This window comes from Sardina pilchardus, chromosome 13 (assembly GCF_963854185.1).
Source record: "Sardina pilchardus chromosome 13, fSarPil1.1, whole genome shotgun sequence".
Lineage (NCBI taxonomy): Eukaryota > Metazoa > Chordata > Actinopteri > Clupeiformes > Clupeidae > Sardina > Sardina pilchardus.
Window position 1 is genome coordinate 687,264 of NC_085006.1, and position 288,358 is coordinate 975,621.

Consider the following 288,358-nt stretch of genomic DNA (forward strand, 5'->3'; position numbering starts at 1 on the left):
CCACAGTGAATATGCCCTCTCCAAATGTCATAATTTCCTGTGCAATATCAGCTGGCTGTAAGCATGAATCTATTGAGCAACTACCATTCTGTTGACTTGTGCCCTGCTCAGTGTCGGGTGAATCTTGGACATTGTGTAACTGCTGGTTGTCAATATTAAACTGATTGTCTACAATATTTCTCTCCAAAGGTCCCATTTCAATCATGTCACCGTCGTCCAATGCATCTGTTTCCATTACACTGAGCTCATCATTGATGTCATTCTCATCTGCCATGCCACTCATTCGGTCCTCAAAGACCAGTGTATCATCATTTATACTTATGTCCCTGTATTCAGAATGAATCTCTTTCAATTTTGATAAGGCATGTAACACTTTGGTCATGTCAACAGTCTGGAACTGGTAATGCCCTGTATAGGCCATTCTTCTTTTCAACTTCACTTTCAAAAGCTGCGACTGGCTACTGGGCCTCGGCAAAGCATTGACTGTTGATTGTACTTCTGAGGGGACACATACAACTCCACCATGTATTAATTTCTGTTGGCCTTTGGGGAGACTGATTATTTTCGCAAATGGTATGTACTTTGCTATTAAGTGCCTTTCAAGTATATTCATATTGTTGAGTTCTGGGGGAATTGGTGAGAGTTCTAACTTATTGATGACCGCAATCTGTGGCATTTTTCCTATTTTCAAATTCTCATGGCAGCTATAACAAATCCACTCTATCTTTTTTTCGGGTGAACAAGATTCAAAGGAACTGCACTGATCGCTGCACATATGTACATATTTCCCTGTCAAGCATCTCTTCACCATATCTGGGTTCCTTTGATATGATTCATGATTGCACTTTTTCACCTGATTGTAAAACAAAGCTCTGTGACATACTGTGCACACATAAGTAGGGCCGTTCTGTACAGCCATTCTGAAAGATGCAATGCTCGAGTGCAAAAGGGGGCTTTCTGTTGGTGTTGACTGTTCAATGTCTTGCTCAGTTCGGTGTGATCTGATCTGATGGTACTTGCGCTGTATATGTAAAGCACAACGCATTTTATGAAGCATTTTCTGGAATCTGCCATTGACAGATTTACTTCTCTGAAGATAGCAATAGTATCTGAAATGGGGATCATTTCTGTATCTGTCAGTAAAAGTTTCTCTCTTTTTTTGTCTGTAATTAAGATCACGTGCATAATGGCTTTTCATGGCCAATCTCTGTCTTGAGCCAAAATCACTTCGTGAATAGCGCTGCTTATTGTAAGCTTGTTGCTTCAGACGGTACTTTTCATCACAGTTGTAACGGTGCTTTATGTAAGCTTTTTGCTTTAAACGGTAGTTTTCATCACAGTTGTAACGGTGCTTTCTGTAAGCTTTTTGCTTCAAGCGGTAATTTTCATCATGGCTGTAACGGTGCTTTATATAAGCTTGTTTTTGCGACTTATAGGTAGGGTCATGCATGTATTGGTGTCTGTGGTGACATTTCTTACGCTGATTGTATTCAGTGTCATTTGCATATCTGTTTCTTGCATACTCCAGCTTTTTTGCCCGGTTCTTTTCATAATATTTTTTATGTTTTGCCCTATTCTTCTCTTTGGTTGACATTGTTCTTTGACATTTCAAAGCTTTACTTGAATTTTCCTTTCTTCGATGTTTGTTACGTTTACATCTAGTTGATGAAACAGAAGGCTGCACATTGTTATTAATGGTATCTGTCTGTTCATTGTGGATAGTTGGCGATACAGTAGGCTGCACATTGTTTATGGTTTCTGTCTGTTCATTGTGGATAGTTGGCGATACAGTAGGCCTAGGCTGCACATTGTTTATGGTTTCTGTCTGTTCATTGTGGACAGTCCCGTCAGATGTGAACGATACCGGCATTAACTCGTAAATCCATTCATCGCTTGAATCAACCAGGGCCCAGAATAAAAGCAGCCGTTCTACCATATCAGTCAAATTACTAAAGGTCATCATCAATGCAGTACCTTTCTCAGCTTGGAGTCCATTAGCTGTCCTACTGTGAGGATCAAACCACCCATATCTCTCATAGTTATCTTTAAACAAAGCAATCGTAAGACTCCCAACAGTTAGTAATGCATAGTTGACATCACTTGATAAACAATGCAGTCTGTCAGAGAGCTTTAAGAAGTCTGCACCATCAGGTCCCTCTTGTCTAAGATAACCATACCGTGATAGGTTCTTGTGAACATGATAGATCTCTCCGTAGATTTCAACACCGTCAGGTAGCTCATCCATAGCTAAGTGAGCTGGTGCCAAATTGCCACCTGTGCTTAACATTATCTGTACATCACTATACATGGAGTTACCTCTCTGCAAAATGTAGTCAAGATCATCACTTCAGCACAGTTCGGTGATGAAGAACAGCAAGAAATGTCAAGGAATTGCACATGCACTGCTTGTTAGCGTTTACACCATACCTGTTATGAGCTTGGCTATGTGATGCCGCTACACATAAAATGCCATTCTGTTCCATCTCCATTTGAGCAACACTGAGCTCTTCTCTGATCTCCAACTCATGTTGTGTACATGAAGACTGGACGGTTGTTTCAACTTCAGTGAGGGACAACTTTCGCCATCGCCTTTTTTGAGCTTCTGAGCGGCGCCCTTTCCTTGTCATGCTTATTATGCTGTACCATGCAATGTATTGTATTGACAAATGTGTAGGCTGAGTGACTGTACACTCAAAATAGTACAATATGTATACACACACACAATATAATACAAAATATAAACTACAACTGTATTGTGTAACTAAATGGAATTACTTACAGTATTATTATTCAGATTACAAAGTAAAATATTGATCAATATCCTTATAAGCTTGGGTCCAGAAATGAAACTGTAGAAACAGCAGAACAAAGACACTCCAGAATACACAATGACGCTACAGAATAATTTAATGGTCAGGGAGAGATCAGATGGTCAACAAGGTCTCTGTTAGTGGTATTTGATGTTGATGTAGGACAAAGAATAAGACTCGGCCCTTCAGATGGTCAGTTTTAGACAAATCTAGGTTAGAATCTCAATCTTCACACAGTTCAGGTTGAAAAGCAGAGGTCTAACAGTACAGCTAATTTCACAGATTCACAGCAGTTTCACAGATTTCGCATCACATGTATGATTCAAAGGTATGAATGGCTGACAGATATTATTCACAGGTATAGTTCTCAGTATCAATCTCAGTTTCAGTATCAATCTCTCAGTATCAATCTCTCAGTATCAATCTCTCAGTATCAATCTCAAACAGTTTCAATCTCAAGCTCGATCTCAGTATCAATCTCAATCTCAGTATCAATCTCAATCTCAGTATCAATCTCAATCTCAGTATCAATCTCAGTTTCAGTATCAATCTCTCAGTATCAATCTCTCAGTATCAAGCTCGATCTCAGTATCAATCTCAATCTCAGTATCAATCTCAATCTCAGTATCAATCTCAATCTCAATCTCAATCTCAGTATCAATCTCAATCTCAGTATCAATCTCAATCTCAGTATCAATCTCAATCTCAGTATCAATCTCAATCTCAGTATCAATCTCAGTATGTGATCAGATATGTTTTCAGATATTGTCTCAAATATGTTTGCAGGTATGTATATTAGTAGGTTATGTTGTGTAGTGTGTTGTGCAGACAGACAGGCACCCAGCCACCAAACTGGTCTGGAACAAGCCTGAAAGACAAAAGACAAACATGTTGAACACTTCTACGAAAAACAAACATTGACTACAATTGTTCATTACAACGTAAATATCTAAAATTAATGTTGTTGCACCATCAAGCTGTAGTTGTCGCATATTGAACTACCACATTTCATTGCCTCTTCATTGATAAGTAAACAAAGCATAATTCTGTGTATAATTCATTTCAGTCGGTTTGTCAGTGACATTGTTTTCAACATTTAACAAGTGGAAATGGTAATGAAAAAGCAGTTTTAGTCTGGAGGCAGCATAGCTGTTATGAAAACAAATCTTAAGGGCTAACTGAGCCAACTAACAGAGGACAACTAACATGACAATTGCATTGATTGTATGATTGCAATTAGCAAAACACAAATACAATATGCATTTAGAGTAGCCCATGTCCATAGTTTCAAGCCCATTAAACTGCCACATTCACAATGTAAAATGTCAGGCCAATTACATACTTGTGGAAGCACTAAAGGAATTTGTTGGAGATAGGGAAAATCCTCTCATACAGTTTGATAGAGGCAATTATACACCACTGACAAAGTGCATGGTCTAGGTGTTAAAGGTGGAAATAATTGTAACTTCATACCTGAACTTCAAGTCTGCAACACAACAATGAAGATGTTGGAAGTCTTGGAAAAGTCTTGAAAAAGACTATTTCGCTGTGCTGTGAAAAAAGAAATGGGAGAAATTGTGACAACTGTTGTAATATTGCAATGCAACATTAAATTAAAAACGACACAATGGACATGCAGTATTACTAAGGCTGCCACAAACTGGGACCACATTCTCAAAGATAATCTTCTGATGGCAAATTTGAGGCCGTTTCATATAATTTTGAGCTATTGATTCTGAATATTTTGTTGAATGAAATTTAATGTGGATAATTAACTTCACACACGCTTCAATTGTTACTGCATTACAGGTGAATGGCGGGGGGGGGGGGGCATGTTTATACATAAATTGCATTGTTCTCATTGATTTATGCGTGCTAGGCTACAAAATATGTAATGTCAGAATGATGTAGAAATGAGAAGCTTCTATGCCAATAAAAAACAAGTGTATTCTGCATGCTAACAACTCGTTAGTTTACGTTCAAGGGATTCATCAGGTCCCTTTCCACAGGTGTATAAAATCAAGCATCTTGATTATTGCAAACTGCATGGTGCTTTCGCTTGATTAATAGCAGCTACACCTGTGGGAAGGGACCAAATGAAACCCATGAATCACTAACGTTAACGTTACACAATGCCGACCGAAATTTGAGTCACACATATGCACAAACACTTCGTCTGTTTAGTAAAATAAAAGGAGCATATTTGTTGACTTTTAATAAAATGTGAGCGGTAGAGTCTAAACGTTACGAGGAAATATCAATAACGACTGGCTGATAACGTTTCTAGCTTCTGGCACTAGGTCTGTAACTTGAGCCAGAGTATCCGTACTTTATTTGGTTAACGTTAACCACTGCTTGGTAGTAATGAGCAAATATAGTGCTAACGTCAGCTAGGAGCCGGGAGCTGACCTTAAATTTGATTATCGCTAGCTAGGCTTAAATAGAGCTAACGTTAAGTTTGATAGCATAGACCTAAAAGATAGTCGTTTGATAGTCGTTAGCTAGCAGCTAAATATAGTGCTAACGTTAACGCTGGCCTGATAGTTTCAGGCACAGATAATTTCCTGTCTATCAACTTTCTTGACATCGTGATACATGGCCGAGCTCAAGCCTGAAGTTTAGGCGATAACGTTACCTAGAGCTAACCGGTTACTGTAACGTTAGCAGCTAACATTTTACATATTAACATAACCGTGGGTTTCCTGCTAATCAACGACCACTCATTTGACACACATAGCAGCTAACGCTAACTTACATGAAAGATGTTTGACGACATGAATAAGTCAAATACCAAAATATGGAACACTTACCTTTCCTGTAGTTACAGAAACCGGGTTTCTGAAAGATATGAGCAGAGACGGTTGAAATGTCTTTTGCTCTTCGCAAATCAAGGAGTATGGCCGGCCACAAGACGTTACCGCTCAGGTTTACCGAAGCTGTGAATGGTAGCCTACTATTCCAAAGTTAGATTGTGCCGTTCAGAGTGTGAATGTTTCACAGCTGTAACTGATTGAGCACTGACGCAACAGTGCTTCGTTGCCGCCAAAGCGTCTCAACGTTAACTCTATGAGAGTTTTCAAGTCTTTTATCGTAAATATATCTCAAAAAGTATAAAGTTCACAAATGTGAAAAATACATTGGACAAATCGCCGTTACAAGACCTTTGTATGAGTGTTTGAATGACGTCAAACGGTTAAGTGGTTTTAGCGTTATAAACCGTGGATTTTGGTCGGAAGAAGAATAACTATATTAAGAAGAATAGGGATAACAGTACATTGCATTCACATGCAATGTAATAAGAATAATTGGAAGAACAGTATAGTGCATTTTCATGCACTATAATAACAGTACAGTGCATTTTCATGCACTGTAATAATACAATATTAGTAGGCAAAAGGATGGGCATTGTGATAATATTAATGAAACATAGAAACTAAAAATAAAAACAAATAAGAAATTAAAGAAAAGTTAAGAAGTTAACACAACAGTGGAGATAAACAAAAAGGAAACATTTGAGGGAGAGGTGGAGAGGTCAGGGAGTGTTAAAAGCTAGGGAGAAGAGGTAAGTCTTTAAGTTGGATTTAAAGCTAGTAATAGTGGGGCATATTTGACAGTATCAGGAAGGCTATTCCAGAGTTGGGGGGCATAGACAGAAAAAGCTCTGTCACCTTTGGATTTAAGTGAAGCAGAGGGAATAGAAAGAAGACATTGTGAGGAAGAACGAAGAGGTCTAGGAGGACAGTAAGGAACTAGAATGCATTTCCCGGTGGGAAAGTGCTAGGGGTGTGAATCTCTCCCTTTTAAGACGATTCGATTCGTATCGATTCATAAAGCTACGATACGATTCACAGACGATGCGGTTTAATACAGAGCGATTCAGTGCGATTCGATACGATGCGATACGATTCGATACGATGCAGTAATAGGCCCCAAAATGCAATATTCTTATTTCTTAATCTCATTTTATTTTCCATAGGCTACTGCAGATTTTTTTTTTTTTTTTTTTTTGCTACTTTAAATGGCATGAGAAAAGTTAGGCTACAATTGCATGTCATTAATTACATTTTTTCCAAAAGACTTGATTGACTGGATTGAAAGACTGAACAAACATTTTGATAATAAGAACGTGGCCAAATGCCTCTAAACGAAATCACTCGGCCAATTAATAGAGATACATTCATATCACCCTATACTTAGCTGCTGAACCAATCACAATAGTTTAGAAATATGATGTAGCTGTAGCTCTTGGGAAAGAGTGTCTGTCTGGATTACCTTTCATAAATAAGGAGGGTTACTAACGCACGTTGTGAGAACCGCGTTCAACACATGACAGGTAGGCACTACCCTCCTCAGTCAACTTTCAGACCTGCACCGAACATACAGTAAGGCACCGAAGCATTTGGGGAGACACGGGGAAAGGGGAATGCAGGAGGATGACAAGGGGTGTTTGTTGTAGCCTGAAGCTAGTTTTGAGGCTTGTGCTTACGACTGAATGTCTTACTGCAGGATACTGCAGGATACTGCAACACACGTTCACGTCAGCGTTATCTGCGTTTCACTAAACTTGACTAGTTTGTTGCTGCCACTGTCTAGCAATGACGCTACTTACAGTACCCTCGTTGGAGAAGGCTAGGCGCTGTGTTAGCAAATCACGGTTGGTCTTACGATTTTGAAAGTAGCCTATCATAACTTGTAACGTTAGTTTTCCGATTCGTCATTTTAAAATCGATTTATCTATCGATTCATAGTACATTTAAACCGATCCAGGGGTTTGCCTACCGATGCACTCGCGTTGTTAACGTTCCGAATGATTACCGATACGTATCGGTTATTTTTTACACCCCTAGAAAGTGCGAAGTGTGCTTGCTCCGACGCGCCGCGAAAGCGCTCCGGCAGGAGACGCGACCGCTCGCCCTCAGGTCAAAACGCTAAAGTTTGGCCAAGACGCAAAGCTGCTTCGAGTTTGGCGGCGTTACCCTCGATTGCCAAATTCTTACACTGACGTGACGGGTTGCCTAGGTTCATCAGTGGTATGTCCCAGAGCACCTCCAATGTAAAAATGTGGATGTCATCCCAAAGATGTAAAGAGATATGAGACAAAATGCATTTTTGCTAATTGCGACGCCCCCTAGTGGCCAAATTACACCAAATTTACTAAGGCTATTTTGGATTGTGTCCAAAATCATCCCACCAAATATGGTCTTGACACCTCAAAGCGTTTCCGAGATTTGACCTCACTTCCTGTTTGGAGGCTTCGCCATCGAATTTGATTGGCTGCCATGGGCGAATGCTTTGATGTATGGAAATGAAATGTACACCTCTAAGGTCTGTAGACCTTGTGTTGAATTATGTATGAGTTGTTCACGTGTAGCCAGCATGAAACACGTAACCAGTGAAAGAAGGAAGGAGCCTAAGGAACTAGGCATGTTTCTAGAACAAATACGAGTAATGTTAGGAGTATTGCGGGAACATCTGCTGTTTACTCACTGTTGAGTAAGTTGCAATGTGTTATAGCCTCAAATTGATGGTAGAATAAATAGGACGACTCACCTGTTCAAATGGTGTAATAGGATCAAATTTGGTGTTGATATGTCAAAGCAACCAGGCTGTTACTGGTTAACGTGTCTGAATATGAAATAGGGATGGCGAAAACTACAAATTTTCTTGACCGACCACCGAGGCTCATTAGCCGGTTGAAACCGGTTAACCGGTTCGTGTAAAATAAATTATGCTATTTGAAATAACAGCCACGCAATTTCCCAACTCTCATCTCTCTGTCCCCCGCTCATAGGCTACACACAGCCCCGGCGCCGCCCTTTCACTCAAGTCACTTTTTTAAATCCCCTACAGCGCCAAACATGAGTCCTGCAAACCAAGGAGCTTGTAAGTGGAGGACAAATGGTTCCTTCGCTCCGAAAATGGTTTGGGTACAAGGTGATCGCGTTGCAAATAAAGGCGTTTGTCTAGCGTTGGAAGCTCATTTGAAGCTGAAATGGCCGCGGCTCACTTATGAAAATGACAGCTCCGAAGAGACGCAGCTTAGTTTGAGGAAGTGCTAATAATAATAACGAAACATGATCATTACCTTATCTGTTACCATTGATGACCCTTCCTGAAATGTAGATGTAATGTCTTTCCAAATCTAAGCCCATCTTATGCGGAAAGTTGCCTAGACTGCAACACGATAAAACCAATGGATAAAACAGCGCACTTCCAGATTGCAAAAGACGCACCGGCCACCGCTGTGACCTCGTGCCAAATGTTTTTATTGGTTTATTACGTAGCCTAGCCTACAAGCAGGCGAGTTATGAAAAATTGAGTGTGAGGGATAATTTGTTAACTTCACGAAAAAAAGATCTTCTTGGAATGAGATGGCTAGCTGTAGTAACGTTTAGTCCACTGTCTTTAGGCTAATTTAAAGATGCCTCTTTTTTTTTTTGTTAACCGACTAGCGACAACTTTGGTCGGTTAACGTGGATACGGTCAACCATCGGTCAAACAGTCACCGGTTAACATCCCTAATATGAAATCGATTTTGGATTGGTTGCATGTGATAAAAGCTATGCCATTTCCTGTCCAGACAGCATTCATATTCAGAAATACTGTACACCGGCAACAAGGCACACACACACACACACACACACACACACACAGACACACAGACACACACACACACACACACATATACATATATATATATGTATATACTGTATGAGCAATTCCATGCAAAACTGTCAAGTCCATAACCCCACACAGCGTCAAACTATGATGTGGATGATGATTTCTTAAAAGTTTACCATTTCGCTCTTCTTGTTTGTACAACATATTCAATGACATTGTTAACTTAATCATTTGCATTATATAAATGTAACCTATTTTTCCACCCTTATGTCTCAACATATAGGCTACTATACACATAGTCACATTCATAAACATAAACAGGATCCTAGGTTCTCAATTTGCTGGACTCACTGTCTACCATAAAGTTAAAGAATAGTAATAACAGAAGAAAAGGTAAGAAGATGTTGATAGCGTGATTAACTGTGTGGTGCCTCCACTGAAGAATGTCTTTACCACTGCCCTGGTGGAAATATGCAAATCCTCAGAAATGTCAAGTGACTACTGTTACTTCTACCTGCTTTGATATAGCTTATCCTAAATGAAATACTATGCAATGCAAGCATCACAAAACATTTATTTTATCCTATGTTTTTAACTCTTAGAATTCAGTTCAGTAGGCTATGACATAATAAAATGAAAGTACAAAAACAGTTTTTAAAACCCCTTTTTAAAAGTTCAACCTATCACTTTCAATGAAATCTCAATTAAGGATTACGTAGTTTTAAATAGTAACTGTGTGGTAATAATTCACCTATACCACCCATAGCCTAAATTAATTAAATGTTTACCATGAACAATAGTTAAATGAAACACACAGTAATACTTTCTATAACACTTTGTGTTGGATGTAATTAATTGAACCTAGAATTGTTAACTGCTATACAATAAGTGGGCCAAACTTCACAGTTTAAGTCTCCACACATAAGCTTGCCTACTGAGTCTAAAAACATAGCTCCCACTTTCCTTAGCTGGAGGGGAATTCTGAGATTTCTCCCTAAAGCAAAAACTATTATTTTTACCTAATTATTATTACTATTATTATTGGGGAGGTTATAGGTTTGCACTGATTCGGGTAGGGTAGTGGCACTATACTGGATGGTATATCGGTTAGTATAGGACAGAGAAGAGATGGGGTTTAACTTTGTATTGTTCCAGCAGAGACATTCAGGATTCCATACATACAGAGAAATATAGGTAGATGCCTATTTATATATCTGCAGCATACAGATATGCATTGAATACTAAGCTCATTAAACTGAATTGTAAGCCAGGACACACATACAGCAACGGCAACGCTAACCCCTTCAAGAAAGAAAAGAAACCTTTTTGTTCGTGACTACAGTTATTATGTGGTCAATTACGCCATCTAGCGGCGTAAACGGTACTGTGTAATAGCGTTAACTCGCAAACTTCCTCCAGTCGGAGATTGTTAATGAGGGCTATCTTTTACTGTCTATGGGGCTAAAGGACTGTATGGATTGATTGATTGTGTTGCTTGGGTGGCGTCAGTTAGAACCAAAGATCATACAGCGCTAGAATCTTTGGTTAGAACACTGGTTGTGAAGCAGTAGTTTCTCCTTAGTTTCTTTATTGAGTTTTCTTCCACCATACAACAGCATGAATAAACTTATAATGTATAGTGGTCTGTAAAGAACCAAATAAACAGTCATTAATATGGTCACTAAATAAACTGTATCACTATCTCTCATTCTATGAGCACAACTTCTCACACAAGTAACACAGGCTTCCTTCATTTCAAACCCTTAATGCTAATGCTCCGCTTAGCATGCTAAGTCCTTGCATATCAACGTGAAAGATACATCCCACTCCCAATACACATGACCGAAGGTTACGGTCACTTACTTTTGTTGTCATACACGCACACAACTTCAACTTAAGGTAATTGGCAGTAAACTCACTCAAAACTAACGTCATGAACTTCACCAACACTGTGGTGTAATACTACTAGATCTAACGTCCCTAATGAACTAACATGAGGCTGCACGAGAGGGCGTCACTAGGCAACAACACCTCAACAAAAGAAGAGTAGGCCTACAGAGATGCAAGACTAGTCTAGTTCTACGTCCTTACAGTAGAAACGCTAAACAGTAGATTCTTAAGCTAAACACATGAAGTATTATAATTTCAGAGAACACTAGTATATTACTTCATGGAAATCATGTCAAGAGCAAGTTTAAGTGTATTAGCAAACCTCTTGCATACCAGTGTGAATTAACGATGTATACATCAAACTTACTTTTTGTCAATGATCGCATCTCTGAATGTCAAGGGCTGGATTACTCAGGATAACTGCAGGAATTGTCTAAGGGTAAATTAAAGGAGTCATAGAACGCATTTTTTGACCATTACAAATTGATCTTTGAGCCTAAATAATGTCATATGTAAATTTTTTGGGCTGAAAACGCCCCAGGAGCACTGCTAGATCGCCTAATACAAGGTCATAAATAAGCCTGGCAATGAAACAGTTTGTTTTTCCCGCCCACTCAGCAAGTTCATGAATATTCAAATGAGATGCGCGCTGATTGGTCTATTGGCTGATATCTCCTGAAAGTTGATTGGCTCAATCCACCGGTCTGAAGCTAGAGCAAAGTGAAACTACGTTTACTGCTGGTAAATAAAGCCAAAGTCTTTGATAAAGCTATCAACAATGGATTTAAATAAGGAATACAGCCGTACATGTATAAACCGAGTCAGAAGAAGGTTCTGACGAAGATGAAGTGCAGCAGATTCCCCAACAGAATGAATGTGTTAGATTGGTAAGTTTTATCAGTACATTTCTTAGTATAGTAACTCTCCAAAGTTAGCTGTAATAACGCTAGCATTACAACGTCTCTGCCATAGACCACATATCTAGATACTAGCATCGTAAGAGCAGTTTAACAAGAATTATTAATCGAAGGTATGCAAATGAGAGGGGGTGTATCTAAAGGGGGATGGGCGCCTATTACGTGTTATCTGAGCTCTGTTCAGATTGGAGCATTTCAACACGGCTGTTTCTATTTCCCAATTTGCATACGAAAGCAGGCGGGGGACGCGGTAAAGTCTTTGGTGTTGTCCTTTGGACACTGCTCGCAGCCTAAACAGGAACAAGGTGAATGTGGTTTTGAATTCTAGGACTCCTTTAATTATCTATGTGTTTTGTGCACAGCCGTCTGCTCATCATCACAACAGAAAACGAAAGTTAAAATCCTCAGACAGGGCGACCGCTCTACTTCCGGTATTTCGCCGAATTTGGGAGTGAAGTTTACCCAGAATGCTCAGGTCAATACAAATCATCCAAAACACACCGTCAGTATGAAACATTGTGTGATTGTCGAGTATATATCAAATGAACACACACAACGTCTAACAGCGATTAAGTCCGTACTTGCCCCTCGGGGCCATGGCATTGCTAAGATCTACCAGTCTCAGGATGAGACACCCCGATGCGGACCTTCCTAGAAACACACCCACATTGAACCGTTGCGAACAATCCATATCATCCAATGACAAATTGAACAGGGAAAATCTACTATCATTCCATAATGAAAGTATGTAAATACATGGCATAACTCCATAGTGCTGTGAAAATTACACCAATATGTTTTACAAGAATGGCCTTGATTTGATTTTTTTTTTTTAAAAACATCAACATTGTATCTTAAATCACTCTGAAATGTCATTTCTGCATGACCTAAGCAATTTAAGATGAGCTATTCTGCTTAATAGTATACATTCGCCAACACACACGTTTTTGCTAATTATAGAGCCATCGACAGATCGAATAACACCAAATTTATTGAGGGTGCTTTGGATGGGGTCTCAAGTCATCCCACCAAATATGGCTTTCATACGTCACAGTATTTCCAAAATAGGCACACTTCCTGTTTGGCGGCTTCGCTCGCTGAATTTAATTGGTTGTCACAGGCGAACGCTTGGACGTATGAAGGCGAAATCAAGGCGGTTGATCCGTCTTGGTCTGTAGATCACGCGTGCCAAGTTTCATGACGATCGGAGGAACTATGCGGCCAGAGTTGCTTTACTTTGACTTTGGACAAAATTCAAAATGGTGGAAAATCCATCATGGCGGAAAAAAACGTCACATGGTGCGTTGGAATCAGCTGAGTCAGAGGATTCCAATGGTATACGTTTTATAAAAATCGGCCATACGGATCAAAAGTTACGGGCATTAACGTGTTTTCCAACTTTGACCAGTTGGTGGCGCTAGGGCGTGAGAGTGGCGAGCATAAAACCTGGTGGTGTCAATCAGGGTAGTCTCTTCTATCAGTGTACCAAATTTCATGACTTTATGTCTTACGGTTTGGGCTACAGGTGGAAAAATGTGTGGGCATCAGCGCTCAAAAAACGCTTTTCCATTCATTCCTATGGGAAAAAATCGACCGGAAAAACTGGAATAACGGGAGAACGACAAGGCGTATCAAAAAGCTGTATACAAGCCACCATCCTCGCATCAGGACGCACTCGTGAGAGGTGGAACGGCGTCTCTAGCTCCAAATCCCTAGGACAAGATAGGGAGACAAAAGTTGGATTTAAGATAAATAATATGAAACGCACGGATAACAATAGTGTGCTTTTGCTTGCAGCAAGCACACTAATTAAGAGATCACAGATGTATTGAGGTGCTAAGTCATGTAAGGCTTTATAAACAAAGAGCAGAATTTTAAAATTAATTCTTTGTTCAACAGGGAGCCAGTGAAGTTTAGCCAACACAGGTGTAATGTGGTCATGTTTCTTAGATCCAGTTAGCAATCTTGCTGCAGCATTTTGGACAATCTGGAGTCTGTGCAGGGTTGACTTAGTTAAACCTACATACAATGAGTTGCAGTAATCAAGTCTAGATGATATGAAGGCATGTATAAGGACTTCTAAATCACTGTAGGAAAGACAGGACTTAAGTTTGGCTATTAATTGAAGCTGGAAAAAAACTCCCTTTGACCACGCTGTTGACTTGCTTGTTAAAAGTCAAAGCAGAGTCTAGGAAAACACCTAGGTTTTTAACAACACTGTGGTGGTTAACAGACAGAGGGCCAAGAGCCTTGCTTAGAGTGTTGACAGAGTTTGATGGTCCAAAAATGATCACTTCTGTTTTATTTTCATTAAGCTGTAAAAAATTGTTAGCCATCCAATTCTTAATGTCACTGAGACAAAGAAAAAGGTTGCTCAATGAACAGGAATTTTCAGGTGCCACTGGTATATAAAATTGGGTATCATCCGCATAGCAGTGGTAACGAATATTGTGACGGTTAAAAATGGACCCCAGGGGAAGCATATAAAGAAAATAACAGAGGCCCTAAAATAGAACCCTGGGGGACACCACACTTAATGGGAGCAGTTGATGACAAAGCATTACCTAAATGCACTGAAAAAGATCTATCAGTTAGATAGGATCTGAACCAAGTTAATACAGTGCCTTGCAGACCGACTTCAACATCCAGGCGTTTTAAAAGGATATTGTGGTCAATAATGTCAAAAGCAGCACTAAGATCTAATAGGACCAGAAGGGCACAGGAACCAGAGTCAACAGAGAGCATTAAATCATTATGGACCTTAAGTAAATCACCTTCTCAAGCCACCCTCATCCTCCCACTCTGAGACCACTGAGGAGAGGTGCAACATGCACATTACTTTTTTCAAACAAAAAGTTAATAACATCCGCTCCCACCTCTCTGCCAATGCTGTCCTGCCCCTCCCAACTGCTGACCCACCGTTTGAGATTGTCCAGCCCCTCTGCTCTTTCTCTGATGCCACACAAGAGGAGGTGGAGCACATCATCAAAAAAATGAAGCCATCCACCTGTGCTCTGGACCCTTTCCCTTCAGCCCTGCTGAAAGCTAACATCTCTGCCGCCTCTCCACTCATCACCAGCATCATAAACCACTCTCTCATGGCTGGCCATATCCCTTCTGCATTAAAAACGGCTGTCATCAGACCTTTGCTGAAAAAACCCACACTGGATCCAGAAGTTCTCTCCAACTACAGGCCCATCTCCAATCTTCCATTCCTGTCAAAGGTTCTGGAAAAAACAGTTGCAGCACAACTTTTTGATCACCTCAAACACAACAACCTGTTTGAAAAGTTTCAGTCTGGTTTCCGTCCTGGCCATTTCACAGAAACAGCCCTGGTTAGGGTCACCAACGACCTCCTGATGACAGCAGATACTGGTTCCCCATCTCTGCTCATCCTTCTGGACCTAACAGCTGCTTTTGATACAGTAGACCACAACATCCTCCTCCATCGCCTGCAGTACACCATTGGACTCTCAGACAATGCCTACAACTGGTTCCACTCTTACCTGACTGGCAGAACCGAGCACGTCGCCCTGGGCAGGGCAAAATCACATACCCACAACGTCACCTGTGGTGTCCCTCAGGGTTCTGTGCTGGGCCCCACCCTCTTCACCATCTACATGCTCCCCCTAGGCAATATCATTAGCAGACACGGAATAACTTTCCACTGTTATGCTGATGACACACAGCTCTACCTCAGGACAACCCCCACTTCATCTGCTCCCCTGCCTACATCCACACTGACCACATGTCTGGAGGAGATAGAGGCTTGGATGAAGCTCAACTTCCTTCAATTGAACAGCTCTAAAACAGAAGCAATTCTAGTTGGCTCATCACATCAGCTCCGCTCTTCCACCATCAAACATATCACCTTCTCTGGACAAAACATCTCCCTGTCAACATCTGTCACCAACTTGGGTGTTAAAATGGACTCACAGCTCACTTTTGACACCCACATCAAACATCTCTGCAAGACTTCATTTTACCACCTCAAGAACATTGCCAAACTCCGTCCAACTCTCACCCTGGGCGATGCAGAGAAGCTCATCCACGCCTTTGTTTCCTCCAGGCTGGACTATTGTAATGCACTCCTCATTGGGATCTCTGGCAAGAGCATCCAGAGACTTCAATACATCCAGAACAGTGCTGCCAGGATCCTGATGAGGGTGCGCAAGCATGAACATATCACCCCCATTCTGAAAAGTCTCCACTGGCTCCCGGTTAATTTCAGAATAGAGTATAAGATCACACTCCTCACCCACCAGTGCATATATGGACATGCTCCCCTCTACCTACAGGAACTCCTCACCCCCCAGACCTCGTCACGCCCCCTGCGGTCAACAATCATTAACACCCTCCAAATCCCCAGAACCAAGCTCCACAGGATGGGTGACAGAGCTTTCTCTGCTGCTGCTCCCAGGCTATGGAATGCCCTCCCTGACGACCTGAGGGCCCCACAGACATTGAACACTTTTAAAAAAACTTTGAAAACATGTCTTTTTAAAAAAGCTTTCTACCCAGGGGGCAAAACCCCCTATTTTAGGGAAATCAGACATGGGCTGCTGTAAAAGGTTGTCATACAAAAATAAAATCTAGGGTGCCCCAGGATCACAACCTGGGTGGCCAACCCGGTCAATAAGCTGCTGTTTGTGTTTTATCACCCTCTTTATGCCCCATTATAAGTCTATGGACGAATATATTATGGGGTGAATAGGGTAAAAATTTTAACAAATAGATATTCCCACAAAAATTCCTCAGATGATTACTCACTGTAAGATAATACTTTTTTGTATTGCAAGTTTTCTGAAATACTTTATACATTCATGTAGATGAACCATTATCTAATGAAATATGCAAAATGTGCATACATTTATAGCCTTGGACTTGGGGGGCTTAAAGTGCACCTCTATCAACCCAACAAACTTTTTGTGAAAGATCTGGCTATGCTGAATATAAAAATTAATGTCAACATGGGACAATTTTGGGCTACACTAACCTAAAGCTACATGGGTGTTCATTGAGAATCAATGCATTACAATACAATGCAAATACTATAGAGAGATGCATTGTCCAATGTTGTGGAAGAAGGTGAGACTCGTCATAGCACATATTAAATCATATCTACAGGGTGTAAGATCCTAGAAAATATATAGGTTAGGCTCAGCCTAGGCTGTTTCTTACTGTATTTACCCATTAGGTACAGGCCAAACATTGATAATTTGGCTATTGCGTACATTTAAGTGTATGATGCCTCATTTACATACTTGTACATGATATTTTTTAAAAAACTTGCAATACAAAAAAGTATTGCCTTAATGTAAATAATCATCTGAGGAATTTTTGTAGGGATATCTATTTGTTAAAATTTTTACCCTATTCACCCCATAATTTAGTCATCCATAGACTTATAATGGGGCATAAAAAGGGCGATAACACACAAACAGCAGCTTATTGACCGGGTTGGCCACCCAGGTTGTGATCCTGGGACATCCTAGATTTTATTTTTGCATGACAACCTTTTACAGCAGCCCATGTCTGTAAAACCCCCTTTGCCCCCTGGGTATTCTGTTAAATGTATTTTGTTGATGTGTGTGTGTGTGTGTGTTGTATGTGTGTGTTTGTGTGTGTGTGTGTGTATATTTTATACACGTATGTGTGAGTGTGTGTGTGTGTGTGTGTGTGCGTGTGTGTATGTATGTATATAATCTATTTTAAATTGCATTATTTTTTTTCTGTCTTTATCTGTTATCCATTTGCATTATAATTTTGTAGCACTTTGAGATTGTCCATAATATAAAGTGCAATACAAATAAAATGTATTATTATTATTATTAAGTAATGCAGACTCTGTACTATGAAGTGGTCTAAAACCAGATTGAACCCAGATAGCAAAACCACTCTGGCGTGGATCTGGCCAACACCTATCATGCGATCCGCCCCGGATCCGTCTCACGGACACGGTCCAGCGTCCAAACGCACAGCGGGCCGATAGTGGGCAGGATTCGTTTTATGGCTCTGCCCCGGAGATGGGTCGGCGCTGGCCCATTCCCGTACCAAAACAGTAAAACTACACTGGGGTGGATCTGGCCCACACTTACCGTTCCATCCGCATCTGATCCGTTTAACGGACACGGCCCAGCGTCCAAACGCACATCGGCCACGAAGTGGTCAGGCTCCGTTGCACGGCTCTGAACTGGAACTGGACCAGCGCTGGCCCAGTCCCGTATAGATACGGCATGGAACCGCGTACCGGATCGATGCCAGCTATGCCTTATTTTCGGCATTTATAGTTAGGCTACATGATGTTTAGTCTATGATGTGTTTGGGCTACCTTATATTTAATTACCGTACAGTCAGAAGCAACAATCATAGGCTTACATCCGCATAAAGTAGCCTACACATTTAACAATCTAACTCGCTTGGTGTCTTTAAACAAGGCTAAGAAAATTACCCAGCGACTAACATAGTCCAATACCCCAATAACCATAATCAGAATCGAAGAAAATGTTTACTTTTTTTTCCAAAAAAACTTTATTCAAAACATGATGATCATCAATGAATCTAGCTTGCTCCTTCACACTGGCGTTTGCGACGTCCCCCCTTCTCGGTCATGCGCCAGCACATTGGTGATGTCGGTATCCGTTGCCTGGGCTGTCAATGGACACTTGCGTACCGCTCCTATGGAAAAAGATAATACGTTATATTAGTGAGCTACTAATTATATGGGCAGGCTCGCACTGGTGCACCTGCCGCTGCTTGGGTGGAAGGAGTTTTCATTGTAGACTTTACCAAACTGTAGCCGTTTTCAGACAGACGTGTATTTCCACAATGTCCACGGTATGTACGGTAGTTGCTGTGATGTCTGAATTCATATATCCGTATACTATCTACTTTCCTGTAGCTGACCTGGTAATTTCGCCGTAATGTTGCCGCCACAACTGTCCTGTGAATCCAGTCACGGAAACATTCAAAGGCTAGTGAAAACGACACTCTTCCGCGGTCAGGCATTAACAGCGCGGCCGCATTTGACAGAAATTCACAGAAATTCTAAAGAAGACGTGAACAACAGGTGGCCGTATACATTCCGCATATCATGTCTGAATGGCCCAATTTCTCTCTCTCTCTCTCTCTCGTGCACACTCAATGGACACCCGCCCCTCGACAATCCAAATAAAACATTAACAATCGTGAAAACAATGATGCATAGAAGACGACTATCTGAATTAGCATATTATAAAATCCGGTTAGCAAGCGGCGCACACTTGATTAAAACTCTTGCATTCAAGTTGACTAATCATCTCAATACCAATGTTTTCAACTCAAAAGACTCAAAAGCGCCTCTCTCAAGGACACAAGTATTACTCTACTTTTAAACTTAAACACACATGGGGAAACTGAACAGTCCAACCAGTAGACTATGACAAGCTAGCCAACTATGTTACTTTGTTTACAATATTTTGAGGCTTCAACCAGACAGCTGAATTAAAGAGGTGGAGTTATAATGTGAATATAATCTGCATGAAGTGTGCGGTCATGAATATCAGACATTTCAGCAAGTAGAATATATATACATATAGGCGATATATATTTTTTATGTTGAATGTATCTCAATTCATCCTTACCTAGAGACAGCAGTTGCAGAGGCCTGTAGTTATTTCTCTTCTGAAATAAAAAAATATGTGCATTCCATTAGCTTTTGAGGCATAAGGTGGATTTTTATTACAACAGACAAAGGGATTCATGTATGTTGACATGTACCTTCAATTCATCCTGAACTGATAACACCACTTACAAAGGCATATCATATGGTTATTTGTATTATTAATGTGTGGACCAAAAGTCAAATAGATCAAATGTAAAACTGTATAGCTTACTTTGTGTGGGTGGCAGGACAGGATGAGCTAGGGTAGACCCCCAAACCAGACCCACTTGTGACTTGTGACAATGACCTGTAACACAGATACATGAATATGCATTACTTTCATCATCAGAAAGAAATAGCCAAATATTTATCAATACCAATATAACACCCCATTAAAAAATAGCATTATTTTGGGATCCAGGGAATATTTTCATTTTAGCTTCCCTTCCCATATATTCTAAACATTGAAAACAGTCTGGTCTATGACAAGGCAAAGCAAAGATACACATCAAGTCAACTACTGCCTCTTCTATATTGCCCCTTTTCAGTCAAATCTTAATCCAAGAAACGTTCAACATCATTAAATGAACTTGTAGACAGCAGTATTTCTGCATAAAACAAATGGCTTCGGGATTTGTGCCCTTACACTTTATAAAAGTTAGGGAGGAATCTCTACTATTCAGTCTAAAAAGTCACTTGGAAACAAGACTTTTTAGATTGAATAGTAGGCCAGTTAGCGGGTTTCTCACTAACGTGTACAAAATATAAGGGCACGAATCCCGAAGCTTTGATCCTTACCTGGAAACAGCAGTTACAGAGGCCTGTAGTTATTTCTCTTCTGAAATAATAAAAAAAATATGTACATTTCATTAGAGAGCTTTTGAGGTATAAGGTGGGTTTTTATTTCAGCAGACAAAGGCAGTCATGTATTTTGACATGTGCCTTCAATTCATCCTGAACTGGTAACACCACTTACAAAGGCATATGGTTATTTGTGTTATTTATGTGTGGACCGAAAGTCAAATAGATCAAATGTAAAACTGTATAGCTTACTTTACTTGGGTGGCGGGACAGGATGAGCAAGGGTAGACCCCCAAACCAGACTGGAGCCACTTGTGAATGACCTGTAATACAGATACATAAATATGCATTACTTTCATCATCAGAAAGAAATAGCCAAATATTTATCAATACCAATATCAGACCCCATTCTAAACATTGAAAACAGTCTGGTCTGTGACAAGGCAAAGCAAGGATATACATCAAGTCAACTAACTGCCTCTTCTATAATGTCCCTTTTCAGTCAAATCTTACTCCAAGAAACTTTCAACATCATTAAATGAACTTGTAGACGGCAGTATTTCTGCATAAAACAAATGGCTTCGGAATGTGTGCCCTTACTTAATAAAAGTTAGGGAGGAATCTCTACTATTTAGATTGAATAGTAGGCCAGTTAGTTGGTTTCTCACTAACGTGTACAAAATATAAGGGCATGAATCCCGAAGCTGTTTTGTTCCTGCCTTCTACGAGTTCAAAAAGTGTCAACAATGTCTGAGCATGAGGGTGACAGGGCGCATAGCTTCTGCCTAATTAGTTTACGTTTTGGAACCAGCCGCTAACGTCGTTCATAATTTAAAATCAGCATTTCAAATCAGGACAGGTAAACAATGTGAAATCAGCCTCCCTCCCAGCATGAAATGAGGTTTAAACACATACGAAATAGCCTAAGTTTTCTCTCGGGAGAAAAGACTCCAACATCTAAGCTTTCATAACGTTAGCTGCTAACAAAAAACTATTATGTTTGTGTAGCAGCTAGCTAACAACTTTAAGTTATCGTTGGTCAACAAGCTAGCCTGCTAATGCTAGCTCACGCAAGGCAACTTTTGTTGTTCACGGGCAAACACATAAGGTTACCGTCAAATCAAGTTGCGCTCATTTTAAATTCAGTATTGAGTTAATTATACATTTTTTAAAAAGTGAATAAAGTTGGACAGGACTAAGTGAGCTAAATTTACACGTTAGCAGCTAGCTGGTATGTAAATGTGAGCTACCATCAGCCGGCCATTATAGCACATTTTCGGATTACATCAGCAAACAAAGCTAGATAAGTAGGTAACTTGTGTTATGGAAGTACGTTTTCACTGGATAGACTAGGTAATTGCATAAATAAAGCATATAGGAGCATACTTACAGTGAGCCTTCAGACGCCACCGTTTTGTCTCACACTCGGCAGCATACCCAGGGGGCAAAGGGGGTTTTACAGACATGGGCTGCTGTAAAAGGTTGTCATGCAAAAATAAAATCTAGGATGTCCCAGGATCACAACCTGGGTGGCCAACCCGGTCAATAAGCTGCTGTTTGTGTGTTATCGCCCTTTTTATGCCCCATTATAAGTCTATGGATGAATAAATTATGGGGTGAATAGGGTAAAAATTTTAACAAATAGATATCCCTACAAAAATTCCTCAGATGATTATTTACATTAAGGCAATACTTTTTTGTATTGCAAGTTTTTTAAAAAATATCATGTACAAGTATGTAAATGAGGCATCATACACTTAAATGTACGCAATAGCCAAATTATCAATGTTTGGCCTGTACCTTATGGGTAAATACAGTAAGAAACAGCCTAGGCTGAGCCTAACCTATATATTTTCTAGGATCTTACACCCTGTAGATATGATTTAATATGTGCTATGACGAGTCTCACCTTCTTCCACAACATTGGACAATGCATCTCTCTATAGTATTTGCATTGTATTGTAATGCATTGATTCTCAATGAACACCCATGTAGCTTTAGGTTAGTGTAACCCAAAATTGTCCCATGTTGACATTAATTTTTATATTCAGCATAGCCAGATCTTTCACAAAAAGTTTGTTGGGTTGATAGAGGTGCACTTTAAGCCCCCCAAGTCCAAGGCTATAAATGTATGCACATTTTGCATATTTCATTAGATAATGGTTCATCTACATGAATGTATAAAGTATTTCAGAAAACTTGCAATACAAAAAAGTATTATCTTACAGTGAGTAATCATCTGAGGAATTTTTGTGGGAATATCTATTTGTTAAAATTTTTACCCTATTCACCCCATAATATATTCGTCCATAGACTTATAATGGGGCATAAAGAGGGTGATAAAACACAAACAGCAGCTTATTGACTGGGTTGGCCACCCAGGTTGTGATCCTAGGACACCCTAGATTTTATTTTTGTATGACAACCTTTTACAGCAGCCCATGTCTGATTTCCCTAAAATAGGGGGTTTTGCCCCCTGGGTAGCACTCCATCAGCGAGAAAACTGATGAAATAAACCGTTAGGGCGCGTTCGGTGTTCGCATCCGTACAGGGTCCGTCGCGGACCCGGTGAATGAAGGCGCGCTGGCGAGGCGGATCGGGTCCGGTGCCCGTAGCCAAAACGGAGGTAAACTGTCAGGCGGATGTGGCCTTATATGGACCTTATATGCTGTATATATTTTTAAGGATGTATTCTATTCGTAAAGCAGTTGTCTAGTTGTCAATAGTCCAGGTAGGCGTGCGATCAGCAAGCAGGTGGCCTTTTCATGGAAAATTGCTGCCCAAACAAACCAACAACAACAACAATAACAACAACAAAAACTTTCCTTGCACCCCCCAAAAATGTTAGCTGGATATGATTTTGAAATCATATCTAGGGTGATTTTTTACCAGATTATCTGGAAATAAACGAGGATCAGTTATAAGTTTTGTTTGTAAGCTATTTGGCTGTGATTGGCCTCGTTGAATAGTTTGAAGGTGGTCTAGGTCCGTATTACAGATGTGGGCCACATCAGTGAACTGTCTTTGAGGAAGCTTTGGTTCCGATGTGGTAAGTGGATCTGGGCCAGATCTGCTGATCGTAAGAAAAACAGCACTGCAGTTAAAGCTGAAAAGTCTAACCGGCCCAGATCTGGTCCTTAGCCAGAAACCGTGTGTAAGCTACGTCCGGATCTAGAGGCTTTTATGCGGGTCCGGCCCAAAGGGGTTTGCTATCTGGGAAACTTGTCGAGGATATTAGAAGTATTTAAATAGGAAGAGACCTGAGACAGAACAACTTTTTCTAAGATCTTTGATAGAAAGGGCAATTTAGATATGGGCCTATAATTTTTCAAATCAATAGGATCAAGGCTAGGGTTTTTTCAGGAGAGGTTGTACAATAGCGTGTTTAAAGCCAGAGGGTACCACTCCATTAGCCAGAGCTAATGGAGTGGTACCATACAGAGAGGCAAATATTTATTGCTCAGGTAGAAGCTAACAAAGGTGTTTTTAATTTAAGAAATATACTACAAAGAAATTCTGGAAAGATTTTTCAATTTTTGTTTTCCTTTTTAAGGGATACAGGGATTTTAAAAATAATTTAATTTTAGGTAAACTGCAACTCCTGTTCCACACTCCAGTCCAGCGGTGGCGGTAATACACCAAGTAGTTGTCAACCGCCAAATAAATAAATAAGAAGAAGAAGAAGAAGAAGAAGAAGAAGAATTCCATTCCAGTCCAGCCAGTGGCAGTAATGTGTATTATAGCTGGTTTCCCAACCGCCAAGAAATCCCCAAGTAAAAGAAAGATCTGTCGGCGCTAATACAAACATAATTGAATGGCAGTCGAGTCTTTGAACTTCCTAAAACATCATTTGTTGGAGTGTATCGATACTTTTTTGTTGTTGGACAGAAATGAAGTAAGTGTCACAAGGCCTCACAATGATTGCTTTTAGCGCAATTGTTATATTGTAGCGATTTATCTAGTTTATGCTAGGGATGGAGCACTGTCCGAACATTAGCTAACTGAAGCTCTCAAGTTTTTAGCTCAGCTAAGAATGGGCTACATGTAGCCTACATTTGTGTGCGCGCAACCAAAATGCAGACAAGGAAAATATCATGGTAGTTGGAAGCGGTGGAAAGAGTTAAAACCATAAGTCCCTATAGTGCACCAGTAGCCTAACGTCTGCATGTTAAACTGTTTTTTTTTTTGGCCGCATAGTATTAGGCCTATTATGTGTAGTCATTCACAAATTATAACAAGTTAAAAGTGACAACAACCCGGGGCACATCCTAAAACGCTTAACGTGAAAAACGCTTAACGTGAAAAAGCTTAACGTAGCTAATGTCAGATAACAGCGAGCAATCAGCATCAAACTTCTCTTGGACATATCTAGCCATCTCCCACCTCTGTGAAAATCAAAGCCGAAATCCCATTTTTGTAGGCACAGTAGACATTTGCTATGTTAAGCCTTTTCCTATATGCCTATGACTTAATGGATGAATAGCTTAATGTGGACATCTTCGAATCAGGACTTCGGTTTTCAGTTTTTGACAGCTGTCTGTGTTGGTAAAAGGTAGGCTAATGTCTGAGCTGAATTTGGTGACGAGTGATGGATGTTTTCTGACATTAAACTTAAGCTATAGACGCAAATGGGGAAAAGGCTTAATAAAGTGCGTGTGTTAACTTAAAACTTTTATTATTATTTATTGGATAATGGTTAGATAACCCAGTGAAGATATAATTACCATTAAAAGTATTACTATAATTGCAATACAGTAACATTTATAGCCATTTCTGTCAAAATCACATTTTAAAAACACAGCTGAGTTATGATGTCAGAAGAGTGAGTCCTGCCACGAAAGTTCTATTTTGTATTATGCAATATGGAGAGTTTTGAGTCTGAGGAGATCCAAAATCGCTCTCAAAACTCTATAATGGCCCCCAGCCATACAATTTTGAGCATCCCAGACATGAGAGGGATGAGGGACCAAACACAAATATTAATAATTCCCATTAAGGAATATGAATATCTGGTGTGAAGAAAACCATGTGCTGGTGGAGTCAGTTGTCTTGGTAAGTAGCCTAACTTGGGCAAAGAACGATAGTTACTTTTTTCAAAGTCTCACTCAACTGTTAATAAAGCCAACTCAAAAGTTCAGACACTTTAAAATAGCAAACATGAAGATTAATTTTGAGGCATAACTTGCGAAATAGGCCTAGCCTATCATCTAGCCAATGTCGCAAAATGCGCCTTCTCAAAACACCTTGAAAGTAGCCTACAGCTAATTTAGCCAATCGTCCTCCCTCATAACATTCACCTGACCTTCCTTATCAGGGTGTCCGCAGGGTCTTAAAAAGTCTAAAAAAGTCTAAAATTACACATTTTCAATTTTAGGCCTAAAAAAGTCTAAAATATAGAGATATTTTGCACTGTAAGTCTAAAATTGAGTTTGGGTAATTTAAGACCTACGTTTCAATGCAAAATATCGACAAAGGACTAATGTTTTTTTTTGTTTTGTTTTGCGTCCTTTTCCACGCTGTTAATCTGTATGCAATGCGGGCTAGAATTGCGAAACATTATTGGCTAATTCTTGTAATTGACACTTCTCTGGGCCAATCGAAGTCTTAACACTTGCTTCAGAATCTTGAACACAGCGCCAAGTTGACGTTTGGATAAGACACCTGGCTACCGCTCGAGTCATTTTTGTCAGGGACGACACCACGTTCGGTTCACAAATATGAACGTAGAGGTAAAGCGGCCCCTTCTAAGTGCATTTATTTCTTGGACCGAACGCCGTGGAGTCCATTATCCCACTTATTCAACTGTTACCATTTGATTTGTGTTCATTTCCTGTTATGATGTAAACATTTAAACAGAGACGGTGTAACTAGACAATCTTTGGTTTAAATCGTTAAAAATATGTTGTCTTGTTAGTAGAACTAGGCTACTTTCCACCACATATCAACTTATTTCTAAAGTTCTATCTCTTTTCTATGAACCTTTAGCTTTGAAACATATGCCATCCAACTAGCTAAAATCAACCACCGTCATGTGCGACAATGTTATGTTCTGAACGTCTACAGCCTGGATGCAACGTTCATTTAAACTTCACAATGAGTTTGCCAAATTACGGCCAACAACTTGGATCTAGGTCATAGGTGTGCAAATAACGTTTAATGCACCCTCTGTAGAACGCAGGACGCGCATTGATTTGCATTGAGCTCAATGACCATCAAACAGATTAATAGGCTAACTGGAAAAAAACACCATGCATAGCTATGGTGAAGAAGAGTATGTGATGATGTGGGGCTATTTTAATTCCTAAGCTAAGGCCAAGGGAACTTTATCAGGATGCATAGTATCCTGGATCCATGAAATAGCTGGCCTTTAAAAATAAAAACATAGGCATATAAAAAGAAATCCTCCTGCACCTATGGGAATTGACATCATGGTGCTACATGAGTGATGACCGATTGTGGGAGAGGGAGAAAAAGGAGTTATCATAGCCTACATTATCGTTATGATTGATCATTTTTATGTAGGCATTGCCAGCCCATGGTCTCAGCTGTAGAGAACTTGTGCAGAGAAGCGTATGGGTTCTGGGCCCTATTGACCATACCCTCTGCCAGACAAACATGCCCTGATTTTGAGGCATGGTATGAACCCCCTTTGTTCTCAAGATTGCCTACCAAACTTCAGACAGGAATGATCCTACAGACTAGCAGTCATCAGTATGCTTACACATTCACAATATTTTTTTGGTATTCATCAGTTTCATTATCATCAGAGCAGTAGTCTAGTGAACAAATCAAATTAATTCTGCAACAGCATATAATAAAAAATAATCCAGCTGTCCATATCTAGTTTAATTGTTACATCCCTATCCGTGGCAATACCACTACACAGCATACAGACAGGTACGTTGGGCCTATGGCATTCTGGGGAGGCACATCCGGAGGCCCTCATTCTTGCTTCAGCCATCAGAAAACATTTTCAAGCAGTTTCAAGAAGGTGGAATGTACAAATGTTTTAATTGGTCTCATTTTGGTGAAGATCAATAATAGCAATAATAATAATAATAATAATAATAAATCATTCTGATCACAAGCTGTCATATTGTGTGAAAGTAGCAAGGGGGCTACTAAGGGGACTACTTGTCCTGACTTAAACAAACAGAAAATAAGCTATACTGGCTGGCAGTCAGGAAACAAAAATGTGTACAGAAGTTAAAAACACAATACACAGAAAACATGAATTATATTTAAAGAAAATGTGTTTATTGACTGAAGATTGCAATATGAAGAGCAAAATCAAGAGCATTTATTTTACAATACATGTGGGGTTCAAGCTCCTCAAGGATGGAAGCTTACCTATGAAGGAAGGTTGATGCAAATGCACTCACCTGACATACCCAAACTTGACTAGGTCATGGATCATTACTATAAATATAAAGGTCAATTTAAAAAATAAAAAAAAATGGTATGCATCCTAGAGCTGGTGGAAATGGGGAGATTATCAGAAGGCTGAATTAACCAAGACAGTAACTGTAAATACAAATATTTATGAAATCATACTTTATACAATATATTACACTTGTGTTACACATAACGCCACATTCACACCAGATACGTGATGTATGTTCCGGCACAGCTGATATGTGTAGGCCTACGTGTGTCCATCTGTCCATCTAAACCTAGCAGATGATGGGGTGTAAATGACGTTTATGTCTGTAAAATAGTTTGATCACCAAGGGGAAATTCAAGAAAGAAGGATAGGTGAGAGATTACTCTGCACATTTAGGACATCCTTGTCTTTCTCTTTATTCAGAGGCTACCCATCTTCCATATTCATGCCATCATCATAGTCCATGGGGTCATATGGTTGCCAATGTCCTGCAGTTGGCTGCTTCCACCAGTTGTGCCATCTAAAATAACAGAAGCAAAAAGGTTCTTTAGTTTCATTATATGTCACTTACACATAATCTTAAACACCATCACACTTTTCACTAAAAGTGTTATCAGTGCCTGCTTTATTAGCATTCTGGATTGAATGCAGTAACAGGTTTGCTGATCTGATATTTTTTCTAAAGGGGGAAAAAAAACCCCCTTTTCTTTAGAAGGCTACTTTTACCATGTTTGCATGCCTACATCTCTGCTTCTGCACTAGTTGGTCGCAGCATATATACAACGTTGCTCTTTCTCCTCTGACAAATTTTCATTATCGCAGCGTTTCTCTTTCTCCTCCCGGCATATTTTCATTATCTTAGCTACTTCAGCTGCGCTGATTGAAACCACTTGATAGCTGGATAGCTAATACGTTAATCATGGTGGTAGGAGAGTTTAGATTCCCCACGTGTTTTCTAAGTTTGCAACCTATATGTAAACAATGTTGGGAAATACGTTTCATAATCCATTGGGACTGAAGGAGCAAACAATCAGCATAATGATCCTAACTATGCAAATGTGCACTAGACGTACTTGCTTCTGTTGCTATTAGCGAGCTGTACGTGCCAATTTCAACAGCCAGGCGTGTTATGACATTAGATGAGGGATCTTACCATAACTTCAGTGATTAGTTTGCTCACCTCGATTAACAGTGAGAGAGTTGCAATTTCGTTGTTGTGGTCCCTGATGCCACCGATGCTACCAAGTGAACCGATTGCACGAGCAAAACACACACCCATAAAGGCCCATTCATGCTCAACGTGTGGCTATTTACGTCCGTATTTTGTATGTACGTTCTACCCGGTGATGTCTTCATACCTCCGTCCGTATTCTATGTGTGAATGCATAGCGCCCCCATTTTTTCGCGTGGTATTCCTGTGGTAGTGTTCGGTATTGCAACATTTCATCCGTTTCATCCGTAATCATAAGCCCCTCAATTTCGTGTCAAAGTACGGACGAAATCAACGGAAAGAACGTTTGAAACACTCCACACGAATCCGTATCCGTATTTTACGTTGAGCATGAATGGGCCTTAAACTGCTAGTTAGGTTAGCTCACAAGCAAGATGGCTACAGCAGCCTACAAACAATTAGCCTACTATTGAAATTGTGCTACATATTTCGACGGAATAACAGGTTTATTTGACCATAAAATACCGATTAGCTGCTCGACAAAAAGGATGCACGGGAGTTCATTTTATGGAGACAACGCAACGCAAGCGACATATTAGCTAGTTTCTGTAAAGCCTAAATGACAAGCAACATCATTCAAACAAAATATTTTAAGTGTCGGTCTTGTTCTTGGCTGACATATAGTAACCCCACAAGAATGACTGAAAATCATGCATTTAGCCTATAAGTGTCTCTGATTTAGCCTACTAAAGATTACAGTGTGCTAAAATATCATGAAGTGATAACATCACCAGTCTGAACACACATGTGGCATAGCACACACGGTGCTACCGGCAAAAATAACTTAGATTAAAATAACTTCAAAATAATACGTTTTAAAAATTATTATGAAGTAATAACATGGATAACAACTAATAACCTCATAAAATACTTACCCAATCTCTGTTGATCCCGCATTTTCTCCTTCAGACGACGTGAAGGTGAATGTGATGCGCTATTGTGCTTCTTGCTGCTTTTCCTTCAGCTGAAGAAGACCTCAACTCTCGATTCACACAAATCCCTTAACCAATCATACCACTGGAAAGCTTATGATTTGACTTTTATGAGGAAGTTTTCAATGATAAAATTAGTTGGGTCATGGCGGAGTTGTTTGACTGACAGGTAGGCCTAACAGCTGTAAGCCTGAGCAACCCGCCATTTCTCTCAGGGACCTGCAGGCGTCACTCTTATGACGTCAACCGATTCGTTTGGGGGGTAGGGGGAGTTTTCAGTGAGTGCTGAAAATAACGAACTTTTTCATCTTATTTTCTGCCTTTAGGTATCGACAAACATTCAAAACAATACATCGACTTGTCAAACATGTATTTCCCCTATATATTTTGTGTTAATCATAATTATAAATTTAACTTGGCGCATGGGCTTTAATGTACACTGCGTCCATAATATTGGGATTTCCGTTTTGAGTTTTTGACAGCTGTCAGTGTTGGTAAAAAGCATTGTCTGAACTGAATTTGGTGACGATTGGTATATGTTTTCGGACAGTAATATACGTTAAGCCTTTTCTCTATAATGGGCGCCTATGTAGAGAAAAAAGTTTTATGTCGACTGTGCCTACAAAAATGGAATTTCGGCTTTGATTTTCCCAGAGGTGGGAGATGGTAGGGCTAGAGATGTCCAAGAGAAGTTTGATGCTGATTGCTCGCTGTTATCTGACATTAAGATACATTAACACTAGAAGCGCCGCGCCGTTCTGACCCACGTATACCTAGAAGCGCCGCGCCCTGGTCATTTGACCGCTTTGACGACCTACTAGAAGTGCCGTGCTGGTGTGAACTACTTAAAGCGCGGCGAGGCGGTCAAAAGACCGCTGAGTCCTTAGACTGGGAGGCTGTTACTTACACAAAATGATCGCTAGATGGCGCTTCGTGCACGAATCAAATCGTTTGGTCATAAATTCAGTTTGCACTAAGCCATGTATCATTCGTGTCAGACCGTGTTGTTGATAGTCTGTGGTTGTTTCATTATGACATACAGCATGTTCGAGTTATCTGTTCATTTATTTGTGTTGATTTGTGTTGTTTGAGGTAAAAACCTTGAACAAACCTTAAGCAAACTTGACTTTCAACTAAAATGCTCTAAAAGTGAATGGGTGGCTACTTCCAATTCACTCCCCAAATTCACTTCTATTCATTTAATAGGTAGCCTATATGTTTGCGCCGCCGAAAATGAACAAAGAACAAAGAGCCTAACAGTCTGGTTTCAATTACACAGTAGCTAGGATTTCAGGCCGCATTTTACAGGCTACCGTGGCTACTTTCTAAAACAATTTTTATTCATTTAGGGAGAAGCATCTTATAGGGTCTAGCTACATCGGAGGGAGGGAGATAGAGAGCTATGCTGAGCACAAAGATATTCTCCGTTTTGTGAATGTGTATGATATGTTTGCGATGTCTGCTGAAAAAAAGCTATAGGGCTATTGTTTCTACAATTTAAGCTAACATCTATATCGTCATTTTAACAGAGCAGTAGAGGAGAATTGTAGCTCACTGGTTAGAGCTTTGGACTCATATCCAAAGGGTTGCTGGTTCAATCCCCGACCTGTTCATGGCGGAAGTTCTTTTAAGCAAGGCATCAATAAATACAGGCTATATTCTATTCTATTTTTTTCTATTCACAGAACTACACGCACGCTGGCGAATTCGAACATTCTGAAACACGAATATGCGATGAAACATGATTGCGCATTCTTCCACGAGTTGCCTAAGTAGCCAGCCTACAGCATAGCCTACGCAGGGGACAGAGAGAGGCGGTGGGGGTGGGGAGGCAGTTAATTGTCCTCAATGCTGCGGTGATGTCTGTAGTAGCCTAGCCTAGACGAGTGTATGGGGGAGGGGAATGATCGGTTTCAAATAGGCTATGTTTGCAATGGATAACGTGTTATGTATAGACCCCGAAGCCATTTGCTTTGAGAATAAAGGCTGGCTGATGAAGTAGTTGGCTGGCTAGCTGGCTCAGCCAAAACCTACATGAGGCTGCAGCCGCCAAAGTTTTCATGACTGATAATGGCTTTAGTTGCCACTTAATGTCTACAGATGTCTATATTGTACTAGATCTCAACACACAATGTTATTGTATTGTTTTGGACAACGTTCTGCACGTTTCACTTCAATGTTGCTATGCATGCGTTGTGAACAGCGCAGCAATCTCTGGAAAGGAAACGGTGGAAGTCGCAGTAGCCTAATAGCCTATTGCGTTCAATGTTGTAAATCCGTCTGCTCCAGAATATTTGGTTCATATCATCAATCTTTGGTTTTGGTGTTTGTGCAACCGGGCCCTGAAGATTTAACAAAAGTCTGACTAGCCCTACGTAGGAATTAGGAAAGTATGTAAGGCGAGATCAAGATTAGGCTACGTTGTTTGCTTCTTTCCCCCATGTCATTTTGTCGTCAACTCACTTTGAGTCCTGTGTATCGTAGCAACGAGCACAATGCTGATGTGGTGTGTCCAGTGGGAAAATCTCATGTAGGCTTAGTTTCTAGGCTCGTTTATTTTTCGCGTGTCTCTATGATATAATTATTTTTAGATGCAAAAAGTCTAACTGGCTTAGTCAAAGTTTGTCAGATGGCGGCTCAATTTGGCTCAGAAAATTATTGGCTGGCGAAATTATTTTTCGTTAATGGTAGCCTTAACAGCTTTGTGATTCATCCGTTTATTTCAGATAGTTTGCTATTAAAAACCATTAACAAAAAATAATTGTTCGTCGACGTTGAAAAACGGTCAGAGAATTCAGTCAATATAAGCTACTAAATATCGCTCGTACCTAGTTGCGAACCCGGGTCTCCTGCGTAACAGCCGAGCGAGTTAACGTTGCGCCACTTAATATACTCTACTTCATCCACATGGAAATAGGTATTTGAAGCGATCTCAGTTTGTCCAGCAAATATGTAAGAAAATGCAAATACATTAGTCTGAGCTTTAAAAGATGGCCTAAAAATAGAAGATAAGATACAACTATGAATGTACGTAGGCATACGCGCCCTACGTACATAAATAGGCTTCGACGAATTTCAGCTGAAAAATTTTTTTACACACGTAGGCCTGCCTAATAGAACGTCGCAACGTTTTCAAAACAAACTCACATTTTACCACTGTAAATCGCCTCCATAGACTATGCCATGTAAATGAAAAATAGTTATTAAAATAAATCACATATATAATGCATATTGCACAAACTATAGCCTATGTTTTATGGTAAAATATTATTCTCATGCCCGACTGACAGGAAACCCTTGCGACATCTGCTGTGAGAAAAGAGAATAGCAGCCTGGACAAACATGGCCGAACGCGAGACAACATAGTGTTGTCACATAAGTGAGCGCAAAATAGCTCTAAACTAGCTTGTACCGGTGTGCTTTTGATCATGTAAAAATTCTGGGTGACAAAACACGCGTATTTAGGAAAAGTCGTGAGCGTAGTGTCCTGGAATTTAATCGAGTGAGAAGATTATTTTTTTTTGCAATCACTGCGGTCAAATGACCGCAGCCCGGCTGTTCTAGGTATATCTAGGTCAAACCTACACGGCGCTTCTAGTAATACGCGTCAGCGGGCAAATGACCGGCGATTGACGCTTCTAGTGTTAAGCGTTTTCCTTCCCATAGACGCCTATGTAAACACAAAAGCTTAGCGCAGTCTACGTCCATAATATTGGGGTTTCGGTTATGATATTTTGTGAGGTCGTAGTGTGTATGACAAGTGATGTTCATGACAAGTTTGGGGATGATCGATCGTTGTTTTCGAACATTAAGCTACGTTAAGCTTTTTCACGTTAAGCGTTTTAAAATGTGCCACTTAAGGCCTTGCAAGTTGCACACCAAGTTCGATTTTTCGGACGAAATATTCACACGCAAGAAATTACGCAAGATATTAAACACATGTATTCTAACCCAGGGGCCAAAGGGGATTAACCAGACTGCTGTAAAAAAAGGTTGTCATACAAAAAAGAAATCTGTGATGTTTGAGGATCACAACCTGGGTGGCCAACCCGGGCAACAAGCTGCTCGAAACGTACAATTAGGGCCAAACAATGCTACCTAAATTCTGCAAATAACTCCCCGGAATCACCAAATAATGCTATAAAGATTTAATGTATTCATAGGTATGCAAAAGCATTCCATTGTAATCGATAGGAATTTATTCCCTTTATTGTTGCTAAAATAAACAAAATACTAGGGCTGTCCACGACCAAGGATTTCGTTGGTCGACCAGAGGCTGTCATTTACTCCGAGTAATCGATTAATCGCCCCCCCCCCCCCCCCCCCCCCAAAAAAAAAAAAAATGTTTTTTTTTTTTTTTAATGCCCAGCTTTTTTTTTTATTTTTTTTTTTATTATTATTATTTTTAATGCCCGGCTGCCAGTAGCCTATCTATGCGCATTTACCACTAACCTCGTGACTGACTGATAAAATGTTTTCTGATTCTGATCTAGCATACATATCTGATATAGCTGATATAGCAAAATCGTTATGCATTGACGGTCATTAGGCTATGCGTGACGCCTGCGATACTTATGACAGGATAGTCAGCAGACGCCTACAGTTAGTTTAAGCTAATATCAACGTATGTATGAAGGCTACTACCCTTGTTGACACTTTTAGTGCAAATCCGCTAACTAGACGAGCGTCAGATTTTCTTTGGCTGGGATAAACTTCTCCCCTAACGCTGATTGTGCATGTAACGTTAATGTTGTGCCCACATACATTGTCAGAAAGGTTCTGCTTCAATCATGATACACACATTTATTCTGACACTTTAGATTTTTTATATTTCAATAGAAATACATTATCTGACAATGTAAACAAATATGCTGCTAGGCCGTTAAGAGTTAGCTATCCGCTAGTAAGACTATCGACAAAAATCAGCTGATGTCGGACAGAATGTCGGACTTGACAGCAGAATTCTCCCACAATACAGGGGGGCGTAATTAGAACGCTCCTGGCGAAAGGTCAATTGACAGCTTAGTTCTTCTCTCAGACGGAGAGTGAAAAAACCCGACGTCAGTGACATTATGACAAGCGCACAGCAGACAAGCGCACAGCAGGACCATAATCCTAAACCTGTCCCCTTTACACGGGCAAATGATTTCAGATTTTGAAATTCTGAATGTGTCACAAAAATAATCAGAAAAGACAGACGAACTTTGAACATTCTGAATATTTATTTAAAGTAGGCCTACGTGCCACACGCCTCCTGTTCATGATGATGCAATGCAACATAGCTAGGCTAGCAGGCAACGCTACTTACAGTATTGAGGTGGTAATGCATGTTCGTCGTGGACGAGTGATAGGCAAATGATTTACTGCAAAGTTTGCAAATAATCCTCTTTGGGTCATCTTTGTCCTTTTGGAAATGTTCCCATATTTTAGATAGTCTTCCAGACATGGTCAAATAAGTGGATGCCTTCTGTTCTTGTCGTGTCACGTCTTCCTTGTCACAACGACTCACGCCCTTCAAATTAAAAGTTGACGCATTTTTTTTCCTACGACCAATCGACCAACGGAATTCGGTCGAATAAATTTTTTTTTGGTCGACCATCGATTGATCGATTATTTGCGGACAGCCCTACAAAATACCATGTGAATTCTATGTTAAAGGGATAATCCGGAGTGAAATGCACTTTAGATCAATTTTTCGGACTATTGGGAGTACATACGTTGAGTTGACACCAAAATCATGTCATTCGGATGTATTTTGAGAAAGTTCGAGTTCACCGTTTTTAGCCAAAACTCGTTAGCTTGGAAGTGAACCGGGCATGTCCTATCGCTAGAGATGCACCGATCGATCGGCTGGTGACCGGAATCGGCCGATTTTCACGTGATCGGCCATGACCGGCGACCGGCCGGTCAGTCAGAGACATGCCGATTTTATGCCGGTCAAATGCACTCGCACGGACTTGTAACAACATCACTTAGCTGAGTTAGCAAAGTTTGATGAAGCTAGCAAAGGCCAACAGTCAGGGCTGGATAAAGCTCTAATACTGAGTTTTTCTATGCAGCGAACGCTGTGCTTTGCCATATTGCGTGGAATTTACTAAGCTGTCACTTCAGGTTACAGCGCTCATCTCCGCCCGTCTTTGCCGCTAATTGCGTGCCCACAGCTGAACCACACGCGCTGTCAACAAGCAGCGACATAGTCTAGGAGTAGTTATACTGCACTTAAGGCGAGACACGGCAGGAATAAACATTTTGCTCCGGTTTGCCACCTTAGAATGTATTCTTTCACACTACTACAACAACAAAGTCCGATTTTCACATTTAGAGGCTTAATTTCATTACCTTTTGTCTACCGCGACCGTGATACAAAACATATCATGTGTGGTGTCGTTGGAAAGCTGTGTTTCTCCTGCATGACGTTATGGCATCCAAATATGGACACTTCCTTTGTATCCGCAAGCAATCGCGGAAGTTCAAAGAAGAGTGTAGACTGAGAATTGCATGTCATTGGCTGTGTTTCAAGGCTGTTTTCTCAAAATTAGTTTTTTTTTGCAATTTTCCAACATCTCAAGCCTATGTAGCACCTACAGTCATGGTTGAAATTGTTGGCACCCCATGCTAAAGTTGACTAAAAAGAGGAATATAAAATCATCTTTTGGAAATTGATTTTAATGGCTTAAGTAATAAAATTAGGAAAAATCTAACCTTTAAGGACACACCAATTTTCTTTGTGAATGAATAATGTATCATAAATAAATAAATGTTTTTCCCAAAATACTGGGGTCAAAAATATTGGCACCCCTATGTAACCCTATGGGAATTTAACACATAGGGTTAGGCAGTTTTTTATTTTTAAAGGCCACTTATTTCATGGATCCAGGATACTATGCGTCCTGATAAAGTTCCCTTGGTCTTTAGAACTAAAATTGACCCACATCATCACACACCCTTCACCATACCTAGAGATAGGCATGGTGTTTTGTTCAGTTTTGTTCAGTTAGCCTATTAGCTTGTTTGATTTGCATTGAGTTCAATGAGCATCAAACAGGCTAATAGGCTAACTGAAGAAAACTTTCGGAACATTCTCGTTTGATGCGAAAATGAGCTCCTGGCCAATAATGATTTTGTAGGGATCCATTGATGTCACAATAGAATGACGAGCTGGAAAGGTTGAGGTAGGGATGTCACGAGAACCGATACTTGCGATACCTCTCGATTCCAAAATGAAAAAACACCGGCGATGCCCATTTTTTTGAAGCACCGTAAGCACCGACGCCAGCATAAGCATCGGTGCTGCGACTCTTCCGGAACTGATGGGGGCAATACAGTGTTTCCCACACATAGACTAATTTGTGGCGATGCGCCACATATTCAGCACCGGCCGCCACATATGGTTTCGTTACTTTTTTATTTATTTATCTATTTTTCAACTATTAGCTATTGAAAAACACGCAACATTCGTTAAGCTGAATTTCCTTTCCCTGCTCTCCCTCTCTGTCACTCACGCGTCTGTCTCTCATGCACACACACACACACACACACACACACACACACACACACAGCCTCTCCCCTCCCCTCCGTGCACACAGCGTCTGTCTCCATGAAAACCAACCAGATCATTCCCCGAAGCGTGGTCGTACCTGACGCTGCCCGGGTGGAAGCATATAGTCAAAGTCTTTTTAAGTAAGTGTCTCTGATATAGTTCTTCCACAACTTTTGTAGACTATACGTGCAACTTTACCAAACAGTATAAGTAAGCTCATTCTCCTTGGCCCGCTCTCGTGCGTGCTCCACGACATGGACATTTAATCCAAATAAAACATTCACAATCGTGAACGCAATGACGCATCGAAGACGGCTAGCTAAATTGCTGTTTAAAATCCGGTTAGCATCATTAGCAGGCTATGCTGCAGACATTTCATTAAAACTTGCATTCAAGTTGACTGACCATCTCAATAACAATGTTTTTCAACTCCAAGACTTAAAAGGGCCTGTCCCAAGGAGAAAAAGTAGCTTACCTTGAAACTTAAACACATGTGGGGAAACTGAACAGTCCAACCAGTAGAGTATGATAAGATTAGCCTGCTACTTTGTTTACAATATTTTGAGGCTTCAACCAGACGGCTGAATTTAAGAGGTGGAGTTGTAATATGAATAGTAGGCTATAATCTGCATAAAGTTTGCTGTTATATGATGATCAGAAATTTCAGTAAATAGAATGTATAAATAGTTACAGAATGTGTGTGTGTTTCAGATAAAGACTTTGCATCTTGTAAAAAAAAATCATTCACATTATATGAAAGCAGAGCGATAAAAAGGCGATGCAAGTTGTTGGTTTTTATACAGTAGGCTACTATCCATTAGAAAAGGGATTGAATTAATTATGTGTAAGCCTATGTGATATGCTCGCAATTGGATACTGTTATGCACTGTATGATATAGAAATTATATTTCAGTATTCTGCAAATATTTCAATACAGAAATTCATTAAGTACATGATTTTAGAAAATCCTTTTTTTTTAACGATAGTATCGAATTTGGCATCGAGAATCGTGTAATTTCACTGGTATTGGCACCGACTACTGATTTTTTGGTATCGTGACACCCCTAGGTTGAGGATAGTACCATGTCACTGTTTTTGCACAATGAACATGTTGCACAAACTTGTAATGGTTAAGTCAAACTGCGAACAGTCTTCCATCCTACAACGTCTGAGCTGCCAATGAATAATAATTTTCATTATATTAATGGCCAAACATTGCTTCCCAGATAATGTGATTTTTGTTTTTTACGCTATAAGTTTCAAGGGCTTAAAATAATATGAAAACATAGGATTTGAGCAGAAACTGGCCTTAGGTTTGGGACCCATTCTTGATAAGTATAAATGTAAAAGTATTAGGGCTGGGACAACGCATCGACTTAACCGATTAGTTCGACGCAAAAAATACGTCGGTTCAAAATATGTGAATCGACACGTCGTCAAAATCAAAACAAGGTGGGCGGCAACGTGAGTGACTCCTCAGAATTTCAAAAGTGCAAGGCACTGCAGCACGCACTCGTTCCTCTACTGCGTTTCTCTAACTATGGGCCGCGGACGGAGCTGCACCGGTCCGCAATGTAGAGAGACTGCTGGTCTGTGAGGCGTGGAGTGAAATTAGGCTCGGTGCTTCACCTGATAATTTGCTGCGCAATTGATGAAGCAACCGCGGCCCGACAGAAAAAGAAAACAAAAGTTTCAGCAATCAGGAGGAAATACTTGCTAATTCGATGTGAATAAACATACAGCAACACAATTAAGTGTTGGTTAAGCGTTCATTGAATGCATGCATGTGCGTGTTTGCGCGACAGAAACTGAAACTGATCGATAACGTTGGTGGCAAGTTCCGTTCAACCTGCTGTTTAATTATTTAACGACATTTAATAGAACAACGTGGATTCTTGATACAGAGCAGAGTATAGTTCAGTCAAATTTATATGGTCAAAAGATTGTAGCCTTAGTCTTTCATCTAAAAATCTCCAGATCAGTGATTTATGCCTATCTGCTCGGTCATAATATAGACTAAAGTTGGTACGTGTTTCCTGAATCCTTACATTCAGAGATTCAAATGGAATTTCATTAAAAAGCATGTAAATTTTGTCTCCATTTGCCTACCAGAGTTTGATGCTTGCATGAGGGAAACATCCCAAAACAATAGCACCCATATTATTGCTGTTGTTTTCAGAAGTACTGTATTTATCATGCAACCATGCAAAAGCTATTGTAATTATACTGTATCTTACATTACTAAAGCAGGTCTCTGATTTTTTCACAAACTTTTTGTGAACAATGTTAGCATTTAAAACATTGACTGCTTTGAAGTGAAAGTAGGCTACACTTAATACAGCATAATAATAATTATAATAATGATCATCATAATGATGATTTGATGGGGGTATACAGTATGTGTAGGTGGGCCCTATGGCCCCAAAGTCCCAAAGACTTAAAATAAGCCTACTTAACTTGTCATTTTATTGATGACAGTTGGGATCTTGTCTAGGGCTGGGACAACGCATCGACTTAACCGATTAGTTCGACGCAAAAAATACGTCGGTTCAAAATATGTGAATCGACACGTCGTCAAAATCAAAACAAGGTGGGCGGCAACGTGAGTGACTCCTCAGAATTTCAAAAGTGCAAGGCACTGCAGCACGCACTCGTTCCTCTACTGCGTTTCTCTAACTATGGGCCGCGGACGGAGCTGCACCGGTCCGCAATGTAGAGAGACTGCTGGTCTGTGAGGCGTGGAGTGAAATTAGGCTCGGTGCTTCACCTGATAATTTGCTGCGCAATTGATGAAGCAACCGCGGCCCGACAGAAAAAGAAAACAAAAGTTTCAGCAATCAGGAGGAAATACTTGCTAATTCGATGTGAATAAACATACAGCAACACAATTAAGTGTTGGTTAAGCGTTCATTGAATGCATGCATGTGCGTGTTTGCGCGACAGAAACTGAAACTGATCGATAACGTTGGTGGCAAGTTCCGTTCAACCTGCTGTTTAATTATTTAACGACATTTAATAGAACAATGTGGATTCTTGATACAGAGCAGAGTATAGTTCAGTCAAATTTATATGGTCAAAAGATTGTAGCCTTAGTCTTTCATCTAAAAATCTCCAGATCAGTGATTTATGCCTATCTGCTCGGTCATAATATAGACTAAAGTTGGTACGTGTTTCCTGAATCCTTACATTCAGAGATTCAAATGGAATTTCATTAAAAAGCATGTAAATTTTGTCTCCATTTGCCTACCAGAGTTTGATGCTTGCATGAGGGAAACATCCCAAAACAATAGCACCCATATTATTGCTGTTGTTTTCAGAAGTACTGTATTTATCATGCAACCATGCAAAAGCTATTGTAATTATACTGTATCTTACATTACTAAAGCAGGTCTCTGATTTTTTCACAAACTTTTTGTGAACAATGTTAGCATTTAAAACATTGACTGCTTTGAAGTGAAAGTAGGCTACACTTAATACAGCATAATAATAATTATAATAATGATCATCATAATGATGATTTGATGGGGGTATACAGTATGTGTAGGTGGGCCCTATGGCCCCAAAGTCCCAAAGACTTAAAATAAGCCTACTTAACTTGTCATTTTATTGATGACAGTTGGGATCTTGTCCCCTTCAATTTGACAACACTCCCAGTGTTTTCAAGGCTTCAAGGTTTTATTGAATGCTACCTCTGACTTAGAATGCATTACTTTGCACTTGCATAGTCTTTCATTTTGGAATTTTAAGAGCAATAATCATACATTGTTTTATTTCATTCAGATATGTAAATCAACATGTATATATTGCAATTAGTCAATTAGTGGGGAGATAATCGATAATCGAATCGAATCGAAATCGAATCGATCGTTAGATTAATCGATGCATCGTAAAAATAATCGCTAGATTAATCGTTTAAAAAATAATCGTTTATCCCAGCCCTAATAAGTATGTATCCTCTTTTGATCCCGTGAGGGAAATTTGGTCTCTGCATTTATCCCAATCCGTGAATTAGAGAAACATAGACAGCACACAGTAGGGAAGCACTAACCCGGAGCAGTGAGCTGTCTGCTCAACAGCGGCGCTCGAGGAATGATATAGACCAGGTTTGAACCAAATCTAAGATGATGCAGCAACAGCTTTACCTGATTTGACACAGAACATCCCTATTTGGTACACTTTGCACAGCTTGGATCCTCTTTAAAGCTGATTATGAACGCATCTTGAAAGCTTCAGTCCAATTACATGATTTTAATTGTATTGTTGTAATATTTAGCTTTATAGTAATATTTCATGTTATATCTTATAGTATAGTATAGTTATAGTCTTATAGTTTCTGTTGTTCAAAGTGATGCTCTGGCAATATTGAATATATTTAATCCTTATTGTTATCTCCTCAAGGTTAAATATTGAAGGACTGTTGGTTTACTTTCCGTATGACTACATTTACCCTGAACAGTATTCTTATATGCTGGAACTCAAGAGAACACTTGATGCTAAGGTAAGGAATACTGTTTTAAGCTCCTATTATGGGAAACAGCTTGTCATGTGTTACATACAAAAACTTCTTTGTAGGGACATGGTGTTCTGGAGATGCCATCAGGGACGGGAAAAACTGTTTCTCTTCTGTCCCTAATTGTTGCATATCAGCGAGTGAGTAACCATACCCATGCACTTATTGACATCCAATTAGGAGGTGTTACTGTTTTTTGCGAACAATATTGTTTTTGTTATACAGGTTCATCCCCTGGAGGTAACCAAACTCATTTATTGTTCACGGACAGTTCCTGAGATAGAGAAGGTGAGAAGTGTTTATCTTTACTACCAGGACACATCAAAATACCACTGATAATCCTTTAATGTTGTAATGTTTCTTACCTCTTTTTGTCAGGTTGTGGAGGAATTGAGGAAACTTATTGAATTTTATGTTAAAGAGACCGGCAAGGAAAACAACTTCTTAGCACTGGCTCTCTCTTCCCGAAAAAACCTGTGTATTCATCCAGAGGTGTGCATTCACAACTGTTCTGTTTTGTTATGTGAAGAAAATACTATATGGATTAACTGCATGTTTGCAATATATGTTCATGTGTTCGTTCAGGTCAGTTCACTGCGTTTTGGGAAGGAGGTGGATGGGAAGTGTCACAGTCTGACTGCTTCGTATATTCGAGCACAACGCCATAGTAACCCCAGCCTACCATCCTGCTGCTTCTATGAAGTAAAGTGCAAAAACAAGCATTAGTGCCCATGTTGTTTATCATGACCAAAAATACCACAAGGGGGTATTTCACAAAAGCAAAACTAAGAAAGATAGGAGAGAAATTGAGGCTTGAACTAGTGTTGTCTGGTCATACTAGTTCAACACATTTCATTAACGCCAATCCAGGATCAGGGCTCCAGAGTGCGACCAATTTGTACGCACATGCGCCCAAAATTCGTAAGAGTGCGCCTGAAAACAATTCTAGGTTGCACTGGTGCACCTGACGATGCTCGAGTGAACGCATACATTTCTTTGTAGACTATGCATGCAACTTTACCAAACTGTAAAGAGGTAAACCTCCTCTCCTTGGCCCGCGTTCTCTTGCTCTCCCTCTCTCGTGTGCGCTCAATGGACACCTGACATGAAAAAGTTCATCTGGAGCCCTGAGGATGAGTAGGAGCGACTAGGCCAAGCCAGGTGTAAGTCATTCAGGATGCGTGCACATTCTTATTATTCCTCAAAGGAATCCCACAATTTGAATAAAAAGTCACAGAAAATGTTCAACAGCTTTCAATACAGACCAAAAATGAACAGAAGACTTTTCTGTTTTTGAGTGGGGAAACATCGCTGTTTCTGCAAAATGGCAAGAGTAGGCATAGTTGACCAAGTGAATGCACAATTACTTGTGCACCCACATGTGAGTGCTTCCTCATCTAGGGACGCGACTTAATTAAGAATAGCACGCCACTGTCTAGAAACACAGAGTACCTTGGACATTTGCCCTCCATTTTCAATCAACTACTGCTGTAAACGTCCATCATCAAAGAAGCAAGCAATAACGTTAATAATTGTAAAATAACTAGGCTATCACAACTAAAATTATTATCCCATGGCCTTATATAGACTATCTGTGGTGTTTTGCGAGCAAATAAAGTAGTAAACAGAAGCAAGTAGTATACATAAATTAAGCTAATAAAATCACACGGCGGTCTGATCAAAGTGACAGCAGGCTGAACTAATAAAACTATATGAACTAAGCCTGGCTGTTAGCCTGGTAGGGGATCAGATTAGCCTCACAGAATAATTTCCCATGGTAGCTTATATAGCTCACGTGCCAGCTCTTTTGTGAAACTAAGTCAAGGCTAAATTCAGCCAGAATAGCCAAACAATTCAAGCTTAATCCCTTATTTAGGTTTTGTGAAATACCCCTCTAGAAATCTCAAACTCGAACAAGAATATTATTTTAATCCTCCTGTCTGAATGTTTCAGGAGTTTGATGCAGTGGGAAGGCAAGTGCCAGTTTCACCTGGTGTATACAACCTGGATGATCTGAAGGATTATGGGCGCAGAAAGGGATGGTGTCCCTACTACCTGGCAAGATACTCAGTAAGTGTCATTGATACTGCTCCATACTATCTCCATACTTTTATACTATTTAGACAGAATTAACCCTATGAACCCCACACTATTTTAAGGCCATTCTCACTACCTTTAGTTAAAAGCATTTGTCCTGGTCATTGTTAGTGCCATTCACACTATACAGTAGGCGTTACATTGTGATGGCTGTTTCATTCACGCGTTCCCTAATTCATGCAGCTGCGTGAAATGTATTACAACTTATTGCCACAAGGTGGCAGTACAGTCCACTGTAGCATTGCGGCGGTGTGATTGATACTGTAGCCTACTGTAAGCTACAGAATAATGCTAAATATCACCTTGTTGAAGTCATACAGTAGACTAGGCTAAATCAGAGCCTACTTTCGTCTTTATCAAGCTGGGCCCAGAGATGATGGCCTTTGGCGAATAGTTTAGGCCTACTCAAAATAAGTAAAACCAAATTGGCGAAATCTCACACTTTTCCCCCTTGGAGGACATTCGTTATTTCGTCAGCAGAAGAGAACGGTTTCAGCTCTAATATCTGTTCAAATTAAGTTTTAAATGCAAAAGTTATGCTTTATTTTCATAATCTTTGTGCAGTGAACACATACAACCGCCAGTTTGTTAGCTAAGAGTATAAGTCTATCACTATCAGTAGTCTACATCGTGGATGAAGACAGCTCAGTAGATAGCAACACAGACCGCAACGTGGGAGATCCATGTTCGTCTCCTGTGAGCTCTGGATCGCACTGCAGTTTAGAATTAACGTAATGTTATCTTCTGAGAAAACGCAAATTATAAATAGGAATAACACCAATTTATATAGTAGGCTATTACACGGAACTGTCTAAACATTCAGTGAGCAAAGTACATCAAGTGTTCAACCTTTTTTGAGCCACGGTACATTGTTTACATTAAAAAAAGCACACCAAAAAATTTTACAAAAACGGGTAGATAAGGGAAACATCCGGTGGATCTTAATCCCAGTTCTGCTGCTGGTTCAGATTGAACAGACAAGTTGTTGAGAATGGTGTCTATAACGTTCAGTTTCACTTGCGCAGACGCGCACACATTGAATCAGCGCTCACATTACCCTACTACCCCAATTGCAGGCTATGCCTCTTTATTTGACCACACATGACCACCGGTTCAAGTCAATCATTCATTTGTGCCTCACATTATCAGATGTGACAGAAGGGCATCGCCTGTAACTTCGCTGCTCCGCAGACTAGCAATCTCATCGGAGAGGAGGACCTAACACTGCAGATAATACACAGAGAAATGCAAGCATATGCCAAGGTAACAGAACACAGTTCCGTGTCCAGCATCATGGGTCTGGTGAATATACAGATGGTACGGGTTGAGAATGCTCCTTTCTTTCCCGCACATCGGGACTCCCGAAGCATCGGGAAAACTGCAACCGCAAGGGGGCAACATAGACCGCCCTAATAATATGAAGGTTCGGCTCATGGAAAAACCCGAGGACACCGCGCTGGTGACAAGCGGAGAAAAGAGACATGGCGCTCGGCATGTTAGATTGCAGTTGCAGAGTTTTTGAATGTTTACAGCCTACCTCACAGCTCTCTCACTCGACGTAGCCTATAACTCAGTCAGTCCATCAGAGATGCCAGAGCAACGTTTTGGTCAATGGAGGGGGAGAGAAATGCTCCTCATATCCGTCTCATTTAATCATTAAAATGAAAGTGATGACTGGCGAAATTAATCAAACGACGTTTCAATAAACCATTGTTGAAATGAATGAAAATGGTTTTAGAAAATCGCCTATAGGCCTATCAGAAGGAAATAGCCTTCAATTCAACCTGAAATACTCGAAAGGCAACCTTAGATTAATTCATGAATTCATTACGGTTAGCCTACAAGACCGCATTTCCGTGTATAGGCTATTTTAAAACGGAGGCATGTTCATTTTAACCGGCGACGCTGGGTAGCCTACATGTACCCAGCACTTGTTATCACAGATTTTGTCCCCACCACTTTTGACGACTGAAAATAAAATGTATTTAACAGAAATCTCTTTAATACATGCCTATGCTTGTCACTTTACTTATAACCGTAGGCTACATGCATGGAGAAGATCGCGCATTTTGTAACATTGTAACAATGGATGGTCAGATATGCGATAGGGCAGTGAGGGTGATTCATTGTAACCATCGACTAGGAGGCCTAGCTCCGCAATATAAGTTTCTAGCAACGTATGTATCGTATGCATGTTCATGTTGATTCAGAGATAGGCATAGACTACCATAGGCTGCTGGGCGTCAAGCTATATGACAGCATTTTATCATGTGGTGAATTAATAACTAACGTCAGTTTAACATGTCAGAACTTTTGATCGGCGTTTCAAGTCCATGTCACGAATAAAGCATAACGGTGTTAACAATCGAGCTGTGGCGCAACTGGTTGGAGCATGTGCAAGGTAGCCTACGCCAGCGATCGGGGTTCGAAACCCACTCGAAGAACCTCCCCGGAACTTATGAAGAGAAAAAATTAAAAAATTAAAGATTTTCTGTTTTGCGATTTTTTTTATGTTTGCGATGTCTGCTGAAAAGAAAAGTTAATAGCCTATGTGAATTCGTGGTTCAGCGCACACTCACGCACATTTTTACATTGACATAGTGTCGGGCTCAGGTGTCTGTCGAGAGAGAAGAGGGAGAGGCAGTCGTCCTCAGTGCCACATATAGGTAGGCTATAATGTAGTGAACTGGTTAGACGAGTGTGGGGGAGGGGGCATGATCGCACAAGACAATTGCTCTTCATGAGATGGATCTCACATACGGCTGTCGATTTTTAAATGTAGCCTAGGCCTACTACACCACTTGCGAAATCGGACGTGGCACAAAGCCTAATTATTAGGCTACTGGATTTAATATAGCAAATCCATGGACTTTGTTCATCCTATATATACAATAAGTATAAAATCCGACAATCCAAAACGATAACGAGATCTCCCAGAAACGAAAAACAAGTTTGTTGAGTAGCCTAGTCCTTCCAACAATCTCAGCTTTTGCGTTTGATAGATAAAAGGCATCCTGTCCTGCTGTATTCCAATGAGAAAAAAAACATCCAAGGTATAGGGTCACGGTAATGCAGAATGCATGAATCTCTCTCTCTCTCTCACTCTCTCTCTCTCTCTATATATATATATATAGACCTGGCTTTTTACCAAATGGCGAACCTCGAAAATTAGAGCCGTGTCCATTACGCACTACAGTTATTTTTTAGGCTATTGTTTTATTTGAGTGTTTTTGTCTACCATGGCAAACATAGTTGAAACGTTCGCTCTAAACTTATGTATTGTTTTAAGAGAATATGCCAATGATAATGGCACTTTGTAAAAACAACAAATTCTTAGGATTTGTCCTCTCACCTGCAGCAGGCCCATTCAAAAGCCCATCCACCTCATTTGCATTTGAAAGAGCCAATCACTAAAGTGACACATTTAGTCTGGAAAAAGTAGCAGGCTAGCCTACTTTATGAGTTTTTTTGACCCCTCTAATAAATTGCCTATAGGCCTACTACGATATGGAGGAAGGGCTGCCTAACTGTTCCCCCTAAGAGTTTTTTCATAAGATAAAATGTTTACGCTATTTAAGTTTAGGATTTGGTAGACAAGACAACCTCGGAAAAGTTCTTCAGATAAACATTTTTTTATTGAATTAAAGGAAAGAAAATGTATCACCGGGGTTTCGGGGCTTGCGAAGGCATTCGTTGATCTTATCGATGCAGTCCTTGCGGCCACTTCTCCCCATCGTAGGGAACTTTCTGTTTAGTGTTGACAACACAAAGGCCTTCACGTTGTGTGGCAGTGCTTGCTTGCCCTTCGATCCATCCCAGTTGGTGGTTTTGCACCTGTCCCTGAGTTATAGTCTATATCATGGGTCTTCAACCGGGGGTCAAGGCGTTCTGCGTGAATTCATTAATCCAACGTTCTCCGCGATGTCATACCATCAAAATGAAACGATAACGATAATCTTGTGTGTTTGTGTTTCCTTGTGTAAGACAAGTTATATTTACACAAGATGCAGAGGCTCTCTGTCTGTATCAGGTTGAGCAAATGAAGCTTTGCCTGAATTTAGCTGAATTTATACCACCAGAGAGGGTTAAAGCGGAGCTTCTCACACTTGAATATTAATTCGCCAATGTGAATGTAACGGTAAACACAGCAACGTTGTATCTAAGACAGCGGCAATATAAACGAAAATGATAGTAGCAGTGGTATAAACGGGATAATCAACTCCGCGCCGTGCGTTTATAGGAAAATAATGCACTGCAATAATGCCTGCGGCGTCGGGACCTTATTAACACTTAAAACGTGCATTATTTGAAACGCACGGTGCGTCGTTGATTATCCCTTACATATCCACCTTAGTTGACCCTTGTGACATTCATTCTATTATAGGGCGAGTTTATGCAACACTATGTAAAGAATTATCAGAAACGAGTTGTATAAAGCAGTTGCCCCCCGGTTAATAATAACTTATGTTTAGAATGTGTGCGTTCGTGTGTGTGCGTGCGCGTACGTGCATGCATGTAGGCACTAATGACTGACGGTTCAAATGATAGGCATGATTTGAGGTGTGCCAGGTCAGTCTCTCACAGCCAAGGGGTCCTTGGGCTGAAAAAGGTTGAAGACCCCTGGTCTATATGAGTAAGCACTTATGCTCTAACCGCATAATAAAAGAAGCACCTGCATTCCACAGTAGTGCTTATGGCAAGGCTATTAACACCTGTCACTGAGCTATGGACAAGCAGTTATGCTCGAAAATTATCATAACAGACACACCTAATTGTATGGCTCTATGTTTAAACACATAAAATTAGCAAGCATTTCCTCCCGATAGCAGCAACGTTTGCTTTCTTTTTCTGTCGGTCCGCGGTTGCTTGGTCAATTGCGCAGCAAATTATCAGATCACCGGACCTAATTTCACTCCATGTCTCGCGGACCAGCAGCAGTCTCCACGTTTCGCGGCCCATAGTTTGAGAAACGCTGCATTAAAGTGTCATTTGGTTGTAGGCTATATGTTTAGCGATTTGTGTGTTTTTCATTGTAGTGTGTGTGCATTGAGTAGTTCCTTAAAATACGGAACAAAGAGCGTCCCGTAGCCTATCTGTTCAATACGGAAGAAGACTAACTATTACCTATATGTTTCTTATAACGAAACGCGAAGAAAAAATACGAGGACTGACCGTCTCGTTTCTCCGCGTTTCCCCCAATACCATGGCGACAAAGAGAAATAAATATGATTTGACATTTAAGCTGATTGCTGACAAATTTGCCACACAATTCGGGAGAAGCAGCGGACAGGAGCGCCACCACAAGCAAGCACTTCTAGCCCAAATTAACATGGCAACGTTGCCTATGACTAAAGTGTCTGAGTAGGCTAGTCCTACTAATATTACATTTGATTGGTAACATGTTTGTAGCGCGCCAGTTTACCCATCCCCTACATCAAAACAGCTTAGAATCAATCAAAGAATCAGCTGTGTCGGCGTTAGGTTGTAGGCGATTTTCTATAACCATTTTCATTCATTTCAACAATGGTTCATTGAAACGTCGTTTGAATAATTTCGCCAGTCATCACCTTCATTGTAATGATTAAATGAGATTAACGAGTCGACTATTGACGGATGCGGTCTTCATCATTTTGAAATGCGGGATGAAACTTTCTGCCACCTGGTGGTTGTTTGGGTACATTGCCTTAGCCTCGAAAAAAATCGGCTTGACGGCCTGCGGGATCTCTTCGGGAGTCCCGCGGGAGAAGGTGCATTCTCAACCCGTACCCACTGTAGCCTACCGAATGGAGATGGATACAAGCTTACGCTTATAAGGTCCAGTTTTTTTAAGTTGCAGTAACAAAAACAAATTATTTGAAATACTAGATAGGTCTATGTTAGCAAATTGGACCAGGATTGGCAGCATATCAGAATAGCGGCATGTCTGACAAAAGCATGTCGGACTGCCGACAGAGCCTGTCGATAGAAACCCTTTTCAGTTAAACCTCTATTTAAAAAATCTCGTATACAAATCATTTCATCATGTGACCAACAACTCGCATGAATTTTTCAATACTACAAATGATACTCTCTCTCTCGTTCCACCTCGTTCCACCACAATTGCTTTATGGATTTAAAGATTGTCATAATGGGTTGTCTCTGCTATTGCTGCTTTTGATCAGTCAGATTATAAATCTGTGGTGGTGGACATATTGGCCCATTCTCAACCTTGTGAATAATGTGGCCAAGACAAAGGAGTGGACTAGGACAAAGGAGTAGACTAGGACAAAGTTGAACACCTCTTCATCATGGAGAAAGAGGTGGAGGTAGTGGAAAACTACAAATATCTGAGTGTACATCTATACAAACTGAACTGGAAGGGCAACACTGAGGAAGGGATAGAGCAGAGCAGATCTTTGAGGAAGCTTAGGCGTTTTTGTTCACAATATCTTTTGCATCTCTTATCCAAACATTAAACTTGACACTGCACTCACTCCATGTTTAAAATCGGTTCGAGAGATATTCAAATAACAGGCACTTAAACAAGACGTTCTGGTCATTAATAGATCAATGTGTACAAATGTCATTTATTTATGGTGGATAGTAGTGGTGTCGATTAATCGATTCTGCGATGCATCGCAATGCGGGCAATGTGGCAATGAACCATAATTGATTTTGTCTGCAGATGGCAGTTTTGACCGGTAACACTTTACATTACAGATCGGTAATAAGTGGGTAAGGTTATGGTAATATGTATGCAATTTAATGGTAATAATATTTTTAAACCACATATTACAAATAATTAATGTGTAATTTCTAGACAATTACTGTGCAATTACCATACGTCAACAATGCAAATAACGTGGATTTAAGGGTAAAATAAAATGGTAATAACTGCTGTAAATATGTACTTACCGAAGCAATAAATATTTAGGATTTACTTATTGTAACATAATATGTGACCTGTTATCTGTTGTTATGATGACATAAATGAGGTAATTTTACAATAACTATATGGTATCAGGGCTGTAAAATGCTGTTTTGTCTTTTCGAAAGGTTTTCTGTACGGTGGGGAGTTGTTGAAATCCTTTCGAAAAGACAAAACAGTATTTTACAGTCCTGATACCATATAGTTATTGTGAAATTACCTTATTTATTTCATCATAATAACAGATAACGGGTCACATTTTACCATCAAACTAACTACTACAAAAACTTTGACCACTGTGTAATTGTGCCTTAACACTTAGAAGTTACTATGTAATTTAGTCCTTCATAGCAACATTATGTTGGTATAATTACAGAAATATTATGTCACAATAAGTAAATCCTAAATATTTTTTTGCTTTGGTAAGTACATATTTACAGCAGTTATTACCATTTTATCTTACCCAAGTTATTTGCATTGTTGTTGTATGGTAATTGCACAGTAATTGTCTAGAAATTACACATTAATTATTTGCAATATGTGGTTTAAAAATATTATTACTATGAAATTGCATATATATTACCGTAATATTACCCACTTATTACCGATCTGTAATGTAAAACTAAACTCTGGTACCAATCAAATAAACTTAACTTCTTGTTTTTGCCATGATTTTGCTCTTGTACACAACACAACTGCAAGCAAAGCTGAGCTAGGAATGGTGAAGATGCCTTACCCTCATGCAGTTTTGTGGCACATATTAGGTACCTTGGATACTATTGTTAACTCCACCAAGGAGGTTATGTTTTCATCCAGGACCGGCGTTTGTTTGTCTGTTTGTTAGCAAGATAGCTCAAAAAGTAATGGATGGATTACGGATGGATCCAAGGAAGAAACGATTACATTTGGGAGTGATCCGTATCACCGTCGGGATTCGCCGTTCATGTTTTTCGCTTAGTGGTGTAATGGCATGGTATGGCTACGTGGTGGCGATCTGAATAGTTTAGGTTCAAATGTATGACAACCTAGGAAGAACAATACAGGCGGAGGTCTGCGCTCTCTGAGTGCTTTTCTAGTTTGAATGTTTTAATGAAGACCAAAGAATGTGCCCTAAACCCAAACAATAACCAAGGTGATCATCAATAGAAATATGGGTAACACTTAACATTACAAATCGGTAATAAGTGGGTAATGTTATGGTAATATGTATGCAATTTCATGGTAATAATATTTTTAAACCAAATATTACAAATAATTAATGTGTAATTTCTAGACAATTACTGTGCAATTACCATACAACAACAATTCAAATAACTTGAATTTAAGGATAAAATAAAATGGTAATAACTGCAGTAAATATGTACTTACCGAAGCAATAAATATTTATAATTTACTTACTGTGATGTAATATTTCTGCAATTATACTCATGATGGTGCTATGAAGGACTAAATTACATAATAACTTTTAAGTGTTATGGCACAATTACATAGTGGTCAAAGTTTTTGTAGTGGTTAGTTTGATGGTGAAATGTGACCTGTTATCTGTTATTATGATGAAATATATAAGGTAATTTCACAATAACTATATGGTATCAGGGCTGTAAAATACTGTTTTGTCTTTTCGAAAGGATTTCGGTAACACTTTACATTACAGATCGGTAATAAGTGGGTAATGTTATGGTAATATGTATGCAATTTAATGGTAATAATATTTTTAAACCACATATTACAAATAATTATTGTGTAATTTCTAGACAATTGCTATGCAATTACCATATGACAACAATGCAAATAACTTGGATTTAAGGGTAAAATAAAATGGTAATAACTGCTGTAAATATGTACTTACCGAAGCAATAAATATTTAGGATTTACTTATTGTGACATAATATGTGACTATTCAAAGCGAAATCAGTCGTTTTGCGCACAACGTTATTTTTGAGAAAATCAACAATAACAAACTTCCGGGTTAAAATGTTGAATTTCACGTTTTCGCATAATTCGACTGTATACAGTCTACAGTTTCATATCGTGAACGCATTTCACGGAAAAACATACGTTTTGACTGCTAAACCCGGCGAAGATTCAACATATTTTCTGTCATTCCGTTGTGCACGCGCCGCTTAAAAAGGTGATTTCTCCTCTTCTGGCATATCGTGACAGGAGAACCATGTCAACTTTGGATGCGGTTATCTTAGCGATAGTTTGTGTAATACCCTCGATATACATATCGTTGGAAAGCTTAGTTTATGGCCGTTCACGTGAGCACAATAACTTCATTTAATAAATTTTACCGAAACGACTGGTTCCGCTTTACAGGGTCACATATGTGACCCGTTATCTGTTGTTATGATGAAATAAATTAGGTAATTTCACAATAACTATATGGTATCAGGGCTGTAAAATACTGTTTTGTCTTTTCGAAAGGTTTTCTGTACGGTGGGGAGTTGTTGAAATCCTTTCGAAAAGACAAAACAGTATTTTACAGCCCTGATGCCATATAGTTATTGTGAAATTACCTAATTTATTTCATCATAATAACAGATCTAAGGTCACATTCTACCATCAAACTAACTACTACAAAAACTTTGACCACTGTGTAATTGTGCCATAACACTTAGAAGTTACTATGTAATTTAGTCCTTCATAGCACCATCATGTTGGTGTAATTACAGAAACATTATGTCACAATAAGTCAATCCTAAATATTTATTGCTTCGGTAAGTACATATTTACAGCAGTTAGTCCAGAATGAATTTAATCGAGTCCGTACCTTTCCGGAAATGTTATTTAAGTGTTGTCAAAGCGTTGCCCAGCTGTAGCAGCGACATTTCCGGAAAGGTACTGACTCGATTAAATTCATTCTGGACTCTCTATCCGACCACATAAAGACGTGGGGATACTTCGGTTTGGCTCTAGGGACCCTCTACTCACTACCACGTAAGTGAGTAGAGGGTCCGGATAATTCCTTTAATTAAGACAAGTTGATACATACCTCTCACGCTTCAATGTGTGCATTCACTGGCTCTGGCGTGCGGCGCAACTTTGATAGCACTTAGCTAGCCCAATGCATTCATTAGGATCCAAACACACAGTCCAAAAATACAGTTACACGAGTAGTCACATGACCAAGTATGGTGAGACAAAATAAAATGTGGTGCATTTCTAAGCAGGTAAAAGGGATAACTATATTTTGTGGCGGAATAATATTGGGAGCACTTAGACTCTGCGCAGTAATATCCTCACTCCAAAGTGAAACTGAAAGTGCAAGAGTGAGGATATTACTGCGCCACACAATATAGTTATCCCTCTTACCTGCTTAGAAATGCACCACGTTTTATTTTGTCTCACCATACTTGGTCGTGTGACTACTAGTGTCACTGTATTTTAATAGGGAAAAACATGGAGGTGTTTGGTCGCTTCTAACTTCATCTCTGTTTGGAACCTAATGAATGCTTTTGGCTAGCTAAGTGCTATCAAAGTTGCGCCGCGCGCCAGAGCCAGTGAGTGCACGCATTGAAACGTGAGAGGTATGTATCAACTCGTCTTAATTAGGGGATTAACGTAGAACCCTATGAGCCCTAAGCTGTTTTAAGGGCATTTTCACTACCTCTAGTTAGAAGCATGTATCCTGGTCATTGTAAGTGCCATTCACACATGATACATATCGGTTTTTTTTCAGCACAGTCTAGGCTCCCCAGATCTGCCACAATATCATGTATACATACTTGCATTGATTTGATTTAGATTTTTAAATAATAAAAATTGGAAAAGCATACTATACAAATTCTTACATTTTGACGTGTATCTCACCACAGCAAGCTGACAGCTCGACATGACTTGCATGGTTGTCCTGAAAATGGCAATATAAGAACCATGGTGGAGGTGTACCCTGGGGCTGAACAATTTACTGAAATATGTGGTGTGTGCCTTCCAGAAATAAATGGCAATTTTTATTTAGTGCTGAGAAATGACTTTTTGACACTTTTTGCGCTCCATATTTGTGACACTAGCTGATCTGACCTGACTTGTTTGCACACATGACGTGCACAGATGATGATTCTTTATAATATTTTTTTACTGCATTGCAATGAACAAAGTAAAGGCAAAAAAGTGTTTATTTGTCAAACAAATTTGGATGCAGTATGAGTCTTGAATTGGATACCATACAGGAGTTTGCTAGGATCTCAAAACCGTATAATGAACGTGACTTGCCATAGAGAAACACATGATAACGTTGGATTATGAACATAGGCTATTATGCCACACAAAAACATGGGGTAAATGGAGCTAAATGAAGTTATTATTTTGCTGTCACTTCGTCTGTTTTATGGTCTAGAATGGTGTATTTGGTATCTGTGGATAGCTCTAGCTCTCCTCTTTCATCTGACATGCGTGCCATATCTTTCTGATGGCGGTTTCACGAGTAAATCAAACGAGAGTAATGGTAGCCGAAGCTATATGACATTATTATTTGTTTGTCACTTCGTCTGATTTTATAATTTTATAATCAGCAAGAGTTCTGGATGCGCGGGTGAACGCAGAGCAATATAGACTGTAAATATGATATACTTTGATTTAACTTCATGATTTTATTTTATTTTCATACTTGATCGTACAGACAAGTGTCTAGTCTCGTTGGAAAGCCCCGGTTCTGCTCTTTTGTGAGATATAAGTCTCATCTCGTTGTGACTAATAATCGCGGAGCAATGTAACAAAGAAGAATGTATGCGTTTTTTGACGCACTTTGCGTCCGTCGGGCTCATAGGGTTAATATGAAAACAGAGCTGGCAACTTTTCAAAAAACCTTGGAGTGAGATTCTGTCGGGGGTGACCAAAAGTTTGTCCCGCACTCGTCACGATACCAAAATTATTGTTTCGATCCCGATACTAAGTCAAGAATTGTGATTTCGATACTTTTTCGATTTTAGTGTATTTGGTGATTTAATCATCAGTAACCTAATATTGAATATTGTGTGATCATTCACGCCAGTGGCCATCTAAGATTCTGCTTGACCCTCCACACACACAGAAAATGATAGTCATATGTCTCTATATCATATATTTTGGAATTCATATAACTGTACATATTTTGTTGATAATGTTTAGTATTTTACAATCTGCATAATTATTAGTAGCCAACATGTTTTAGTCATTTGTGTACTGACTTCAAGACTATTACACTTACTCATAGGCCTATTTTTAAATGGAGTGTAGGCATAGGTCTAATTGAGTGTGCATTAGTGGTGTGTGTAATTGAGTGCCTGTCGCTTTAAGAAATACGTGAGGTAGCTTTCTATCTCACGGTTTTTCGCGAGTGAAATAAAAGTTGCATACAAGGATATATGGATGCAATTAATTTTGCTTTTTGTGTCATTAGATAAAATACATGTTCAAAACACTAACAAGTCGAAGAAAATCTTTCAGGGATCATTTAAGAGATGAGTGTCTTGCAATGTTCATTAATGATTTTAGTGAGCACTATGATTTAGCTCTCTCCAGAAGTTATCCACACGTTCCAGCCAACAAAACAGTGCAACAAAAGTGCAACAAGTTAGTCTAAAGTTAACATGTAGGCTAGGGCAGGGGTTCCCAAACTTTCCCATGACAAGGCCCCCCAAATACCACTAGATTGTGGCCAAGGCCCCCCTTTTGCATGATGTTGTATTTAACCCATCAACGATACGGCAAATGTAGAAATAAGTTAATAAAATAGGCCTATATAGGTGAAAATCTATTTATTTTATAGGCTTTGCACTATTTAGGGATGCAATGGTTTTAGACGTTTCGCGGTATTTTAAAAAAAATATGTGTTCATATGTTAAAAAAGCACTGATAGGCACACACAAGCTGAAATAGTTTTAAAAAAAGTGTGACAGTGTTTATTACATTACAAAAATATATAGGCAAAACCTTATTGCCTTAAGCGGGATACAGATCATGCACAGCAGTCTCTGTTCAACCCTCCACTCACACAGAAAATGGCTTGTCTGGTTTCTATTTCATATTTTGAATTCAAAAACTTTATATATTTTGTTAACATTATAGTATTTTGAGATCTGCATAATTACTTAAAGCTAAAAATATTCAGTAATTTGAGTACTTCACATTGATTCCACTTGTCTTTAATGATATCACAGGGGTGGTGTGTAGGTCTAATTGAGTGCCTGTCACTTTAAAAAGTTCGTGAACGTAATTAGGTTTCATTCGGTTTTTGGAAAGTAGTCACGCATAGTTCAAGGATATATGTTTTCATTACATAAAATGAATGTTCAAAAACGAACCAGGTAAAGAAAATATTTCTGGTGTCATAGAAAAGATAAGTGTCTTGCAATGTTAAAATCTATGACTTAGGAGTAGCATGGTATTGTGTGTTGTCCCGTTCACTTTTTCCTTGGTCATTAATTGGCTGGGTGCTTCTATCATGACTTTGAGTTTGGTATCTGTTTTATGTATCCAATGAGTGACAACCAGTGCTCAAAATAAAACGTTACGTATTCTCCTGATAACGTTAGAATGGATTTAATATGAATGTACATATGTACATACAGTAAAAAGACGCCAAGTGGCTATATGACAGCCACAGCGCACATTTGCGGTGAAAATGTTCCGCCTTTTAAAAGTGTAGCCTAAATCCGAATCGTGGTTAAATCCATCAAATAGACAACAGAATCAGTAGGGTACCAATTTTGCTTCATAGTAGCCTAACAGGCCTATATCAAAAGCAGGCTCAGATGACGCTGGACGCAATTTAACACACGGTTTCCAGACCGTGGTTATCAACCGCGATAATAATTATAGGGTTTGAAAAGTAATTGTTAACGTCAACATTTTTATCATGGTTTACCTTTACACTGTAATCGTTACAACCCTAAACGGTGTACAACAAATTATTATAATGGTATTTCATATCAATACATACAATAATAGAAATATTTTATGATTTTTTTTTTTTTGCTTGTACAATATATTTTCATCCAACTTGCTGCGGCCCCCCTAGCGCCCCCTGGCGGCCCCCCAGGGGGCCGCGGCCCCCACTTTGAAAACCACTGGGCTAGGGAATCAAGTTCATCCACACAAACTGATTTCTTTCAAGATTTTAAGTTTAAGAAAGTGAGTTCTTAATTAACGATATAGGCCTATGATTTGTGACATTGTCAACATACCTCTCTGACCAGATTGTGATTTTCTCCCGCGGGTGTCTCCTTCTGTCGCAAACTTGGATGTCAATGCGACGAATAGGGTTAGCCTGCTGTACAGTGGCGCTTCCTAGCGCCATATACCGTTGGGGAGTTTTAAAAGGAACGAACGAGTCTCAGCCCAAGATCAGATTTTGTTTTGCGTGAGAAAATGGATGTATGGCGTGAGTGCGTGTGTAAACAGGCAAAATCGTGTGTCACACGCCGAAAGCGTGAGAGTTGGCAGCTCTGTGAAAAAACGGTGAAGTGTTCCTTTAAATGTATTTTTGGATTGCTATCTGTTGTGATCTGTGATTCTGATTGCACTGTGATTCCTCTGACAGATCCTTCATGCAAATATAATAGTGTACAGCTACCACTACCTCTTGGACCCAAAGATTGCAGACCTGGTCTCCAAAGAGCTTGCTAAAAACTCAGTGGTTGTCTTTGATGAAGCCCACAACATTGGTAATTAAAACCATGACTCCAACTAACCTTTGAAATTCATTTGAAATGTCTGAAGCTGCTGTTTTAGCTATTTGTAAATTGGTTATGATTTATTTTTGTCAGATAGTGTATGCATTGATTCCATGAGTGTCAACATCACACGCAGGACCTTGGATCGCTGTCAACTCAATGTGGACACTTTGCAAAGCACAATTCAGAGGTACATTACTCAAATGTTTCTTCAGTGATGTTTAATGATATATCCTGATGGAGTGACAAATGTAAACTGTGCACTTGTGTATCAGATGACTCCGATTAGGGCAAAATATACCCCTATGTTTGGAAAGTCAAAAAATTACATTGATACCATTGCAATTTTTGCTTAAAGCTAATTATGTATTTAGAGTCATATCTTGAACTAGCGTGTCCTACAGACAGTGATGGGCAGTAGCGTCGCTACTTGTAGCGACGCTACTAGCTTAACTACATTTTTCAGTAGCTTGACGGTAACGTCGCTATTTACAAAACCAAGTAACTTTTCTGCAGCTAAGCTATTTTATTGATCAAGTAGCGCAGTAGCGTCCTCAAACTTTTTCTCCTGGAAATTTCTGATGTTCATACATAACAGCGTCTCCTGCAGCCATCAACACACACAAATTAGGAAGACAGCCAGGATGTTTGTGTCCACGACAACGCTAGGTACAAGCGCATGTGGTAGGGTTGCCACACGTTCAGGTTTTCCTGGGATTGTTCTCTTTTTTAAGTATCTTGATCCAGCTGCGCTTATTTGATTGGTTAATGCATCCCTGCAAAACGAAAGTTTACCTTAACCATCATAAACTACCGGCCATGTATGAATTGTACTGATATGCGACCGACTATTATCTCGTACATTATTATCTTCCTTGAAAATACATTTATTTTATTTACAATTTCAAAAGACATCCTTGCATAACTAGAGCTAAAATGTGCTCTGATTTGCATCCTTTTTTTGTGTATTGGGCTAATTGTTCAATAAATCAATCTAAGCATATTTTAGCCCATATCTGACTGAAAGTTGTGTTGATCACTAAAATTGCATCGACTTGCAGTTCAGTGTTGTGCATGAACGAGTTCAAAAGAATGCGTTCATAGAACACGTTCATATTTCTGTGAACGTTGAACTGAACACAACACATTTGTAAATAATGAATTTGAACGTGAATTCGCTCAGATTATGTGAAATGAACGACGAACGTCACTGTTGAGGTCCAATTAAACGTTACGGAATTTGTTTTGTCCTGAGAAGTCGAGTGACACTATCTGCTGGCATTTTAGAAACAGCATGTCAGTCATTGTCACACTCACTGCCCACGGGCGCCACTCCTAAACTACAGCTTTGCACTACTTTACCATAAATTGCCCATGATCACGTTACACATGATACATTGTACACATAAGGCTAATAGAACCGCTGCGATGTGAATCAGTGATGCGCGGGTACGTGTCTGAACGACCCACCCCGCCCCGCCGTTTACAACTAACCCGACCGCAACTCGGACCGCAAAAAATAATTATTGAAATACTGGACCCGACCCGCTTCCCGACCCGCTTATTGTAAAAAGTAGTCTAACTTAGTCGTAGCGTCATTGAGCTACGCAAAACTGGTATCTCATATGCATGTAAAACAATAATATATATTGCCTAATTATATATAGCCTATAATTGCTCAGAACTTGGGAAACATGCATTAAGTTTACCTTTTTTTTTTGTTCCGTGTCAGCATTCATCCAAAAATTAGGCTATTTGACTCAACATTGAACAATTAGCCTAAGGATTTTCCTATACAAATTTTGTTTCAGCCGTTCCTCACATGAATGCCTTGAACCTCTCCCAAGCATGCAATGCAGGCATAGAATAGGCTATTATTAAGAAACTCTTTATTAACGTCTTCATCAATGGACCAAAACAAAATTTTCTTTCGAGGAGGCCAGCAGTTAGAGAAAAAAGCTGCAGATCATAGACAGAGAAAGCAACAGAACACAACTGCATGTCAAGTGTAGCCGAGGGTCTGTCTACGCAGAAACAACAAGTGCATTTCTACATGTTCGTGACAAAATGTGGGGGATAGACTTTGCGTTTCAGTGGAAATGCTGCAAATTATGTCTTTCTCTTCTAAAGACAATTACGATATAAATGACAAAAAATGAACGGCATATTTTTTTACCGACCCGACCAAACATGACCCGAATATCATTAAAAATATTTTGTCTTGACCCATAACCGCGGGTGACCGCGGGTGACCGCGGTCGCCCGCTCGATTTGGATCAGCCCGCGCATCACTGATGTGAATGCAATCGCGAAAAAATTCTGCACTTGTCAGTGATGATCGAGGGATGTATAACGTGTGTTCAAAGAGCCCTACAGTCGGCTATATCTATAATCTGCATTACCTCTTCTTTTTAAAAACACCAATTTGACTTATGCAAATCTTTCTTTTTCATTTCCCACCCTAAACAAGGGCAAAATGCACCATTGAGATCTATTGACCCTTCCCATTCACGTGACCTTAGTAAGAGCGGCTGCCATTTTGGACATGTAGTGGACTGAAGTTTGAATGCAATGGACGAGAAAACGTAAATGAAAAACGAGTAAAATAAAATGCAGAAAACACCTTCACTGTCCAGCGATGTATCCATCTTATTACAGCTAAGGTTTGTGTGCGTGTGTGTTGCAGTTACCAATGACCCTCGTCCAGTCTGTAATGTGTTTTACATGGTCTGTAGGTTAGAGTATGTGTAAGGGATAATCAACGACGCGCCGTGCGTTTATAGGAAAATAATGCACGTTCGAAGTGGTAATAAGGACCCGGCGCCGCACTTCGATAAGTGAACAACAAACAACAAACAAATAAATACGTATTCGTCACTTGGCTTCCTCGGAAATCTCCCTTACGCCTCGTCACTGGTATTAACATAGCATTAACAAGTTGACCATGTTTGATTCCACTTATGCATGTGAGAAATCTTAGTCTACTATTCAGTTCAGAGGAGAGCTTAATTTAGTCAAATTGTGTTCGCTCTCGAAAGCTTTGCCCGCGGACATGCGATTGATCTTGCAAACACAAACACGCATGCCAGAAATCTCTATCACATATTGAAAAATATAAAGACAAACTTGCGCTCACGAAGCAGACGATTAAAGCCTCAATGCTTGCATAAAACGTCACCTCACTGAATATGAGCCAGTGGACAAGGCCATCAGCAAGTCCATGCAGCACTAGAATGGGCCTGATGTTGAGTTTCGCAAATTACATGTCAAAGATATGTGTTGATGAGGCTACCAAAGGACGCTGTTGTTCTATTCCTTTCGATTATCCTTTTAATTGTTTCCACGTGTTGGCCGTGGTAGACTACTGGTAGTTCATGTCCAAAATGGCACTTACTTTTGCTCTGACGTCACGTGGGATGGGTCAATAGAGAGATATGTTTTGTATAGATTAACCACTAGGTGCCACTAAAATCACTGAATCACTGAAATTGCAGGGGTGGAGAAAAAACATATTGACCAACATATTGGTACATTTTGTCCATGTTTAGGGTGGACAATGAAAAAGAAAGATTCGCATAAGACAAGTCGAATTGGTGTTTTTAAAAAGAAGGTAATGCAGATTAAAGAAGAAGAAGGTAATGCAGATTAAAGAAAAAAATATTTAAAAAATCTTCGTATATTCCCACAAGGTGTTAGGGTGCTCTGAATATGAGATCCAAAATAATTTTTCAAACTTGTGAGATCTGCTGTTCAGTCCCTGATGGTTTTTCTTTTCTCTTCATTGCTTTTTCGGAGAGTGTTTCTACTGATCTCAATAAGGGAAAAAAATCAAGAGCCTATGTTGAGTCAAAATATGTCTTCCGTAAGCCTAAACAGAGCCCAGCCAAGAACTCCAATAAAATTTTGATCAACTTTGAGGGACTGCTATGACCATGCAGGATCATCCAGACTACTCGTGGTGATTTTACTGCATGCTTTTCCTATTTATGCACCAGCCTGCAAAATTTGAGCCTTCTACAGAATCTAGTTCTTCAGCAATGAGCTTGTGAACTTTGACAAAAAATAGAGGCAGAACAAATTTGACACCCCCCTCCCCCCGTAAAACTGGCTGTTACTTGAAAAGTATTGATCTTAGCACAAAAACATTTTACAGAGTGTCTCCTGGGTAAAATAGGCATGCATGGTATTTTTTTCAGACGGGTCATTCCGTGTCAAATCACCCAATTTCAGCTCATTTGGAAAGTGACCCTCTCCAAAAAAATCTGAAATAAATCACAGGTGTTTGTAGACTAAACCTATGCATAAATCTTAAATAGTATGTCTGGATCACTAATGGTTGAAAAACTACAGCCCTTTGAAGCTTCAAGTCATTTTAAGCATTGTGGTGAACAATCCTTTTTGGTCAACTTGCAACGTTATTGGTTCTTTTGGTATTTCACACACATCAGTGAAACTATGTGAATGGAAGCACATTTTCCTGTTGAATTAAGAAATCTAATCAGATGAGACGTGTCTTGTGTAATTTCAATTTTTCAATTTAATGTCGCTTATAGAGCGCCAATACATTACACATGTCTCAAGGCGCTTTACAGAGTGTTAGACATTCAAAGAGAGCCCATGAGTAACAGGGGCAAGGAAAAACTCCCTAGAATTGGAGATACATATAGGAAGAAACCTCAGACAGACCCACGACTCAAGGGCCCAACCCATCTGCCTTGGGTCAGTTACAGTACAGTCATTTGTAGTTTGAAAGTTACAATGACAATGAAAGTTCAAATAGTCCAGTGTAGGGAATAAATTGTCCATTAGTAATCCATTAGTTATTTCTGAAGGTGATGGGTCGCTGGGATCCGAGGGCCAAAGATTCGGGCAGGGAACCACAGCAGGCGATGTTAGGGCAGTCATAGGGATGGCGAAGGCAATGGCGATGGTAGGGCAGTCAGAGGGATGTGACTTCAGGTGTGATGAGGGACAGGCACAGAGATGGTTGATGGCTGGTGATGGTTTACCTCACAGGTGAGGTATAGGGGAAAGGGAAGAGAAATAGAGTGTGTTAGTATTACTGTAAGTCATATTAAGTATTAATAAGTATATCAATGGTGATATAAATGGTTATACTATAGAGGGTTTACAAAACGCTTTTACACACCTCTTTTGTGGGGACAGGTGCGTAGGAATAGGTTACCCAGTTAAACCCGAAGAGGCATCCCGCACATCGTCCACCACGCATGCAAACATCCACCCACCCACCACGCACGCAACATCCACCCACCCACAATGCCCCCCCCAATGCCCCCCCCCCCAGGCGAACCCACACACCACCTCTGAACCGCGCGTCGGAGCAGCATGGCTGAGCATGGCCAGCCAGAGTCCGCCCACAGGCGGCGCCACCCATCCGCAGACACCCCCCACCACCATCCGCGAGCAGAGAGAACGGGGCCCGCGCCAGCCCCACCCCAACCACAACACCACGCGAACACACACCACGGCCCGACCAGGACACACAGTCTGATCCGCCCCGCCGCCCAGGCCCCCCGGAAGCAGCGCCCCCAGAGCAAAAGTCCAGAATGCTTCATGTCTTTGGACGTGTCATCCTGTCATCCTGTTGACAGGGTCGGGAGGCGTAGGGAGGCGATGTAGTGTAATTAAAAACGTTAAAATCATTGGACATTGGTGTAATGTAATTAAAATCGTTAAAACCATTGGACTTCCACTCTAGAAACACCACCCCAAGAAGGCCCGGACCGCGAGCCCAATCCAAATACAATGCCGCAACAGCCCTCCCCTCCGCCATCCACTCCCAGCATTCCCACCTCCCCCGTCCCCCCCATCCCACTAAATGCACAGCCGTGCACATCTGATCAGACTGCATGCCCCAGCCAGACCGCCAATATACGCCCACGCAGAGCCACTGGCGAATGGAGCCGACACGAACCCCACCCCCCCCCCCATCTACAGACGGCGACGGGAGGCCCCCCGCGGACGAGCAACGCCACCCGCGAACGGACCCCGACCGGCCCAGAGCACCCAGCCACACCACCCAGGCGCGCAGCCCAGACATGATGCGCAAGCCCACCCGGGGAAGGCCTATGACCGAAACGGCGCAAATTTCGGCGCAAACGGCGCAAATTTCCCCTCTGCAAAGCTCTGAAAATGGCTATAAATTCATTATGTGAAAAGACATCATCACTTTTGAAGGCTTCTCATTCGAAAGGTATGTGCCACAAATTTCATCAGGTTTTTTTCCCACTCATATATGGACTATAAGGTCATGTCCATGCATCAACTTTGGTTGTAATCGTTGTCATATTGTCAGAGCATTTTGTTTTAATTGGGCTTGATTTTCAAAAAGCCCATTTTCGTCCTATCATTTCACCATGTGGACAGTTAACAGGATTTTTTTTAAATTTTACCATATCACATTCTGTATTTGAGGATCATCTGTCCAAAATTTGGGCTTGTTGCTGAGTTTCTTTATTGGAGATATGATTTTTGGAAAATATTCTCTATAAATCCACTGAACTTGCATTGGATCTGCAGTACCACTTTGCACCACATGGGGTGCTCTTTTAATACAATGGAAGTCAATGGAAGAGTAAGAGATTCACTTGTTTGCTGCACATATCCAATCTAAACACACATTTTATGGTTCATAGTTGAATTGCTCCAAGTAATTATTGCAACATGAACAACATACTACTCATAAATAAATCTTATTTAGAGAAAATAAGCGGATCAAGCAAATTATACACACATAAGACTGACTGGTCATCATACATGCAGCAAGAGGATATAGCATAATTGCCATCTTTGGCAGTTCCCACTGATACAGATAAAGAATGATGGGGCGGCAATAATAGGATAGCATATCCAGTGTTAGTTAGATCAGTGGGAATGAGCCTGGAGGACCTTCCTCCAGAGTTGAGGAGAGAGGTTGAGAAGGGGCCTATATGCTTGGTATGCAGTCCTCTGTGAGAGACAATGAGCATCAAGGTGGATCAGTGGTTTGCCTCCATGTTATCTGGGAAAGAAGTGGGAAAATGAATGTCATGAAGGAACATTAAAAGGGGGGGGGGGGGGGGGGGGGTGTTCTAAAAATTCAGTGCATTGCCGGATGCAGAAAAAGTATTGTTTCAGTTGAGATCAGGTATTTTAAAAAGATACTTGATGAGTTATCTCCTTTTCATGAATGCGTCTTGGATCCAGGCAATAGCGTTTTGAGCCCTCATACCTTTTGATGAATACGTTTATGTGATGGAAACATGCATGGTCATCTTCATCAAGTGAAATACCTGCTCTGAACTGCATCTGATGCTTTTTCTGCATCTGACAATGCACTGAATTCTTGAAACCCCTTTTTTCTTGAATATGTTCATGACTTTCATTTTCCAACTTCTATGGTAATGTAGAAAACTGTTACAAAGATGGCAAGCTAAATCCTCTTGCTGCATGTATGATCAGTCAGTCTTATGTGTGTATATTTTGCTTGATCAGTTTATTTAGCTAAATAAGATTTATTTATGAGTAGTATGTTGTTCATGTTGCAATCATTACTTGGAGCAATTCAACTATGAACCATAAAATGTGTGTTTAGATTGGATATGTGCAGCAAACAAGTGAATCTCTTACTCTTCCATTGACTTCCATTGTATTAAAAGAGCACCCCATGTGGTGCAAAGTGGTACTGCAGATCCAATGCAAGTTCAGTGGATTTATAGAGAATATTTTCCAAAAATCATATATCCAATAAAGAAACTCAGCAACAAGCCCAAATTTTGGACAGATGATCCTCACATACAGAATGTGATATGGTAAAATTTAAAAAAAATCCTGTTAACTGTCCACATGGTGAAATGATAGGACGAAAATGGGCTTTTTGAAAATCAAGCCCAATTAAAACAAAATGCTCTGACAATATGACAACGATTACAACCAAAGTTGATGCATGGACATGACCTTATAGTCCATATATGAGTGAGAAAAAAACCTGATGAAATTTGTGGCACATACCTTTCGAATGAGAAGCCTTCAAAAGTGATGATGTCTTTTCACATAATGAATTTATAGCCATTTTCAGAACTTTGCAGAAGGGAAATTACACAAGACACGTCTCATCTGATTAGATTTCTTAATTCAACAGGAAAATGTGCTTCCATTCACATAGTTTCACTGATGTGTGTGAAATACCAAAAGAACCAATAACGTTGCAAGTTGACCAAAAAGGATTGTTCACCACCATGCTTAAAATGACTTGAAGCTTCAAAGGGCTGTAGTTTTTCAACCATTAGTGATCCAGGTATACTATTTCAGATTTGTGCATAGGTCTAGTCTACAAACACCTGTGATTTATTTCAGATTTTTTCGGAGAGAGTCACTTTCCGGCACTGGGTGATTTGACACGGAATGACCCAGACGCAAGTGCGTGCGCTCTGGTTGATTTTACGTGGAATGACCCTATAGACTCTGAACAGGACGGTAGCACTAGCAAAGTTGTTGTTAGTCTATATCCACCTTATTCCTTAACCTGGAAATATGTATCGTTGCGATGGTTACGATACGGTTTTCAACTTCAGTTCATTCTGTTAACATGTGCGTTCTCCGTAGCGAACTAGATTATGCCTCAACTTAGATTTCTTTCGAAATGTTGTCAATTCTGCCCTCGGCATGTATATACTACATCATATATAACCGATATAAAATGGAAAAGTTTACTTTTATATGCGTTATGATATGTTAAGCACCGTAAACCGTCACGTTAAAACAGATACAATGCAGCTTCGCCGGAAATAGAAAACCGTTTCGGTGTCATGGCGACCCCCATTGTTGGCTGCGGAATATCGTGGATAGCAATATCCAATGGATCATACCGTTCACGTGTTTTTTATCCTTGATGTAAAAAGTAAGCATATTTATTCACTGTACCGCGTGTAAACTAGATCCACTGTGTCTATGGACGTCAATGGCAGTTAACGTAAGTGTGTAAATTGATGTTTAAAGACGTTAATGGCAGTGAATGAGTTAATATTAAATTATTCAGAGAATCCAGAGAAATCTTTGAAAACAAGAGATAGAGCTGAAAACTATATTGTATGGACGTTGTCTCTTAGACCTTAGATGGCATTTATAGCTCATCATTGATCATTGAGAAGGGGCATCAAAAACGCCGAGCACAATCACAAACTAAGGGTTGAGGATCACTTCAAGAACAACTCTGACCCTCAGCTAGCCCAGGCAGCTCTCCCTGCGTGCTTTAGAAGCACCTCCATTGTGCCAGTGCCAAAACACTCCACTGCAATGAGCCTTAATGACTTCTATCTTGTTGCATTCACCCCCATCATCATGAAGTGATGAGGCTGGACCTGGCCCACCTCAAGACCTGCTTACCACCCTCACTGGACCCGTCAGAACAGCCTGTCAGAGCAGGAGCTATCTCTGCAGCACTTCACTCTGCCCTGTCCCACCTTGACAGTAGCAACACCTATGTGAATGCTGTTCATTGACTTCAGTTCTGCATTCAACACAATCATCCCCTACAAACTGATCACCAAACTCGGTGAAATGGGCATGAATACCTCCTTCTGTAACTGGATTGTGGGCTTCCAAACCAACAGACCTCAATCTGTTAGGTTAAATAACCACACCACCTCAACCATCACCCTGAACACCGGTGTACCACAGGAATATGTGCCGAGCCCTCTTCTTTACTCCCTCTTCCCCTTTGACTGCACACCTGTACATGGCTTTAACACCATTGGCAAGTTTGCAGATGGCACTATGGTGATTGGTCTCATCAGCAACAGCGAGCCAAGCCTACAGGGAGGAGGTCCAGCATCTAACATTTGGTTGGTGGTGCACTGAAAACAACCTGGCTCTCTACATCAAGAAGACCAAAGAGATCATTGTGGACTTCAGTAAATCTAAAGCTAGCACGCACACCCCAACTCCCATCAACAGGACTGAGGTGTGGATTTGTTGATGTTAAACCAGGTACTTGGTTTGGATAGTGATACAAGGGTAGCATAGTTGCCAAGGGAGGTAGTTGATCTCCAACTGACCACCAAATGACTACACTTTTGTCTTAACCCTGTAGCACCCAAACATAGAAATAATAATTTAAAAAAAATATTTTGGATTATGTTGCATCTTTTGGGGGTGGGAGTAACTGTAACTGTACGATATTTGCAACTGTGGCCTTTCCGGGTTTGGGTTCATTCACAAAATCAAGTCATTTTCAGCAGATCTTTTGGCAAAAAAGTATAGTGAAAGCTCACTAGGAACTGCTAGTACTTCAATAAAATGTACAGAATATTTTATGCAGCATGTACAGCATGCACTATCTACATAACTGTATACATGAGAGGCCAGAGTTGCATCTTTGCAACACATTTTTGTTGCAACTGTATACATGAAAGGCCAGAGTTGCATCTTTGCAACACTATTCAAAACAACGTTCCAACAAAAATGTTGTTTTGGTAAAATTAAAACAACTATAATGGATGATGTCTAGAGATGTTGTTTTAACTAGATATTAGGGCTGTCAATCGATTACATTTTTAAATCTAATTAATTACATACTCTGTGATGAATTAATCTAAATTAATCACATATAAAATGTAATCGTAAAATCGCATTGTCAACAATATTTCTTTGCAGTAATGTAGAGTTGATGAACTCCGGTGATATGCAAATTCTGTACTGCAGACATTGCAGAGGACTTTGTTTTAATCAACACTTTCTTTTTAACACCGTCTGGTTGTTTTTTTTTTAAAGTAAATGTTCCAATCAATGATCCAGGCAGCAAATTCTCGTCTCCCATTTTACGGTCTAATGGTTACTGACTAGAAAGGTCATCGATTAATCTGCGTTATTTTTTTTAATCAGTTATTTTATCTCAAATTAATTAATCTAAATTAATCAGTTATTTTGACAGCCCTACTAGATATATTCACTTTTACTTTATTACCTTGAAGTATGTTCTTTGGGTGTCTCAAATGGCGAGAGAGGGTGAGCACATGTTTGACATAAAGGAAGCCATTTTGAAATCTGTAGTTACAACATCATGTGACAGATAGAAACACTTTCGTTGCGTATTCGCAACTATGGGATACACAGATAATAACATATACAAAAAAAATTGGGAAGCCATTTGGCTTTTTTGGCCCTACCCCTAATAAAAGTGTGTTGCATATCTGCAACTGTGGGTGCTACAGGTTAAGAGCCTCTTTAGCAAATACAGATGGATTTGCTTGAAATGTCCAAGCCACATAATTATAATGAATGACTGAGACCCATCAACCTAACATAAAAATGTAGCATAAAGATGTCTAATGTGTAATTTGTAATATGTAAGCCTATAAAAGGCTCTGTTGGCTGAGATCAGACCTTTGAATTTTGACTGTATATCTGAGTGCTTGAATAAGTGCATAGATGCAGCACACTTGAAGTGGTCAGACTAGAAAACTTTTGTTTTAAAATACAAACAAAATGTATGTAAATCGAACTTATGTGTATATATTTTTTTGTCAAAAGATAAAGCCATTAATGAAGACATTTTCTCCTGTTCATTGTGCTCCACCTGCCATGTCTCTATTGCACACTTTGAGACATTAGGAATATTGAACTGGATATCCACATTTTTTTTTTTCACTTCTAAAAGCTACTGTTTTTGGACTTTAGGATCAAGGAAACAGACGCAGCAAAACTCAAACAGGAGTATAGGCAGCTGCTGGAAGGGCTGAAGGAGGCTAGCGTTGCTAGAGAAACGGACATCTTCCTGTCTAACCCAGTGCTTCCAGATGAGATTCTTCAAGGTTTGTCCAGCCTTACAATGTCATCATCAGCATTATACAGTACATTATGCGCCTGACCCACGAGCCTTAAGTTTTGGCACAAACTTGTAAAGCTTGAGCGTGTAATAGTGAGATATTAACCCTCTTCATTTACCTTATTCACACAGCAGCCATTATAAACCAACAGGAGGTTATGGAGTACAGTAATTTCCCGCAAATAAGCCGCATTGTGTATAAGCCGCAGGACAGTGATTTATGGAAGTTACAAGAAACAAAACCATATTAACATCATATTAACTGCCCCGCTGTATTAACCTCATAGCTGAAGAAATTCTTCAAAATCAATGTATAAGCCGCGGCTAATAGTCGGGAAATTACGGTACACTGACTATATCATACGTTTTCTCGCCACTCACTGGCCAATGCATGGAACACAACAATCCTCTGATTTATCTAGCCTACGTATTCTCGCCACTTACTGGCCAATGCATGGAACACAACAATCCTCTGATTTATCTAGCCCAGGGATGGGCAACTGGCGGCCCGCGGGCCACATGCGGCCCGCCTCCTCACTCAGTGCGGCCCGCGGATGATCATTTTTACTGTGATTAAAAATGCGTGGTTTTTTTTTTTGTTTGTTTGTTTTACCGCACCGTCATTGTAATTATAGCCTAGCCTACTGTTCGCCGATAGATAGCGCCTCCTATGCAAACCATCTCGGGCCCTCGGACCTTTACAATCGCTGAGGAAAAACAGTGCACACATAGAAGAAAAGTAGAAAACTCATTTAGAAAACCGTAGGCTACCTTTCAGTCAAAATCGGAAGCAGTGTCTGTTCATAGAATGGTAAGGCAAACCCATGTCAAGTTTTGCTAGAAACTATATCAGCCATGAAAGATTTAAACTTCAGTCGCCACTACACTACAACACCTTGCGAAAAGTTATCAGAAGGAGCTTCTCGGCCGCTGTCGTAGCCGACCTCAAATCAAAAGTAGGCTAGCCTACACTAACAATAGCGACTAATTGCCAGAACTACACAGGAATCCGTCTTTTGCCAAAGCAAAGAAGCTATATCAGATGGCGAAATTGTTTGGGTGCGTAGTGGAGGTAAAAACTTCGAAACGGTATATTTGTCCCGACGCACGGTGACGCGCATAATTGACATTCTGATAATGTCGAGGGGGGGAGCTGAGACAAATCATGCATGACTGCAAGTAAGCCTACTGTAGCTTACTTTTTGGCGTTGGATGAGAGTACAGATGTGATGGATGTTACATGTTACATCTGTAGGCCTACTCTCATTATGGACGTTAGGGAATGTCTATAAATTCTTAAAAATGGAGTGGGCAGCATAAATGCATTGAAAGGCTTGTTGCACTTCTTGATGGGCCATTGTTTTTCAATTCTGTGCCATCATTGAATGGTGATTTATGTGAGCCCTTTGCACTGAAAATAATACTTATCACTGGCTGTAAAATATTTGTATTTGTTGTTAGGGAGTCTATGTAAAAAAATGCATTTGAGCATGAAAATTGACATATTTCGTTCTTATTCAGAATTATTTTGCAGCATCAGATGTGCGGAAGTGTGCGGCCACATTTGGCCCTCTGATGGTGATGATAAAAACATGTGGCCCTCTTAGTCATGAAAGTTGCCCATCCCTGATCTAGCCCATAGTCCCGTTAACGGTCTACAATGTTTTGGTCTACAATGGCCGCCGTGTGAATAAGGCAAAATGTGTAGTTTCAGTGATTGCCCAAGTCATCATTGCCTTTCACCATCACCATTTATTCTTTATTATTTCTTTATTCGTTATTCTGTAGGTCTTGATTTTATATATATTATAAAACATAAAAGGAATAAAAACAGAACAGTAAGAATATAATGAAGGGCAGTAGAATATGGCTATGTCTAAAATTAAATACAGTATACACATTTGCAAATAAATAGCAAATATATGACCCAGTCATATTTTTGAATGGTCGTACATCATTCCCTCATTTTACCCTGAGATGGAAGAAAAAAGCCAAAAATGTATTTTTGGCTCATGTGGATGAAACAATTCCCAGAATTCCCTACCTTTCACTGCTCTTCGCTGCCCTACCAAGCCATTTCCCACCAAGTAGCTACAAGCACACAGAGGGACTCATTAATGTAATATTTTGACATTAACACTAAAAGCGCCAAGTGCCGGTCATTTGACCGCTGAGACGTATTAGTTGAAGCGCCGTGTTGGTTTGACCTAGATATACCTAGAACTGCCGGGCTGCGGTCTTTTGACCGCAGTGATTAAAAAAAAAAAAAAAAAAAAATCTTTTCACTCGATTAAATTCCAGGACCCTACGTTCACGACTTTTCCTAAATAAAGCTAGACAGTCCCGCCCCTCCTCCGAGAGAGCTGCTTGCCCGGAAGTAATTTCTCCCATTTCTCCCATTGACTTCTGGAATAATCCGGATATAAAGAGTTTTAGACCATGCCTTCTATAAAGTATGCTGATTTTTGTTAAGTCACGTTCAGAAATATTACTATATTGCCAAAAGTATTGGGTCACCTGCCTTGACCCCCATATGAACTTCAGTCACATCCTATTCTTAATCCATAGGGCTTAATATGACATTGGTCCACCTTTTGCAGCTATAAGAGCTTCGACTCTTCTGGGAAGGCTTTCCAAGGTTTAGGAGTGTTTATGGGCATTTTTGACCATTCTTTCAGAAGCGCATTTGTGAAGTCACACACTGATGTTGGACGAGGAGACTGGCTCTCAGTCCCCTTTAATTCATCCCAACGGTGTTCTATTGGGTTGAGGTCAGGTGCAGGCCAGTCAAGTTCTTCCACACCAAACTCTGTCATCCATGTCTGTATGGACCTTGCTTGGTGCACGGGTACACAGTCATGCATATACCTTGTGGAAAGCCTTCCTAGAAGAGTTGAAGCTGTTATAGCTGCAAAGACTGGACCAACGTCATATTAAACCCTATGGATTAAGAATAGGATGTGACTGAAGTTCATATGGGGGTCAAGGCCGGTGACCCAATACTTTTGGCAATATAGTGTGTGTCGTGTGTGTGTGTGTGTGTGTATGTACATATATATATATATAACATGCAAATGTTTTTAAATTCATACCAACAAAATCGCCTTGACCAAAAATGTACTTTTTTTTTTTACCTTGAATCTTGAAAAAAAAAATATTTGCCTACCTACCGACCCAATTTTTTTTTTTTTTTGGGCAAAAAAACTGCAAACAAAAATATTTTTAAGGATGGCCTAAGAAAAAGAACAAGGAAACTTGACATGACATAGACCAAATAGAGCAGCAGCAAACACTAATATAATGGGGCACACTCATTTTCAATGCCCCTTTCAGTTAACCTAATGATAGCTGCTGGTTCTGTATTCGGCTTAGGAGGTTGTATCACATTTTCTGGATCTTTGTCCTAGAGTGACCTCAAACAACAGGGCTTTGGATTTGTTCACGCTCGATTTCGGTACTGGAAAACTCGTCTTGAAAGTCCTTAAAAAGTGCTTGAATTTGGCCATGAAAAAGGTGTACGAACCCTGAGTAGGACGTCAAAGCGGTCAGATGACCGGGGCGTGGCGCTTCTAGGTATAAGTGGGTCAGAACGGCACGGCGCTTATAGTGTTAACAAGGATTATAACATTTTAACAAATATATAAATAATTATACCTTCGGGGGGTGCTGTTAACATTTTAATTAATGTGTGTACCCTATGATCACTACTTCTGGACATGGGCATGTGCATAGTGTGCAGACTTTTTACATTCACACATACACAGAAATGCACTCTCACTCACATGCCAGCACAAAAATTTGTGCGGATTTTTTTTCCCTTATTGTTGTAGCTCATAACTTTATTCTCTTGTTTTACCTCTTCATTTTCAACAGAGGCTGTTCCTGGCAGCATCCGCACTGCAGAGCACTTTATAGGTTTCTTGAAGCGTTTCCTTGAGTATTTGAAGGCCAGATTACGTACTCATCATGTGGTACAGGAAAGTGCTCCTCAGTTTCTCAAAGACATCTTTGAGAAGGTGTGCATTGATCGTAAACCCATGAGGTCAGTAGCTTTCTTTGTGTTTATTACATACAGAGATAGTGGAGGATGAAAATGGAGTAGAAGCTCAGTGGGAATGCAGTGTACTCAAGGTTACTATTACAAGGATGGGTAGCGCAATAAAGCTGTACAATACATGCTGGCGCATAAGTTTGCATCCCTTTACTGAAATTACATGAGATGTAATCAAATATATTGTTATCAACACAATATTTGTGTGCATGTATAATACGTGTGATCTTTGTTGTGTTGTGCACTTCAAACCAGGATTACCAGTTGAGAGACACTATTTTTTGTTTATCAGAAATCAATCACAGAGCTGTCCTGGAACACCAATACTCAGCCATGCTGGTATTAGAAATAAAAGCTCATATTAGCAAACGCACAACCAGCAAAGTAATTAGCTAGCTTTGCTAGTAACACAGCCTAGGCTACATGCTGTGGTTTGTAGGGCTTATATGAACATTCAATTCTATTGTAATTTATAGTGCAGTTTCACAATTGACCATGGTCTAAAACCATTTTGTACAATTTAAACAAGCAAATAGGCTGTAAGTAGGATAAAAATGAAGAGAAAAATCACAATATGGTGTATACACTGCAAAAACTAGCCTGACTCTCGCCAGACCCTTGTAGTTCCGCCATGCTCCACCAGAGGTGCTTCGCTGAGCTCCACACAAGGGTCTGGGCTCGAGGGCAATGCAAACTCCTTCAAGGGAGCAAAAAATAATGAACCAATCGGGATCGCCGGCAGTGTTGTGCCTGAACGCGTTCATTGAACGAAAGTTCATGAACTCGTTCATAATTTTGGTGAACGTGAACTGAACAAACTGTATTTCTGCCTGATGAACGACACTGTGAACGCGTTCATTCTGGTGTCTGTGAACGTCACGTTCACTCTTTTTTAATTTCGTTAGGTTCATGCAAAACAACACACCGTTAATAGCACTAAACTGTTGCCCAACCATTGCGTGCGCTTCTTTGTCTATGCCAGATTCTATGTCTGAATTCGTATTTCCGTGTACTACCAGAATGTTTCCTGCTGTCGACCTATGTTTTTGTAATGTTGCCGCCACAGCTGCTATAGGCCTATGCATAGCCTACAATCGCAAAAAAGATTGCACTTGATGATCAAGTGAAGTATTACGTGTAAGCTTTATAAAGCGCCCTATGTCAGTGAACAGTTCCATCTCTCACGCTGCAGCTAATGCAGCAAGGTATCCTCCTCCCGGTGTAAAAACTACACTCTTCTGAGCGCGGCCGCATTTCTGCCCAGCGAACCAAAGCCCAATTGGAAATGGAAATTCTACTTTAGATGTGAACAAACGGAGACCGTATACATTTCGCATGCTTCATGTCTGAATTTCCGCTACCGTCAGAAATGCGGCAAGCAGAATGTGCGTAAAACCTGTCTAAAATGGCTATTTCATGTTAAACTAATGAAATATTTGCTGGCTGTGGCAGCAATTTTGAGTATAGGTCGCAACATATTGAAAAAATGAACTGAACTAGTTCATTTTTTTGAGCTGTGAACGTCGTTCATAATTTGGAATTATGAACTATGAACTGAACTAGTTCATTTTAAAATTTGTGAACGATGAACTGAACTAGTTCATGTAGAAAGTGAACTTTCCCAACACTGATCGCCGGAGGGGATTTCATAGATGTGACGTAGCACTGAGCCTTGTGCTGAGCCTTAATTAGTCGGTTGTTCGTTGATAAATAAGAAGTTTGCGTTTTCGTTATGAGACAGTTAGATGCACCCATGTAGCCTAATCTGCCTCAATGCGCAAATCTCATACATTTAATTTAAAAATCAATCGGGAGGACGCATAGGCGAGCGTAGCATAATAAATGCATGTGTGTAGAGTGAGATGTGCGCATTTGCGCTGTCGTTTTGAAACAGTCAGACGTGCACTTAGATAGACAGTAGGCTAGTCCTTCTGCCTAATGCATGGGCATCGCTGTAACTTTAATTTGAAGATCCCTTGCTGTTTCGGTTCATTTTTTGTTTCATAGACCATAACCAAATCAGAACTGCTTTCATCTATTAACCTAGCTCGTTGTTGAACAACACTGGCCTAGACATGCTACCGCTGCTTGTTTTGAACTAAAAGTTCACTTCTTCTCGTCTGCTACACCTAGACGTCACACTCTCATCTGAATAGATAGTTCGCGATTGGTTGGTGAGTGTTCACAATGTTAGGAGAGGTTACGATGGATAGGGACACAGAACGGCAGTGTTGCCGCCATAGACAGTAAAAGGTTGCCGCTTGCAAAAATGACGAAAATGGTTAAATACTCAATATTTGCGATATGACAAAAATGTATCTCACGTACTGTAAACTGCGATATATCGAGTATATTCGTTATATCGCCCAGCCCTATATCGAGTATTCATTCTTTAAAAGATGAACAGAGAATGGTTTTGAAGGCATTTATTGGTGGCAAGGATGTTTTCACTCTTCTTCCGACCGGGTTTGACAAGAGCTTGAAGTAGCCTAGCATGTCATTCAAGATAACGGACAAGTGGTTTATCAAATCACATGCAAGGATTTTTTTAGATCCTTGTGTGAAGCCCAGCGAACTACAAGGATCTGGCGAGAGTCAGGTTATGCAAAAACTGCTTATCTAATAAAATCTGACCAAGTGTTATTCATTTTGTATCATCAAAAAATCTAGTTACCTCCGCCAAGGAGGTTATGTTTTCACCGGGGTTTGTTTGTTTGTATGTCTGTCTGTCTGTCTGTCTGTCTGTCTGTTAGTCTGTTAGCAAGATAACTCAAAAAGCAATGGATGGATTTCGATTAAATGACCCAAGGAAGAAATTATTGGATTTTGGGAGTGATCCGGAACACCGTCGGGATTCCGGAGCTGTTTATGTTTTTCGCTTAGTGGTGTAATGGCATGGTATGGCCACGTGGTGGCGATCTGAATAGTTTAGGTTCAAATGTACAGTATGACAACCTAGGAAGAGCTACAGGCGGAAGTCTGCGTTCTCTGAGTGCTTTTCTAGTTGGTATTGTTTTCAGTATAAAGAGACTTACCTAGCACTTTCTCGTAAAATCATTTGACTTAATATAAGACGAGTTTGACTTATTTTAGAATGCCTCCGGAATCCCGATGGTGATACCAATCACTCCCAAAATGTAATCGTTTCCTCCTTGGGTCATTTCTGACCTTCCCTGACCTTCGATTTCATAGAAATCCATCCATTACTTTTTGAGTCATCTTGCTGACAGACAGATTCCGATGAAAACATAACCTCCTTGTAGGGGTGGCACGGTTCACAAAATCTACAGTTCGGTTTGTATCACGGTTTAGAGTCACGGTTAGTAATGAGCGGTATAAACGTTATGCGATATAAACGATATAAAACTGGCCTGCGATAGAATTTTCAGTTATATTGCGGTATGCATGTTGATGACGAAGTTCAGGGCTCCAGAGTGTGACCACATGCGGCCAAACTTTTTAAGAGTGCAACCTAAGACCCGCTTTAACCCTCTCTAGTGCAACTGAAAAAAATTATAGGCCGAGTAGTGCACCTGAGGCTGCTCGGGTGAAAGTATACATTTCTTTCGCAACTTTTGCTTGAAATTGGCCGCTTTCACGTGAGATTCTCACGAGACCTCACACGTGAATCACGTGTATTTGATTTATTTTTCCCAAGTGAAGCTGCAATGACCCAAACAACCACCAGGTGGCACTTGTGAGCAGGGTTAGGAATGTCGGCATTTACCACTAGCCAAACAATCCAAAATTGAATTAAATCCAGAAGCAAGCTGAACATCTTTTCTGCTTTTAATAGCCTAGTCTCACGACAAAACGTGTTATTGTTTATGAAGGTGTCTTCTGTTAGCCTATTTTATGAAGAGGCATCTGGCTGTTTCGTTTAGGTTTGTTTTGCTGTCACTAATGGTTTCATGAGGTCACGAGGCCAGTTTCCACTAAACGCATAAGCCTTTGTCCGAAGCGCAACTTGTGTTCTCGTTTTTGGGTCAATTCATACATTTTATTTCAAATGTGTGGATAGGCCGCTTGTTTTTATGCTGGCAATAAAACAAAATGGTTCACGGATGTTATTCTTGATTCTAAATGCGGGAAACAATTAAAAAATAAAACGTCCCATTTTCCAACGCACCACAAACCTCTTGCCTAGCCTACATTAGGCTATATGTTTATTTGAAATGTAGGCCTAAGCTGGCTGTTGTCAAATTTGTAAAATAAGATAGGCCTACAGGAGAAACTATGGTTTATGCTCTCTTATGCTGTTTCATTTCAAACTGAAAGCGAAGGAGGGAGAATGAATTAGGCTACGAACGTTTAACTTTTGCATAAATAATTCCTGAAAGGTTTTGATCAGCCTGGAAACAATTAAAAATAAAATGTCCCATTTTCCGACGCACTGCAAACATCTTGTCTATTTAAATATTCTAATATTTGGGCCTATTATAAAAGTTGGTAGCCTGACGACGTCATACTCAATTCTTATCAGAATATGAGTCTGAAACTGCTCCATTCAGCTGCGATTATGGGGCGTGATTCAACCGATACAGCGCGGGGGGGATAGCTCTGCACTCATTGGATAGACTAAACCAAACAGAACAAGTTATTGGCTGTCAGTAGCTGCGTTTCCATTACAAATATGCGCAAAAACTTTGTCGATATTGTCTTAATGTCGAAAATCACAATTTTCGCAATTGCGGTGTTTCCATTACATTCGGCTAACTAAATTAAAATCTCGTGTATTCTCGCGTGCTGTAAGTCATTAGGAGACATGGCGGTTATCAACATAACCCAGATTTACACTAAATGCATTAAAATTGCCACCACGGCACTAACGCTGATTATCAGTCATTAGGCTATAAGCCATCAGCGGAGGAGGCCTACGTTTTGGTGGGGCAGAAACATAAAATTAAAAATGACATATTTCACAGGAGTTTGTTGTAGGCCTATGCTTAAATCATGTCACAGCCATGTCAGTGGAATATTTCGTAGATCAGCCCAGTTGATTAGTTTCTAGAACTAGAATCTAGAATCTAGATTTCTTTCAGCACCGTTCTCATCACGTTAAACCAGCAAAGCATAGCAACGTTGTTGCTATGGGTAAACAAAACTAGTTGAGCGGTTGCGTATGCAGCGTATTTGAGAAAGTGTTGTCGGCGAGTTCACAGAGGAGCTGTGGATTCAACATTTTAGAATGACACGAGCCACTTTTAATGAAAAAAAAAAAAATGTTTTACATTATTCTCCCTGTGCCACTTCCTGTCGACAGTCTTCTTCGTCGGTTTCGTTCCTCCTAACATCCGATTGTTGGATCACGTGACTCGTCAGATGCGAAAAAAGTGTTTCCATTGCAGTTTTGCGAAAAATACAAATTTCGATACGCTCGAAATACCACCTCACCGGAGCGCAAAAACTTTTTATCGACAAACGTGAGTTTTTTCTAAATGTGTGTGTTTCCATTAACCACATTTCTTTTCGCAACTCTTAATTTGCGCAATTTAATTGTCAATGGAAACGCAGCTAGTATCTGCGAAATCTAAGACAGAAATATGTAGCAGGGTAGGCTATGGAAAACATCCTCCTTCGTTTTTAAAAATAATTCCTTCAAACTGTATATGCAATGAACCGCTGGGGAAGTGTGTCGTTAACCCAACGAGCAAACAGACATTTTTAAACAAACGGGAACAACATCACCCAAACATGCTGTTTTAACTGGGTGAAAGTGAAACTGAAGTTTTCCCACATATCCTCGTTGGTCTAAGTGGCAGTACTGTACATCCAACCAGCCTCACAACAGTAGACCATGTGTAACCACACCAGCCCAGGACCTCTACATCTAGCATCTTCGCCTCCAAGATCATCTGAGACCCACCACTCGAACAGCTGCTGCAACAATCGGTTTGCATAGCCAAAGAATTTCTGCACAAAGTGTCAGAAGCCATGTCAGGGAGGCTCATCTGCATGCTCGTCGTCCATATTGGGGTCTCAACCTGACTGCAGTTTGTCATCGTAACTGACTTGAGTGGGCAAATGCTCACATTCGAAGGCGCCTGGCACTTTGGAGATGTGTTCTCTTCACAGATGAATCCCGGTTTTCACTGTACAGGACTGATGGCAGACAGCATGTGTGGTTTTATGGGATGGGCAGCCGTGTGTTATGGACAACGGACATAGGTGCATTTTATTGATGCCATTTTGAGTGGACAGAGATACCGTGACGAGATCCTGAGGCCCATTGTTGTGCCACTCATCCACCACCATCAGCTCATGTTTCAGTATGATGATGCACAGCCCCATGTTGCAAGGATCTGTACTCATACATGGGACCTGAAAACATCCCAGTTTTTGCATGGCCAGCATACTCACCAATCATGTCACACCCATTGAGCATGTTTGGGATGCTCTGGATCGGCATATACGAGAGCATGCTCCAGGTCCTGCCATTGTCCAGCAACTTCGCAAGAGGAGTTGAAGAGGAGTGGACCAACATTCCACAGGCCACAATCAACAACCTGATCAACTCTATGCAAAGGAGATATTTACATGCCTAAAAGAACGTCGGTGTCAAAAGGCAAAATCACTGTAAGCTATAGTGAAAACAATACAGTGAAACTGTACATTTTAGAGTGCCCTTTCATTGTAGCCAGCCTTCGGCACACCTGTGCAATAATCATGTTGTCTAATCAACATCTTGATATGCCACACCTGTGAGGTGGATGGATTATATTGGGAAAGAAAAAGTGCTCACTAACACAGATTTAGACAGAGTTGTGAACAATATTTGAGAGAAATGTGTGAAAGTGGTGTGTTTTATAATTTTGTTCAGTGTAGTTATTGTGTGTCTGTATGCATGCTGTATAGTTCTGTGTGAAAGTGGTGTGTTTATAATTTTGTTCAGTGTAGTTATTGTGTGTCTGTATGCATGCTGTATAGTTCTTTTCCATGCTGTATGTACAGTATATAGTTCTTGTATAGTCATTGTGTGTGCATGTGCATGCTGTGTTTAGGAAATGGTCTAGGGCTGGGCCATATACCGAATATACTCGATATATTGCAGTTTACAGTACGTGAGATACATTTGTCATATCGCAAATATCGAGTATTTCACCATGTTCGTCATTTTTGCAAGCTGCAACCTTTTACTGTCACTGCCGTTCTGTGCAGACCTGTGTCCCTATCCATCGTAACCTCTCCCCCTCCCTCTCAGTAACAACGTGAACACTCACCAACCAATCCTGAACTATCTATTCAGATGAGGGTGTGACGTCTAAGTGTAGCAGACGAGAAGAAGTGAACTTTCAGTTCAAAACAAGCAGCGGTAGCATGTTGTTCAACAACGAGCTAGGTTAATAGATGGAAGCAGTTATGATTTGGTTATAGCCTACGAAACAAAAAACGAACCAAAACAGCAAGGATCTTCAAATTAAAGTTACAGCGATGCCCATGCATTAGGCAGAAGGACTACGCTACTGTCTATCTAAGTGCACGTCTGACTGTTTCAAAATGACACATCTCACTCTACACACATGCATTTATTGTGCTATGCTCGTCTATGCGTCCTCCCGATTGATTTTGAAATGAAATGTATGAGATTTGCGCATTGAGGCAGATTAGGCTACTGTTTATGAGTGTCTCATAACGAAAACACAAACTTCTTATTTATCAACGAACAACCGAACGACTAATTAAGGAATCACGCACCACCGTTCTATCAGATGTAGTAGACATCGGCTGTGTTCGAACTGCGTGCTAAATACTAGTCACATACTGATAATGACGTGAAGTAGCAAATAGTATGCAGTGTTTGGAAAATGTAATATTACCAGTACACAAAAGTTTCCCGGATGTTATACTGATGGGATACTGCATCCCATAATGCATAGCGATTGTTTCCAGCTTCAGAAAATTTCAGTAACAATGGCGGACAGCGAAGGGACAAGTATGGCAAAAACCGGAGATGAAGAGCACAAATGTGAGTATTAGTTGGGTGTTTTGGTATGGAATGTTTCGTGGCTTCTGTTATTGTGGAAGTTTTATTACTGTAGAGCTGTATTTGTGTATGTGCAAGTGAATAAATAGCCCAACTTAACCAAAGCTAACGTAAACTAACTGGCGCTCAATGGAAATGAATGGTAGAAACCTGTTAGCTTGCTAAGTCGCTAAATAGCATGACGATTTTCTAGCCTCTAGGTAACGTCGTCATTCACATTAACGAGAGCAATGTTTATTTATAGCCTAGTTATCGTTATGGTTATCATTCTTGGTGTGAACGGCCCTTATGAACTCTATTCGTACTTTTAAAAAATAAGTTTAATTTACAAAAGTGTAATGTGAAAATCTTTGATAGCTAAGTTGCTTTGGTATGTACTGAGAAATGAGCACCTGGTTCAAAACAGTTCCCAGTTTAAGCCTACTGCTCTTTGATAAGTGATATCATAGCCGGATTTGGGTATAACCAGAGAATGTCTAGGGCTCTGGTATAGCCTAATGATGGAAAATAAAATGGTAATGGCAGAAAATAATTTTCTCCTTACTAATATTTGATTTTAAATGAGTGTTTATAAGAAAGTGTCTAAGATGGTAAAAGATGTAACCTCTATCTCTAGGACTGGCACAACGTCATGCACAGTGGTCTTGGGAACATCGAAGGCTTCTGCAACAACCCTGTAGGAGGTGGCACTGGATAACCAATACTGAATGATGACAACCTCCAGTCTCTCCCCCAGCCTCCATCACAGTCCACTTCAAGTGTGTCCACAAGGGCATTGACAGAAGTCGTTCTTCAGATCCACATCTCCAAAGAGGAGACGGACAATAGATAGAATAGTGTTGCCATTCAGTTAGCAATATTGTCCCCTGGGGTCATTCTGAGAGAATGTGCACTTGTTGTTTTTCTTGATGTTAAAGTTCAGACATTTTAATCAATTGAAAGTATTTTGTTCAATGTTTACTGTCATTTGTAAGGTAACTGTCATACAGTGGTCATTATGGGATTATCAATTGTCAGTGTAGCACAGTTACATTTACTTAATTTCACATTTCACTTAGTTGCAAACCCAAGTCTTGCCAATAATGACACCTTTTTGATCCATTAACCATGGTTGCATACGCCTTCATAAGAAAAGACAACGGTGGGCTACAATATTGTTAGTTTCTCTAGGCATATTGGTCTAATCACTCTGAATTCCTGCTGAAGAACGAGATTAAAGACCATCAGTATTGCAGACCTTCTTCTCCTTGCTTGTTTGTTGGCTCTCACCACAGAGAGGTAGCCTAAGACATATCAAAACGGTAGGACACACAGAAGTGCTACTCTCTCCACTGATCAACACTAGAGAAATGTTTTATGAACATTGTTGGCACTCTGATGGCAGCACAACAATAATTTTATAACACTGCACTTACCTGATTTCACAGCTTGTGCATCCTCTTAGCCTAACTCTTATAACTTTTGTATCAATTCATTGTATTCTTTTCTGTTATTTAAATTCCATTATATCCTAATAAGCTTAGGTGATTTTATTTATCCATAAACATATTATATATGAAACATCACACAGAGATTCTTCATGGGTAGGCTATGCTTTCTCCAGATGTCCAGACTCCAGTGTAGCCCAAAAGCTGGCTGATTTGATAAGTAAACAGAACAATCCTCCTGCCATGTCAAGTTTATTTATAGGCTATAGCCCATTTAATGCAACGTGCTTTACATAAACAAAAGCAAACTTGTGATGTTCTAAATTTCCAAGAACGCTAGAATTGAAATGCAATGATTAATGCATTTCAGCTTAACTCGTTTCCCACTGCAGTCTTATACAAATGAATGAGGTAGTTCGACTAATTGCCAATACGTTTTTCTTGCAAGTAGGTGGCGGTGCGTGCTTTAGGCTGTAGATGCATCACTGTATAAAATGCCTATATCTGGACACAACTAGACTGGAGGAACATGCTCAGTAGGCCTACTCCACATTTAGATTCGCTTCGTTTAGCAACGAACACAAATCATTATAGCCTGAGCATGTGTCACTAACGGGATAAACGTGAAGAATTCCCCAAAATATCAGACGTAATTGCGCTCACTTTAAATTGATTAGTTTAGACAGTTTCTTCAAGTCTACCTCTAAATAGCCTACTCGGAACAGAACACATAGCCTAACTATAACATGGTATTGATTAAAATCTACGTTGAGCTCTCTAGAATGCATTGCGGTATTGCGTTAAAATGACCAACGTCACCGTAAGCTTGCTCACTTGATTTTACTAATCCATCAGCTGTTTTCCACAGGTGCATCAGATACGCTAGCGATGGTAAAGGTCACAGACTAGTCGACCGAAAATGCTGACAAAGTTGGTATGGCTAAACGCTTTGTTGCGGTGCTGACTAAACTTATGAATAGAGTTCTGACAGTTATACAGAACACTAAGGAGAGGGTCGTTCACACCAAGAACGATAACTAATAATTAAGCGAACACTGGTAAATGTTAATAACGACGTTAACAAGAGCTAGACAAGCTTGATGCTTACGACTCAGCTTTCTAATATTATTCATTTCCATTGAACGCCAGCTAGTTCGATAAGCTGGGCTATTTCACTTGCACATGAACAAGTAGCCTAGACTACTCAAACTTCCACAATAACAGAAGCCACGAAACGTTCCATACCAAAACACCCAAACAATAATCACATTTGTATTCTTCGCCTCCGGTTTGCCATAGGCTTGTCCTTTCGCTGTCTGCCAGCGTTGTTGATTTTTTCTGAAACTGGAAATAATCGCTATGCATTATGGGATGCAGTATCTGAGTAGTGAGCATCATTGGTACACTGAGGATTTTGCCACCATTAGTACAACATCCTGGGAACTTTTGCATACTGGTAAAATCTAATTTTTCACACACTGCATACTGCTCGCTAGGTTCACGTCAGTATCAGTATGCGACTAGTACTTACCACCCATTTCAAACAGTGATTTAGTACGCTGTGCTGCTGGTGACGGCTACTGCGTACTGGGGTGGGGGGCGTAGTGTGCAGTACACAGTGTATACTTGACCAGTATGCAGTATGTAGTACTTAGCACAAAATTTCGAACACAGCCATCATCATTCATATGGAGACATATCAGAGACATTAAAAGCAGCTTAATTTATTTGGAAAGTCAACTAAAGCCATGAAGCCATGCAAAAAGAGAAGGGAGTTAACATTTTATCCTTAAGAGTGTATAGGCGGAGGGGCCTTTCAAAGAAGGCATGTAAAGAAGAAGAGAGAATGATAAAGCCAAATAACAGGCCATGCTCTGCAAATAGGCTAAAATAAACCAATTGATGTAGGCCTACCATGGGTGTGTTGAAATGTTTGCATGCACACGTTTCCTACTGAGAAACATTCATAGTAGGCTACTGGCAAGATTCAAAAGTACCTTCACCCCTGCTTTTACATACAAATTTAAAATAGAAACCACTAAGAATGTTTGAATGTGGATATAATTTCCAGGGTTTGGACTGATACGATTTATCCTAGCCTGCTGCATCATACTGACATGATTTAAAACATCACTGGGTAAAAGTGAGAATTCATGAAGTTCTTTTGAAAAATTTTTAAATATCGAGATATATATTGTATATCGTGAAATGGACTAAAAATATCGAGATATTATTTTTTAGCCATATCGCCCAGCCCTAAAATGGTCTCATTAAATCAACATAAGGGGCTGTATTACGACACTTCATGGTCACTTATTTAAAATTTATTAAAATTTAGTAAGCTGTCCTGTCCACATTGGGAGTGTTTTCATTATCAAATGGATAACGAATGGCACAAGAAGGCATTCCTATGTTTCTTAATCAGTAAAGGGTGTGTTTCGGGTGAAACATCCTTTAAACTAATGAGAGTGTCATCGATCATTCCCTTTAACAGCAAGCAGCGCAACTTCAGACAGCGCCCATATCACTGATAATGCACTCTTGAAATAACATATAACAACTTGCCACTGATTTCTGAGCAGGTTTCCCTTGGTCAGTAGTGCAATGTGTTTTAGTTAATGTACGATAGCGATTTTTAGCTAATGTGCCAGACTCGTAAGTCATTAATTCCCACACCCCTTGGTTCATTGCTCAATAAAAGAGAAGCGCATGGCGAAAAACTCTACGATAGGAATAAGCTTTGCGTCGTTATTATTACACGCTTTCTGCCAGGTTTTGCATCATGAAAATAGGGCCTAAGGCCTTAACTATATTAAATGTAGTCACTTACCAAGAAGCAGTATAAGGTGTCCTTTGACCTAAGTCATCATATGTGAAATTTGAGTGTGTAATGGATCATCTAAAAACTATTCTGATTGACTAGGACAACCTCTGTTAAAATCGCTTAAAATTGTTGGTAACACTTTATATTAAGACACTCATATTCACCATTAATTAGCGGCTTACTAACATGTGTATTAGTAGCATACTAACCATTTGTTAGTCATTATAAGTCACTAACTAGAAAATGTAATTCCATTGAAGGAATTACCATTGCATGTAAATGTAAAAAGGTTGCTGTGTAAAACATTGTATTAGTTAAAAAGACAACATAGGCCTGTATGACACAATAAGAATAGATGAATAACAATAACCCAATTACAGTTCCACTGAAATTACTTGGAAACCCACAATTAAAAAGTGATTCATGAAAATGCATTAAAATTGTGGATAGTATTTTGGAAAATAAATCTTCATTTATTAAAATAATAGACTGAAATAAAGTTGCCAACTTCAAACGAGTTGCAAGCACTGACACTTTGTTTAGTAGGCCTACTGAAGTTCACCAACGTATGATGTATGCAGCAACAGGTAGGCTGAGGAAATGATATAGCAAATATAACTTTAGCTAGCTTGCTAACAACAAACATGATGGCAATGATGAGAATGATAACAATGTAGCTTGTAGCCTACTGTACAAATGACTGTGAGAATAAGGCTGAAACCTAAATGGTAGCCTACAACTGGCATGTCTATCAGGTTGGACGCTGAGTTAAGACTGGCGTGGCTAGAAGCTAACGTTACATTTGATTGTCGTTAGCTAATAGTGCTTACGTTAGGGTTTGATTGTCTAACTATGGTCCCAACGTCACCTAGAGCTAACCGGTTACTGTCACGAAGCAAGATAGGAGTGGGCTACTGTAGGAGACAAGACGAAGACGATAACGTTCCGTGGCATGGTATCAACGTTAGATTGCTTCTTCTAGTCACTAGTGTTTACAGCCAGAGAGGGTTAAAGCGGAGCAGATGGCTAATGAAGGATTCTTTGCTACAGCTGTAGCTTAATGAGCACTACGTAACAATCCATTTCTGCCGCCAAAGCGTCTCAACGTTAAGTCTATGGGATTTTTGAACTCTTTTATCGTAAATATCTCAAAGTATAAAGTTCACAAATGTGAAAAATACATTTAACAAATCTCTGTTACAAGACCTGTGTAGGAGTGTTTGAATGACGTTAAACGGTTCAGTGGTTTTAGAGCAGGGGTGTCAAACTCATTTTCACCGAGGGCCACATCAGCCCAATGGTTGCCCTCAAAGGGCCAGATGTAACTTCTAAGATTTGTAGCACCAGCCACAAAATCTTTAGCATCGGTAAAACTTCTAAAATCGAGAAGAGCAAAAGGTATCAGCATGACATGTTCTTTTTTTATTATTGTTATGTTTTGTAAAAACAAAACACCACTGTCAATTCCATACAGTTTGACTTTTCAATGAGGGTCACTGGTCAGTCAGGAAGAGATGCCATGGATTCTTTTTTTTTCATATTTCTGAGTTTTTAGATTCGAGTATATTCAACTTTACTGACATTGCACGAGTGAAATACCAGTAACGAAATGCAGTTTTACATCTAGCAAGTGATGCAAACGAGTAGGCTAACTGTCATGTCAAAAAGTGCATCCATATGAAATGCGTCACTAGCCTACACCGTTCCATACACATACAGTAGAAGCGAACGGTCCCGGTGGACTTTTTCTCTGAAGTTTTAAAGTTGAAAGGTGTTGTGTGGATTCTATGTTGTTCGTTTTAAACTGAAATGCAAAGCAACAGGGCGATTACTACAAACTTCTAGCATACTCTGCTTGCCTGATATGAATGCACCTCTTCTCGGTCAGAATAGGCTTATTTTCGCTTTTGGCCAAACAATCACTTGCTCGATTAGCAAGGATTTGGAGCTGGATTTTTTGGATAATAGGACTACACACAATTATACATGTCTTTTAAACGTAGACGTAAACGTATCACGTAGTTTAAAACTTACATCGATTCCCCTCTCAAAGAAGCACACGCACTTCAAACAATCATGCGTTTCACAGGCAGGCTAAACCGAGCGCGTAATTTAGGCGCTCCGTTCGCTAAAATAGTTTAGAATACTGGTCTATTTTGTTTTCACACGTACACGTTGCTATCACATCTGATGTAGCCAGTTGCACTGATCATAGAGGAAGGTGGTTGATGTTGCCTCCCTGTCAGTCTCACATGCGTGCATTGTATTGCAGTGTATTGCCTATACGCAAAAACTGTATCGGACCTTTTAAGCTCTCGCGGGCCACATACTGTATCAGACCCTTTTAAGCTCTCGCGGGCCATATGAAATGACGTGGCGGGCCGCATCTGGCCCGCGGGCCTTGAGTTTGACACCTGTGTTTTAGAGCCTTTGATCGTTGATTTTGGTCGGAAGAAGAATCATTTTAAGAAGAACAGTGATAACAGTACATTGCATTGACATGCAATGTAATTAATACCTTATTCTGCAAGACCTTATTCTACCCTTACTAGACTCTTAATTAAGAATTTCCCCTATGTAAGCTCCTAATTACCCCTTATTCATAGTTATTAAATAGGTTGTTACCTATGAATCATGACTTAAATATACATGGCTCAGTATGGGGCATGTAAGGTGGTAGTACCACAAGAACAGTTATTCACCCCTAATAATACTTATCAAAGATGGTCTAGATGAACTAGACACTAAACCACAAGTGCTAATAGTGTGCATATAATTAATAATAAAGTCTTTGTAATGTCAAATATGTTCCCTATTCTAAAGTTGGATCTTTGTTCACAATTAATTCACAAATAATTTGCCACTATTAACCCCAATGTATGTATACTGCGTCATACTAAAGGAGAAATCTGGTGTGATTCAACCCTTAGCTCTGCTGTTTGAGGTCAGGGAAGAGTAAAATGCTGTCAGTAAGGAAAAGAACAGAGCATTTGATACAACATACAGTAGACCAAATAGAAAACCCACAACTAACATTAGCTGAATGGGGCATAGGTACATTTATCTGAAAGTGAGTCTCTATGCCCCTTTCAGTTAGTGTCAGCTGCCTGTTAACTATAGATCTTTGTTGAATCAAATTTTCTCATTATTTTTTCTCATTTGTCATAGCAGAGCTATAGATTGATTCACACCGGATGTCTTTTTTAACATGTGACCCTTCACACTTGAAAAATAGTTTTGAGTTTGAGACTTTTGATTATTCAGGAGCCAAGACAGTTAGCATACAAATGTATCCAGGTTTGCCTTTCTCGCTATCTAATATTCATTGATGAAAGAGATATTTTTATTTGTGCTAACTTGGCTGCCTGCTTGTTGTGTAGCCTACTATGTGCTGTAATACAGTTAATAAGTGTGAATAGGAGGCAACTTTAGTTTAGGGAACACATGGGGGTTAATAAGTGCCAAATTATTTGTGAATTAATGTGAAAAAAGACACAACTTTAGAATAGGGAACATATTTGTCATTACAAAGACTTCATTATTAGTTATTTGTACACTATTAGCACTGGTGGTTTAGTGTCTAGTTCCATTTGAATAGACTGAGTTAAGAACTGTTCTTGTGGTACTACCACCTTACACTGAGCCATGCATATTTAGGTCATAATTCATATGCAACAATTTATTTAATAACTATGAATAAGGGGTAATTAGGAGCTTACATATGGGAAATTCTTAATTAAGGGTCTAGTAAGGGTAGATTAAGGTCTTGCAGAATAAGGTATTAATTAGTAACTTATAATGACTAACAAATAGCTAGTATGCTACTAATACACATGTTAGTAAGCAGCTAATTAATGGTGAATATGTGTCTCTTAATATAAAGTGTTACAAGCAAATAGTGCAACCCAAAATGTTCAATGTTAACATTCAGATTCATATTCTACAGACTGAAAATTTTCTAAGGCCTATCTACAGATGGTACGGGTTGAGAATGCTCCTTTCTTTCCCGCACATCGGGACTCCCGAAGCATCGGGACTTTAATTAAAACTGCAACCGCAAGGGGGCAACATAAGACCGCCTTAATAAAACGAAGGTTCGGCTCATACCGGAAAACACGGAAAAACCCGAAGACACCGCGCTGGTGACAAGCGGAGAAAAGAGACATCACGCTCGGCATGTCAGATTGCAGTTTCAGAGTTTTCGAATGTTTTACAGCGTACCTCACAGCTGGCTCTCTCACTCGACGTAGCCTATAACTCAGTCAGTCCAGCAGAGATGCCAGAGCAACGTTTTGGTCAATGGAGAGGGAGAGAAATGCTCCGCATCCGTCTCATTTAATCCGTCTCATTTAATCATTAAAATGAAGGTGATGACTGGCGAAATTATAATCAAACAACGTTTCAATAAACCATTGTTGAAATTAATGAAAATGGTTTTAGAAGCCTTCAATTCAACCTGAAAGACTCGATATAGGCAACCTTAGATTAATTCATTAATTCATTACGGTTACAAGACCGCATTTCCGTGAATAGGCTATTATTGTCAAGGCGAAGACGAAAGAGATGGACAAGATGGATATTTAGGCTACATTTATACTAGGAATACTTAGAAATGTGTAGGCCTATAGGCTATTTCAAAACGGAGGCATGTTCATTTTAACCGGCGACGCTGGGTAGCTTACCCAGCACTTTATCACAGATTTTGTCCCCACCACTTTTGACAACTGAAAATAAAATGTATTTAACAGAAATATCTTTAATAGGCCTACTTGCCTATCATGTCACTTTACTTATAACCGTAGGCTACATGCATGGAGAAGATCGTGCATTTTGTAACATTGTAACAATGGATGGTCAGATATGCGATAGGGCAGTGAGGGTGATTCATTGTAACCATCGACTAGTAGGCCTAGCTCCGCAAAAGAAGTTTCTAGCAACTTAAAATATATGGATCTCGTTATGCATGTTCATGTTGATTCAGAGATAGACATAGACTACCGTGGGCTACTGTGCGTCAATATAACAGCATTTTATCATGTGGTGAATGAATGACTAACGTGTCAGAACTTTTGATCGGCGTTTCAAGTGCATGCCGCGAATAAATGAACTCGACTGACTGAATCCTTTATATTTCTTGGCTAAGTGCGAAGAGATTGACTCTCGAACTGTGGCGTAACTGGTTGAGGCATCTTAATCATACGTCAGCGACCGGGGTTCAAAACTTATTCTACGAACCTCCGGAACCCATTAAGACAAGAGGCATTATTTTATTAAAAAGTTTTGCGATTTTTTTATGATTGCGATGTCTGCTGAAAAGAAAAGTTAATATGTGAATTCGTGGTTCAGCGCACACACACACACACACACACACACACACACACACACATTCTTACATTTACATAATAGGGCTCGGGCACACGCCTTGCATTCTAGGAATATCGCCGCCATTTGGTAGCGCACTGAACGTAATATCCATTCATTCAGATGCACAAGACAAGAAGCAGAAATATAGTAGCGATTTATTCTTTTCCTCTTGCGATCGTGGGTGCACTGTTACACCCCACTACACAGCAACATACTACCAAGAAGGCAAAAACGAAGTAACAGGAACACACTAAAAGGCGGGAGTAAATCCATAGTAATCCATAGTAAACTAAGGAGTGAAGCTGCCAATGTGGCTGTGCCCGCGAAGTTTTGATGTCATGATCCCGAGCCCTAGTGTCAGGAAGTGTCTGTCGAGAGAGAGGGGGGAGGGAGGCAATCGGCCTCAATGCCACATATAGGTAGGCTATAATGTCTAGTGAACTGGTTAGACAAGTGTGGGGGAGGGGGAATGATCGCACAAGACAATTGCTCTTCATGAAATGGGTAGTCTCACAGACGTTTGTCGATGTTTAAACGTAGCCTACTACATCACTTGCGAAATCGGACGTGGCACATAGAATTATTAGGCTACTGGATTTAATATAGCATAGACTTTGTTCATCCTATATTAGCCTATATTAAAATGTAATGTGCTGCGGGGAAGCATTGGGGAAGTCAGTTTAAGTTGTCCTGTAACAATTTGCCTCTTATTATAATCAAGAGTATGCAGCCACTACGCACATAATAGTCTAGGTTACGGGCGGATGCGAGCAACCCCATGCAAAAGAAGTTAACGGACTGAAGGCCTGTTTACATGTCAAACATGCATTAAATCTAAGAAACGAAAAACACAAATATAATGTATTGTGTCGTAAACAGTTAATGACTTCGTGGCCACTATGCGCAACTGCATCGCGCAGTGAGCTGAAGGATAGGAGGACCGACACTTATTAACACAAAGCTTTGTAAAGCACTAACAACCACCCCTCAAAGTTCATTGTCCATAAGTCCAAACAATAAGTATAAAAATCCGACAATCCAAAACGATAACGAGATCTCCCAGAAACGAAAAACAAGTTTGTTGAGTAGCCTAGTCCTTCCAACAATCTCAGCTTTTGCGTTTGTTAGATAAAAGGCATTCTGTCCTGCTGTATTCCAATGAGAAAAAATCATCCACAAGGTAGGCTAAGGGTCACGGTAATGCAGCATGCAGGAATCTATATACGCACAAAACGAATGAATGGGTTATATCGGCCAAAACGAATGAATGGGTTGGGAGAGTCGTCTGGCTGTGTCAGCAGACTGCAGTCGGTCTCGAGGGGTTAAATAGCGCACGTACTTGAATTTTAATCTGAAGGAGACCACACGAAAATAAAATCAAATAAAAAAGAAGGATTTCAAGTGTGCGAACCTTTTTCCATTTTTTTATGATTTAGCCTACTCTTGTTCTGCACCTTGACCGGGGATGTGCACAAACTTTTTTACTACACTTGAATTTTAAACCAACTCTTCTCTAGCCTATATCCTATAGCCATACTTTAATAATCAGATGTTATGCTCATTTTTGTAGGCTACACCTCACCGGCAAGCACGCACGCAAACCTACCATGGCAAACATAGTTGAAACGTTCGCTCTAAACTTATGTATTTCCAATCAGCTTTCACAAAACCGATGAGGTCCAGATCTCAGTGGCCTCATAGCTGCCTACAGCCATGCATAGTAAGCCTAATGATAGCCTAATAGTTATGACATTAATAGCCTATTAATGACCTCATGTCGGAATGGCACGCTGTTTGAAAAAAAAAAGTTAAATAGGCCTAGGCCTACCGCCGAGTGGGGATATGTCGGAATGAACAGCGGATACCAGCTGGGTTGTAAAACATTACTGTATTCGTTGATCTTATCGATGCAGTCCTTGCGGCCACTTCTCCCCATCGTAGGAAACTTTCTGTTTAGTGTTGACAACACAAAGGCCTTCACGTTGTGTGGCAGTGCTTGCTTGCCCTTCGATCCATCCCAGTTGGTGGTTTTGCACCTGTCCCTGAGTTATAGTCTATATGAGTAAGCGCTTATGCTCTAACCGCATAATAAAAGAAGCACCTGCAGCAGTGCTTATGGCAAGGCTATTAACACCTGTCACTGAGCTATGGACAAGCAGTTATGCTCGAAAATTATCATAATAACAGACACACCTAATTGTATGGCTCTATGTTTAAACACATAAAATTAGCAAGCATTTCCGCAGCAACGTTTGCTTTCTTTTTCTGTCGGTCCGCGGTTGCTTGGTCAATTGCGCAGCAAATTATCAGATCACCGGACCTAATTTCACTCCATGTCTCGCGGACCAGCAGCAGTCTCCACGTTTCGCGGCCCATAGTTTGAGAAACGCTGCACAAACGTTTCCCCCAATACCATGGCGACAAAGAGAAATAAATATGATTTGACATTTAAGCTGATTGCTGACAAATTTGCCACACAATTCGGGAGAAGCAGCGGACAGGAGCGCCACCACAAGCAAGCACTTCTAGCCCAAATTAACATGGCAACGTTGCCTATGACTAAAGTGTCTAAGTAGGCTAGTCCTACTAATATTACATTTGATTGGTAGCATGTTTGTAGCGCGCCAGTTTACCCATCCCCTACATCAAAACAGCTTAGAATCAATCAAAGAATCAGCTGTGTCGGCGTTAGGCTGTAGGCGATTTTCTATAACCATTTTCATTCATTTCAACAATGGTTCATTGAAACGTCGTTTGAATAATTTCGCCAGTCATCACCTTCATTGTAATGATTAAATGAGATTAAGGAGTCGACTATTGACGGATATGCGGTCTTCATCATTTTGAAATGCGGGATGAAACTTTCTGCCACCTGGTGGTTGTTTGGGTACATTGCCTTAGCCTCGAAAAAAATCGGCTTGACGGCCTGCGGGATCTCTTCGGGAGTCCCGCGGGAGAAGGTGCATTCTCAACCCGTACCCACTGTAGCTCGCGGCCTATGTGTCAGCGTCAGGAAAACCTCTGTCATCCTCAGACAAAACTCTGTCAGAAAAAACGGAGTCAGACAAAAAAGTCTTAGATGAACTGAAACTGAAACTGAAGGTGAAGGTGAAACTGAAGCGAGTCAGGAAAAACGCTGTTTCTGTTTTTGGTACAGAAAGCAAACTTATTTATACGAAACAGTTGTTTTATGCAAGCTAGGCTGGTTCACTCGTGACGTGCAAACTCTGTTACCATGGATACTACAAACAACCTCAGCTGAAGAATCAACACGTCACGTGAACTAGCTTGCAGAAAACAACTTTGTATTAGGCTATATCTATACAGTCTATGATTATATCAGAAACAAGACTGTAGCAGTTTTCTTGCTGTAATTTATTAAATGAAGTAGTTGTTTCTGCAAGCTGGAACTAGTTCACCTGACGTGGTATTCTTCAGCGGAGTTTGTTTGTAGTATCCATGGCAACCCAGCTGTTTCTGTTAACTGGTAAAGAAAGCAAACAGCCTATTTGTGATATAATAGGAAACAATTCAATTCAATTAAAAAACTTTATTTATTAAAAACTTAACTTAAAAACAGCTGTTTTCTGCAAGCTAGGCTGGTTCACTCGTGCAAATCGTAGCCTATCTTAAGTCCTGTGGTTGCCATGGATACTACTAACAAACTCTGCTGAAGAATACCACGTCAGTTGGTTCCATTTTGCAGAAAACAACTATTTTGTTTAATAAATTACAGCAAGCAAACTGCTACAGTCTTGTTTCTGATATAATCATAGAATGTTTTCTGCAAGCTAGTTCACGTGACGTGTTGATTCTTCAGCTGAGTTTGTTTGTAGTATCCATGGTAACAGAGTTTGCACGAGTGAACCAGCCTAGCTTGCATAAAACAACTGTTTCGTACAAATAAGTTTGCTTTCTGTACCAAAAACAGAAACAGCGTTTTTCCTGACTCACTTCAGTTTCACCTTTACCTTCAGTTTCAGTTTCAGTTCATCTGAGACTTTTTTGTCTAAGGAAGACAGAGGTTTTCCTGACGCTGACACAGTTTTGTCTGAGGATGACAAGGTTTTTCTGACGCTGAGGCAGTTTTGTCTGAAGATGACGGTTGTTTTCCTGAGTCTGAGGATGTCCTAAAATGTACACCGTACACATGTCCACCACATCTGGTCCATTTTCGAGAATGTATGCGTCAACCACAACAGACAATACGCTAGGTGGCACTATAGAGTCCCTGAGCTACACCCTAGGCCAAAGCTCTATCTCTGAGTAGTAATAGCAATTCCACTTATAGCTGCGAAATTACAAGACTTTTAGTGCATGCCAAGTGCAAGGCAAAACGTCGACCCGGTAAGAGGATTCCACTATAATAATAATCTATAATAACAATAGGGCCTTGCACCTACAGTGCACCTCGGTGCTCAGGCCCTAGTAATAATAATCTGCTCAAAAACAATAGGACCTGGCACCTTCGGTGCAGCTGCTGCTTCAGCGGCTGCACCTTGGTTTTCGGGCTCTAATAATAATAATGATAATAATAATAATAATAATAATTATCTCTTCAATAACAATAACACTTGGTTAGATTTTTTTTTTTTTCAGTGCACAAAGCTTGCACTATTTATTATAGTGGAGACCTTTCACTTAATTATGGCAAACATCTTAAATTCATTGCTCACTTGCCTTTTACAATACCTAAATGATGTTTCACCCAAGTCTGCATGTTTAGTGGTTTGAGCTGAATTAGATGCACTATAAGATAAAAAGATTTTCACAAAAGCTGTCACTGGTGATGTCCCTTTAAATTAACATTGCATGGCCTGATATGTAGGAATTTTAGTCATACAAGGACAAGGATACATGTCAGTATCTGTGTATAGCACTAGCAGTGCTCAATTGGTCAGGGACAGCCATAGTAAATGCCTCATGTTGCACTCAGGAACCATAATGGCCTTCTTGATACTAAACCGCTCACACAAAGTAAGGAAACTTGACTTTGGCCCATTATATCTCCACTTTAATAATACCAATCACTAAAGTGTTTAATGTCATTTTCATCATTTATTAGTCACCTTTACAATGAGGTACAGCTTGTAAGCATTGGGCTCCCATGAAATGAGCAACACAAGCAAACGTGTAAGTAGTGCCAACGAAAAATGTGCCAAAATGGCCTGTTATGCTGTTGGAATTCACCTTTGTTACTTCAAGCATTGACGATTGCACTCTCCCACAGAAATGAGGAAAACAAAACATGTTAGGCATACATTCGTTCATTTTATACTCAGTGTCAGGGTCCTCAGTAGGGTGTAGAGGATCCATATGCAGCCACAACAGCTTGGCACCTTCCTCTCATGCTGGTCACCAACCTGGCTACATTCTGCTGTGGGATGGCATGCCATTCCTCGATAAGGATCTGTTAAGTCAGCCAACTTGGTTCTGTTGCTGATCCCACAAGTGTTCAATTGGGTTGAGGTCTGGACTCACGTCACAGCAGGCCATTCTATCCTCTCCACTCCCACATTCTGGAGGTACTCTCTGATGATCCCAGCTCTATGGGGGCGAGCGTTGTCATCCTGGAGTATGGCATTTGGTCCCATATTCTGGAGATATGGAATTGCCACTGGCTCCTGAATCTCATCCCAGTATCTAAACTCACCTGGTAGCACTTGAAGCCCAAAACGAGATGTCTGGCAGCAGAACCCTATTACTGGCCATTTTGGCACATTTTTGGTTGGCACTACTCAGACATTTGGCTGTATTGCTCATTCCATGATTGCCTTATGCTTACAAGCTATACCTCATTGTAAAGGTGACAAATTACAGATAAAAATGATATGAAACACTTTACTGGTTGGTATTACTAAAGGGGAGATATAATGGGCCAAAGTCAAGTTTCCTTACTTTTTGTGAGGGGTTTACAATTTTTTCATGATGGGTGCTAGGTGTATTATGAATGCCTATAGGATGTACTAAAATGGGTAAGTGTATCATTCTCTGATGGAGGCAGACAAATTATTGCATGATAGGGGGCTCGATACAGAGGGGTTTTGCCTCCCTTTGTGGTTTTTGATACTTTGACATCTTTTAAGAAGATTTGAACCTGGAAATCAGAGGTGTAGATCACCATCCATATCCCTTTGTTAATTAAACTTCCTCTTTTAATGTTCAAGATTCTGTGCTGAAAGATTGCACTCCTTACTACGAACACTGGAGATTGCAGACATTGCTGACTTCTCTGCTGTTACACTCATCTCACATTTTGCCACCTTAGTCAGCACCTACAGTAAAGGTAAGTATAGTTCTCTCTGTTTCCAATGTACATTCAGTGTACTTGTTAGTGCTGTATCTTGCATTTTAACATGAGATGGTTTAAGTTAGCATAGGAAAGTACTTGGCCTTTACCTTCTGAGTCTGTCATCCCCACCAAAATTAAACCCCATAAAACATGGTGCTTTAGAACTTTAGAATGGTGCTTTAGAACTTTAGAATAGGGAACATATTTGGCATCACAAAGACTTAATTATTAGTTGTTTTTACACTATTAGCACTTGTGGCTTAGTGTCTAGTTCAATTTGAACAGACCATCTTTGATAAGTATTATTAGGGGTGAATAACTGTTCTTGTGGTACTACCACCTTACAAGGCCCATACTGAGCCATGTATATTTAAGTCATAATTCATATGCAACAACTTATTTAATAACTATGAATAAAGGGTAATTAGGAGCTTACATAAGGGAAATTCTTAATTAAGAGTCTAGTAAGGGTAGAATAAGGTCTTGCAGAATAAGGTATTAATTAGTGACTTATAATGACTAACAAATTGTTAGTATGCTACTTATACACATGTTAGTAAGCAGCTAATTAATGGTGAATATGTGTGTCTTAATATAAAGTGTTACCCCATTTTCTTTAGAATTCTGGGTAACACTTGACTTGACGGTTTCATTCATAACAGATTCATAACAGCTGTCATGAACTGCATATGAAGCATACATGACTGATTCATGAAACATGACTCAACATTCATACCAACACTTTCATGAATGTGGAAGACAAAATGACAAAAACAGTCCAACAATCTAGTAATCCATATACAGGGTATTATGAATCCTTTCCAGCGTTTGTAAACATCTCATGAATATTTTATGAAGTCTACTTCAAATGTCACTTTACTATACGAGTTGTGACGTATTCATCATACTGGGAAGATAACTACTGACCATAAGTGGACCTCTGAATGGTTGGACATTCCTGTTTTATATATCTATATAAATACAGTCACTGGTGTAGACAATTATGCATTCTTCAGATGTTACTATCATAAAATAAACAAACAGACAAACAAAAAGCTAAATTCTCCTGGACACTGGACTTCCCCATTGACTAAGATGTGACATGATCAGGTTGGATAAAACGAAAAAGACAGCAATGCTTCTTTGCGATTCATGAAAGGGTTGGTATGAATGTTGAGTCATGTTTCATGAATCAGTCATGAGTGCTTCATGTGCAGTTCATGACAGCAGCGTGTTATGAATGAACCCATCAAGTAAAGTGTTACCGAATTCTGCTTGTTATGTTTGTGAATTTGCCAACATCTGCACTAGTTGGCTTTCTGCACCAGCATATTATCACCCCCCCCCCCCCCCCCCCCCTCCTACATATTTTCATTAGCATTTATCTTTGCTTGGTTCTTTGCTTCAGCTGGAGATAATGGATGGCTAATGATTGATGTAATCATGCTGGACAGAGTACCGGTATTTAGTTTCCCCAAGTCTTAATATAATAATTAAGCATTATCGCACGAGTGGGAGTGGTGTTGTTGGCCAATATCGCCACGGCTGTGGTTCGCCGCAGGCACGAAGCCGAAGGCTGAGTGCCGTAGGTAACTACAGCCGTGGCGATATTGGCCAACAACACCACGACCACGAGTGCGATAATGCTTTTATACAACAGTTCCATTGCCAACAAAAAAAAGATACCCGAGTGCATTTTTAGGAAGGATAATTATTATTTGCCATCGTTTTATTTAGCCCAGTTCCTCCGCTATGCGAAGTAGGCCTAGCTCAGAACGCTTGAGGTTGCTATGCAACTGCTAAGTCAAAGAACATGGAATGCGTCTCTGGTTAAATCAAAGCGAAGAATCAACCGTCGCGGAGTGATTATTAGCTGTGAAGAGTCACCAGTGGTGATATCGGTTAATATCACCACTGATAGAATGCGTCTCGTCCAATCAGATATTGCTAAATCGTTCGACCGGACCTAACTGTTGTATAAAACCTGATAATGCCTGATAATGTAATAAAATCCTTACCAAAAACATAATGATCTCTGTACTGATAATGTAACATGTTACCTTAAATTATGGGTTAATGCATTTTGAGCATAAGGAACTAATAATGTAATATCTCCCAATATATTGTCCCAATATTGTAACAACTTTGCCTAATTTTGTAGTAAGCCAAGTGGTTCAAGTTCAAGCTCAAAGTTTATTGTCATGTACTCATTAAATTAATTTATAAGTTATGCAATTCCTTGTGCTCAAGTGTCCATTCAACTACAGAAATAATCAAAAAGAAAAATAAATAAATAGATACTATTTTTTTTAAAAAAAAAGAAAAAAAGAGGGGTTGGGGAGCATCCAGGAGCAACCAGGGGCAAGGAAAAACTCCCTTGTTCAGGAAGAAACCTTGGGTAGATCCACAGTTCAAGGGGCCAACCCAACTGCCTGGGGTTGTGCTAGTAGAGGGAGCATGTGCGTGTGTGAGGGCAAGGGAATCCTAACCCTACAGTCTCACAGGCTACAAGTGACAGCGACAACTCCACTAACTTGCTGTTGAGTGGGGAGGTCATTCACGGATGATTGATGGCTAACGATTTCTAAGTGCTAGGTGGCTGACCGATAGCTAGTACATACCTTCAGATATAGTTTTTGATTACAGAACCTGTTTTTTTGGATTTTAAAGTTCATATTCCTCACTAGGTTTGACAAAACTGACCACAAGCATGAAAGGGAGGGGCTCATGAGGGAGCTACTGACCAGGACTCATGAAAAGGCAAACTGGCAACTACAGCAGGAGGAGGTTGAGCTGATGCTGAGGCGGGCGAGACCAAATAAAGCACCAGGGCCGGACCAGATCAGCGGCCGCCTGCTCAAGGAGTGCTGCAGCCAGCTTGCTGGAGTCTATTGTGACCTCTTCAACCGCTCCCTGACAGAACACTCCATCCCTTCAATCTGGAAATCATCTATCATCTGCCCCGTACCAAAGAAGAGCAACCCCACCTGCGACAATGACTACCGCCCAGTGGCCTTAACATCCTTGGTCATGAAAAGCTTTGAGAGGTTAATTCTCTCACAGCTGCAGGAGGAGGTCAGTATGTACACCGATCCACTCCAATTTGCATACAAGCGGCAGAGGGGGGTGGATGATGCCATACTGACGCTGCTCCATGGAGCCTACACCCACCTAGAAAAGCCCAAGTCATTTGTTCGGCTGGTGTTCGTGGACTTCTCCAGTGCCTTCAACACTGTGCAACCCCATCTGATGGGCCAAAAGCTTCTCCAGATGGAGGTCAATCCCCACCTCATTCTCTGGGTTCTGTCTTTTCTGACAGACAGGCATCAGAGAGTCAGAGTAAATGGCCATCTCAGCTCTGATAAGTCGATCTCCACAGGCGCTCCACAGGGCTCTGTAATCTCACCGGTTTTATTCACACTTTACACCAACGATTGTCAGAGCACTAACCCAGACATCACATACATCAAGTACTCTGATGACACTGTTATTATGGACCCCACCAATTCATATGATCAACTACAGTCTGAGCTGGCCTCCTTCGCAGACTGGTGTACACATAATTCTCTGGACCTCAACATATCAAAAACCAAGGAACTACTAATTGACTTCCGTAAAGCCCCCACCACCATCCCCACTCTAACTGTCAACAACCAGTCTATAGAGAGGGTGGACACATACAGGTACCTTGGGACAATGATTGACCATAAATTGAACTTCCATCATAACACAGACATCATCTACTCCAAATGCCAGCAACGTCTATTCTTCCTCAGAAAACTCCGTAGACTTCAGGTCCACTCATCAGTTCTGACAGCTTTCTACAGATGTTTCATTGAGTCCATAATCACCTTCAACATCACATCCTGGTTTGGGGCACTGTCCAGTATTCACCTGAACCCACTCAACAGAATCATAAAGCTAAGTGGTAAAATAATTGGCCAACAACAGGAATCACTCTCCAGCATATACAAAAGACGAACTGTGGAAAAAGCAACATGCATATCCAAAGACACCACTCACTTTCTCCATAGTCAGTACTGCCCCCTGCCCTCAGGACACAGACTCAGATCCCTCCCACTCAGAACAAACAGAGCCCTGGCTAGCTTTGTGCCTGCTTCCATTAGACTGTTGAACAGTCACTCTTAGTCTTCTTTTATGTATTTATGTATTTTATGTATTGTATTTATTATTATCTTTTAGAGAGTGTGTGTGTGTGTGTGTGTGTGTGTGTGTGTGTGTGTGTGTGTGTGTGTGATGGTATGTGCTGCTTCTCCACATGTGAAGTTCCTAACGGAAAAATAAAGTTCTTTGAATTTGAATTGAATTGAATTGAATAGAAGTAGCTAAATATTAGGCAATAAACCCTGAACTTACTTGTTAGTACAGAAATACTGCCTGCGATTAGTCAGCTCCCCCATCTGGGATAAAATGTTCAACTTTACTTACCCAGCAATTTTTGTCAATGATGACAAAAGGATGACTAAAGGAACTAGAAAAGCACTCAGAGAGCGCAGACCTCCACCAAGCGAAAACATAACCGCCTCCTGGATCCTCCTGGGTGATACAAATCACTCCCAAAATTGTTTCTTCCTTGGGTCATTTCATAACTTTTTGAGTTATCTTGCGAACAAACAGCTCCGGAATCCCGACGGTGTTCCAGATCACTCCAAAAATTCAATCGTTTCTTTCTTGGGTCATTTCATCGAAATCCATCCATTGCTTTTTTGAGTTATCTTACAGACAGACAGACAGACAGACAGACATGAAAATATAATCTCCTTGGCAGAGGTAATGACAAAAGGAATGACAAAATAGGCTGAAATCAATGGTTCCTGTATGAGTGAAAAATCATGAAATTTGGCACTGATATAATCACTCACAGCCTCTAGTCTGGGACAGAGGTTTGGCCTTATTCCCTTATCTAATTGAGAATTTATGGAAAATCATGGAGATTACTTAGCTGTTAAATGTTCAACCGTGGTATATGTTGCTTTCCCAGGTTTCACAATCATCATTGAGCCCTTTGAAGATAAGACTCCCACCATTGCCAATCCTGTGCTGCACTTCAGGTAGGTTAGTTTTGTTACTTTAACTGATTGGCAAATGTATTTCCATGTTTATTTCTCTGTTTTTTTTGTAACAGAAACTGCAGTTTTGACACTGGAAGTAATGCAGTTATTTTTTTGTAAGGGCTATAATAATTATGTTTGGGGTAGGGATGGGCATAATTAATCGACAGTCGTGGATTGATCATTAAGAATTCCGTCGATTACATACATTTGTAATCGATTAAACTAATGTAGGTTGCGTTGCGTAGTGTGAGTCTTGAAACAATTTAATTAATTTCACTGCGTGGCAACAGTTAAACATTTCACCAGCTGGGGGAAATGTTTGATGCCATTCTCAATTATATCGTGCCGGAATGTTGGTTTCAATGAATGTATAAGGGCAGCATATCATCTCAATGAACTTGTAGATTAGCCTGACGAGCCAGACCCACATCAAGATGTAGGGTCTGGACACTCACCGTAGACAGGGCTCAATCGGAGGGGTGGGATAAACAGTTGTCTTTCAAATTCCCTCCCCGCAATAGGATAACGCTAAACGAATCATCTTCTTGTTTTCAAGTAGCAGGATGCGTAACCTTCCCTCTCCACGCAATAGGATAACGCTAAGCGAATCATCTTCTTGTTTTCAAATAACAGGATGCGTTACCGTCGCAACTTCTGGTCGCATGTCAGTCACCATTATGTTAAGCCCTGTGATTGGATCGCTGGTGCTGGGGGTTCTCAGGCAGCTCCCTGCCTCAACGGAGCATTGCTAGACTGCCCCGCCAGCCAAATTACATTTGCTGCCGCTAGACCGCCAGGCCTCCTGTGAGCTTGCTTCTTTGTAACGTTGCTAATTTAATTCTAGCACGTTTTCCTCCCCAGATGAATTTTTAAATGAGAGAATGCATTTCAGATATAAAGTTGTTTGAGGGGGCAAGAGGGATCATGAAAAACAAGAAGTTAATACGGGGCAGGACGTTCATTTCGACAGTTGAGACTCTGCCTTGCATAGATACTTGGAGAGAGATCCATCTCCGTAGATCATTAGCTCTTTTCTTTTTAACACCATTAAAGTTTTCGTGAACAATTTTATGAAGGTTAGGGTAAATTTCTATACCAAGGTAAATAAAGGATGAACACACAGGGATGCCAGCTGGTAGGGAGGCCATCTTAGCTGCTTGGTTCAAAGGGAGAAGGGCAGACTTAGACCAGTTGATTTTATATCCTGCCATATTGTGGAACTCTTTGAATAGAGTTAAGACGTGTGGTAGGGACTCTTGAATATTAGAGAGAAAGAGAAGGCAGTCATCTGCGTATAGGGAGAGGAAGTGTCTAGAGTGATCAACAGTCATGGCGGATATTACCTCACTTTCTCTAATGGCCTGTGCCAGCGGTTCTAATGACAATGCAAACAGCAGAGGTGAGCAAGGGCAGCCTTGTCTTGTTCCTCTGTTTAAGCTAAAGGCTGCAGATTGAAATGTACCAGTAAGGACTGAAGCAGTGACATCACCATATAAAACGTTTAACATGGAAATGAATTTCTGCCCAAAGCCGAATTTCTCTAGGACCATCCAGACGTTGTCCCAGCCCTAACTAGGTGGCGTTATAGAATCCCTAAGCCAGTGGTTCTCAAACTTTTTCTTTCATTCCCCACTTTGATCAAGGGGGCTTTCTCGAGCCCCACCTGTCCATCATCGCTCTATAGAAAGTATAGGTCAAGCTCAAAATTGTCATATTTATAACGTCACTTGCTAAATATACATCAGTAGGCCTAACGAATAACAGTTAGGCTACTAAAGATAAATATCAGTTAAAGAATAGAGAAAATAAAAATCTTAATCAATGACCAATAACGTCAGTTTTTTGTTATTGACAAGGTGTCAATCCTTGCTTCAAAAAAAGCTGATTTCCAATAATACAGCAAAAGGGCCAACTATATGCTACCATTGTGTTATAAATGAAGTTTAACACTCAACCTCGTTCAAAATCTTATTCAGGTCAAGCCTTGACGCGAGCGCTTCCCTGAATGAAACAGTCCGTCTGTTGCGCATCGGGCACTACCCTCTTTAACACGACGATAGCATTTCTTTTACCTGCTTTCGTCTGTGCGCCAACCGAGCAAAGTCCCTCACAGTTTTTCCATTTGATGTCCTATTCTGCCAGGTAGACTAATTGTTGAGATCAATGTTGAATAGTTCATCTGCAGTGGCCCTACTTTTGGCATACTCGCAGAATAGAATATCTTCGCCCGCTGTCAAGTTAACAAAGCGGACATAAGCAATAACTTAACCACCTTTGTAACTGTCGGTGGCCTTGTCCACTTGCAAGGCAAAACATGTTTGCGTTTGTCAAGCACTTGTTCTTCGAGATCGCAGAACAGCAATTGTGTCGTCGGACAGATAGCCAAGATATCCTTCAATTTTACTGCGCTCGTCTCGAACATAAACAGGTTTTTTTTGTTTCCGCTGCAATTAAAATTCCGACATCAATCACTTTTTTCGGACTATGGTTCCAGGACAGACTAACATTTTCATCTGGTCAATGATAGGCCTACAAGAGTCTAGATAACCTTGTTTGTGTTTGTTTTGTGAGATGGAGGTGCATTCTCGTAATTATCAATAAAGGAAGGCACAGGCTACAGATTAAAAAGAAATCTCTGGTTTTTCACGTCAGCTCGCGCCCCACCTGGCATGTCTCTGCGCCCCACTAGTGGGGCGCGCCCCACAGTTTGAGAAACGCTGCCCTAAGCCACACCCTAGGCCAAAGCTCTGTCTCTGACTAGCAGTAGCAATAACACACAAGTCCACCAAATTTGGTTCATTTTCGTGAATGTATGCGTCAACCACAACAGACAACGCGCCGCTAGGTGACGCTATAGAGTCCCGAAGCCACACCTTAGGCCAGAGCTCTGTCTCTGACTAGAGGTAGCAATTCCACATGCAGCTGCCAAATTACATCCAAATTATAACCTTTTTTCTGCCTATGACACCAACTTCCTGTTTCTTTAATACGACGCCATAATTCAAACCTTCGCCATTTCAATATGCTTCGAAAATTCAAAAATCTGTTTGCAATTCCTCTCGGGCAACCCCTCAAGATCATTTTACTGCTCATATGATATGATTTCCAGAAACCGTCTAGGAGAAGTGTTTCAAAATACATAATGTCCAAAAATCATAATCATAATCATAACTCAAAGTCTTCTAAGATTTACTGTGTAGTTTCAATGTAAAAGTTGTTCAGATTAACTCATTGGCTGCCAGCGATTTTCAGTGCAGAGCGCTCCATACTGCCAGACGTTTTACAGCATTTTGATTGTTTTTCCAAGATCCACCGAACGGTGAGCTTTATGACTATGTAAACAGTAGACTCTCTTCTTTCACCAGGAAAAAACGGCATGTTTCTATCGTTTTCCGTTCTTTAGTAATCGTCAGTAGAACATGGGTTAGTTTTGCTAAAAACACCTGTTTTTGACCAAAACATGGAGAAAACGATCTTTTTGTGAAAATCAACTTTTTAACGTTAGCGTTTCAGTAGTATGTCAACCACGATTGCACTGTTATCTCGTCAGTCTCGTCAAGGTTGCTAGGGACTCTGATGGTCGCTAAAGACTCAGAACAGGATGCTAGACTTAGCAAGCTAGCACTAGCAAGGTTGTTGTTAGTCTATATCGCAATATCCAATGTAAATGGATCATAGCGTTCACGTGTTTTCCATCCTTGATGTAAGAAGTAAGCATATTTATTCCCTGCATTGCGTGCAAACTAGATCCACTGTGGTCGATCTTCAGTGTGTTTGCTAGTTGTCTCTGCATGACTTGTGCACTCTAGGCAGATACTAATGATCCAAATGGCACTGTTGCCATCTAGAGGTTCGGATCGCTAGTGCAGTCTGTTTACAAGCCTGAAACTCTGCCAGATCGTTCCCAAGCCCACCCAGGAGCCCTCCCCATTGAAAACGGCAATTGACGTCTATAGACGTCAATGGCAGTCAACGTATGTGTCTAAATTGACGAGTTAATGAGTTAATACAACACATATGCCCACCAAATTTGGTTCATTTTCGTGCATGTATGTGTCAACCACAACAGACAACACGCTAGGTGGCGCTATAGAGTCCCTGAGCCACACCCTTGGCCAGAGCTCTGTCTCTGAGTAGCGTTACCAATTCCACATATACAGTTAAGCCCAAAATTATTAGCCCCCCTGAAATTTTGGAACATTACTGTAAAATTCTCCCTAAATTTTTCATCCCTGATCAAATTTCAAAAATCAAACATTTGCCAGTGTTATTATGTAGAATCTGGTGCATTTTGGAGTGTTAATATTATTATTAGGAATGCTTAATCTCAAATAGTGTGAAAAGTAGAGTGGTCAAAATTATTAGCTCCCCATGTGATTTCTTTGCTTTTAAACACACACGACCAACCTGTCACCTTTCAAGCCGCACCTTTGCAGTCAGTTAATGTCCAGACAATACCTGAACACCCAATCATCATTGATTGTTTACCTAAAGACTTCAAGGAACAGGCCTACAGGCACTTAAACACCTGTCTGAGAGGGGACTGTCTTTACAGGCATGCTGAAGATAAAGGAAATCTGTCTGGACCTCAGAAAGAACATCATTGAGGTCTATAATATGGAGAAAGGCTATACTGTAATCAGGGCTGTACACTGCGAGCACCTCGTCGCAAATGCGAGGAAATATATATTAGTGCTAGTTGAAAATATGAAATGGGAGCACAGGTGCGAGTACTGAATTCAACCCTTTTATTCGCATTTTGCTCCTAAAAATCCACACCAAGTGGATCAAAGTATAGGCTAGTACAATTTTCGCGCATCTGTATACAAATTTCATAGTTGACAACTCTAACGCTCCTGGCTGGAAACTCACGCTTTCAGCATCAACCTCGCTGTCTCTCACACACGCAAGAAATGTCACTCCAAAACCATTCTTCTTTTTCTTCAATCTGTTCGTTATCAGTTGGTGACTTTGTAGCGATTAGCCTACCGTTGAAACGGCAAACCATGATAAGAATGTTGACTATATAGCCTACAATTACCGTGTTCATTTCAAATATTATTATTATCACGGTTGATAAACACGGTGTGGAAACTGTGTTAGCTTCACCCCAGCCTGCATTTGACATAGGCCTGGTTGACTTCTATGAGAGAAATCCGACTGATTCTGTTGTCTAAATGATGGATTTAACCACAATTTGGTGTAGGCTACACCTGCTTTAAAAAGGCGGAACATTTTCATTGCAAATGTGCGCATCATATAGCCACTCTGCGTCTTTGTATGGAGGTTACATTTACATTAATTCCATTCCACTAACGTTATCAGGAGAATACCGTAACGTTTTATTTTGAGCTCTGGTTGTCACTCATTGGATATAACAGATATAGCCTACCAAACTCCAAGACGAGTCATGGTAGAGTAAGTTAAGCACCCAGCCAATTAAACATGACCAAGGAAAAAGTGACAACTCACGATGCCATGCCATGGTAGGCTACCTAAATCATAGAAGTTACTGGACAGTGGACACTCATCTTTTCTATTACACCAGAAATATTTGTCTTTACCTTTGTTTGTTTTTTGAACATTTAAGTTATTTAATGAAAACATGATGTATCCTTGAACTATGCTTGACTCTTTTCCTAAAACCGAATGAAACCTAATTATGTTCACGTACATAAAGTGACAGGCACTCAATTAGACCTACACACCACCCCTGTAATATCATTACAGTGTAATCAATATGAAGTATTCAGTTTACTGAATATTTTAAGCTATAAGTATTTATGCAGATCCTAAAATGCTATAAATTGATAACAAAATGTATACAAATTCTGAATTCAAAATATGAAATAGAAACAAGACAAGCCATTTTCTGTGTGTGTAGGGTTTAGAATAGAATAGAAGAATAGAATATATACTTTTTTGATCCCGTGAGGGAAATTCAGTTCTCTGCATTTAACCCAATTTAACCGAATTAGTGAACACACAGCACACAGTGAACACACAGTGAGGTGAATCACACAACCCAGAGCAGTGAGCTGCCTGCCCAACCAGCGGCGCTCGGGGAGCAGTGAGGGGTTAGGTGCCTTGCTCAAGGGCACTTCAGCCGTGGTGGACTGGTCGGGGATCGAACCGGCAACCCTCCTGTTACGAGCCTGATGCGCTAACCAGTACACCACGGCTGCCCCCGGTTTGAGCAGAGACTATGATTGCCACTGCTGTGAATGATCTGTATCCTGCTTAAGGCAAGAAGGTTTTCAAGGAAATGTCATAGTGCTCCTAAATTTTTTTCTGTGCTCCTAAACTTTTTCATTTAGGAGCACCTGTGCTCCTAGTGAAAAAGCTTAGCGTACAGCCCTGACTGTAATCTCTAGATTCTTCACAGTCTGTAGAACAGCCGTGCAAGGCATCATTACAAAGTACAAAGAGTTCCAAGTTTGTGCATAACAAACCTAAGTGTGGATGAAAATGCTAAATATCTCAATCTAGAGAGAACAATCATCAGGGATGTTAGCAAGCATCCTTGCACATCCGCCAAAATGATAGTTGCTGACCTTGAGACCTCTGGGGTTAAAGATTTTGCGTGAGAAAATGGATGTATGGCGTGAGTGCGTGTGTAAACGGGCAAAATCGTGTGTCACACGCCGAAAGCGTGAGAGTTGGCAGCTCTGTTAGTCTATACAGCAATATCCAATGTAAATGGATCATACCGTTCACATGTTTCCATCCTTGATGTAAGAAGTAAGCATATTTATTCCCTGCACCGCGTGCAAACTAGATCCACTGTGGTCGATCTTCAGTGTGTTAGCTTGTTGTCTCTACATGTGCACTCTGAAGGCAGATAATCATCGAAATGGCACTGCTGTCATCTAGCGGTTCGGATCGCTAGTACAGTCTGTTTACAAGCCTGAAACTCTGCCAGATCGTTCCCAAGCTCACCCATGAGCCCTCCCCATTGAAAAATGCAATTGACGTCTAAAGATGTCAATGGCAGTCAACGTATGTGGTAAAAATAAGGTCTTATTTTTTCCAAATTAGGTATCATTTTTTCAGACTATCAGGTGTCCTATTCTTATTGAAATTCTATCTGCTTACATACCTGCAAACTTGTCGCTTTTCGGCGAAAATCGCCGTTTTCTTGGTCATTTAGGCTATGTGAATCGCGCAGAACCGGAGAGTTGCCCTTCAGCTGGCATGCAGGCTAGAATTGTGAAACATAATCATTTTAATACTCATATCAAAGTAAAGTGGATAGGCTTGCTTTGTGCAAATGTTTTTTTTTATTATTATTATTATTGCAAACCACAGTATGTTTCAGCCATTCATGTCTGTAGTAATACTGTCAATAAGTAGGCTATTGGGACACAATGCTGGCAGCACCACTGAGCAAGAAACAAACAGCTCTCCTCCTAGAAGTTCAGATACTGCAATAACATAAAAAAGCTCTTATAATTGTTGTAGCCTAATTCAAACCTAATTCAAACATAGTTCCTCTCTCTCTCTCTCTCTCTCTCTCTCTCTCTCTCTCTCTCTCTCTCACACTCACACACACACACACACACACACACCGAATGTGCACGAATGCACACACACTCACTCACACACACACAAACACCGAATGTGCATGAACGCACGTGCACGCACGCAGGCACAAGACAGATAATGTTAGCCTAAAGTTACAGTAGGAAGGGGAGAGAAGCGCAAGAGGGATGTCACACACAGACAAACACATACATTAACGTTACCCCGAGATAGTTAAAAAAGCTCTGAATTGTTGTAGTCTAAAGCCTAATTCAAATATAGTTCTTCTCTCTCTCTCTCTCTCTCTCTCTCTCTCTCTCTCTCTCTCTCTCTCTCTCTCTCTCTCTCTCTCTCTCTCTCTCTCTCTCTCTCACACACACCGAATGTGCACGAATGCACACACACTCGCTCACACACACACACACAAACACACCGAATGTGCATGAACGCGTGCGCGCACACACACGCACACAGGCACAAGACAGATAACGCAGCAGTAGGAAGGGGAGAGAAGAGCCAGAGGGATGTCGCACTGACTGACACACACATACACTCACATTAACGTTACCTCGAGATAGTTCTCATTACCGAGTCCAGTAGGCTAATCTACCGTTAGCGCCCCAACGCCTGCTCTATAGTCTTCTAAGTTTCATGCAAATTCTCAATGCGGCTAATAATAACTAGTCGTGCTATGATGGTAACTAAGTTCACATCGACAGTACATGCAGATAACTTTGCTCTTATCAACTGACCCTGGCAATGTTTTAAAACTAAACTTTCCATTTATTAGTTTGTTAGCAGCCCATTTTAACGTCTTCAGCTAGACATCTAAACAATGGCATTGTGGGGCACGCTTACTGTTACAGCCGGGTCCTGTAGTTTTTCTAACGTGGCCACAGCAGTTTATGAAAAAACTTGTCACAGGTCAGGAAGAGCGTTAATCTCGCGATAAAAAAAAATAACGCTGTTAAAATTGTTTTGCGTTAACGCGTTAATAACGCGATATTTTTGACAGCACTAATATATATATATATATATATATATATATATATATATATATATATATATATATATATATATAGTACTGTATGTGTGTGTGTGTGTATACATAAATATATAATATAAGCAATTTTTTATATGCACCCCCCCCCCCTCCAAAAACTACTCTGCTCTAAATCTATTCCTTTTTGTATATACCCTATAAATTTGCACCTACAACGAGGGTAGGTGAAGCGCGTTCCCGAACACCTTCTTTTCCTCTGAAGAAATATCCAATCTTCATCAATGACATACCATTGTACCTTATGGTGCGGAAAACGAACATACATGACTCTCCAGTTATATATAATACCTCCATGCTCAGAGCTAAATTGATACCCACTAAATTGAAGATAGATGAAGAGGGGAATTTCTGCATCATGTCATTTTAATTATGTAATATTAAAGATGAACTGAACTGAAATAATTAACGTTGAAGACGTGTTGGTTATCACAATTACAAATAAATTGCACTAAAAATTTGAATTAAAAAAATCAATACATAGCCTATTTTAAGCAACACAAAAAAAATGCGTTTGTTAGTATTAGAACGCTCAATTCCAATGACGTCACTGGCATGGTAGGGCCTCAGAAGCAACAGCTGCAACATATGATATACTCACGAAAATGAGCTATTTTAATGTCATGGGTTACACATTTTGAGCATCTGATGGACAGGCATGTAGTGTCTGACTATCACCAGATGGGGGACGATCAGTTTCAGGCCCCAGCACCCCTTAGGTTAAGAAAAAACGTTGACACAATCAGACGCACGCCTATAGTCACTTTGCGCCGATAAACGCTATAATACAACATTATGCAGGATTAAACAGAAATCACGACTAGAATAATTTTGTTGACAGGCAGGGGGTAGAGAGAATAAAATACAGATGATCAATTTCGTCATCATATAGCAGTTTGATGGAGTAGGCTATTCTTGAAACTGGTTCTCAAACTTTTCATCCTAGCCTACCTGTTCAACGTGCAGTCCTATAGGCTATATTAAAAAAAACCGTAGCCCAATTATATGCCCACGTATGCCTGCTTTAAAATGAAAGGGGAAAAAAATAATTCCAGCTAGTCAATAAGGAATACTGATGTATAATATTAGCCTTAATGTGCAGTAAGCAGAATAGGCATGGCTGCATAATCTGATCAAAATGTCACAGCTGTTTTGAATTATGGTTATGGGATTTGGCAGACGCCTTTGTCGAGTTAAGGCTATGTTTATTGTTAAGCATTCAGCTATTGTATTTGTGCCACCACGTACTGACCGACAAGGAAATCGCTTGCTAAGATCTGCACTTATACCCAAGTGCACGGAGAAGTTTTGCCGTGTATTGTAGGCAAGTGCAGAGTTGGCAGATTTGTTCGTTGTGGATGCTGATGGATATTGCACTGATGGATTTTGCACGGATGGATATTCCACGGATACCTCGTAGCCTACTATGGACAGCTATTTCTGCGATTTGAACTCAGACATTGAACTTGAACTGCATTAACAATCTGCCCTGAGACGGTGAACATCAGCTAGCTTCAGGGTGAGTAGAAAGGGACATCGTGTAACAGACCCGCTGTGGTTGTTAGCAGCTTATAAACGCATTATGATCGTGATATATCGTCGGAGTCATGACTTAATATGGAGTCTATGGTCAGAGTGCTGGCTTGTTTAGTTTGACATAAGACGTGTTTCTAACGTGTTTAGAGGCTGGAAGTGAGCCCTTTCCCTAGGTTGGATCGTTTGTAGCTTGTTTTGTGACTATCCCAGTCTGTCAGTTTTTTTTTTTTGAACGCTAAGGCCTACAGTTAGCTTTATTTGTGTGTGTATGCGATTATACGTTTTTGTATTTTGACGACAACGTTACATCCAGCCTTTTGCCTAGTAGACATGCTGGGGATAACTAAACCCCTGCCTGGCGTTTGCGTTTCAGCGCCCTGTTTTGCGGCAGATAGCATCGGTGGTTTGTTCTACACCGCACGTACGGTAGCATCACTTGACTCGTGGAAACTTTTTTCAAAATCCACTTGGGCTTGTAAGATGTTGTAAAGTGACTTTCTGTCACCGACCCTGTTGTGTCAAAAGCACAGCTCTCTAAATAGCTTGTTGACTTAAAAAAAATGTTTGCTACAGACTCGAAATCCTTGGCTGTCGGAGGGCTAGCCAGTTTAGGCAGATAGGACTAACTATGCGTTGAGGGCTGGTTCCTTGTCAAAGTACCCTGCGGGGAAAAGGTTACTCAACCCCAGCTGTTACCTTATACATTTCATTACTGCAGCCAGGGGCCAAGTCCTGTTAGTTTCCGTGTCCTTAGCCATGTCAGTTAGCCCAAATGGGCTCTTGTTAGCCACAGACTCACTATCTACGATGCTGCGCAACTAGTGCTAGTCATAGGCGCTAGACTGACCTACCATGCCAGTGACGTAGCTGGTTGTTGAAATCCAACATGGCGGCGCCCGTGTAACAACAACACCACTTTCACCGTATCATTTTGTCCCTTTTAACAAATCCAGCCATTTTAATCATTGTACCAATGAGAAGAAATACAATATATCTGTTATATCACATTTACTTCAAATTTCAGTTCAGTTCATCTTTAACATAATCAATATCAATCACATTATTCTGTGTATATTTTCCCTTTTTTACTGATGAGATTTTGTGGTTTTGATATCAACTGGCTCACTTCATTTTATTACTGAATTTCACCATTCTGAAAGCTCTTGTCTGTCTGCAGTTGTATGGATGCTTCTATTGCCATCAAGCCAGTGTTTGAACGGTTCCAAACAGTCATCATCACCTCAGGGGTAAAAGTCAATTTTCAGAAATTATTTTTTTTAATCTATGCTGTACATGTATGTAACCGAGTTTCGCTTTAGGTACTTGTCAGAATGCTTTAACTTATATTACTTTCTGATGATGGCATTTTTTGTCTCCTATTTTCAAGACACTGTCTCCTTTGGATATCTATCCCCGTATTCTGGATTTCTGTCCAGTCACTATGGCATCTTTCACAATGACACTGGCACGAACCTGTCTGTGTCCCCTGGTAAGTATCTTGATCTGTTATCTTCTCTTCCGCACTTCCTTACAGATGTTTACTAAGATTTAATTTTGAATGTAACGGTGCACAGAAAAAAGACTAACGTTTGGATGTTCACTTGTGTTGCCCCCGGATGACCGGTACGAATGTTTTGTTATGTGTCCGCCCGTACACCAGTCATCAGCGGTTGAATCTAAAAGGCCAGGGACCCACTGTCAAGTGAAGTTACGCTCTTACCTATTTGATGTCAATAACCTAAGACTTCTGTTTATACAGATAGACACCAGAATGTCTTTTGGAAGGTGATCAAGTCTTCCAAGAGAATATCCAGGCTTTATTAGTATCAGAAGTCTCTAAACATCCAGGTCTTGACAGTTGGCTAACGCGTAAATGATTCGGTTTCAGTGAACAGCTGAAACCCAGGTTATTTTCAGTATTTGCTTAGATTCAAGAAATAAACCTTAGACTCAGAAAGAATAGAAAAGAATCACAGAATGGAGAAATTATCTTACCATCCTGTTTGGAAAGTGGTATGCTATTCGTCCCAAAACATAATAAAAGCTGAAAGAATCGGACGTTGGTCTTTTTACTTCAGCACTTTTAAATACAGCAAAAATGCGACACAATACAGCTTGTTGGTCACAATATGTAGAAAAAAGGTAATTCCATTTTGTGGTGGAAAAAGAAAAAGAAATGGAATGAATCCAATAGTGTCGTAAAAAGCAAAAATAGTCAACATGAATTCTCGTTCAGTAATCTCCCTTGTCCGAGGGTAAGGCCACGAGCAGCAGGTGTGATGATGCGGAGTTCCGATGCTCGCTGGTGCACTAAGTTTCGGGCCGCATCCTTGGCTTCGTGATGAAGTACGGAGTTCACCTAATGACTATCGCAAGCAACAGAGTAACACAACACGTAAGACGAGGAAAGAAGAAGAAGCCCCGGACTTTGGTTGACCTGCTACTTATAGTCCTAATTTTCCCGTGACCCCATGGTCCTCCCCTACATATTCCTGGGGCGAACCCCTCTTCACAGAACTTCATGGAAACTAAACTTACTTCAGAACATTCTAGAGAGACAAAGGTACACATCTCTGTGTTACAGATCGGCGCTTTGCATGCATTCACTGTTGACGAGAACATTCTAGTTGAGACAGAGATGCATTCAATATAGGCATTTACAGGTTTTAACATACAAACAGTTTACATTTGGTAACAGGCATTAGGCTTCATATGTAGCATACATATTATATTCTATTGAGAGTACTTGGTTACATTGTAGGCTACCTAAACATGTTGGTTGGTTATGTAAAGACGTCACTTTTCTGGACCAATGAGGGAACAGAGAGCGGCCGAAGGAAAAACTTGTGAAGCAGCCGCGCACTGTTGAAAACATCAATTAATTCCAAGCCCCTGCTAAACCTAATAAAGCTATCTCCGCTGAATATGGAAAGTTTCAGTTCAAAGTAAAGTCAATAACCGTAGTAGGTTGATAAATCCACAATATTAGCTGTTAAGGAGAATGCCTTACTGTTCTCATGACACTCGTTTAGTCCCTAGGAATAATGTTTGTGGGTATCTTCCTCGGCCGTTTTAATCGGGCAGTTCCTCTTACACACTACTCGTCCCGGTTGCTGAAATAAGGCAGAGACTGCAGTGCTGACTCGGGCCGCTTTGAGCTGCAATACTCTGAAACCCAATGTGTGATACGCCTGGTCTACCAAAACCTTATGTTAGAGGGCTCAGGCTGAACTAAGGTGAGGCCGTCTCGCACGGACCACCCACTGGGGAACTGCTCATCGCTAACTCCGGTGCAATAGCCAGTTCTTCTGCAGCGTACTACTTCAGCTGACTTAACTTCTACGGCGGCAAAGCTAAGTCCCAGCCTTTCGCTGTGCCAAACACCGTTACCTATCACTACTACGCTGATCTCTAAGTACAAGAAAGGGTTAGCGGATTAGCATAACAATTTATTTGTCAGGTACAAGTTAAGAATTTAATACATTACAAGAAGCAAGCATCTAAATGAATAATATGAAAGTTACAAAAAACAGGTTCAGGAAATACTCAGGCTAAGATACAAAACAGACAGAGAATGAAACATACTTTACCAGCTCAGAGGAAGATGACTACACACCTAAGTGTGGAAGCCCATAGCTAATAGAGACTCCATGAATAATGGGTTGTCTACCCTTATATAGGCTACAAAGTTTGTGATTGGTTCACACAGTGATAGAGCAGGTAACATGAATGGAGATCACATGATGAGTACTGTAGGTGAAACTGAGACCATTGTTGTAGTGAAACCACTTGAGTAAATCAATCAAGACATGACAATACATTTGGTTATATTTCCTGGTCCAAGTTGACTTCTGAGGACTTTGGACAAACATGTGACAGGAGGTCCACAATAGGCCCACACTTATGATTGAAAGGAATGTCATCAGCCTGGGAATTTAGATCCTTACAGTTACGTTCAAACATGGTAGGCTACACAGTTTTTGATTTGATTTGATTTATTTGACCAACTCATATTTAAAATAAAAGAACATGATACAGATCATAGACCGCACCATCTCTTTCAACAAGAAAGTCAGGATTACACAAAAAAGCCCTGAGGCTTATTTCCATTGTGGTCACCATTTACGTTCATACGGAGTATGTTACATTCAGGATTACATTGTTGTGGTTTATTTAATCAGGTAAAAAAAGGCATGTCTTTATTGAAGGCACGTAAGTCGTTTTATAGTATTTTCATACATTTTTATTTTCACACATTATTCCCCAAATTTAGCCCCATATCTAACGTAATACTTCTTGTATGTTTTATTAGTCAGCACTTTCATATAGCATAAAATGTTCACGTTGTTCAGTCATTCTGTCGTTTATTGCATAATAATTTCATAGCATCATTCATCCAGTTTTCACAACTTTCAGTCTCACACGTTCCTCATCACCAAGCATTCATTTCAGTCTTTCGGAGCTCTTTGGTGAAGTAGGCCGAATCACACACTCTTCAACAGTTACGCACATTCCTTCTCTTTCATACAAACTGGCGCACTTAATTCAAGAGTGGTTAGCGGGACAACTGTGTACACATCACTATATTCTGTTACGTTACTTTCTTTATCTACCTAAGCATGGTTTTCAAGGCAGGTGTCCCCATATCTGGCTGATTTGCGCTGACGCAAAAGCAGCGAAGTGGGCGCGAATTCACGCATGCGTTCGGTGCTCCATGGGTGGGGCCTAGGAGACACGACACACTACATCTTCATCAGAGTCTATTGGAAACATGGGCAAGAGTGCCCAATTTGTTAGAAGGGAATCCTCATCAGGTGTGAAGGGGCTGTACCCTTAATTAGTTTCCATGGGATGCACTCATTCAATTGTCACACCCAAGTGAATAGACATACACTATATTGCCAAAAGTATTGCCTTGCCTAATATCACATGCCTTGACTCACATACAGTCATGGCTGAAAGTGTTGGCACCCCATGCTAAAGTTAACTAAAAAGAGGAATATAAAATCATCTTTTGGAAATTGACCTTAATGCCTTAAGTAATACAATTTGGATATATCCAACCTTTAACCCTCTGGAGTCTAAATCCCCCCCTGGGTATTTGAAAAACTACATATAACATATAAGTGGCACCATTAGAAACCTCTAATCAACTAGTTTCCAAATATATATGTTTTAAAAGAGAATGTATCAATGGCACTTTGTAAAAACAATAAAAGAAAATCCAAGGATTTCAGTCCTCTCACCTGCAGCAGGCCCATTCAAAAAGCCCATTGAACTTAAGTTGCATTTGAAAGAGACACTCACTAAGTGACCCATTTAGTCTGACTTTTTTTCCCCCAATTTGTAGTAAAACTACATAACATTCTTAAATGTTCTTTTTACTTATATGGAGCCAACACCATTGTTTTCAAGGTTCAAAAGTCTTAGCTCAATATATTTATAGTGTCTTTTTTACCTTTGACCTTTAACCTTTGAAAATCGTTTTTTAAATAGTTGTGTTTACACTGAATTATAATAAAAAGTAATTTCATTACATCCACTTTACTCTCCCATAATTAGTGTGGAGGACCTCTAGAATATAACCATATGTGCCACTTTTGCATAGATGTTTTTAGTTAGATGAAAAATATAAAAATCTCAAGGTATACCTGACTGCCTCAAAGTGCCTGAAAAGGCCCGGGACTTCCAAGTGTTAAGGACACCAATTTTGTTTGTGAATGAATAATGTATCATAAATGAATAAATGTTCCTCCTTAAAATACTGGGGTCATAGGTGTTGGCACCCCTGTGTTAACCCTATGTACTCAATTCCCATAGAGGCAGGCAGATTTTTATTTTTAAAGGCCACTTATTTCATGGTTCCAGGATACCATGCATCCTGCTAAGGTTCCCTTGGTCTTTAGAACTAAAATTGGCCCGCATCATGACACACCCTTCACCATACCTAGAGATAGGCATGGGCTCTGTTCGAAACGGGAAAAACTGCTGCCTTCTAAGATATCTAACTAGAGAGCAAGGCAGCAAAGGCCGTTCGAAACCGAAAAAACGATTTTCGCTGCCTTCTAAGATATCTTAAATTTCCCGAATAACGGTCAATTTTGAAGGCAGCATCGATGTACACTTCAAGCTGCCTTCTACTGATAATCCTTTGCGGCCACATCTGAATCAGCTGTGAAAACAAAACAAACATGGCTGCCGATATCGGTAAATGACTGCCGAATCTGTTGAAATGTCATTTGTGTGACGTTATTTCGCTTGGATTTGTAGAAAGTGGATTGAAAATAAACAATTTACTATCTGGTTATACCATTGTTGTACCCACTAATAACGCCTGGGCCCGTATTCACAAAGATTTTATCTTCGCACTAAGAGTACTCCTAAATCGCGCTAAAAGATTTTAGCTAGGAGTTTTCCCTTAAAAGTTATTCCCAAAGCCTTTCAGACCTACTTTTAGTAAGGAGAAACGACAACTCCTAAACTAATAGTGAGTCTTCGTTGCTATGGTTGACGTCATTACTCATGCACGAGCTTGATTAAAGTGACCACCTTGATAGGCTGATGATTATAACGCGGGAATGATGGCAAAAACCTCCCCTACAATGACGAGTTGAGTGACAGGTGTTAGGTCTTAGCTGGTGAGAATGCGTGCGCTATGTCGGGCTGTGAAGGATGGAAGATGATGAATAAATAGACATAGCCTAAATGAATAAAGAGTAAAGCAAATACCCTAGGCATAATGAAACACTAAGGACTGGAGCAGTATCTTTGCAAAGACCATCGTAACAGGGGTTATACATTTCACAGTGTTCTCCCTCAGTTATCTCATCTGTCTTATATTAAATTTTTAGCCTTGTGTGACTTGATCCACTTGGCCATTTTAAGCCCCTCAATTTAGTCGCCTTTTTCATTTTTGACAACTTTTGGACATATTCTAAGGGGTCAATAAAGAGTAAAAATGGGATATAACATTTTTATCCTGTTTATAGGATGGCATTCCGATCCCTCAAACAGAAAAAAATGGGTTTAAACCCCATATTGTCCTTCTAATAGGTTCATAAAAATCGAGCCAACACCTCCTTCAGCCAAGACAATTTTTCATTTTTTCTAACTTCAGACATGTACAGAGGGGATATTAAAATGGACAGGTCGGATCTACCACATTCACATGGTCTACAAAGTGGCATACTATTGCAGGAGAAAATAACTGTTGGATTTGCATTTCATCTTGTCCTTGAAAAAAGGCAATGAAATTGGCATTTTTAGGAAAAAACACCATTTTGGCCATCTTTGAAGGCCCATAGCCTCGAAATACGAAAACTTACCATCTCAATTTTTTTTCAACATGTTCTCTTAGTCATGGACTATATATGTGTAAAGTTTTAAAAATGTGAGTGCTATCCATTCATGACCATAAGAGAACAAAAACAGTTTTTTTGTTTTTCATTGCTTTAAAAAAAATATGGGTTTGTTTCGATGAATAAGTCTTCAATGGTGGGAAGGACTATAATTCCTTTGTGATATTGGACAACTAAACAGGGTACTGCCCCAGTGTTCAAATTTTTAGAAAATAATATGGTAGGCTTAAGACAGGAGAGGGGTTTAAAAAAAAGTGGTGCTCATTAAATACAGGCATTTTCAGCCTTTTTTTAGGACACGTCTATCCACATTTGAAGAGCCATATCTCAGAAACTAAACAAGATACCAAGCAAAACATTTTGACCAAAAATCAGAAAAAACTGAGGACCATGGTGTCGGACCTGTTCCAACTGATATGGAATTGCCCATACGGCGGCCATCTTGAATTTTTGGACAAAATTTAACATGCCCCAAGTCTTAATCTGTTTCAATAGGGGTTCTGACCAGGAATCCATTGAGAAAACTTTGACAGAAAACTAGGCCCAAAAAGTTGAGCAAATGACCTGTCTATAAGCTTTATATTTCCATAGAGCCTAGGTAGCATAGTTTTAAAGACCAAAAGGTGCACCGAGGGGTTATCTACACCACTGAAAGCAGAATGTTCCTCCCTCTAAATTCCGGTAATTTTTAAGAAGCATATCTCGTATTTGCAGTGGCTTTGGTGGATGGTTTTACTGTTGCTGGAGAAAGGAACATCTACTGATTCAAAAACAATTGTCGTCTAATTGGGCCACTGTTGCGTTTTGTGTCCACTCTGGTGACTACAGACCCGCTCCTATAATCACAGTTGAGATCGCTACTCCGGGTGTGTGCGTATAAACCTTTTAGATTTTCAGTGAATCCCTCACTTTCTAAAAAGGTGTGTGTGTGTATACTATCTATAGCTTTTTTCCCCTTTTCGACTTTGTGAGGCGACTGCTCTGCGAAAAAGGGGAAGTAATTATCAGTGTCGTGTCTGTTGCAAAGGCCCCTTTTCAACGAGTTTAGGAGGCACGAAAGGACTGATACAAGGGAGAGGCTCTCTCCCTTTACGAAACAAAATCCTTAATCAGGAGTTCAGGGTCAACAAGTAGATATTTTATAGGAGGCTCTCCATATATCTATTTCATGTTAACTCTATTACCTGCAATCGTGCTTATAATTATGTGATTCTCCTCTAATAGGAGGACTTGGCCATTTACTGCATAAACTAATCTGTGACAATGATTTCTAAAAGTCTTCCTCCTGTTACAAAGGCTGTCGCCCGTCAATGGAGTGACAAAGGCGACCTATTCCTCGTGGTCACAGAAAGATTCATATTTAACTGTTCTAGTGACAGATTTCTATGACATAGAAGACAACTAGTAAATCTAGTTTGGGATTGGGAATTCAGATAATATTCTCCTCCTCGTGACGAGGGTGAATAGTTGGGGTTAAAGGGGTCCTATGTTCCTAATTGTAAGTTGTGTAACACGGCTGGGGGAAACAGTTTCTCTTATCTCACCGGAAACATACAACAAACTTGATCTAATTCTATTGACAGGGCCAAGTGATTCAATATGGGCTTTTTCTAGGACAAATCTATATAGCACTCATGGCATATAACAGATCTAATTGATAATTTATACACCGTTTTTACATACATTAGTTACTAAAAACAGAATTCCGTATCTTTGCTTGTGTGATGTGCATTTGGACCTTTTAAAGGCCCCCGACCTTTATTCTATACAGAACCATGCCCGCTAAATAAATTCCGGTTGGTTTTGTGGCTGCTACAGTGCATAGGACTTCCCTTCCTAAATACACGGCTGAGTTCGCTACTCCAGTGTATGTCAGTGTATTGTGCAGTAAGCATTAACAGTGTCTTAGAAAGTAAGCCCTCAAACGGACAAACTTACCAGCTTCCTGCCTGGTCTCCTCTGTAGGCGTGCGCCTCTTGCAAGAAGTTCAATATTCTCGTTGACACAGGGGAGGCAAAGAAAACTCGAAGAAAGACTCTGCTACCTTTTAACAGAATCCCTAACCAAGGGTTAGGGTCTTGACTTTAATGAAGATAAAATAATAAAAATAAAAACTTCTTGCTCTCAGTCGATGATGTCTAGAAGAGGTGTTGGAGAGCTGTGTGTGTCTGCCCCGGTAACAGGACACTTTTGTATTTCTCTAGCTGAACTTCAATCTATCACCTTTTATCACAGTCAGCTGTTTGTCTATCTCTTGTTTCTTTTTCTGATGGCTTCCCACAACTCTTCACACCTAACTTTTCGACACAGCTCACAGATGTTGCCTATACATGGCTCTATGCAGAAACTATTAAACTTAAAACTCTAACACAGCATTCGGATGAGGCCCATATATGGCCCTAAGCAGGAACTACCAAACTTAAAACTCTAACACAGCATTACTCTATAAGCCTGACTAAAACACTTCAAGGGCTAAACAATTGTGCTTTAAAGGATTAAGCAAAAACACATTCTAAAGCTAAACAAAACCACACTTTAAGCTTTTTAGTAAAAACACACTTCTAGTCTAAGTAAATATTCTTTTCACACAAGTTATCTATCATTGCCGCATTTGCACATTTTTATTTGGTTTAGAGCAAGCTGGAATTAAGCAATTATATTTAGACTATTTTCTAGCTAACTATCTTATGCAATTTTTTTACTTTTCCACGGTTCACATTTTCTGCCACTTTCTACACCACACATAATGTGTGCCATGCCAGGAGGGTCTTTAGCAGGATTTTTCGTGTTTTGGCCTATGATAAACCATATTCATATCGCCATCACATGGCCATACCATGGCATTACATCACAAACAGATGTAATGCCAGATGTTTGCGATGTAATGGCATGGTATGGCCACTCGGTGGCGATCTGAATAGTCTAGTTTCAAATGTATGACAACCAAGAACAACAATGCATGCAGAGGTCTGCACTCTTTGAGTGCTTTTCTAGTTAATTGAAGCTTTCTTTAACAATTTGTCATACAGTGACACAAAAATTGACCATAAATTACCCTATAGCGAGATATTATTACCTGGTTTATTATACTCCAAAACCCGAAAAAACCCCGTAAAGACCCTCCTGGCACGGCGCACATTATGTGTGGCCCAATTAGACGACAATTGTTTTTGAATCAGAAGATGTTCCTCTGTCCAGCAACAGTAAAACCATCCACCAAAGCCACTGCGAATGTGAGATAATGCCTCCTAAAAATGACCAATTTTAGAGGGATGAAAATTCTGCTTTCAGTGGTGCAGATAACCCCCTAGTGCACCTTTTGGTCTTTAAAACTATTCTACCTAAGCTCTATGGAAACATAAAGCTCATGTTCATATCTTTATCAGGATAATCAGGGTAGAAATGGCAATTTCAGTCATTTTCAGAATTGTTGGATTTTTGAGGTTCTCTGAGAGGGGCCCCAGAACTCCACAACAAAAAAGAGTTTGAGGGTTTTAAGTATATGGCTGTTCATAGTTCCACATACTTATCACATATACAAAGTATGAGCCGATGCTGGTTTTGCCTGGTTTTCTTGTGCAATGACTCTTAACCCTATGTGCTAAATACCCATAGGGTTACATAGGGGTGCCAGTACTTATGACCCCAGTATTTTGGGAAGAACATTTATTTATGATACATTATTCATTCACAAAAAAATTTAAGTCCTTAAAGGTTGGATTTTTCCTCATTTTTTTATTTAAGCCATTAAAATCAATTTTCAAAAGATGATTTTATATTCCTCTTTTTAGTCAACTTTAGCATGGGTGCTAAATGACTGTATGAGCTTAAGTGACCCATTTTAAAGCGACACCATGTAGTTTGTCAGCCTTTATAATACATTTCCAAGACCCTTGTGATGGTAGAAATGATTTACAATAGGTTGAATGACATGTCTGCCGTAGCCTGATGGGTATCTGTACCCAGTTTGGCCTACCATCAAATGCCTGACCTCTTTGGAAAGCTGAGGCCCTGTAGTTTCTTACAAAATTGATAATTCAATTGTTTGTGTGTAGCCTTATATCGTCAATATTATAAGCTACCACAGATGAATCTGCAAAGTAGAAAAGTAGATTTGCATTATAGCCTGAGGCAAGACCCTTTCACCAGAAAAATGAATAGCCTAAACAAACATGTCAGGTCAGTCAGTTAGCCTAAAAGATCTACTCGCCGTGTACATAGGATTAAGCTACTTCTGACTTCTTCTGTTCTAGAAATGTGCTTAGTCATAAAACACTACTCCAACATCATACTAGCTGCGTTTCCATTACAAATATGCGCAAAAACTTTGTCGATATTGTCTTAATGTCGAAAATCATAATTTTCGCAACTGCGGTGTTTCCATTACATTCGGCTAACTAAATTAAAATCTTGTGTATTCTCGCGTGCTGTAAGTCATTAGGAGACATGGCGGTTATCAACATAACCCAGATTTACACTAAATGCATTCAAATTGCCCCCACGGCACTAACGCTGATTATCAGTCATTAGGCTATAAGCCATCAGAGGAGGAGACCTACGTTTTGGTGGGGCAGAAACATAAAATTAAAAATGACATATCAATCACAGGAGTTTGTTATAGGCCTATGCTTAAATCATGTCACAGCCATGTCAGTGGAATATTTCGTAGATCAACTTTATATATCTATGGATCAGCCCAGTTGATTAGTTTCTAGAACTAGAATCTAGAATCTAGATTTCTTTGAGCACCGTTCTCATCACGTTAAACCAGCAAAGCATAGCAACGTTGTTGCTATGGGTAAACAAAACTAGTTGAGCGGTTGCGTATGCAGCGTTTTTGAGAAAGTGTTGTCGGCGAGTTCACAGAGGAGCTGTGGATTCAACATTTTAGAATGACACGAGCCACTTTTAATGAATAAAAATATTTTTTTTTACATTATTCTCCCGGTGCCACTTCCTGTCGACAGTCTTCTTCGTCGGTTTCGTTCCTCCTAACATCCGGTTGTTGGATCACGTGACTCGTTAGATGCGAAAAAAGTGTTTCCATTGCAGTTTTGCGAAATATACAAATTTCGATACGCTCGAAATACCACCTCACCCGAGCGCAAAAACTTTTTATCGAAAAATGTGAGTTTTTTCGAAATGTGTGTGTTTCCATTCACCACATTTCTTTTCGCAACTCTTAATTTGCGCAATTTAATGGTCAATGGAAACGCAGCTACTTTTGGTTTCATTGCTGCTTTGGCCATCAACATACACACACTATACAAGCCGGCAAACAGGAAGTGGTGGGGGAAGGGATGTATGCCGTAACGCAGTCGAATTTTGTAGTTGTTTTTGTGCTCGGGTTACTACCCAAAACCCCTGAATTTCGTTGTGACAGTAAAAGTGATACAGACCCCGTCAGGCTATGGCAGACGTGCCATTCAACTGATTGTAAGTCAATGTACCATCACAAGGGTCTTGGAAATATATATTATGATGGTTGAGAAACAACATGGTTTTGCTTTATTCGTTCTTAAAACTCAAAATAAAACTCAAACTCAAATTCTCATAGGGCATTTACCTGATTTTCATCTCCTTTAAAGACAGCAGTATTGTAGTATTGATTCTTACACACAAATAGTGTTTGTATATAACTATTGTTATTGTTTTTTGACACCTGTTGCTTTTGTGATCGAATTTGCTTCTGCCTTTGCCTTTGTAAAGTACTGTGTAACATGGTTTTATTAAGTGCTCTATAAACAGAGATACTATGTGTCCTTAGATTGTTGGACGGGGCAATGACCAAGTGGCTATGAGTTCCAAATATGAGACGCGAGAAGATTTTGGTAATTTTAAAAGCATTCTTACTTCATAATCATTCTTACTTCACAATCAAATGTAGTTGACAATGTACTAACCTGGTTTGTTAACCTCTCATAGCGGTCATTCGCAACTATGGCAACCTGCTACTGGAGATGTCTGCCATTGTTCCAGATGGCATAGTTGCATTTTTCACCAGTTATGTGTACATGGAGAACATTGTGGCCTCGTGGTATGAACAGGTACGTCTGTGCAGATCACTATGTTGCGAGGTTCAGTCAGTCAGTGTTTCTTATCTTGTGAGTCATGGAACCATTCAAGGTAGGTGGGAAGGTAGGTTCGGAGCGTTTTCACCAAACAAAAAAAAGTTGAACCAAAAAATAGTTGTTTTTTCCGGCGAACCTGTGCAAACCGGAGTGGGCATGTCATTGCGCCATTCAGAGGGGAGAAGGCTAAATCAAGGGGGCAGGTGAATTCCAGGAAGTAGAAACACGTATGGAGCTGGTTATCAACGCTTGGCTAACCCCATAGGACAGCCATAGATTTCCGATTTTTTTTAAAATCCCATAACTTCATGTGTCCTGTGTTACCGTTGTAGCTTCTGTATTTTCTACATACGAAATAGAAGGCACAACTAATTCACAACTTCCTCGTCACCCCGGACTAAAACCAAACGTGCCTTCACATCATTTGTGCCAAGGAGCATACAGCTACTAAACAGAGCAATCCCAGGCACATAGAATTTTTTTTAAATGTGCACCTTTTATTGTTTGGAATTTTTTAATGTATTTTAGCTTTTAAGCTTTTATGCATTTTAGCCTTTTAGCTTTTATGCATTTTAGCTTTTAAGCTTTTATGCATTTTGGCTTTTAAAGGAGAATTCCGGTGTGAAATTGAGCTTAACTGTACCGAAACATGTTAACATGTACTCACACGTGTTTTAGACGCACTTTTGCTCACCCCCAGCATTCCGAACTCCTCCGTTTTCAGCCTAGCTTGCAGTAGTCTTGAATCTATTAGATTGGGCACCACGTAGCCTATGCAGCTAAATCGGTATGTTAAAACCATGAAAAAGGTTCCAAGTAACTCCACACTGCATTGGTAGACTTCTGAGGGTCCTGACATTTAAAACGAGATACTGAGAACTTTGGAAATGCACAGGAAGTTTATTAAAAAAAGACTGTGTACAAGCAGTGCCTTCATAGAATCTCTCCGCTGGGCGCCATCTTGGAATCAAGTCGCGATAAGCCGACTGACGAGCACGAACGAACAGGAAGGACAGGGGAACATATTGCTAAAGTAATTCCATAGGAAATATATAGTTATACTGTCTACATGAGCATGATTAGTAACAAAGCTCAAAATGTTTGCAATGTGTCCCCCTGTCTTTCCTGTTTGTTTGTGCTCGTCAGTCGACTTATCGCGACTTCACCACAAGATGGCGCCCAGCGGAGAAATTCTATGAAAGTACTGCTTGAATAAACAGTCTTTTTTAATAAACTTCCTGTGCACTTCCAAAGTTCTAAGTATCTCGTTTTAAATGTCAGGACCCTCAGAAGTCAACCAATGCAGTGTGGAGTTACTTGGAACCTTTTTAATGGTTTAAAAATAGCGATTTAGCTGCATAGGCTATGTGATGCCCAATCTAATAAATTCAAGCCTACTGCAAGCTAGGCTGAAAACGGAGGAGTTCGGAATGCTGGGGGTGACCAAAGGTGCGTCTAAAACACGTGTGAGTACACCTTAACATGTTTCGGTACAGTTAAGCTCAATTTCACACCGGAATTCTCCTTTAAGCTTTTATGCATTTTAGCTTTTAAGCAATGCATTGGACTGATATCACTGCCATTGCTGTGTTGATTGTTGATGTTTAATGTTTAATGTTCTGTATTCTCTACGTCCTCAATGTTAGATGTTTGTTGTGTCTCTTTTCATAGTATTTATTTATTGATATTTATTGTTGTCTGTGCTTAAATGTTCAATGTGGCTCCATTGAGTGCAAGACAAATTCTCCACGGGGCAATAAAGGTTTCATTCATTCATTCATTCATAACGTTGGTTTCCCGTAAAGAAGTATAGTTAGCAAGTCCGTTGAAGGGAAGCTAATTTTCGACGTCGCACAGTAGGGTGATTACCCGTAATGTTTGGATAAGAAGCTCAGTCCAGCCTGCAAGAAAACCATGACGGAAAGTCATTAGCAAGATCAGTGAAAAAGCTATGTAGCTTATGGTAGTATACTGTATGATAGGGTAAAGCATTACCTAGAGGCAAGTAAAACTAATATAAAAAAAACTCGATGTCACAAATGTCAAATTTCTGTGTGACCCATCTATCAGACCAGTTACAGCAAGTTGCAGGATGGCTAACGTCACAAAGACTGCGTAAAGTAAACAGAATCTTTTTCAGTCCCCTCCCATTGAGAACGGAGTCTGTTTATCTATTTCTTTTACTATCTATGGGCTAAATGAGTTTTCCATCCATATCAACTGTTGCCATGAGTAAATAAAACAACTCAACTAGCATTACACTGCAGATGTTCACTAGCATTTTAAACAGCTAGTTTCTGCCATTTTTATGGGACAACTGGTCATATCATTCTCCCGTTTATGCGTCTCATTAACGTTTGTTTTTGCATCCAACACCCATTGTTGATGACACATCCTTGGTTCGGTTCAAAACTGGAGGAGATGCGGGCTGGTTCACTAGATAGCACCACGGTTCAAAGAATTCCGAACAGCACCAGTTCAACATCGGGTTCGCTGTCGGTGGAAAATCGCCTATTATGGAACCTCAACTTGCAGCCTTTTTCCCCAGCTGATAAAGAGCAAAGTACAATGAGTTACCTGATTTTTCTAACTGCCTGGGTTTGTTGCCATGAAAACATTGTACTCCTCTGGCATACAACAATCTTGATTACTCTGTTCTGTTTTCCTCTTAGTGTATTTTGGCAAGTATATTTTAAATAAATCAAATTCCCTGATATTCCATGACTTTGCCCCACAAATAATAAAATGACTTTCTATGTCTGGCTTAGAATTTTCAAAATTCCATTATATTCCAAAAATTCCATGACCCATGGGAACCCTGATATTCTTACCTATCACAGATGAATGGTAGACAGACTGGTTTGAAGAGAATAAACTCAACGCTAAAAAAAAATAGTCCAGGGACGTGTATTTCTTTGATTTGGACTTTACAGCATTCTCTTTTTTGTGTATTTCAGTTGAAGTCCATGGCAAGGGTAGTCCAAATATGCATGCATATAGTGAGTTCTGATTCCCACTGTGCTTAGATAAGCAAACAAACAAACAAATTTCATTCATATAACTCTCTTAGTTTGAGAACTTTGAATCTTTTGTAGGATATTGCTTGTTCACAACTTGAGCTGTCGATGCAAAGACACAGAGTTCAGAGTTCTGAAACTTTAAATGAAATATACTTTTGGACTACAGTTACACGAGTAGTCACACGACCAAGTATGGTGAGACAAAATAAAACGTGGTGCATTTGTAAGCAGGTAAGAGGGGTAACTATATTGTGTGTCGCAGTAATATCCTTGCACTTTCAGTTTCACTTTGGATTGAGGATATTACTGCGCAGAGTCTAAGTGCTCCCAATGTTATTCCGCCACACAATATAGTTATCCCTTTTGCCTGCTTAGAAATGCACCACGTTTTATTTTGTCTCACCATACTTGGCCGTGTGACTACACGTGTAACTGTATTTTAATAGGGAAAACATGGAGGTGTTTGCTCGCTTCTAACTTCATCTCCGTTTGGATCCTAATGAATGCATTGGGCTAGCTAAGTGCTATCAAAGTTGCGCCGCACGCCAGAGCCAGTGAGTGCACGCATTGAAACGTGAGAGGTATGTATCAACTCGTCTTAGTTAAGGGAATAACGTAGTTTTAATATGAAAAAACACAACCTTACAAAAGTGCAAACACAACCTTACAAAATCCCATTTTCAAAGGTCTTCAAACTTTATAAAAAAGCACACTATAAATATATCTATCGGAAACTTTTGAAGTCTGCATCTTGTAAACATAAGTACTGTCTACATAAAAGTGAAAACAGAAAATCAGAAATATTTTGTGGTTTCACTAGTAATTGTAAAAACTTCCAAATAAGTTTGATTTCTTCACAGTCAAGTGATCTTTCAGGTGAATACAGATTAGATGGGTGGGTCACACCTATAATTGTCCCCTTCCCACCGTCACTGGTAACTGTCAACGCGCCATCTGCCACAACAAAGGCAGCTCCATTTCCCCACATCTCTTGAAAAGAAGCCAAAACACAGAACATCCAGATCAGATAAAAATACTTTTCTTTGGATAAATCTTTTAAAAGGAATGTGTCTAACATATCCTTTCCGGGTCAGGACTCAGGGTCACTACATAAACAAAAGGTAGCCTATGCATGGGCTATGAATTATCCACATTATTCAGATGCAGTTACCAATGCTAAACTATGGCATGTTTGCTAATATACAGTGGGTACGGGTTGAGAATGCACCTTTTGCCGCGGGACTCCCTAAGAGATCCCGTAGGCTGTCAAACCGATTTTTTTCGAGGCTAAGGCAATGTACCCAAACAACCACCAGGTGGCAGAAAGTTTCAACCCGCATTTCAACTGCATTTAGTGATGAAGACCGCATATCCGTCTCATTTAATCATTAAAATGAAGGTGATGACTGGCGAAATTAATCAAACAACGTTTCAATAAACCATTGTTTTAAAAAAATGTTTTTTAGAAAATCGCCTATAGGCTTATCAGAAGGAAATAGCCTTCAATTCAACCTGAAAGACTCGATAGGCAACCTTAGATTAATTCATTAATTCATTACGGCTACAAGACCGCATTTCCATGAATAGGCTATTGTTGTCAATGCGAAGACTAAAGAGATGGACAAGATGGACATTAGGCTACATTTATATGCTAGGAATACTGAGAAATGTTTATAGGCTATTTTAAAACGGAGGCATGTGTTCATTTTAACCAGCGACGCTGGGTACATGTAGCCTACCCAGCACTTTTTATCACAGATTTAGTCCCCCACCACTTTTGACAACTGAAAATAAAATGTATTTAACAGAAATCTCTTTAATACATGCCTACGCTTGTCACTTTACTTATAACCGTAGGCTACATGCACTGAGAAGATTGCGCATTTTGTAACATTGTAACAATGGATGGTCAGATATGCGATAGGGCCGTGAGGGTGATTCATTGTAGCCTAACCATCGACTAGTAGGCCTAGCTCCGCAAAATAAAATTCTAGCAACTTATATAGATCTCGGTATGCATGTTCATGTTGATTCAGAGATAGGCATAGACTACCGTAGGCTACTGTGCGTCAAGCTATACGACAGCAATTTATCATGTGGTGAATTAATGTCTGAACTTTTGATCGGCGTTTCAAGTGCATGCCGCGAATATCAAATAAACTCGACTCCGGATCCCACCAGTGAGAGGCCAAATTTGCTCCAAAAATATATTAAAAGATTTTAAGTTAACTTCTATGTGAATTCGTGGATCAGCATTCACACACATTTTTACATTTACATAATTAGTGTCAGGCTCAGTGAGACCAAGGCCCTTTCCGAAATGTGCCCCTAAACCCTCCCCCACACTTCCACTTCGTTTGCGCGTTCACGCGAGGGTCCGCCACATTGAGTATCATCCGAAACAAAATTTGAGTCGCGTGAAGTGCCTAGGGAGAGGGGCTACCACGCCTCCAGGAGGTGCAACCGTTTTCACATGTTTGTGCAGCTGGTGTAATCTCCCAGCCAGTTGTTTTTGGTCCGTATGACTGCATTTACATACAAAAGCGTGATTTAAGCTACATTGTAACAACTCATGTTTAGTTTGATACTCAGAAAAATGTGCAAGATCTTACAGAAGTAGGCTGTAATATTTAAACACATGTGCAGGTCGCATTTACAGCACTTTTATAATTTGATGTTAAATAAAGCATAAAATGCAACTCCTCACTCATAGTAATCAAAGGGGAGAAGAGGGATGTATCCTAATACGCGGGGGTGTCCAGAACATCTTAATTGGCGATTTAATATAGATTGCCTTCATCATTTCTATGAAAACATATATGACCTCAATTTCCTTCTCCCTTCAAGCGCATCCAAAATGTAGCGCTGTTTTAACCCCTACCCCTTCAATGTGAGTGTTCTCCGCACCCACGAGTGTGACTTGAAAAGGAAGTTCACTCGCTAACGGAGTCGAAGTGATTAGGGACTCCGTTTCGGAAAGGGCCAATGTGTCTGTCGAGAGAGAGGGGGGGGGGGGCAGTCGTCCTCAATGCGCATAGGTGAAGAACTGGTTAGACGGGTGTGGGGGAGGGGGAATGATCGCATGAGACGATTGCTTTTCATGAAGCTGTTACAATGGATAGTGTTATGTACTGTAGGCCTAAAGTGCTGCGCCGACATCGGCCGTCTGTACTATAGCCTACCGTCTTTAAGCGTCTTTGTCCGAATCTGGAGACTGAAAGTTGGTACAAAAATGAATGGGATGAAGTGGTACCAAAGTAAATGCTTCAACACAAAGTCTATGCCACTGCTCAGGGTGAAAGGATATGAAAGCCTAAGGCAGCGATTCCCAAACTTTTTATTATAACGCACCAACTTCAACATCTTCATAGGCCTTAAGCCACATGCTAAAAAGGCAACATGGGTAAAAAGGCCCTTGTTTAAGACACGACCACACAACAGTATATGCTCATTCCCACGCAACATTTCGAATTTTGATTTAATTCTTAACGTGAGCTAGATTGAGCGCTATGAAACGTCAAGTCATGCCCTATGCGGGATATTCTAAAACGCTTAACGTGAAAAAGCTTAATGTGGCTTAAGGGCGGAAAGCAACGGTCAATCATCACCAAATTTCTCATGACCATATATTGTCATGGACACTGAAACCTGTCAAAAAAACTAAACCGTAATCCAGCGATTATAGAAGATATCTCACATTTAGGCTACGTTGTCTTCTTCATTGGCGCCTATGGCGAGAAAAAGGCTTTGGTTTAATGTACAGTGGGTACAGGTTTAGAATGCACCTTTTCCCGCGGGACTCCCGAAGAGATCCCGTAGGCTGTCGAGACAATTTTTTTCGAGGCTAAGGCAATGTACCCAAACAACCACCAGGTGGCAGAAAGTTTCAACCCACATATCCGTCTCATTTAATCATTAAAATGAAGGTGATGACTGGCGAAATTAATCAAACGACGTTTCAATAAACCATTGTTGAAATGATTGAAAATGGTTTAAGAAAATCGCCTATAGGCCTATCAGAAGGAAATAGCCTTCAATTCAACCTGAAAGACTCGATAGGCAACTTTAGATTAATTCATTAATTCATTACGGTTACAAAATGGCATTTCCGTGAATAGGCTATTGTTGTCAAGGCGAAGACGAAAGAGATGGCCAAGATGGTTTAATGTATCTAAACAACGATGTCCACCAAAATTCTCTCTTATATTGCTCGTCATAATCACTTTAAACTATAGGCTAAATATATCGTACCCAAACTCAAATTATTATGGACGTTATATGTCATGAAGCGTTTCTGCCCCATTGAAAGGAAAAAGCTTAACGTGGTTTAATGCAACTAAACAACGATCATTGATCACCAAATTTCTCTCTCATTACTTCTGATAAGCACATCAAACTATCAAAAACTCGGACCCAAACTCCATGGACGTTATCTGACATAAGCATAGGCCTACAAAGGAAAGTTCTCCGCGCTTCTGTTGTGCGACAATCTGGTGCAACCAGGCCAGGACAGAAGTATACAACTATGAACAACTTATGTATACGACTCTGATGAAGACGTTTGTAATGTTGAAACGTTAGTCAATGTTTTGCACCTTTTAAATAAATACAAAAGAAGACATCTGCGTTGCACCGGCATTCCTCTTCTTTTCATAAGCATTGGCTATACTGCCTACAAAAAGGCTTAACGTGGAATAAGGTTGGAAAACAACGACCAATGATCACCAAATTTCTCTCTTATATTACTTCTCATAAGCACATAAAACTCTCAAAATATCGAATACAAATTCCAATCATTATGGACGTTATCTTAATTTTCACTTTAAGCTTTTCCATGTTAAGAGTTTTAGAATGTTCCGGCAATGCTGTAGCCGATTTCACAGCGCAGCAGAGCGCGGGGTTAAATGTAACATGCACTTTTTATGTAGATGTAACACGCACAAGCCTTCTTAAACTGCATGCTTTAGAAAGTTAACGTAATGGAAATGTTCAAAATAACTAGCCTACTTTTTGGCTAGCAAAGGCATCCCCGTTTAGCTAATTGTCCTAAACATTGCGTTCGTTTTTGTGACTTAGCCTATGAAGCATATCTGTGATAAGTTGAGCAGACACTGCTGTTTCATTGAAAGAAGGTAGGCCTAATAAGCATTTCTCTCCCTCTCCATTGACCAGAGTGTTTTTCCGGCATGAGCCGAACCTGCATGTTATTAGGGCGGTCTTATGTTGCCCCCCTGCGGTTGCAGTTTTAATCACAATGCCGCACCTTCGGCATTCCCGATGTGCGGGGAAAAAAGGAGCATTCTCAACCCGTACCATCTGTAAGGCCAGTTCAAACCCAAGATTCACGACGAGACGAGCTAAACATTTAGATCTAGAACTAAACCCCGTCAACGTGTTGCAACATTCTTTCTAAAAGACGGTTTGGTGATTGGATTGAATGACTTAGGTCGCGCCATAAAAGCTGAGGTAAAACGTTTTTTTTACCTCATAAACTCAAAACGGAATGTAACAGATGAGACTATGGCAATGCAGTAGCCTACCTATGTTTACTTCGGTAGCTGATCAATACAGTGCCCTCCAAAAGTATTAGAATGCATGCTTAAAGTTAAATATAAAATCATCTTTTGGAAATTTATCTTAATGCCTTAAATGAAACAATGAGTAACTATTCAACCTTTATGGACATTAATTTTCTTTGTGAATGAATAATGTATTGTAAATAAATAAATGTTTTCCTTAAAATACAGGGGGTCATAAGTATTGGAACGCCCATGTTAAATTCCCATAGGGGATTTTTATTTTTATTTTTAAAGGCCAGTTATTTCATGGATCCAGGACATTATGCACCCTGATAAAGTCCCCTTGGCCTTTGGAATTCAAATATATAAATACTTGCATTGATTTGATTTAGATTTCTAAATAATAAAAATTTGAACAGCGTACTATACAAATGCTTACATTTTGACGTGTATCTCACCACAGCAAGCTCACATCTCGACGAAACTTGCATGGTTGTGTAGGCCTGACTGTCCTGAAAATGGCAATATAAGAACCATGGTGGAGGTATACTTTGGGGCTGAGCAATTTACAGAAATATGTGGTTTGTGCCTTCCAGAAATAGATGGCCATTTTTATTTAGTGATGAAAAAATTTCTTTTTGGCACTTTTTGCACTCCATATTTGTGACACTAGCTGATCTGACATGACTTGTTTGCGGTAGCACACATGACGTGCACAGATGATGATTCTCTATAATATTTGTTTTACTGCATTGCAATGAACAAAGTAAAGGCAAAAGTTGTTTATTTGTCAAACAAATTTGGATGCAATATGAGTCTTGAATTGGATACCATACAGGAGTGTGCTAGGATCTCAAAACCGTGTTATGAACGTGACTTGTCATAGAGAAACACATGATAACATTGGATTATGAACATAGGCTATTCCACACAAAAACACGAGGTAAGTGGAGCTAAATGAAGTTATTATTTTGCTGTCACTTCGTCTGTTTTATGGCCTAGAAGGTTGTATTTGGTATCTGTGGATAGCTCTAGCTCTCCTCTTTCATCTGACATGCGTGCCAAATATTTTTGATCGCGATTTCACGAGGAAATCAAACGAGAGTAAAGGTAGCCAAAGTTATATGACATTATTATTTGTTTGTAACTTCGTCTGATTTTATCATACGAAATGATCGATGTATTTGGTATCAATGCAAAGCTCTGCTTCTCCTCTTTCATTTGATATGCGTGTCATGTCTGTGCGATGCGTGGTCCGCGAGTAATTTAAGCGAGAGTTCTGGATGCGCCGGTGAACGCAGAGCAATAGAGACTGTAAATAATATGATATACTTTGATTTAACTTCATCATTTTATTTTATTTTCATACTTGATCGTACAGACAAGTGTCTAGTATCGTTGGAAAGCCCCGGTTCTGCTCTTTCCTGCAATATAAGTATCATATAGCTGTGACTAATAATAGCGGAGCAATGTAACAAAGAAAATGTGTGCGTTTTTTGACGCACTTTGCGTCCGTCGGGCCCATAGGGTTAATGTCAGTTATTAGCTGTTAGCTAATTAGCTGATTTTATTCTCATTGAGCTCAATGCAATTCAAACCAACTAATTAGCCAACAGCTAATAACTGACATTAAAGCATGCTTTACTCTTTACTTCGTCTGTTTTATGGCTTAGAAGGTTGTATTGGTATCTGTGGATAGCTCAAGCTCTCCTCTTTCATCTGACATGCGTGCCATATCTTTTTGATAGGCCTACTTGGTTGCATGAGTAAATCAAACGAGAGTAATGGCAGCCTAAGCTATATGGCATTATTATTTGTTTGTCACTTCGTCTGTTTTCATAACACAAAAGGATCGATGTATTTGGTATCAATGGAAAGCTCTGTTTCTCTTCTTTCGTTTGATATGCGTGGCATGTCTGTGATGCCGGGAGTACTGGATGCGCTGGTGAAAGCAGAGCAATGTAGACTGTAAATATGATATACTTGATTTAACTTCTTGATTGTTTTCATTTTCATACCTGACCGTACAGACAAGTGCCTAGTCTCATTTGAAAGCCCCGATTCTGCTCTTTCGTGCAATAAAGGTCTCATTTCAGTGCGACTAATAATTGCGGAGCAATGTAACAGAGAAGAATGGGTGTGTTTTTTGACGCACTTTGCGTCAGTCGGGCCCATAGGTTAAGGATAGGCCTACTTTGTAAACATTCAAACGTTGTCTACATCCGACTTGGTCGTCAGACATGTCAGTATTTTAAATGTTTTTTTAACTAGGCTACATCGTGTTTGATTGTCAAATTTTTAACACCTGAAAAATAAAAAATAGTTTGTGCGGTTTGAAAAATATGCGCGGTCTGAATATCTATTGCGCGGCCACTTCGACTGGCCTGCGCGGTCAGCGTAGAGGGAACATTGCCTATAACCCATATTGAGCTTGCAGAAACTAAAATCCAATCTTCGATTTTTTAATGACAATCAGGTGAAACAGACCAATTTAGCTGTCTAGCATAGACCCCCATTGTTTGATCACTTGCTTGTGATCGCCCCTAGTGGAACTGCAACAGGAACTGCAGGTACAATGCAGGTACGATGGAGTTAGTGAGTGGACCGGCTCTCCATAAATGGGCTCTGCCCAAAGGTTGTGAGCAGGAAGTGGGGAAGATAGATGTGCAGGTTTCCAGCCTGAGCTGCCAGCGAAATCCAAATTCCGTTCACCCACCCTACAGTAACATCACAAAACAAGATAGGATATTCCGTTCATCCATTCTATGACCCCTTTAACTTTTTGAATGGCAACAACCTAATATTGCGTTTTTAGCTCCCATGCGTACAGTGGCCTTTTTTTTTTTTTTTTTTTTACGAAACTAAACACTCTAACTCACCTTATGTGTGATTTTTGGAAGTCTATCATGAAGAGAACTGAAGTAGATGACGATCAAAAACACAATCCAGACATTTTATCGGTCATTATATCACAACGCGGCATTTGATTGATATTGCCGCATGAATTGTGTCGAATCAGGCACGTCAGGTCAATACCAGGTCATTTCGTAATTTTGTGGGTTCGTCACAAGGTGGCAGTCTCAACAATGGGATAGTCTATCCAGTGTTAGTTATAGATCAGTAGGATCGAGGAGAGAGTTTGAGAGCAACCCCGGTAGTAGGTTATGGAAGAGGCTAGCCTTGTTGCATTATCTACAGCGTGTTAGAGAGATAGAACTGTTCATTGACATAGGGCGCTTTAAATACATGTAGGCTAACACTTCCCTTGATCATCACTGACAAGTGCAGATTTTTTCCACGATTGCATTCTCATAGCAGCTGTGGCGGCAACATTACAGAAACACTAGGTCGGCAGCAGGAAAAGTTCCGGTGGTAGATATACAGATATGAGAAAAAGTTTGTGAACATTGCGGAAATGTACGTCTGTCTTAAACCAGCTATATCTCCTTTTCTAGAAAACAAACAGGGATTTTGATGAAAACCAGCCACTGTTTAGCTTGGGATTTCTCAGGAATGGAGACTGAGAGCTCAGAGTCTCACCTTTCAAAGGAGCCATCCCAGCTAGCACACACATGTTGAATCAACCTTATAGCTGCCATTGATGCAACGTTGTTTACTGACGTTGATTCAATGACATTTTGGCCGGTGAAACCACGTTGTTTTGACGTTGACATTTTCCTGTTCATTTCTAATAAAAGCGAGTATCACACACACAAAAAGAGAAGTGAGTGACACTGTATTAGCCTACACTATGCCTAGCCTGCATATTCGCCGGGAATCTAGCACACATATTCGTTATTAAGCTACTGTATATAATTTTCACACACATGTAAACATACTTTCATACTTACCAGTGACGAAATTCACCGATGCACCGCCACACGATTCAACTCACGGAGAACGATGATATTCCTTTGAGCGGAGAGCCAGCCTACTTCACTTACCATATAATTAACACCACGAATAACTGCTATATATAGCCCTTTTTTACTGTGTACATATCGGTCATGGTGACTTTATAGTTTTTTGTAGTGTACTTTCATTCCTGTTAGATCTTCCCAAAAGAAATGTTGGTGAAACAAAAATGATAGGGGGCTGACAAAACCTTGCAACTGTATTTGTTGTTTATTTGTATTTTCGAAATTTAAAAAGGAACAATGCCTACTGGGAGTTGGGAAGTGTAGCCTATCTTAACCTATGTCCTGTCATTCGTGATTAGACTCACTGTCTAATCTGAATTGGAATTAGATTAGACTCACTGATTAGACTGAAAATGTATGTTTACTTCGGATAGTGCTTGGGTTCATCTAGCTAACGTTTGCAAGGAAGCTGGATTTCAATTCTATCATGAATAACTTCACTGAGCTAGGATGATCAGAGGAGTGAGTTTGTAATGGGTGAGTAGCCTACAGGTTTCACTGTCAGTTGTTGGAACACTGCTATGCTGATTATATTGTAGCGCCGAGATATAGCCCCTGTGTTGGACTGCTCTGTCTGTTTCCCCTGTCTCCTGTTTTCCTGGCCTGTGCGTGCGTGTGTGTGTGTGTGTGTGTGTGTGTGTGTGTGTGTGTGTGTGAGAGTCAGTGCGTGTGTGTGTGTGTCTCCCTCTCCCTCCTGTAACTGTGTGTTCACACCGCCGGCGACTTGAGCTTCCAAAGATTCCGGAAGTCATTCATTTTCAATGGAAGCCGGCTTCTCTCAGCTGCCAGCAGCGACCAATCCGTCGGCGTCGCGTTTTGGGCGTCTTGAGCGACTTGAGAAAGTTGAAAATGGTTTAACTTTATGGTAATGAGCTATGACGCGGTTCAGCGACCAAACGACCAGCAACGGACATAGAATGCTACTACGTCAGAGCGGCCAAAGAATCCAAGCTGATCCCAGCTTCCCACAGCGTCCTTTACAGGGCGTCCTGAGCGATTTTGGAAGCTCAAGTCGCCGGCGGTGTGAACACACAGTAAGGCAGGCATAACACTTAATGAAAACCTGAATTCTTGCTTTTTAAAAATCGCTGCAGTTGCAATAACCAGTCGTGGGCTAACGTTGATGTCAAAGCTGTTTCAACGTTGAAATGTTTCTTGTCATAGGGGGGGAATCCTTGTCGTACGGACAAATGCAGGTGTAAGGTTTACACTTAATGAAACCCCAATTGTTGCGTTATTGAAAAACGCCGCTAGTTGCAAACAACCAGTCGTGGGCTAACGTTGATGTCAAAGCTGTTTCATCGTCTCAGTTCAACCTTCAACGCTGTCAACCGATGTCAACGTAGATACAACGTGTGCGTGCTAGGTTGACGTTAAAGTAAAAGGTGTATCAACATCGCAGTTCAACCTTCAACGCTGTCAACCAATGTCAACGTTGATACAACGTGTGCGTGCTAGCTGGGATAGTATGTGTCCATAACTATAACATAGAGTATGCTGTGGCTCTACAAATCAAGGGGGCAGGCATATTCCCGGAAGTAGAAACACGAAATGAGCTGGTGATCAACACTCTGCTAACTCCCTTGGACGGCCATAGATTTCAGATTTTTTGCGATCCCATAACTTCATGTATCATGTGCCCTTTGTCTCCCTTATAGCTTCTGTGTATTCTATATAGGGTATCGAAGGCAAAATTAATTCACTTCTTCCCCGTATATTGCGTTGGTTTCCCGTAAAGAAGTATTTTAGCATGTCTGTTGTAGGGAAGCTAACGTTCGCCCGTAATGTTTGGATAAGAAGCTGAGTGAGCCTGAACGAAAACCATGACGGAGAGTCATTCGCAAGATCAGTGAAAATGCGTGTAGCCTACGGTAGCCTACTGTTTGATATGGTAAAGCATTACCTAGAGGCAAGTACACATAATAATAATATTAAAAAACGAACGTTAACAATTTCAGAGGTTTTCGATCTATCAGACGAGTTACAGCAGGCTAACGTCACGAACTGAGTACGAGTCTGCGCAGTACGACGGAAAGTAAACGGAATTTTGTTTCAGCCCCCTTCCATCGAGAACAACGGAGTCTGTTTGTCCATTTCTTTTATGTCTATGCTACAAATATAGTAAAAATGATCTAGCTTGCTGGCACTCTGGGACATAGCTTCCAAAAACAGTGCGGCATTCAAAGAGTTAAGAAACACCGCTTTAGGTCACAGGATAAAAGTGTGGGAAGCACTTTATAATAACCGTTGCCTATAAATGGTAAATACTTTAGGTAACACTTTATTTTAATGTGTTGCTGTTACAGTGTACCTACCTAATTAGGTACAGTGGTACAACCTGTGTAACAACATGTACTAGCATGTACTAGCATCGTACTTGCATTATGTATTTGTGGGTACCTACATATAGTTGTTACATTGTAATACTGAGTGCTTTTACAAAACTTTGCCAATTTGCCTACATTTTTCATTAGAGGCAAAGGGCTGACCTGAGACCTGCTGGATGGGGTAAATCTGGTCAGGATAAATTGAATATACAAACCATTCTTAGCTCCAGTCAAGGCCTCATTGTCCTCAGTGTACATGTAATAGCTGCACTGCTACACCTTTGTTACTCTTGTTAGATGTACCAGTTAATTACTTGCACGAACATATTACCTGTATGTTGTGTCTTTGATATCTTGGAAGATGTCTGCCATTACCCTACGTAGCACATGTATCAACTGTGTTGGTACACACTTATTACTCTTTGATACAGTGGCATAAACCCATTAAATGAAGTGTACCAGTTATGTACATTAAATCGGTAACGCTTTAGAATAACATGTGCTTATTAGCTATGAACAGTGCATAATAAGCAGTTAACAATTATTCACTAACAGTCAGTTAACTGTTGTTATCCTTTAATAACATTAACCAACTGTTAACATACAGCTTGTAAGTGTTATAAGCAGCCTTTTTAAGTTACTTACAAGCATATTTGTAAACAGTTAACGTGCAGCTTGTAAGTGTTAACAAGCAGCTTGTTAATGGTGAAAAAGACATTTCTTAGGTACTTGTAGTAAATTCTGCAGCCCCCCAATCTAAAGCGAGAACGATGTAACTAACAGTTAACAAGCCATTTCTTAGCTACTTGTAGTAAATTCTGCAGCCCCCCAATCTAAAGTGAGAACCATGTAAGATAACTGATCGAGTAAGCTGTGAGAAATGCACCTTCAAAATTGTTGCAGACAGTGGGAATCAAACCCGGGCCGCCTGCGTCGCAGTGTGTGATGCAGCCAACTGAGCTACGTTTCTATTAATGCAACTAGTGTTTTTTTTCTGTTGTTTGTATGTTCCGCTGATTTTCTACATCATACCAATAACCCTTTTTACAAATATGTTTCTGATGCTGTTTCAGTTCAGTGAATGCATTAAAACAGTCAGTTTGTCCGCAGTCTACGTGTAAAGCAAAGATCATAATTGGTAATTGGTATTGTAGCGACCGGCTGTCAATTAAAGGGTGCCCGTGCTATGTATAACCCTGGGCACGCTCGTGATTGGCAGCTTGGCGAGAGTGGGGTGAAACCCCCGGGGCTGATAGGCAACAGGTATCGGGAAGTTCAGGATCTTGTGGGTTCTGCACCAGACTTGGGCCACATACGCTGTTCTAAAGCTTGTGAGACAACTTGGTGAATAAAGCCGTTAATATAACCCTGACTCTTAATGGATTGTTACAGTATGATATAGAACCTCAGCGGAACATAGAAACAAGCAAAACAACTTCAGATGTTATGGTAATAAAAACGCAGCTCAGTTGGCTGCAGCGCTTAGTGCGATGCAGGCGGCCTGGGTTCGATTCCCACTGGTTCCAATCATTTTGAAGGTGCATTTCTCACAGTTCAATCGATTTAGTTATCTAAGGTTAGGCTAACTGTTAGTTACATGGTTCTCACTTTAGATTGGGGGGCTGCGGAATTTACTACAAGTAGCTAAGAAATGGCTTGTTAACTGTTAGTTACATCGTTCTCGCTTTAGATTGGGGGGCTGCAGAATTTACTACAAGTAGCTAAGAAATGTCTTTTTCACCATTAACAAGCTGCTTGTTAACACTTACGAGCTGCATGTTAACTGTTTACAAATATGCTTCTAAGTAACTTAAAAAGCTGCTTGTTAACACTTACGAGCTGCATGTTAACTGTTTACAAATATGCTTGTAAGTAACTTAAAAGGCTGCTTATTAACACTTACAAGCTGTATGTTAACAGTTGTTAACTGCTAGTTATGCACTGTTAATAGCTAATAAGCACATGTTATTCTAAAGCGTTGCCTAAATTTATACTAAATAAACTATCAATGTACTTATTATAGGCAGCCTAAAGTTAACAATAATTAACTAACTATCATTCTGTGATTTCTAAACAGTTATATTATATATAAATGTATACTAAATAAAGTATTAATTTACCATTTATAGGCGACGGTTATTATAAAGTGCTACCGAAGTGTGTGATGAATGCAAATACATCGGTTGCCGGAACCATGGGAAATTTCAGTCCTGTGATAAAAGAAATACTAACTGTGCTGCTTCTGTGATCTCTGGTGCTGTAGGGGATCCTGGAAAATGTCCAAAGGAACAAGCTCATTTTCATTGAGACTCCTGATGCAGCAGAAACCAGCATGGCTCTGGAGAAGTATCAGGAGGTATGGGTGCATTCCTGCTACTGCTCCACACCCGCCCACCTCCATAGCACACTCTCTCTGAGCCTTGTACTCATAGCTTTATCTCAGTTCAGAAGACAATGTAATTACAGTGTTAACCTCTCCTTACCATGACCTCTGACCACGGTCTTGCAGGCTTGTGAAAACGGCCGTGGAGCCATCTTGCTGTCCGTGGCTCGTGGAAAAGTGTCTGAAGGAATTGACTTTGGTGAATATTCTCTGACACTTAATATGGTTTATTTAAGCTAGCTTTGCTTGTATCACTTATACACAGACTTATCCTCCACAGTGCATCATTATGGACGTGCTGTTATCATGTTTGGTGTCCCATATGTTTATACACAAAGCCGCATTCTCAAGGTATGACTCACCACCTCTTTCAGTTCCATTCTGACATTAATTTCATTCTTTTTCTTGTTTTGCTTATTAATCATATGAAATCCAAGTCAGTAAACATATTGAATCTCTGTGTCTTTGAGGCTCGTTTGGAGTACCTTCGAGACCAATTTCAGATTCGGGAGAATGACTTCCTGACTTTTGATGCCATGCGTCATGCTGCACAATGCGTTGGCCGAGCCATCCGTGGAAAGACAGACTATGGTCTCATGATCTTTGCTGATAAAGTAAGTGTTTGAGTGTTCTGCAGTGTCATGACAATGACAGTAAGATGGTTAGTCTTCATGTCTTAACCATTCTCTGCTCCGTTCTTGACAGCGCTATGCTCGGGCTGATAAAAGAGGGAAGCTGCCGCGATGGATCCAGGAGCAGATCACTGACAGCAGTCTGAACCTCTCTATTGATGAGACCGTACAGCTGTCCAAGCACTTCCTACGACAGATGGCTCAGCCCTTCAGACGGGTAAGGACACATGCACAACACATCATCTCATAGTGTTCAACTGAGTAGATGAAAAGAGCTTCAGTACACCTGCTCTGATAGTTAAATTAAATGAACATGATTTGTGTTCTGTTTAGGAGGACCAGCTGGGCTTGTCCCTCTTAACATTGGAGCAGCTTCAGTCTGAGGAGATGCTCCAGCGGATTACTCAGCTCGCTCACCAATCCTGAGCTGCAGCCACCGAGATCAGTTCTAGCCCATTCATTCTGTGAAATATTGCTTTTGTACATCTCATCTTGTATTTGTTGTTTTTGTTATTAATACAGGATTGAAGCCGCTGTTATAGCTTCTCAGACCATATAACCTTTAATGGCTTGCCCAGCTGTAGCAGGTGCTTTAAGGATTCATATTTCTGTCCTGTTGAGAACATAATTTTGTTGTCAAACTTTCCCCTTTGAGAATGATTAAACATAATCATTAAGAACACACTGTTGCTGAGTCTGTATGGATGTGTGGATGTTGAACCAAAATTGTCAAATACTACAGTACCGGCTTTTTGATACAGTGCCCTCCAAAAGTATTGGAACACATGCTTAAAGTTAAATATAAAATCATCTTTTGGAAGTTGATCTTAATGCCTTAAATGAAAAAATGAGGAAATATTCAACCTTTAAGGACATCAATTTTCTTTGTGAACGAATAATATATTGTAAATAAATAAATGTTTTCCTTAAAGAGACCCTATACAACTTTTTCATAGTCATACAATCGCTTAGAAATCGTTGTTTTGCTTGACTGACCAGTTTTATCGAAAACAGTAATATATCCTCCCGCCCCCAGTGTCCCTATCCGCTATTGCAGCCTTGCAGTTTGTCCAGGAGGCGATCGCTCCTGTTCATTTAGCCTATTAGCCTGTTTGATGCTCATTGAGCTCAATGCAAATCAAACCAGCTAACAGGCTAACTGAACAAAACCAAACAAAACACCATGCTTATCTCTAGGTATGGTGAAGGGTGTATGATGATGTGCGGCTATTTTAGTTCCAAAGGTCATAGTATCCTGAATCCATGAAATAAGTGGCCTTTAAAAATAAAAAAACGGCCTGCCCCCATGTTAACCCTATGTGTTAAATTCCCATAGGGTTACATAGGGGTGCCAATACTTATGACCCCAGTATTTTGGGAAGAACATTTATTTATTGATGATACATTATTCATTCTCAAAGAAAATTTGTGTCCTTAAAGGTTGGATTGTTCCTCATTTTATTACTCAAGCCATTAAAATCAATTTCCAAAAGATGATTTTATAATCTCTCTTTTTAGTCAACTTTAGCATGGGTGCCAACAATTTCAACCATGACTGTATATATATATATATATATATATATATATATATAGTGCCCTCCATAATTATTGGCGCCCCTGGTTAAGATGTGTTCTTTAGCTTCTAATAAATTATTTTTTTACCAAATAATGTAGGACCACAATGAAAAAAAGTGTGAAATCCAACCTTTAATACAAGTGCATTTATTTAGAAGGAAAAGAAATCCCACATTAAGAAATAATTATTTTACATCAAATCATGTGTGCCACAATTATTGGCACCCCTGATGTTAATGCTTTGGACAACCCCCTTTTGCCAATAAAACAGCACCTAATATTAGGCGTGTTTCCTTTACCCTGGCTCTGGGACTTTTTTGGGGGAAGGTACTTTTGACCGGGCCGCGACTGGCCTGGTCCTCTCAGACGTTGTGTCTCCATTACATTGATGGCCTTGTATGTACCTCGCGACACGATATAGCTGTCACTTAAGTCATTTCTATACCAACTAAGACTGCAGATTCGTAAAGAAACGCAAGCACCCACATCATAAGTGTATCGAAGAGCAGCTCCAATGTTGTCCACTTTTCAAATAAATACTACGCAGCTATACCAGCGATCTTATCCACCAAAAATATGTTTCAGTCTTCATACTGTAATAATCTACCAACTGTGAAAATATCAGACCCTATTTCGCCTTAATTAAAAAAAAAAACGTAATTGCTCGTTTCATTTCATAAATGGACTACAACTACAAGTGACGTGACACCCTTCCACGACGTTACTCGCCTAGCATGGTTTGTTTATTAGCCTGTTAGCTAGTTGTTTAGTTAGTAGGCAATCACACTTACTGCCAGCTCTTGTGTGAGTAGGAGCACAGCACAAGTTATCCCAACATAAAGGTAATTACCACGCGGTTTACATCGCTCTCTGTTATTACAAAAATATGTAAAGCCAGCTTGTAGGCTTAGGTTGCGTGTACGAAACCGCTAGCTAGCGAACGTCACTCATTAGGCTACGGTGCAAAAGTTAGCTTGCCAGGTCGGTTAACAGGCTAAATTAAAGTGTGTCTTATTGGTATCACACACAAGCAATGAGGTTAGTTTGTAACAACATACACGTTTAGCCACAGTCCTTAGCTTCCTAGCTAGCAAACCTTACTAGCCCTTGCCATTAACTTTATATGTACTGTGCTAGCTAGCTCAGTTTACAGGCAAAGTGTAAAAGTGTTACGTGTTAGAAAGTGAGTTTTATTGGCATCACACAAGCAACGACAACAGCGAAAAGCTCTGTTTTGACTAGGAGACTGGACGGACTAGAAGAGTTATTTTGACGAGTAGAGTCAAGTAGATCGTCTTCTGCTTCTCATGTTGTGAAAAAATCCTCTAGCAACTCCTCAATTAAAATTTCGAGGTTGTTTGTCGTGATCTGCTGATGTCACTGCGACAACCAATCTGCGCGAGGTAGCCACTAGTACGGCCCAGCGACTCTACCGGGCCGTTTTTAGTACCTACCCTCCATCAGGTACTCCTTTAGTTCCTGTAAATGGCCCTGAAGACGGCCCTGTCGGAACTTCCCGGTCAGTGGAGAAGCGCACACGGCGAAGTCCCTGAAAAACGGCCTGATAGTTCCGATAGTGGAAACACGCCTATTGTCTTATAATGTTTCACAAGATTAGAGAAAACAGAAAGAGGGATCTTCGACCATTCCTCTTTGCACAAAATCTCCAAATCATGCAGCGACCTGGGTCCTCTCCTCTGCACTCTCCTCTTCAGCTCACCCCACAGGTTTTCAATGGGGTTGAGGTCTGGGAACTGAGATGGCCATGGTAGGAGCTTGATACTGTGTCTGGTGAACCATTTCTGTGTAGACTTGGCCATATGTTTAGGGTCATTATCTTGCTGAAAGACCCAGTGACGACCCATCTTCAGCTTTCGGGCAGAGGCCACCAGATTTTGATTTAAAATGTCCTGGTATTTCAAAGCATTCATGATGCCATGCACCCTAACAAGGTTCACAGTGGGCATGAGAGGTGCTCTTCTGCATACTCATCTTTTTGTTACGCCAGACCCACTTAGAGTGTTTGTTGCCAAAAAGCTCTAACTTTGTCTCATCTGACCAAAGCACACGGTCCCAGTTGAAGGCCCAGTACCGCTCCAGATGTTTGTGCTTATGATTTTGAGTGAGAAAGGTTTTGTTCCGTGCATGCCTCCCAAACAACTTGTTGGCATGTAGATAGTGCCTGATGGTTGTTTTGGAGACTTTGTGAACCCAAGATGCAACCATTTGATGCAATTCTGTAACAGTGAGTTTTGGAAAAAAATGTATTTATCTTACCATTCTCCTCACTGTGCGTGGTGGCAAAATAAATTGCGTCCTCTTCCAGGCTTGTTTACCACTGTTCCAGTTGTTTTAAACTTCTTAACGATTCCTCTGACCTTAGATATGGGCAGGTGTGCGAGTGGCTATTTTCTTGTAGCCAATGCCTTATTTGTGAAGGTCGACACACATCTGCCTTACTTGAACAGTGTGTTCCTTTGTCTTTCCCATGTTGAAGAGAAATGGCCTTCGTGTCACGTCATATTTATAGCCCAGGGAAACAGGATTTTAAGAATTACTAATTAAATGTTCCTACATACTCTGATCGCCTTTGTAAACTACTGTAGAAATGACAGAAATGACAGAAATACTTTAATTACATTTATTTCCTAGGAATTGTTAGGGGTGCCAATAATTGTGGAACAGGTGATTTTGTGAAGAATAATTATTTCTCAGTCAGGGATTTTTTTCCCGCCTTAAAATTCTCTTGAGTTGAAGGTTACATTTTTCTAAAATTTTCAGTGTGAGAGTATGCTTCTACAATAAAAAATGTATTTATTTTAAGGCTTTTAACGCATCTTAACCAGGGGTGCCAATAATTGTGGAGGGCGCTGTATAGCCTATATATGTATAAATATGCACGCTAAAGCAATATGTAATATGCAGTAATATGCAAGCATAAAACGAGCGAAAACGAAAACCGAAACCGTAGATGAAATTGCCAATCCTGCATAGTTTCTCTTTAAAATACAGGGGTCATTGGAAGTGCATTGAGCTCAATGCAATTCAAACCAGCTAATTAGCTAGCAGCTAATAACTGACATAAAAGCATGCCAAGCATGCCTCTTGGTATGGTGAAGGGTATTGTGTTGATGTGGGGTTATTTTAATTCCAAAGGCCAAGGGGACTATCAGGGTGCATAGTGTCCTGGATCCATGAAATAACTGGCCTTTAAAAATAAAAATAACAATCCTCTATGGGAATTTAACATGGGTGTCCCAATACTTATGACCTCTGTATTTTAAGGAAAACATTTATTTATTTATAATTTATAATACATTATTCATTCACAAAGAATTTCCTCAATTTTTCATTTAAGGCATTAAGATCAATTTCCAAAAGATGATTTTATATTTAACTTTGAGCATGTGTTCCAATACTTTTGGAGGGCACTGTACATGCAGAAGTGTGCTGTGAAATATTTGAGAATCGTGGCCCTTTCCGAAACGTGCCTCTAAACCCTAGCTCTACACACTACTACATTCACGCGAGGGTCCCACACATTGAGTATCATCCGAAACTAAATTTGAGTCGAGTGAAGTGCCTAGGGAGAGGGACTACCACGCCTCCAGGAGCAAGTCAGCATGGATGCTGACTTGGACCGCATGTGCAACCGTTTTCACGTGTTCGTGCAGCTCGTAATCTCCCTGCCAGTTGTTTTTTGGTCCGTATGACAGCATTTACAGACAAGAGCGTGATTTAAGCTACATTGTAACAACTCATGTTTAGTTTGATACTCAGTAAAATGGGCAAGATCGTACAGAAGGAGGCTGTAATATTTAAACACATGTGCAGGTCGCATTTACAGCACTTATTAATAATAATTTGTTGTTAAATAAAGCATAAAATGCAACTCCTCACTCATAGAAGGAGAGAAGAGGGATGTATATCCTAATACACAGGGGTGTCCAGAACATCGTGAGCTTAGAATTATAAGGTTCTATCTCCGTTTAGGGTAGTTCTGAGATATTGAGCATCAAAGTTTTACATAGCTAGCAAAACTGTACTGTAGTACCTTTTTATTTTGCTAATAGTTAACTTTTTTTTTTTTTTTTTTACAAAAATAACAGCACACAGGCATTAATAAGCACCTAATGGATCATATTATGTCAAAAACTCAATTTCGACCAAAATGGAGATAGAACCTTATAATTCTCAGCTCACGACATCTTAACCCTTTATAGGGCACTCATTGAAATCTTTGGAAATTCTACATTTTAACTTCAGAAAGTTAATGGGGGATGTTTCAGGACATTAAAAAAAAAAAATCAATATTTTTCATCTTGGCATAGCAAATCATGGTCAATGAAGTTACCATATATATGTCCTTGCCCGTCTGGGGGGGGAAAAAAACCGAGGATGAATTTGAAAAAAAAATCTCCAATCAACACCATAATGGACACAGAGCATCCTCAGCTGATGCCTCACCAACCCATTTCAGTTTTTTCTTCGGAACTTTTACCATTCGCCCGTAACAGCCATTTTTGCCTATTTTGCGAAGCCGCCAGACAGAAAGTGATCTTATATCTCAGCAACCCCTGCATGTATCAAAACCGAACTTGGTACATGGACTCGTGTACCATGTATCTTTTTAATATAATTAAATGGCATGAATGGCATACACAGGTGCCTAGTACTATGAATGCTATACTCCTATGTACCAGTGTATAAAAACCGAAAAACAACTATAATCACTAAATTACCACTTATATTTGCTCATAATTGTGTTTTATCACTAAACAGTATTGAGTCATTAAAATAAATGCACACAGTACTGGTCTCACACTAACAATAAGCACCTGTGTGCCATTTAATTATATTTAAAAAAGATACATACATCAGGCATATGTGTAAAAATGGACACTTGTGCCACTTACGTGAATAGGGCGTATAATCAAATATAGTGCATTTAGTTTTTAGCCAAACAATAAGCTCATTTTTAAAAATGCTATGCAAATAACAACAATCTCAATCTTTAACACAACTATTCAACCAAGTAATGTGTGAGTTACATCAACTTACAATGTTTAGTTTTGATGCTATTATGATAGTTGTGGGATGAAAATATGTGATCTCTGCCAGATGGTTGTGTTTGAGGTGCTGTGGTCCACTGCTGATTGGTCAGATGCTATGATGTCAATATTTGTAAGATAGCTTGATCTTCCCTAATTGGCTGAGAGAAAACCACATGACTCTACAACTCCAAATGGAGGCAGGGGGAGGGAATTTTCAGTGTGTGCGGAAGTGACTACATATGGTTATTTGCCCCATAAGGCGATTTAATATTGCCTTCATAATTTCTATGAAAACAAATATGACGTCAATTTCCTTCTCCTTTCAAGCACATCCGAAATATAACGCTGTTTTTATGGAGTGGGATAGCTGTCAAAATATTCGTGTCCATAGATTTGATACTCGTGCGTATTTGCCTGTAGTTGTGCATAAAATAAATATTTGTGAATTCTCGAGTGAGTCCAGTCGTGCATAAAATATATTGTGTGTATTTTATCCATCAGAATACGGATGGGAAAAAAATATGAATTCAAAAATTACAAGTACGAAATCAAATTTTACAGGTAGGCTTTCATTTATGAGTACGACTTCGCACAAGTGACTGAACTGTCAAAATACGTCATCGCCGCATTCAGAGGCATTACTTGTTGAGAAAAGAAACATAGATCGAGATCATGACTGCGCATGCGCTGAATATAACGCCATCTGGGGGCAGCGGGCATTGTTTCTTTTAGGTCTGTGGCAGCGGTACCGCAGCCATGACCGCAGCTTGCAGTTGACAAGTCAGTGCTAACGTTTATGATAGCTACCAGTGGAGTTGAACAAATCGTCTTTTCACCCCCTTCGTTTTATTGCTTACGGTGTCTGGAAGAACCGGTTCGGCTGTTACAACAGCAGTGGGGAAATACTTTCTTAGAATGATGATGATGGACAGTGGGGCTCGAGAAAGTCCCCTGATCAAAGTGGGGAATGAAAGAAGAAGTTTGAGAACCACTGCAGGCTAGCGCCCCAAAATAATTAACTAGGCTTTTGCTCTTCCACTTGTTTAGTTTTTTGGTTAGAAAACAAGCATCCCAAATCAAATCAAGAAATATTCTTGACTGATTGTCAATATCAAAACAATTGTGACACATTAAAATTCTTATAATGTATTTTTCACTGGCTATGGCTCCTAACTGATGCATAGATAGACCTAAATATATGGATGGATAGATAGCCTACAGATTACAGAACATCTATGATTCTGTAAATAGCTATATTGTATTGGATGTGAGTTGTAGCCTATCGGTCTACAACACCAGTAAATGACATTGAGAAACCCATACTGGTATATTATATTCACCTGTTCCGTTCCAGCAACAGCTTTGGATCTTTTAAGAGGGGTCTTAAGGCATATTTGTTTAATATGCACTTAGTCCTTTGAGTTTGTGATGTGTTGTGGTTTGTATAATAGTATTGTTTTGTTATAATTTGTCCATTGATAGAATTTGACATTTATTTTGCTATTGTCCTTAAATTTAGCCATACCATGCTTTAGTTATTATTATTATATATAATTAGGCTACCTGAGTGACTTATTTGATTGCTATTCTCATTTCACTGTTTTATTTCTCATTAGGTTAGTGCTTAATATTATTGTTTTACTGATAATATTACTATTCTCCCTATTTTGTAATTGTTCACTGTTAATTTAATTTGTATTGTTATTTATTTGTATGTCGCTTTGGACAAAGGCGTCTGCTAAATAACCATAACCATAACCATAACCTGTGTAACAACCATAATAGCATATGTTGTGGTCTAGGCTATGGGCCCGTGTGTCTGGCAAGGGGCCTGCACTTAAAGATTGTACTGATACCTTTTGCACCCATTTTTTTGGGTGGCCCTCAAAATCTATGATGTAGAGGTGAATGTCTGCAGAATACTGCAGACCACTACAGTTTTAAGGCAACGAAATACTGTGACAAACTGATCAGTGTAGGCCTATGCTTTGGATGGCAAAGACTCAAAATGTACACAGGCTTGGGCATGGACAGCTTTTGGCAACTTTTGTACGCCATTATTGTAATAATTGAATGTGTAATGAGATTTACCCCCAACCAGAGGGCTGCTGTTCTGGTATACAGTAGCTACCTGTTAACTACAATGTGTGTGATACGAACATCAGTAGAGGAGATAATGAAAAGTCATGCTACACTTGTATGCTGACCGAGTTTATTAAATGAAATAAGTTTCTTTACAAAGCCTTGTTACTTACAACTACAAATACTTGTAGTACAGTATAACATTACAATTATGTTTTTTCACTCACAACTAAGGACCATCAAGTTAGCTGTCCCTGAACAACTGTTGCTTTTTCTAATGATGCTTCGTCCATACTTCCACACTGGGATCCGTTGATAAATCTATACTTACCTTTTGAATCACTACTGTTTAGTGTATCTTTTTTTCCCATATTCCACACAGGGATTTATTCAATTAATCTATTCTTACCTTTTGATTAACTACTGTTTAGTGTCTTTTTAACACATACTTCCACACAGGGATTTATTGATTAATCTGTGCCTACCTTTTGAAAGGCTACTTTTTAGTGTACCTTTTTGGCCCTTATATCCGCACAGAGAATTATATTTATATTTGAATTATTACTTTAAATTTGAGTCATTACGGTTGATATCCTGTCTAAATATTAGTAGCTGGGCTGGGCATGTTTGAACCTTTTTGTACATATGGCCAATCCAAACCTTTCTCATCTGTCGTCCCTCCTTGGTGGAACCCACTACCTGTTCCTACTAGAGCAGGGACATCCCTCGCCATCTTCAAAAATGTCTGAAAACCCAGGTCTTCAGAGAACATCTCCTCTGATAGCACTACCACAGACAATTGCACTCATCGATGCACTTACTGTACTACCTACTACACTCATTGATGCACTTAAATTGTCGTTAGAATTGCTCTTAAAAGCTTTAAATGTTTCTACCATGTTGTAAGTCGCGTTGGCTAAAAAGCCTCAGCCAAATGTAATGTAATATGGTCTTATCATTTGCATTGTCATTTTGTAATAGTAATATAACAACAATTTGTATGTGATACATGTATTGTAGAAATTAAATGAAGTGACTTTATCAAGTTCAAATAAACTGTAATTAATACATCAACAAATGTTCTTTATTCCATTGTGCACAAATTCCAAGCACATGATGTGTCCTCTTGTAAAGGCTGAGGACATCTTCTTTTGGGAGGTGCTCTTCCAGATGACAATGACCCCTGATAAAATACAACAAAAGAGAAAAGGAAATTACTTACATGTAGACTATAACTCAGCACAACAACAAATTTAACCCAAAAACAATCATGAACATTTTGCCCAACATCTACATCAAATATCCAAGTGAGAGTTTTAAATGTGAGTGCTACCCAAAAACTGTTTATTATAATACTGAATCGGAGTAAAACACACTAAGATCTTTCCAAACAGTTGATTATTTCATGGTTAACGTTACCAAAGAGGGAAAGCAATCTTGCTAGCAACTAGCATAGTGTCGCCTGCCCCCGACCTCCATCATCCGTTTTCTGTTTGTAATGTAACCATGTTGATTAGATGGCCACCATGGCTGCCCTACCGCAGAGCGGTAGATAGTTCAAGCGAATAATTTTTCGATAGTGCCATTTAGTTGATGGAGATAAGTATTCTGGCGACTCCTAAGTTCCTAGCATATACTAAGTTTTGCTTCTACGTCAAATATTTGGTGCCATGTCTTGACACACCAACACAGATAGCGTTAAAGTTAGCTGATGTTTCGCCATAGAAGACTATACAACAGCGTGCTAGTCATTGTGGCAACTGGCAAGATTATACTGTTGAACAAAACTTACCGTGACATGTTTGTTCTGAACGTTTATGTTCACAATCCACTCCACTTCTGACGAACAGCTTGTTCTTCGGCTCGCTGGGAAGCTGCAGTGCTATTAGCTAGTGCTTATGGTGTCAACACGGTAATAACGGTGAACTTATACATTTTTGTTCCATATCTCTATCTCCCCACTGCTGTTGTAACAGCCGAACACACAACAGGTTCTTCCCGACACTGTAAGCCAAAAAAAAGACGATTTGTTCAACTCCACAGGTAGCTATCACAAACGTTAGCACTGACTTGCTAACACTGCAAGCTGCGGTGACAGTGCGATCATGGCTGCGGCAACGCTGCCCCCAGATGGCGTTATCTTCAGCGCAAGCGCAGTCTTGATCTCGATCTATGTTTCTTTTCTCAACAAGTAATGTCTCTGAATGCGGCGATGACGTATTTTGACAGTTCAGTCACTTGTGCGAAGTCGTACTCATAAATGAAAGCCTACCTGTAAAATTTGATTTCGTACTTGTAATTTTTGAATTCGTATTTTTTTCCCATCCGTATTCTGATGGATAAAATACACACAATATATTTTATGCACGACTGGACTCATTTGAGAACTCACAAATATGTATTTTATGCACGACTACAGACAAATACGCATGTGCATCAAATCTATGGACACGAATATTCTGACAGCTATCCCACTCCATATGTTTTAACCCCTACCCCTTCAATGCGAGTGTTCTCCGCACCCACGAGTGTGACTTGAAAATGAAGTTCACTCGCTAACCAAGTCGAAGTGAGTAGGGACTCCGTTTCGGAAAGGGCCATTGTTTTTATACTCAGAACTAAAAAATACACAGTAACAAATGTACTGCTTCATTCTCAGATTATTTCTGCACCAGACATGGTCCAGTGTTGATAAGCTTACCCTATCAATATTTTGAAATATCTCCTTGTTTTCTATAATTACAGTGCATGAAAATGCACTGTACTGTTCTTCCTAGGCTTCTTCTTCTTATTATAGTGCATGAAAATGCACTATACTGTTATTCCAAGTCTTCTTATTATTACAGTGCATGAAAATGCACTGTACTGTTCTTCCTAGGCTTCTTATTCTTCTTCTTCTAACGCACGCAATTCAGCTTCAACCGCTTAACGTAGAAACTCCATTCAAACTATGTCGCGTAGGTCTTACTTACGCGATGTGTGCTTTGTATTTTTCAACTTTGTAACTTTTATACTTTTTAAACTATTAGTTAAAAACTATTACAATTTCCCCCATAGACTTAACATTGCTCATTATGACATCACGGCAGCAATTAGAATCTTACGCCAGGTGGCCGGCCACCTGGGCACCAACTGTCAGTTTCTCTCAGGCTTTACAATCTCTCTGAAGACTACATATTCTGTTCCCCTGTATCCTCTGCGCACAACAGTATCAAAATAAGTCCTCCTAATTCCATCCAACTTTATATCCATTCATCTTCTTCAAACCATTCACTCATCCACCCATTTTAAACAGTCTGCCTATAAACATCAATTAGACGCTCTACATTCAACTTTTAAACAATCTACTCTGTCTCAGGCTGGCTCTCTTAAGACTAGCCAGTTAAATTGATTACACCTGTATTTGTATCCACTACTCTCAGTAGAGAGCTGTGTCTCTCCATTCTACAAGAATATAAGCCACATTCCATCCAACATTCTATCCATTCATCTTCTTCAGACCATTCACTCATCCACCCATTAAACTGTCTATCAACATCTATTAAACAATCTGTCTATCAACATCCATTAAACTCTCTGTCTATCAACATTAATTAGACTATCTAAATTCAACTTTTAAATTATTTACTCTGTCTCAGGCTTTAAGAGTACTCTGGCTCTCTTAAGACTAGCCAGTTAAATTGATTACACCTGTATCAACTACTCTCAGAGAGCTGTATCAGTGTCTCTCTTAACAAGAATATAAGGCACATTCCATCCAACCTTCTATCCATTCATCTTCTTCAGACCATTCACTCATCCACCCATTAAACTGTCAATCAATATCTATTAAACAATCTGCCTATCAACATCCATTAAACTATCAACATTAATTAGACTATCTACATACAACTTTTAAAGTATTTACTGTGGGTCCCTCTCAAGCAGCGTTTATATGTCCTCCCTCGCTCCTCGATCCTCAATGATCTACATAAAGAAAGATAGAAGAAGGGCTAGACTATCCCATTGTTGCCGCTCCATCATTCTTTATGTAGATCAGTGAGGAGCAAGAGAGGACGCGTAAACGCTATATGAGAGGCACCTTCTGTCTCAGGCTTTACGCATACAATCTCATTAAGACTACAGATCCTGTTTCACTACTTCCTCTGTCCACAACTGTTTCAAAATAAAGGTCCTCACTGCAATAACACACTATTAAATCATTTAACCATTGAAACTACTCAACTATTGAACTGTTCAACCATTCCAACTGTCAGTTATCATCCACTATGCCTCCAGTCAACTACATGAAACCTCCATGTACCTAGCAACCAACATAGCAACCATTAAAATTAAGTGTTTATGACCGTTTCCATAGCAACCAACATTATTATGCTGCAGTAACTTCTTGTTTCCTGATAGTGGCCACCATGGATACCCTAGCAACAAATGTTTCAAAATAAAAGTCCTCACTAGCAAGTTAGCTAGTTAGCATGGTTAGCATAGTTAACATTGTTAGCATAGTTAACATTTTTAGCATAACTGCAAAAAACATCTAACTAAGTTAGCTAATCAACCTGGTTAGCATTGTTAACAATTTTAGCATAGTTAGCATTTTTAGCATTATTGCTAGAAATCATCAGTTAAGTTAGCTAATCAACCTGGTTAGCATTGTTAGTTTAAGTTAGCATTGTTACCATAGTTAGCATTGCTAGCATAGTTAGCATTTTTAGCATAACTGCTAGAAATCATTAGCTAAGTTAGCTAATCAACCTGGTTAACACTGTGAGCATAGTTAGCATAGTTAACATTTTTACCATTACTGCATGAAATCAGTAGCTAAGTTAACCAATCAACCTGGTTATCATTGTTACCATAGTTAACATTTTAACATGAATAGAAATCAGCAAATCAAAATGTTTCAGCTTTAAACTGTCTACCTTCACACTATCAACTCTCTGTAAACTATGCAACCACCATATTTACCCTAGCTACACCTTAGTAACCATATCTACATTATCTATCTATTTTTGCATTTCATGCACTGGTAATTCCTTGGAATTGCATTTCTAGTTAAACTTCTTCTTCTAACGCAGCCAATTCAGCTTCAACCGTTTAACGTAGAAACTTCATTCAAACGTTGTTGCGTAGGCATTGCTTATGCCATGCCTGCTTTGTATTTTTCAACTTTGTAACTTTTATACTTTTTAAACTATTAGTTAAAAACTATTACAATTTCCCCCATAGACTTAACATTGCTCATTATGACATCACGGCAGCAATTAGAATCTTAGGCCAGGTGGCCGGCCACCTGGGCACCAACTGTCAGTTTCTCTGGCTTTAAGCATACAGTCTCTCAGAAGACTACATATCCTGTTAACTGTTTCCTCTGTCCACAACTGTTTCAAAATAAAAGTCCTCACTGCAATAATACACTATTAAATCATTTAACCATTGAAACTACTCAACTATTGAACTGTTCAACCATTCCAACTGTCAGTTATCATCCACTATGCCTCCAGTCAACTACATGAAACCTCCATGTACCTAGCAACCAACATAGCAACCATTAAAATTAAGCGTTTATGACCGTTTCCATAGCAACCAACATGATTATACTGCAGTAACTTCTTGTTTCCTGATAGTGGCCACCATGGATACCCTAGCAACAAATGTTTCAAAATAAAAGTCCTCACTAGCAAGTTAGCTAGTTAACATGGTTAGCATAGTTAGCATTGTTAGCATAGTTAGCATTTTTAGCATAACTGCAAAAAATCATCAACTAAGTTAGCTAATCAACCTGGTTAGCATTGTTAGCAAATTTAGCATTGTTAGCATAGTTAGCATTTTTAACATTGCTGCTAGAAATCATCGGTTAAGTTAGCTAATCAACCTGGTTAGCATTGTTAGTAAAGTTAGCATTGCTAGCATAATTAGCATTTTTAGTGTAACTGCTAGAAATCATTAGCTAAGTTAGCTAATCAACATTTTAACATGAATAGAAATCATTAGTTAAGTTAGAATTGGAATGTTTCATCTTTAAACAGTCTACCTTCACACTATCAACTCTCTGTAAACTATGCAACCACCATGTTTAGCCTAGCTACACCTTAGTAACCATATCTACATTATCTATCTATTTCTGCATTTTCATGCACTAGTAATTCCTTGGAATTGCATTTCTAGTTATTCTTCTAACGCACGCAAATCAGCTAGAACCGTTTAACGTAGAAACTTCATTCAAACTACGTTACGTAGGTCTTACTTAGGACATGTGTGCTATGACTTTTCAACTTTGTAACTTTTATACTTTTTAAACTATTAGTTAAAAACTATTACAATTTCCCCCATAGACTTAATATTGCTCATTATGACATCACGGCAGCAATTAGAATCTTACTCCAGCTGGTCAGCCACCTGGGCACCAACTGTCAGTTTCTCTCAGGCAATCTCTCTGAAGACTACATTTTCTGTTCCCCTGTATCCTCTGTGCACAACAGTATCAAAATAAGTCCTCCTAATTCCATCCAACTTTATATCCATTCATCTTCTTCAAACCATTCACTCATCCACCCATTCTAAACAGTCTGCCTATCAACATCAACTAGAAATGCAATTCCCAAGGAATTACACGAGGGGATGCAATCTGTTGGGTAGACTTTTATTTTGACACACAGGAAACACTTCAATAGGATGTGTAGTTCAGGGAGAGCTAGATTGTATGCTTTGTATGCAGATTGTTTGGCAAACATTCTAAAGTGGAACTCTGTTCTAGAATCTTTGATTAAAAGTGACAGTTGGATTCACAGGGCAGTGTTCTAACTAGACTGGGAACAGAGAGTTCTGGCCCATTATGACATCACATTCTCCATTAAAGTCTATGGGGGAAAAATACACTTTTAATTACAAATATCTCAAAAAGTATAAACTTCTCAAAAATGTCAAATAGATTGTCTAGTAGATATTTGGAAGATCTACGGAACGGTGTTTCAACCAAGTTTGTACGTTAAGCGGTTCGGGCTGAATAGCGCGCACAAAAAGGTAAAAAGAATAATAATAATAAGAAGCGACCGGATTTCAATAGAGGGGATGCATCCCCTCTAATTAGACGTTCTACATTCAACTTTTAAACAATCTACTCTGTCTCAGGCTGGCTCTCTTAAGACTAGCCAGTTAAATTGATTACACCTGTATCTGTATCCACTACTCTCAGTAGAGAGCTGTGTCTCTCCATTCTACAAGAATATAAGGCACATTCCATCCAACATTCTATCCATTCATCTTCTTCAGACCATTCACTCATCCACCCATTAAACTGTCTATCAACATCTATTAAACAATCTGTCTATCAACATCCATTAAACTCTCTGTCTATCAACATTAATTAGACTATCTACCTTCAACTTTTTAATTATTTACTCTGTCTCAGGCTTTAAGAGTACACTCTGGCTCTCTTAAGACTAGCCAGTTAAATTGATTACACCTGTATCAACTACTCTCAGAGAGCTGTATCAGTGTCTCTCTTAACAAGAATATAAGGCACATTCCATCCAACCTTCTATCCATTCATCTTCTTCAGACCATTCACTCATCCACCATTAAACTGTCAATCAATATCTATTAAACAATCTGCCTATCAACATCCATTAAACATTCTGTCTATCAACATTAATTAGACTATCTACATACAACTTTTAAAGTATTTACTGTGGGTCCCTCTCAAGCAGCGTTTATATGTCCTCCCTCGCTCCTCGATCCTCAATGATCTACATAAAGAAAGATAGAAGAAGGGCTAGACTATCCCATTGTTGCCGCTCCATCATTCTTTATGTAGATCAGTGAGGAGCGAGAGAGGACGCGTAAACGCTATATGAGAGGCACCTTCTGTCTCAGGCTTTAAGCATACAATCTCATTAAGACTACAGATCCTGTTAACTGTTTCCTCTGTCCACAACTGTTTCAAAATAAAAGTCCTCACTGCAATAATACACTATTAAATCATTTGACCTTTGAAACTACTCAACTATTTAACTGTTTAACCATTCCAACTGTCAGTTATCATCAACTATGCCTCCAGTCAACTACATGAAACCTCCATGTACCTAGCAACCAACATAGCAACCATTAAAATTAAGCGTTTATGACCGTTTCCATAGCAACCAACATGATTATACTGCAGTAACTTCTTGTTTCCTGATAGTGGCCACCATGGATACCCTAGCAACAAATGTTTCAAAATAAAAGTCCTCACTAGCAATTTATCTAGTTAGCATGGTTAGCTTTGTTAGCATAGCTAGCATTTTTAACATAACTGCAAAAAAATCATCAACTAAGTTAGCTAATCAACCTGGTTAGCATTGTTAGCAAATCTAGCATTGTTAGCATAGTTAGCATTTTTAGCATTACTGCTAGAAATCATCGGTTAAGTTAGCTAATCAACCTGGTTAGCATTGTTAGTAAAGTTAGCCTTGCTAACATAATTAGCATTTTTAGCACAACTGCTAGAAATCATTAGCTAAGTTAGCTAATCAACATTTTAACATGAATAGAAATCATTAGTTAAGTTAGAACTGGAATGTTTCAGCTTTAAACTGTCTACCTTCACACTATCAACTCTCTGTAAATGATGCAACCACCATGTTTACCCTAGCTACACCTTAGTAACCATATCTACATTATCTATCTTTTTTTTTGCATTTTCATGCACTGGTAATTCCTTGGAATTGCATTTCTAGTTTTTTATTATTATAGCGTTATTTTCTAGGACAGTGTTCTTGATTTCAGTTTACTGTTCAGGAAACAGATGACCATGTGTTGGTAATCTTTCAATTCTGCCAAACAAATAGTAAAATACTGTAAATACTGTGTAGGAATACATTAGGAACACAATTCCCAACCACTTGAAATATACTTTATTTAAACAGCACAGGCACTATGCAGTACTGCAATTTTGTAGTAGCTCGGATCCCATCAGAGATTACGGTCCTTGGCCTTCCTCGTCTTCCCCGTCCTCCTCTTACTCTCACTCCTCTGGTGCTGGCTCAGTTAGAGTTAACTGTGATACTTTGCCTCACCAACTGGGGGCGGTACATCAAGAAGGCCATTCACACCAAAGAAGGAAGCAGGCAGCTTGGGCAACATTGTTCATGTTCATTGTTCAATACATTTTACCAGACACAGTAGGTGCATATTATTAGTTAAACTATTTAATTAACATTCCATTGTTAACATTAAATCATTGAATCAATGTTATCATTCAATGTTGATTCTTCTTCTGTTTGTTTGGTATCGAGAATTACAACTACAGATCAGCGGGACTTGATAGACCACATGCACAATGCCTTCTTCCATCCCCCTGACTGGACTGTGGTCTAACTTCCTACTTGACCAAAGGCTGATGCCCTTCAAACCTATCCTTGCAGTGCTGCTATAAGTCTTATATTAGTATGTTCACATTTCTCTTATTTTGTCCATATATGTATACAACTGTAATTATTTTTTTTCTCTTAATTTTCCATATTTATTGCTGGTCGCTAGACTTAAACCCTGCACTGTTGTACTTATTTACACTGCCACCATGACTCACACCTCATAATGGCTGAATCCCAAAGTGAGCCCTGAGGACTAAGGACTAAAGACTCACAGACTTAATTGATCTCAGGTGCTAAGTGAGTGAGTGTGAGGCCACATGGGCTCAGATAAGTATACATGGGGTGCCTTTCATGTAACGATTTATCGGTCCTTCCTTCCTCCCTCGATCCTCATTCACCGGAAATCGCTCACAGTCGAGGGCACGAGGACATCTCATTCATGTAATTGCAACCAGAGGAGGCAAGACCGAGGACAGAGGAGGGAAGTGGCAATCCCGATACGAGAGGAAACATAAGACCATCCCACGCGGAAGTGTTATTTCGGAGATGGGCGTTCTGTGGCTACGCATGGATGACGTATCCTGTATAACGTTTAAAAATATAGAAATATAGAAATGTTGTCTGTTATTTTTGGCGTGTGAAGTTGATGCTAAAAGCTATAGTGGGATTATGTTAGGGGCTCATGAAGAAACATAAATGTAGCCTAACGAACAATAAGTTCATTATTTGAACGTCCTTATCAACATTTGCCATTGAAACAATTTGTGTATCTGCACAAAAAAGCATCATGTCGGACCTAGTGATTTTAAATGATGCTTTACGTATTGAGTTCAAAACACAATGTTGTGAATGTCCTTTTTTATCAGCAGAAGAGCTGACGAGTTGCATGCATACAGATGTCGGCGCGTCTTTTGGATCCGCCCTATTACACTGACGTCGCACGTGCTAGCAGTCGAGGACGTCTCATTTGCGCAGTTCATCAAGCTTCTTTCCTCCATCCTCCGCTCATTCCTTCGTCGTTTCTTTCGCAAAATGCATTAGTAGGAGGGGCTATGACGGGGCGAGGATCGAGGGAGGAAGGAAGAACCGATAAATCGTTACATGAAAGGCACCCATACATGGGATTGGGACAGCACTTCACAAGATCACATGTACCGATGTTTAATAACAAAGACTTTGCTAACACTTCCACCATGCATGTGTGTCGTGTTTCTTATGATCTCCGCGGTAAATGTCACAACACTTTGAATTCTTTCTTGAATTTCCCCTTGGGGATCAATAAAGTATCTATCTATCTATCTAATTGCAGACTCACGGAAAGGGCTCGGTAAGTGTGTACTCAAGCCATCACGCCTTTTGAAATTCGACAATGGGACAGCCCTAAACCCTTACGAATTTCATGAAAACGCACACCAAAGTCTGTGAGTCCGGACTTGGGATTGAGCCACTGAATCACAGGGTCTGTCTCTGCCCTGTCAATGCAAGCGCCTCATGCTTATACATCCTTGGCACATTCATGTGGATCCTTGTACTATGTTTAGCATATTTTACTGTTCTTTTTAGTCATGTGAATTTGCTATTTTTTATCATCTTGTTTTCATGGTAGTGTATGTTGTGTGTGGCGTCTTAAGCTACTCGGACCTTTGAATTTCCCCCTGTGGATCAATAAAGGATCTATCTATGTCTATCTATCTAACTGATGGGCATTCCATTCAAAAACAATGGAATTGTGCTTATACAGTAGGCCTACATTAACTTAAGGCAAATTGCTCTCACATATTGATACACATGACCCTCCGACTGTCCTAGTTTTAGCAGTACTACTTGCTAAACAAAAGTTTGGTTGTTGACTGCTATTAGAACAGTTTGAATATAGGATATATTTTTGTACTAAGACACACAGGACATTAGACAGCATCTGTTAAATGGGGCTGTATTTATTCAATTACTTTACATCCAAATAGAGTTAAACTTAGGTGATGAACACATAGTCAATGGTGTCCCATCTGTGTAGCAGTCTGATCCCAAGATGTTATAAAAAGAATGGGATGAGGTGACAGAAAAGGAATAATGAGCGGACTGACAGAAACTAAGGAAGAACAAAGCAGTGGTGTGGGTAGAGTGTCTTTTGAAATCATCCTGGGGGGGCGGACTTCCTGGTTGCTTCCTGGTTGCTTCCTAGTCTGATGACTTGATGTCTTACTTATTTTGAAAATACAAAAGATGCACTACTTCCTTCCACTTTACTTCTGAGCAGGGATCATGTCATCAATAGACTCTCCCTTCTCAAGCTTCTTCTCCATTGCAACCATGAGCTTGACTCCATCTACCACCATCTGCACCTGTGCTACCTCTGAGGAACCCAAACGGTCAGCGTTGGAGATGTCAAAGACTCCACCCACAGAGGCAGTGTCCACTCCACCTGTACAAATAAGACATTACTTAAGATGTATATTCACCAAAAGAGTATATGGACAATATTTCTATCAAGGATACATATACTCTAATGTGCAAATCTGTGTGCGTTTGAGGCAGTACCTGTGCCACGTTTCTGCAGACGCAGTCTTTTCAGGATCTCCTCAAACTTGGCATGTGTGCTCAGCTTGGGCAGCTTGACATGGACACCACCACGCAGGCCAGTTCCCAGATTAGAGGGACAGGTCAGGACGAAACCCAGATGCTCATTCCACATGAAACCATGATTGTGTTTCTTGAAGATGGTCTCAATCTAAAACAGTTAAGAGCACATTTGATCATTTTGCCTGAGAGAATCGTTCATCTGAATGTTAGTTGCCCTGTCAGTTGGAGTGAATGACCTTCCAGAAGACTTTGATGCAGAACTGCCTTATTTACCTTTTGCAGACCAACACAGAAGCGCTTGAAAACCTCCTTCATGTTGCCTCCCTTCTGCATAGAGATGACACGCAAGTGATCCTCCTCATTCACCCACACCAAGAAGGTCTTGTTGTCATTGTGCCTATAAATGGGAGAAAACAATTATACACTCTTGCTTCAATAGTTGTACCCTGCTCTTAGTCCTTCAATACATGTTGTACTTACCAGATACCTCTGCCATCAGGCCAGTCACGAGCCATACCAGCGGCGGTCAACAGTGGAGAAACGGGCTTGTCAAACAGGAAATGATCAGCGATCAGCTGCTCCTGCTCAGCGTCAGTCATGCCACTCAGTGGGTAGTACTTTCCCTTGAACTCACCGTCCAAGCTAGCCAGGGCTGTGAAATACCACATTTCACTTGAGTGAAAGTTCCATCAGACTTTGTTGTAACTTTTGAAGAGTGGGAAGATTGAACTCACCCTCAATGGAGAGTTTCTCCACAGCTCTCCTCTCACCACGGCTGTTGTGGGGAGGCAAGGTGTATCCCTTGATGCTACGGCCTGTACGCACACGGCTGGACAGTACATAGTTGGGGTCCAGATCATCACCTCCCTAGAAAATAAAGGAAGAACTACTGCTCTCTCATATTGTTCTTTCAGTGTTGTTATGGTATATAGTATCAAAACAAATTGGAAAAGATTTATTTACCTTCAGGTTTTCAAAGTTCAGGTCAGTGGAGTGCTTGTCAGTGGGCTTGTAGCCGCCATGACGGTCAGAGATGATGGGATCAAACAGATCCTTGAAGACATCGTAGGACTCCTCATCACCAGCAACACATCCCACAGTCATGATGAAGGGATGTCCTGTGCGGGTCATAGGATAAATATTTGAGTTCAGTTTGAGCTGAGTTTTTTATTGGTTGTTGTTATTTCAGTTCTAGCAGAGATTATAGTATTTTGAGTTTTTGTAAAGCTTTGGTCTGCTTACCTGGGTTGTCTACACCAGTCTGGATGCAGTCATCCAGGGTCCATCCACTAGGGGTGGACTTGCTCCTCATCTTCTCATACATCTCTTTAGTCAGCACCTTGGCCATATGGTTGTTGTGCAGAGAGAGGTCTGGGAACTCCTCCTCCGTTTTGAATTTCATCTTGTAATCATTGTTGCAGTTCTTCATGATTGCGTTTCTTACAGCCTATACAAAGACAGGGGCAGATCACTTTGAATTCACATTTGAAAGGAAAAAAATAAGAGCACACTATACTAACATCATACAATTGTATGAGGGGAGAAATTCAAAGCTGTCCAAGCAGTAGCACAAGCACGCCCTCATCCCACTGGTCATTGTTGCTTGTAATAAGGAGATCAGAGTAGTGCATGCCTGGTATATTTGTGTGCGGCTTTCCTGTGTTCTGGAATATTGGTGTATTTCTCACAACAATTCTGTGATGCTAATGCTTCAAACCAGCTCACTCAGCACAATTCATTAATAGTTACGCCCTAGATATGCCATATTACATAAAGCATAAAATATGAAGAAATTGCTATCACTGCTTGGTTGGATGGATTAGATTACGTATTACAGTTTTTACACAGACAGTGCACATTATCACCAACTAGTTGATCTCTTCTATTTATCTATTTTGTAATTCAATATACATATTACATTAATTAATTATTTGTTTGTTACTTGTGCATACTTTTTTACATCTTGAAAAAGTATGTGTTTGGCTGTTGTACTAAATAATGGAAATATGAAAACAGCATATCTTAAATAAATTGAATACTTCCCCGGTTATTTTACAATTGAAGTAGAGGTTAAAATGAAGTGTCATCAGCTGAGAGATCTCCACACTGACATACAGCCAACAGCTGTTGCTATTTTTAGCATTGCCACTTGCCTACACCATTCACAGGGAATACTTTGAGCTCTTGATTGGTCACAGCTATTCAGTTAAGAAGTCCAGTTCAGTACTACATAGTAGTAGAAAATAAGAAGCAATAGAGAAAGAGCAAACACGACTGTAACCAGATACAAATGCCACCACCAAACTTCATTAATCTCACAGCCACCTCCAAACAAAAGATGGCAAGACACCACTGAATATTTGAAAATGAAGATTGCTTACACAAACGGTTTGTCCACATTAGTGTAATGGTATTGAAATGTCATAAAGGAGAATATTTAAAATGGTTTGGGATGCAGCATAATTAAGATGATGGCTCAAACATACAACAATAGTCCCAATACCATCAAAGCAGTGCTTCATTTCCACAACACTCAGAAGTGTTCTTTTTCACTGTGTTTATCACACAATGTCAGTTCAGCATAGAATAACCCTTTCACCCTGTCATGCTGAGTCACTAATTTGATTACCTGCACGAGAGAAAGGAAAGAGGTAACAGTCCTTGGGATCAGATCCTGCTCACCAAAGCCAATGTAGGGGTTGCCCAACTTTATTAGATGTCGACCCTTACCTTAAATACCCAGACCTGCTTGCTCATTGGCAGACGTGCATCTATTAGCTCACTGCTGATTGGAGAGCTTGTCTCTTTGATGGCTGATTTAGGTTCTAAAAGGCAAGTGCCTCCATTACAAAACTCGAGAAGGGACACCAGCTGTGCCCAACCCATAACACCACCCTGTCTTATTCAATTACAGGGAGGGGTGGGGGAGGGGGTGCATGAGTATAATGCGACAGAAATTCACATGGACACACTTCCACAGCTCAGTAAGTATTCACAATATGATTCATTGGTAGCCCATCAGTGTGTTCTAGATTTTTGTGGTCTATTGAATGTGGTTGTTTTACGTCAGCTTCCGTTGCTGATTAACCATGCAACCACTTCTCTCGGTGTTCTGCTTCAAGTATAGAACAGACAGAGATGACTAGACAAGCATCACATAAAGAACATTTCCTCATGTTGTTTTGCAGGCCCCTGACATTCAATGGATGCCATGGGTAGCATAAACTATTCTCACTAACCTGTGGGTGAACAGTATGCAGTCAAATTATTTCTGATAATAGTTATAGCTAGGGCATTATCTCTTTAATGTTGGATAAGGTGTAACTTTTAAAACACCTTACCGGTCTACAAATGCTTTTGGGCAAAATGGTCTTTATTCTGTGGTTGGCCCTGCATCACTAATAGTCTTTATTCTGTGGTTGGCCCTGCATCACTAAAAGTTGTCTGTCTAATCCAGCTCCACCACATTTCTCTGGCCCCATTAGGCAGGTCCTCAGCCTGCCTATGCCATCATATATTTCAGTGGAGCATCAGTGACAACTCAGGACATCTGTGAAATGTCATTTTCATGAGAAGGTGCTGGATTTCTTATAAAGGCTTCATAGTGTGTGATAACTTCAGCTGGGTTATACTCTTAGATGCACTGGTGGTGGGATCATAGGTATATCTTCACAATTAAACTTGTGGATACAAGACAAGAATATCTCCTGAAATGAGGCCGTTTGACAGGTGTTACAGGTTCTAAAAATCTAAGCAACATTTTAGAAGCTTTTGGCACAGAGGATAAGAAAGCAAGTAAGTGAGTTTGAATTACAGAATTCATAACATCAGTGTAAAAGCCTGACAGCTGTGCCTGTGGTCCATCTCGGAGGATCTCCAAAACACCACAGCACAGTTCATATTTTACCTGAAGCTTTATCATTTTTAAATGGTCCAGAATGCATTTGCAAATTACAGGGGGAAAGTTGGGCCACAGTTAGAGACTGTAAGTTTCACTTTGAAGAGTTGGTGTGCAGTGGTTTGCATGTTCAACCCCCCTGAAAGTCATCACTACTTTCTGGTTCACAAAAGATATACAAGAAAAAAACATTAAAAACAATTTTCCACTGTAAACGTGTGGGAAGCCCCTCAGCACTACCCTTCCTGCGCCCTTGGTCTGGTTTCACAGCTATACGGCCCACATGACTGACTGATTTAGCCCTTAGCCATACTTTTGCCCCTCCCACTGCCCTTTTTGACTCCATACTTGCACATGACGTCAAAAAACGTATGCAACTGTTTCATTTTATTGATCCTATCACAGTGCAGCAGTTTTGTTTGATAGGGTGATTCTGTGATAAATATTTCAAGTCATGAAAATGTATCCAATAGTATGAAGTCGTTCATCCTTTCTGATCATAATGTGTATGTTTTGGTTGTAAGGACCAGTGTGCTAAAGAAGACTGGGGAAGTGACTAGGCCCTAACACTACCCTCCTCTAAAAATAGCCTGGTGTGGTATTCTAAAGCACCACCTGCCAGACTGGCGAGTGTTAGGGACAGTTATGTAAGCGTTAATCCACCAACCCAAGCAACAGGATCCAGTGGGGAGTGGCCACACAACACTGCAAACTGAATGACGGGGAACCTCATGGCCAGATAAATCATGTGTGTGACCATGATACACAACAGACACACACATTCCACAATCCATCTTCAGTTTGACATACAGTACTAGTCAGTTGATGTTGCCTTGAAGCGTTCTGAGAACTTTTTATAATATAAATTGCTTATTTAAGCTATTCTGACTATTTGGCTTTATTCATGGAATTTTTGACCCTAGAGGAATGTGTGTGCACATAATTGGGGTTACTTTCAAGAATCTCCATTTTTAACAGTGCTGCTTGTCATTTCATTCAGGATCAAGATTCAGAGTTACAAGTTTTGAATCTGTCTCTTTTTAACTATTGCCCTTTTATTTACTATTATTCTTTGCTTTTGTTTAGTTAAAGCAGATTGAATTACCCATCTGTGTGAAATGCACTATGAATAAAATGCACTTCTATATGACTTGGTTTAATCTGGTTTAATCTAACGGCATTTTACCTTGATCTAAGTTACTGGGTGTGAGTTACTTGCGTTGTTTACTGTATCTTTAAAGAAAGTGAAAGAGTGCAATTGGCAAATAAACAGCCTATCTCTCAGAACACCAATACATGTACAGTAATCCACAGTTTCTGTTTCACAGATCCTGCCAAAAGCTCTATTTTCAGTAGTGATGACTCTCAGAACATTTTCACAACATTGACTGAATTAGGAGTATCATCAGTGGTCTATTACTTCTCTATGATTTAGTCCACCTGCACATTTTCAGTTGGACATTATTTGACTTGAGGCTTTCAGCAGCTTGACAAGTACTTACAAATCTATAACTTGCTTAAACTTGATACTATTTGATAGTTTGAAGAAAACTGCACAAATATAGTATTTTTAAATTTTGAATAAAGGGGTCATATAATTCAAAACTCTGCTTACCCTAACACAGTTTGTTGTTCCATCATATACAAATCCCACAATTGACATGTTTGAATACTTCACAACTCGTATAGTAAAGTGACAGGTGAAGTAGACTTCATAAAGTATTCATGAGATGTTTACAAATGCTGGAAAGGATTCACAATACCCTGTGTATGGACTATTAGATTGTTGGACTTTTATTTTGACAAGTTTTTGTCATTTTGTCTTCCACATTCATGAAAGGGTTGGTATGAATGTTGAGTCATGTTTCATGAATCAGTCATGAATGCTTCATGTGCAGTTCATGACAGCTGTTATGAATGTGTTATGAATGAACCCGTCAAGTAAAGTGTTACCAAGACATTTATAAGGACCAGTTGAACACTGATGTGCTCAGTGTAAAACAATACGATGAATTGAAAACACTTATTTTCCATTCATCATAATGACTTGGGCCTTTTTTTGTTCAGTGTTACACTACACACAGTACTACAAACAGTAGATGAGCTGATACAGTAAGTTGATATGCTTACCCTATCAATATTTTGAAGTATCTCATTGTTTTCTATTATTCTTCTTTGTATTTGCCGTAATGTTATGGCGTTTTCTTGCTCATGATTTCAGTTTCCTGTTCAGGAGACAGAAGCCCTTGTGTTGGTAATCTTTCAGCTACCAAACAAATAGTAAAATACTGTAAACTGTGTAGGAATACAAAGTAGGAATACTTTTTCCAAATACTTGAAACATACTTTATTTTAGGCAGCCCACAGGCAATACTGTACTACTGTGCTCATTGAGCTGTATTGTACTGTACGGTACTGTACTGTATTGATAAGCAGCACTGCAATGCTTTAGTGGCTCGGATCTCATCAGAGATTACGGTCCTTGGCCTCCCCGTCCTCCTCCTTTTACTCTCACTCCTCTGCCTCTGCCTGTACTACTACTGTAATACTAAAGCTCTGATTTCTAATTGCAAAACTGTGTGACAGGTGGGGCAGTTAGCTTTAGAATTTGAATGGCAGTGTGTTCTTTGTGAAAACAAGAGATTTTCTTCATGGAAATTGTGTCAAATGCAGAAAGTAGTGTTTTGAAAACAGTGTTTTAGAACTGCAATTTGAGTGTAAAGCAGAAATTGTGCTTATAGTTCAGCATAATCGGTTCAGGGGGTTGGTGCATGAGCTACATATTATGGGAATTGTGTCTCAAGTACCAGAAATTGTGTGTAAACAATTTAGAAAATTAATACCTTCAATCAGGATATAAGCACTATGAAAAGACCAGGTAAGGTGAGGCAAGGCAACTTTATTTATGTAGCACATTTTGTCCAGCAGGGCAACCCAGTGTGCTTCACAAAGATGCAAACAATACAGTAAAACCATAAAACAACGAGCACCTTTTTTACAACAAAAATGGAAGACATTGCAGAGAGATGAAGAGGAAGAAGGAGGGTGATAATGAGAGGGGAAGGGATAGTCCAATGTAAATATACTTGCTGTGCATATGTTGCACTGACTTGTTTGGTGAAAAAAAACAAGTTTCAACAGCATGTATCTGCAAATATTTATATGCAAATATTTATATGCATGTGAAGAACTTTCCACAATTGTAACTATTTTAGTATTATGGCAAAGCATACTAAAGGTAAGAGTGTTTTTCATTATGACCAACAGTGTGTAGTTGGTTAGACAAAAATCTGGTGAATGAAGGAAGTGTGTGCCATGTGGTGCAAAAGTTTGTTTTTTATAATGCTGTATGTAGTTTTGGTTGCAGTGCTTCATTTTGCTAGGTACAGTAGATTGAGGTATTTTGCAATTTGGGGGGTGGTTTTGTGAATTGTGTGTGAATTTTCAAAATTGTGTGAGAGTTTTCAAAATTGTGCTTTAGCGATTGGAAAAAACTGTAATATCGTACAGAGGGTCTGGACCTACTCCATTCAGAATCGATTTCAGGCAGGAGGCGTGGACTCAGTTGAAGTTTGAAATGATTGGACCTGATTTTACCCAATCGCTAATGTTCCTGTTCCCTGACAACGCGAGTATGCTCGACGTCATCGTTAACACCCGCCTCCCCCATCCCCCCAGTTCGCTGATCGTTCAGGATGGAATGCATCCTGAGAAATCGAGTCCAGGGGGGTGTTGTGGCGCAACAGGCTACAGCGCTCATACCACATACGGGTCCGAGTGCCCACAGGGACCCAGGTTCAAGTCTAACCTTCGGCCATTTCCAGATCCCACCCCATCTCTATCTCTCCCACTTGCTTCCTGTCACTCTCTTCACTGTCCTATATGAATAAAGGCAAAAAGCCCCAAAAATATACTTTAAAAAAAAGAAAAAAAAGAAATTGAGTCCAGACGTAATGCTGTAGGGTATTGAAAATTGAGCAGAAGCTTACGGAGGGCTATGCCAGACTAAGTTTGCAGTAATTGTTTTGAGAAATGCATTAACTGCTGCGCAAAAGTTAATAGTGATGTGAGAAAAGCACTAAAGCGACTGAGAAAAACTGAAATACATGTCCTCTAGAAATACAAACCAAGCTCATTCAATTGTAATTGTATCATTGTATGTAATATATTATATGTATTTAAAGGACTATAAAAAGTAAACCCAACTTGAATAAATCACTTACAGTTTTTCTCAGTTGCTTTGGTACATTTCTCAAATCATCCTTGACATTTGCCAAAACAGTAAGTGCATTTCTCAAAACTATTTGTACAAATGGCAAAACACCATGGATTACCTGCAAAAGCCAGTTTATTGCTCAAAATCCTTAGTCCATCTCTCAAAACTAAATATTTGTGTCAATGAACGTCAGTGCATCAGAATGACAAGTCCTTGTGTCATTGTGTACAAATAAGACAGTCAAATGGCTTAGCAGGCATCCCAACCTGCAAAAAGTCATTTCAGGGAGCTATCCCTATCCCTATTCCCCCCCCCCCCCCGACAAAAAAAAAGTGTCAGACAAAGCAATAATACAGGCTGTAGCCCTATAGCCCAATGCACTTCTAATCATGTAAGAATATGTAGATTACTTTATGGGCTGCTTATACTATTTATGTAAATGGCTTTTATTCTTATTCCATTGCAACTTGTAGCCCTGGCAACTAGTCGGCCTGAATAATATGCACTTGAAATGAACCTATATTGATACGGTTCGGGAGAAGAGATATAATCCCGCCCACACTGGAAATTGATTGGTTGACTTACCGAAACATGCCAATCAGGATGCTTCATGAGACACACACGCACACTATCACACACATGAACAGTCTCTCCCTCTGCCTCTCTGTCGTATGCGCGCTACACAGATGCTGTGCGCGGTTTTGAGCACAGTCTGTGTCGTGTGTGCGCGATCTTGCCCGCTCGCTCTAGATTCCGGGAGATTTTAAGTAATTTGCGGGCATCAGTGAGCCGCTATTAATATGCGGGAGACTCCCGGAACTTCCGGGAGACTTGGGATGTCTGGCTTAGTCATGTTGTCAGTATAACAGTGTACTCTGGAGGGATGCTCTGATGTAAACTATGGCTACAATTTTGATGACAATTTTTGTAAATTGTAGCTTACACCTTAGTGAACAGTATATTGTGGGAGACAATATCCACATTTGCGCTTTTACTGTTTTTTTCTGTAATTTGTTTACAGACCCTGTCATTGTGATACAGAAAGCACTGCATAGTACAAAGAAAAATTACAAAATGTAGAAATTTGACCATAGGACAATCTCCTTATAGGGAAAACTGTAAATGCAGTGTTGTAGGAATTACAATCCTACACCTCCTGACGTTCTTGTCTTTTGGGCCACAAATTCTCATAATGACAACATGTTCAACCATTTTGCATGTTAAGACATATGCCATGAACTGATGCCTAAATGTTGTGGGGATGAGACTATTCAGCAGTGAATTGGTCATAATAATGGATGTACCAAAACATTTGCAACTTGCTCAAATAAATGAGAAACTGCTTTTTTGATGTGCACAAGTGACACAATGATGTGAAGATTAAACAGGTAGTTTTGAGAATTTCAATTCTGATCTGAGAAATGTACCAAAGCGACTGAGAAAAACTGTAATATCTAAAAGAACACACTTAGTGAGGAGACATATGTAGTATGTTGTTGTCAGTGTCTGTGTCTGTAATTGAACCCCCCACTCACCCATTGAAAATAGAGGCAGAGTATCTGGTACTTTAACGGCTATGTTTAGTGCTGGGCACTCCGCCTTCCCAGGATACCCAGGCTCAAATTGTACTGACTCAGCATTGTTTCAGAGTGTCCACTGACCTCTAAACACCCAGTGTAACAGTACGTTCTCAGTGTAATTCAGTGAATTCACATGTTTCTCATAATTCTTTTTTTATTTTTGTCAACGCCAGTCATCTGATAATTCATGTCTCATGTGTCTCAATGGGCACCTAAGCCATGATGTCACTACCAGAATAATTGTCACTGAGTAATTAATGTCTCCTAATGTCATACAACTAATATTGTGAGACTAATATTCCAGTTATTTCAGAAAATGCACCTGTTGGAACCAGATCCAATTTCTATGAAAGCACTTTCCTGCTCAAGTAGAGGTATAATGCATGAACGTCCGAATGGCACTGTAAACACCTATGACTACCTTCTTCTGACAGCTGTCTGTCTTCACACTTGTATTAGCTTCTCTGTTCCCAGCTGTCCCCTGGGTGACACAAATACATGGTGTGATGTAGACACATTGACTGCATTCCCTTGACTTGTCACTAACTTCACTTCTGCACTCCCCGCTGTAAAAACTAAATCTATACATACAAAGCTATTGTAATCATTTAAGTTGTGTGCATTTCTTCTCATATTGTTTCTTTATTGCAATGATCTGTTTCTACAGTACATATTCAGCTATAAGGTACTCTGTGGGCCCATCACAAGTCTATAAGAGAATAGGACCCTCAAGGCTGGTTGTCCTTATATGGTGGGAGTGAGTGTTCATGCTTGGAGCTACGAGACAGCTGAAACATAAGTCACTGTCAGCTTGGAAGTCTCCCTCGATGCAATGGTTTCTCTGTCATCATGTTACAGCAGTGCATGTGTTGTCTCGTGACAAAGACAATGCAGACAGATACAACATTTGGAAGACCACAGAACAATTCTGGTGCTGTGGTACACTAATATTTCAGATATACACAGGAGAGATGTTACATTCCTAGAGGATTTTGCACAATGACCAATCTACAACCAAGCCTATAGGGGCAATTGCTCTGTCGCTAGTTTGGAGTTTAACACGGTTTTAAACTCGGTGGTGACGCAAGAAGTCATATGACGACTTAAGCTCCACTGCTGTGTCATATGCACCTGTGGTTTAACCTGCTGCTGCGTTTTACTTTGATCTCAATTGCTGTGTCTTCAAGGAAATTCAAATCACCCACTAGAGGGCGCATTTATTGCATGTTAGTCTAATCTCAAAGCGGACATGGTTTTACGGTAGACTAAATCATAGTTTGCAGGATAGCTAGATAGGTGCCAGCTTACGCTTCATAAACCGACACATACACACACTGTTGGCTAGTTTGGACTTATTACACAGTAGGCTACAATAAAGGCTACAAGATAGCAGTTGCTTAAGTTGGCAAATGCCTAACTAAAAATGTACAAAGAACGAGTAGGCCTATTCGTAAAATAGCCTAACGCACCGTAGATCATACCATCAGGGCCGGCCCTAGCCAATTTGGCGCCCTAGGCAAGATTTTAGGTAGCGCCCCCTTGCATCACAGTAAATTACACTGCTAGTGTACATACACTCACAAGACACTGAGCTTTGTCTTGAACATTCTCATTTGAAAATAAAGCAAAGCACATTCAAACCACTTAGAAAGCCTTAAAGAAACAAATACAACAAATAGTAAACTGCATATGAAAAACAATATAAATAGCTTAGAGGGGTTACCAGGTTGTCATCTTTGGGGGGCAACAAAAAATGGGTGCAAAAGGTATCAGCACAATCTTTTAGTGCAGGCCCCTTGACAGACACATGGGGCCAATAGCCTATACTACATAGGCTATAACATGTGACAGTTGTTGAACCAGGTGAATAAATACTGTATACTGTAACATAGGTTTCCCAGTGCCATTTGTAGTGGTGTTGTAGACTGATAACTCACATTCAATACAATAGTAGTTACTTACAAAATCATAGATAATGGGTGGCTATCTATCTATGGAAATAGATAAATACATGATAATAATTGTAATGTGTCACAATTTAAAAATTATATTAAGTCAAGAATTGTAATACTTTACTTTCTTGATTTGATTTTGGAGCCCCCCACCACACCAGTGGAGATCAAAGACATTATAAGGCATATAATCCCCCAACACACTATAATACGTTTGGATCTCAAACATTTTGAAATTCATATTGCCATATTTATACATACACATTTACATCCTACAGTAAAAGTTAACTATTTCATATTGATTTTTATTTTGACTTAAATTTGACACGATTGTCATATTGACTCACCCGTAATTTCCCGACTATTAACCGCAGCTTATACATTGATTTTGCTAAATTTCTTCCGCTATGAGGTTAATACAGGGGGCCAGTTAATATGATGTTAATATGGTTTTGTTTCTTTTGACTTGCATAAAGCACTGTCCTGCGGCTTATACACAATGCGGCTTATATGCAGGAAATTACTGTATTTATCTTTACATGTCATCATTACACTGTAGGTCGAATTCAGTGCCTGTCACTTTAAGAACGTGAGAGTAGCCTACTGTAATTAGGCTTTAGCCATGGTTTTCAACTAATCTAAAATAGGCATAATGCATATCTGGAAGCAATGGTTATGTTTTCGATGTAATTCTATATCATTTCAATAAATATTCAAAGCCAAGTAGAAATGTGCTGCAATTTAAAAACTGGATTACTTGGGAATGGCTTATTGTACAAATTATCTTGTAAATTGTAAATTGCTTCATATCCTCGTATTTGGTAAGGTCTGTAGTTTATTTTGATGTATGGTTTGTCATGTAGGCTATTGAGAGACTCCACTGAGAGTAGATGGAATGCAAATGATTACATTTCATGTAGCCTAAATTCACATTGATTTTCTCGCGAATTCCCGTTTATTATATCAACTAGTATTTAATACCATCGGAAAGCTAAGACCGTGCTCTGTCAGGTGAGATGTATATGCTATCATTGTGATTAGAACTTCGTGAGCAATCCAACACAGAAGAATGGGTATGCATTTCGCATTTGTTTGCCCGTCGCAGTTATGTGCAGAATGTTTTACATTTCATGTATTCACGTTGGTTTTTCTCACAAAACATTTATCACAGCAACTAGTAGGCCTACATAATACCATAGGAAAGCTAAAATCGTGCTCTGTTACGCCTGTGACTAGAACTTTCTGAGCAATCCGACAGAGAAGTAGGCTACGTTTTGCATTTTGCGTTTGTCGCCCGTCACAGTTAATTTCTCAGGGAAGGGGGCGGGGGCGCCTTAGGGAAGTAGGATATTATTAGTAGTACGTATAGGCTTTGCTATGCTGTGAAATCAATGTGGGCTTATTAGGGCCCGAGCACCGAGGTGCGGCCGCTGTAGCAGCGGCTGCACCGTAGGTGCAAGGCCCTATTGTTTTTGCTCAGATTATTATTATTATTATGACCACCGCTAGCATAGCTAGCGAAGCGGTCATATAGTTGTTGTCAAAGTTTTTTTATTTTTTATTTTATTCTTTTTTCCCGTCATTTTTCGTCAATGATTCCCGGGACACCGTAACACCGGAGCGCATGAAACTTGGTGGGCATGTAGCCTCAGTAGACTTCTATGGAAAATTTTCGTTTCGTCCCCGGGGGTCACTCCACCCCCGCGCTGCCCCCGCCTGAAGCCCAAAAATTACAGTTTTTCCTACATAACTACCTGAACCGTGGCACCGAGGATGACAAAATGTTTATGGTATGTTGTTCTCTAGAGCTTGCATCAACTTAGTTTATAACCAGTCATTTGTGATTTGCACCCCCATGGTAAAAATTGAAAATGCAATGTAATATTGCTTTAATTGCCCCTATCTTCAGATGAGATGTTATGAACTGCACCAAATTTCATTTGTATGATTAACCTGACACCCTCTGGGAGTATGCCAAGTTTTGTGGAATTTCATCCATGGGGGGCTATAAAATAAATGGATTTATGTGTACATTCAGGACTGTATACCCATCGGCCAGTAGATGGTGGTATTAACCCTCTGGAGTCTAAATCCCCCCCTGGGGATTTCAAAAACTGTTCCAAACATCTCAATCTCTGCTAGTTTTTGTCCTAGAAACATATAAGTGACACCCTTAGAGACCTTTAATCAACTAGTTTCCAAATACGTTTTAAAAGAGAATGGTTGCTCTGGGTGCAACAAACATGCAGGAACACACACACACACACACACACACACACACACACACACACACACACACACACGCATACCTACACACACACGCACCACTACATACACACATGTACATAAAACATTACACAAACACATGCACAAACACGCCCACACGCATGCACACATACATCCTTACACACACAAACACACACACACACCTACACACACCTCACACAGACACACACACACACACACACACACACACACAGAGAGAGATGCACAGTGCACACACACACACACACACACACACACACACACAGATGCACAGTGCACACACACACACACAGAGAGATGCACAGTGCACACACACACACGCACACACACACACACACACACACACACACACATCTTTGAGTACATTTTGTGAGACCACCGGAGCTGAGAAGTGAGTGTGTGTGTGATGTACTATAGCCTGTGTGTGTGGGTGCGTTTCTGTGTGCCCATCTGTGTGTTTGCATGTGTGTATATGTGTGTATGTGCATGTTCTGTGTGTGTTCTTTCTTTCTCTCTCTCTCTCTTTGTGTCTGTGTTATCTGTGTGTATTCTGTGTGTGTTCTCTCTTTCTCTCTCTCTCTCTCTGGGTGTGCCTGTGTGTGTGTGTGTGTGTGAGTGTGTGTGTGTGTGTGTGTGTGCGAGTGTGTGTTTGTGTGCGTGTGTGTGTGTGCCTGTGTGTGTGTGTGTGTGTGTGTGTGTGTGTGTGTGTGTGCACACGCGCGCGCATGTGAGTGTGTGTGTGTGTGTGTTATCTGATATTGGAGTGACAGTGACGGTAGAGAACACAGTGAACATATACACAGAGACACATAAAACACACACACAAGCAGACACACACTCACACTAGACAGAGAAGCACTCATACACAAAAGCAAGCGCGCACATGCACACACTCATTTACATACATAAAGGTTGCAGTAGGGATGGAGTAGGCGATGGAAACACAAGCGTGATTGATATTTGCGGAGAGAATGTGCAGGACTGAGCGGCGGTCATATTGTGTATCGCTTTGCGGTACATCTAGTTATTACTATTATTATTATTATTATAACATTTTCCTCTTACCTGACATGTTTTGCCCTTTTTTTATGAAGAATAATTATTTCTCAGTCAAGGATTTTTTTTCCCCACCTTAAAATTCACTTGAGTTGAAGGTTACATTTTTCTACATTTTCAGTGTGAGAGTATGCTTTTACAATAAAAACTGAATTTATTTTAAGGCTTTTAACACATCTTAACCAGGGGTGCCAATAATTATGGAGGGCGCTGTACATTTTAGTATTGTTGTGTATAATATATAAACATACCACATCCACTAGTTTACTAGCTATTCGGGTCTTTGCTCCAACAGTAAGGTCGGCCCTTGGGCTTTCTTAGTCTTTACTTAGTGTCTAGGTGATTGAGTGGTTCAGCAAAGCAGAGAAATGCGGTCCAGAGATTTTACATTTTCATTTGTGCTGTGAATCAGTGTGAATGTTCATCAAAATACAACACTGTGATAGGAAGACAATGGTAATACAATGTATTGTTAGCTACTAGTGGTTGTAGAATAAGATTAGGATAATAAATATAGATCTTTTTACATGTCACATCAAAGTCATTAAAATCATATTGAAACACTGAAAAAACAACATGTGACACAAATGTAAAAGTTACGCTGTGCACAGTCATTATAATCATCACTATTTACAAATCAATCATTTATATTTTATATTTGTATAATATAATGTTATATACTGTCATATGAATTCAAACCGGTTGCGGGACATTCTGTCTGCAACGTACGATACTTGGAGACAGCTATCAGTGCTCCAGTAGTCCGCAAGACATGGCAAACGGTGGATGCCCATCAATATATCCAAACCCATAGTAACTACAGGTAGCACACACACATACACACACACACACACACACACACACACACACACACACACACACACAGAGATAACACTGTGTCAGGAAGTGAAGCTCACCATACTCTTTCCTTGTGTACTCTTGCAGCAAACTGGATATTAGGAGGATTGAGCAGCTCACCAGCAAGTGGTCCACCATAGCAATGAATGAACATATACCACAATGAACAATACATACCTGTACATACAGTATGCTTCTCTTGTTAGGGAGCTGAACGCCTTTTGGTGTTTTAAGCCCCCAGTGTTGTCTTCCAGGCAGTGCTGCATGAAAGGCACACGTGTTAGGCAAGGGTTAAGATTAAGGTTAATGGTTAAGACTAAGGTGTGTGTGTGTGTGTGCGCGCGCATCCGTGTGTGTGTGTGTGTGTGCGATTGTTTCACTCACACGTCTGTATAATAATAATAATAACACTTTGAGTTGCAGAAAGGGAGCTTGCTACCCTATCACCCGTTCCATATCATAGAAACACACACACACACACACACACACACACACACTTTGCACTTTGTGACATGGAGAAGGCGCTTGCTGTCGTGTGCTGTGTGTCATGTCACAGTAACAGGAATAGTCATCTGCTGAATTGAAGCTGAGAGTGTGTGTGCTGCATCATCACCAATGACTTCCCAGATGAATAGAAACTTTTATACTGTAGTCATTATGATGAATGGAGAAGATTTTTTTTCAATTAATCATAGTGTTTTACATTGAGCACATCAGTGTTCAACTGGTTCACTGGTTCATGTAAATGTCTAGTCATATGATGGCTTGTGTGTGTCTTTTGAGAACAAAAGACTGCATTTTGAGGAGAAATTATTGTTTTGAAGGTAAAGTTTAATTTTGCAGGAGAATAGGTTTTGCCCATTGTGTGTGTGTTTTCGGATTTGTGTGTAGAGTTCTGAGAGTATGGCATGTTTTCAGAAAATGTGTGTAAACAATCGAGAAAAAGTTGTGACTCTTTGATTCTGCAATCTGTGAGAGAAAGGCAAATAGCCTATATGGGAAGTGAGTGAGAGGAAGTGAGTGGAAAACATTTATCTTAATCTCATCATACATTTGATGGGTTTAATTATAGCCTAATAATTATATTAATCATTGGATGGAAAAGACCAAGTCTTGTTCAATGTCCATCTCATCACCCACCTACAGTAGCTAAGACCAAGAGTGTAAAAAGACATGGGCCCTCATTTCTCAAACGAGCGTACGACAAAAAAACGGGCGTAAAACAGGCGTACGCTTATTTCCATGCAAAGTAAGGCATTTATCAATGTGAACGTGATTGATGGCTACGCTCAAATCTCACGTCTAGTCTCAACTCGTGTACGCATGTTTTTCAGGTGGCATAGCATTGTGCAGCAGTAGGCTAAATCGCCGGTGGATTACAAAGTTGATGAGTTGAATTTATGGACTATAAGTCAGTAAATGGAGCAGGACCTAAATACCTATCAGACATGTTTCAGCAGTACACACCTTCTCGTCCTCTCAGGTCTCAGGAGAAAAACCTGTTAGTAAAACCCGCTATTAGAACTAAACATGGTGAAGCTCAGCTTTGGAACCAACTTCCAGATGACATTAAAAAGGCCCCAACTGCAGCCAGTTTTAAATCTAGACTTAAGACAAAATTGTTCTCAGATGCTTTCTGCTAAATGTCTTAATTATTTCACCTTGAGTCTTTTATGCTTTCTTTATAAATCTTCATTTTTTAAATGATGTTATGCTTTCCTTATAAGTTTTTATTTTGTTTTGGAAATTGAAACCTGATGTGTGTGATCCCTCAACATGCCGGAGAATTGCACTCATGGTGAGTAGTACTGGTTTATTCCTTTTAAGTACTACGATCTGCCCTGGTTGGGCAAAGGGAGATTCAGGTGAGTAGGGCCCCCATTTGGGGATAGTTTTTGTTGGGTGGTAGTCAGCGTCAGGGACGGCTGAGCTATCGGCCCTGGACATTAAGGTCTCCCCAGTAAGAAAGGAAATATTGTGTGCGCACACAGATGGGCCTACGTCAACGAATCTCCAAAGAGTGGCAACAGCTCTGGGTGTTTGAGAAGGATCACTATCACTGGTTTGCTAAATTAGACTCTGGCAAAGTCTATCTGTTAAAAACAGACCTGTCTTCTTGTTATTCCACCTTATGTCTTTTATGTTAATTATTCTTTATTGCTTTCTTTTTATTTTTATTTATTTATTTTTTATTTTTTTATCATTATTACTATTATTATTATTATTATTCCTCTTTGCTCATCTATGCTTTTATCTGCTATTACTGTTTGGTTTTTGTTTATGTAAAGCACATTGAATGACCTCTGTGTATGAAATGCGCTATATAAATAAACTTGACTTGACTTGACTTGACTATCTCGGACATAACACCTTTCCTGTACATGTGCAGCCTATTTGCTGTAGCCTAATGTTAAGGTAGCATATTATAGGCCTATTGACACATTTGATGGCTTAGAATAGCCAATCATACAGTAGGAGATGATTATACTTTCTCTTTGGCAAACGCAACATTTATGAATTATATATTTTAAATTATTTTCAAAGGGCAAATTTCAGTGTTGTGGTTTTGTAATGAATGTATTTACAGTATGATGCATTCTCTCTGCGAAAATAAAGTCTGTTGCGCTTAAATCGCTCTAGTTTCCCGCCTTCCTTGATGACAGCTTCTAGCTGTGAAAATAACAAGGTTGAACTGGACGTCCCTGTGGCTCGAGATGATCTCACTAATGGGCTCACTAATGATCTCTTTTGGACGTATATGCACCTTCATGTCGTAAATTCTAGACAAATTCGAGCATATTGGGGCGTGATATTTAAATTACGCCTGTTTCCAGCCGCCACATTTATCAACACATGTTTATTCTTACGCTAGAATTGGAGTGATACGAATGTTTGATGAATCACACGTGAGCCTCGTCATAAGATGGTTTCTGCACTCAGATATACCCTGGTTTCTACGCTCGGTTGATGAGGGCCAAGGTCCTTTATCCCTGACTTTGGCATTTACTGTATCTTTGTAGGGCACAGGGGCGACTGCAGGAATGAATGCATTTGGTACACTCTAAAAGATGCTGGGTTATCTGTAGTCCCAGCTTTCTGATTTGTATTTTAGAACAGTGCCCCTCCACTCCCCCCCATACCCAACACACACAGGGTTGCTTTTACTCAGCTGCATAGCATTGAGAGTTTGGGGGGAGTTGTCAACATGCAATGGAAATCAGGCCATTTCGTAAGATATTTATCTGCTTTCAACCTTTATTTTACTGCATTATCATTCAAACAGATTTTAAAAGTCCACCCAGAGATTAGCCTTTGTGATATGAATGAATATCCTGCCTGCCAATTTCGTTCAGCCTCAAGCAGGACGTGTCATTCATGCCAGCTAACGCTAGCTAACATTGATTAGACTTACAGTTACAGCTAATGTTAAATCTACACAAAGACAGACTCATGAAAACAGTTCTGTCTTCACCGAGTATAACCTGCTGAACAGAATCAAAACGAACTTTTACAATGTTGTAACTTGTTAGCATAACAACAGCTACCAGTATGCTTTTGGTCGAGCTAACGTTTGTCAGCTAATGTTAGCGAACACAGTCACCCAGCTAACACACGACCATCTGGCAACGTTGCCTATAAGTTGCCATTAGGTCATGGCGACATTACCTTCTGGCAACGTTGTGGCAACATTGCCACAACGTTGCCTACAGGAGGTTGCCATAAAGTAAACAAATTACGTTGCCACAACGTTGCTGTTTAGTAAGTTGCCTCTTGGTAATCTGAGTGACGTTGCCATGACGTTGCCTACAGGAAGTTGCCATAAAGTAAACAAATAACGTTGCCACAACGTTGCCGTTTAGTAATTTGATAACGTTGCCATAAAGTAAACAAATGACGTTGCCACAACGTTGCCGTTTAGTAATTTAATAACGTTGCCATAAAGTAAACAAATTACGTTGCCACAACGTTGCCGTTTAGTAATTTGATAACGTTGCCATAAAGTAAACAAATTACGTTGCCACAACGTTGCCGTTTAGTAATTTGATAACGTTGCCATAAAGTAAACAAATTACGTTGCTGCAACATAATGGGCTGGTAATTTTGCTACATAGTAGCTAATGTTAGGCTACTGCAACATGGTCATTTACTTACCATCATACATCAAACTTCATTACAACATACATTAATCAAAAAGCCGTTTGCAGCACAAAGATTGGTTTGAATGCTATATTGAATATGTATGACAATTTCTAGTGTAGAAATTGTATTACTTCCATGATAATAAAGGCACCTTCAGACAGCACAGCAAAACCTATGACATTTTTAAAGGTATTCAATTCTTGCAGAAAATATTTGTGCTCAACTAGGATTAATCCACAATTACCCATTCTCAGTTCCACAAACTCTGATCCAGTTGAAAAAATAGCAATGAAGCATTCATTGGGCTCAAATAGGATTAATCCAGAACTAGCAATTATCAGTTCCACAAACTCTGATCCAGTTGAAAAAATAGCAATGAATTTTTCAGATATTGAATGATGAGGCGTTCATTTCAAATGCATATACAGTGACCACATAAATAAATCACATTGACAATTCTTTCCATGACAACAATTAGGCTATTGAAGTAAAATTCTTATGTTTCATGGATTCAAGTGATGGGAATGTTGATCATGTTTAAGGGCAAATCCAAAAATGGGTTGGGTCAGACCCATATATTTTAAAAAGCTTTAGCCACATTCTTCTGAAATGGCATGGGTTATATTTTCAGATGAGCTTTAGTTGCAGCCATACTTTCTTAATAACTATTTGCTAAGCTATATTTCAACTAACTTTGAGTTGTGTAGCCTACAGATATTTTCGCGACATTACAGTCAGACATGTAAACCAGCACGCGTACTCGCATGCGCAGAATTCGTTTGTTTATCGCGTTCTTTGGCAGTTGAAGAGACAGTCGAGCACCGAGCGAGTCGCTACTGTCGTCCGGACATATTCGTTTGAAAGAAAGATAAATAAATGTCTAATTACGCATTATTCGACTTTCACCAAGAAGGCACCGTGGAAACCGGCGAATTATCCTTGGTGGGGAAATTCATTGAGAGGATCCGTGTCAAACACTCAAAGTAAACCGTACTGGCCAGCGAAAGGAGTGATAGCAGGCTAACACAATGTCCAGCTCGGATATTAGCAGTGAGTGGTAAGTAACACCATTTTTGGTTTTCTTTTAACTCTGTTTATTTAAAACATGTACATAACTACATGTAGCAGCTATAAGATGTCGGATATTACGTTAAACGCCTTCGTTTCCAAAACATTAGCTAATTGTTATCCTTAGCTAGCACGCTAGCCTGGTAATCACTAGCTAGCTTAATGTTACTATGGAAACTATAGCCATGAATGATCTGTAATGGGGCGGGTTCATAGTGTCTATTTTGTATGTCAAATACTCTCTGTAACGATTTTGCCACTGTGTTCAGACAACAGGCAGGAGATATCCTGTAAAATGACTCGTTATCCTCGCGGAGAGCTCCTGTCGAGTCCGGAGGGAAAGGGAAAAGAGGATGAAAACTACTAGTGCTTGTACTCAGACGTAGAGCTACCGCCGGTAAGTATCGCAGAATAGGTAGACCTAACTTTCTCACAACTATGTATCGTGTGTGTGTGTGTGTGTGTGTGTGTGTGTGTGTGTGTGTGTGTGTGTGTGTGTGTGTGTGTGTGTGTGTGTGTGTGTGTGTGTGTGTGTGTGTGTGTGTGTGTGTAGGGGGGGAGGGGTTCTCAAATGTACTCTCAAGTGCCATACATTAAAGAGTGAAGGAGTCAAGGAAGTTTTATTTGACACTCGATGTAAAAAAAAAAAATGCAATGAAATTAGTGTTTGGTTTCAGCCAAGGGGTGGGGGGCGGAAGGGCTAAAAGTGCTTAAGTTGCTATATGACCCACCCCACCTCATGACTTAAACGCTATCTGCATCACTCTATCACTATCACTATCTTATTATCCTGCATCACTCTATCCTATCATCACTATAGTAAGTAATGTTTCTTTGTATAGCACATTTTAACGTGCACAAGTACAACCCAAAGCGCTTATCTATCACTATTACTATCACTAACACTATCTTATATGGACATCCTGTAGCCTACCCTAGCTACTGTTTTGACTTTTACTGCGTGATCCCTGGCAGTTGGGTTAGTCCCTTGAGTTGTGGAACTGCCCAAGGTTTCTTCCTATCAGGAACCTTTTTCCTTGCCCCTGGTGCTCTTGGGTGCTCCTTGCTGTAAGGCGCATTGAGACATTGCTTTTGTTATGCACGCTGTTCAATTAAAATTGAATTGAATTTAATCATTACATTATTAAAGACACAAAATGTTATGCTGTTTTGGATGATTATGGGGTGAATTAACTGTCTTGGCTTTTATTGTTTCTGCATTCTTTGAAAAATGTAACTTTATTCTGGTTTACAGTATCCTCAGTTGAGTCAAGCCACAAGTGGTAAGAAGAAGAACAAGAGAAAGAACACAGCACTAAATGTGTTGACTGAGCTTCAAAATCAAGGTATTCAGATTGTGATGGTGCAATGTGTCATATCTTTAATTTCCTTCAGGATCAATAAAGTATCTCTGTCTATTTATATATGTTCTACACGTAGTCATGATGTAACCTTTTAACCCTTGTCTACATCTTCTGTCTGTTGTAGGATCATCTCAGTTGAATGAAGCTGACGAAACATGGAATGAGGTGAGATTCACTAGATTTCTTTTATGTTCTACGTACAGCTGCAAGAAGACTATTATAGCCTGCAGAAAGAAAATGACTCACTCAAGAACAAAATAGCGACATTGAAATGTAATGACCAAGTTCATACAGGAAAGTTCAAACTGGCCACAATTTTCAGTATAAATTTGTATTTCTATGCAGCTTCAATTCTGCAGCTTTGCAGCAGAAACATCTTGAGCAGATCTAGGGTGTTGTGACCAAGCATACTACTGTGTATTTACAATCTTGAATACTAATTCTGAGAATTTCTGAAACGCTTTTGTATGAAAATATGTTTTTCACAACCAGAACTCTTGACACAGGTATTTTAGTTGTTGTTCATTTGTTTCACGTGTTGTCTTTGCTCAGTGCTACCAGAGGTTTTGGAGAGGATGAAGGAATTTCTCCGTGCACCAAGATTATCAACAGCAAGGCCACACCTAGGCCAACCAACAGCAACAACATCAAGGCCCGCGCCAGGGCAAGATCCACCAACAGCAACAACATCAAGGCCCGCGCCAGGGCAAGATCCACCAACAGCATCATCAAGGCCCGCGCCAGGGCAAGATCCACCAACAGCATCATCAAGGCCCGCGCCAGGGCAAGATCCACCAACAGCATCATCAAGGCCCGCGCCAGGGCAAGATCCACCTACTAACTGACATGAACATTGAAGCATTCATACGGCAGAAATGTAATAATGCTGGCAAACGTCAAAATCAATAAATAATCTGTTCAATGAATTAATCATTCTTATTCTTTTGTATTTTAGTGCATAGAAATGGTAAGTGGTTGTAGGCTTAATTTAAATGCGGTGAATTACAGCATTGTTTAAAATGACAACTAGTAGTGATACGGTTTACTATCCACCAGGTAAAGTAAAACAACATAGTTAGACAACAAAAAGCCTTATAGTGTAATGCAGTATGTATCATATTGTGGTATTCTCTAGTGTAATAAAAGTGTAGCAAAAGGTCTGAAATACACTACAGTACATTGTTGTATACTATAGTAATAATACCACAGTAAAAAGTAAAACTGCAATTTTCTGTATTATAGTTTACTATAGTAAAATTACTATAGTAAGGTTCAAAAAACATATGGTATACTGTATTGTATTTACTGTGATAAACTATGTATTTTTTCATATGGGTAGCAACAGCCACCAGTCAAAATTCAGGTAAAATGTAAATGTGGCTTGTATGTCTATTTCAGACAACTAGATTTTGTGAATTCTATAGATATTTAAGGGCAAATGAGGACTGCACATGCAGATCCGCCCTAACGTGCCGACGACGTCATGGCAACCTTTCTCAAGGAGGTTGCCACAACGTCGCCAGTATGTCTTCTGGTTGCCGCGACGTGGCGGTTACATGGAGGTTACGTACAGGCAACGTTGCCAATATACCTTGCGGCAACGTAACCGGGACTTTCACCCGCACGTACCGGCAACGTCAGAACTTACGTGCCGGCAACGTATGTTTGGTCATGAAGTTACGTAACCGCCACGTAACCGCAACGTAACCGTGTGCGAGTATAACCTGCTGAACAGAATCAAAACGAACTTTTACAATGTTGTAACTTGTTAGCATAACAACAGCTACCAGTATGCTTTTGGTCGAGCTAACGTTTGTCAGCTAATGTTAGCGAACACAGTCAAAGTCAATGTTTCAGACAGATTTTACTTACCGTAGAAGAAAACCGGTAATTTCACGAGCTTTGCCAGGATTGGTAGGTGTTATGTGCTGAGCGTAGTGTCAAAATCTGACGGCTCAGCTTGAATGGTTTTCGAGGAAATCGCTGTGTATCAATTGCCCCATGTCTCAATCGACCCGGCGCTCCCCTACCCAATATACTGTGAATAATACTCAGCAATTATATAGTTATAACCCAGCAAATTGTTTATTTTACCCAATCTATTGTGGCAATCTTACTTATGTTGTGTTGATATAACCCAGCGTTTTGGGTTAGAATCATACACCTGCTGGGTTTAATCTTGTACCCAGTGTATTGGGTTAGTATAGCTCAATGCGGTGTTGGTCCAATAGTTAACCAGCAGCTGGGTTAACGTTGGGTTATATCTAACCCAACATTTTTTAGAGTGTTTGCACACCCATCTACCCCCCTACCCCCTCATCTATCTCCTCGTCTAGCTTTGCATGCCTCCATCCTTTCTGTTCTAGCTGTTCATCCTTTCTGTTCTTCTTTCTGCTTACAGACAGGAAGTGGAGCAGCTGGTCCAGTGCAGTCAAAACCACCTGAGCTTAACCCCAAGACTGTAAAAAAGCTGTCACTCTGTTGAACACTCAGAAATATCAATCACCCTTACACCGAACAAAGTGAATCAACCTGCTCATATCATGTGCACTTCAATCTACAGTTAATATTGTAATACATCATCATTGCATTAAACTGCCTTCCACTAGGCCTATATTTATATTTAATCTTAAACCTCAGCCTATACTGATACTGCACACTCCCACCATCTCTTCAATTGTATTGCATCCTGTGTCTTGCCTGTGCCTGTTGGGGTGTCCACGACCATGGTATACCTTGACAGGGACAACAAGGGCATACTCTCGTATCTACTTATTTGTAAATGCACTGTAAAATAAATGTATAACATTTGGAACGAACCATGCTGCCAAGAGAAAATTAAATTAAATTGTGAACCAAACCTTGTGTGAATGAAATGTGAGAGATACCCAAGCACAAGGAATGGTCAGGGAGTTTTGGCCAGTGATATAACTTTGAAGTATTTGACATTTTTATGGTTGGAATGTAATCATTTTTAAATGTAAACCTGTGTAAGATATGTGGTGATTGTAGGTGCACAGGATGTTCATAAAACAAAGAAAGAGATAACAAAGATAAGTTGGGGGGCTTTTTCGAGATGTAGCGACAGAGCTGGAAGTGGGCCGTTGAGACCTGGAGGGGGGTGGTCACGCAGGGTCGCTTCTTAGTTACAATGGGAAGAAGACAGAAATACCATACTTTTGTTTTTCACTTTATTTGAACCATTTTCACCTGTTTTTTTTTTTTTTTACTTTTTACCATTACTTTTTAATCCTGTATAATAAACAGCACAACTTTTTCTTGTGGACTTATCAAATCCTTGTTGAATTGGCTGCAATGACAATGGCTGCAGAGTTCTACTGGAGATGTCTGGTGGACAGGGGTAAGTGCTACTCTCATAAGAGTTTTTCTGTCTGACAGAAAAGGGTGCTCTTACTACACATGGTGAGGGGCTTTGGCATAGATGTGACATAATGGTTTGGTGGTATGATTTGCTGAGTGTGAGAGTGTTTGTGGTTTAGGTTAGGGAAAGGTCTTATTGTGTTGGTTAGGGAGAGTTAGGTTCTAATGTTTTTAGTGTCCTTGTACCCTTTGGTGGATGCTAGATGTGGAAACGTTTCAGTACATACTGTATTTATTCCTTCATTATATATTTATTCATCATCATATCCTTATACATACTGTAGCTTACTGCCCTTATTCTTTTTATAAAGCTGATTCTGATTGTTTACAAAAAACAAAATATAGCCATGATGGCCTTGAAATCTTGATTAACGCATTAGCTTTGTGTATTGATAACCAGCAACCATAGACAGACAACAAGGAGCCTTGCCTACAACTTCTGTATTTTGTTGCATGCGTACGCTGTTGATCTCTCTCTTACTCGAACAAAATGTGTGTGCGCGTATAGTTCTGCATTAAGTTGATTTTGGTAATGTGTTTATTAATTTACAGTACTGTCATGCAGTTAATGGGATACTATGCAGAGTTGGAAATTTATAGCAGGCCAATTTGGTGTCAATAGACAAGCAGGGGAAATTCTCTCGTTGTTGAATAGCCTGACGATACGCACAGTGCATACGGACATACATGCACCATTACAAATAACTCAGTCTTTTTTTTTTTCTTTTTTTTATCAAAAACCTAAATCCCCAGACATCTGTAAAACAGGAATCTGTCTTTTATTCACACTTGCTGAACATCAAGTTCTCTTAAAACTGTAAATCTGTCCTTCCATTTCCTTACAGATGGTTTGGGTGTTCTTCCTGCAGCTCACAGTGCTACTTTATCGCTCTGATCGGTTAGGTCTATCCAGAGAGAGAGAGTTGCGACGCGCTTTGATGTCGCCGCCACGCGATCAAAAGTTCCAAAAAACCTGCACTGAATGGCTGAATTGGAGGAGGGTGGGATGTACTTCTAGATACTGACCAAGAGATTGGCTGTAAACAGTTCCAAAAGTCCCATAACGAGGAAATAACCTGGAAAAAGCGATGCCATTTTTTCCTATGGAGGTCTATGGGAGTGTCGGTTTTATCTACCGCTCTGGGTCTATCAATTTGAATGCAGAGGCATTTTCCTGGTTGAAACATGCTCCATAATCACATCCCAATGGAGCAGTATCAGACTCAAATTCTGACTAGAATTGCGCACGATGAGTTCATTGGTTAAAAATACAGCATAGCAGGCCAGCTCAATGACCTTGCTGGTCATCTGAAGAGCTCTGCCTCAAATTGCTAAGTGGAGCAACAGATCACTTGTGGTTTGTTACCAGTCCAGATTTTGTGAGCAACCTCTTCATTAGCTCTTCAAGCCAATGAAATAACGTTAATGTTACCGAAACTTTCTTGGCCACCACAGATAGTATTATTAAGACTAATATAAGGCAAACAGTATCACAAATAATATGTAAATAAGTTTAATTAGACAAACAAATACAAAATTAAGACAAAACATTGCATGTAATTGAAAAAAAAACTTTCGTAAATTTAACCTACTTTACATTTAGTATGGATTCATTAATAAATAAATAGAAGTGGTCAGCATACTGAGACTACATTACATGTCTATCTCATTCATAGATACATTTGTGTTCTTTAAGATTCCTCAGGTATGAAAAGTTCTTTCCACATCTATCACACATATATGGTTTCTCCATTGTATGCACCTGGAGGTGAGCCTTCAGGCTGTTTGCCTGATTAAAACTCTTCCCACATATACTGCAGCTGAAGGGCTTCTCTCCTGTGTGAATACGCTTGTGTCGGTTAAGGTTGCCCATAGTACCAAAGTTCTTGCCACACACATCACAGTTGAAAGGTTTTTCCCCAGTGTGAACGCTCTGGTGTGTTTTCAGACTGCTTTGTTGAGTGAATGTCTTTCTACATTTCTCACAGCTGAAAGGCTTCTCTCCTGTGTGGATCCTCTTGTGGGTCTTCAGTTTGCGGGGTGATGTGAAATTCTTTCCACAGACATCACAGTTGTGCAGCTCGTCACTGTGATGAAGCTGCTGATGTGTCCACAGTGCCCTAACAGAGCTCAGTTGTTGTCCGCAGATGGAGCACTCACAGGGCATACTCCCTTTTAAGGACTCTATACAGCTCTCATCAATACCCAAATGAATGTGCATATGACTTTTGAGCCCACTCCTCTGGACAAACTTTTTCCCACATGTCTTACAGCTATATGGTCGCTCTCCTGTGTGTATACGCTGATGGGTCTTCAGGGTGTCCAACTGGTTGAAGCTCTTTCCACAGGTGTTGCAGCAGAATGGCTTCTCGCCAGTATGTATGCGGAGGTGACGCGACAGGTTTCCCGCCAAGTTGAAGGCCTTGCCACAGGTGCTGCAGCAGTATGCCTTCTCCCCCGTATGAACCACCTGGTGTTTCTTCAGGGTGTACAAGCTGCTGAAGGATTTAGAGCACAAACTACAGCTTATCCTTTTTTGATTACAACGAGATTTCAGATGCTTTTTAAGACATGCATTTTCTGTAAAGGTTTTGCTATACACACTGCAAGACTGCAATTGGTCTGCAGTGTGAATGAGCTGATGCTTTTTCAAACTGCCCTTCTGCATGAAGCCTTTTCCACAGCACGTACAGGAAAAGGGTAGATCTGTCTTGTGCACTGCTTCATGTACTCTAAGATGCACCACGTTAGTAAAGCTCTGCCCACAGTGTTTGCAGCACAGTTTCCCTGCTTTACAAGAGATCTTGGTGCCTGTGCTCTTCGAGGGTTTCAGCTGCTTTAATGTCTTCTTTGCTTGATCACCAGCGACTGCATTTGGTCTCTCTGAGGTAATCATCGGTGACAAGATGGAGGGAAGTTTTCCATGTGCTCCGTCAATATCAGCCTCTTCTGGATTGTCCTTAAACCCTTCTTCCTTTATCACAACCTCCGTCAGTTGCTCTACCTAGTAAAAGATGTAAGGAAAATGTAGAGGTCAATACATTTTAATTAATGTTTTACTTAGTCTAAAACTGCAATGCATACAACACATAAATGGTTTAATATGTTTCATTTGCAACAATGTCTTCAATGCTCTTTCATCCTTGCAAACACCATCCTGTGCCACATCTGAAGAAACCAGACCCAAGCTGTAGTTAATGGATGCGGTGTTGTGGATGGGGTGGGGCTGGCGCGGGCCCCGTTCTCTCTGCTCGCGGATGGTGGTGGGGGGTTATTTGTGGATGGGTGGCGCCGCCTGTGGGCGGACTCTGGCTGGCCATGCTCGGCCATGCTGCTTGGGCGCGCGGTTCAGATGTGGTGTGTGGGTTCGCCTGGTGGGGGGGGGGGGGGGGGGGCATTGTGGGTGGGTGGATGTTGCGTGCGTGGTGGGTGGGTGGATGTTTGCATGCGTGGTGGACGATGTGCGGGATTCTCTCTTCGGGTTTAACTGGGTAACCTATTCTGACGCACCTGTCCCCACAAAAGAGGTGTGTAAAAGGGTGGTTGACGTTTTAGGCCGAAAAAAAGTTTTTGAAAAAAAAATCAGATATTATGCATGGAAATCACTAAGTTATGTTGTACTGACTCTCCCATTCCCAAAATATGTATGATCTTTTAGAATTTGTATTGGAATTCATATTTATTCACTAATGTCTTGTGTTAGTGACTAAAATTATCATATGGTGTGACATGAAAGTTATTGTGTGTAAAACTATGATGGGGTATATATTTTTTATGTGAGTCAGTGTATCATAATCTTCTATCTTTACTTCATCAAGATCTAGCATTTCCTTGTGGAAATGTATTATATTTTACAGTATATTTATTCATCAATACACAAAGTAAGGCATTTGTCCCTAATCTTTCAATAAACTTCATATTAATTTGGACATACCTTGATACAAACGAAATGAAATGCATACAATGTTTGCTGACCCCATTTCCTATCTGTTACATTCAGATTTGTATGATTTAGACTCCGAAAGCCTTTTTATTTCCATAATTTCTTGATGTTTCTTGATGTCACACCAAATGATATGGTGTCACACCATATGATAAATTACACCAAATAACAATCTGTTAACACAAAAATGTGAATATATGCATTTCACAAACAATAAATCACAGTTTAAGACAAATATATCACATAAAGGATCACTGTTAAAAACTCAGAACTTTGTAAAACAGAATTCCACCAGATATTGTATAGCACTTGGGTAATAGGTGCCACATATTAAATAATAAATGTTAACAAAATGTTAAATATGTTAAAATATGTATAACACTAAACTATTAATTAAACATATGTTTGAAAAAAACATTATTTATGTAGGAAAATACAGATTATATCATATAGTGTGACAAATAAATCATATGGTGTGACAGCAAAACCCCATCACACCATATGATATGGGGTCACTCCATATGAGGTTTCATGCTCTTAACAGAACAATGAGTCTTGAGGCTACATGCTAGGAAAAAAATCATATGCTCACTTTAACATGGTAACATAGATGTAAAGGTAATTTTGACCAAAAAACGATTTACTTTTGACATTTTCCTGAAAAATGGGTCACACCAAAAGACAGCGAAAAGTGGAACTGAGATAGGAGTGCTGGAAATACTTGATTTATTGAAAGAAATATGAGAGATAACTCAACACGTAAACTTTCAATGTCCTTCTGAGAAGTTATTATACTTCCTGAATGAGGAAGGACCCCCTATCCCTAAAGGTCTCCACACAATTGCACATTTAAAAAACATAATTTAGGGTCACACCATATGATATTGATTTTTGGGACAAAATGTTTTTGTTTATGGCTTGTTCAAAAATATTATGCCTGGACTTTAAACACTACAGACTTACAAGTAGACATCTTTAGTATTCATTGTATTTAAGTAATGAGAAAATATATTAATTAGATTTTTTTAAATTCAAAATCAAACTTTATGAAATGGGCTCGGGACAGTCACGCCATATGAGCTTTTCCTGGTTTGGCTGAAAATTTTGAGAAATAGGAATATGACTGGCATGAATGGTCCATATGTTCATATAAAGCAGGTTTTTCTGAACAATATAACCACATTTATTTGCAGATTAGACATTTCTTTACTTCAGTTTGACACTCTGGACCAAAAAAAGGCCATGTCATGTCAACCACCCAAAAGCGTTTTGTAAACCCCCTATAGTATAATCATTTATATCACTATTGATATACTTATTAATACCAACCATCATAACTTACAGTAATACTAACACACTCTATTTCTCTTCCCTTTCCCCTATACCTCACCTGTGAGGTAAACCATTACCAGCCATCAACCATCTCTGTGCCTGTCCCTCATCACACCTGAAGCCACATCCCTCTGACTGCCCTACCATCGCCATTGCCTTCGCCATCCCTATGACTGCCCTACCATCGCCTGCTGTGGTTCCTTGCCCGAATCTTTGGCCCACGCATCCCAGCGACCCATCACTTTCCGAAATAACTAATGGACAATTTATTCCCTACACTGGACTATTTGAACTTTCATTGTCATTGTAGCTTTCAAACTACAAATGACTGTACTGTAACTGACCCAAGGCAGATGGGTTGGGCCCTTGAGTCGTGGATCTGTCTGAGGTTTCTTCCTATATGTGTCTCCAATTCTAGGGAGTTTTTCCTTGCCCCTGTTACTCATGGGCTCTCTTTGAATGTCTAACACTCTGTAAAGCGCCATGAGACATGTGTAATGTTTTGGCGCTCTATAAGCGAAATTAAATTGAAATTGAAAAATGGCAACTGTGTTATTATTATAATATACATCGGAAGACTTTGAAAAGATTTGGAAAAGATTTTTGAAAGACTACAGTCTCGGACCCTCTAATATACTGTAACAAGTCACAGATTTTATAGTCACAGACTATGATTGCAACAACTAGGAAACTTGCAGGGTCATTATTTACAAGACCGCAGATACAATGGGGGTAACATGTATTTGATACCATGCTAAAGTTGCCTAAAAAGAGGAAAATAAAATCATCATTTGACAATTGATCTTAATGCCTTAATTAAAAAAATGAGTAAAAATCAAACCGCTAAGGACACCACGTTCCACCAACATTCAAGATTTGACCATGAAGGAATGTTCTGGTACTGTCAAGAAAACTTTCCTGAAGGACCGTGACGGAACGTTAGCAGTGAACGTTCCCGCATCCTTCGACAGACGTCAGCAGAACATTGCCCAATGTTTGCTGGCTCCACTGCACAGACCATCATGAGACAGACCAACATACAGCATATTAGCCTATGTAGACTGACTGCTATGTAGCCCATTTATGAATTATTACAGTGCATGCACTGTTCTGTTCTTCCTAGGCATCTTCTTCTTATTACAGTGCATGCAAATGCACTGTACTGTTCTTCCTAGGCTTCTTATTACAGTGCATGCAAATGCACTGTACTGTTCTTCCAAGGCTTCTTCTTCTTATTATTCCGCTGATCAAATTCATTTTTTCTATTCAGCTTGAACCGTTTAACTTAGAAACTTCATTCAAACGTCGCAACGTAGGTCTTAAATAGGGGAAGGCTGCTAAGTATTTTTCAACTTTGTAACTTTTATACTTTTTAAACTATAAATTAAAAACTATTACAAATTTCCCCATAGACTTAACATTGGCCTCTATGACATCACAATCGGATCATTAAGCAATTAGAATCTTATGCCAGGTGGCCAGCCCCACCTGCAGCAGCCCTCTCTCTCTCAGGCTTTAAGCATACAATCTCTCTGTGAAGACTACATATCCTGTTAACTGTTTCCTCTTTCCACAACTGTTTCAAAATAAAAGTCCTCACTGCAATAATACACTATTAAATCATTTAACCATTGAAACTACTCAACTATTTAACTGTTCAACCATTCCAACTGTCAGTTATCATCAACTATGCCTCCAGTCAACTACATGAGACCTCCATGCACCTAGCAACCAACATAGCAACCATCAAAATTAAGCGTTTATGACCGTTTCCATAGCAACCAACATGATTTTACTACAGTGACTTCTTTATTCCTGATAGTGGCAGCCATGGATACCCCATCAACAAATGTTTCAAAATAAAAGTCCTCAGTACCAAGTTAGCTAGTTAGCATGGTTAGCATAGTTACAGTGCATGCAAATGCACTGTACTGTTCTTCCTAGGCTTCTTATAGTTATTATTATTCCGCTTACCACTTTTTCTAACCGCAATTTCTCTTCAACCGTTTAACTTAGAAACTTCATTCAAACTTTGTAACGTAGGTATTCTAATGGATCGGGTTGCTATGACTTTTCAACTTTGTAACTTTTATACTTTTTGAACTATTAAATAAAAACTATTCAAAATTTCCCCATAGACTTAACATTGGCCTCTATGACATCACAATCGGGTCGTTGAGCAATTAGAATCTTATGCCAGGTGGCCAGCCCCACCTGCAGCAGCCCTCTCTCTCTCAGGCTTTAAGCATACAATCTCTCTGTGAAGACTACATATCCTGTTAACTGTTTCCTCTTTCCACAACTGTTTCAAAATAAAAGTCCTCACTGCAATAATACACTATTAAATCATTTAACCACTGAAACTACTCAACTATTTAACTGTTCAACCATTCCAACTGTCAGTTATCATCAACTATGCCTCCAGTCAACTAAATGAAACCTCCATGTACCTAGCAACCAACATAGCAACCATTAAAACTAAGCGTTTTTGACAGTTTCCATAGCAACCAACATGATTATACTACAGTAACTTCTTTATTCCTGATAGTGGGCACCATGGATACCCTAGCAACTACTGTTTCAAAATAAAAGTCCTCACTAGCAAGTTAGCATTGTTAGCATGGTTAGCATAGTTAGCATTGTTAGCATAGTTAGCATTTTTAGCATAACTGCTAAAAATGATTAGCTAAGTTAGCTAATCAACCTGGTTAGCATTGTTAGCATAGTTAGCATTTTTAGCACATCTGCTAAAATGATTAGCTAAGTTAGCTAATCAACATGGTTAGCATTGTTAACATAGTTAGCAATGTTAGCATAGTTAACATTTTTAGCATTACTGCTAGAAATCATCAGCTAAGTTAACTTATCAACCTGGTTATCATTGTTAGCATAGTCAACATTTTAGAATACCTGTTAGAAATCATTAGTTAAGTTAGGACAGGAATGTTTAAGCTTTAAAATGTCTACCTTAACACCATCAACTCTCTTTAAACTATGCAACCACCATGTTTACCCTAGCTACACCTTAGTAGCCATATCTAAATTTTTTTGCATTTTCATGCACTGGTAATTCCTTGGAATTGCATTTCTAGTTAACATTGTTAGCATAGTTAGCATTTTTAACATAACTGCTAAAAATGATTAGCTAAGTTAGCTAATCAACCTGGTTAGCATTGTTAGCATAGTTAACATTGTTAGCATTGTTAGCATAACTGCTAAAAATGATTAGCTAAGTTAGCTAATCAACGTGGTTAGCATTGTTAGCATAGTTAGCATTGTTAGCATAGTTAACATTTTTAGCATTACTGCTAGAAATCATTAGCCAAGTAAACCAATCAACCTGGTTATCATTGTTAGCATAGTTAACATTTTAGAATACCTTTTAGAAATCATTAGTTAAGTTAGAACAGGAATGTTTAAGCTTTAAAATGTCTACCTAAACACTATCAACTCTCTTTAAACTATGCAACCACCATGTTTACCCTAGCTATACCTTAGTAGCCATATCTACATTATCTATCTATATTTTTTTTTGCATTTTCATGCACTGGTAATTCCTTGGAATTGCATTTCTAGTTATTATTCTGCTGATCGATTTTTCTAACCGCAATTTCTCTTCAACCGTTTAACTTAGAAACTTCATTCAAACTCTGTAACGTAGGTATTCTAATGGATCGGGTTGCTATGACTTTTCAACTTTGTAACTTTTATACTTTTTGAACTATTAAATAAAAACTATTCAAAATTTCCCCATAGACTTAACATTGGCCTCTATGACATCACAATCGGGTCGTTGAGCAATTAGAATCTTATGCCAGGTGGCCAGCACCACCTGCAGCAGCCCTCTCTCTCTCAGGCTTTAAGCATACAATCTCTCTGTGAAGACTACATATCCTGTTAACTGTTTCCTCTTTCCACAACTGTTTCAAAATAAAAGTCCTCACTGCAATAATACACTATTAAATCATTTAACCACTGAAACTACTCAACTATTTAACTGTTCAACCATTCCAACTGTCAGTTATCATCAACTATGCCTCCAGTCAACTAAATGACACCTCCATGTACCTAGCAACCAACATAGCAACCATTAAAACTAAGCGTTTTTGACAGTTTCCATAGCAACCAACATGATTATACAACAGTAACTTCTTTATTCCTGATAGTGGGCACCATGGATACCCTAGCAACTACTGTTTCAAAATAAAAGTCCTCACTAGCAAGTTAGCATTGTTAACATGGTTAGCATTGTTAGCATAGTTAGCATTTTTAGCATAACTGCTAAAAATGATTAGCTTAGTTAGCCAATCAACCTGGTTAGCATTGTTAGCATAGTTAGCATTGTTAGCATTATTAGCATAGTTAGCATTTTTAACACAACTGCTAAAATGATTAGCTAAGTTAGCTAATCAACATGGTTAGCATTGTTAAGATAGTTAGCAATGTTAGCATAGTTAGCATTTTTAACATTACTGCTAGAAATCATCAGCTAAGTTAACTTATCAACCTGGTTAGCATTGTTAGCATAGTCAACATTTTAGAATACCTGTTAGAAATCATTAGTTAAGTTAGAACAGGAATGTTTAAGCTTTAAAATGTCTACCTTAACACCATCAACTCTCTTTAAACTACGCAACCACCATGTTTACCCTAGCTACACCTTAGTAGCCATATCTACATTTTTTTGCATTTTCATGAACTGGTAATTCCTTGGAATTGCATTTCTAGTTATTATTATTCTCCTAACCAGGTCCTATTCAGCTTCAACCGTTTAACGTAGAAACTTGGTTCAAACTTTGTTACGTAGGTCTTGAAAATAAGACTAAGTCTATGTATATTTCAGTTCTGTAAACTTGATACTTTTTGAAATATTAGCAAAATATTTTTCCCCATTGACTTTTCATAGACCTCTGAAGCTGCCCTGGTTGCCCATATAAGGAGATCCGGGAGTTAATTGAAGCCAACTGCCCATATATGGCAAGCTTTTTTGTAGGCGAACTTCAGAGGTCTATCGCACTGCACTGCTGATTAAGCTGATTTGCACCTGTGTCAAGAGCCAGCTGCTCAAGGCCCTATCAAGTTTAATTGACAGCCAGTTAAATTGAAGCTGCATTATCAGCTCTCTCTGTCTACCCATTCACTCATACACACACACACACACACACCTGACTGCAGCACTTCATATATACCACACTTCTCCATGCACTCCACAACATTCTCACTTTAACCTAACTCTCCCATTTCACTGCATCATAGAAAGCCATGCTCCTTACATCCACTCACACACACACACGCACGCACGCACACTCACACGCACTCACACTCAGAGGTGGAAAAGTCAAGCTTCAGAGAGTAAAAGTCCAATCACGTATTGGTTCTATCTGTGCACTTAAACACAGGTGATCTCACCAATTAGCTGCTCTGCCTGGCTGAAGAGTTACTACTGAGAATCAGCTGGTTGGTTGGACATTTCCACCTCTGCCCCTAAGCCACATACATACAACACACTGCCCCCCCCCCTTCCCTCACTTTCCTCTGTCCACAACTGTTTGTAAATTTAAGCTTGTTTCACATTTTATCTTATGTCTTGCTTTTGCATGCACTGGTAATTTCCTCGAAATTACGTTTTCTAGTTAATATATAAATTCAATAATATACAACTTTTTGAATGAATCCAGTGATTCCAGTGTTTCCCACAGATTGTCCCACAGACATTGTGTGGTGGTCTCCAGAGAAAAGTGAATTTTAGGAGAACAGCTCCATTCACCTCCATTCATTCTCCACTTGCTCGCGATCACCCTCTCATTGCAGTACCATCCGGAAGGATTCTGAGAGTGCGCGTTCTCCCACTATTAGACATTCTCTGGTCTCAGCCATATCTCATGCTTTGCGCATTATATCTCCAGAACGGCTTGACGCACAACTTAAAATTTGGTACGAGTGTTTGTGTACAAAATCCCTGCTCCTCCCGAAAAGGGACGTCGCTTTAAGAATAACTTGCGTTGTGTACGAGGGTTGTGTGTGTGTGCACATGCTTTTCTTTTGGTGTGCAATCTGAAGCTGTACAGATGTTACTAGGGCTGTTGGAACGAATTTCGGTATTCGAATATAATTTGAATTTGTAAAAAAATAATACTATTCGAATGTTAAAATTATGATTCGAATGTGTGGTTTTTTTTTTTTTAAGTGTTGACTATATTTAGCGAACGACAGCTTTAGGTGCTGCTGAGAACGCCCTCCTCCATTTCTCGGCGCTTCGGTCAAGTGTTTATTGTTGCTATGTTACCAAAACCGTCTGACAGTAAGGCCAGCACGTCTTTTTGGAACGTGCCTATGCCTAATGCTAGTTAGCTAAATAGCCAACTAGCCAACGAGCTAACTGAAATGGCAGCAGTCGTTCAGCAGTCGGCGTCAGACAACCTGAGACCAAGACATGGCTACCTTTCACACTGCGAAATCCCCCTGAGCCTGTTATTTCTGTAACGTGTATGTAATGTTTCTCAGTCAGAAAAGGGCTATAATTTACTTAGCAAGACAGCTATCACGTAAAACAAGTCAACTACGATGTCATAGTGGCAGTGGCATAGGCTAAGCCAGTTTTTACAGTGCGAGTAGATAGAAAAATAGTAAATATTAATAAGTCAAAATTGACCATTAAACTGGCTTCGTAAAATCTCGCCTATCTTCAGATAATGTTCGCAGACTATTGCATATACTAGAAGCTTCCGCTGAGGATCAAACATCTTGTGCTGTGTTATCCCTGGATGCTGAAAAGGCTTTCGATCGCCTTGAATGGCACTACTTATGGGCTGTCCTTCATCATAGGGGATTTGGTACCAACTTCATCAACATGATAAAAACTCTCTATGCTTCCCCTTCAGCCATGGTAATGACAGGCAATACCTGTTCTTCGTTATTTCCAGTGGGCCGCAGCTCCAGACAAGGCTGCGTTCTTTCGCCACTTTTGTTCATTCTATCGCTGGAACCTTTGGCTCAGATGGTGCGTCAGTCACCCCACACTCCTATAGCGGTTCATGGAACGGATCATTTCATCTCTCTTTTCTGTGATGATATTTTACTATATCTTGGTGATGCAATTAATTCCACTCCACATATTTTGTCCATATTTAATATGTTCGGGAGTATATCGGGTTACAAAATATACTGGTCCAAGTCGGCTCTCCTTCCTCTCAACAACACATTGAGGAAAGACTCTTTACCAAACGATATTCCAGTGGTTGATAGTTTTAAATACCTGGGCTTATCAATTTTTCCTTCAATTCAAACTACTGTTTCTTTTAATTTCAACCAGTTTCTTAGGCAGGTGGAATTCGATTTGGAGCGCTGGTCATCCATTCCCAATTCATTTAGAGCAAGAACTGCGATCATTAAGATGAATATCTTACCACGGGTCAACTATTGTAGCACAATGTTGCCCTTAGCACCTCCTACTGGACATTGGGAAAAACTCCATAAATTAGTATCTAGGTATGTCTGGAGAGGGAAACGGCCACGGATCAAAATGTTCATCTTACAGAGGCAAAAACTCTCTGGAGGTATTGGGTTCCCAAACTTCCAGTTTTATTTCTGGTCCTTAACTCTTCGTCCTCTTCATACCTGGCTAAATCCTGATGCACAAGTAGCTTGGCGCTCTTTGGAAGAAAATATAGTAAAACCACATAGGCTTCAGGATTTAATATATTCTAACATCCCACTTAAAATATGTAAATCCAAGTTTGGTTCAATAATCTCACATCTTCTTGCCACATGGAGAAACATGGAATCACACTCTGACAGTCACTCAAAATTCCATCCTCACCTTCCTTTATTTAATAATTATGCCCTTCGCTTGGGTGGTCACCCGATTTCCTTCCATCAATGGAGCAGCAAAGGGATCAATACCCTTTCTGACATTACATCAGAGTATGCACTCAGATCTTTTCAAGACCTGAAGTCACATTTCAATTTACCTGGTACTTCTTTTTTCTTCTACCTACAACTCCGCAGTGCCTTACTGGCATATGGAGTCCCATGGGGAGATAAGTTGGAGCCCCATCCGATTCATAGAATTTGTAGTACTTTACCTACCCGAGGGCTAATCTCCTCTCTTTACACATACATTGCTAAACGTGCAGATAAACCTCTGCAAGTTGATATTCACTGGAGCCATGATCTCTCAATTGCACCTAACACAATAAATTGGACTACAGTCTGGTCAAAGATAGTTTTAGCATCTCGTAATCCCAACCATCAAATGATTCATTACAATTTCATACACAGACTATATTGCACTCCTCGCAAATTATTTTTCATGAAACTTAACCCATCTCCCAACTGCCAGCTATGCTCTTTAGGAACAGCAGGAACTTTTGTTCATATGGTCTGGGATTGCCCTGGGGTGAGCGATTTTTGGAAGATGGTCTCCTATAAGATGTCCATAGTACTTGAGCGTACCATCCCCTGTTCCCCAACTATATTACTGCTTAGTGATTTTACTGATCTTGACCTCTCTTTGATGCACCAACGCTGGTTCCTGGTAGGCCTTACTGCTGCCAAGAAACTTATAGCACAGAGATGGAAAGCGCCTCATGATCTGTCCTCAACATTGGGCAAACACAGCTATAGACCTGGCTAAACTAGAGAAGTCGGTGGCCATTATGCATGGAGCTCAGGCAAAAAACATCGCTTTATGGGCATCTTTTATTGATAACATGTCAGGATAATAACCAATGGCCTGATGCTCTCTGCTCACTCTTTTCCATTTTCACCTCCCATCATAATTTGCATACAAATTGTGGCAACTTTGTTGAGCTGTATCAACTAACCAAATCTCTTTCTTTCTGGGGCAGGGGGAGCAAGACCTGGGGACGGGGGGAGTGAATGCGGTTGAATGTCGTATGTTGTCTTATTTGATGTATGTTGTCTTATTTGTTGTTGTACATGTATTTCAGTTTGTTTGTGTGTCTGTTGTACGAACTATAAAACACAATAAAAAAATTGATAACAAAAAAATTGACCATTAAATATTCGAATATAATTCGAATTTAAGATAATAATGAATGAAATTCGAATAGATGTTACTGCTAAGTCTAGCACATTGTTTGAAAACATTGCACTTTATTTTGTCCTGTTGTGCGTTGCAGACAATGTAAGTGACATTCACTGTGGTTTATTGCTGTTTAACCCTCTAACCGCCCAGGTTTTTTTTTTATTTTTGCATAAAAATTTCAAAAGGCCATGGCTTCAAAGTGGTCAAAGATTAAAGTCCTACTGTAAATGTGAAAATCATTGAGTATGAACTAAAGTTTATGTAGGGGGTAAATGTACTCATCTAATTTGCATATTATGACGTCACAGGATGACAATAACGTCAAATTATGCACCTTTCAGTAAATACTGGTTGTTGAACACATTTGAGCAGTTTTACATAGATTTTTTTTATAAAAAAGGGGGGCGGTTAAAGGGTTAATAAGAGTACCATGTCTTATAACATATTAGCATAATTGCCACGAATGTTTAGCATTTCACAAGTAACATGTTACAATATCGTGTATTCGTGTAACCTTAGCTGTTGGCACTTTACATTTGTAATGGCATTGGTAATTACGAACAGCAAAGTGTTATAGCCATGTCAGTCACGTTGTTCCAGCCTCTTCCAAGTGCTATTTATACTGCCACTCAAGGCCGTAGCCATGATGTCAACATTGGGGGGGACCAAATATGTGGCGAGGTCTGACAAAATGTCAACACATTTCATTCTTAACCATAATTTTCCATATTTTTTCAAATGATCAAATATTTCAGAATTGTTTTTCTCCTCACACACCTCCAGGTCAGCATGCTCATGCTCTCTATCAGAGGGGCCCACAGCGTACTGTAGACCATATAGACTATATAGGCTATATAAACACGGTAGTTGTTCAACCAGATGAATAAAATAGAATGGGTTTCCCGGTGTCATTTGTAGTGATGTTGTAGACTGATACAACTCACATTCAATACAATAATAGTTAACCTAATTACAGAATCATAGATGTTCTTTAGGCTATCTATCAATCTATCTATCTATCTATCTATCTATCTTATGCATCAGTCAGGAGCCATAGCCAATTAAAAATATACATGATGAGAATATTGGTGTCAAAATTGTTTTGAAATCGATAATAGGTCAAGAGGTTTGATATTTTTGATAAGAAATTGACTTAGCCTACATTTATCTTTAATGTCAAGTCAAATTGAGTGTCTGTCACTTTAAGAACGTGAGAATAATTTGTCATATTTTCGGCTAGTCTAGAATTATGCCTAGGAATATGAGAGCAAATGTTCTCTAATTCTATGTAGTTTATCTAAATGTTAAAAAAACAAAAACAAGTGGAAGAACACAATATGCAAGCAGTAGTTCATTATTTTCATTGTGCCACAGCCTGAAGATGGAGAACAGAAATGTATTGCAATTTAAAAACTGGATTATACGAGAATAGCTTGGGAGTTATTCCACAGCGATGGGCCAGGTGTGGAGATGGAATGAATATGATTTCATATTGTGTATTCACGTTGATTTTCTCGTGAACCATTTATTACAGCAACTAGTGTAGCCTAATACCATCAGAAAGCTTGTGATTAGCCTAAACTTCGTGAGCAATCCACCAGATAATAATTGGTGCGCAATTTGATTCTTTCGCGAGTTGCAGATAGAAGAATATATAATTATATTTTGTGAAGGCTACATTTACATTGATACCACCAGAAAGCTCGTGTTCTGTCAAGTGTCATGCATATCAGTGTGACCAGAACTTCGTGAGCAATCCGATAGAGAATAATGGGTGAGCATTTTGCATTTTGCGTCTCAGATCATTTCTCTGCGCTGAAAACATTGTACAGTAGAGACAGATAGTCTGCTATAGCTGTAGTTGATCTAAAGAGCCCATGCACCTATGCCTTAAATTTGTCTCCTGTCTAAACAATATGCTGTGGTCTACTCTAGTCACCAACTGTCAACTGAAAGTGAACAGATTGATGAAAAAGAAGAATGGATTTGGCGTGACATCTCTTGCGTGTGTGAGAGAGCCTGAGATTGATGTTGAAAGCGTGCGTCACGCCAGGTACTAGGCTACTAATGAAGGTGCTACTATTAAGCTATTTTGTGCATTTGATTGTATTTGTCAGTGACAATTCAGATCGCGGTCGTTACCGTTGATTTCCTGTAGCGTTTTTTATTTATTTATTTTTCTATGTCCGAATATTGGGGGGGACATTTTGGTCGTATCTGAATATTGGGGGGGACACGTCCCCCTCAATGTCTGTGGTGACTACGGCCTTGCTGCCACTTCGTGGTGTTATTACTGATGTTTAACCTCTTCAGTATATACAGTGGGGAGCACATGTATTTGATACCATTCTAAAACAGGAATATAAAATCATCATTTGACAATTGATCTTAATGCCTTAAAGGGATAGTTCGGATTTTAAGACACGAAGTTGTATGGGTTCCCTGTCAGCAACGTAGTGCATCAGCACTGACTTACCCCCGACAGCGTCCTGTGAGCCGAGATCCAGCCGGTTTTTGATCGTTTTTGATGCCGGACTATTTTCTTCAGCAAGTTTCTGGGGTCACAAAAGTAAAGTGTTTTTCTTCTCAAAACCATATGCGTTCAACAGAGTGATATATTTGCACCACAAAAACGTTGTCCAGCTGTCAGTAGCGCGCAGTGATAGGAATCGCGAAAAATAAGTAAGTGATAACGAGGTTTGAATTTTTCCTGGACAACGTTTTTGTGGTGCAAATATATCACTCTGTTGAACGCATATGGTTTTGAGAAGAAAAACACTTTACTTTCGTGACCCCAGAAACTTGCCGGACTACTTTCTTCAGCATCAAAAACGATCTAAAACCGGCTGGATCTCGGCTCACAGGACGCTGTCGGGGGTAGGTCAGTGCTGATGCACTACGTTGCTGACAGGGAACCCATACAACTTCGTGTCTTAAAATCCGAACTATCCCTTTAATTAAAAAAAAAAATCAAACCGCCAAGGACACCAATTTTCTTTGTGATTGAAGAATGTATCGTAAATAAATAAATGTCTTCCTTCAATGCTAGGGGAAGGAAGTATTTGACCCCCTATGTACCTTTTCTTAGGCAACTTTAGCATGGTATCAAATAAATTTTCTCCCCACTGTAGATGTATTTAGCATTGCTTGATTGCACGGTTAGAGTATAATGCTGATTGTATTATGTTTTTATTATTTTCTGGAAACCACAACACAATATGACACAAATGAAAATATAATTCAACATACAAGTCACATACTTTTGGATTGTGGAATACCGTAATTTCCCGACTATTAGCCGCGGCTTATACATTGATTTTGCAAAATTTATTCAGCTATGAGGTTAATACAGAGGGACAGTTAATATGGTGTTAATATGGTTTTGTGTCTTTTAACTTGCATAAAACACTGTCCTGCGGCTTATACACAATGCGGCTTATATGCGGGAAATTACTGTACATGGTCAATAACATCTCCCTGGAAGATCTGCATTCTTTCTTACCGAAGAATTCGGCCAGCAGTCGTACAACCCGCAACATATTTCATTATTTCTTACAGTTTGTATGGACTCAAAGATGAAGTGAGTTGATGTTGGGGTTCAAGGTCAAGTCCATGAATATTCTGAGTGATATCTCAAGAATGCCTGAAATTTGGTGTGAGTATTTGTTAGTGCTGCCGCGATTAATCGACATAATCAAACTAATCGATTATGAAAATTAGTCGACGCCAATTTTTTTAGTCGACTAATCGTTTTGCTTTTGACCCCCTATTTATTTTTGGTCTCCCGTCTCTAACGGCTGTAATGTTATTAATTCTGTTATTAACTCTACAAAAGTAGGCTGATATTGATATGAGCATATCTATATCTATGGCTATATGTCATGTTTTGGCCCTTCAGTTGAGTTAAAAATAAAATGGACAAAATGGAATGGAATAAAATGGACTATTTTTTAAAAAAAAAAATAGTCGTTTAGATTAGTCGACTAATCGAAAAATTAGTCGAAAGATTAATCGTTAGAAAATTAGTCGTTAGTGGCAGCACTAGTATTTGTATGGACTCAAAGATTAAGCAAATCGATGGTTGACATCAAAGATCAAAGATCAAGTCAATAAATACTCTGAGTGTGATATCTCAAGAATGCTTTGATGTTGTCGTGTCTCCTAGGCCCCACCCATGGAGCACCGAACGCATGCGTGAATTCGCGCCCACTTCGTTGCTTTTGCAGCAGCGCAAATCAGCCAGATGTGAGGTGACCTCTGAAGCAGACACCTGCCTTGAAAACCATGCTTAGAAAATAACGTAACAGAAACAATATAGTAGCCTACACTGTTGTCCCTCTAACCACTCTTGAATGAAGTGCGCCAGTTTGAATGAAAGAGAAGGAATGTGCGTAACTGTTGAAGAGTGTGTGCGATTAGGCCTACTTGACCAAATAACTCCGAAAGACTGAAATGAACGCTTGGTGATGAGGAACGTGTGAGACTGAAAGTTGTGAAAACTGGATGAATGACGCTATGAACTTATTATGCAATAAACGACAGAATGACTGAACAACGCTTTGTCGCTTTGGACAAAGGCGTCTGCTAAATAACCATAACCATAACCATAACCATAACCATAACCAACGTGAAAATGTTATGCTATATGAAAGTGCTGACTAATAAAACACACAAGAAGTCTTAGCCTACGTTAGATATGGGGTTAAATTTGGGGAATAATGTGTGAAAATAAAAATTGATGAAAATCCTATAAAACGACTTAGGCTACGTGCCTTCAATAAAGACATGCCTTTTCTTACCTGATTAAATAAACCACGACAATGTAACCAAATGCAATGAAATACTTATAATTCTGAATGTAACATACTCCGTATGAACGTAAATGTGTACGATGTTTGAACGTAACCAACCAACATGTTTAAGTAGCCTACACTGTTGAATGTAACCAAGTAGCCTACTCTCCATAGAATGTAATATGTCTGCTACATCTTAATGTGTAATGCCTGTTATCAAATGTAAACTGTTTGTATGTGAAAACCTGAAAATGCCGATATTGAATGCATCTCTGTCTCAACTAGAATGTTCTCGTCAACACTGAATGTATGTACATCTCCGATTTGTAACAAGGAAATGTGTACCTTTGACTGTCTAGAATGTTCTGAAGTAAGTTTAGTTTCCATGAAGTTCTGTGAAGAGGGGTCCGCCCCCGGAATGTGTAGGGGAGGACCATGGGGTCACGGGAAAATGAGGACTATAAGAAGCAGGTCAACCAAAGTTCGGGGCTGCTTCTTCTTTCCTCGTCTTACGTGTTGTGTTTCTCTGTTGCTCGCGATATGTGAACTCCGTACTTCGTTGCGAAGCCAAGGATGCGGGACTTAGTGCTCCAGTGAGCATCGGAACTCCGCATCATCTACCTGTTGCTCGTGGCCTTACACTCGGACAAGGGAGATCATTGAACGAGAATTCATTTGGACTATCTTTGCTTTTTTTCGACCCTATTGGATTACTTTCTTTCGTTTTTCCCTTTTCACCACAAAATGGAATTACGACGACTATTGGATTAATTTCTTTTGTTTTTTCCTTTTCACCATAAAATGGAATTACCTTTTTTCTACATATTGCAACCAACAAGCTGTATTGTGCCGCATTTTTGCTGTCATTTAAAAATGCTGAAGTAAAAGACTATTTTAACCCAACGTCCGATTCTTTCAGCTTTTATTCTGTTTTGGGACGAGCATACTACTTTACCAGGATGGTAAGATAACGTCTCTCTTCTGTGATTGTTTTCTATTCTTTCTGAGTCTTAGGTTTATTTCTTGAATCTAAGCAAATACTGAAAATAACCTGAGTTTCAGCTGTTCACTGAAACCGAATCATTTATGCGTTAGCCAACTGTCAAGGCCTTGATGTTTAGACAACAGAAGTCTTAGGTTGTTGACATCAAATAGGTAAGAGCGTAACTTCACTTGACAGTGGGTCCCTGGCCTTTTAGATTCAACCGCTGATGACTGGTGTACGGGCGGACACATAACGAAACATTCGTACCGGTCATCAGGGTAACCTCCAGGGGGCATCACAATGTACATGCCTGAAATTTGTGTTTGTATGGACTTACAGATGAGGTGAATTGATGTTGGAGGTCACAGGTCAAAAGTCAAGGTCAAAAAGGTCACCTATCTCAAGAACACTTTGTAGCACAGGCTTCAAATTTTGTTACTCCAAAAGCACCATTGCAGGCATCACAATTATCCTACCACCCAGCTGTCAGTCATCTCAATAGCCCAACCATAGCCAGCAGAATGCAACCCCTTGTGTAATTTCTAATTGTGAAATTTATTTAAAACTACATGATATTGAAAAATGTTTAGTCGTAGTTTAGTCACATTTTTTCACCATATCAAATATCTTTGAACAATACCCAGCCCTACAGAGAACTGACCTCTTCATGCCTGATCCTATCTTTCTCTTCTGCACTTTTTCCAGCAGCAGGTTCTTCCATGACAGGACATCCTCCTACACCTGAATCTTGTAAATCAAAGGCATCCTCTTCTGTCATGACAATACAGAATTTGGATAAATACATTATCTGACGAATATATCCATTACTGACAGCAGCACAATTTTAATGTCTAACACCTTATAAAAATGTGTCTTACTTCTTTGTTGGCCAGTGGAGCGAACTTGTCTACTGCTCTCGCAAGACTGTTGATGTGTTTCATGCCTGTTACTTTTTTTGGGTTCCATCCAAAGCCTTTGACCCATTTGTTCAAAATGTTCCTTCAAGGTCTCACTCTCCACTGGACTGCAACACAGGTCTTCACTTACAAGTCTACAGATTTTGTCCACTGCTTCCTTTGTCAGAAATTCCAAGATAGAAGTCAGCTGAGTCTGAAAAGAAAAAGATGGGAGATTTGGATGAGTACAACAAAACAATCAAATAAACCAACTGTATTTCTGTGAGGAAAGAGAAGTGAAATTATGAACTTTATTAATGCCACACAATTAAAATAAAAAAAAATAAAAACTGACAGCATTTAACCACTGAACCAAAACACAGTACACAGTACATGACCAGAGATGTAAAATGGAAAGTGTGGTGCTTTGCAGCACTTTCCAGAGAGGCACACGCAACAAACAAATTCTCAAAGTTAGTGCTGGGCGGTATACCGGTTCACACCGAATACCGGTGTATATTTTCGTTATGATATGAATTTTTAATATACCGCCATACCAGTGTATTTGATTACACTGTGGGTGGAATGCTGCATGGCGCGACATTGTTTCAGACGGGACCCTTTTCATTGTTGCGCCTCTAATCACGCATGGAAAAAGTAAACAGTGGAGGCTGTGGCACAAGACACCTCACGGTTTCCCCTTTAAGTATGACGCAAGGCTTACTTTTTCCTTTGATAAAGGATTTATTTACGGGTGTTACACAGAATACCTTAAATTGTTTCCCTAGTTAAAGAAAAGCGTTTGCCTAGATTGGAAGGGATTTTCCAGTAGGCTAAAAAGAAAGATTGTTCAACAGCTGTAACTGGTGAACCCACCGAACACAGGAAAGCTTAATGATCTTATCATTCATCTTACCTTAATAATATTCGCTGAAATTATACAAGTAGCAAGTAAAGCATGTTACAGACATGAACTGAACATACTACCTGGCTAGTTAATCATGATCTTGACAGTCATCATCAGTGCACTGAAACTAACTTTTTTGTTAACGATTTGCCTAGCTTGGTAGGCTAACCAGACATCCACGTGAATTCTGTGGACGTTAGCCTACCACTAACGTTATGTGTAAACCACACAATAACAATACGGCATGATTCTGATGGGCCTACTTGACAGAGGAAGCATATTAGTGGAGTAGTCTTTTCAGTAAGTCACACTTGTTTTATATTTCCTTTTTATATGTACTTGAAAACTGTATAATGTAGCCTACCTTGGCTTGAACTTGAAGCAAAAGTATAATTATTGCAAGTTGCACTACTTTTTGTGTGGGTTTAAAGTTTGTGAAATTTGCATAATAAAAGTTCTCCCCGTTAAAACTGAAGAAAACATAGGTCTAGGCTACCCAATGAGGACAAGTCAGAGCGCATGGAATCAGATCATGACATTCGATTTCTTTATGTTCTCTTATTTGCATGTATACCGAAGTATTCTACGTTCTGATAATAATCAGAGTAATGATTACTTCAAGTATTAATGTGCATGTAACCGCGCCCAATGTTGCCAATTAAAGGTTCCATTTGACACCGTCATAATGAACTCAAGCTACCCGTTTGAATGGCAGTCAATGCAAGTTCTAGATCTTCACAGTAGAATTCTGGAATGACTTGTACAAATATTTTACTCCTCAAAGATGTTTATATTGTACAGCAAATATTTAGGTCCAGAGGTCAGATCTGAAGTCAAGTGCCTCCACATCTGAAATTAAGCCTTAGGGGGGTGAAGATTATATGGTGAAACTTTCATGCTTTAGTCATAAAATGCACAATACTTCTTATAATGTGAGCTTAACAGCTCCACTAATCGCAGGATCAATTAACTCAGTGGTTCTCAAACTTTTTCTTTCATTCCCCACTTTGATCAAGGGGGCTTTCTCGAGCCCCACCTGTCCATCATCGCTCTATAGAAAGTATAGGTCAAGCTCAAAATTGTCATATTTATAACGTCACTTGCTAAATATACATCAGTAGGCCTAACAAATAACAGTTAGGCTACTAAAGATAAATATCAGTTCAAAAATAGAGAAAATAAAAATCTAAATCAATGACCAATAACATCAGTTTTTTGTCATTGACAAGGTGTCAATCCTTGCTTCAAAAAAAGCTGATTTCCAATAATACAGCAAAAGGGCCAACTATATGCTACCATTGTGTTAGAAATGAAGTTCAACACTCTCACAACCTCGTTCAAAATCTTATTCAGGTCAAGCCTTGATGCGAGCGCTTCCCTGAATGAAACAGTCCGTCTGTTGCGCATCGGGCACTACCCTTTTTATCACGACGATAGCATTTCTTTTACCTGCTATCGTCTGTGCGCCAACCGAGCAAAGTCCCTCACAGTTTTCCCATTTGATGTCCTGTTCTGCCAGGTAGACTAATTGTTGAGATCAATGTTGAATAGTTCATCTGCACTGGCCCTACTTTTGGCATACTCGCAGAATAGAATATCTTCGCCCGCTGTCAAGTTAACAAAGCGGACATAAGCAATAACTTAACCACCTTTGTAACTGTCTTGCAAGGCAAAACATGAGTGTTTGCGTTTGTCAAGCAGTTGTTCTTCGAGATCGCAGAACAGCAATTGTGTCGTCGGACAGAGAGCCAAGACATCCTTCAATTTTACTGCGCTCGTCGCGAACATAAACAGGTTTTTTTTTTGTTTCCGCTGCAATTAAAATTCCGACATCAATAATTTTTTTCGGACTATGGTTCCAGGACAGACTAACATTTTCATCTGGTCAATGATGGGCCTACAAGAGTCTAGATTACCTTGTTTGTGTTTGTTTTGTGAGATGGAGGTGCATTCTCGTCAATAAAGGAAGACACAGGCTACAGATTAAAAAGAAATCTCCGTTTTTTCACGTCAGCTCGCACCCCACCTGGCATCCCAGCTAACAATTTCTGGTTAGGAGAACGTTTTTAGAACGTTTTTTTCTTGGTTAGGGGAACGTTGCCTGAAAGTTGCGAAAGTTGCCCCATGGTTCCCCAGGAAAGTTTTCTTGACGAAAATACAACGTTTTTTTCTGGTTATTTATTTTGGTTAGCAGAACGTTCTCCTACCCTTTAGGGAACTTTACAATATTTGGTTGCATTAACGTTCCCCTAACCTCCCAGCAACAAAGTGTAAAGGGGAAAAAAATATGAAGAATTATCGTGACATCCAGACATGGCTCCGCTGTACTCTCGCCGTCTGCGACGACAGGCTACTTGTGACCTGGGAGAGCGAACATCTCTGATGATTAAGGCAATGACAATTCACTATACGTATGTTCTTTCACTTACCATTAGCTGCTTGCTGAACTGCGACGAATACGACCCGTTAATTTACGTATGTGTCAGCTAAATATTTAAATGCGGTTAGGTCTAATACTTTCTTGTCTACGGTGTCTTTTTTCCTATAATAAACGATTAGTCAGATCAAAACATCAGCAGAGCAGGCGCTAGCCTAACACACTGTTTCAAAATTCAAAACTGGCTGTTTTTATTGCATCGTATGCCATTAAAAGTCCTCGGTTCAGAATTATGATGGATTTTGGTTTATTTTGTTTTAAATTGGGACTGGGAATTGTGGGATAGGCTGAGTGAACAACACAGTAAACATAGGCTATAACTTGGACTACGTGTTAATATAAAACAATTCTCCCCCGGGAACATTGTGCTGTTTAAGATGCAGTCTCAACGTTTGAGAAAGAATTCGTTGGAGTCCTCATCATCATATTTTCATAACAAATAAAGCTTTAAAAACATGAATGCATTTCAGGTGCCACTCTAATCGATAATGGATTAATCCAACACTATTCCGTCAGATTAGTTAGCATGAAATCGTTGTGTGCCTGCCTGGGACTATGGCTAGCTAGCTCTTCCACCCGGTTTACCCTGTACAATGTTTTTTAAAAGCCTGTTGACTGTTGGACTTAATGGAACAAGTGCATGGAGAACGATGTGAAGAATGTGATCGATACCATACAGCCAGTAGCCCACGTGAGTAACTTTATCTCTGTGTTATCCAAATGTCTTAAAGTTAGTGAGGTTGAGCCTGCTAACACACCAACACACCAGAGCTGGCTGTTTTTTTTCGAGATGGAAGTAGGCTAGCTTTTCTCAACCTAGCTTCTTCTCGCGCTGGCCCCTTCTTAGACGGGCTGGCTCTGGTCGGCCGAATATCAATCCAACAGAGGGGGGAAGAATAGAATAGGCCTATATGTCGATTTTGCAACAAATTATTCTGATTATTAAATTATTATTAAGTTGCAGTGTGGCTGCTGGCCGTGTTCAATTGGAAACTCATAGAAACTCTGGGGTGATTTTCATCAACAATAATCAACCCCACGCACATAACCAGAAAATACCGATATGGTTATACAAGTAAGATACCAAAAAACAACTATGTAGCAACGTTGTGTGAAAAGAGAAATGCAACCAGAATATAAAGTTTTTTTCTTTAGTTGTAATAACGTTCGGGGAACTTTGATAACCTAACGTTCTCTCCAGGGTATTAGAAGGTTACTGATAAACTAACCACAGGAGAACCAACGGCTAACGTTATTTGCTTGCTGGGATTCAACAAAAATATAAGATTTCTTTTTTTTGTTGTAAAAACGTTAGGGGAACGTTATTTGTTTTGACAACCTGGAGATAACGTTCTCTAAACGTTATTAGTAGGTTGCTGAAAAACGAACCATAGGGGAACCAAAAGCTAACGTTACTTAAAGTTAGCAGAACGTTATTTGCTTGCTGGGATGTCTCTGCGCCTCACAGTTTGAGAAACGCTGACTTAATACCCGAGTTAAGGCTTTGTGCAGCCTCGATATGGCTAGATAGCCTAGACATGTCTAACTTGCTTCGTAGGATACCCCACTGGTGAAGTGAAACCTCTGGGCCACAACGCAACTCTCCTTGGTAACCCCCAGCGTTCATGGTTCAGTCCAACCTAGGGTGACCAGATTTCTCTGAACTAAAACCGGGACACTTTTGTGCGTGATCAAATGTAACGTCAACATGCGACAGGTGAAACTTTTTTTGTAGCCGTCCAAGCCCAAGCGGTAGTGGGGGCTCGGGGGTGTCACCCCCGAGAAAATGTCTTAAATATTGCTGTGTAAATGCACAAATTCTGTGCACTTTCAGTCAGAGATTAGGGCCTGCACTGTCTGACTCCTAAACATTCCTCACCTATTATCTAGCCTATGCATGAGAAAATGTTTTGAAAACGAAACTCAACCATATTATTTTCTCAACCTTAGTTTACATGATGTGAAGCTGAGATTCCAGGCTTTCAAAAAAGGTATGGTTTGCCACCTTTTTGGTAACGACCAACCCCTCTGGCTCACGGACTAATAGGTTATTGAGAATGATGACTTTCTCTTCAACATTGTCGTAGTGTAACCTGCTAGCCATTAAAACCAGGCAATGAAACAATGTAACGTTGACTGCAAAGATTGTGCAGACTGTTGCGATTGACTGGCACACGGTCACACACTCACAAATCATACGTCGGACGCTTTATGCTAGTTTCTGCATGGGTCTAGGTAGTGATCTGGCTATATTAAAACCACACTTCAATAGTGGTTGGTGAAAACCGGGACATAGCGTCCCGACAGGCTTTTGTCGGGACTCGGGACACGCTACTCAAAATCGGGACTGTCCCAGGAAAACCGGGACGTCTGGTCACCCTCGCACCCCAAGCGCAAAAACACAAAGTTAAAATATTGAGTCAATGTTTGACTTTCGAACTTCTAAGGAGAAAATCCCAAGTGTACTCAATGCAAAAAACAAAACACGCAACAGTCCGATTTGCAAACTACTGGCACTACTACTGCTTGTTGTCTATGAGGACTATTTTCAGATGCTGCGTACGATATCACTGCGCCTATGGTACGTTTGCAAGTTGCCTTGATTATTACACCAGATGAGAGTGTAGTTCCATGTCAAATCAGCCTAGAAAAACGCCAGGTTTCATTTTCAGTTGGTCTTATTGCACTTTCTAACTTGAGAGGAGACACGTTTTAAATGGGAAAATTACCAGAAATCTAAGGCTGTGTCTCATATGGTGCACTTGCACACTAAAAGCAAAAAACAATTTTTAGGGCATAGTGCATTCACACTGAAAAACAAGCGAAAACTCAGTGCTCTGAAAGTACCCGGATGGTGCACTAATGACGGACAAAAATTCAGTGTAAGATGATGGACACTACTTACACTAAACGGACGCCATTTTGGCTGCGTAGCGGAAGGGGAGGGGCTTTTCCCCTAGTTTTCAGATTTGAACTAATGGCGGCCAGCACCGAGATGGACGCAGAGGGAACTGCCGAGGGAACTGCTTCGTATAAATGTAAGTAACTTTAATGATTTTTTTTACTAATGTATACAACAGTTAGCCTCGCGAGCCATCCACGTACTTCCGGCCAAGGATTGCCTCCACTACGAGTCTGGCCGTGCTCCTCTGTGGAGCATTCTGCTCGGTAGAATTGTAACAGAACGCCCCCCCTCCAGAAAGCAGCCAATAAACGAAGAGACGGGTTGGTGGGGGCGAAAGGGGGAGGGCGCTCGTGACGATGACGTTAAACGCCTGCGCTATGTTGTTATGAGTAACTATCGCCGATTGGGTGAGAGCTGTCCAATCAATTCAAACCAGAACTGGGCGTTACTTCCCGCTTCCTGCAAGCGCTTCAGAGCAAAGAAATTCCAGACCATAATACGAAATGAAATGGTAGTATTATGGGATGGTTAGGACCAGGCTATACAACAGTATGCTGTAAACCTATCTCCCTCTCTGACAAAAGTTATGATTTAGTTGTTCGTTAGCGATCATACCGACTCAGTAGAGTTAGCACAACGTAATGTTAGCTGTTGTTTCTTAGCTGGTTAAGCCTATGGGTTAAGCGGTCTTTGATAACATTAGCAGCTAAGTGATGCATATTTCAAATGTTCCATGTTGTAGTTTATGTATGTCGTCGTTGTTGAATCTGCAGTTTGAGCATGATGAGGGAGAGGGAAGAGAGGAGAGAGAGGGAGGCGGCTAGTAGGGAGGAGCGCCTCATGGCAATTCTTGAGAAGCTAAGCAAAAAGTAGTCATTCTGTAAAATAATGTTATTCTGTAAGAATAATATGTTGTCCAGTCTTCAAATATCTTAATTAATTATATGTCGAGTTATATTAAAAATAATCTTATATACATCTTATCTTCTGTTTGCTTATTCTGTTTACTTACTCATGTTTTTTTTTTTTAATAGGGAGCTTGGTTACACCAGACATGTTTTTATGAATTGATTATTGATTGATTATTCATTCATTTAGCTCTATGCCTCTTGTTTGAGGTGTTGAATGAATGAAGACACTAGCTGGGTCTAATTTTACATTTATGCATTTATCAGATGCTTTTATCCAAAGTGACTTACATTGTTAACACTTGAAAGGTGAAAAAGTAACACACACACAATGTTTGTCAATCAGCCAAATTATTTATTATTATCTAATTTAAATGTAGTCGTGATCAGGGGCGTAACATGCTGTTGCCATTCTCTGTCTGTCTTCAGCCCCAGAGGCGGTTCCTGGAGGTGCAGGTGCTGGTCCTGGTGCTGGTTGGTCCCTTGCTGCTCTCCCAACATCGACATCAGCATCTGGCTCCAGGACGTCCCGTTGCTCACACAGATGTTGTGGAGAACAGTACAGCACACAATGACCTCCGGCACATACTTCACCTCCACCTCCAGAGCCTTGAGAAAAATGGACCGCCATCTCGTTTTCAGGACCCCAAAAGACCGCTCGACCACACACCTCGCCCTTGACAGATAGCAGTTGTATCTGGCTTGGAGGTGGTTTCTCACTGGCTGTCTGAAGGGCGTCATGAGGCAGATGGGGCGTGACAGGCAGGGGTAGCCACCATCTCCAATGATGCAGTATCCTGCGAGGGGGTATGACTGCTCATAATATATGGGGCTGTTTTGAAGGACTCTGGCGTCGTGGACTGACCCACAGTATCCTACAAACACGTCCAGAAATCTTCCGCCGTCGTCACAGATGGCCTGCAGCTGGACGGAATGAAACAGCTTCCTGTTAAAATAACAGGCAGCGTCCTCTGCAGGGGGCTTCACACGGATGTGGCACCCGTCAATCGCTCCTACAACCCGGTTGAAGGCAGCAGATCCGGCCAGGCGGGCAAAGCGGGCACCCAAGCGAGGGAGTTCCTCTGCGGTGGGATGGCGGACCACGTCGTATAGCAGAGCAGCTATCTTCGCACTCACCCTGTGCACTGCCCGGTGGATGGTTGCCCGGGGCATATCAAATGCCCGGGCAACGACACGGTAGGAAGTGGCGCTGGCCAGCCAAAAAAGAAACACCAAGGTGTCGATCTCTGGGCCCCAACCATGATAACACTCCCTCCCCAGCACAGCCATTAGGGCGTTGAAGGACTCCCTGGTAAGCCGGAAGTCCACCCGCAAGTCACTGTGGCCGTCAAAATACCGTGCCAGCAGTGGCACTGATTTATTCAGCTGGCAGTTACACCTGGGGTTTGGGGTCTTGCTGTAAGAAGCAAGAACATTTTATTTTAATAAAACATGAAAGTTTGCTGCATTCCTGTGTTTTAACCTCTTCCTTACTTTTTATTAGATTTTTCTTACTATGATATACTGTAACTACGATGATTTCTAAGGGTACGTTCAGACTAAGCGTCTTTTTTTGATAAAAGAAGTTGTGCAGACCGTTTTCTAATTTGTAAAAAAAAAATCTGCCAGCGTTTTTCCAAAAAGCAGACGGAAGCGTCTTTTGCTATAGTAACGTTACGTCACGGATACAAAGTAGCCTACAACGGGTACAAAATGTCGCGGCGAAGAAAATTGGCCTTAGCTATTGCTTTGTTTGACGAGGAGGAAAATGTTCATCCTCCAAAACGTAGGATATGGGTAGATGACATAATACGGGAAAGGGGGCAGTATGGTACATACCACCATTTAGTACGTGAGCTCCGTTTAAATACTGGTCGGTTTGTGGAGTATTTTAGACTTAACCCGAGTCAGTTTGAAGAACTGCTCCAATTAATTGCACCCGTTATCGCAAAGAATGAAACTACATTCAGAGAGACCATCAGCCCAGATGAACAGCTCTGCATTTGCTTGAGGTGAGTGTACAACTTTTGTACCAGTGTCATGCTTGCCACTGTTTGAAATAGACACTTACAGTCTCCCCAGATGACCATTATCATATCTGCGTCATCGATGGGGATCCACAGACCCCAAGAAGATCGAGTATGGGTGAACAGTGTGATGGCCAGCTTTGTGTTGGGTCTCATGCCCCATCCACACAGTGTTTGACAACCTTGCATTGTTTCTTAGAGACCAGGTTAATCTGTCTACTAGGGGCAATGAATATTTTTAAAATCTGTAGTCTGTATCCAGTTGAATCCAGTAGGCAACCTGCATTTTGATGGCACTGAACTTGCACTTACAAATGGTTATGGAACTTTTCTAAGAGATGCTGTTGACATTGAACATTGGCACTTTTTTTGTCTAGAACTGATGGACTGTTACACCCTTTCCTTTACTTATGTCAAAACCTGTTCATTAACAAAATTACTGTTGATGGCACTGTTGAAAATAAAAACACAAATGTTTATGGGACTTTTCTGGTCAACTGTGACCTACATTTAACTTGTGTCAAACCAGTTTTGTCTATGCTGTCATACATTTACGATTAAATTGCAGTGGGAGCAAAAGCAATCAGTAGGTTGAATTAAAGACCCAGATGCGGAAGTACATTTGCATTTTTACTTATGTCTTGAGCATTACAGGTAAATAACAATGTTGTAAGCTAGTAAATAGTCAGCATATAGACTGCTTTGCAAACTCAGATGTAAATAAGGTAATCATGAAGGGGTCTGCTGGTGAAAAGTCTTTGAAATCAGAAGTTGTCACTGGTCGAGAACTGTTGTTAGGAGACAGATCCTCATGTTCAGCACCCACTGGATCAGCCTGGCTGGATCACCTAAAGGGAAACTTGACACAGGCAAGAATGGTAGATTGTTAATCATTGTTATAATCAAATTATTTGAATTACACTCCAATGTGGGACATATCAGTCTGTTCTTGTGTTGCATATATTCATTTGGCAGACGCATGTGTTACAGTACAGTACACTTTTGTTTCCTTGTGTCTAACCTATAACTGACAATGGTAAGTTGACTAGATGTCGCTCGTTATCACAGCTCCCGTGTTCAAAGTATACAGTCAGGTTCATAGCAGTTCACCTCAGCTAACCGACAGCAAGCCGTTTAATGTGAGGATTGAGGAATCTTCGGCTTAGGTTAATATCTTCACAAACGTCTTGATCTTAAATGCAACAACCGAGGCTATAAATTGACAACTAAGTATTCCCTAAAGGTTTTTGGAAGAAAACACATATTGCCCTTACACAGTCTGTTTGTTGATTGCAGCTGACTCAAGTACCTGGGGCTAGTAACATTAACATGAAGCTAACTCACAACAGCGGTTTTCACTACATTTCTTAAATGAATGTTTGTGTGTGCTTCTGCCATTTGGTTTCAACAATAAGCGAATTAGTTCATTACTTCCTTAACGTTATACTTACGTGGGGATTTCCGATAGTAAGCCAGCATGTTTGCGGTAGGTTAAACCAGAGACATACCACAGACGCTAATTTGTCCTAGCGATTTATGCTAACGTTACTGATGCTAAATAGTGCTAACGTTCACATCTAGAAGCTAGCAGCTACGTGAAATAATAGTGGAATGTCACTTACCGGAAAACTGGAGTGATGTCCTCTTCTAGTGTCGGTTAGTACAGTTAATAGCAGAGAAGCCCATTGTATATCAAATATTTCAATAAAAATGTTCAGAGAGGATACGGTGATGAAGACTCAGGATCACGGCCGAGACGTCCACTCGCTGGTAACGTCAACCTCGACATTGGTCAGCTGTCAATCAAGTTGACCACGTCATTCATTTTTTATATCCAAATGCAAAAAAAATTCACCCCCCTCACAGTTGTCAGGGACCGGGAAACTACCGAAAAATACAATAAAAGTCCATGGGACCAGGCTTTAAAAACATGAATTTACGCTGTGAAAACGGACATTTTAACATGGGCGTCTATGGAAATTTGCTCTGTTTTAGGACCAGTCCCCAGCGGATTTTCGAGGTATTGCAGTTTTTCGAACTTCCGGGTAGGCTTCATTGTTCAGATTAGAATGTTGCCGCTTGACAGTAACCTACTCATTTGGACAACATTACTAGGGTTGGGTACCGACACTCGGTACAAGTACGTGATCGGGGCGAACGTCAACAGTAGTAACCATCCCGAAATACAATGTGAATTTCGGTGCCTCATTTCGGTATTAGATATGCAGCTGCTTAATCGCGCCCTCTGGTATTCACTGTTAAAAACGGCAGCGTCAGTGCACACACCACTGAAGGCTGTTTTCCAACGACAGCGAGTGTTGAGCTGGTGCAGCCGTTCGAAAGTCTTTGAACCATGGTGCTATCTAGTGAAACAGCCTGCATTTCCACCAGTTCTGAACCGAACCAAGGATGCGTCATCAACAATGGGTGTTGCATGCAAAAGCAAACGTTAATGAGATGCATAAACGGGAGAGTGATATGATCAGTTGTCCTATAAAAACGGCAGAAACCAGCTATTTAAAATGCTAGTCAATGTCTGCAGTGCATTGCTAGTTGAATCGTTTTGTTTACTCATGGCAACAGTTGATATCGGAGAACTCATGCTTTTAGCAGTGATACTGTAATACTGTGGTACTCCAGACACTTGAGTTGAGGGAAACTTCAAAGCTTTATTTATTAATCAAATAGCAACCGAGTTGCTGTTAGCCACAACTCACGCTAGCGCTATGACCAACTTCACTCTCGGAACCACACACACACACGCGCACAAACGCACACACGTAAACTCCACCCCCCCAGTTCCTCTTAAAGGGACACAACCATTTTGTGAACTCAAGGTAAAAGGTAACACATTTAACAGGATATCACAATATTCACAATTAAACATTGGGTTATTTATTTTGTGGGTTTCAAGGTAGGCTACTGCTTGCTCAATATGCTGTTGGTCAAATTTGACCTAGGCCTTATATTATGTGTGATAATATGTGCTTTTTTGTTTCATTATTTGTATATTATGAAAGCTTTTAGATATTGTTGGTTTGCCTCAGGAAAAAAAAACTTGTTTTCTTTTTTTTAAAAGTACCAATTTAATTACCGTTTAGGAACCTGCATCATTTTGAAAGTATCGATTTGGCACCGGTATCGAAATATACCCTTTCAATACCCAACCCTAAACATTACACAGCCCTATAAAGGCTAAGTTACCTTTAGTTTTGTTCTAGTGAAGGCCTACCGTTAACGTCTGGCTTTAGCTAGTCAATTCTGGCAAGCACACCAATTGTCTACCTGTTTTGTCCATCTGGAATAGGCGTAACTCTAGCTTTGCGTTCCATCCTTTCTGTTTTCGTTGTTGCGATATAATATCCATAATGTGTACTGAGTTGTGATTTAGCTTCACATTGTGTGCTGACAACGCTAGCCGAGTTAAAGAAAACAAATAGTTGCGCGCCTGCGTGCGTAATTTCTCCTGCTTACACAAAATGTGTGCGCGGATGTAACTCTGCATTAAGTTCATTTTGATAACGTGTTGACTAACTTCAGGCCTACTTAATATAGAAAATTGTAAATACCCTGATGGCATGCAGCTAATGGGATACTGTGCATAGTTGGTAGTATGGTAGGCCAATTTGGTGTGATAGATACACACGGGACATTTTCTCCCATTGATGAGTAGCCTCATGGTACGCTCAATGCGTACAGACGCACACCTGCAGGCAGGCAGGCAGGTGTGTGTGTGTGTGTGTGTGTGTGTAGCCTACTAATGAACCCAAACAACGTTGTGGTTCGACTGCACAATTACAATAGCACAACATAGATGGGAAGGATGGCCGTATAAACGTTCATTTCCCCAGCACCTCTCAAAACAATGCCCGTCCAATGAATTATCAAAGGCTATCAATCTGCTTCAAATCTAGATGATTTTACGAGTTCTCCCTACTTACTGAAATTCGCTGCGTGACGTGAGCACGAAATAGAATGCGAAATATTCAAATAATCGCATCGGTGTGTACACTTCCAGTGCGAAAATTTCGCACGCAAATTTTGCATTTTCGTACCGCAAATTCGTGTCGTATCTAGACTAGACTTTACACGGACCTGACGGGACCGTCTTTTTGGACTAGTTTTTTCGACTGATGAAAGTTAAAGCAACACCATGGAGTTTTTCAACCTTTTGGGGTTCGGGTACGAACCGGTACGAACCAAAGAACTACAAAATTTGACTGCTTTATGGCATATAGGGCCCACTTCCCCCACCACTTCCTCAAATTCTGTGTGAGCGTTGAATAGACAGTTGATGCCTTATAAACATGAGCTACGTGATCTTTTGGCGTTTGAAAAAAATAAAACCCATGGAATTATATTCATATGATGATATGCTGAAATGCATGCTATGGGCTAGGCTACCTGGAATAGCTATACATTTCACACGCAACGCAGGCAGTCCGAGTTTGCCCAAGACGTGAGAACTCCTCCTGCAGAAATCGGCTTATCAACAAAAGCATGTGTATCCTAGCTCTGTCATCTAGTCACTAGATTCTAGTGTCATCATGCTGCCAACCAAACTGCACGGGAGCTGGTTATGTGTGCTAGTTATAGGCCTAGCTCAACGTGTAAATCTACCGCCCATAGGCTACTGACCAAACAATTATCTTGAAAAACAAAGTTATCATGTGTAAGATTCTGTCATCATATTATAAGAGCTCTGCCTCTCCAAACATTTTGGGCGTGCAAATATATGCCACTATGGACGTGAATAGCCTACCATAGAATACAATATCTGGTGACCATCGATATTTTTTTTATGCTATACAGACACTAAAAATGACCACCCTAGATTAGGCTACTCTATTGCTCATAAATATCGTAATCGTTTTTTTTTTTTTTTTAAAAGTAATGACCAACAATGACCAACATCATCCCAATACCGAAAACGTGCACAGACCTGAGCTGAAAGCCTATGTTTACAAATGTATCACAACCGGTATCGTAGTAGGCTACCACATAATTTAATATTTAATGTGCAGCCTCAAGTCTAGCCTATAGGGGAGAACCGGCACAATCGTAACAGTTTTTTACTGTCTCAGTTCAAACTAGCTTTACACAAAGACGATAGACTTGAGAGCTGTGAAACTTGACCAGCACAGAGTCATACATCTATACTCCATGAAAGTTGAAACAGAATTGAAAAAATATTTTATAGTTTGTTTATAATTTAACTGAACAGTGTCATGTACCTTTGTTACAACCTAGACGCAGCCATAAAAAGTGCGGCACAGTTGTAACGGTATAGCGTCATGGTTGTAACAGTGCTAAAATCGTGTTAAAATCGTGAATCCTATAACATATTTTAACACAAAACACTGCTGGCTTAAACAAAGAACATCTGTTTTCATATATAATCAACAAAAAAATTCAAAATGTATGACTGTTAAAGCTAATTTATTGTATGAGTGATTAGCCATTGGAGACCGTATGATACGATGTTATGCTAGCTCAGAACAACCTTTAAATATGCTTATTTTGGTCATATCGACTTGATAAAACCTGTTAATATAGTTGATAAACTGCTTATCTCTTACATGTCTGAAGCATTTGGTCCAACACTAATATTTGAAGTTGCTGTGTTAACTCTAATTGAGGGTGATCGCGGCACAAAATCATAATCCATAACTCGCAATGATAACTGCTCACGCATGCGCGATAAAATCAGTTCATTTTGCCATAGAGACGGGTGTTACAACTAAGCCGCACAGGTCATGTTTTTATTTTCATTTAATTGCATTTGCTATGACTATATAAATCAAATGGCTCTCATGTTAACTTGAAACAGAGGGACTGGCGATATGAATGGCATTTGATTGAAGTCTACACATTAAAATTTTGCGACGCAAACTTAAACAAACAGCTGCGGTTTAAAATAAAATAAAAATCGCGATGCTTGAATTTGGCTCTTTTTTGCTTAATATCTCTGGTTGTATGTACAGTAGACCATTCATATTTGGATGGCTATACGATTGTAGATAATTACTTGATATGAGTCTATTTGCGTTCCTGTAGCTACACCATATCTTGAGAAATAAACACTGTTACATTTGTACCGCTGTTACAATTGTCCCAGTTCTCCCCTACTGTACGCTATGTCTAACTTGCTTCTGGTGTAACCGTGACAGATTTTACGACATAAGTAGAAGAAATTACCGTTTCCCAACTGTAGGGGGACCCCGAGAGCAAAACTTACATGTGTTGCTTTAAGTTAGACTGCCACAGACCGGATAGTTCTGTGTTAGTTCCCATAGTTACGAAACTGGGATTCACGTAAACCACACGGAATGGAACTCTCGCTAAAATAAGCGAGGTTTATCCGATATACAGTAAAATATAGGGTTTTATCGAAATAAACCTGGTTTAAGCCAGCCTTTGGCGAGGTTCAGGTTGAATACCCTAGCCTAGTTGTTCCCATTCTGCCTTGCGCGGTAGGCGCTAACCAGGCTAGGAATACCCCCCAGGTCTATGGGTACCCCCAAGATTAGCCTTTAGTTCCCGGGGCCCGGGCTATGTTGAGGCGATTGGCGAAAAGCGAATCGCCGTGACATTATGAGCCTAGTGAAAGTTATGTTACTTACCAAAAATGTAAGGTTATCCAGTGATTTCGCCTTAACATTAGCGTTAAACGTTCCAGTTTCTGGTGCATGTAAGGTTCCATTCGAGTGCTCGATTATTTTCTCCATCTCGCTCAACGTGGTCTTGACAACGATTTCCATAATGCTTTTGATACCGGAATACAGAAGCAACATCTTCCGAAATGTTATCGACTCGATTTGGGTGTTGTTGAAACGTTAAGGTAATTAATTAGTCAACAACTGTGTCCGAATGTTTATGTTTATAGTAGTGTGAAACTAGCGACAGTAAAGAAAAATCCAATATGGCCGCCATTCGCAAATCTTTCAGAATAAAAGTCGGAACATATTCATTGCTTTTTCAATTCATGAGGACGAAAATTTATTTAAAACTATATTGTGTTACAAAAGGAAGGTAAAGTTAGAAAATAATTAAATAAGACATTCAAATCAAAAATACACCTTATAATGTTATTTAGAATGTATTTTTGAATGTGCCTTATCTACCTTATTGCCTAGTGTTAAATTAAAACTGTGAAGCTGATCAAAACTATAACGTTGTGCTTATTTAAAAGGTGGGTTTATAACATGCACTATAATATTGCAGATATCTATTTGTGGGTACCAGGCCAAACTAAGTGTGTACCATGTCACATAATGGCCTGCCATTGACACACACTGTTGAACTTCAAATTGTGTGGCTGTGAAAACAATTTGTGCATGTGTAAAAGGGGGTGAAATGGTATCCTTAGAAGGTCTACTTTCAGAAAATATATAGATGTTTATACCGAATTCGCCTTTGTGGGTACCAGGCCATACCAAGGGTGTACCGAGTCACATAGGCCTGCCATTGACACACACTGTTGAACTTCAAATTGTGTGGCTGTGAAGACAATAAGTTGTGCATGTGTAAAAGGGGGGTGAAATGGAATCCTTAGAAGGTCTACTTTCAGAAAATATATAGATGTTTATACCAAATTCGCCTCTGTGGGTACCAGGCCATACCAAGGGTGTACCGAGTCACATAATAGGCCTGCCATTGACATATACTGTTGAACTTCAAATTGTGTGGCTGTGAAAACAATAAGTTCTGCATAAAAGGGGGGTGAAATGGAATCCTTAGAAGGTCTACTTTCAGAAAATATATAGATGTTTATACCAAATTCGCCTCTGTGGGTACCAGGCCATACCAAGGGTGTACCGAGTCACATAATAGGCCTGCCATTGACATATACTGTTGAACTTCAAATTGTGTGGGTGTGAAAACAATAAGTTCTGCATATATAAAAGGGGGGTGAAATGGAATCCTTAGAAGGTCTACTTTCAGAAAATATATAGATGTTTATACCAAAGTCGCCTTTGTGGGTACCTAAGCGTGTACCGAGTCACATACTAAGCGTTACTTTTACACACACTGTTGAACTTCAAATTGTGTGGCTGTGAAAACAATAACTTGTGCATATATAAAAGGGGGGTGAAATGGAATCCTTAGAAGGTCTACTTTCAGAAAATATATAGATGTTTATACCGAATTCGCCTTTATGGGTACCAGGCCATACCAAGGGTGTACCGAGTCACATAATTGGCCTGCCATTGACATACACTGTTGAACTTCAAATTGTGTGGCTGTGAAAACAATAAGTTGTGCATATATAAAATGGGGGTGAAATGGAATCCTTAGAAGGTCTACTTTTAGAAAATATATAGATGTTTATACCGAATTCGCCTTTATGGGTACCAGGCCATACCAAGGGTGTACCGAGTCACATAATTGGCCTGCCATTGACATACACTGTTGAACTTCAAATTGTGTGGCTGTGAAAACAGTAATACAGAGAGGTTTTTTAAAAACAGGTCCTGGGCGCTTTTTAAACCACCGCCACCGCCGGTTTTTTCCACCTATCCCGGGTGGTTTTCAAGTTGAGAAATTCCTATAAGAAAAAACACCCCGCGTCAAGTGGTTTTTTGACAGCTGACCAATGAACGAGAGTTTGCGTCATAGTGAAACTTTCTTGAAAGTTCTTTTTTCAGAAAAAAAATGGCGACCAAAACAAAGGGAAAAAAGCCAACCGAACAGCTAGTTGTTCTTGTGAGTGAACATGTAGAGCATATATGACATGACCAACAACTTACACCACAACATTTACCATAAGGAGACCATCTGGAGGTCGATTGGTGGGATTTTGGGACATAATTGTAAGAATTCATTTTCAGTTTTCATCCGCTCACCTGTCAAGCTAAGCTAACCATGCAGAAATTGCAGAAATTTTAGTGCATGCATTTGTCTCATCTAGACTAGATTATTGTAATGGATTATTTTCTGGCCTACCTGCATGCACTTTAAGACCCCTGCAGCTAGTTCAAAATGCAGCAGCCAGAATTTTAACAAAAACAAGGAAAAGTTCACACATAACACCAGTTTTAATCTCATTACACTGGCTACCCATCCCTGCACGAGCTGATTTTAAAATCCTTCTTTTAGCATATAAAGCACTAAATGGACTTGCACCTTCTTATGTGGCAGACTTGATAACCCCCTACACCCCCTCCCGCCCATTGAGATCTCTGGATGCGGGCCTCCTGACAGTTCCCAGGGTAAAAACCAAATCTGCAGGCCAGCGCTCCTTTGCGTTCAGAGCTCCATATCTGTGGAATAGTCTTCCGTCGGATGTTAGGGAAGCCAGTTCCGCAAATATTTTTAAAAGCAAACTAAAAACCTTCCTCTTCTCGAAGCACTATGGCCTATAACCCATGTATTGGTTATTTTACAATGGTTTTACATTTATTTTACATTGTTTTACATCCATTTTATTTGTTTTACATTTGTTTTATATGTGTTTTATTTATTTTACTGAAGCTTCTATTTCTTGTTTTATTCTTCTTCATTTTAATTTATTACCCTAACATACTGTTATTTTTATTTTAATCCATGACTCCACATATACTACTTCATGTGGCTGCTTATGAGCTCAAAGGGTATCTCTGTGTACAGTGTTTTGAGACCATGCTTATGGTGATACTGCACTTTAAATATCAATAAACTTGAAACTTGAAACTTAACCAGTAGCAATGAACGTAACGGTACTTGTGCTCTAGAACGGCAGTTGTCATGGGAACTCAAATTAACATTCGGTGCTGTTTTGGGGGAATAAAAAAAACCCTGTCTGCTTTTTATCTTTTGAAAAAACACCGAGGTCAGGTGTTTTCTGTAAATAAAAGGGGGGTGAAATGGAATCCTTAGAAGGTCTACTTTCAGAAAATATATAGGGGAACAATCGGCCCAATATGCTGTCAGATAACGGGAATAGTTGACTTTATCACAAGCAAAGAACCAAGGCAGCATGCATTGAACAGTGGACAAATGGAGAGCCCAGTTCCCCTCCCGCATAGCCCGGATGAAAAGACGCAGGGTCTCCACCATTTCAATGTACTGGCTCCAAAATGCGAAGGTCAGATTTGAGTTATTTCTTTCCACAAATTCATCATAGCTCTGATACATTCCTGGAGAGGCTAAGTGCCTCATTGAACTCCAAGGGAAACTTGTCTTGTAGGTCTGTTGCAATTTCCATCGCAGCAGAATTGCCTGTGTTTGGCAAAGTGTCTAAGTAGGCCTGCCAGCGCAGTCTTTGCAATGCCTCTGTGAAGAGCTTGTGGGCCCGCATGCTCCTGTTGTAATGGTGGCCTGTAATCACCCCATCAATAGAGTGTTACGGGAAGAAGTTAAATCCTAGGGGTATGGAGGATGCCGTAACTAAACTAAAGAGAAAATAGTAAACAAACAAGGAAGCAATTGAATGAAATGACCAGTTTATTGATAAATCAAAATAAGAGTTCAAAGGAACAAGAACAGAACTAAAGTAATGTTAGGCTCGGCCTATGGAAACGTAGACATGACAAACAGACAAACAAACAAAGAAGCCCCCCCGGGCTATAAAATGAGCATGTCCAGGTACCTCACCTGGACACCCCAGGCCACCAAGGCCACTCAAAGGCAATAAACAGGCTTATGCCAAACCCGGCACACCCTGGCCACACTAGGCCAGGCTATGCTACATCGTAGCCACTCAAACTCCCCACTGGGAGAGTGGTTGCCGCATTCGGCACACACTGCAAACACTGATCACCATGGCCACACAAAGACACTATATGACACACACGACACAGCCTGATGAAGACCCAGTAGGGTCGAAACGTTGCATTTTTTTCATTAAACCGGGAGCAATTATCAGTGTTGCGGACATTACCTTTTTCTTCCACACACGACACACAGCCATCCACGGCTCTCACACAACCGTAGCCTGATTACCATCGACTTTCAAAGGCTCTGCGAGACTTTAGTCTGACCAACAGCCTGTGCTAACACGGTTTCTTGCCAGCGCTGGTTGACCCGCCTCCTTTAAGTGCCTCGATTTGCTACTGGTAGGTGTCAGAAAGCGGATTGCCGAGTTTAAACCAATAACAACACTCTTTCCTCTGCCTTGAACACGCCTCTACCCAGAGCCGTTGGAGCTGCTCAAAGTTGATTGGTTCTCGACCAAAGGGGGCAGTTCCGCAGATTTCGGGAACTCAGAAATCCTTCTCAATGAGCAGTTGACCAGACCAGCAGCAAAAGCCTGAAGGCGTTGCGTCACTGGGAGGGCGTGCCAGGCTAACACAACCGTGGATGCCGGCGGGCTCAAAGGCACTGCTCTGATGTAGTCTTGGTTCTTTTACAGTTTTTTTCAATCGCTAACAAGCGTTTGTCCATTCATTTGACACATTTTCAAAACTCTAAACACAGACTCTCACCTACAAAACACAATTGGCCAAATGGATCATTTTCCTCTCAAAAGCACATCCCATGTTCTTACACCACATTTTGTTACATATACACTAACTCATCATTTCTCTGCACACACTAACTTTACCAAAACACTGGAAACCTGACTCAAATGAAGTTATTTTGTCAAAGAATAAAACTTGTTTTCACTTCACAAGATACATGCAGTCAATTAGAATACACTAGGTTTCAAAATACTGGCTACTGTTCACATTACAAAAACTGCATAGACGTTTATGCTTCAGTTTTACAGGTATTTGCATGCAAAACATGCAATCCAGCATTTTTACACTAAATGTCTTGGTTGGGAATTGTATGTCCAGATATAATATTCACATTCAAAAGCATTCCAGTAAAAAGCAAATCTTTTTTTTTTTTACTGTTCACTAGGCCTACATGAGGTGCAGTATAAATACTGTTTACAGTAGACTATGATAGAACAGAAAGTTTTACAGCATTGAAAAGTTTTACAGCATTGCAGTGAACAAAATATCCATGAAACACAAGAGCATTCTGAACAAAAAACAACAGCAAAAAGCCCAGATAAAAAGGGGGTTAACAAAAAAAGCACAATATTACTGTGTCTAATCTCTGCACCTGCTCCTCTCAGTGCTCCTGCACCTCTCACTGCATCTCTCACTGGGCCTGCTCTTCTCCCTGGGCCCCTTACTCTTCCTCGTCCAGACATTACAGTATTTGTCTTTTTCTGTTTCTGCTTCCAAAAACATCACCTCCTCTTTTTACTGTGTAAGTGTCAATGTAATATAGAGAAATAACCCCTGCCACTGAGTCTAAGATAGATTGGAATCAGCTGTGGTTGGCCCAATTTACCCAACATAAATCATCTGTGTGTCAATTATTCGATTGTTTGTTTATTATCAGCTGAGATATATTGCTTTTGAATTGATAACATTGCAGAAGCAGAGGTTTTTATACTGTATCTAAGGTTTGGAATATTGTTTTAACTATTGTGGGATGTTGTGTGTTATCATTCGAAAATAATACAAAAACGATCCATTATTTTGTTGGGAGGTATAGTTTGTCTGTTAAGAAAATGTAAGCATTGTGAAAATGTATTCACTGACTACATACTGTGTGAAAACAACATGAAATGTGTGAATGGAATGGCCACAAAAGACCGATGCTGTGCTAACTGTGTTTAGAGTTTTGAAAATGTGTCAACTGAATGGACAAACGCTTGTTAGCGATTGAAAAAAACTGTAATGGCTGACCAATAATTAGCCCCAAGCAGGAACCACTCAGGCAATCAGAGGTGGGCGTGGCCCTGAAATTGAACACAGCACACAGACGGCCAGATCAGACTAAGGGCCGTAACACCCCTTCCCATAAAAGCGAACGTGTAACGTTTGCAACCAGACAGAAGGCCGTAACACCCCTTCCCATAAAAGCGAACGTACAACGTTCGTAACTAACAGACAGAGGTCGTAACACCCCTTCCCATAAATGCAAACGTGTAACATTAGCAAACACAGAAGGCCATAACACCCCTTCCCATAAAAGCAAACGTACCGCTCCAATTTTCAGTGTGGATAATCTAGGGTGGGTTACCAACGTCAGTGTGGACACTCCACATCATGCAATTGTTAATTAGACAGAATCACAATGTCACGCACAGTGCCACTGCACTCAAGTATTCTCAAAACACAAGCATCTGAGCCGCATACACAACATGCATAAAGAAACCACTAACAAAGCGTAAGCATCATCGATAGCTGAAACTGCACCTAGCCCAGTTAATTTACCATCCGTATGGAAACTGTGACTAAGCTAGCTAAACATAATCTCAAGCCTTAATAAAACCGAACTCCCCCAGACCTACACCAAACTTCCCTAGTCTGTCTTCGGAGTTTACCGGGCTTGAGGCAACTTCACAAGTAGCTGAAAACGGGCTACCACAGCCACTACCTGCAAGCTACCCCCCACGGAGCACCTAGTCTCCCCCAGAATACACTCCCCACCACCAGGAATTTACAGAAAACAATAAATGAGTGCCCGATGGAAAAACTGAAACAATTTAGCTGGACACTCCTATCTCGTCTGAGGAAGCTGACATGCAGCCACCAGTTCAGACTCAATCAACATGTCTTGAAGGCCCGCGTCTGCATAGAGCTTCCCAATGCAGGAAAGAAATGCCATGGCCGTATGGAATTCTCCCATCCTTAAAACAAGTCTCTCTGAATATAAGCTTGTCTGCCAACGGATTTCTTGTGCCTTGGTGTAGATGGCTTGGTCCATAACCAATACCATTTCTGTTTGTTTTAGGCTGTCAGCAATAGCAATGGAGCGGCTCAGGATTGTGTGAACCGTGTTCAGATCAGTTGGGCTGGCATCAATCACAGGTAAGTAGGTCACATTTGTAAGAGGTAAGACGGCATCTTCCTTCAACATGATATTAAAACCTGTCCACCCAGGAAGAACTTTACCCTGGGCCTCAGTGACTTTCATTAAGAAGTATGCTGCATCAGTTTGCCGACCGATTGTTTGGGCACCCCTGTTTTGGCCCTGCTGAATATCAATCTCTAACCCTGAGCTATGAGGACCAGACCGCTTTCCTCTTTTGGTAATGTAGAAGGTTAAGTGGTGGAGGATTGACTGACTGCTCTCTTGTTCTTTGTCTGGATGTGTTTGGTACAGGTGCTGCATCATTACCCGTGGCTCGCTGGATTGCGATACCATTGGTGTTGTGCGTTGTCCCTTTACCAGATAGGGTCTCTTCTCCAAAGTCATTGTTGTCCCAGACCAAAGTCACAGGCACTTCAGCACACATGGATTCTGAGATGTAACTTTCTCCTCTCTCCATTTGCAGATTAGCCAGGGCCGTATCATGCTCAAGGACCAGGGAATTGGATGAACAGTGGCCAAGACCATTCAACATTCCAATGAGTTGTGCTGAGCCAGTCATATGTCTAACTGCCATGGCAAGTGCACACTGCTTTGGCATGAGCCATCGTGCTCTTGTTGCCAAGGTAATGATGTCCTGACAGGAAGACAATATTTTCCTGCTATCCTCAAAACTTACCCTAACATGTTCATTTGCTGGTTCTGATGCAATTCCAGATGTCCATGCAATGAAGTTGAACAGCTGGTGAGGCACTACCTCAGAGGCCCTCTCCAGGGTGAGGTCACTTGCTGTGGGAGGCCATGGGAGTTTTTCAGACAATTTGGCAGCATTGTGGATGATCTCTTTGAGGGTAAGTGCAGCATGATATAAAAGGCGATAATCATCTGTGATCTCTGTGGTGGCATTGTCTAACTCCTCTCTCTCCATCTCCAGACTAATTTCACCCTCACTGTCCTCAGATGAGGATGAAGAAGACGTGGCGACATCCTGGAGAATCTCTTCAGGAGACATATCGTCCACATACACAAGGTATGTTTTGGAGACTTTGTGGAATTTTAGAAAAGGATGGGACTTTTGAAGCCTCTGTTTCAACAGGTGATCCTTATACGCTCCAATATCTACTCCCTCGGTTTCTTTCACAGTATGTTTGAAAAGGATATTGAGCCTTGCCAAGCGAAACACCTCTCGCCTTTTTATAAGCCTCTCCTCAATGAGTGTCTCGCAAAATGTTTTGTAGCCAATCTCATAGAGCCTGCTCTCTGTTTTCTCTGTTTTTAAGTACAGGTACCGAGTGTAATCCCTGAAACAAGTGAAGTGGTAACGTGCTTCGCTGGCAACCAAGTCCCTGTCTCTAATATGTAGGAGGAGAGCCTCATCTTTTCTGCCTTCAGCGGCAAGAACCAGTTTCCCAGCATGCAGCGTTTGACACGGCAAAAGTTTCTCCTTTAACCTTTTCCTGCTGTGTTTTTCCAGCTTGTATTTGTTACCTTTGCAGATGATGCACTGCTCAGGTAGTAGGTGTGGTGCGCTGTGTGATGAAAAAAAAACACTAGTCTGTGACCTTAGAGCCCGAGTTTTTGATGGACCTTCCTCACCAACCTCTAGCTCTGCCTCTACCTCTAGCCCTACACAACAAACAGAAGACAACAGATTTATGGTGTTTAGCCTACTCTCAACAATAGTGCATTAATTGACAGATACTAGCTGTTGGATCATATTGTGAGGGCAGTGCTTATTTAAACTAAATTAGTGTTCCTCTTCATCTTAACATAATCCACTGCAGAATAAGCTTGCATCCCTGTCATATTAACACAAAGGCTGCAGGCAGGTGGGAATGTAGTGACAGTATTTGTAGTCCCCTCTATCATTCAAATCAAGCTCAAACTGGTTCCTTAAAATGTCCCCTAATATGAGACTTGCCACTAATTGTCATTTATCTTCTCATTTACAGGGCAAGTAGACTTCAACATTGAAGTTAGAGCTACGTTCATTTTAATGTTTCATCTTTTGATACCAACCTTTTGTTACATTTGCTTTCAATAAAGCTTGCTTCTCTCTCCTCTTTTGGGCTCTTTCAATCTTCGTCTTATTTGTGAAATGGCAGTAGCAGTCTCTGTGGTAGCCATAGTTATCAGGAATATCAGGAATAGCAGTCGATTCCTGGCTATTGAGGTTGAATTTTTGCACTGCCTCTTCCGCAACAACACTCTCTCTACAGCCAAGGTCTTTCCACTGTGATGCTGATTTAGTGAATTTTTCCCAGCTTATACATGTAAATGGGCTTATTGGTCCATCAGCTTCCACTACATGCATGCAGCAATTCATTGTTATCAGGTTAATGCAGGTACCATGTGCCTGAAGAGGCTACTTCCTGGCTTTTTCATGACGTGATAGATGTATAAAACTTACATGAAATACAAGTTCAAAGATTTATGTAAAAAGTTTATTAGTGTTTGCAAAGACACAGAATAAAACATCATAGATGATGCTGTAAACGTTACTTCTACACCCATACTCATTAATTAACTCATCGTTTACAGCCTTTCCCCCCATCAAGTTGAGTAAAGAGTTCAAAAACCTAAATATTCCCCAAATATTCCACATTTCACGTTGGACACAGGTGTTTGTTTACAGCGTTGTTGGGCGGGTCAAGCCGCACTGGTATAATTCCAAGAACGCGGTTGGATAGACAACGAACAAACGTCAGGCATTTAGGACCCAAAATATAGCGGTTTTCTCTATTTGCCTGGAAAATAACGTGGAGTAAGTAAGTAAGTAAGTACTTTATTTGTATAGCGCTCTTCACAGATAAAATCACAAAGTGCTTTACAATACATAATAAAATACACATAACAAGAATAAAAGTCAGGCTTAAAATACACTTTTTAAAAGAGAATAATAAAAAGAAAAGGAAATCATAAAAGAAAAGGCATAAATAAATAGGGAGCTACAAAGGATTTAAAAGAGGGTCATGTCACAGGTTTAAAAAGGCCATCCTGAAGAGGTGGGTTTTTAGCCTCCCTTTAAAAAGGTCAATACTACCCGCAGACCTAACCTCCATGGGAAGTGAATTCCATAGTTTGGGGGCTGCAGCAGCAAACGCCCTATCGCCACAAGTCCTAAGGCGAGTGCGGGGTACAGCAAGCAGGTTGTGGTTATTGGATCGGAGGGAGAGGGGAGCAGAGTGAGGGTGAATGAGGTTGGTGAGGTAAACAGGAGACTGACCATGGAGGGCTCTGTATGCTAGTGTTAGAATTTTAAATTGTATCCTGGAGTGAAGTTATCAATAAAATAATTATGTGAACTAGCTGTACGTGGCAAAATGTTTTATCTAACATGAATATACACGTAGAACGTATCTAAAAGATATTGCCGCATCCATCGTACTTTTTCCACAATTTAACAGATACGGAGCTTCGGCCCACCGCCTACAAAAGCTGATGTGGGAAATGTAGGCTACATGAAGACCCCTTCCAACACTCATCATCCTGTAGCTTACCGGATTCCAGTACAGGTCCCGCAAAATAGAAATAATCATTTGGGATTCTCAAGAAGTCAATGACCCACTCAATCTGCATGTGACAAGGTAGGCTAGTTTAAAGGTGTGGGAGTAATTTTGACCACAAAGGCACCATTCAAAGCCGTCAATATATCCACTAAATTAATATTTTGTGTTTTGACATTTTGACACACCCAGAGGTTAAGTTTAATGTTCTGGAATCTGGAATGCATTTATTAACATCTTACCCAACCCACTGAGGGAGCCCTATATTCCCCACTTTGTATAGGACCGGGGAACATATGACTCTTTTTTTTTTTAAAAAAAGGGTCCCATGTTCCCTGCTGATCCCAAAAAGAGTCCTATGTTCCCCTCTAAGTATGGGACCGGGGAACATTGGACCCCTTTTCAATAAAAGGGTCCTATGTTCCCCAGGAGACCCGGGGAACATAAGACCCTTTTTTGGAAAAAGGTCCAATGTTCCCCTGTCCCATTCAAAAAAAGGAACATAGGACACTTTAAAAAAGGTCATATGTTCCGCGGTCTATTATTATGACCGCCATGCAGCAAAGCTGCGGTCATATAGGTTTAATCAATTTGAAAATGTGCGCAATTGTTTTATTATTAAATCCGGTTAGCTGCACACATTTGTGACTCTCCACGGCAAAACCAGTCGCTTGTCACAACAGGCGTTTCCGAGAAAAATTACCATTTATGTTATTATGCAAAATCGTGATTTTTTTTGTGTGTGTGTTTTGAAACAGTGGGAGGTCTACACTGTACGGCTGTGAATACATTTTGCTGAAAAACTTACCTTTTCTAGTCTAAAAACGTTACTTTCTTGAGGTGAGAAATTCAATTCCAGCAGGAAGTTAGAGGCGTCTCGTTCTTACCGCTCTATTCTAATACTTACGGTAAATGCACTCACTGACAACCACCAAGCTATCCGCGTGCTGTGTCGTTGTAAATACAAGTAAGTACCGTAAATCTGCAAGTAGCTGCGACCTTACAAAGCGTGTGTGAGTGTTGAGTCGACAGTTAACTTCAGAGGCAGATTTCTCCGTTTCTCTCTTGCCATGACAGGACGAACTCAACTCCTTTGAATGTTTATATTTCAGTTATATGACGTTCAATTCATTAGATATAGGTATCGTTTTGAAGGTTGATTATGCCCCTTCGTGAAAACTTAACTATAATTTTGAAAATTTGAACAATGTGACTGATTTCGCCATGGAAGGTCACATTTGATTCAAACTCTTGCATTCAAGTTGACTGATCATCTCAATACCAATGTTCTCCAAGGAGAAAGAATGTTAGCCTACCTTGAAACTTGAACATACATGGAGAAACTTAACAGTTCCCCTGAGTGAAATTATTTTCGGTTTATTTTTGGTTAAAAAGCATCAGCCAAATGTAATGTAATGTAGCCTATTGTCATTTTTTTGGCTAATATGTTTGTGGTCAAAATTTTTCTCAAATGTATTGATTTGATACCATGCAATATAGGTTTTGTTATACTACCTGAAGGTAAACCATGTGACAGGTGACTTTTAATAGCCCTTTGGGAATAGCTTTAATTACTGTAGCCTACTATGCCTGCATGCTCCTAGGTCTACGGGAACGCCCATAAGTGGTGACGCCATTGTCAAAGGAGGGTCTATAGGAGGCGGCGCTCAGCTTATAAGCGATCTAATATGAAATCTTAGCTGAAAACCTCCTCCCGATAAGATACCATGGTGATGTAGCAACGCTAAAGCAGAGCCACTTTCGTGTCACAGCATACCCTGGCTTTGAGCGCTACATAGCCTACCTTGCTAACCCACTAATCAAGGTTCATAGTACACCACTCTGGTCTTTCCTTCATGAAATGCATCTCTAGCTTCTTTATTCTTTTCACTGTCTGTTTCCTTGTTCTGTATGTGTCACATAACAAATTCCTACTTCACATTTGGATTTGACCTCCAGCTTTATCAGTAAACTGTAAAAAGCTCTTTATTCTTTTCTTTTTTACAATACATACTGAAATTGCAAAGTGATATGTGTACAGGTCAGGGAATTACCTTTATTATCAGTTTGTGACAATGACACCACATGACATGCTACAGAAACATAAAAATGGCACACATTTAAAATGAAATATTTTAAAAAATCAATAACTCGGGTATTCTTTAGGATATAATAAAGTTAGTTCATCTTGCTCCCTAACAACGTCTCAGAGTTTTTCCTTGTTAAATGATGATTGTTTCATAAAGGTTATTGAAAACACAACTATTCTGGCTAGAAGTGTAAGATAGATGTGAGTATGTAGATAAGATAAGTCTGTAATAATAAGTTGGTGGATATATCACTAAGCTGTGTCGATGTATGATGTAAGCTCTTCCTCTGGCAGCAAACCTTCTTTATCATCCAGAGGGGAGAGACGGGTCAGCTTGAATTTGCGGACAGACATGGAAATAACGGCTGCCAGAAGCAATGCAGATATGACTGCGACGGTGGCCACTAGAAAGAAGGCTGTGGGATGGGGCACACACATATTAGACTGGGAAGCAGGAAATGTAAATACAGTGTACATTGTCATGTCTTAATTGAACCCACTGGGGAGCACAATGGTCTCTGTCTCACCAACCATGTAAATACAGTGTAGCCTACATTGTGATAGTTTCCTTCAGTGTTCATCAAATAAGACAATGACCTCTGTTTCACCAGCATCCCCCCTAAACAAATTACCCTTAAATTGTCGACCTCCAAACATGTGACTACTCTCAAATGTCCTTAACCTGTCATGAACTGGGTAACCTATAAAAGGGAAATCAACCTATTTATCTAAGAGCCATTCTGTATTCAGAACTCCCACACCATACTAGGTGTGTAGCCTAACCTTCAATCCTCTGAGCTGGTAATGTATATTCATTCTCTGTCTGTTTTATACAATAGCTAAAGTAATTCCTTTAACCAGATACCTTAGATCTTCTGACTAAGTTTACTGTACTGATTCAAACTAACGACATCACCACTACGAATTACGTTAAAATTCCATCAAATACCAAAAACGACAAAAACTGGCCTTTAACAACATCTTCAGATTTTAAAAAAAATGGTGTTCATATTGAGTGTTTTATACCCATTAATCAAAAGTAGTTGTTAACCTGCACTACGGCCTTTAAACTGTTTCCTCTGTCCACAACTGTTTCAAAATAAAAGTCCTCAATGCAATAACACTATTTCATAATCATTTAACCATTGAACTACTCAACTATTTAACTGTTCAACCATTCCAACTGTCGGTTATCATCAACTATGCCTCCAGTCAAGTAGTTCTACATGAAACCTCCATGTACCTAGCAAACAACATAGCAACCACTAAAATTAAGCGTTTCCATAGCAACCAACATGATTATATACTACGGTAACTTCTTTTTTCCTGATAGTGGCCACCATAGATACCCTATCAACAAATGTTTAAAAACAAAAGTCCTAGCAAGTTAGATAGTTAGCATGGCTAGCATAGCTAGCATTGTTAGCATAGTTAACATTTTGCTGCTACAAATGATTAGCTAAGTTAGCTAATCAACCTGGTTAGTATAGTTAACATAGAGCTCAATGAGCATCAAACAGGCTAATAGGCCTACTGGAAAAAGCACCATGTCACTCTCTAGCTATGGTGAAGGGTATGTGATGATGTGGGGCTATTTTAATTCCAAAGGCCAAGGGAACTTTATCAGGATGCATAATATCCTGGATCCATGAAATAGCTAGCCTTAAAAAACTAAAAATATGCCTGCCCCTATGTTAACCATGGTTCAAATACTTCCTTCCCCCTAGCATTTAGGAAGAACATTTATTTATTTATGATACATTCGTCAATCACAAAGCAAATTGGTGTACTTAGCGGTTTTATTTTTACTAATTTTTTGAGTTAAGACATTAAGATCAATTGTCAAATGATGATTTTCTATTCCTCTTTTTAGGCAACTTTAGCATGGTATCAAGTACATTTTCTCCTCACTGTATTTTTCGACTTTTATACTTTTTGAACTATTAAATAAAAACTAGAGAATGTAATTCCAAGGAAATTACGAGTGCATGGAAATGCAAAAGGTATAGTTTAATGGATGTTTAATGTTTCGCTAATGTTTGCCAGCAGTTATGTTAATAATGTTAATATGCTAATCAGCTTGCTTAGCTAACTTAGCTCATGTTATCTAGCAGTTTTGCTAACCATGTTAACAATACTAACTAGAAAATGTAATTCCATGGAAGGAATTACCATTGCATGTAAATGCAAAAAGGTTGCTGACTGTGTAAAACATTGTATTAGGCCTATAGTTAAAAAGACAACTAGGCTACACAGAAGAATAGCTAAATAACAATAACCCAATTACAATTCCACTAAAATTACTTGGAAAGTCACATTTAAAACGTGATTTATGAAAATGCATCAAAATTGTGGATAGCCTATAGGCTATTATGGAAAATAACTCTTTCATTAGAATTTAAAAGACTGAAATGAAGTTGCCAACTTCAAACGAGTTTCAAGAGCTGACACTTTAGTAGCCTACAGTGAAACGACTGGAAGGATAGCTTATAGCCTTCATATCTACACGAACTGTGCGTTCACACCAAAAGCTTCAAAAGCTTCAAGAGCGCCGGAAATCATTCATTTCCTATGGAGAGTCGGCGTTACCGGCTTCAAAAGCGTTCCGGGCGTGAGCGTGGCTTCATGAGCTTCACGGGCGTCAAAATAAAGTTGAGCCTCAGTTAACTTTATGGTAATTAGCTGTGACACGGTTCGGCGTCAACCAATTAGAATGTCAAACTCGCAGGATTGCTGCTTGTGGTTGGTTCGAATGTTTCACGTCTTGGCTTTGAAGCTTTCAGCGCTGAACTGAGTTGAGCGTCGGCTATGAGCTTCACCAGCGATTTTGACTCTTTTGACGGTTTCGGTGTGAATGCACGGTAATGCAGGTTAAAAGTAGGCGATAGGCATTGGAATACGGAATACAATCTCAAACAACGCCAATCAACGATGATGCAGCAACAGGTAGGATATCTTGCAAATGTAATGTTAGCTTACAGTAATATATTTTATGTAGGCTATATTACAGGATGAGCTAGTATGTTCTTCGAAGTGTCTCCAGGTGTGTGATTGTCCTAATAGGAATGTACAATAAGCTGTTAACAAAGGTTTTAATTTGTGAATGATACCGAAAGCTTTAAATGATTGCCTGGCTGGCCAGTCCCTGATAGCTGAAACAACTAGCTTGCTAACAAACAAACGTGAAAATCATAGCTAGCAATGCAGTTTGTGCTAGAAACGACTGTGAGAGAGGGCTTGAACCTAAATGTCTATCAGGTTGGACTTCACTTAAAACGCTGGGTAAAGATCGGTGTCGTGTAGGCTGCTCTGTCGAGATGGCTAAAAGCCCTTGTGTAAGCCCTGTTGGCCTTGCAGCCTACCCAAGGTTAAACCTAGCCTGGCTGGAGCAAGTTTGGTTGTCGTTAGCTAAATACCGTGTTACATTTACATTGACGTTAGGTTAGAGATAGTCTTTAGCTGTTGTCGATAACGTTACCGAGAGCAAACCGGTAACGATATAAACAAATCAAGTGAAGAGTAGCCTAACAGGAGACAAGACCATAACGTCTGTGACAGCTGTGGCATGGTAGAATGTTTTCATAGCTGTTACAGTTTAATAAGTAGACATAACATTCAGGTTTAGCGCAGCAAAGATCCTTGATTACTGACAGCTGAGCACTAACGTAACAATTAATCTTTGCCGCCAAAGGGTCTCAATGTAAACTCTATGGGAATTTTAAACTCTTTTATCGTAAATATCTCAAAAAGTATGAAGTTCACAAATGTCAAAAATGCAATCGTCAAATATCCGTTACAAGATCTTTGTAGGAGTCCTTGAATGACGTCAAACGGTTCAGTGGTTTTAGTGTTATAAATCGTTGATTTTGGTCGGAAGAAGAATAATCCCGATAAGAAGAACAGGGATAACAGTACTGACATGCAATGTAACTATGCTTATAATGTTAACCAAGGTGATAAGCTAACTTGGCTAATGATTATGAACAGTTATGCAACAAAAGCTAACTATGTTAACAATGTTAACAATGCTAACCAGGTTGATTAGCTAATTTAGTTGATGATTTCTAGTAGTTCTGTTAAAAATGCTAACTATGCTTACAATGCTAACTATGCTAACAATGCTAACCAGGTTGATTAGCTAACTTAGCCAATGATTTCTAACAGTTATGCTAACTATGCTAACTTTGTTAACTATGCTAACCATGCTAAGTAGCTAACTCGCTAGTGAGGACTTTTATTTTGAAACATTTGTTGCTAGGGTATCCATGGTGGCCACTATCAGGAATAAAGATGTTACTGCAGTATAATCATGTTGGTTGCTATGGAAACTGTGATAAATGCTTCATTTTAATGGTTGCTATGTTGGTTGCTAGGTACATGGAGATTTCATATAGTTGACTGGAGGCATAGTTGATGATAACTGACAGTCGGAATGGTTGAACAGTTAAATAGTTGAGTAGTTTCAATGGGTAAACGATTTAATAGTGAATTATTGCAGTGAGGACTTTTATTTTGAAAGAGTTGTAGACAGAGGAAGTAGTGAAACAGGATCTGTAGTCTTAAGGGCCGTTCACACCAAGAACGATAACGATAACTATAACCATAACGATAAAAGCGTCCACACTGGCCAACGATAAGAAAAGTTTCTCCTCATGTTATTGAATGTGATGGCTAGAATATTATGGGTTCTGATTGGCTGTTAGCTTTTTATCGTTCTCAAAATCGCTCTGAAAGTGATCAACAATGATATCGTTCTTCATGTCGTTATCGTTATAGTTCATGTGTGAACGGGCCTTTAATGAGATTGTATGCCTGAGAGAGAGAGAGCTGCTGCACCTGGACTGGCCACCTGGCATAAGATTCTAATTGCCCTATTATGATGTCATAATTGCAATGTTAAGTCTATGGGGGGAGTTTTAATAGTTTTTATTTAATAGTTTAAAAAGTATAAAAGTTACAAAGTTGAAAAATACATAGCTGAAGTCATCTAAATAAGACCTACGCAGCGCAGTTTGAATGAAGTTTCTACGTTAAACGGTTGAAGCTGAATTGGACGCACAAAAAGCGTTAGAAGAAGAACTAGAGAATGTAATTCCAAGGAAATTACGAGTGCATGAAAATGCAAAAATGTACAGATAAATCATGTAGATATGGTTAGTAAGGTGTTGCTAGGGTAGACATGGTGGTTTCATAGTTTTTGAGAGTTGATGGTGCGAAGATAGACAGTTTGAAATTGAATTAGCTAACCTGATTACCAAATTAGCTAACCTGGCTAATGATTTTTAGCAGTTATGTAAAAATGCTAACTATGCTAACAATGTTAACTATGCTAACTATGTTAACGAGGTTGATTAGCTAACTTAGTTGATGATTTCTAGCAGTTATGCTAAAAATGCTAACTATGCTAACAATGCTAACCAGGTTGATTAGCTAACTTAGCTAATTATTTCTAGCAGTTCTGTTAAAAATGCTAACTATGCTAACAATGCTAACTTGCTAATGAGGACTTTTATTTTGAAACATTTGTTGCTAGGGTATCCATGATGGCCACTATCAGAAATAAAGAAGTTACTGTAGTATAATCATGTTGGTTGCTATGGAAACTGTCATAAAAGCTTAATTTAATGGTTGCTATGTTGGTTGCTAGGTAGGTGGAGGTTTCATGTAGTTGACTGGAGGCATAGTTGATGATAACTGACAGTTGGAATGGTTGAACAGTTAAATAGTTGAGTATTTTCAATGGTTAAATGATTTAATAGTGTATTATTGCAGTGAGGACTTTTATTTTGAAACAGTTGTGGACAGAGGAAGTATGGAACAGGATCCGTAGTCTTAATGAGATTGTATGCTTAAAGCCTGAAAGAGAGAGAGAGCTGCTGCACCTGGACTGGCCACCTGGCATAAGATTCTAATTGCCCTATTATGATGTCATAATGTAATGTTAAGTCTATGGGGACATTTTAATAGTTAGAGTGCATGAAAATGCACTCTACTGTTATGCTGTTTATTACAGTGCATGAAAATGCACTGTACTGTTATTCCAAAACGTCTTATTATTATTCTTCTTCTTCTAACGCACTTAATGGAGCTTCAACAGTTTAACGTAGAAACTTCATTCAAACTGCGCTGCGTAGGTCTTACTTAGGCCATCCGGGCTTTTTTCAACTTTGTAACTTTTATACTTTTTAAACTATTAATTAATTAAAATGACAATTTCCCCATAGACTTAACATTGTGATTATGACATCATAATAGGGCACTCTACTGTTATCCGACATCTTCTTATTAGAGTGCATGAAAATGCACTCTACTGTTATCCTGTTTCTTCTTATTATTTTTCCTCTAACGTTTTTGTGCGTGCAATTCAGCTTCAACCGTTTAACGTTTAACTTCATTCAAACTGCGCTGCGTAGGTCTTACTTAGGTGACTTCAGCTATGTATTTTTCAACTTTGTAACTTTTATACTTTTTGAACTATTAAATAAACACTATTAAAATCCCCCCCATAGACTTAACATTGCGATTATGACATCATAATAGGGCAATTAGAATCTTATGCCAGGTGGTCAGTCCAGCTGCAGCAGCTCTCTCTCTCTCAGGCTTTAAGCATACAATCTCATTAAGACTACATATCCTGTTAACTGTTTCCTCTGTCCACAACTGTTTCAAAATAAAAGTCCTCACTGCAATAATACACTATTAAATCATTTAACCATTGAAAATACTGAACTATTTAACTGTTCAACCATTCCAACTGTCAGTTATCATCACCTATGCCTCCAGTCAACTACATGAGACCTCCATGTACCTAGCAACCAACATAGCAACCATTAAAATTAAGCATTTATGAGCGTTTCCATAGCAACCAACATGATTTTACTACAGTAACTTCTTTATTTCTGATAGTGGCCATCATGGATACCCTAGCAACAAATGTTTCAAAATAAAAGTCCTCACTAGCAAGTTAGCTAGTTAGCATGGTTAGCATAGTTAGCATTTTTAACATAACTGCTAGAAATAATTAACTAAGTTAGCTAATCAACCTGGTTAGCATTGTTAGCATAGTTAGCATTTTTAACATTACTGCCATTAATCATCAGTTAAGTTAGCTAATCAACCTGGTTAGCATTGTTAATATAGTTAGAATTGTTAGCATAGTTAGCATTTTTAACATTAACGGCTAGAAATCATCAACTAAGTTAGCTAATCAACCTCGTTAGCATAGTTAGCATAGTTAGCATTTTTACATAACTGCTAAAAATCATTAGCCAGGTTAGCTAATTTGGTAATCAGGTTAGCTAATTCAATTTCAAACTGTCTATCTTAGCACTATCAACTTTCAAAAACTATGAAACCACCATGTCTACCCTAGCAACACCTTAGTAACCATATCTACATGATTTATCTGTACATTTTTGCATTTTCATGCACTCGTAATTTCCTTGGAATTACATTCTCTAGTTATTATTTTTCCTCTAACGTTTTTGTGCGCGCAATTCAGCTTCAACCGTTTAACGTAGAAACTTCATTCAAACTGCGGTGCATAGGTCTTACTTAGGTGACTTCAGCTATGTATTTTTCAACTTTGTAACTTTTATACTTTTTGAACTATTAAATAAAAACTATTCAAATTTCCCCCATAGACTTAAAGGTACATTATGTAGGATTTTAAGTGTTTTAGTACCTCAAATCAACGTCTTCATTCATAAATAGATCCTCTTTGGTGTAAAATAACATATGCCAATAATCTGACTTGTCCTCCTGGCCGAAGAATCACTTCCCGGCATTTACATTGAAAGGGACGTTACCGGAAGACTTCCATGTCTTTCCGGTGTATGAACGGCCGAGAGGGACACACTACCTGTGAATACCGCTGGGTAAAACGCGTTTCACGTTACACAGAGAAGCAGCGTGAAGACGGCCATTTCTATACAAATTAAGACTGCAGATTCGTAAAGAAACGCAAGCACCCACATCATAAGTGTATCTAAATTAGCTATGTAGGCTACCAAACATTTTACCGTGACTCGAGGAGCTGTAACCAACTTGTAAGGTTGCGTGTACAAAACCGCTAGCTTAGCTAGCGAACATCCCTACCCATTAGCTGCTAACGCCTTTGGTGCAAACGTTAGCTCGCTAGCTCGGTTAACAGGCTAAATAAAATGGTTTATTGTGTCTGAAAGTGTGTTTTATTGGTATCACACACAAGTAACGACAATGGGGAAGTTTCGGTTTTATGTTATTTCAGGTTAGTTTGCAACAACAAGTTTAACCACAGTCCTTAGCTACCTAGCTAGCCAGCCTGACTAGCCCTTCACATTAACTTTCTATGTACTGTGCTACTGCTAGCTAGCTATTGTGCTTAGCTCGGTTAACAGGCAAAGTGAAATAATTTACGTGTCCGAAAGTGAGCTTTATTGGCATCACACACAAGCAACGACAATAGAGAAAAGTAGGAGAAAACTAGGAGACTGGAACTAGGGCCATTGATAGATAGATACTTTATTGATCCCCAAGGGGAAATTGTCTTGGTAGATTCACGAGATGAACCTTATGCTACAACAACCTGAATGCTTTGCAACGGCTTGCAAATGCTGGCAACGTTTAATCATAGACAGTAAAAGATAATTTCATTTAATTCACACCTCTGCAACAGTTTTGTCTCGTCGCAGATCTTTGAGTTATTTTTTTTGACGTGAGATGGCTACCGTAGTCTCTATAGACTGCGATATAATCCCTAACCGCTAGATGGGAGAATTTCACAATGAAATTTCCTCAGGCTTACACAGTGTCCGTTTAACATTGCTCATTATGACATCACGGCAGCAATTAGAATGTTACCCCAGCTGGTCAGCCACCTGGGCACCAACTGTCAGTTTCTCTCAGGCTTTAAGCATACAATCTCTCTGAAGACTACACATATCCTGTTAAACTGTTTCCTCTGTCCACAACTGTTTCAAAATAAAAGTCCTCACTGCAATAATACACTATTAAATCATTTAACCATTGAAACTACTCAACTATTTAACTGTTCAACCATTCCAACTGTCAGTTATCATCAACTATGCCTCCAGTCAACTACATGAAACCTCCACGTACCTAGCAACCATTAAAATCAAGCGTTTATGACCGTTTCCATAGCAACCAACATGATTTTACTACAGTAACTTCTTTATTCCTGATAGTGGCCACCATAGATACCCTATCAACACATGTTTCAAAATAAAAGTCCTCACTAGCAAGTTAGCTAGTTAGCATTTTTAGCATAACTGCTAGAAATGATTAGCTAAGTTAGCTAATCAACCTGGTTAGCATTGTTAGCATAGTTAGCATAGTTAGCATTTTAACATAACTGTTAGAAATGATTAGCTAAGTTAGCTAATCAGCCTGGTTAGCATTGTTAGCATAGCTAGCATTGTTAACATTTTTAGCATAATTGCTAGAAATCATTAGTTCAGTTAGAACTGTAATGTTTAAGCTTTAAACTGTCTACCTTCACACTTTCAGCTTTCTTTAAACTATGCAACCACCATGTTTACCCTAGCTACATCTTAGTAAATATATCTACATTATCTACTGTATCTATACATTTTTGCATTTTCATGCACTCGTAATTTCCCTGGAATTACATTCTCTAGTTAGAGTGCATGAAAATGCACTCTACTGTTATGCTGTTTATTCTTATTACAGTGCATGCAAATGCACTGTACTGTTCTTCCTAGGCTTCTTATTATTATTCCGCTGATCGATTTTTCTAACCGCAATTTCTCTTCAACCGTTTAACTTAGAAACTTCATTCAAACTCTGTAACGTAGGTATTCTAGTGGATCGGGTTGCTATGACTTTTCAACTTTGTAACTTTTATACTTTTTGAACTATTAAATAAAAACTATTCAAAATTTCCCCATAGACTTAACATTGGCCTCTATGACATCACAATCGGGTCGTTGAGCAATTAGAATCTTATGCCAGGTGGCCAGCACCACCTGCAGCAGCCCTCTCTCTCTCAGGCTTTAAGCATACAATCTCTCTGTGAAGACTACATATCCTGTTAACTGTTTCCTCTTTCCACAACTGTTTCAAAATAAAAGTCCTCACTGCAATAATACACTATTAAATCATTTAACCACTGAAACTACTCAACTATTTAACTGTTCAACCATTCCAACTGTCAGTTATCATCAACTATGCCTCCAGTCAACTAAATGAAACCTCCATGTACCTAGCAACCAACATAGCAACCATTAAAACTAAGCGTTTTTGACAGTTTCCATAGCAACCAACATGATTATACTACAGTAACTTCTTTATTCCTGATAGTGGGCACCATGGATACCCTAGCAACTACTGTTTCAAAATAAAAGTCCTCACTAGCAAGTTAGCATTGTTAGCATGGTTAGCATTGTTAGCATTGTTAGCATTTTTAGCATAACTGCTAAAAATGATTAGCTAAGTTAGCTAATCAACCTGGTTAGCATTGTTAGCATAGTTAGCATTATTAACATAGTTAGCATTTTTAGCACAACTGCTAAAATGATTAGCTAAGTTAGCTAATCAACATGGTTAGCATTGTTAACATAGTTAGCAATGTTAGCATAGTTAGCATTTTTAACATTACTGCTAGAAATCATCAGCTAAGTTAACTTATCAACCTGGTTAGCATTGTTAGCATAGTCAACATTTTAGAATACCTGTTAGAAGTTAAGTTAGAACAGGAATGTTTAAGCTTTAAAATGTCTACCTTAACACCATCAACTCTCTTTAAACTATGCAACCACCATGTTTACCCTAGCTACACCTTAGTAGCCATATCTACATTTTTGTGCATTTTCATGCACTGGTAATTCCTTGGAATTGCATTTCTAGTTATCGATATTATAGTCTTCAGTCACTTTTTGTGCGTTCAATTCAGCTTCAACCGTTCGACGTAGAAACTTCATTCAAACTGCGCTGCGTAGGTCTTACTTAGGTGACTTCAGCTATGTAATTTTCAACTTTGAAAACTTTATCGTTTAATTTATATGAATTTTTTAAAACATTTTTTCTCTTATAGACTTCACATTGGATTATGACATCACAATGAAGTCGTAAGCAATTAGAATCTTAAGCCAGGTGTTCAAAGCCACCTGGCAGCAACTCTCTGCCTCAGGCTTTCTGGCTCTCTTAAGACCACATATCCTGTTCAACTGTTTCCTCTACCCACAACTGTTTCAAAATAAAAGTCCTCACCATTTTTGCATTTTCATGCACTCGTAATTTCCTTGGAATTACATCTCTAGTTTTTATTTAATAGTTCAAAAAGTATAAAAGTTACAAAGTTGAAAAATATATAGCACAAATCACCTAAGTAAGACCTACGCAACACAGTTTGAATTAAGGTTGAAGCTGAATTAGACGCAGGAAAGCGTTAGAAGAAGAATAATAAGAAGAAACCGAATAACAGTAGAGTGCATTTTCATGCACGCTAATAATAATCGCCTATAATAATAATAAGAAACCGGATAACAGTAGAGTGCATTTTCATGCACTCTAATAAATCGGATAACAGTAGAGTGCACTCTAATAAGAAGATATCGGATAACAGTAGAGTGCATTTGCATGCACTCTAATGAGAAGAAACCGAAGAACAGTAGTCTAAAAATAACTAGAAATGCAATTCCAAGGAATTACCAGTGTAGATATGGTTACTAAGGTGTAGCCAAGGTAAACATGGTGGTTGCATAGTTTAAAGAAAGCTGATAGTCTGAACTGAATATTAAAAATTTGTATCGAATTATATGTCCCAAGCATATTATCGAAATCGTTAAATTATTTATCGCGATCCCGATTCTAGATCGAATTATCGCCCAGCCCTAAGCCCACTGGTTAGAGCTTCAGCCTCGAAACGCAAGGATTGCTAGTTCGATCCCCGACCTGTTCATGGCGGAAGTTCTTTTGAGCAAGGCATCATTAAAGTAGGCTATATTCTATTATTCTTTTCTATTCACACAACTACACGCACGCTGGCGAATTCGAACACTCTGAAACGCGCATATGCGATGCAACATGATTGCGCATTCTTCCACGAGTTGCCTAAACAGCCAGCCTACAGCCAATGCAGGGGACATAACAGAGAGAGAGGGTGGGGGTGGGGAGGCAGTTAATTGTCCTCAATGCCGCGGTGATGTCTGTAGCCTAAGTAGCCTAGACGAGTGGATGGGGGAGGGGGAATGATCGGTTTCAAATAGGCTATGTTTGCAATGGATAGTGTGTTATGTATAGACCCCGAAGCCATTTGCTTTGAGAATAATGGCTGGCTGATGAAGTTGTTGGCTGGCTAGCAGGCTCAGCCAAAACCTAAATGCTGCTGCAGCCGCCAAAGTTTTCATGACTGATAATGGCTTTAGTTGCCACTTCATGTCTACAGATGTCTACAGTGGGTACGGGTTGAGAATGCACCTTCTCCCGCGGGACTCCCGAAGAGATCCCGCAGGCCGTCAAGCCGATTTTTTTCGAGGCTAAGGCAATGTACCCAAACAACCACCAGGTGGCAGAAAGTTTCATCCCGCATTTCAAAATTGATGAAGACCGCATATCCGTCAATAGTCGACTCCTTAATCTCATTTAATCATTACAATGAAGGTGATGACTGGCGAAATTATTCAAACGACGTTTCAATGAACCATTGTTGAAATGAATGAAAATGGTTATAGAAAATCGCCTACAGCCTAACGCCGACACAGCTGATTCTTTGATTGATTCTAAGCTGTTTTGATGTAGGGGATGGGTAAACTGGCGCGCTACAAACATGTTACCAATCAAATGTAATATTAGTAGGACTAGCCTACTTAGACACTTTAGTCATAGGCAACGTTGCCATGTTAATTTGGGCTAGAAGTGCTTGCTTGCGGTGGCGCTCCTGTCCGCTGCTTCTCCCGAATTGTGTGGCAAATTTGTCAGCAATCAGCTTAAATGTCAAATCATATTTATTTCTCTTTGTCGCCATGGTATTGGGGGAAACGCGGAGAAACGAGACGGTCAGTCCTCGTATTTTTCTTCGCGTTTCGTTATAAGAAATATAGGCCTATAGGTAATAGTTAGTCTTCCGTATTGAACAGATAGGCTACGGGATGCTCTTTGTTCCGTATTTTAAGGAACTACTCAATGCACACACACTACAATGAAAAACACACAAAGAAATCGCTAAACATATAGCCTACAACCAAATGACACTTTAATGCAGCGTTTCTCAAACTATGGGCCGCGAAACGTGGAGACTGCTGCTGGTCCGCGAGACATGGAGTGAAATTAGGTCCGGTGATCTGATAATTTGCTGCGCAATTGACCAAGCAACCGCGGACCGACAGAAAAAGAAAGCAAACGTTGCTGCTATCGAGAGGAAATGCTTGCTAATTTTATGTGTTTAAACATAGAGCCATACAATTAGGTGTGTCTGTTATTATGATAATTTTCGAGCATAACTGCTTGTCCATAGCTCAGTGACAGGTGTTAATAGTCTTGCCATAAGCACTGCTGTGGAATGCAGGTGCTTCTTTTATTATGCGGTTAGAGCATAAGCGCTTACTCATATAGACCAGGGGTCTTCAACCTTTTTCAGCCCAAGGACCCCTTGGCTGTGAGAGAGACTGAGCACGGACCCCCACACCTGGCACACCTCAAATCATGCCTATCATTTGAACCGTCAGTCATTAGTGCCTACATGCATGCACGTACGCGCACGCACACACACGAACGCACACATTCTAAACATAAGTTATTATTAACAGGGGGGTAACTGCTTTATACAACTCGTTTCTGATAATTCTTTACATAGTGTTGCATAAACTCGCCCTATAATAGAATGAATGTCACAAGGGTCAACTAAGGTGGATATGTAAGGGATAATCAACGACGCACCGTGCGTTTCTAGGAAAATAATGCACGTTTTAAGTGTTAATAAGGTCCCGACGCCGCAGGCATTATTGCAGTGCATTATTTTCCTATAAACGCACGGCGCGGAGTTGATTATCCCGTTTATACCACTGCTACTATCATTTTCGTTTATATTGCCGCTGTCTTAGATACAACGTTGCTGTGTTTACCGTTACATTCACATTGGCGAATTAATATTCAAGTGTGAGAAGCTCCGCTTTAACCCTCTCTGGTGGTATAAATTCAGCTAAATTCAGGCAAAGCTTCATTTGCTCAACCTGATACAGACAGAGAGCCTCTGCATCTTGTGTAAATATAACTTGTCTTACACAAGGAAACACAAACACACAAGATTGTCGTTATCGTTTCATTTTGATGGTATGACATCGTGGAGAACGTTGGATTAATGAATTCACGCAGAACGCCTTGACCCCCGGTTGAAGACCCATGATATAGACTATAACTCAGGGACAGGTGCAAAACCACCAACTGGGATGGATCGAAGGGCAAGCAAGCACTGCCACACAACGTGAAGGCCTTTGTGTTGTCAACACTAAACAGAAAGTTTCCTACGATGGGGAGAAGTGGCCGCAAGGACTGCATCGATAAGATCAACGAATGCCTTCGCAAGCCCCGAAACCCCGGTGATACATTTTCTTTCCTTTAATTCAATAAAAAAAAAAAATGTTTATCTGAAGAACTTTTCCGAGGTTGTCTTGTCTACCAAATCCTAAACTTAAATAGCGTAAACATTTTATCTTATGAAAAAAACTCTTAGGGGGAACAGTTAGGCAGCCCTTCCTCCATATCGTAGTAGGCCTATAGGCATTTTATTAGAGGGGTCAAAAAAACTCAAAGTAGGCTAGCCTGCTACTTTTTCCAGACTAAATGTGTCACTTTAGTGATTGGCTCTTTCAAATGCAAATGAGGTGGATGGGCTTTTGAATGGGCCTGCTGCAGGTGAGAGGACAAATCCTAAGAATTTGTTGTTTTTACAAAGTGCCATTATCATTGGCATATTCTCTTAAAACAATACATAAGTTTAGAGCGAACGTTTCAACTATGTTTGCCATGGTAGACAAAAACACTCAAATAAAACAATAGCCTAAAAAATAACTGTAGTGCGTAATGGACACGGCTCTATATCCTAAATAATTTTCGAGGTTCGCCATTTGGTAAAAAGCCAGGTCTAGAGAGAGAGAGAGAAAAAGAGAGAGAGAGAGATTCATGCATTCTGCATTACCGTGACCCTATACCTTGGATGTTTTTTTTTTCTCATTGGAATACAGCAGGACAGGATGCCTTTTATCTATCAAACGCAAAAGCTGAGATTGTTGGAAGGACTAGGCTACTCAACAAACTTGTTTTTCGTTTCTGGGAGATCTCGTTATGGTTTTGGATTGTCGGATTTTATACTTATTGTATACATAGGATGAACAAAGTCCATGGATTTGCTATATTAAATCCAGTAGCCTAATAATTAGGCTATGTGCCACGTCCGATTTCGCAAGTGGTGTAGTAGGCCTAGCCTAGGCTACATTTAAAAATCGACAGCCGTATGTGAGATCCATTTCATGAAGAGCAATTGTCTTGTGCGATCATGCCCCCTCCCCCACACTCGTCTAACCAGTTCACTACATTATAGCCTACCTATATATGGCACTGAGGACGACTGCCTCTCCCTCTTCTCTCTCGACAGACACCTGAGCCCGACACTATGTCAATGTAAAAATGTGCGTGAGTGTGCGCTGAACCACGAATTCACATAGGCTATTAACTTTTCTTTTCAGCAGACATCGCAAACATAAAAAAAAATCGCAAAACAGAAAATCTTTCATTTTTTAATGAAACGACAACTTTTCTCCTGATGAGTTCCGGAGAGGTTCTTCGAGTGGGTTTCGAACCCCGATCGCTGGCGTACCTTGCACATGCTCCAACCAGTTGCGCCACAGCTCGATTGTTACCGCCGTTATGCTTTATTCGCACCATGGACTTGAAACGCCGATCAAAAGTTCTGACATGTTAAACTGACGTTAGTTATTAATTCACCACATGATAAAATGCTGTCATATAGCTTGACGCCCTAGTCGATGGTTACAATGAATCACCCTCACTGCCCTATCGCATATCTGACCATCCATTGTTTCAATGTTACAAAATGCGCGATCTTCTCCATGCATGTAGCCTACGGTTATAAGTAAAGTGACAAGCATAGGCATGTATTAAAGAGATTTCTGTTAAATACATTTTATTTTCAGTCGTCAAAAGTGGTGGGGACAAAATCTGTGATAACAAGTGCTGGGTACATGTAGGCTACCCAGCGTCGCCGGTTAAAATGAACATGCCTCCGTTTTAAAATAGCCTATACACGGAAATGCGGTCTTGTAGGCTAACCGTAATGAATTCATGAATTAATCTAAGGTTGCCTTTCGAGTATTTCAGGTTGAATTGAAGGCTATTTCCTTCTGATAGGCCTATAGGCGATTTTCTAAAACCATTTTCATTCATTTCAACAATGGTGTATTGAAACGTCGTTTGATTAATTTCGCCAGTCATCACTTTCATTTTAATGATTAAATGAGACGGATATGCGGAGCATTTCTCTCCCCCTCCATTGACCAAAACGTTGCTCTGGCATCTCTGCTGGACTGACTGAGTTATTCATGGGTTTCATCAGGTCCCTTTCCACAGGTGGGTTAATCAAGCACCATGCAGTCTGCATTCATAATCAAGGTGCTTGATTTAATACACCTGTGGAAAGGGACTGGATGAAACCCATGAATAGGCTAGTGAGAGAGCTGTGAGGTAGGCTGTAAACATTCGAAAACTCTGCAACTGCAATCTAACATGCCGAGCGTCATGTCTCTTTTCTCCGCTTGTCACCAGCGCGGTGTCCTCGGGTTTTTCCATGAGCCGAACCTTCATATTATTAGGGCGGTCTATGTTGCCCCCTTGCGGTTGCAGTTTTCCCGATGCTTCGGGAGTCCCGATGTGCGGGAAAGAAAGGAGCATTCTCAACCCGTACCATCTGTATATTGTACTAGATCTCAACACACAATGTTATTGTATTGTTTTGGACAACGTTCTGCACGTTTCACTTCAATGTAGACTGCATGCGTTGTGAACAGCGCAGCAATCTCTGGAAAGGAAACGGTGGAAGTCGCAGTAGCCTCAATGCTGTAAATCCATCTGTTTCAGAATATGGTTCATATCATCAATCTTTGGTTTTGATGTTTGTGCAACCGGGCCCTGAAGATTTAACAAAAGTCTGAGTAGCCCTACGTAGGAATTAGGAAAGTAGCCTATGTAAGGCGAGATCAAAATTAGGCTAACCTACCTTGTTTGCTTCTTTCCCATGTCATTTTAATTGGTCGTCAACTCACTGTGAGTCCTGTGTAGCCTATCGTAGCACCAACGAGCACAATACTGATGTGGTGTGTCCAGTGGGAAAATCTCATCTAGTTTATAGGCTATTGTTTATATTATTTTTCGCGTGTCTCTATGATATAATTATTTTTAGATGGCGGCTCAATTTGGCTCAGAAGAAAATTATTGGCTGGCGAGATTATTTTTCGTTAATGGTAAACAGTATTGTGATTCATCCGTTTATTTCAGATAGTTTGTTATTAAAAACCATTAACAAAAAATAATTGTTCGTCGACGTTGAAAAACGGTCAGTGAATTCAGTCAATATAAGCTACATTATTTCGCTTGTGCCGAGTTGTGAACCCGGATCGAGTTAACATTGCGCCACTTAATTTTGTACTCTCTACTATTGGAGCTATTGAACTATTTAAGCGACGCAACTCAGTTTGTCCAGCAAATATGTAAGAAAATGCTTATACATTAGTCTGAGCTTTAAAAGATAGCCTACAAATAGAAGATAAGATATACAACTATGAATGTACGTAGGCATACATACATACGTACATAAATAGGCTATGACGAATTTCAGCTGAAAATATTTTTTACACACGTAGGCCTGCCTAATAGAACAACGTCGCAACGTTTTCAAAACTTGCATTTTACCACTGTAAATCACCTCCATAGACTATGCCATGTAAATGAAAAATAGTTATTAAAATAAATCACATATATTTATATAGATATATAATACATATTGCACATATATAAACTATATTTTTTATGGTAAAATATTATTCTCATGCCCGACTGACAGGAAACCCTTGCGAGATCTGCTGTGAGAAAAGAGAATAGCAGCCTGGACAAACATGGCTGAAAGTGAGACAACATAGTGTTGTCACATAAGTGACCACAAAATAGCTCTAAACTAGCTTGTACAGGTGTGCTTTTGATCATGTAAAAATTCTGGGTGATAAAACACGCATATTTAGGAAAAGTCGTGAACGTAGGGTCCTAGAATTTAATCGAGTGAAAAGTTTGTTTTTTTTTGTAATCACTGCGGTCAAAAGTCTGCAGCCCGGCAGTTCTAGGTATATCTAGGTCAAACCTACACGGCGCTTCTAGTAATACGCATCAGCGGTCAAATGACCGGCGCTTGGCGCTTCTAGTGTTAAATCATTTAACTATTTAACTCTTTAGCTATTCAAAATTCATCAACTATGACTCCCACCAAGTTTTTTCTCTCTCACCTCTATCTTTGTGCTTTGATCATATTTGAAACAATACAGTATTTAACAAAATGTTACTCCACAGCATTGGAATTTTCATGCACTCGTAATTCCCCGGAGTTACATTCTCTAGTTTTATTTATTGATCTTTTTTCTCATTAGGCATGGGGTTCTTTTCAGTATGATCATTGATCATTCTTCTATATGCCAAACACATGTATGTATGTTTGTATGTATGGAGACTAGCGCTCGTTTAGTGCTAGTGGGGCTGTTCCACATTGCTATCCTATGAATCCTGTTTTGAATAGAAGACCGCTGTACAGACGCCAGCGCTGACTTTGCTCTTGCACATCGGAGTTTTCTGATTGTGAATCTGATTGTGCATCCATGTTCTTCAAATGGGTGGAGTCAGGGCCAGCGTTGGAGGAAAGACGGTAGGATTATTTGAATTGTGTATTTTCAAAATCTGCTGGCCGTTTTGCAAATCCCATACCCCACCTTTAACTACTTTGTTGAAAATGCCTATATTTACAGTTATAGACATTCCCTTTTCCCCATTTACAAATGTCAACACACTCTTTTTAACTAAATGTATGTATTGTCTTGGCTTTCTGATGTTGATAGTTGAGAGCAATGTGTTTTTGTTAAAAGTATAGATTTTTTTTTTAGAACACATTTCCTTCCCTTCCGGAGTAGATTTTCCCCTAATTGTTGTCATTGTGAGAGTACACTAAATCGGCAAAATCCAAAGGTGCTAATAATTCTGGAGAATGACTGGGCACATACATATCACCCTTCTAGGAAAAAAAACGAATAAAAAGGTCATCAAGCAATCTTACCTGGAGTCCAGCGATCACGGGTTGGACCATGCTCCTTGAAATGCCCTGGAGCAGATACAAAACATATCACTGAGACAGTTGATATAGCTGCAAGTCACAATGTGAAGAACATTGTTATGACTTATATTTTCCTTTGTTTGCTGCTGAGCTGTACTGTAAAAGTAAAACTGACCAACAACATAATGAATGATATGGCACTTTATTCTATTCTCACAAATTCATCCTTATTCCATCCATACAAAACAAATACTGTTACAGTAATATTAAAATATGTTGCAAGGTGGTAACAACAATGCTCATTAGGCTATTTCTGACATTATCTATTTATTAATCTTTGTTTTCATAAGTAGTCAGTTTCATATTTGGTCTGCATACTATGGGATCTGGAACTATTTTTAAACTGAGTCCTTCTTGTTTTACACATTGCCGTTGCTTCATTCAAAAATTACAGTCTGGCCCAGGAATGTGACATGCGAGGTATAATGGTTTCTCCAAAAAACGAAGCTGACTGAAGATAGTAAAATGAGATGAAGTTTAATGTAAAAAGACAAATGTAATCGAATAATCAAATGTCTGAAAATCCAGTTAATTCTCACCTTCCTGCCCTTGACAGGTCTTCATACAATACTCCTCAGAAGTGAAGCGGTTAGCATTGCCACCACAGCCGCCATAGATGAATTGGCGGCAGGACATGGCTTTGGAGTCATAGTAAAACATTGGAAAGGCAGCACGACATCTTCCTGGATCCGAAGGTATCAAGCAGTAATCTTTAGGCAGAAACAGGAAATACAAGATGGTTTCATTTCGTTGAATTTGATTATCATTATTATTTGCACTTCTGCAAATCTGTCAGGACTGTACCATGACAACTATATTAGTTACTATTGTACACATAGCATCCTACCAGCAGGGTCCTTGGGCTTGATATCAACAGACTCCTTTGATTTAGGGATATCCTTGGCTGCACACAAAAAAACACTTGTTAAGAAATAAAAATACATAAGTACATTAGGGACACAGAAGGGCCATTCCACAAGACTTTTTCAGATTTCTAAAATATGACTTATTCAGTTATTCACAGCCCAGCACCGTGGAGCTCAATTGACATTTGCCATAAAATTCAATATTGGCAGGTCTAACACTAGTGCCCTGTGTTTTTCACAGATGAGAGCAGGTTCACCCTGAGCACATGACAGACATGAAAGGGTCTGGAGATGTCGTGGAGAACGTTATGCTGCCTGCAACATCATTCAGCATGACCGGTTTGGTGGTGGGTCAGTAATGGTCTGGGGAGGCATACCCTTGAAAGGATGCACAGAACAGGGCAGTGAACACCGGTCCCTCTAGAGGCCATCGGGCCCTCAGGCCACCTTCATGAAGTCTGTTTCTGACACTGTGGCCAGAGACATTCACACCAGTGACCTGCTAAAGGTCATTCTGTAGGGCTCTAGCAAAACTCCTACTGTTCCTCCTTGCACAAAGGAGCAGATACTGCACTGGGTTAAGGACCTTCTACCACTCTGCCCTGCTCTCCTAGAGCAACTGCCTGTCTCCTGGAATCTCTTCCATGCTCTTGAGACTGCAGTGGGAGACACAACAATCTTTTTAGCAATGGAAAGTATTGGAGGAGTTGGACTACCCTGTACAACCTCTGTAGGCTCCAGATACTGGCTTATGCTACCAGTAGTAACACTGACCCTATCCAAATGCAAAACTAGTGAAAAATCAGTCAAGAAGGATGAAGATGGAAAAATTACCAGTTGCCACCACCTGTAAATCCATTCCTGATAGGAGTGGGCTACTGTAGGAGACAAGACGAAGACGATAACGTTCCGTGGCGTGTTATCAACGTTAGATTGCTTCTTCTAGTCACTAGTGTTTACAGCCAGAGAGGGTTAAAGCGGAGCAGATGGCTAATGAAGGATTCTTTGCAACAGCTGTAGCTTAATGAGCACTACGTAACAATCCATTTCTGCCGCCAAAGCGTCTCAACGTTAAGTCTATGGGATTTTTGAACTCTTTTATCGTAAATATCTCAAAACGTATAAAGTTCACAAATATGAAAAATAATAGAACAAATCTCCGTTTCAAGACCTTTGTAGGAGTGCTTGAATGACGGTTCAGTGGTTTTAGAGCCTTTGATCGTTGATTTTGGTCGGAAGCAGAATAACTATTATAACGATAATAAGAAGAACAGGGATAACAGTACATTGCATTTACATGCAATGTAATAACAATAATATATAAAATTGTATTGTTTCGTGATCTTAATATCGTGAATCGTGTCGTATCGCGCATTGAGTGCATCATTACATCCCTAATTTTTACTTTTTTTGCGGCTTTGGTCACTCTTGGTGTCAAGGCACGGTTACATTATGTTCCATCTCACAATCATGTAGGCTATCAAATTTGTGTGTACAGCATTATTGGCACCCCTGGTTAAGATGCGTTAAAAGCCTTAAAATAAATATTTTTTTTTATTGTAGAAGCATACTCTCACACTGAAAATTGTAGAAAAATGTAACCTTCAACTCAAGAGAATTTTAAGGTGGGAAAAAAATCCCTGACTGAGAAATAATTATTCTTCATAAAATCACCTGTTCCACAATTATTGGCACCCCTAACAATTCCTAGGAAATAAATGTAATTGAAGTATTTCTGTCATTTCTACAGTAGTTTACAAAGTCAATCAGAGTATGTAGGAACATTTAATTAGTAATTCTTAACATCCTGTTTCCCTGGGCTATAAATATGACGTGACACAGAGGCCATTTCTCTTCAACATGGGAAAGACAAAGGAACACACTGTTCAAGTAAGGCAGATGTGTGTCGACCTTCACAAGTAAGGCCATGGCTATAAGAAAATAGCCACTTGCACACCTGCCCATATCTATGGTCAGCGGAATCGTTAAGAAGTTTAAAACAACTGGAACAGTGGTAAACAAGCCTGGAAGAGGACGCAATTTTATTTTGCCACCACGCACAGTGAGGAGGATGGTGTTAAAGGTAGATGTAGATGCGCGTCTTGAGCAAGGTGGTTTACACTCAGGAGGAGGCAAGGAGTAGGTTTGAAGATGGGATATTTTATTATCTCCCAAATAAGGCCAATGTTTGGCAATAAAAGTAATAGAATAAAAAAAATAAAGAAAAATAAATACTTTCCATAAATGAAATAAAAGTTGACATAATAGTCAAAATCATAGCAATAGAATAAATTAAGACGGCATTACAAATAACCTTATATCAGGTCACAATAAGGAGCACACAGGACCCATGTCCTTTCACTTGCTGCTCTCCCAATAGTCTGTCAAACAGACACATAAATAGGCCTAACAATTACCCCTGAAATTGGTACATACCAACTTTGAACAACATGCAGGGGTGTTCTAGGTCATTACAAGAGTAACAGGCTAATACAGCCAAAATATAAAATTCCAACAAGCTAGAATCTACAGTCTGAATACGCTCAATATCGCTCACTTTAGCATAGCCAAAATCTATAAATACAGCAAAATTATTACATATAAACTTTGGGTCACTTCCAATTGACCCGGAAGTTTAGACGGCCATTTAAACACGACAACCGCGGCACACATTCTCTATACAAACACGGACGTAAGACGAAACACTGGTAAGACAAACATAACGCCATGATAACATTTGAAACAAATAAGCTAAATAAACGTACAGATAAAGACATTTGTGTTGTGTGGTTATTGCAACGGAATATGTGAAGTGGCAAGTAAATGAGTGTAAACAGTAAGCGATGTAATGATATTGGTTGCTAGCATGTAAAAATCACCGTAGTGTTAGATGGTAGGCTAATGTCGACAATTTAAAACAGCTACGGGATTACGGCAGAGGTGTATGATGAATGACTATGTAAACAAGTGATTTAAGAACAATATGGAGGTCAACTGAAAACATAGACACGTCAGACAATCACAGATCACAAATACACAGAGGGTTTGAACAAGGTAGCGTATCGCTACTGTGACGGTATGCATGCGACCCGTCACAGATGGTAAGAGAAATAAAAAAATCTCCAAAACTCACTGTTACAGAAATGCATCAAATGGTTGCATCTTGGGGTCACAAAGTCTCCAAAACAACCATCAGGCGCTATCTACATGCCAAGAAGTTGTTTGGGAGGCATGCACGGAAAAAAACCTTTCTCACTCAAAATCATAAGCACAAACGTCTGGAGCGGTACTGGGCCTTCAACTGGGACCATGTGCTTTGGTCAGATGAGACAAAGTTAGAGCTTTTTGGCAACAAACACTCTAAGTGGGTCTGGCGTAACAAAAAGAGGAGTATGCAGAACAGCACCTCATGCCCACTGTGAAGTATGGGGGAGGATCGGTGATGCTGTGGGCCTGTTTCTCTTCCAAAGGGCCTGGGAACCTTGTTAGGGTGCATGGCATCATGAATGCTTTGAAATACCAGGACATTTTAAATCAAAATCTGGTGGCCTCTGCCCGAAAGCTGAAGATGGATTGTCACTGGGTCTTTCAGCAAGATAATGACCCTAAACATATGGCCAAGTCTACACAGAAATGGTTCACCAGACACCGTATCAAGCTCCTACCATGGCCATCTCAGTTCCCAGACCTCAACCCCATTGAAAACCTGTGTGGTGAGTTGAAGAGGAGAGTGCAGAGGAGAGAACTCAGGTCGTTGGATGACTGACATTACTAAAAACAAACTGGCAGTTTTTGTCCACCATGATTCCACTATTTATTAATTCATAACAATTTACACTCTCCATCAAAGGCATTTTAGTAGTTAGATAACTTAGACACTTTAGTCTTAGGCAACGTTGCCATGTTAATTTGGGCTAGAAGTGCTTGCTTGTGGTGGCGCTCCTGTCCGTTGCTTCTCCCGAATTGTGTTTGGGAAATTTGACAACAATCAGCTTAAATGTCAAATCATATTTATTTCTCTTTGTCGCCATGGTTTGCGGGAAACACGGAGAAACGAGATGGTCAGTCCTCGTATTTTTTCTTCACGTTTCGTTATAAGAAATATATAGGCTAAGTAATAAGTTAAAGTCTTCTTCCGTATTGAACAGACGCTCGGCATGTCAGATTGCAGTTGCAGAGTTTTCGAATGTTTTACAACCCAGCTGGTATCCGCTGTTCATTCCGACGTATCCCCACTCGGCGGTATTTAACTTTTTTTTTTTTTTCAAACAACGTGCCATTCCAACATGGTTATTAATAGGCTATTAATGTCATAACTATTAGGCTATCATTAGGCTTACTATGCATGGCTGTAGGCAGCTATGAGGCCATTGAGATCTGGACCTCATCGGTTTTGAGAGCTGGAAATACATGTGTTTGCTAAATATCGGTATATTGTTGTGCATGTTGCGTTCGCGACTCGGGGAAGTGAAAGCAGTTTTGTATAGACATTGCAAGTTTTCATGGTGATCATCGGCGCAGCTGTAGCTGATTGTGAAAGCCGATTGGAAATACATAAGTTTAGAGCGAACGTTTCAACTATGTTTGCCATGGTAGACAAAAACACTCAAATAAAACAATAGCCTAAAAAAATAACTGTAGTGCGTAATGGACACGGCTTTATATCCTAAATAATTTTCGAGGTTCGCCATTTGGTAATATGACCTATCCTTACTGACAATAATTTAGATTGAGCACAACTAAATTTGCACGAAGGCAAAATACAGTCCTAAGCCTATTATATATAGCCTGGCCAATTATTGTAGATGTGCAAAACCAGCATTTGCGTGCGTGCTTGCCGGTGAGGTGTAGCCTACAAAAATGAGCATAACATCTGATTATTAAAGTATGGCTGTAGGATATAGGCTACTGGTAAGAGAAGAGCTGGTTTAAAATTCAAGTGTAGTAAAAAAGTGTGTGCACATCCCCGGTCAAGGTGCAGAACAAGAGTAAATCATAAAAAATGGAAAAAAGTTCGCACACTTGAAATCCTTCTTTTTTGATTTTCTTTTCTTTTCTTTAGCACAAAGGAATGACGTTTCGACTGTGTGGTCTTCTTCAGATTAAAATTCAAGTAACGTGCGCTATTTAACCCCTCAAGACCGACTGTATTGTAGTCTGCTGACACAGCCAGGCGACGCTCCCAACCCGTTTTGGGCACGAATGAATGGGTTTGCCCTTAGTTTAAATGGAGGCCGGGGAGAGCGCGCGGCAGCTATTGTTATATATGGAGCTGGCTTAACAAAGTTTTGTGCGTTATATATATATATATATACACACAGTACAGGCCAAAAGTTTGGACACACCTCATTCAAAGAGTTTTCTTTATTTTCATACTATATGACTATGAAAATTGTAGATTCATACCGAAGGCATTAGAATTATGAATTAACACATGTGGAATTATATACTTAACAAAAAAGTGTGAAACAACTGAAAATATGTCTTATATTTTAGGTTCTTCAAAGTAGCCACCTTTTGCTTTTAATACTGCTTCGCACACTCTTGGCATTCTCTTGATGAGCTTCAAGAGTCACCTGAAATGGTCTTCCAACAGTCTTGAAGGAGTTCCCAGAGATGCTTAGCACTTGTTGGCCCTTTTGCCTTCACTCTGCAGTCCACACGGTGGTTGGAACCAAAGGTCTCAGAGTTTGACTCTTCAGACCAAAGCACAGATTTCCACTGGTCTAATGTCCGTTCCTTGCGTTCTTTAGCCCAAACAGGTCTCTTCTGCTTGTTGCCTGTCCTTAGCAGTGGTTTCCTAGCAGCTATTCTACCATGAAGGCCTGATTCAGGCAGTCTCGTCTTAACAGTTGTTCTAGAGATGTGTCTGCTGCTAGAACTGTGTGGCATTGACCTGGTCTCTAATCTGAGCTGCTGTTAACGTGCGATTTCTGAGGCTGGTGACTCGGATGAACTTATCCTCCGCAGCAGAGATGACTCTTGGTCTTCCTTTCCTGGGACGGCCAGTTTCTTTGTAGCGCTTGATAGTTTTTGCGACTGCACTTGGGGCACTTTCAAAGTTTTCCCAATTTTTTGGACTGACTGGCCTTCATTTCTTAAAGTAATGATGGCCACTCGTTTTTCTTTACTTAGCTGCTTTTTTCTTGCCATTATACAAATTCTAACAGTCTATTCTGTAGGACTATCAGCTGTGTATCACCCCTGACTTCTGCACAACACAACTGATTCCCAACCCCATTTATAAGGCAAGAAATCACACTTATTAAACCTGACAGGGCACACATGTGAAGTGAAAACCATTTCAGGTGACTACCTCTTGAAGTTCATCAAGAGAATGCAGAGTGTGTGCAAAGCAGTAATCAGAGCAAAAGGTGGCTACTTTGAAGAAACTAGAATATAAGGCATATTTTCAGTTGTTTTACACTTTTTTGTTAAGTACATATTTCCACATGTGTTAATTCATAGTTTGATGCCTTCAGTGTGAGTCTACAATGTCAATAGTCATGAAAATAAAGGAAACTCATTGAATGAGAAGGTGTGTCCAAACTTTTGGCCTGTACTGTGTGTATATATATATATATAAATAAATAAAAGAGAGAGAGAGAGAGAGAGAGAGAGAGAGAGAGAGAGATTCCTGCATGCTGCATTACCGTGACCCTTAGCCTATACCTTGTGGATGTTTTTTTCTCATTGGAATTAGGGATGGGCATTCGATTACATTTTCTTAGTCGATCGTCGGGAGAATTAACGATCAACTATCGATTAATCATTAATATTTTTATATTAAAATTAATTATTTATTTAATTTAAAATGCAATGAAAATACAAAACCACAACGTGTTTGTTGCGTAGTGTGAGTCTTGAAGCAATAAATCAATGTCACTGTGTAGCAACAATGAAACATTTTACCAGGCAGGGGCAATATTTGACGCCATTCTCAGTTAAATGCAAGTTTCCGTTTTGATTGCGCTCAGTTTCAACCTAGCATCAACTCGAATTTAGCATGGAGATTTATTGAAACCAGCATATCGCATTCCGTCACGACAGCCTAGGCTACTATCACCAGACTGGTGTCTCACTACAGCTCCTGCTTCTTCTCTTCGTAGTGAGATTCTACCCGTTTGGTAGGCTAAATAACATTAGCCTACAGGACGCACCGCTCTATTTATTCAAGTGGTAGGCTAGTTTGAGTGTGGCGGTGTTGTACTTTGCTTTGGACAAAGGCGTCTGCTAAATAGCATAACAATACACGTTGTTGTAGTGCTTGCAGCGAACTAAGTCACTTTTCAAATTAAAATGGTCCCATGCCACACTTTACCGTGACCCCTTCATGATTGGCTACTACTGAAATCAAAACGGAAACTCGCAGTTAACTGAGAATGGCGTCAAACATTTCCCCCGGCTGGTAAAATGCTTAATTGTTGCCACGCAGTGAAATTAGTATCATTGTTTCAAGACTCTCACGACGCAACACAACGTACAATAGTTTAATCGATTACAAATGTATTTTATCGACGAAATTCTTAATGATCAATCCTCGATCGTCGATTAATTATGCCCATCCCTAATTGGAATACAGCAGGACAGGATGCCTTTTATCTATCAAACTCATTGTTGGAAGGACTAGGCTACTCAACAAACTTGTTTTTCGTTTCTGGGAGATCTCGTTATCGTTTTGGATTGTCGGATTTTATACTTATTGTAGGATGAACAAAGTCTATGGACTTGCTATATTAAATCCAGTAGCCTAATAATTAGGCTATGTGCCACGTCCGATTTCGCAAGTAGTGTAGTAGGCTACATTTAAAAATCGACAGCCGTCTGTGAGACTATCCATTTCATGAAGAGCAATTGTCTTGTGCGATCATTCCACCTCCCCCACACTCGTCTAACCAGTTCACTACATTATAGCCTACCTATATGAGGCATTGAGGACGACTGCCTCCCTCCCCCCTTCTCTCTCGACACACTTGAGCCCGACACTATGTCAATGTAAAAATGTGTGTGAGTGTGCGCTGAACAACGAATTCACATATTAACTTTTCTTCTCAGCAGACATCGCAAACATAAAAAAATCGCAAAACTGAGAAAATCTTTCATTTTTTTAATAAAACGATGCCGTTTGTCTTGATGGGTTCCGGAGAGATTCGTAGAGTGGGTTTTGAACCCCGGTCGCTGGCGTACGTTACAGATGCTTCAACCAGTTGCGCCACAGCTCATATCTAGTCACCATGCTGCTTAGCCTACATATTAACACTTGCCAACAAATATACGGGATTCAGTCAGTCGAGTTTATTTATTCGTGGCATGCACTTGAAACGCTGATCAAAAGTTCTGACATGTTAAACTGACGTTAGTTATTAATTCACCACATGATAACTTGCTGTCATATAGCTTGACGCACAGCAGCCTACAATAGTCTATGCCTATCTCTGAATCAACATGAACATGCATACGATACATAAGTTGCTAGAAACTTATTTTGCGGAGCTAGGCCTACTAGTCGATGGTTACAATGAATCACCCTCACTGCCCTATCGCATATCTGACCATCCATTGTTACAATGTTATAAAATGCGCAATCTTCTCCATGCATGGAGCCTACAGTTATAAGTAAAGTGACAAGCATAGGCATGTATTAAAGAGATTTCTGTTAAATACATTATATTTTCAGTTGTCAAAAGTGGTGGGGACAAAATCTGTGATAACAAGTGCTGGGTACATGTAGGCTACCCAGCGTCGCCGGTTAAAATGAACATGCCTCCGTTTTAAAATAGCCTATACACATTTCTAAGTATTCCTAGCATATAAATGTAGCCTAAATGTCCATCTTGTCCATCTCTTTCGTCTTCGCCTTGACAATAATAGCCTATTCACGGAAATGCGGTCTTGTAACCGTAATGAATTAATGAATTAATCTAAGGTTGCCTATCGAGTCTTTCAGGTTGAATTGAAGGCTATTTCCTTCTGATAGGCCTATAGGCGATTTTCTAAAACCATTTTCATTAATTGCAACAATGGTTTATTGAAACGTCGTTTGATTAATTTCATCACCTTCATTTTAATGATTAAATGAGACGGATATGCGGAGCATTTCTCTCCCTCTCCATTGACCAAAACGTTGCTCTGGCATCTCTGCTGGACTGACTGAGTTATAGGCTACGTCGCGTGAGAGAGCTGTGAGGTAGGCTGTAAAACATTCGAAAACTCTGCAACTGCAATCTGACATGCCGAGCGTCATGTCTCTTCTCCGCTTGTAACCAGCGCGGTGTCTTCGGGTTTTTCCGTGTTTTCCGGCATGAGCCGAACCTTCATGTTATTAGGGCGGTCTTATGTTGCCCCCTTGCGGTTGCAGTTTTAATTACAAAGTCCCGAACCTTCGGGATTCTCGATGTGCGCCAAAGAAAGGAGCATTCTCAACCCGTACCATCTGTACAAAGCATAACATCAGGGGTGCCAATAATTGTGGCACACATGATTTGATGTAAAAGAATTATTTCTTAATGTGGGATTGTTTTCCTTCTAAATAAATGCACTTGTATAGGTTAGATTTTACACTTTTTTTCATTGCGGTCCTATATTTTTTGGGAATTTTTTTTTTTTATTAGAAGCTAAAGAACACATCTTAACCAGGGGTGCCAATAATTATGGAGGGCGCTGTATATAGAGTGGGGTTATTTTGATGAGCTCAATGCAATTCAAACCAGCTAATTAGCTAACAGCTAATACCTGACATGAAGCATGCCAAACTCTTAGTATGGTGAAGGGTATAGTGTTGATGTGGGGTTATTTTAATTCCAAAGGCCAAGGGGATTTTATCAGGGTGCATAGTGTCCTGGATCCATGAAATAAAAATAAAAATCCTCTATGGGAATTTAACATGGGCGTTCCAATACTTATGATCCCTTATTATATATTTTAAGGAAAACATTTATTTATTTACAATACATTATTCATTCACAAAGAAAATTGATGTCCTTAAAGGTTGAATATTTCCTCATTGTTTCATTTAAAAGGTAAACTATGCAACGTTTTTCAGTTAATCAATTCATTCCATACTGTTATATATGATTAAATGAGTCATTACCGGTCAAACAATGTTTTTTTCGGCCGCCCTAGTGGTCTGTAGCGGTAGAACCACGCTTGCAACTTCAGGAGCCCTCGGGCACGCACCCATGCTCTATTCCAGGAAGTGTCATGTAAAGTCTCATGAAAAGGCACGGCAGACTGACCGATTGAGGAGATTTGTAAAATATACACGCTAAAGCTGTAAGGGAAGCTCTGCAGAGAAATATACAAGCATAAAACTAGCGAAATTGCCAATCCGGCATAGTTTTCCCTTAAAGCATTAAGATCATTTTCCAAAAGATGAATTTATATTTAACTTTAAGCATGTGTTCCAATACTTTTAGCCAGGAAGGGAAAGCCTTATTGTGTCAGTCAATAAGGAACAAATGAATGATGAAAAACATAATTGTAAGCATAACAATGGAAACAAACCGTTTCTATGAGAACTTTTCTTAAAAAAAACTTCTCATGTTTGCTAGTGCCGGGATTCGAACCTGGAATTCCGGTGGTATTTAAAATAGATACTTGTACGTTAAAACCGCATTTACAGTCGTGGATATTACAAAATATAGTAGTTAAAGGGATATTCCGCCATTTTTGGAAATATGCTCATTTTCCACCTCCCCTCGAGCAAAACAATCGATATTTACCTTGTTCCCGTTCATCCAGCCATTCTGTGAGTCTGGCGATACAACTTTTAGCTTCAGCCTAGCATAGATCATTGAATTGGATTAGACCATTAGCTTCTCGCCTGCTAGCTTCATGTTTAAAAGTGACTGAGATTTCTGGTAATTTTCTCATTTAAAACGTGTCTCCTCTCAAGTTAGAAAGTGCAATAAGACCAACTGAAAATGAAACCTGGCGTTTTTCTAGGCTGATTTGACATGGAACTACACTCTCATCTGGCGTAATAATCAAGGCAACTTGCACACTACTGGCACTACTACTGCTTGTTGTCTATGGGGACTATTTTCAGATGCTGCGTACGATATCACTGCGCCTATGGTACGTTTGCAAGTTGCCTCGATTATTACGCCAGATGAGAGTATAGTTCCATGTCAAATCAGCCTAGAAAAACGCCAGGTTTCATTTTCAGTTGGTCTTATTGCACTTTCCAACTTGAGAGGAGACACGTTTTAAATGGGAAAATGACCAGAAATCTTAGTCACTTTTAAATATGAAGCTAGCAGGCGAGAAGCTAATGGTCTAATCCGATTCAATGATCTATGCTAGGCTGAAGCTAAAAGTTGTATCGCCAGACTCACAGAATGGCTGGATGAACGGGAACAAGGTAAATATCGATTGTTTTGCTCGAGGGGAGGTGGAAAATGAGCGTATTTCCAAAAATGGCGGAATATCCCTTTAACAGTGGGATTCATTGCTTCTAATGTTTGTTTTTTTATATAAAAATTGCATTGGCAATCATTCTGTCTTGCTCTGTTAATCCAGCAGCCTACTGGTTGTGTGGCACCATCTACAGGCCGGTAATTTCACGGTAATTGCAGATGGATGCATCAAATTGGTTAATCCTCCGGCCTGTAGAGCAAACAAACATCATCAAAACGATGAGAGCAAAAGCACAATGTCAGTGGATTACTATTTAAACAGATAAACACACAGATTAACAAAGTAACAAAACAAAGTAGCAACGTAGTGAATGGGAGAAAGAGAGAAGAAAATGTATTGCATTTCGCAGGATTCAAACCTGCATTACACCTAAATTGGACTCAAGCGTAAGGCGAATACACTAACTACTGTGCTACATAGTTTATAGATAGAAAGTGTCATAAATGTTAACTTTTAACGCTAGAAGGAAAAAAGGATATAAAAAAAATAAAGTATTTAGATGAAACAAAGCATTGAATAGGGATTAAAAATAACAGTGAGGTTCATTTATGGGTGCTTGTCCTCTCTCCCTGAAAACGATGACAGCGACAGCAACAGCAAAACCGGACTTCTGTTTGTTAACACAGTCAGTTGCTTTCTATCCAAACAAATACACACCAAAGTAGCAACGTGGTGGATGTGGGAAAGAGAAGAAAAGTCGTTGAATTTCGCAGGATTCTAACCTGCATTTCACCAAAAGGAAACCATACTTAGTAGGCGAGTTCTCAAACCAATACACTACCTGATCCTCTTCATTATCGACGACTAACTGTTAGAGAAATAATGTAATGTTAAGAAAAAAAAATCCAAGTATTTAGATGAACTAAGCATGAAATAGGGATTCAAAATAACAATGAAGTTCATTTATGTCCTCTCTCCCCCTAAAATATCAGCCAAATGCAGTTAAGTTAGAGCCATCTTTGCCACATTTGTGATCTGTGCTGAACTGTTTTGGTCTATATTGTCTTGATCAGCCATTGGGCGCAAACACTTCAAAATCATTGGCTGCCAGAAAAGAAGGATGGATATTATTATCACAATTAAAATCGCCCATATTTTACGTGCAGTGTTTTTCGCAAAATGCCCGTAAAATGCGCACGTGTCTTTAGAACATCACTACGGCGTAAAAAACGGGCACATTTTCTGTGAATTATCGGCGCCTTATAGTGCGGCGATAAAAGCGGCATAAAGACTGAGAAAACGGGCGTATTTCACGGACATACTTGAGCTAACATGAGGGAATATCCCCGTTTTCTGGCATTGTAGGCTTGCCATATGTGTGTGTGTGCATGTGCGTGTGTCTATGTGTGAGAGAGAGAGACGCTTGAGTGACAGAGAGAAAGGAGGAAAGGGAAATGCAGCGAATACGATGCATGTTTTCAATAGCGTTAACATAGCAGCTGTGGCGGCAACATTACGGCAAAATTACTAGGTCAGCAGCAGAAAAAATCCTGTATAGATATACCTACATATGCATTCAGACAGCACAACAAAAAAAAACCCTTCCGTGAGAAGTCTGTGAACATTGCGTAAATACATATCTGTCTAAAAACGGCTAGTGATACATATTCCTAAACTGCTAAACTGCTGATTTTTCCTATGGGAAAACAACATAGGGATTTTGAATTATCGCACCTGTTAAAATCTCACAGGGACGAAAAAGTCTAAAATGCAGAACACACTTTTGTCCTCTGCCTTTGAGTGAGTACTGTATCTTCAGTATGTTAAGGCAAACTCAATTTTTGCTTCCCCAGAGCTAACTTGCAATGCAACTTAGCTTCAATTAACACCCACATCTCCTTATATGGACAAAGATGGACAAACTTGGTTCCTTATTGTTGGCAAACTTCAGAGGTCTATATGAAACAATGTATTGCACAGCTCTTCAAAATGTTATCACTGAATTCAATGGACCATCTTACATTCAGAGGTCTGATATTGCTTGATGACAATCGTGAATCATATTTGTTTTCTGCATTTGACCCATCCGTGAGTAAGTATACACTTCTGTGATGACACATCCTTAACTCATTGGCTGCCAGACGTTTTACAGCATTTTGACTGTTTTTCTAAGATCCACCGAACAGTGTTATGACTATGTAAACACACAAGCTACCAAATGAAAGAGTAGACTCTCTTCTTTCACCAGGAAAAAAACGGTTTGTTTCTATTGTTTCTTCGTTCTTTAGTAATCATCAGTAGAACATGGGTTAGTTTTGCTAAATACACCTGTTTTTGACCAAAAAATGAAGAAAACAATCTTTTTGCGAAAATCAACTTTTTAACATCATCGTTTCAGTAGTATGTCAACCACAATTGCACTGTTATCTTGTCAGTCTCGTCAAGTTTGCTAGGGACTCTAGACTCTGAACAGGGGTGCGTTTCCCGATAACGATGGATAGACACTCTTACGAGGGTTTTCTACGATTCATCTTAAGATCGATCGTTAGGATTTGCCGACTGTTTCCCGAACATGCTCGTAGCGTGAACGCGCGTGCATTGCTCTTACGATGCTCTTAAGGGAGCTGTCCACAATAAAAGTTCTGAAATGTCCCCTAATTTGATGGTGATGTCAGGTGACTGCCCGTCATAGCTAAGCCACCGTCTGAACGTTGGATCTATACATTAATTAACATCAATACGAAAATAGAAAACCTTTGACATCTGCATGTAAGCATTCCAGTTAGCCTAGGTCATATACCACACGCATATAGCCTACTTTTGTATTATTTAACATTAGATTGTTGCCCCGTTTTTATGTTTGTTGGAAGATAGCCTATGTATATTAGGCTTCGGCTATAGCTTACTCTTACATCGTTTATGCGAGTTCTTTGCTAACCTGCTTGTGAGAGCACGGTGTGCTGCCTGTGCAATAATGTTTCGTGTCACTTAAGCAGACGTTTGAATAAAGAGGTTGATAAGAAAATGAGGAAATGTTTAGGTTTAAATAACATAGCCTATAGGCTTAGATTTTGACGCAGAACAGACTATTGTCACATATTCCTTTCTCTGTTTTTACCTCATAAGCCTAATAAAAAATAAAAAGTAAAAGGCTACACAAAAAGATAATGGTAAACGTTTCTGGCAAAGTCTCCTTTCATTCTTGTCCGGTTTTAATAACATTATGTCCATTGAATGAATGCTATTTTGCACGCTAAAATCTGAATCATCACAAGTAAATTTACAATAAAGAATGGTAACGTAAGTTGGATCATTATATTCTTAGTTGTAATCCCCCTGCATATCCTGCTGGTGACTCCACTGAGGCATAGCATTACGACGCTCTTAGGCAGTAACGAGAACTCTGGATCACTCGTAGATCTACGAGTGTTTTCACGATGCTCTTAAGCTACGATGGTTTCGGGAAACAGTCGGCAAATCTTAAGACGGTCGTAAGAGGGACTTTACGATCATCGTAGGCTTACGATGCTTTCGGGAAACGCACCCCAGGACGGTAGACTTAGCAAGCTAGCACTAGCAAAGTTGTTGTTAGTCTATAGCAATAGCCAATGTAAATGGATCATACCGTTCACGTGTTTTCCATCCTTGATGTATGAAGTAAGCATATTTATTCGCTGGACCGCATGCAAACTAGATCCACTGTGGTCGATCGTCAGTGTGTTTGCTTGCTATATGTCTCTGCATGTGGCTCTGCAGGCAGATACTAATCATCCAAATGGCACTGCTGCCATCTAGCGGTTCGGATGGCTAGTACAGTCTGTTTACAAGCCTGAAACTCTGCCAGATCGTTCCCAAGCCCACCCATGAGCCCTCCCCATTGAAAAATGCAAGACGTCAATGGCAGTCAACGTAAGTGTTTAAATTGACATTTAAAGACGTCAATGGCAGTGAATGAGTTAAGTAGACACACACTGGAAGCAAAGATAGACACTCACCAATTACACCTCTGCATGTTGATGCACATTCCTCTTGAGACACAAAGTTGTTGGAATTGCCCTGGCATCCACCATAGATGAAGCTCTTACAGCTCTGAGTGTTGATGTCATAATAGAAACGAAGGAATGCAGCCTTACAGGGACCTACCAGCTGAGGGGATGTGCAGCATTCTGAACAGGGGAAAACACCAGGTTACAAAATGTTCCAAACCCTGACCAAAACAACAAACTTTGGTCAGTGGTAGGTAACCTACCACTCAGAGCCGGCCCGATAAATCGGTGTGCTGTTTGCTGGTCTAAGTATTGATGTTTATAACGTCTGACTATTTTTTTTTTTAATTGAGTAAAGGAAAGCTGGATACCAGTATTGATCCTTCATCTACATTTCCTTTGTTGTTACATGTTTTTACCACCACTATTAACAAACCAGGCTTGTATGGCTTGGTAAAGTAAGTCAGTAATGGTGCAGGATCAGGATATGTGTGGTAAGAGACGACAGTGTAGGCCTAATGCAATTAAAGAATGCAATGTGCTGTAGACAATTGAAAGATACAATTATAGTACTGCTAGTAAATGTAAGTACATAAGTAATGCATTTCATGTGAAAATCACCCTACTATGAACACACAGGCCACCTCACAACGCTAAAGCTGATGATAAACAATCAATACTGATACTAATATTAAAAATATGCCATTCGCTGCACAAAGATAGCGATTTTTTGATCTGTAGCCTACAAATCTATTTGGGCCCATGGGCCTACATAATGTGGACCGTATAATGGACCGTGTCACGCAATTCTTTCACACAAACATGGGTGTCTGAGGGTGTTTTGGAGAGTTACAGGTACGCCATGCTATTGGAGGTGCAAGCAAAACGCTGCATCACTGTTGAAATCACATACTGTAGGAAATTCAATATTGTTTGCACCTCCAAGTGGACTGTGATATAAGTTTCTGTGTCTCCATCTGACAAAATATTCCTTAGTCAATGCTAGTCTGACATTTATCGCTCCCAGTGGCCATTCAGTGGGTATTCAAGCTATCACTATAATAAACTACATTTTTTTTGTACAAGATACAACAAGAATTAACAGAAATTCATCAGAACAATGTGGAGACATAGCCTATTATGAAAACTGTCAACTCATAAAACAAGACTTTTGAGTGCGCATTTAAACACACATTAATTGCATGCCCACCAGATGGCGCCAACACACTGCATTTTGGGCCTTAATAGGTGTGACAGTGGTCTACTAGATCCAACAGCTTAGGTTAGGCTACTTCTTGGACCCATAAAACCTGTTTGACGGGATTTGAGTTAGGCTACTCAACTAATGGACTATCTATCGACTAGCCTATTAGGCTGCCAAAAAGGTTTCTCAGACAGGCCTAGAACAAAGTCACTATCTGCTAACCAACACTAAAGTGTAGGCATATCCAATAATGAACTGTAACTTCAATCCCAGTAGGTCAATGCTAATGGTAGGCCTACGGTATGAGAAAACAGTTAGCATATAAGTAGAGATTTTCATAAACTGAAAAAACAATCTTCTTAACCCTCCCCCCCAAACATAAGCCTAACGTTACACTCAATGCAATTTAGCATTCCGAATGAGCTTACCTGTACAGGTGTGGAGACGTCCGTGGCCTTCAGTTGGTTGAGGTGACACTGACATTTTCCGGAAAACTTGAAACTGTGAATTGGGCCGGAGAGCGCAGACATCCTTTCCATCTTTTACACAGCTCACGAGAAAACATTCAGCTGTCCCATCAGCTGGAGTCCCAAGTACGGCAAGCTGGCAATCTCCCCTACGACAGCATGCCGACTGGCAACCAACGCTATCGGAAATATTCATCAAGTTGGCAATGTAGCTAGCGCCATCATCGAAAGACTGCGGGTCTAAACCCAACTCAGCGTTCAGATCCCATTTGCATGCTTCCTCTCTGGCATACCCAGAGCATATATAGCAAATCGACAGGTACACACCAATTGTGATCCAAAAATGTGCCATTCCTGATGCGTTTTTTCCTACGATAGCTTAAAGTGCAAAAGTGTCCCTAGACACAGGACACAATAGGTATGAATCAGTAGCCTAACAGGCGCATTCATTTCTTCCTGCTCAACCGGTCGAGCTTCCTGATTTCTATCTAACGTGACGTAGGCCTAAGCTAAATGTTCCATCCATTTCATCAACATTTTTCTTTATTCAGTTTACCAACCAAATAAAACACTATAGCCTGTATAAACAACATTAATTTAGAACATTTGCCTAAAGACGAACTTTATAGCCTGATTCCAAATTGGAATAGCTAGGCCTATTGCAGCCTGGGTGACTGAATTGACTTTGCAGTCTGGAAAGGATTGACACCTATGAGCTAGGTTACTGACAAACCTAAACTCTGAGGTAGCCTAGCTGATGATAGAACAATTCAGATGGATTAATGAATAATGATTGTTATCAACTTTATTTTTCTGATGCGCAGGTCAATAATATTATTATTGACATGCATTCACCTGCAACAACATTAACCACTATAAAGAGGAAATTCCAGTTGAAAATCCAGTAGATAGTCTACTGGTCTGAAATGGTCTGTAATGGTTTCAACTGGTCCCAAATGGTTTTTTGATTTTATACTGGTTTGCCCAGTTAGTGACACCAGTTAAAACCAGTTAAAAACCCATTAGAACCAATAGAGCTATTGGGCAGGGGTGGCTCACCAGTAACAACCAGTTGAAACCAATAGGATGTAACTGGTATCCTCAAGTTTAAATGGATATTGGTCTCAACTGGTGAAACAACTGGTCTCAACTGGTCTGGCAACCCTATAGGCCTACATTATATAGATTGAACATGAAAAATGTTGATGTCTTCTAGTCTTCACTGTAATGTTCCTGAACCCTGCACACACATTCAAGTAGAAGTATGTCTCTTGGACAAATATTTGATTTTAGCAAGAGGTAGACAGTTTTGACCAATTTAGCAAAATTATTAAGGAATTTTGAGGGGAGAATTGAATTGAATTCAATTGAATTTGTTTATTTATTGTTTATTGTTTATAGGATCCCCATTAGCTGGGGCTTACGTCCGACAATACAGACAGATAATAAATAATGAAAAACAAAATAATAAATTACATCACATTAACAAACCTTAGATTGACAAGACTCCATACATATACGTATACAGAAGCTCACACGCACACACACACACACACACACACACACACACACACAAACATACTGTATACATATTCACCTACACAGAATTTTACTTTCCGCCATAACCGAATTATGTATTTTGGCCTCATATCTCCTGAACCAAACATGATACCACAGAAAAGGTGATGTCTACCCCTATGTTTTGATGGTCAAGGATTACAATGATACCATATACAACATTATAAACTGTTCAGGTGAACATTTAATGGTGAGTTCAGTGATGTCACAGGAAATTACAGCAGGCCTATCTGAGAACCTCCGCTAGACTTTATAATATCATGTATGTTGCATGTTATAGAGTTCTAAAACATAACCCTTTTGTTCATTAACCCTGACAATACAGTGACTGTAAAGAATAGAATAATATTCAATATGACCATTAACAACTTAGCTTGAATAGAATGTCTCGAACACAAGATTTACTTCAAAAGAAATTATTTTAAAAACACATTTGTTTGATTGTTTTGTTGTTGTTGTTGTTGTTGTTGTTGAACCTATTCTTCACTGTCTCCTTCACAGTCTCCTCCACACTGATACAGAGTTGCGCACTTTAAGGAGGTTTTTTAGCATTTGCAATGCCCCAGGCAGCCTAGGAACTAGGTGCACATGAGCATTTTACCAAAAGAAACATCATATATGACGGTTAACTATGCAATGAGCGAGTATAGAATGTGCTTATAACTGAAACCTGACCAAGAGACAGGATATACCAATTATTGTTATGAACATAAGGCTAGGGCCCGAGATGGATTTTGAACCCCAAAGTGACAAGTACGTCAGCCACCCTTAACACCTACATGAGCTGATAAACGACTCAATTTAGATGCAACGGCCATCTTGCCAAATTGGAATTTTGTAACAATTGCATTGTTCTAATCACCACTGATCTTCAGATCTATTTTATCTATGCACTTTTATAAGAATTGGATTATAATGAGTGATATGCTGTCATCTGGATGCAGGGAGACAGTGTGTGAGAATTCTATACTATGATTTTAGCTCAGCTTTCAACACGATACAACCACACATCATAGTAAATAGGCTTTTACAGTTTTTTCCAATTGCTAATACACCAAAATGACACTCATAGCACAATTATTTAAACTGACACACAGACAGCAAAACACCCTCTCAAGTCTCCAAAAGTCTAAACACATTTTCTGCTTTACACACATTTTGCACGCACTGAGCACAGTTCTCTGCATAAGACGGAAATCTGACATAACATGGTTGCAGTTTCAAAACAATGGCATTCAAAATGACACAGCATGAGCTAACCAATACATGTGCCACCTAGCCAAACACCTCAATGCTTGCAGTTTTTTTTCCAATTGCTAAAACACAATTTTGAAAACTAGAGTGGGTTTCTCAAAATTCACACCCAATTCGACACTCATTTCCTAAAACTCAACATTAAGACAACTGAAGAATTAGTCTGGATATATTGATTTAGCGGTAAATTCGGCCCACTTCATCCAGGTATTGTCTTCCATAGCTGCTGGCTGATCTCCATTTCCGCTTCTTGGTCTGGCCGCTTCTTCCCCTTTCTATGGTTTCTGGGGGTGCAGGTACCGTTGACTTTAGGGACATTTTTGGGCGTGCCCTCCATGTGTTGGCTGGTTGTGGAACCCAAGTCCCTTATGTATCATCTCCTGACCCTTCCTCGTGGAAAATCATTGTCATTGTCCCATTTAATTCCTGATTCTTTTATACAGTATATCATTTAGTTCTTTGTGCAATGTATTGTTCAGTCTTTCCTTCCTTGCCTTCACTTCCTCAGTCATCTCCTTCATCTTCTGAGAGCTTGGGAAACCATTGTCCATGTTCCTCAAGTTTTCTCCTATCACTACCAGGGTAACTGTACCAGACGGGTTCTGAAACAGTTCGGTCAGGTTGAAGTGGTGGTCTCTTGTGGAGTGATGCCCTTGGCTGGACTGCCCTTCAAGGTGGCCTTGGTCAAGGGGACTGAGTAGAGGGGGCAGTCGGTGACCACCAGTGTTGATGAAATCGGGGAGTTCTTCTGCATCGGCTGTTCCTAGTCCGGTGCTTGGGAGGTTGAATATCTTACCCTCTGTGGTGTAGGGGTGCTGTTGCTTCCATTTCTTCCCTTTCTGGCCCCTGCTGCATCTCTTTGGCTTTGGTGTAGTTCCCTTCGTCGGACATGGTTGTGAATGAAGAGTCAGAGGTGGGACTGGTCATATTAAATCTTTGGGTAACACTTTATAATAAGCAGTGTTGTGCACGTTCACACTCTTCAGTAACTAGTTCAATGTTCAGTTCACACACGTGCAAAGTGAACTGTTCACGCTCATAGTTCACCATTTTTAATTTTGAACTAGTTCAAATTCAGTTCATTTGAATGAAAATCTGTTTCTGACGGAATATAGGCTACAGCCACCTGTTGTTCTCATCTAATTGAGAATGTCCGTAAATTGGACTTTATTTCGCTGGGCAGATACATTTCGTTTAGGTCTATGGCAGATACCGACGCCTAATAAATGCGGCCGCGCATTTATTAATAATTAATAATAAATGCGTCAGCTGTGCATGCCTGACAGCAGAAGAGTGTAGTTTTTACAACGGGAGTATGGAGGATTACCTGCAGCGATGGAACTGTTCAGTGACATACTGTAGGGCTCTTTGAACACGTTATGCATCCCTCATCACTGACAAGTGTAGAATCTTTCCGCGATTGCATTCATATAGCAGCGGTTCTGTGAACAATGCATCATGCGTAACGTGATCATGGGTAGGCCTAATATGTAGTAAGGTAGTGCTGTAGTTTAGGAGTGGCGCCCGTGGGCAGTGAGTGTGACAACCACATACTGTTTCTAAATTGCCAGCAGATAGTGTCACTCGACTTCTCAGGACAAAATCAATTCCGTAACGTTTAATTGGACATCAACATTGACGTTCGTCGTTCATTTCCCATAATCTGAGCGAATTCACGTTCAAATTCATTATTTACAAATGTGTTGCGTTCAGTTCAGCGTTCACAGAAAAATGAACGTGTTCAATGAACATGTTCTTTTGAACTCGTTCATGCACAACACTGATAATAAGGGTACATGAATTCTCATGAACTAATGCATGAATTAATGCATGAATTACGCATTAGTTAATCCATTAATATATCATGAATCATTATGACTTAACATGAATTCACTGATTGCCATTAATGAATTAATACATGAATAACTCATCATCTTAAGCATTAAGTACGGTTGGCACATCATCATGAATCATGATTAATTAAGCATGATCATGATGACTTTTTGTCAGACAAAATTTTGGACATCACTGTCATGGAGAAAAAAGAAAAGTAATTACACATGAATTCATGTTAACTAAATGTCATGAATTATCATGAGTTAATTCATTAACTCATGCATTAATTATACATGAAAATCTCATTAATAAACATGAATTAATAGTATGTCATTAATGACATCAGGTATGGACAACAATTCATCTTGAGCATTAGGTACAGTGGGTAAATCATTATGAATAATGATCAATTACACATGATCATGGTGATTTCTAGGTTTTTGAAATGTGCTCAAGGGGTAAGTAAACTATACATTAACTCATCATGAACTAATTGAGACCATTTTCAGAGAATATCGAAGAATCCACATCGTTCAAATATAGGCATGTCCTCATTAGCTAAGCATTATCTTTTCATTAGTTAATCATGTCTGTGGCCCCTCAGATAAAGTGATGAACAGGTGGTGCTTTAAATGCATGAAGTTTGAAGTCATGCAAAAATTGTCCATTTACATTAATTAATGTTCATCATGTTTGTGGCCCCTCACCTAAAGTGGTAAATGGACCCTTCTTTATCACTGGCCAAAGAAGTGATTTTAAAAAGAAATAAATTGTTATATTACATGAATCAAAGATTAAGTGCTCATGAGTTCATCATGTGTGTGGCCCCTTAACTGAAGTGGTAAACAGGTGCTTATTTAACATTGATGAATAGTGTTATTAACAATGAAGAAACTGATATTAACTTTGTTATTTTTAATTCCTGCCAACAGGCGCATCAGTGCATGAATCCTACACACATCAAAACACTACTTTTCATACAAAGTTGTAGCACACGAACAATGAAAGAAACAATCCAAGGTTCAAATCAAAGGTTTAAACCTATAAACTTATTTAAAGTGCAACCCAGTCTCATTCTCAAAACGTTTCCCTGGGAACATTTTTGCAGACCCAGCAAAACGTACCTCTAGGTACATTTCCAAAACGTACCTCTAGGTACATTTCCAAAACGTACCTCCAGGTACATTTCCAAAACGTACCTCCAGGTACGTTTCTGATGCCAGCAGGGGGTGCTAAAGAGCGACGTTTACACATTGTTTACTACAGTTAGGTCTGGTCAAATATTCAAATGTAAACATGACAAATAAAGTATCACAGTATCAAATCCCTCACAATACAAAAACAATGTCATGGTGAGAGCAAATTCAGTTCCGTTGGATTCAAATAATAAGCAAAGTCCCTTTTGGTATAAAAGAAAAAGTAGAAAGTCTCGTTTGGTATAAAAGTAAAATTCAAACGTCCCTTATGGTATAAAAGCAAAATACAAAAATAGTTTCCGATGTGCTCCCTCCTGCGTGGGAAAATAACTGCTTATCCGTAATCCACGTGCGATGCTGGAAGTTCACACAGACGGGGAAGAAACCTTGCTGCAGTTGGCCACACATTCCAAAACGTACCTCCAGGTACATTTCCAAAACGTACCTCCATGTACATTTCCAAAACGTACCTCCAGGTACGTTTCTGATGCCAGCAGGGGGTGCTGCTGGGTGGGTGGTCGACACGCGTAATCTCTTGGGACAGGCTCGCCATCGTAGTTGGTCTGAAATCCACTGAATCTCTATCCCGTAATAAGAACCAATCTACACAGAAAAGAGTAACAGTTACCATCAGACATTTATTTTCTATATGAGATCTCATTTAAACTTTCTTTTCTTATAGCATCAAACTCTCAACAGGCATAACGCCGTAATACTGCCATAAAAGGAGACAACATCTCAAGCCTACCTTACATTGCCAGACTTTGCAAAGATTTGGAAAAGATTTTTGAAAAACTACAGTCTCAGACCCTCTCACATCTAAAGACAATTCATTGAGTTTTTAGTCACAGGCCAGTCTCAGATTAGGATTTTGCAAAGACTGTGGGTCACTATTTACAAGACTGCTGCTAGATTCCCTCAAATTATTTCCATCGTGCAATAGGCTACACGTCATCATTCACAGGAAATCACATGATAGCCTACTCATATCAAAGTAATTTTTTCGCGTTTCTGCAGCATTGTTTGATGTGTGACATCACTAACAGATATAGAGCTGTTCTGTCACGTAGAACAACCGACTAATAAATTATAAGAAATGAAATAACAAATAATCATAAAGGCTACAGCTGTCGCCTATTTTGCCCCTTCCTGTTTCATGTTCGCGCAAGGTTACTATTGGTTTTTAATGTTCACGTCACTATTTGCATGAGCCACGACTGAAAAGACTTCCGATAATATCAAACATGTTTGATATTGTCGTAACGGCAAAACTAGAAAAAGACTGCCTCCGACGGACTTAAAACCGCTAAGATTGGCACCTTACACTAAACGATTTAGATGACGGGAGCGCGCTGCGATTTCAGTACAACTCCCAAGATTTCCGCCCGATTTTGGAAATTTAGTCGCCGACTGTTAAAACAGACCAAAATCGTGCAATGTAAGCCAGCCTTCAGCTGCAGCGTACTGATAACTAGCACAATTGAATAGAATAGAAGAATATATACTTTTTTGATCCCGTGAGGAAAATTTGTTTCTCTGCATTTAACCCAATTTAACGGAATTAGTGAACACAGTACACACACACACACACACACACACACACACACACACACACACACACACACACACACACACACACACACACACACACACACACACACACACACACACACAGTGAGGGGAATCACACACTAACCCAGAGCAGTGAGCTGCCTGCCCAACCAGCAGCGCTCGGGGAGCGGAGAGGGGTTAGGTGCCTTGCACAAGGGCACTGATTTCAGCCGTGGTGGACTGCTCGGGGATCGAACCGGCCCTAACCAGTACACCACAGCTGCCCCAATAGTTAGCCAGCACGGCTAACAAACCTTGAGCAGACAGTACATATAAATAGTTCGGCAAAACACCCGTAATTCACAAGGAAAATGTACAACAAGATGTTTCACTTTAAAGTAGCCTATCGACTAACTGTCGAACTAACATCAATTGCTGCAAGCTAATATCACAACGGGAGTTCAATGAACACATGCAGATTTACATGAGTTACATTAAAAGTTTAAACCAAAACAACCAAAGAAAATGTGGAACTACCACTCAATTTCAGCAAATAGTGTTGCTGTAAATGCTTCAACTGGTTTTGTGAGCTTTCTAAGTCGCCAATTCACCGTAAGATTGACTATTCACATGTAATCCACTAACGTGATAAACAATAAACTTACCGAAGCTCTTCTCTCGTTAAAACAAAATGGAAAGATCCTCTTGGCGCGATATATAACGAAGTAAAGTTAAGAGGTAGTAAAAACGATTACTCAAATGTTTAGTTATAATGCAAGCACTTCTCTCAAGTTCGAAACCGTGGCGTTCATTCGCGTTCATTCATTCAAGAATCTATCTACCTAGAGAGGGAAATTCAAATTTCCGCGCATGCGCGGTGCATACTGGCACTGAATCTACAGGGCAGGTTTGAATCCGGCCGTGTGTGTATGAGCCTATTTTAGACGCAGATTTGCGTTCCTTGTCGCTTAAGACTGCCTTTCTCTTGGCGCTCTGTTCGGCGAAACGTGTCAGTGAGCTGTGTGCTCTCTCCGTTAGTGACGACCAGTGTTGCCACAGTTACTTTGAAAAAGTAATCCGATTACTGACTACTCCTTTTAAAAAGTAACTTAGTTACTTTACTGATTACTTGATTGTAAAAGTAACTAAGTTAGATTACTTAGTTACTTTTTAAACGAAGCCCCCCCGCCGCCTCAACATAAAAATGGCAACCGGTTTTGCCTACTCACTTTATTGCAGTAACGTTTACAATATAGGCTAGATTCTAGAAGACATCACAACCTGCAAAAAGTAATTTCAGGGAGGTATCTAAAAAATACTTTAACCCTTTGCAGACGGCACGCTGTAAAATCGGTACCCCAGTACCGATGACGTTGAGTCTAATAACTCCGCCATACTTCAGCTGATTTTATTAATGAAAACTTCCTCATAAACGTGACATCATAAGCTTTACAGTGATATGATTGGTTAAGGGATTTGTGGCGCGAAACTGTTTCACCACTTGAAGAGAAAACACGAAGTTGAAATGTCACTCTGCCTGCTGCATCTGAAGGAGCAACGCTAGGTGTCACCACATATCACGCATCGTAACATCGTTTGAAGGACAAACTGGTGGACCAACTGAGGTAAAACAGTCTTTTTATGTGTTGTTATTAATACCTATTGAAGTTATTACTTCAAAATTGTTTTTATTTAGCTATTTTTTATGGAGTTAAATTTGAGTCATTAATATTTGTAAATGTGCATACAGTGATCCACAAGTATTACTTGATTTGTATGCGTGTTTTGATATCCACAAATAAAAATAATAAATTAATAAAAATATATATATATTTTACAAATAAAAAAATCTAATTTGTAACTCGTATATATATATATATATTAAATATATATATATATATTAAATATATATGTGTATTTGTAAATATTATGGTATTTGTAAAACTGGAAATTGCCTTTGTGAATTGTCATTCAGCATTTGTGGATCGCATTTCTCGCATTCCACAGTTACGGATTTTTGACACATTCTTTGCGTGAACCAGCGCTCCACAGATCCACAAATACCAAAGATTCAAGAGCGCGTTCGTGGATTCGCCCCGCTCTAGAATTTTACTGCACTTCAGTAAAACCGTAATCCAACAATGGACGGACATGAAGAGCTAGGTCAGCGAATGATGGAAACCATTACCAATACGTCTGTTGGCTGGGTATGTATGTGATAATCTTAAAGCCAATCCCTTATTGTGATGGGATATGATGTGATGTTACTGTAGCTACATCGTACTGTAACAGCCAGGTGACGTTGCCTGTTAGCTAGAAGCTAATGTCCGTAGCAAAGATTGTCTAGCAGCTACTTTATAAACCGTCTCTGCCCGTAGTCTATCTAGCCTTAACGGTTTTGCTGAAAATTCAGCTGTATTTGACGGAGGACAGATGTAGGTCGCTAGTGACAAAATATTAACTTTCAGTGTTGTACGATGTCTTTGTAAATGACATCTATATTTTTTTTAAAAAAAAATCCTGGATAGACGTGCAGGGTGCGAAA

At 39.9% G+C, this 288,358-nt stretch overlaps 5 protein-coding genes and 3 long non-coding RNA genes across 8 annotated transcripts; 3 read left to right on the plus strand and 5 right to left on the minus strand.

Moving 5' to 3' along the window:
- Positions 1–18,745: 18,745 nt before the first annotated feature.
- Positions 18,746–22,154, minus strand: LOC134100179 (uncharacterized). Its single transcript, XR_009941224.1, has 6 exons — positions 22,072–22,154; positions 20,934–21,004; positions 20,679–20,718; positions 20,113–20,187; positions 19,861–19,900; positions 18,746–18,916 (listed from the first exon to the last, which is right to left on the minus strand). It is a non-coding gene; the product is annotated as an uncharacterized LOC134100179 (long non-coding RNA).
- Positions 22,155–24,425: 2,271 nt separating this feature from the next.
- On the plus strand, positions 24,426–145,807 carry ercc2 (excision repair cross-complementation group 2). The gene is made up of 23 exons (XM_062552363.1): positions 24,426–24,576; positions 42,167–42,266; positions 42,341–42,418; positions 42,504–42,566; positions 42,657–42,770; positions 42,864–42,980; positions 44,232–44,348; positions 58,805–58,928; positions 59,031–59,127; positions 70,614–70,747; positions 74,635–74,803; positions 98,579–98,697; positions 103,706–103,775; positions 115,073–115,142; positions 115,283–115,384; positions 127,021–127,084; positions 127,179–127,300; positions 144,374–144,466; positions 144,620–144,692; positions 144,774–144,844; positions 144,964–145,107; positions 145,199–145,342; positions 145,459–145,807. Exons 1-23 carry the CDS (start codon positions 24,572–24,574, stop codon positions 145,549–145,551), a joined length of 2,283 nt encoding a protein of 760 aa, XP_062408347.1. The 5' UTR covers positions 24,426–24,571; the 3' UTR covers positions 145,552–145,807.
- Positions 82,537–84,030, plus strand: LOC134099671 (uncharacterized). The gene is made up of 2 exons (XR_009941147.1): positions 82,537–82,778; positions 83,413–84,030. It is a non-coding gene; the product is annotated as an uncharacterized LOC134099671 (long non-coding RNA).
- Positions 145,808–165,103: 19,296 nt separating the features above from the next.
- On the minus strand, positions 165,104–168,546 carry ckmb (creatine kinase, muscle b). Its single transcript, XM_062552307.1, has 8 exons — positions 168,396–168,546; positions 167,009–167,213; positions 166,730–166,884; positions 166,501–166,633; positions 166,247–166,418; positions 166,040–166,163; positions 165,725–165,914; positions 165,104–165,608 (listed from the first exon to the last, which is right to left on the minus strand). Exons 2-8 carry the CDS (start codon positions 167,193–167,195, stop codon positions 165,430–165,432), a joined length of 1,140 nt encoding a protein of 379 aa, XP_062408291.1. The 5' UTR covers positions 167,196–167,213; positions 168,396–168,546; the 3' UTR covers positions 165,104–165,429.
- Positions 168,547–186,752: 18,206 nt separating this feature from the next.
- Positions 186,753–188,913, plus strand: LOC134099017 (uncharacterized). The gene is made up of 5 exons (XR_009941099.1): positions 186,753–186,788; positions 187,069–187,196; positions 188,055–188,145; positions 188,288–188,328; positions 188,716–188,913. It is a non-coding gene; the product is annotated as an uncharacterized LOC134099017 (long non-coding RNA).
- A 4,297-nt stretch (positions 188,914–193,210) lies between these two features.
- Positions 193,211–194,440, minus strand: si:dkey-182i3.10 (gastrula zinc finger protein XlCGF57.1). The gene has a single exon (XM_062553040.1). It carries the CDS (start codon positions 194,438–194,440, stop codon positions 193,211–193,213), a length of 1,230 nt encoding a protein of 409 aa, XP_062409024.1.
- Positions 194,441–218,622: 24,182 nt separating this feature from the next.
- Positions 218,623–228,621, minus strand: LOC134099993 (putative nuclease HARBI1). Its single transcript, XM_062553041.1, has 3 exons — positions 228,350–228,621; positions 220,099–221,116; positions 218,623–218,655 (listed from the first exon to the last, which is right to left on the minus strand). Exons 1-3 carry the CDS (start codon positions 228,427–228,429, stop codon positions 218,623–218,625), a joined length of 1,131 nt encoding a protein of 376 aa, XP_062409025.1. The 5' UTR covers positions 228,430–228,621.
- Positions 228,622–240,976: 12,355 nt separating this feature from the next.
- spint2 (serine peptidase inhibitor, Kunitz type, 2) lies at positions 240,977–278,865 on the minus strand. Its single transcript, XM_062552370.1, has 6 exons — positions 278,360–278,865; positions 276,737–276,907; positions 261,365–261,421; positions 261,057–261,227; positions 260,461–260,505; positions 240,977–241,534 (listed from the first exon to the last, which is right to left on the minus strand). The coding sequence occupies exons 1-6, from the start codon at positions 278,748–278,750 to the stop codon at positions 241,371–241,373; spliced, it is 999 nt and encodes a 332-aa protein (XP_062408354.1). The 5' UTR covers positions 278,751–278,865; the 3' UTR covers positions 240,977–241,370.
- Positions 278,866–288,358: the final 9,493 nt, after the last annotated feature.

Bases quoted from the DNA above. Each gene is read 5' to 3' on its own strand.
- spint2 (XM_062552370.1), bottom strand. From the start codon at position 278,750: ATGGCACATTTTTGGATCACAATTGGTGTGTACCTGTCGATTTGCTAT. The intron at 260,506-261,056 runs GTGAGAATTAAC...TATCTGCTCCAG, and splicing joins GACCTGTCAAGGGCAGGAAG to GGCATTTCAAGGAGCATGGT. The intron at 241,535-260,460 runs GTAAGATTGCTT...CCCATCCCACAG, and splicing joins CCGTGATCGCTGGACTCCAG to CCTTCTTTCTAGTGGCCACC.
- LOC134099993 (XM_062553041.1), bottom strand. From the start codon at position 228,429: ATGGAACCTTACATGCACCAGAAACTGGAACGTTTAACGCTAATGTTA. The intron at 221,117-228,349 runs GTAAGTAACATA...TGCTTCTTACAG, and splicing joins TGGATAACCTTACATTTTTG to CAAGACCCCAAACCCCAGGT. The intron at 218,656-220,098 runs GTTACGCCCCTG...TTTTGCTTTTAG, and splicing joins ACAGAGAATGGCAACAGCAT to TGTGCAAGTGCACCATATGA.
- ercc2 (XM_062552363.1), top strand. The intron at 74,804-98,578 runs GTCAGTAGCTTT...TTAATGTTCAAG, and splicing joins ATTGATCGTAAACCCATGAG to ATTCTGTGCTGAAAGATTGC. The intron at 127,085-127,178 runs GTAATTTTAAAA...AACCTCTCATAG, and splicing joins TGAGACGCGAGAAGATTTTG to CGGTCATTCGCAACTATGGC.
- ckmb (XM_062552307.1), bottom strand. From the start codon at position 167,195: ATGAAGAACTGCAACAATGATTACAAGATGAAATTCAAAACGGAGGAG. The intron at 165,915-166,039 runs GTAAATAAGGCA...TAACTGTTTTAG, and splicing joins TCTGTGTTGGTCTGCAAAAG to ATTGAGACCATCTTCAAGAA. The intron at 165,609-165,724 runs GTACTGCCTCAA...TTATTTGTACAG, and splicing joins TCTGCAGAAACGTGGCACAG to GTGGAGTGGACACTGCCTCT.
- si:dkey-182i3.10 (XM_062553040.1), bottom strand. From the start codon at position 194,440: ATGATTACCTCAGAGAGACCAAATGCAGTCGCTGGTGATCAAGCAAAG.